Source organism: Myodes glareolus, chromosome 7 (assembly GCF_982192425.1).
Source record: "Myodes glareolus chromosome 7, mMyoGla1.1, whole genome shotgun sequence".
Taxonomy (NCBI): Eukaryota; Metazoa; Chordata; class Mammalia; order Rodentia; family Cricetidae; genus Myodes; species Myodes glareolus.
This window is the reverse complement of record NC_142032.1, coordinates 73754442-74014566: the sequence shown is the minus strand read 5'-3', so window position 1 is coordinate 74014566 and position 260125 is coordinate 73754442. Positions and strand designations below refer to the sequence as shown.

The following is a 260125-nucleotide window of genomic DNA, read 5'->3' as shown; positions in this document are numbered from 1 at the left end:
TCTGTAGGGTACTGGGGACATTTCACGCCATGGAAGCTTTGAGGGTGGGAGTAACTAATATTCGTGGGAGATGTTGCATTATCTTGTCCTTCTGAACATAGAGAGGATTGGGGGCATGTGTTTGGGAAGCCATCCTTAAAAAGGAATAGGTAATTGTACTTAATCCGCACATCTGCCTGCAGTGCAGCATACCCAAATTCTGTGGGGGTTAGCTTCAACTGGTTGTTATTAACGTGGGGTGTCTTTGAAAAAGCCAAAATCTGCAACAGAACATATCTAGATCAGTAGTATCAATGTAGATTAGCATAAAGAAACCCAAAGGAGCGTTGGCTGGGAAGATGGCTCTGCAGTTTAGAATGCTTCTTGCTCTTCCAGACCCTCACAAGGGTCTGTAACCTCCTTAGGAAACTGCACTGAGGAGCACATGCCCCACACAAAGACACAGACACATAATCTAAAACATAAAACTAAATCTTTAAAATAAAAGAGAGGCTGAAGAAAAGACTTGGTGGTTAAGAGCAGAGCACTGCCTGTTTGTTCCTCCAGAGACTCTGGTTCAATTGCCAGCATCCACAGGCTGGCTCACAACCACCGCTGACTCCCACTCCAAAGGGCCCAAAGCCCTCTTCTGGCCTCTGCGGGTACTGCATGCATGGTGTACAGACAGACAGACAGGCAACATCCATACCCATCAAATAAAATGAAAATAAATAGATAGATAATGGATGGATGGATGGATGGATGGATGGACAAATAGAAAGATAGATATGAGAAAGGGAAGAAACTCAAGATCTAGAGAGCTTGGAGATGTCACTCACCTAGCATGTACAAAAACCTGTGTTTGATTTCCAGCCCAAAAATAAAGGAACTTACATACCCAATTCTATCAGAAAGAGTCATCTGATCTTGAGCAAATTGGATTCTTCTTTCTCTGAATCTTACATTCTTCAGTTGCAAAGCAGGATTCCCTAACTAAATGTCAGGCCGGGCTGTCAGTGACTGGCATCTCCCATGTGTCTCTTCTGCTACACTATCTTGGGATCATTTATCTTTCAGTACACCCTCTCACTCACGCAACCCTTGAGCAATTGTGCTTAATCTCGAGATGTAATCCTAGCACTCAGAAGTGTGAGGCAGGAGGATTACCCTGGGTTTGGGGCCAACTTGGTCTTCATAGTAAGTTTGAAGCCAGTCTGGTCAACTGAGCTACACTTTTTCTCAATAAATAACTTTTTTTTAAATCTTAATTATTGAGCCAAGTATGGTACCACATGCCTGTATTCCCAGAACTCAGCAGATGAAGAAAACTTCAGGAGTTTGGAGTCGGCCTCAGGTACATGTTGAGTGTGTGTCCAGCCTGGGCTACTTGAGATCCTGACTCAGAAAGGTCACTAAGTTCAAAAAGATTCCTTCTGATGCCTGAAGACAGACACAAGCAGACAGTAAAGCCCACTCGGGAAAGCAGATCTGGAATGGGAGCAGCACCAGAGTCCCTAATACTTAGACTTTATGCCATTTACCCAATGGGTTCCTCAGGCCCTGCATGATTAGAAGATCATTTTTATTCACAGAATAGCCTGGGAAACCTTTATGCAAATCGCTCAAAAGCTAGGAGTAACAAATCCATTTTCTATGCCTTAGGCAGATAGCTATGAAATAATAGTTTGGAAATTCAACAAAAATAACAACCCGATTCCCAAACAAAATGATCTGTCTGTCTGTTCACTGGGAAGGGATGCATTTTGGATGAGCCCTCTGGCCTGAATCGGGACACCTCAGCCAGGTGACACTGAGCCATTCCCTGGCAGTGCCCATGTGTGGGCCTTCTCTGACCTGCAATCACAAACCAAAGGCTAGGGTCCCACTCCAAGCTGGTACTTCTATCTTTACGTTCCCCACTGATGGGAAACTCCGTGTCTCAGGACACAGAGAGCCCTTTCCCATACTGCAGCGGGTCTACCAGCCATTGAAAACGAGGTTAGCACATTCTCACATAAATTAATGACCCAGGAAGCCGCTGTCCCTGTCCCCCCATTCACCCATAGCTTTATGGATGCTGAATGGGAGGGAAGTCTTCCGCTGAAAACAAAAACACCTTCTTTAACGTCAGAGGCAGTGTGCAGAATTTGTTCTGTACAGAGATGAAAAGGTAGCCATCCATCCAAAGTCCCTGATTACCAAAGAACACTTTTTTTTTCTCAAGTGAGCAAAGTCCACAAATCCACAATAGGCAATTCTTAAGTTAAAAAAAAAATTAAGTATGCCTGGAATTTTTGGAAGAAATCAATTTTGCATCATATTTAGACTTCAAGTGACCTCAAGGGTCCAGGGAAGCTTTTGCCCCAGCCAGGCTTCTGAATGAGAAAATAATCTCTTTGCGGGTTTTCTCCCCTCTCCCTTCTTCAAGTGGCTGGAACCCCTTTTGTCAATGGTCCCCCGTGAATGCTGTTACTAATAAGCCTATTAATGAGTTTCCACGGCCGAGTGTGAATAGGTAAATAAGCCCCAATCTGTTGAGGTTCTGGGGGTGAGGGCAGAAAAGCCAGCAAGAACTGAAGGTGACAGTTTGAACTGAAGGCGGCGAGGCGGCAGGCTGCTGCTGAAAGAAACCCTAGACAAGGCCACATTCTCCACCCTCCACCCCCTACGGGGGCCTCCTTTCTTTCCAATTTTCCCCTTTTACAAAATGTCTTGAGTAGTCACCCTTTTCTTTTTCCCCAGAAGGGCTCAGGACGCCCCCTCCCCCGCTACTCTAGTAATGATACATCAATAGGATGAAAGAAAAACGAGGGCTCCAGAACTTAGCTATCCTATACATTTCAAGAAACAAAATTGTGCGGTTAGCCCATCACTGTGAGCGGAGAAAGGGGGCGGGGAGGCGGGGGGAGGCTCGGCCTCTCTCTGTTGAGATTCTGATGTTTCCTTTTAATAATTTGTATTCTAATGGGTTGGGTTTCCCTCACCCTATGAAAATGTTGGGTGAACAAAGGCTGTGTGGCATTGAAGGGGTCTCCAGTCCTGCCAGTGTGGGCCAGGCTACATGCAAAATGATGGGTTTTAGTCTGTAAGTGATGTCTCTATAAAGTCCAAAGAGACTAGAGATCAGGCAGGCTTGCAGTCCAGGACCACAGCCTGGCAGCTTTGGATGAGAAAAGAACCCAATCTCTCTGTCCCACCCATCCATTTGTGGCATTTCACTAAGGCAAAAGGCATTGCTCCCATATTGACGCTGAATGTCATCCAGGCTTCTAAACTGGATGGATCTGCTTCCCTGAGGATATGGAGTCCTTCTGGGATCCAGACGTGGGGATGTCCCAGTACTAGGGCAGGTAGAGACAGAGAGCCAGCAATCCAAAGATAGCCTCAGGTAGGGAGCAAGGGGCCATCCTGGGCTATACGAGACAGTGTCTAAAAAAGAAGAACGGCCTCCTTAGAAGGACTATCTCACTTTGATGCCAAGGGGATTCGCTCTTTGATGGTGGGAGGCCTCGTGGCAGGCCTTCCTCTTCATTGTCAGCTCTGTGTGAACCTGAGCCAGTTACTTTGGGTCTCTGAGACATCTGTTTTCTCCGTAGCAGAGGAGGGGAAGTATTGATTCTTATGATGCAGCTGCCTCGTGAATTCCAAAGAACATGAATGGATGAGGATGGGACAGACACTAGGGTACTTACCGGGAATTCCAGAAACTTTGGTACATGGGGAGAGGCCACGTGTGTTCTACAATAACCACCAACCAACCCACAGGTTACTATCCCCGCCCCCCTCCCAGGGCCATCAAGGGACTGAGCTTGAAGCCTGCTGTGACTGTGCTATCATTATTGAGCTATTACTAATAACTAGTAAGAACCTTCACTAATAGATTCTAGAGCCATTCCTGCTGGCATGCCCTTTCACCCCAGCCGAACAGTCCAATGAGGACCACCTGAGAGGTCAGCCTTGGCACGGCGGTGTCCTTGGTTGTTCAGAACATGGAGGCAGGGAGTGGAGTGAGGCACCTCAGTGCTGGTCAGTACCTCCTGCACCTATGCAGGAGTTCCCGGGGGTTGGTAAAAGGATTGTATGGAGCTGGGTAAAACGCACACCAGAGGACGCCTTGGGCCCTGAGGACCACCCTGCTAGGGAAAACCACGTAAATGCACGGGTCCAGCAAATCTAATAACATACACCTTCTCTCTCCGGAGTCCACACGACAGTGGTATCATTCTTCCTCCTTTGCTGGCTATTTGAATAATTTCACTTAAAAAAAAATATAAAAGCAAGTAGAGGAGACTCCACAGGTGAACGGTGTGGGCTTTCATCTCAACACGGCCCTGCGCCCAGCGCTCACCTGACTGTGAGAACGGACCCAGTTGGTTAGCTGCTGAGCCACAGCAGCCACCTGGTCAGCTAGGACGCGGTGAGTCTCTTGGTGGTTGACAAGCAGCACAGGGTAGCAGAAACAGCACTCGGTCCAGGCCCCCCAGGTTTGGTTTTCGCCCCACTCTTGTCAAAGGGCTGTAGAATGCTGTACTCTTCACAATTTGCGTAACTGAGGTGCCCTCCCCCACTGCGTCCTTGCCTCCCCTCTATCCTAAAGGATAAGTTCTCTGATGATCGCTTGAGGGTCTTCTGGCCTACACCTTGAGGTCCGAAGAAGCTGAGAGGTTGTCATTTACCTGTCACGGAAGGGCATGCTGTATTTCAAGAACTCTGCGAGGAAGAACTGGCAGCTGCCTGTGAGCGCTGCTGTTGACCCCTGCCTACTCATCATGAGCCTCTACCGGAAGACTCCTCTAATCCTGGCCCACTGCTGTTCAAGAGCAATGGATGGTGTGTCGTTTCTTGGCTGCAAACCTCCGGGCCCTTCTGTCGTCATCCCCACCCTCAGCACACAGGGCCTACCTCCACGACAGCAGCCCACCCCACACCCCTCAGCAGACTGCAGAGAAGTTAGGCATATGCTTGGACCCCAGGGCTGAACAAAAAGGAAGACATTCACTATCAGATTCAATCTACCATTGGTTCCCACCTGCCACACATCCCCGCCTGGAGCCCTGTGCTCCAATTTGGTAGCGCTAGCCACATTCTGAGAGTTCCAAAGCCATGTGCAGCTAGGGTTGCCGTGGTGAACAAGAGACGTAAGAAGCTATTGCTCTCATGACACCGGGCTAGACGGTGCAAGCCAAGCCCTTGCTTAACTTCCTCCTCCTCTGGGAGGCCTTCAGGGGTTGCTCCTTCCTACCCAAACCCATCTAGACTGCTCCCATGGCCTGGACAGGAGCATCTTGCACTGTCAATAGGACTCAGGACAGGGGTTTCACCCTTCCTAGTGCTGTGACCCTCCAATACAGTTCCTCATGTTGTGGTGACCCCCAGCCATAAAATCATTTCATTGCTACTTCATAACTGACTTTGCTGCTATGAATTGTAATGTAAATATCTGTGTTTTCCGATGGTCTTAGAGAACGTCTATGAAAATGTTGTTCTACCTCTAAGGGAGGGGGTCGCAGCCCACAGGTTGAGAACCACTCACTGGCTTAGGAGCACGCACTCTACTGATTAGCATGGAACCCAGCATGGGAGAAACACTGGAGAGGTTTTGTTCAACAAATACAGTGAACCTGTGTCCTGCATTACCTTCCCATCCTGAGACATCCCCCCCCCCCCCAGCCAAGTCAGCCCTTACTCTCAGAGAGACTTTCTGTGGGCCTCCAAGTCCCCACACTGAGGTTCACTGTTCCCTCCAACCCTTGGAAATCCACAGCTATGCGTGCCCAGTGAGAAGAACATTCTGAACCCAGACGGCCCTGGTCCCGGGGCAAGCACAGCAGAGATGCACCTTGCACAGTGGTCCTGGAGAGAGGAGCTAGAAAGACATAGCCTCTGCCTCTCCAGGTTCCCAGGGCCTGGCCTGCCTGCCATGCGAGAGCAGTTTGGTGAGCTGTGCTTGTAGCTGACGGGACTGCAAATAGATTCTCGCTGATTGATGGGGACTGAAACCTAGCCTCCTCCCATCCCTTCATGGGGTGCCCGGGAACCATATTTCCGTGAGGCTTTACACAGTAAGGTCTACCTGGAAATTAGGGAGAAAAAGCCATTTTAGGGCAAGACTGACTTAGCTATGTGTCATTTTGTTTGCGGTGACCCAGTTTCCACGGTGCGGGCCTCCTTTTCTGCCGATTTCTGCTTTTTCCTTATTCTATTTCTCGAGGATGTGTGCCTATTTTGTCTAACTGTGTAAAGAAATTGCCTTAATAAACCAAAAGGGAGGAAACTGCTGCTGCTGCCAGGATCCTGCTGAACTCGGAGGAGAAGGAGGCAGGGAATGCAGAGCAGGGTGGTGCGCGCAACCACAAGGCTTGCAACCCTTTTAGGGTCCCAGAGCGCTTGTATTTTGTCCCCAGTTAGGGAGAAAGGCTCCCAAGGAGGGGGAGATTTCTTTCACAGATTTCTAAGAACAGCGTTGAACAAAAGTTAACTTCTTCTCTGAACTGATATTCGGGGACCCAGAAAGCAGGTGTCCCAAGGTGAAAGAGACCTCGGACCTCAGGTCAGAGTCTAGGGGCTCTTTGTTCCTCAGGAACAAGGAGGTAAATGAACAGCGGACGCTAGCACCCCCTTGTGGCCGTGGGCGTACCTGCGGGCAGAAGAAGGACGGACACGTGGGAAGCCAGCACGCTGACTCTGGGTAGCCTGATGGGTAGCAAGAGAAGGGCTTTCCAGGACTGTAGGAACACGGTCATGCCCACACTGCTCCTGGCTTCCAGGGGTTCCTGCTGTGCAGCTGGTGCGGTGGTTGGTGGGAGGCGTTTCTGCAAAAGAATCCAGGGCTTGCCCAGTCCCAGCTGAGATGGACTATCTGGGGCTGGCAGCCAGCCTGAAAGACGGGCATCAGCAGTCCAGGGTGTTAGTTACTACCTCTTCTCTGTCCATAGAGTGGCTGACCCCTCCCCGCCCCCCCCCCCCAGGATGCTGGTCCACATGCCCTGGCTGTGGCCCTATCTCTTTCCCTGGATGAGCAAGATTTAGAACAAACTCTGCAGCTTGGCTTTAAGCTAGAGTCTACTTCCTGCCCTTGGCGTGTCTAGTCGGAGTTCCTTTACACTGTGGCCTCCAGGCCTTAGGTCCCCAGCTCCCTTCCACCAAGGGCCCTACTCAGGGCTATGTTCTTGTGAAAACACAACCGCCCTTCCAGCCCTGGGGACAAACTGTATTGTCTGTCTCCTTGCTATGATCAATTACCTGAGCAAACCAACTTAAGAAAGAAAAGGTTTCTTTTGGATCAATCATGTCAAGAAAGTCATGGCAGCAGGGGCGGGAGGTAGCTGGTCATTTTGCTCCTGACAGGAAGAAGAGAGCTCAGTTTCTCAAGTTTACTCAGTCCAGGACTGCCGCCCCGCGCCCCATAGAATGGTGACACTCACATTTAGGGTGTGTCTCCCTTCCTCAGTTAATCTAAACTAGATATTCCCTCACAACTATGCACAGACAGTTGTTTCCATGGTGATTCTAGACCCAATCAAATTAGAAGCCAAGGCTGACTATTCCAGATGCCTTTAGGATCCCAGCCAGTTCTGCTTTCTCTCCGCCAGTCACCTCATCCAGAAGTAGGGGCCACTACCTTCATTGTCCAAGAGGTCACTCTGAGTTTTGGCAGGTCCCCATTTGTAGGATCATGACTTAGCATGTTCTTAGCATGGAGCAGGAGGGCTTTCCGGCAGACATTCACTGGGTGTTTCCTGTCCTGTCAACTCCATGGTCTTTTGGGGGTTATCTGTTTTCAAATCCTGTGAGGTATCCCTAGGTGATCGCTGATAATAAGAAAATCTACGGCATTGGGAGCTGAGCCAGGAACACTGCCAGGGGGAAGTAGATGCTGACGGTGACTCCTGGGGCTGCATCCCTGGCTGACTGTAGGGGTGTGACTGTATGAGCCTGGGATGTAGAATCCAGCCATAATGGACTTTGTGTCTGACCCTTGTTCCCACAGATCCATGTGTACAGTGAGGTACAAGCCACTCTGCAGATCTTCAGGTCCTGTGTCTATGGATCCAAGGACTTCTCCGCCCGCCAAAGGCAAGGTCTCTCTGTGTAGCCCTGGCTGTCCTGGAACTCACTTTGTAGACCAGGGTGGCTTTGAACTCACAGAGATCTACCTGCCTCTACCTCCCAGGATACTAGAATTAAAGGTGTGCACCACCACCACCTGGCTCTATGTCCACTATGTCCATAGATTCAACTATCTGAGAGAGAAATTTGGTAAAAAAAAAAAATTAAATTTAATGTGCACATATTTTGTGTGCTGTGTCACTGTCCCCAAACCATGCAGTAGAGTGACCCTTTGTATTACGTTTACATCGTCTCAGGTATCACAAGTAATCTAGAGGCTATTTACAGTGTACTGAAAGATGTGCAGCTTATATGCAAACACGATAGCATTACACATAAAAGAGTTGAGCAAGCACAGATTTGAGAATCTGTAGGTGGCCATGGAGCCCCTCACAGACAGAAAAGGACACATGGAATACTGACAATCCGCAGGGTCCGAAAGCACTGTTAAAGGGCTTTGCTCTCTGTGAGTGATGGATCTGATGTGGGGTGTCTCTCTGTATGCTGTGAATATGTTCTGTTGCCATTGGTTAATAAAAAAGCGGATTTGGCCAATAGTCAGGCAGAATAGAGCCAGGCAGGAAATCCAAACAAATACAGGGAGAAAAGGGGCGGAGTTAGAGAGGTGCCAGGAGCTGCGGGGAAGCAAGATGTGAGTTAACAAGCCATGAACCTATAATAATAGAAATGGGTTAATATAAGTTGTGAGAGCTAGTTAATAATAAGCCTGAACTAATAGGTCAAACAGTTTGCAATTAATATTAAGCTTCTGAGTGGCCATTTTGGAGCTGACGGGCAGGAGAGAAACTTCCAGTTACATGGATTCATGTTCTTTGTTTCACTTCCGTACCAGAGCCTCTGGCCCACCCTTGCTGGAGCCCTATTCTAACCCTGGCCTCACTTCCTGCTGGTTCTCTCTGCAGGCTGACATTAGGCAAATGACATGGTCCTCCCGAGCCCCTGTATCTCTCTATATATTTGTGAACTATGACTCATAGACATAACTGGCTTTGAGACTATCAGTAGGCATTGGTTTACACTGTCTAGGGCAGAGTGCTCCCTCTATTTCTGCTAATAGACCCTCCAGATAGCCTAGAAACCCACGCTATTGTTAGTTTTTCTGACCGCTGGAAGAGACATCTTTATCACTTATATTCCCATTTGTGCCATTCTGTAAGTAGGGGAAAAGAACCATTTGTTTTCTTTATAAAATTTCTCAGTGTGCTGAAAAGAGGTTTAGAAAACCATTGTTAGCCTCATTTCCTCCAAATGAGACATTACTTCTGAACTCTGAGGAATGTGTTTGCCAAATCTGGGATTCCTTATATCTGAATTTGAGGTCAACAGCAACTGATTGTTTTTTATTGTATTTGCTCATATAGCATCATATGGACAAATATCGCATGGGATATGCATCCATCAAAGCATTACTCATCATTTATTTGAAATTCTGATTCAACTGAGTATCTGGTATTGAATTCAGCCTCCTTATGCTGGGTAGGAGTCTGTTTCATTGATGTACTCACTACCTTGTTTTTCTGCTGCTATGGTGAAACGCTGACCAGAAGCAACTTGGGGGAAGGCTTATTTCACCTTTTTTTAAAAAAATATTTATTCATTTATTATGCATTCAATATCTGCCTACATGTGTGCCTGCAGGCCAGAGAGGACACCAGATCTCATTACAGATGGTTGTGAGCCACCATATGGTTGCTGGGAATTGAACTCAAGACCTTTGGAAGAGCAGACAATGCTCTTAACCACTGAGCCATCTCTCCAGCCCCTTATTTCACCTTTTATGTTATATAAAGTTCATTGTGGAAGGACATTACGGCAGGTGCTCAGGGAAGGAAACTGTATGTAGGAACTAAAGCAGGGACCATGGAGGAACGCCATTCATTGGCTTGTTCCCAGATGCACAGTTAGCTACCTCTCCAAGGATGGTACCACCCACAGCGGACTGCGCCCTCCTGCATCAATTAAGAAACTGCCCCATCTAGATGCCGATCTAATGTAGGTAATTCCTTATTCGAGGTTCCATCTTCCCATGTGACTTTAGTTTGTGTCAAGTGGACAGTAAAACCAAGGAGGACACGCGGGCAGAGTGGCTGGAGCAAGTCCAAGGGAGACAGGCAACTAGAAGCCTTCCATTCTGGGTTCACACAAGAAGAGCCTTGTGGGGACGGGAGGGTGGGTCTGAAGAAAATTCTGTAACATCTTACTTGGGTTTGGTTTCCTGGGCCACTGCAGCAACCTGGGCTTGCTCAATGATGCCTAGTGTACACACTGATAGAGCTGTCCGTACCTTTGGTGGTAGCTGCAGTCACAATTTTTAAACCCAAGCTTCCTGTTCACTGAGCTACCACCCTGAGGTTGAACCTGAACCACTGGAAACACTGGGATGGTTGGCTGTCAACTGTGTATAGAGCATGTCCATCAGATCTTACCACCATGACGGGCACTATGGAAACCCCCACCTAGGACACCAGGAGTCACAACAGAGTCTGTATGACTCTCAGAAGGAAGCCTGACCGCTGTCCATTCCTCAGCATGCAGGGACCATATTCTCCAAGAATGATATACCATTGATTCCCTGGGTGTTTTGCTAAGTTATCTGGGGACCTAGAAGGGATGGGTACCAGCCTATTATGGTGCTCTTCTCAGCCCCCATGTCTCTTACTCCCCATCATGACAAAGCTATAGGGAGCTTGGGTACAAACAGAGCCTTTGTCCTCAAAGGAGCCAGAGGGACTCCTGCTCCAAACATGTCCCGCCTCCAGCTCCTTTATTTCTCAGACCTCGGCCCTGCTACTGGCTCTGGACCTCTGAACATGCTTTCTGTTGGAATATTTTCACTGTTGACAGCAGTCTCTGGTGACCCCACCAGTGTTGACCATACCCCTGCCTCATCATTTTTACCTCCCTGTCAACTGTCTTATCCCCAGACCCACTCTATCTGAGTTCCAGGACAGCCAGGGTTACAAAGAGAAACCCTGTCTCAAAAAAACAAATAGATGATAGATAGATAGATAGATAGATAGATAGATAGATAGATAGATAGACAGACAGATGATAGATAGATAGATAGACAGACAGACAGATAGAAAACCAGGTAAAGGTGTTCTCACAGGCCCATGGGTGGGCTCTGCTGCTCACAGAGGATCTGGGCAAGCCTCTACATTAGCACAGGGTGTCAGCTGGATTCTGCTCTGGCACTCTGGATCTCAGGGCAGATTCCTCACGCATTCAGCAGGAAGCATGTCTCAGCTCCTCCCTGTATTTTCCAAGTCAGCAGAACATACAAGTGCCTCTCAGTGCCAGGTAACGCTGATCTGATAGACCGTCACATATCTTTGCCCAACGGCAAACGTTGCCCCTTTTGTTCACCTGCTTGAAGAGAAGCCCCATTCAAATAACTTCACAGTGTAAGGAAACTCTAATTCTCTCCCATCTGAAAAGTCATCTTTACTGGATTTGGGGTATTCAAGCAGGGACATCCTGAGGGAAGTAAACAGAGAATACACCTTGCTACAAAAAAAGAGAGAGAGGGAGAGAGAGGGAGGGAGAGAGGGAGGGAGAGAGAGAGAGAGAGAGAGAGAGAGAGAGAGAGAAATAGTCTTCTCCAGGAGTTTCTGTAACAAAAATCAAGTGGCCGGAACATGAACTAACTGTCTCACACGTGCTGGAGGCTACAAGTCCCTGGTAAAGATGTCTGTGGGACTGGACTCTTTCTGAAGCCCGTAGAAGACTCCTTCCTCCCCTTTCCTTGCTCCTGGAGGTCCCCTGCATCCTGGGTCACTCCAACCATTCTTAGGGCTCCATGACTTGTGCCTCAACGCTTCAGTTGCTGCATCTCGTGTCACTTTACTGGCGTTCCTCCCGTGTGCCCTTGGTTAACTTGCCTCTTAGAAGGACATCTGTCCTACTGAATGAGAGCCAATCTTAAGGAACCTATGTTAACTTGATGACACCTGTGAGGCCCCGCTGTCAGACAGGAATATATTCCGAGGTGCCCCAAAGATGATACTAGGAGACCATTCAGCACAGGGCTGACTATTGTGGGAACTCATCCCACCAATAGCCTTGGGGTACCAGCCTTAGGGTGGGGCTTATTAAGCAGTCAATTGTGCAGACAAGAATCCCCACTCTAAGGCTGGTACCCCAAGGCTCTTGGCGGAATGAGTTCCCACAACAGCTGACCTCTGCTGGGCATGGCCAACAGTAGCAGTTGTCCATGCCCAGGACAGGTCTCCTCAAGGTCACTGTGGGTGCCAACCAGCATGGCAAGTGAGAGTCTGCCCAAAGTCATGCCACCCTTTAGCCTTCCAGCCTATCTGATGTGGGCCCATATTAAAATCAACTTCTCCGCTGCTCTTTACTGGGCCTGGATCCTGCCTGGGAGTGACCTTTCACCTCTTCTGGGCTCTCCAGGTCCATATCTTGAGCGCTCTTCAGATCTCACTATTCTGGGAAGCTGTTGACTTCTCATCCTCACCCCCACCCCAGGGTGCTGTGCTCTGTGGCAGGGCAGGCTGAGTAAGGATCTTCACCATCCTGCTACACAACTGGCTAGAGAAAGAGCCAGGCTGTTTGGAACTCAGAGTGAAGATGCCACTCACCAAGGGATAAAGACACAGGACATTCTGCTCTGGGAGCTCCAGTTTAGTTATTCTGTGCCCATAATAATCCATCTTATAATCATGACCTTCCCTTCATAGAGAAAAACAAAAACAAAACAAAACAATGTTCAAAACCTTTGGCCAGGATAGCCTATTCTTCTTTTATTGAGACGAGCTCACATAACCCAACGTCCTTTGTGACAAACAAGACGCTGGTACTGACTGGTGTGAAGCCTCATGCTCGTTCACTCCTGACCTCACATTGGCCTGCCTTAAGCTGTCGAGGGGGAAAAGTTGATACATCCCTTCGGCCGTCCAGGGATCTCGCTCCGTATTTTCAAGACATCCACATTTAATAAATCAGAGCACATGGAGTCCCAGAGCAGTCCCAAGCCACAGTAGAGTTCTGTGGAGAGCAGGGAATGACTTCCAAACACTTCAGCTTCCTGACCTTCCTCATTTCCGGAAGTGTCTTTAAGCTCACTCCCCAGGCGCACGTGGGAACAGAGCTGGAGGAAGATGAGGGACAGCTGTCGCTGCTGGGGGACCAGGACAAGCAGGCAGAGTCTCTCAGGCCATTGTTCTTCTATGGGAGGGAGGGTTTCCCAGGGACTAGTTTTACCACCTTTGCATCGCTAGGGTCTAACACTGCCGAAAAAGGAACAATTATCGTTTGTTGGATGAAGCAATCGATAAAATTATTTTAGGCTGCCAGAGAAGGTTCTAAAGCACCTCTAAGCACCCGCCCCCAACCCCTGACACACACTGCTAACAGAAGCTTGCTTTTCAACCCAGGCCGTGCCCAGAAGCAGGCTGCCCTCCTCTTGCAGGCCACTTGAGGCCTGGCTGAGGGCAGCGTGGTCAAGAAAAATGGAACCGCCACTCAGCCATGGTAGGTTAGAGCCGAGAGCCACAGCCACATGGGAGGCAAAGCCGCTTGCAGCTGTTTATGTGATGTGCATCTGATAGATAAATAAACTTCATTTTCCAGGGCTGCCACTCTCTAAACATGCAGAAATATACATTCGCTCAGAAACTTAAAAAAAAATAAACAACTCCGGTGTGTTTGACTGGATCTTCTTGGCGCCCCAGCTACATGCCTCTCGGTTGCTTAATAAACTCGGTTTATGGATCCCTCCTACGAGCCCGCATGGAGCAGTTCCGCTCTGAGGAAATGGCCCCTGTTAGGCTGGAGAGGGAGGGAGAAGGGGAAACAAGCGGAAAATCTTTCTGTCACAGCACCGGATCCTTCTGGGCAGGTGACATTCACGGGGTCTAAGAGGTGGCCCAGGAGTTGCAGCTGCCAGCTTTGGCTCAGCCTGGGGTAGGGAGGCTCCTGAGGTGGCAAGCTGACACTGCCTCCAGGTATCTTATTTAGGCAGCTGCCGTTGGCATCCTTTGTCCCCTGTGGGACATACCGACCAGGGTGAGAAGAGAGGAGGGAGGTTGGTTAGGCTTCACCTTCCTCCATGTCAAGCTGGAACCAGGTGACAGAAATCCTTTCCCCTTCATCTCTTTAACCAAGCTATCATGATGGGGTGTACTCCACTCACCTAGGACTCTCCCATGGTGGACCTACCCACCATGAATGAACGAGGTCATTCATTCATTCATTCATTCATTCACGGAGAGCCCACATGGTAGTAGGCCCTCGTTTTTGTGCCCATTGGTCACAATGTGATTAGCAAGACAAACCAGGGGGCACAGAATCCAGTATCAGGAGATGGAGGCCCAGACACATCTTAGGAGTTTGTCCAAGGACTTAGATGACAAAAGGAGGAGACCCAGAGCCTGGGGGTTATTTCTCCATAGAGAATCTTTCGAACAGCCTCCATTTTTCTTCCTAACAAAGATTAGAAGAAAGCAGGGTGGTTTTCAGCTGTGCAAACCAAGACTGAACTCTAAAAAGCATCCAGTTATGGACAGGCTAGACATGGGGGTGGAAAGATGTGCTGACCACATCAATCTGTAAAAAGGTTTTCTCCTAAGTGTCAGGGATTGAGCCAAAGGTCTTAAAATTGTGTGTGTGTGTGTGTGTGTGTGTGTGTGTGTGTGTGTGTGTGGTGTTTAGGTTTGTGCATATGACGACTTGTTCCTTCAAGGGGCAGAACAAGGTTTCAGATTCCCTGGAACTGGAGTTATAGCTGACTGTGAGCCACTCAAATGTGGATGCTGGAAACCAGACTTGGGTCCTCGGGAAACGCAGGAAGCACTCGTAACCAATCAGCTGTCTCTCCATCCTGAACCAAGATTCTTTCACATGTCAGAGAAGAACTCTCCTATGAGCTACACACCCAGGTTGTAAAAATAATCTGAGACGATCTCGCAGGAAAAGACCAACTTCCCATGCTGGGGGAAGACAGGGATGCTCAAATGATTCTGGGACAAGCAGGGAGTCTGCCTGTGAAAGGTGACTCGGGATGTCTGCAAGGACTCCTGTGCCTCTGGTGATGGAGAAGTCATGTACCAGGCCCAGAGTATATTGGAAACTCATGCCCTGACCATCAATAACACTTCACAAGAAATGAGGAAATTGTGTTGTCAACCCTCAGAAATCTTATCAGCAAACCCATTTCTGGGTTTCTCAGGATATTAAATGATTCAAAATTCAACCCCCATTAGTCATCACATAGTCCTGCTGTCGAATGAGCTCAGAAGGGTGGTGGTCCCAAGAGCTGCTTTTATCCTGAAACTTACACGGGTGGTGGTCCATGCTGGCTGTCATCAGAAGTACCTCAGCTTCCCTCCCTGCACCTCTCCCCTGACTGGGCTCCTCAGTGTGGTGATGGGCTCCAAGTAGGAGCATCCCAAGCAAATGAAAGGCTACAGATCTCTAACGGCAGCCCAGGAACTTAGTGGGCAACCTTTTCCACATTGAGCACAGCAAGTCAGAAGCTGTCTTCACCCCAGAGGGGCGGTCTGACAAGAAACTGAAAGTCTTCACCCCGCCGCAGGTCACTATGGGAGGACCGCGAACATGTTTGAGTGCATCCGTACGACGCTAAAGACCTCGCTCATGAGCTGACTTACAAGGGAAAGGACAGAAGGGTGATCAGTCACAATCAGTGAGGAGACCCACAGTACAGAGAGGCAAAGTCTTAGAACCAGAAACAAGAGTACCTTCTCATCTACATATGAGACGGGTGGGGACTTGGTGCTGAAGCACCACTGGCCGTCCGTGTCTTCTCTCCACTAGAGTTTGCAGATTATAGATGCCAACAGGAAGCCTTTGTTGATCACAAACACCCACTTCAGGTCCATGGGCAACATCAGACTAGGGAAGCTACTTCCCCACTGCACCCAAACTCCAAACACTCTCCCCAACACAAGCCTTTCACCAGTGGCAACGCGGCGCACTAAACAAAATGGCGATGACCCCTAGAGTTTCATTCGTATGTGGGAAGTCACAGCTCCACAGACACAGCACACACGGGACAGAAAGGTCCCCCCTCACACCTGCGTTTTAGCTCATTTCCCCAGCCCTGCCTGACACACATATCTAGACCACAGATGTTACATCCTCAGCCCAGCTGGGCCCTCAGGACCCCTTGCACGTCCAGAAGGCCAGCTCTATTCATTCCCAGGCAAGTTGGGGAGGGGGTGTCAGAAATCACTTTAAATCACCGTAAATGCTTCTCCAGAGAATAACACAGAAAGTGCAGCGGATCTCCAGAATCTCTCACTCCTAAGGCAATTCCAGAACACAGGACACCATCCCCTGCAGTTCAGCACCTGCACAGGGCTGGCCACTGCCCTCGGACATCTCTGTCCCCGCTGCCCTAAACAGCATGCAGCCTATAAACAGTTGTCACATACTTGTCATTGTTTAAAAAGTTACATTTATCCTTCCCTACTGTGTGTGTGCGTGTACACGCACACAAGCACGCCCACCCATGTACCACTATACATGTGTGGAAATCATAGTGCAACTTGGTGGAAGTTGGGTCTCTTCTTCTGCCTGGTGAGTCCTGCTAATGGAACTTGGTTTAACAGATTTGGAGGCTGCGCCTTTGCCCGCTGAGCCATCTTGCCAGTCTGCCACATGGCTGTTTACCTCTTTTTGTGAGGTTTCCTCAAGACAAATTTAAAATCAAATGCCTGAAACAAACAAGATAGTCCCTACCCCAAAGCATGACCTAGATTTGGATTTTGGGGGAGGGAGGGTGGTTGTTTGTTAGTTTGAGACAGGGTTTCTCTGTGTAGCCCTGGCTATTCTGGAACTCTCTCTGTAGACCTCGAACTCAGAGATCTGCCTGTCTTGGCCTTCCAAGAGCTGAGATTAAAGGCACTGGGAAGATTATAGGAGCTGAAAAGATAGCTCAGGGGTTAAGAGCACTGGCTGTTTTACCTGAGGACCCAAGTTCAATTCCTGGCATCCACATGGCAGCACACAAGCACCTGTAATTCCAGGAGATTCAATGTCTTCTGGCCTGCTTGGGTACCCGGCACACACATGTTTAAACACATACATGTAGGTAAAACACTCAAACACATAAAAATAAAATGAAAATATACTTTAAAAATATTATATAGACAAACCTACAATAAATAACTAAGAAATTCTAAACATGTTTCACTGAATCACTGGCTTATTTATTTATTTATTCAACGATCACCTAACAGCAAGCAAGAGCAAGACGCCCCTGTGGCTGAGAGTGTGCAGTGAGGCGGGGACACTGGTGCTGAACAGACAATTGCAAGAGGAAACAGAACTGCTTGCAGGGAAGCCCCATATTCGTGGATACATGTATGCACGCATATGTACATACAAGCATGCACACGTACATACATGTATACATGTATATATGGATATAACAACAATTAATTAAGAAAGGTCATGAATTTGAAAGAGGGCAAGAAAGGTTATACAGGAGGGTTTGGAAGGAGAACTGGAAGACCGAATGACATAATTATATTAGAATCTCAAAAAATAAAAGAAGTAATAAAATAATAAAGTGAATCATTGGCTGGAAGGACAGCTCTGGTGAGGAAGAACCTGCCACCAAGTCCGATGATTTCAGTCCCCAGCACTCACGGACAGGCAAGAAGCAACTCCAGTGAGGTGGTGCCTTGACCCCTCACGTGCACTGTGACACACAAGCTCCACCCTGTCCCCTTGCACACACAGTAAATAAATCTGATATTTTTGTAATGAATAGAAGTATTCATTCTGTGTATTTCAGCCCCCAAACTGTTAGCCGAGTCTTATCTGAAAATGTAACACACCTCGAACAAATGATTAATGACCTGCACCCCCTGCCTCAGCATGTTGGCTGTCTCCCGTCCCACATTTAGTGCAGGGAGCTAGTGACTACATATCATATACGATGTGTCTAAATGTCACACCACTGGAGAGCTGTTGGTAAACAGGCATGACCTCAGTGGAAAGCAAGCTACCTCCCCTACATGGAACCCCAGGGCCCATCATTTAGGACAAACACCAGCACTTAACTTCTTTCGGGTTTGCTGTTGGTTGGTTGGTTGGTTGGTTGGTTGGTTGGTTGGTTGGTTGGCTTGTTTAGGGACTCAGTGCTGGTCCTTCAACCTCTGTTCTAGGCATCCTTTCCCTGTATCTATTTTGCATGATGAAAAGTTCACATTAGGACTAGGGAGACAGCTCACTAGGCAAAGCCCTTGCTGCTCAAATAGGAGGACCTGAGTTCAGACCCCCAGAAAGCACTTAAAGCCAGATGTGTGGTAGCGGGCATCTGTGATCCTAGCGTACCTAAGGCGGGATGAGGACCAGAAATGGGAGACTTCCTGAAAGCTTGTAGGCCAACCAGGCTGATACATGTAGCCCCTGTCTTAAACAAGGTGGAAGGCAAGGACTGGCAACTGAGGTTGTCTTCTGACCTTCACATGCATCCCATAGCATGTGTGTACCCATACTTAAACACATGAAAACACACACACACACACACAAAAGATAAAAAATAAATGCTCATAATTATAGCAAATCACCATATGTGGGCTTGGTAAGATTGCTGCTTTCAAACTTCTGCTCCCTATTGCTGGAGGCCTGTCCTGTGAAGGGGCTTGAGTGACATTGGCCTCACTTTGATGAGCCATCAAGCCCTATTCTGAACCTGTGAAAAGAGAGGAGATGAGTGTGTGTGGGAGGGGTGCAAATGCTTTGCTGTTCTGGTGACACACAACAATGATCCAAATAGAAGGTACAGATCATGGGGTTCTCAGAGCTAGCTTCAGAGTGGCCCAGAGGAAGAGCCTTCCCTCAGCTGGGCATGTTGGTACCCTTTGATCTGGCACTCCAGGGCACTGAACACTCTGGCTGCACAAGTCATCTCAGTAAAGTCATTGCATAAGACTTCTCATGTGATAACTGCAGCCATCAGGAGTCAGACTCCTTCCAGCAACTTCACACCCAAATGGGCACCTTTCCCTGACTGTCATCAGCTGTGGGAGGTGAGGAACTAGGGATCCCACTTCTGAATAAAATATTATCTGGTGCCCGTGAAGTTTGCATTCCAGGAGAAACAGATCACACACAAGCAGATAAAAAGACGATCAAAGCCCATAATGGTTGTAGAACATTGGGTTAAGATGTGCTACATTCGTTTGTGCTGTGGAATATTTGTTTAATGATGCAAAGATGTGTTGCATTCTTTTATGTTGCATTTGTTTAACTCTGTGAAGCTGTGTTACTTTGCCTGTCTAAAACACCTGATTTGTCTAATGAAGAGCTGAATGGCCAATAGATGGGCAGAGAAAGGTAGGGCTGACGTGCCGAGAGAATAAATAAAAGGAGAAATTTAGGCTTGAGTGAAGAGCAAAGAGGGAGGAGTAAGAAAAGGAGAAGGGAGGAGGACACCAGGGATCTGCCACCTAGCCACAAGGTCAGCCCCAGAGGAAGAAGAAAAGGAAGCCATAGAGAAGGAAGAGAGGTAAAAAGCCCAGAGGCAAAACATGGTTAAAGGGAAGCGGGATATCTTAAGTTAGAAAAGTTGTCTAGAAACAAGCAATCTAATGCTGGGCTTTCATAAATAAGAATAGACCTTCATGTATTTATTTGGGAACTGGGTGACAGAGCCCCCAAGAGTAAAAAAATCCAACTACGGAAAAAAAGTCAGAAGAGAAAGGAAGTTGGTGGAGGTGTGCTTTGTCTTCTTGGCCTTGGCTGCTAACTCTCTGTAGGTTGGCAGCCATGTCCTAAGTCAAGTGTCTACCTGAAGAGCCATGCATACACTGGGCACTTAGAAACCTTGTAGAAATATAGAACCACTAAGAGACTAGGGACCACATGTACCATGGCCAGAGAACTCCATGTTCCTTGCTAAGCCCCAATGGTTTCTTTCTCCATCGAAGACCCACAAGGGAAGCTGAGGACGGGGCCTGAAGGCCTTGCAGAGTTGCAGGGATTGTAGATCCTAGCCCAAGAACAGATGTGTCAACCTAACCCACACGCCCTGACTCACATGGGAGCTGCAGCAGAGCTACAAGCTAATAGGTCCAACAGCCAGGGGCTGTCAGGAAACTGCAGCAAGTAAGTCTGCCTCCACCATTAAAATAGATATCTTCCAGTGTGAGTGAGCGTGTGTGTGTGTGTGTGTGAGAACAGTTCTAGTCTCTATAGCAGTTGGGTTTGAGGTGGATTTGACCTGAGGATATGAGATATAGCTCTACACCTGACCATAGCTACAACCACTCAGAGTAGGAAATCCACTTTGGACCTGCCTCTTCACGTAAAGACCCTGAAAGCTGCCCCCAGCCTGACATCCCCAGAGGGTTATGGAAAGTGCAGACCTTGAGACCCAGTGACACTCAGGCCAAGTTTCATCCCTACCAAGTACTCACCCTCCCAGCTCCAGTGTCTCCACTCACCCATTGGGCCAACACCACCTGCCTCACTCACCTTGCTCCTGGTACAGAGCAGCGGAGACAGACAGCTTTAGTTCCGATCAGGAAGCCTGGAGAAGGGCACCCACCCACAAGACAGACAGACCAGGACCCTTAGCTGAAGTCTGAGGAAAACTGACTGAGAGCTGCCAAGCCAGGAAGTTCTAGTAGACTTGGTGCAAGATAGAAAACAGAAGCCACGGGAAAAGAAACATTTAGAAGAACCACTCGAAAATGCGGTCTAGAGGGCTAACAGGAGGGGTCAGTCAGTAAGTTCTTGCCTTGAAGGCATGAGGACCTGTGTTTGCGCACTCAGGACTCACATAAAATATCTAGGTGTCAGGGCTGCAGAGATGGTTAAAAGCATGGACTGCTCTTGCAGAGGACCTGAGTTTGGTTTCCAGCACCCAACTCACAATTTCCTAAGACTCCAGGTTCAGGGGAATCTTATGCTCCGATCTTGAGGCACAGGTACCTGCATTCATATGTACATACACACATTCACACACACACACACACACACACACACACACACACACACAGTTTACAAATAGTAAAAATAAATATTTTTAAAATCCATGTATGGCATGGCTATTCCTACTTGTGAATCCACCCTCAGACAGGTTAAAATCTTAAGCTCTCTGGCCAGTCAGCCTCAACAAATTGACATATTTCAGGTCAGCAAGAGACCCTGCTTCAAGAACGCGGTGAATGGTACCTGAGGAATAACACTGCAGATTGGCCTGTGGCCTCCCTATGTGCACACACGCAGCACATACATACAAGCAGGTACACGTGTGCACACACTTAGAGTACCTAGAGACCCCTCTCAGACAAAAGTGGGAAATAAGACAGCCACACTTCCCACCTCTCTTTGTCCACCTAAGCCTTTACTTGTTGCCCTATCTCAGACCCTGTTTCAAGCAAAGGAGCCACACCTGGGAAAGCAATACTGTCTCTTTAAGGCCCTCTTAGATCTGCCCAGCTTTCTTTGGCATCAGGGTGGGGCATCTCTGGGAATTTGACCCACATCTGCCCAGGATAAAGAACAATTATCAAGCTGAAACATGCCCCCACCCAGCACACCTACTTAATTGGTGCTTTGCTTAAGCTAATGTTTCGGATGATGTGGGCCTCCCCAGAGCGCCAAGCCAAAGGGAAAGCACATGTGCTGAACGCCTGCCTAATGTCTCCTGTGCACACTGGCATGCAGGCCTGCTGGTGGGAAGCCTGGGCACCAGCCTAATGCTCTTAGCTTATTAGCAGTGACCAAGTTCGTATGCCAAGCTTTTTGAACTTGTTTCTAGAAACCTCTCCTGAGCCACAAGACTAGAATAGAACAGCAATGGAAGCAGAGGCTAAGAGGGGGTGAGATGTTAGAGTCATGCAGCTAGGGTTGGGTCCTATCGTCTACACTGGCAGTATGGCCCGAGGGTGTCTGGTCTAATATCTTCATGACTGAAACAATGATATGATGTCCTATTTATAAAGTGCATTTTAAAAATGTTAGCTGGGAGCTTGGGAGATGGCTTAATGGGTAAGAGAGCCTGCTCTACAAGATTGGGGACCTAAGTTTGAATCCCTATGACTTTTTTTAAAATGCCAAGTGTGACTGAGTATGCTTGTGAGATGGAGTGGGGGTTGGGGGGAGACAGGCACATGCAAAGAGCTCACTGGTGAGTCAGAGTTTCCAGATCAATGAAAGACCCTGTCTCAAGGTAATGAAGTCAAGACTGTTAAAGACACCCAAAGCCCTGCCCTCTGTGTGTGGATGCATGGGCCCAGATAGCTGCACGCTCCAGTGCATGCAACATCCACAGAGCTAAAATCCAAACAGTGGTTAAAGGTGACATATACCTGCTGTTGTCCAACAGGGACATTTTTGATAGTGAAAAGGGCACTGTAAGTGCACCAGAATCGCAGGCGTAATGCAGGACTTGAAGCTAGCTATGTGGTCCCTCCTGCTAGTCTGACTTACTACAAGGAAGCCTTAGAAATCTCCAGCTCAACCTATGACACGTCAATCTAGTGAGTCCAAAACGGGTTTTAAATGGCATGAAGTCACATTACCTGTTATTAGCAGAACATAGGTTGCAGGTCCCTCCCGTTTGACCCCAGGGTCAGGCTTACTCTGTGGATGCCAAGTTCCTCACTGGTGTTTCCACAAACACATCTGAGAGAAACTATAAGGTGGTTACTAGCCCTCGCTATGTATGCAGGGGCCTTATTTACAAAGGATGGTAGTGAACTCTCAAGAAATTAAACTCATCCAAGGCCACATCACAGCAAATGGAGTTGTTGGAGCTGGTAAGGCAGGACCCCTTGAGGCCTGAGCTTTCCTATACAGAAACACAAGGTACAGCATTTAGTTTATTATAGTCTCTCTCTCTCTCTCTCTCTCTCTCTCCCTCTCTCTCTCTCTCTCTGTGTGTGTGTGTGTGTGTGTATGTGTGCGTGTGTGTGTGCATGTGCGTGTGTGTGTGAGAGAGAGAAAGAGAGAGAGAGAGAGAAAGGGAGAGAGAGATTACCTACTTTTTAAATTGCTTCTAGGTTCTGACTCCAGAAAAAGAGAGAGAGAGAGCACATGCTTGGCACTATGGGTGGTACACCATGGCTTGCAAATACCCTTCTGCTGAATGGTAATATTCCAGAAACCTCTCATATTGCTGACATTCCTAAAGAACCCACATTTCCCTCACAAGCCCCAGAAACTCTCCACAGGAACTCAAAAACTCTCCATAGGAACCCAGACCATGGCTGCTGAGTGAACTCTTCCGGAAGAGCTGAGCTCCCTCCTGCCTACTCCTCCAGGGCCGTGTCCTAAGCTGCCTTCCCATTTCTACCTCCAGTCGGGAGGATGCCAATTTCATGTGTGCTGGATCCTGGGCACTCAGGTTCCGGGAACCAGTGCAGTCCACTCCTTCACAAGAACTGTTCAGGAAGTCAGAGGGAAAGCTTCCAACTGGCCCTGGTAGAGGGAGTCATACCACGGCCCTCGGAAAATGCTACAAATTAGGGCCCTTTCCGGTCTTTCTTGAGAACCACCGTGGGCTCCAAACTTCCTTCCCCTCACTCTGCTGTTTGGGTGTGTCTCCGTGCTGTTCTCTGCTTTCCGGGTCTCTTCCACCTCATGCTTTCTCAGCAGAGCCCCCGCCCCCCACTTCTCACGTGTTCTACTTGGCCCCGGCAATGACAGGCAATCCTATGCCCCATTGTAAGAGAAGGGTTACCTACATCAGAACCTTGGTCAACCAACCAAGCCTCTTTCCCCACAAACGAGTCAGTCCTGAACACGGCTCGTAAAAATGTGTTTACGGTGTCCCTCAGATCTCTGCCTCACACATGCCTTTACTTGCTAAAAGAATTACCCAGTTCTCTTCCACACACCCCCACCCCATGTCCCAAACAAAGTGTGATCACCATATTTTTTTAATCTCCAACACGCCCTGGGTCTTGTCAGGCACCCACATATGGACTGAGTTTTCTTTTAAACAGGCTAAAGTTTCTCCTGTCTCCATGTAGTCTTTCCAGCTCTGACTAGGGCGAAAAGCACTCGCCACTTCCAAGCCAGGCTGCCAAGAAAAGACACAGCAAAGGCACCCTGCCCCGCCCCCCAGCCCCCTTGAAAACCAACGAGGAATGCTGCTTTACACCGTTCAGTTCCAGCCAGGCAGCACGCGGGCAGCCACAGACTGTGGTAACTCAGAGGCCGACGTCCAGGCTCCGGAGCCCTCCTGTGCTGGGCTCCAGCCTGAAAAGCCGCTTGCCCATCTTCCCACTTGCGTGCCCTCCTGCGGTCTCCGCCCAACAGAATTCCTTGAGAGCAGATACCCGGAAGTGAGAGCCTCCACTGCCTCTCCCCGCCCACATCTATTGAGGACAGCTTTAAAGCTCAAAGATCTTCAGCTTCAGGTCCCTAGATCATTGTTGCCTTCCTGCCCTCCTGCCCTTTCTCACTGCTGCTCGCCCCTGATTTGCTCCCGCACGCAAGTGGGGTGCGTTTCCACCAGACGATGGGAGTCTCAGAGTGTCGTGGCACAACCACGCCTGATTAGTTTAGCTGTAGCTCAAATATTTTGGAAACAAAACAAAGAGACTGGGGGTGGGGGTGGGGGGAATCTTGCTGCAAATTAGTCAGTTGCTGAGGTGGAAGAGGTGATTTGTGTGGAGCAGTGGTGATCCTAAGGAACCCTGCCTAAGTGCCAGAAGAAGGCAAGTTGGACCTGGGCAGTTACCCCTTCTCCTGAATTCACTGGCTGCTTGCTGCTCACTGACAGTAGGCATAGGACATAGGACAGGGAGGGACTGGGAAGTGGGGCCACTAGGGAAGCTGGAAGCCTTAGTTTTGACTGCTTGAGTAGCATCAGGTAGGAAAACTTCAAGCAAGACTCTTTAGTTGGTGGCATCCTTCTGGGGAAGGAAATCCCACTGTTTACCTGGCCCCCACTGCTAGGCAAAAGGCCTGGGATCACTCAAATGTACCAGCGGGCAGACTGCTTCCCATCACTGCTGTGTGTCTAATGATTGGGGACCCACAGAGCCCACAATCACTCTGGTTATGAGCATCACCATTGACCTTAATCACTACCTACTTCCAGTTCTGTATGATGCAGGTAGCTTGCATTTGTTGAGTGCTTGCTGTATGCTGAGTACAGTTCTTACAGCAAATAGATGTAGTCTAGACTTTGTCATCTCAGGCACTCTATCTGTGCATCCAGACAACGTCCGGTACATACAGGATGGTACCACTGTCTCTGCCTTCCATCTCTAGAACTTCTTCAGTTTCCGAATGGAAACTCTGTCTCATTTCTCATTTGCCCCTTTTCTTTCTTTCTCTTTCTTTCTTTCTTTCTTTCTTTCTTTCTTTCTTTCTTTCTCTTTCTTCTCTTCTTCCTCCTCCTCCCCCTCCTCTTCTTCTTTTGAACCTATCCTGGAACTAGCTCTTGTAGACCTGGCTGACCTCAAACTCACAGAGATCTGCAGAGATCCACGTGCCTCTGCCTCCCTGAGTGCTGGGATTAAAGGCATGCCCACCACTGCCTGGCCCTCCATTTGCACTTCCTCCCTGGCCCTGGCACCCTCCTATGTCTTATCTCTATGATCTGACCCCTCTAGGACCCCATCTAGGTGGGACTGCAGTGTGCTCATCCTTTGGGACCTGCCTTGTTAGATTCAGCATACTGTGATTTCCCGTATCATTTTTATATGTCTTTGTTGGTTTTTTGTTTTTGTTTTTCTTAATTTAAACATCTTCTTACCCACACAGGCTATACGAAAACTGGTAGTGGGCTCCTTTTGGTCCAAGGCCATAGTTTGACAACCTACTGCTGTTGGTTTTCCTGTAAAGGTTTTCACAGGGGAAAATCTGATCACCTGCCACTTGATTAACACTTCAAATAAAGCACAGAGCCATCAAGAGAGTTATCTCCTGGTCAGGCAGTGGCGGCGCACGCCTTTAATCCCAGCACTCCGGAGACAGAGGCAGGCAAATCTCTGTGAGTTCGAGGCGAGCCTGGTCTACAAATTGTGTTCCAGGACAGTCAGGACTACATGGAGAAACCCTGTCTCGGAGAGAGAGAAAGGAGTTTATCATCTACTGCAATACAACACAGTCACACTGTGGCCATAAGCACACCAGAAACAGGACATAAATGTCTCCACATTTGTTCATGAACATTGTTCCATGCTGAGTGGCACAGCTGGAAGTTACCGTTCCCTCTGACAGGCATGCGGAAGAGGTCTCTCAATCTTCCAGCCTGGAGATGGGAGCCTGGTGATGCCAGGAGCACCGCTGAGTGACAGGAAAAGATGTCAAGTGTGTACTTGTCCTCTATCGTTCAAATCAAACAAACCAGGCCCGGCAGTGAATAGTCAGCTTCATATACGTTGTTTCTCTACACAGTGACTCTCCAGATGTGTAAAAGATGTGTTTTGAAGAGCACTGAGCACTGTTCTGCTCCGATGAGGTGGCCAAGGGTATCTTGAAGTTGCAGCCCCAGGCTATCAGCAACCCTGCCAGATTCTATCTGTTCTTTTCCGCCAAGAAGTCAGAACTCATACACTTGGGTTTTTCTGCATCTTGGCAATGAAAGCAGGGATGGGACAGTGGACCCAAAGGAACCTCACTCAGCTGGCTCAGCAAGGTGGACCACGCTACTGCCCGATGCTGGAATTCAGCAGCCAGGATCCTGCACCAGCAGATGCTATACGTGTCAAGGGCAGGCAGAGATATTTTTTTAACAGCTGTCTTTCAAAAGCAGGAAAGAGAGAGGCAGTGTGTCTTTTACGGGGTCCTTTCGGTGAGCTCATCACTTCCTTTCCGCAGCCCCTCCCCCCAGGATCCTGGAAGTCGAATTTCTGACAGTGAAATTCCAGCCTTCTCTGTTGGACAATACACAGTACACACAGTGCACACATGAAATAAGATGTGACTCCAATGCTTGAGGTAGCCCATGCTCTCCCTGCAGAAGCCCATGCAAGATGAAACAACGGCTCAGTTTTTAACCATTAGGGGACAAACTTTTGCAGGGGGTCCGGGAGTTAAAGATGTATGACAAAGGAAACCCTGTCTTCAGTGAGTCGGGTTCATTGTAATTTCCAGATTAGATGGACTGCCTGATCAATAAAACCAGCTCCATGGGAATGAATAATAATGGCAGCAACTTGATTACAATCAAAAGGAGACATGGGGGAAACACAGCTCTAGTTGCTAATCCAGTAGCCAGAACACAGTTCAGAAAGGCCCTGCTTTGTGGAGTTGGGAACACTAAGTATCAGTGGTGTTCTAGGGGACCATAAAGAGGGACTGGCCTTCAGGGGTCCATGGGCAGGAAGAGGGAAGAGATCTACTGATCAAGACCTGTAACCCAAGGCCAATCCAATGATGAACTGATAAGTGCTAAAGGCTTGAGAGATGAGGATTTTGGCAGCTGGGGTGGGAGTAAGCGAAGGGCAAAGAGAATCCAAAGCGACCAATGCCTTCATGTTTGACCTCCAAGGCGCTGTTCTGGCAGATGGCCGCACTCTGATACCCACTGGTTTCTAGATGCAGCTGTTTCTGCTGGTCAAGCGCCTGTATTTCCACTGCCATCAGCGAGGTCCCAGCTCAGGGGCTTGACAGGGCTCACAGCTGATGCCCAGGTCCTGCAGATGGCAGGCATGATCTCATATCCTCGGGCTTCCACAGAGGAGACTAGACCCAGAACTGTATGCTGTCTGCAGAAGTGCGGGACTCCTGCCTCTCGGAGGGGCCACCCACCTAAGGAGGACCTGTGTAAGCATCAAGAGGCAATTCTGTTGGCCTGATCTCAACCTGGGATGGATTAAAGGTGCCCCACACAGGTAGATGGACCATGGCTGGGCCCAGCTGCCCTGGGCTGAGATGAGAACCAGCTGCAGTGGAACCAGGTGACCCAAATCTGCCTCAGGGTAGGTGATGGCTGTGGCCAACTTTGGGGCTTAATGGGAAGGAGAGCCCATGCTTGCGCTTCATTTTTCTGCTGCAGCGAAGGCAAAAAACTTTCATTCACTGCACTGTTTCCCCAGTGCTTCTCGGGAGGATTTCCCTCAGTCTGACAGCAGAGGAAGAAGTCAAACTCCAGGACCATTCAGATGGGTCAGCAGGTAAAGACACTTGCCATCAAGCCAGATGACCTGAGTTCAATCCCACTCTGTGAGGAGAGAACTAACTCTCACAAATTGTCCTTCGACCTCCATGCACCATGGCATGCACAAACACACACACACACACACACACACACACACACACACACACACACACTGTTCTATTTCATTTGTCCTTGTAGGATTAAAAACTCTGGCTAACAGCAAGTTCCAGGTCACAGTTCATTCACCGAGGGAAGTCAGGGCAGGAGCTCAAACAGGAACTTGAAGTTGAGGCCATGGAGGAACAATGTTTTCTATTTCATGCTTAACTAGTTTTCCTAAACTGGCTAGGGCCACCTGACTATGGAATGGTGCCTCCCACACCAGGCTAGGCCCTCCTGTGCCAATCAACAAGACAATCTCTCACAGACAGGCCCACAGGTCAACTTTAGCTGTCTGTGCCCTCAGTTTAGACTTCCATCTCAGGTGACCATGGCCTGCATCAAGTTGGTAGTTAACTAGGACACAAGTAAATAAAAGGAAAAAAACCAAACTTCTGCATAAGTTATAGTCCAAACTAAATGCCAGACCAAGAAAATGATGCATAAAAATATACGATAAACAGTGAAGACATATACTCAATAAATTTTCTAAAGCAGGAGAAATATCTTTTTAGAACATGGAAAGAAAACAGAGCAGTGACTGCTAAGGTAGAAACCAACTTTTCTGGAATGTATAAACAGTAATCATGCCCTACTATCAAATGATTTCATAGTGGAGCGACTTTCAGATGTAGTGTTCTACCTGTGAGAAAGTCTAAGACCAGGAGAGATGCGCTTTTAGCCGCTGACAAAGGCAAACAGCAGACACTCTCGTCCACTTCAGTGGGACTGAAGTTCGGGCAACTTCTCAGAGAAAGATTTTTAACAGATGTCAAACACATTTTGGAAATGTGGTGGGGTTTTTTTTTTGTTGTTTTTTTTTGTTTGTTTTTTTGTTTTTTTGTTTTTTTTTTGTCCTACCAGGATGATGCTCAGAATTTGTCCTAGGAAAGGAAGAATGAATGCATACAAAAGTTTGTTTTCTAAAGCACATTGGCTTCCTTATGGATTATAATAGTGAAAGACAGGAAACAGGCAGAATAGCCAGCCATGAAGTCACTAAAAATAAAGGGTCAAACAATACAACAGGACACAAACATGACAGTTCTAAAAATGTTTAATGACGTGGAAAGATGTTCACAGCAAATTAAGTGAGGAAAAGCATATTGCAAAACGGGGCAATTTGGCGACTTTTTGTAAAAAGAAAAAAAAAATTCCAACTGGTATTGACATAAAGAAGCATCTGGATTTTGGACTCCAAGGTGTTAATGGAAGTTGTTCCTGAATAGGTGGAATTGTATGTGAACATATGTATATTCACTCACATTCACACACACACACACACACACATATGCATGCACAAATGCACACACATGTGCGCACACACGCACACCTTCTATTTACTTATATTACCTGCATTTTCTGAGACAATCTTGTGTATTTTAAAAAAAAGGGGGAAATATGATTTTAATAATAAAAATGCAGGCATCATTAAGACTGAAAATAACACAGTAAAGAAGAAACACACAAAAATTAGCAAAAGTGGAAACTGCAGATGAAATAGAAAAAAAATTGTAAAAGAACATTGCAAGAAAGATAACTATACTCCCACAAAGACACGGAAAATCAAAGTCACCAAGAAGGTTTAGAAGGTAAAGGTGCTGGTTGTTTTGATCTCTGCATCCCTAAAGATAGAAAGAGAAAACTGATTCCATTTCACAAAGTCGTCCTCTGAACTGCACACACATGGCTTGACATGTTCCCCAAACACACACACACACACAAACAATAATAATAAATAAAAAATTTTTAAAATACTGAAAATTGTTTAGCATTATAAATAGTAAACTACAAAATCAATAAATGAGAAGGTATAATTTTCCAATTAACTAAAATACTCATGTTAAAAAAAATAACAAGTTCTTTTCTCTACCTATAAATATTTATCCTGCCTCAAATGTGAAAACCTACAAATTCCTGGGATTTGGCTTTTCAATATTTATTTTTTATTACTTTTAATGATGTGGATGTGTGCATATCACTGTGTGATTATGTGCATGTGAGCAGAGGTGCCCATAGAAACCAGAAGCTTTGGATCCCCTGAGGCTAGGATTACAGATAGTTGTGAGTTGCCCCACGTGGGTGCTGGGAACCAAACTCAGGTCCTCTTCAAGAGCAATATGTGAGCTTAACCACTGAGTTACCTCTCTAGTCCCTCCTTCCCTGTCCTGGAATGTACTTTGTAGACCAGGCTGGCCTCCAGCTGAGATCCATCTGCCTCTGCCTCCTGAGTGCTGGGATACAGGAGTGTGCCATCACTACCTACTTCTCCCTTCTCTCTTAAGCAGACCACAAAGAACAGTTTTTCTGATAATCCACAGGCCTCCTGGAGATCACTGTTTCTGTCTCTCTGGTCTAGCTGAGGTGTAAGGATGCAGTTGCTGTAGAAGGTAGGGTAGCCAGAAGCCCATGATCCTGAGTGTTGGGAGGATCTCACTCCTTCTCCCATCCCATAAAAGGCCTGTAAAACTGCACAGCTCTCTCCCCTGTAGAGAAAAATGTACTTCTCATACGACCAAATTCACTCGGAAAGTGGAGAAGGGAGCCAAGCTTCCGTGGTTCTTCTGTCACCCAGGTGTGTCAGCCTCAGAAGCCTTCAATGCATCGTCACACTGTAAAGTCTCCATTGAGGCTGGCATTGCTAACTGAGGAGGGCAGGGTCCTGCAGAGCCGAACAGCAGCAGCCTCGGTGCCACTAGGAGCTTTCACTCCAGAGCTCTGGAGTCGGAATCTGCACTTCAGCGGGATCCCAGGGAGATGTAAATGTGCACAGGAGAGTGAGAAGAGCAGGCTTAGGGAGTTAAGTGCACAGCGAGGCCCGATTGGAGCAGCAAGGAGTTAGGGAAGTCTTCGTGGATGTCCGCTAATAAATGCTGGCAGGCGTGGTTAGACGGTGGTGTGTGATGGGCCTGGGCCACCTGGGGAAGCTGCTGAGGCAGGGGAAGTACAGAAAGGGGCTGCCCACGGAGCCGTCACCAGGCAGGAGCAGTGGGCAGGATGGGTGGCAGCGACGGAAGACCCTTTCTAAACCTAACCTGAAATGTGAGAGCTGAATGTGAAAGCCTACGGCTGTGGTCTCAGTACACAGGAGGTGGAAGCAGAAGGATCTCGAGTTCAAGGCCAGTCTTAGGTTTCATAGTAAGTCTTTATCTTAAAAAAAAAAAAAACACAGAAGTAAATGTCTATATCCATGCCAACATACATAAACACATAAAGGAAACACGAGGAGCTGAGGAATGTGTGAAATGACACCACAAAGAGGAAAACCAAATATTCCGGAAGTGATTTTTTTTTTTTACAAATAATTGACTCAGCAAAAGAAACCAAGAGACTATTCTAGAAGACTAAAAATCAGTAGCTAAATTCAGAAATGGATGGTTGTTCCCTGATTTAAACACACTGACTATAAAAGGACATTTCTGAGGCAACCTGACAACTGTGCACACTCCACTCATCAAAGGATACGAAGGGATGACTTTGGGGATCGTGATAACAGTGTGTGGTCATACTGAGAAAAGGGAAGGTCCTGATGCACCGCATAGGCTTGCTAAGTGTTTACAGATGAGATGAGGTGGTACCTGGATTAAAACTCTAGTGCTGTGGGATAATGCTAGTATGCAATGTAAAGATATGTCTCTCACATTAGTTTAACAAATGCTGATTGACCATAGCCAGGCAGGAAGTATAGATGGGCAACCAGACTAAGAGAATTCTAGGAAGAGGAAAGGCAGAGAATCAGTCACCAGTCAGACACAGAGGAAGCAAGATGAGAATGCCTTACTGAGAAAAAGGTACCAAGTCACATGGCTAAACATAGACAAGAATTATGGGTTAATTTAAGTTGAAAGAGCTAGCTAATAATAAGCCTGAGCTAATAGGCCAAATAGTTTACAATTAATATAAGCCTCTGTGTGTTTCTTTGGGACTGAATGGCTGTGGGACCAGGTAGGACAGAAACTTCTGCCCACATTCTAGAAAGCAACAATAAAAATGAGAAAGAAAAATAAGAATGTCAAGAGTTTGTTGGCAGTCATTCAAAGCAGGTGATAGGTACGTGTGCAGGTTTGTTATGCAATTTTATTTTATATAGGTTTATAGTTTTTCTTAATAGTTTTGCTTTACCTATTCATTTATTTTTTAAATATTTTATTTTTATTTATGTGTATGTTTCTTTCTACTTGAGAGTATGCAGTGTGTGTACGGGTACCCACAGAGGCCAGAATAGGGCGTTGAACTCCCTGGAGCTAGAGTTACAGACAGTTGTGAGCTGCTCCCTGTGGGTGCTGAGAACGCTGATCCTCTAGAAGAACAATAAGGGCTCCTAATCACTCTCCAGTTCCATAGTCACGTGTTTCTTTATCGTGTGTGTGTGTGTGTGTGTGTGTGTGTGTGTGTGTGTGTGTGTGGTATGTGTGTATGAATGCACATACAGAGGTCAGAAGACAGTGTCGTGGAGTCTGTTCTACCATGTAGGATCAAACTCAAAACGCCAGGCTTAACAGCAAATGCCTTTACCCACTGAGTCATCTTCACATGAATGTGCATGCACACACACACGCACACAGACATACACACACACTTTAAAAATAACTGTCTAAAATCACATCATGACCCTAACACTGGGTTACTACATGTCTCTAGACTCATTGCCTCTGTTTACAGACAAAGTGAGCAGGCTTGTCAGATCACCCACACAAGGCACACATAAAGCACATAACCCACATAAACAACACTCCAGCACATAGTAAACACGCAGTAAACACTTGTCATCCCGTCGGTATTTATCAACCAGCTCAGAGGCTACCCAGCTCAGGTTAGGCACAGCAACAGATGGAGGATAGCCCTCTCCAAATACCCTGACTTAATGAAAACTTAAAACAAAAGCCTTACCTTATGGACTAGGCCCAACTACAGACATCATCAGCCTGCCCCCCACCCCCAGCTCCCGTCCTTCCTGAAAACAGCGGGCATTGGTCAGCAGCTGTGAGCAACACAAAGGCTTTTGTGGAGTTTAAAAACCTTTCTGGCCTTAGCTCCTGCCCAGAAGGTTGTCTCCTGGACAAGTTCACAGGATGCTTCTAGAAGGTCACCTAGTACTGCTTATTCTTCCCCATGAAGCACCCACAGAAGCTGTCTCTGCTTTTAGCACCAAATCATCCTCTCTGAAGAACGATCTCCACCACACAAACCCCAGAGAGCGAGGCTCGGAGTCACCCGGGGTGGGGGTGGGGGCGCTTGGCAAATACAGTTTGCTCATAGCCGTGTTCCGATTCTGGGTTCTGCCATTGCATTCAGTAACATCTGCCAATGAGCCTCAACCCTGCACCTATACACAGGGTCCGAAGACAGGATGAACGTACACACAAAGCTTGAGGAAGTCCTTGAGTTAGCCTGCTCTTTCCCGAGATGTCAGCTGGCACCCCTCTTCCTCTCCAGCACTCCTTTGCTCGGAAAAGCAGCCCCTCGCTTGTTTCTACCCCCTTCACGTGGCCCCCCTTCTCAGTATCACCAGGCACCTGCGGAGACAGCAACCGCCCCATGAGGCCTTGACGCCCCCGCTGAGCTGGCTTCCGAAACTTTATGCCCTAAGCACTGAAGCAACCCAGTTTCCCCATCCTGAGGTCACTCCTGTTTTGAGTCTGGCTCCTCAGCCCTGGATTTGAACCATGGCGACTTTAAAAAAGGTTCCAAACTGGTTACTTCAGCTCCTCCCCATGTCACTCCCACACGGGCTTTAAGGTCTCTCTCTCAGTCACTCCCACCTCGTTCCCACCCCCACAAAGTGTGTCTTAAACTCTGGCCATCCAAACAGGGACACGCATTAACCCCAGTCCCTCTCGCCTTGAGGAAAGGGAGAAAACCCATTCGAGGCCTTCTGCTGCTCCACCCCAGTCCTAGAGGGAATGGCTGCCCCACAAATGACCAGGAAAACACTGAAGTCCCTCAAGCTGAGGCACTGTCGGCCATGCCAAGCTCGGGAAGACGGAGTGGGTTTCCGGCTCTGCCAGGCCAGCGTGAAGCAGCCTTACTCATTCTCCACATTCTCTTGGGATTAGGGTGTAGGTTCCCTTCTGGTTTCAGAAGACTCCAGATGCCTGAGTGCATTCACAGTCTCTACACAGAGCCCACTCTCCTGTGTACACTGAGCCCCTCCTGGGGATGCTGACTCAGAAACCGGCCAAGGCAGCCCCAGGAGGGGAATTAGTCCCCCTTCCTGTCCCCTGCATCACTGAACAGCCCATGTGGCAGTAATATGACACCCAAAGCCACACTAACAGTTTACATATGACTGAGAACAGAGACTGCAGCCAGGGAGAGAGGTCCAAACTTCCCATCCTTCCCACATGAACACCACAGGACTGTCCCCATGCACAAGAGTGGAGCCTCCACATCCTGGGCTCTGCCACAGGGGAAAGAGTGACATCCACCAGCTCAGAAGAGTGTGTTTGATGTCACGGGGGCATCTTGAGCTGTGGGCCTCTGACCATTAGCACAGCAAAACCATGGCTCACCTCCTGTTAGCCAAGGTCATCACAGCTGCCAGGATACTTACAGCCATGAAGAAGCCCTGCGTTAGTACCCTGGAGACTGAGAAGAAGCCCTGCTAGGGAATGTCTACAAGGCCCCATGAAGGCCTAGTCAGCAAATATACAGCCCAGGCAGAAGGGTGATGAGAGTAGGGTCTCGTGAAGCCCAGGATGGACAGGGTTCAAGTTTTGGGCTCACCTGGGTGCCTGTCTTAGAGTTTCTGTTGCTGAAGAGACACCATGACCACGGCAACTCATATAGAGGAAAACATTTCATTGAGATGGGGAGCTTGCTTTCCAGTTCAGAGGTTTAGTCTGTTATAGTCATGGTGAGAAGCATGGTAGCATCAGGCAGACACAGTGCTGTGTCAGCAGGCAGCAGGAAGAGACTGTGAACCACTGGGTCTGGCTTGAGTTTCTTCGGAAACCTTACAGCCCACCCCCGGGTGACACACTTCCTCCACAGGGCCACGTGTCCTAATCCTTTCAAATAATGTCACTCCCTATGAGTCCAGTGTAGTGGCATTTCATTTGTATTTTAATTGCCTGAAGATCAGAGAGTAAAACAGCCCCACTGGTCAACCTAACAGACCAGGCAGTGGTAAAACACACCTTTAATCCCAGAAGCCACACTAGTTGCCATAGAAACCGGGTGATACTTACCTTTAATCCCAGTAGTGCACACCTTTAACCCCAGCCCTAGAGAGGATTATAAAACGGGAGGAGACAGCTCTCATTCACAGTCTCATTCTGAGATTCCTGGAGGCAGGACCGCCATTTTCAGACTGGGGTAGAGGTAAGAGCCGGTGGCTGGCTGCTTTGCTTTTTGGGACTTCAGCTTGAACCCCAATATCTATCTTTGAGTTTCTATTATTTGTGCTTCAGCCTATAGGGGCCATTTTTGTTCAGATTATCGTGGTGACCCAGCCCAGATCACTGAATCGGCAGCTGCATTCTGCCATAATGGCCTGCTGACCTGCAAGAACGTTTTAGGAGTTCAAGACACAGGAAGTGCTGAGGAGTTTATTGCATCGACCAAATGATACGATGTGGCTATCAGCACTGGCCAGGTTAGCAGTGAAGGAGAATCTGGGACCCAACAAGATGGTTCCATGAGTAAAGTGCTTGCTGCTGAGGCTGAGGACCTGAGTTTGACACCCAGAACCTACAGGGGAGACCTGGGGGACCAGCTCCTCCAAGCTGTCTTTTGATCTTTATTTGACAACCTCTGTTCAACACCCAGGGCCCACACCGTGGAAAGAAAGACCCAACTCCCACGAGCTGTCTTCTGACCTCCACATGCACACTGTGGCACACATGTATACACATATGAACGAACACAAAAGTCATTGCAATTTTCAAGTATTTTTATAAACATTTTTAATATATGGAGAAATTGGATCTGTTCTCAAAGCCACTAAGAAAAGGATGCGGGGAGGGAGAGCCCAAGAATAGACATGTCTGGCTCCAATCTGGTTAGATATGAGCCACAGCCTGGCATGCAGGGTCCCATCTGTTCTCCATGACACTGAGTGTGTCTGGAGACACTGTGGTTCAGAGTCAGGTAGTCACAAACGCCATGCAGTGGAGTTCAGGTCTCATTAAGACAGGACCTCGCTTCTCATCCTCTCCCCGCTGGGGAGTTAGAAATAGCCCATGACAAAAGCAAATCAGCCACATACACGTGGGTTTTGCACAGCCTTTTTAGAACTGTTCAATTATAATATTAATAATTATTGCTATTAGCGGTATAAATATTTGGTGTGGAGGGGGGTGTGGTTTACTCTGACATCAAACTTGTAGAAATCCTTCTGCCTCAGCCTCTTGAGTTCTGGGGTGGCGGGCATGAGTTTCCAACACTGGATCATGTCACAGAATTAAAGCTCTAGATCCTGAACATTTAGCAGGGCCTGTGTAGCTGAAGCCAAGGGGAAGTCTGAGCCCGCCCCTGCTTCATTTCCAGGACCAAGGTTTTAGGCTCTGCTTGCTACAGTTGCTTCTCATAACCTCCAGTCACTCTGCCCCTCCTGAAAACCCTCAGGGGCTCCCAACCTAGCTGTGGAGAGCACATTTGAGACCTAAAGTCTCCTATCTCCTCACCCACTGCCCACTTGTCTGCGCTTGCTGTTGCTATGGCTGCTGCTGCATGCTGGTCCACGCGGTCTTGTGTTACAGTTTAGGGATCTATGTCCTGAGGAGGGTCCTTGTGAGTCTGGGAAAGCTACGCACTGAAGGCAGAGGGGAAGCACAACCTTGCATCTAAATTGGCTGGGTCTTAGGAAGCACTGAGGACAAGGAAGGGCCGGGACCGAGTAACAGCGCCCGGCCTGTGACCTAATTTCCTGTCCTGAGAGCCACAGAGGGTTTCACACCCAAGTTGCCAGCAACTCCAGGTCAGCGCTAGTCCCAACCCCAGTGGTGTTTATGTAGGTGTGTGCACTTGTGCATGTGTGTGTAGACACACATGACAGTCAGAGGTCAAGTCATGTTTGTGTAGGTATGTGCACTTGTGCATGTGTGTGCACACATACATGGTGGTCAGAGGTCAAGTCCCAACCCCTGTCATGTTTGTGTAGTATGTGCACTGTGCATGTGTGCACACACATACATGATAGTCAAAGGTCAATGTTAGTGATCTTCGTCTACTGCTGTCTGTCTTCATCTCTGAGACAGTGTCTCTCACTGAACCTTAAGTTTGCCAGTCTAGTTAGACTGCCTGGCCAGCAAGCTCTGAGGATCTGGCTGTCTCTACCTCCTCAGCCCAGATTAGACACATTCTGCCATGCTAAGCTGAACATGAAGGCTGAGGATCTGAGCTCAGATCCCCACACTTGCACAAGTGCTTTCTTGACTCAAACATCTCCCAGCCCCTTTCTTCACATTTTTATTTATTTATTTATTGGCTCCGTTTCTTTGCTGTGTATGTAACCCAGGTTGGCTTTGATCCCATAGTCTTCCCGCCTCCACCTTCTACATGGCAAGTGTACACCCCAGAGCCTGGTTTGTCTTGTCTTCTGACCGTCTCTGCCCCTTCTTGGGGGTGTCTCAGTGTCCTCAAGGCCATGGCCATGTCACAAACGCCTTTAGGCCAAGGAGAGTCCACCACCTGAACTGAGGTGCGGGGCTACTTCTCAGAGTCACTCTGCAGAACGTGGCATCCTCAGGACCTTTCTGACGTGTCACTAGCTTAGACACAAAGTATGGGTTCAGCCACACAAAAGAATGCTGTTTGTCTACACAAAGGGATGAAGTGTGGTGACAGATGATACCACACACTTGAAACTGCTCTGCTGGATGGGAGAAGCCAGACACCGGAGGCCACATTCTGTGTAGCCCTCTGTGTATAAAATGTGGAGAACACTCCATTTCACAGATGCTGAAAGTAGCTGGCGGCAGTAATGGCTGTCCCTGTCTGAGTGAAGAGGGGAGTGAGGACCACCGATGCCGTGGAGGTGGAGGAGCAGTTCTTTAGAGATGAGGAAAACAGCTCAGAATGCCCTATTGCTGTGACAGGGCGTGACACGGTGAGTGTGCCAATGCCACTGAAATACAATTGTATACAGGAAATTTTCACTAGTTTGTTTTTTGGACAGGGACTCACATAACCCAACCTGACTTTGAACTCACTTTTATAGCCAAGAATGATCTTGAGCTCCTGGTCCTTCCGCCTCTACCCCCTAAGCACCAGGACTACAGGTAGCACCACCATGCCTGGTTTATGGGATGCTGGCACTAGGATCCAGGACTTTGTGCATGCCCGGCAAGCACTCCACGGCCTGAGCTACATCCTCAGCCCCTACATGGTTAATTTTATTCCTTTTAATCTCAAATTCTAAAAAGCTAGAGTGGGGGTCCTCAGAGAGCCCAGATTTAGACGAGGATGTCTGTCCCCTCAGGCAGAAAGATGTCCCTACTTTAGCTTGGGAGACTTTCAAGGCTCACTAGTAAGCCAGGACTGTACTCTACCCACCACAGGCCTAAAGGAAAGAAGAGGGGAGGGAGACGCGTAGGCAGGCAGGCAAGCAGGGGAGAGTGTCCCCAGCTGGGATCTATACTTGTCCTCAGCTTTTGTGCCCTTGAGCGAAATGTTAAGCATCCCTAAGCCTTGGCCTCTCCTCTATTGGAAGCAGGAGGGGTAAGAGTAATGACAGAGCTGTGGAAAGCATCCCAATGTCATCTGGAATTACCTCTGCTAGTAGATTCGTCCAGAGAACACAGGAGAAGTCATCCTAACTATTACAAAGAAAACCTACCCAAGGTAGAGCCCAACGCAGTAGAGAGCCCTGAAAGGCTATTAGGTCCAGCTCTCAGCCCTCTGAGCAGACCTGAAAAGCCAGGCTAGGGGACTCTGAAGCATTCACATGTTCAAGAAGGACTGTGGTTGGGCTGATTCTGGGCCAAGCTATCTCGTAAGCCCTGTATAAATGGAACAACATGGGCAGACACCCGACCTCAGGGAGTGTGCGCACTTCCTCCATTTGGCAAATATTCAACAGTAGGTCATTCCACAATGATGAAATGAGATAGAGCCCTCTGTGGGCTGGTGAGCAGCTCGGAGCATTGATGCTGTGAAGCAGCACTGACATATCTGAGTTGGTGGGGGGGGGTCGAGGCAGGTGTCCCAAGCCACCTGCCAAGCAGGCCAAAACGCTGCTCTTTTGAGACCGGCACTGTCCCCTTGGACTGTCATTTAAAACGCTAGATTCGATAGTCTTAATGGGAGCCCAAGTGCCAGACTGCTGGTCAACCTGAGAAAGAAGACAGGGGCTGACCCAGAGCAGAACATCCAGGTCCTGAGGAAAGCCCTGAGAACTTGACCCAGTGAGGCCATGGAGAAGACAGCATCAGAAGCCTGTTTCCACACCCTCGTTCTCAGGATCCAGATAAAGCAAATCCCAGAGGGTGTCCAGATGACAGAAGATGAGACGCTGGGTTCCAGGTTCCAGTGGCTGCCTGGATCCAAGTGAGATCAGATCAACCAGACGGCTATGTTCAGTCAACAGCTCCTGCAGCTGAGAATCAGCCATTCTCTCAGGCGCCTGTGGACCCCGGGGCTCCAGACAAGTGTGCAGGGAAGGCAGGTGAGGCCTCATCTGAACAGAGGCATAAGGAACTGGGGTGGGAAGCGACCCAGAGAGAAGGCGGAGAGCAGGAGGTCTAGAGACTTTGACTGGCAGGTAGCTGCTGCATAGGCTGCGAGGGTACAACAAAGGAAGAGGGGGAGGGATGCAGAGTAGGAGGGAGCAAAGGAAGCTGGGATTGAACACAGTGGTGCAGCCATACTGTTCACAGTTTAGACAGCCTGTGCCAGCCCAGGGCTATCCTGGCATTGTCCTTGGCCTCCCGAGCCTGCCCACAACCCATCAATACCCGCTTTGTGGCTCAGGTACAATCTCAATCCTTTCCTCTGTAGGCCCTGTTGTGTCCAGAGGCCTAGCAGCATCTGCTGCCTCGGGGTGGAGTGAAAAACTGGGAGGCAGCTTCTCCTGCTGGCACCAGAAGCCACAAACAACCCAGCTTATCACTGCCCCTTTGTGCGAGGGAACAATGGGCCCCAAAGAGCCCAGCCCCCAGAAAAAGGAAGCTGTAGGACAATGACCGCCCCCACACACCCCCACTTCCTACTTGGCATGGAAATGAAGGGGTGGGAGAAATCCCAGTGTCCTGGACTCTGAGTCTGGTGACCATGTTCCTACTTGCAAGGTGTCCACGGCTCTTAACCTACACTTGCAGGAATAAGCCACATCTACCTGGGACCCCGGGCTGCCCATATACCAATATATTCTTGGTTTCCAAGGAACCCTGCCTGATATGGATATCGCCTCCAAGCTGCTATCTGTCATCACTTCCAGTGACCCCTGGTGACTGTCATGAGCTCTCTCCCTGACCTTGCTTCATTTCTACCAGCTGCCCATCTGGGCCCTCCAACACTGCACATCTGGACCAGCCTACTGGAGCTGCCACAACAGAACACACACAGCCTGTGACTTAAGCAGCAGACACTGTCTCTGTTCCGAGGCTGGAAGTCTGAGATCCAAATGTCCAGCAGGCTCAGTTTCTCCTTGACTTGCCAATGGCCATTCTCTGGCTGCAGGTGTCCTCGTCTGGCCTGACGCCAAGGCCCCACCACACATCATGTCTCTCCTCCTTCTTGTCAAGACACCAGTCCTATTGGATAACGACAGAAACCTCATCTAACTTTAATGACCTTTCTAAAATCCCAGTATACAAACACAGGCCTTTAAGGGGTTAGGGCTCAAGTAGACGGATTTGGAGGGAATACAATCCAGTCTCAACCATCTCCAACAGCATCAGTAGTAGCCCGAGTCCTTCCCTAGCCTTACTAGCATGTTCTACAGGGTTTCTCCATACTATAGCCCTCATGGCCACCCCAACCTTACCTAGCATTTTGTGCATGTGTACATGTACACATTTGTGGAGGTTACAATTCCAGATGACATTTCTCAGGAAGCTTCTGATCTTTCATTTGAGACAGGCTCTCTCATTGACAAAAACTTTGCCAAGTTGGCTGAACTAACAGCTTCAAGAATCTGCATGACCCATCTCCCATGACATCATCACTGGACTTACGAGTGTGCACCACTGTGCCTGGCTTCTGTGAAGATTCTACACATAGAGTTCAGGTCCACATACTTATGAGGTAAGCGCTCACTCACTGAACCAGCTCCCCTAGCCAGTATGCTATTTTTCTCAGACTTTCCCATAATATTACCAATAATGTATTCTTATTTGTTTGCTGTCTGGCATCCTTGACTGGAACACGGGTTTCCTGGGGGCAGAGGTCTGTCTGTCTGACTCATACGGTAAAGAATCATTCATCCCTAGAACAGGATCCGATTCTTAGTGGATGCTCAGTAAACATCGTGGAAGAAATAAAGGAATCCCTTCCTACCTGCCTCACTGTATTTTGGTCTCTTCCTATATTTTAAAACTTCCCAAAACTCTAGTCCTGCCCACACTGTTCCCCAAATCTAGAGCATGCTTCTAGCCCTGGTCCATCAGAACAGACATATCTTCTCTAGCATTTGGCTTCAAGAAATTCCCCTGTAGATGCTTGCTCTATGTCCTTGAGTGGGCTAAGCACCAGCCCACAGGCCATCAGACTCATAATATTGCATTGAGATTACCTTGTATCTGTGACTGTATTGGTCAAACCAGACTGGGAACTCCTCAGGGACGGGAATGTCCCATCTTTTGCACCCAGCACAGAATCTGGCTCTAAACTCACCTGAATCTCAACTAAACATAGATTTCACAACTCGTCTACTCCAAACCTTCCTCCTCCCATTCATTTCATCCAAATTATAACAATGGAACATTTACAACAGTTTCTCAAGCCAGGCTCAGCAAACTAAAGGAATCTGTGAAGTTGGATGGAAACAAATTATACGTTTAATATTACTAACCTACAATAAGTCTACACTCCCACCATGAACACAGACTCCATCTCAGTTTTATTTGTGTGACTGTAATGAAACACCTAGACCAAACCAAGTGGAGGGGGTGGGCATTTGACTCACAGTTTCAGGGTCTATGCCATCACTGTCAGGATGGAAGGCAAGAGGCAGTTGGTCACATCCACAGCCAAGGGCACGGAGGGAATAAAATATGCACACTTGTGCTCAGGACACTTTCTCCTTTTGTAGATATTCAGAGACTAGCACAACCCATTCTGAGTCCCGCCACATCCATTAAGATAATAAAGACAAGCCGGGTGGTGGTGGCAAACACCCTTAATTCCAGCACTCAGGAGTCAGAGGCAAAGGCAGGTGGATCTCTAAGAGTCTGAGACCAGCCTAGCCTACAAGAGCTAGTTCCAGGACAGGCTCCAAAGCTACAGAGGAACCCTTTCTCAAAAACAAACAAACAAATAAATAAATATTTTAAAAAATACAAATAAAAAGACAGCCCCTCACAGACATGCACATAGGGCAACCTAACCTAGACAATCTTTCATTAAGACCCTCTTCCCAGGTGATTCAATATCAAGTTGACAAAGCTACCATCGCAGACACCAAACCACAGTAGTATCAGCAGGACGCGTGACTTCTCACTAATAGAAGTCACAGGACCTACATTCTCATCACTTTGTAATTGTAGCAGGTATAAAATATCTTTAGCTTTCCTCCCCATACTGATATTAAGTTCTTCAAATTTTGTATTATGCTAATATCATCTATATTTATATCACATATTTTTATATTTTAGTAGCCATTTCTGCTATGTTTACTATGCTTGGTTTCCTTCCCAGTCCTTGGGGTTTTATTTTAAGCATTTAAAAAATTATTCTGAGAAAGGGTCCAGAGACTTCACCCAATGGCCAATGGATTCCCAGTCCTAGGGCCTAGCGCTTTCTGAGTTTCAACCAGGATCAGACCAGCCTTTAATTTTAAGAACTGAGTCCGAGTGGGTGACTCAGAATAAACATAAGCACAAATGAATCGGTAATACTAATAGGAGCGGGAACAGGTTTGGGGGAGGGACTGCTTTCATCAGCAGGGGGAGGGGGAGCCCTGGGAGGACAGGAAAGAGACCCATATGATAAGGAATGAGCTCAACAAAGAGTTGGGCATAGCCAAATCCTGACAGTAAACCTGGACGGAGCATCAGCTGTGCCTAGAGGGCCGTGGCGGGATAGAAACAAACGTGCTAACTAGCCCTACCCCGTGGAGTGCAAAGCTGGGGTTTCGTCACTACAACAGAGGGAAGCTACTAGAGCATTTTAGGAGATCACTCACTCTCGGTTAGAGTTCAAAAGCCACGATGGCTTCCAGGGGCAACTGAGGAGGCCGCTACAGAGAAGAAACATCGGCGTCTTCAGCCAGGATGAACACTGGGCAGCAGAAGGTGGTGGGGGGAGATGTTGGAAAATGGAGCAGACAAAACCTGCTAGCCTGAAGGGGGTGAGCAGGAGGAGGTGGACTAAAGGCGAATCAAGCTGGCTCTCCTAGTGGCCTGAATAGCAGAGTGCGTAGCTGAGGACCGTGAAGAGGAATGAGTCAAGACGGAACTCTGTCCCTGAGGGCACAGGATCAAAAGCCAAACTTCTATTGCCTGACACTAAGTCCTATGTTCTGTCCAACCCAGACCTCTACCTGCTCTGCCCCCTAGGGCGAGCCTGGCCCAGCCAGCTGGGTCTTGTAGTCTGAGCTGCATCTGAGTAACCAATGACTCACTCTCCCTTCTGTCTACCCCAAACCCATCATCCTTCAACTCCAGCAGACGCCCTCCTCCTCCATGTTGATCTCCTGTGTTTTACATTCTACCCGGCCTGCAGGCCACCTGTCTGGCACTCCGTCATCTTCGGGGTGGGGGCAGGAGCAGATGCTCTTCGGTGGGCATGTGTATCGGTCACACTTTGTTACTGCTGTCACCACATGCCTGACAGGAGGGACTTGAGGGAGTGGGGGTATTTTAGCTCACAGCTCTGGAGCAGTTTATCATGGTAGGAGGAGCAAGGCACCCCAGGCCATGCCTGCGATCAGGAAGTAGAGATCCTTTTTCTTCAGCTCAGGCCCCCAGCCCATGGGATATTATTGGCCTCCTTTAGGATGAGTCTCTTCATCTCAGTTAACCCACTCTAGCTAACCCCTCACAGACATGTCTAGACTTTCTCCTAGTTGATTTTAGTCCTTGTCAAGTTGATAACCGAGACAAACTATCACAGGTTACATGCTCCTGCCCCAGGTGAACATGGGACCCACTCCAGAACTAGCCTGCATTCATTCTAGATGTGATTCACACCCAGTCTCTCCGTGTGTCCTTGGGACCGCCATCAGTGTTATCTATCGGTCTCTGAAATCTTTTACTTGGCGGCTCCCGACGTCAATGGTTCATTTTAAAATGGTAGTTATTACGAAATGCAACATTTAAAAGTGTCTGGAAAAGGGCTTGACATGAATGAGGCTGTGGGTCCCAGCCCTAGCCCTCCTCCAAAATTATTCTCATAAGGGCATTCTAGATTTAAACATAAAACTAGAGCCCAGCTTGGTTGCTGCTTATTCACTAACCTTCAAGTCACAGAGAAAAACCAAGCAGAGGTGTCCTGTGAAAGCCATACCACTTCAGGCAGCTTCCTGTTTGGGAGGCGAGGGCTGCATGGGTACCCAGGTCACCAGACTCTAGTCTGGCGTCTCTTCTCACTCACATCCCACAAGTCGGTTCTCCCTGCATGGCAACCTTTAATCACAAGTGCATCTTGCTTTCCATAAACTCTGCAGCATGCTTCTTGTTCTTAGTACGAGCGTTTTCGATTGCCTGCCAGAGCTGGCTGGGTGCACAGACCCAACATGGAGGAGGAGTTGTTTTCCTGGAGTCAAGGTAAGAATGCTACGGGTGCTGTTGCCCAGGGACCTGGCCTTGCCTTGAGTGACAGGCTGGCAAAGAAGACTCACCATTGCAAGTCACTCCCCTGCTGCTGTGGTCACACACCATGGCCAAGAAAACTCAAGGAAGAAAGAGTTTAATTTGGCTTATGACTCCAAAGAGGTAAGAGTCCACCACAGAAGGGAAGCAGAGCCGCACATGACAGGCGTGGCCACAGGAACGGCAAGCTGAGAGTTCACCTCTTCAAAAGCAGCACAAAGCACAGAGAGGGAACTGGAAATAGGGTGAGCCTATATAAGCTCAAAGCCTGCTTCTTCTGGAAATGCTGTGCGGCTTCACCCTCCCCAAACAGCATTGCTAACGGGGTGGCGGGTGTGAGTGTTCAAATAACCAAGCTCCTGGGGGTCATTTCTCATTCAAACCAAATTCAGTACTTATTACACCCTGACCATAGGGGCAGGGATGGAAGTGGGGCAGCTGCAGATACTCAAGGCTCATCCTCCTTGATGGGAAAAACTCATTGCCACCTGCCTCCTAAAGCCTCGGAGACAGAGACCCAGCCAACTTCCCTGATGGATAAGGGCAACAGGGAGAGCCTGGGCATGAGACCTGATGCCAGGGATGTGAGAAAGGCAGAGATCCTAACCTATCACCCTGGTTTTTAGGGGAGTGCTCCTGGAATAAGAACTCACCCCATACTGTGGAGGAAGACAGCAAAGGACTGGATTCCTAGCTAAGCCCTAGGGCAATGATTGACTTGGGCAAGTCCATTACTCCTCTGAGCCTCAGTACTGTCATTTGTAAAGCAGGGCCAATGCTTTCAGGGCTGGTACTGATCCTGAGGTCTGGAGACCCATGCCTGGCACGTAACATTTGCTCTATAAATGACATCTGTTGACATTGTGGAGCAAGACCCACACAGTAACCGGTGCAACCCTCCACGGCCACAACAAAGCAGAGGAAGCAGCTAGCTCTCCATAGACAGCTCACACTGCTATAAACACGACAGGCCTAAAAGGATTCCCAAATAGCTGCCTTGGCTCTGCTTTTATTTTTGTTTTTTACAACTCACTTCTCATGTCAATTCACTGCCACAGTGAACTGATCTGCCAGCTCCCAGACCTGCAATGCTCCCGCCAAACGGCCCAGCCTGAAGGGAATCTTGAATGTGGGGATGGAGGTTGCGGGGCGGGGTGGGGAGGCGATTGATGGATGTGAAGGGGACCAAGGAAGATTTCACAAGTCAGATGGATTTTTGCAGTCTATTGATTTTGGAAGGCGGTTTGCACAAGTCATCTAAGGGACCTTCCAGGAGGTCAGCCCACAGCGCGGCGCCTGGAAGAATGAAGCAGAACACTCGTTAATTCCTTCTGTGGCTCTGGGACCACGGGGCTGTGCCAGGCCCTCCTCATCGACTGCAGGGCTCATTCTACACCTTTGGTTCCCTGGGGAACCCTAGCAGGGCAGCAATTCCCTGCTTCTGTTTCAAAATGGGTGAACGCATGGACAGACCAAGAAGACTCCTGGGAGAAATGACACCTGATTCCACTCTTCCTACCAATATTTCCTTTCTGCTTAAATGTGTGTTTCTTAATATGTATATGGTGGCTTGTACAATGATCCTGAGGCAATCCTTTATTATATTATTTTTAAAGACAGAGTCTCCCTCTACAGTCCAGACTGTCATACCAGCCTAGAATTCACTACAGTCATGTCAGTTGGGAAGAAGCATCTCGGTGTTTTGTAGCGGGTCAAGCAAATCTAGGGCTGAACCTCAACTTGACCTACTTACTGATCCTAAGTAGCCAAACCTTCCCAACTTGGTGCCCCCAAATGAGAATTTTACCTACTTAGCAGGATTGTTGCACGCCTTGTTTTGAAATAAAGAGGAGGTAACACCACCTCTGAGACCATGTTATAAGGCTCCTGTCTCACCTAGAAGAGGAAACTGGCAAATAATTCCCATACAATGTACTTTTATGTGGCCCATGAGTTATGGATGGCTTTGATACTTGCAAATGGCTCAAAATCGCACTAGTATTTTGTTGTGGAATATTCCTTTACACTGTGTGAAGATGTGTCACTATGACTGGTTTAATAAAGAGTTGAATGGCCAATAGCTAGGCAGGAAGTATAGGCGGGACTTCTGGACAGAGAGAACACTAGGAAGAAGAAAGGGCAGAGTCATCAGCAAGATGGAGAGGAAGCAAGATGAGGAGTGTAGAGCAAAGGTAACCGAGCCACATAGAAGAACATAGATTAACAAATATGGGTTACACAGAGACCGCTGACCTGAGCTTGTGGGAGCTCACCGACTCTGGGCGGACAACTAGGGAGCCTGCATGGGATCAACATAGTCCCTCTGCATGTGTGTGACAGTTGTGTAGTTTGGTCTGTTTGTGGGGCTCCTATCAGTAGGATCAGGACCTGTCCCTGGTGCTTGATCTGGCTTCTGGGAACCCAATCCCCATGCTGGGTTGACTCACTCAACCTTGATGTAGGGGGAGGAGCTTGGTCCTGCCCCAACGTGCCATGCTTTGTTGATTCTCATGGAAGGCCTGCCCCTGGCTGAATGGAGACAGAGGAAGAATGGGGGGGGGCATAGAAGAGAGGTGGGGAGGGAATGCGAGGAGAGGAGGGGAAACTGCGATCAGTATGCAAAATAAATGAAAAAACTTAATAGGAAAAGAAAAATGTGGATTAATTTAAGTTATATAAACTAATTAAGAACAAGTCTAAGCTAAGGCTGAGCTTTCATAATTAATAATAAATCTCCATGTTGTTTTTTGTGAGCTGGTGACCTTCAAAAAAGTCCCATACATATGGCACCCAATGTGGGTCTTGAATATCCAAACATAGGGCCTGAGAAAGAAATAAAAAGTTCTGGGCAAGGAGCTGGATGTGGTTTCCTAGTCCTGAAGCCTCTCAGGTGGGCTGGTATTCAGCAGCACACCCAGGCATGGCTCCCAGCTGCTGCCTGTAGGCTGGAGCTAGCCACCAACGCCATGCATCAGTGCCAGGTACTAAGCTGAGCTTAGCAGTTTAAGATTTGTCTCATGTGATCAGAAAACACTGAAGATACTTGGTAAAGCCAGGACCAGACACAGAAAACCTCTAAAAAGATACAACATGTTTAAAGATATGCTTAGATGCTGAAGAAATAAAACGGGGAAAAAAAGAAAAGAGAAATGTGTTTAAATGAAGAAAGAAAAGAAAAATGTGTATAGATCCTGAAGAAAAGAAAAGACAGTCATAGAAAAAAATAGTTTTAAAATAATATAGTTATTAAAAAGAAAATAATATTTTAAAAGCCATGTAAAGATGAAAATAGACAGGGCATCTGGATCCTCTATGATGCTTTATTGACTTTATTTTTTTAATGCTAATGAACAGAGAACAGCTGCTGAGAGATATTAGATTGTGGAAGAAACTGCTTAATTAAATCAGCCTAGCTACTTTAGAAATGCCTTTATTTTTAAAACAGAAGTCAAAACATATATTGCTTTGGGGATGAGGTGATGCTTTTGTTTCCACAGAAGACAAAAGACTATGGATTCTTTCAAGGTTAAAGAGGATCCAGTTTGATTGAGGGAAACCCCCTGAAATCCTGGCTATAGACATAAAGAAATAAATCTAGAAAAACTACAAGGCAGGTGACACATATTTTACCTACTCAAACATAAAACAAAAAAATCATCTTTGGCTGGCTTGTGTATAAGACACAGTTCATACTTGTGTTAATACAGATATATATGGTACCTTTCAGAACAAAGGGAACAAACATCAATGAAAATGGGTGGCCTAGGTGATCCAGCCTCTTAGAGTGCCTCTGTTGAAGTTTTCTCAGAGTTCTACATCAGGAACAGCTTCAAGGCTGCTGGCTGATATGGTTCAGCCTCACAGACTACTCCAGACTTCAGATAAGCCCTACACTTCCCCATCACACCAAGACAACAGCTTGTCTCTCCCAGGACTTGGCCATTAATCTTAATCTTCTCAGGGTTCCCGAGAGATATTGTCACACTTAAACAACAGGAAGCAGCCAGAGAACATGGTGCCCAAATGTGGGGAGAATGTTTTTTGGTTATTCAATGGGTTATGGATGATTGTCTGTTTAGGGGTTGTTGGTTACAAGTTGCTATTAGTCATGGTCAGGAAAAAAGCTAAACAAAGGAGATTACATTCAGGGATCTCTTTCTGAAGAGAAAAAGAAGGGATATAATACAGAAATGATGGGATAAAAGGGTGGATTGTTGAGTCTACTTTTGACTCACCACTAATCTCAAATATTTTACATTAGTATGGGTTTTTGTATATTGATACAAATTTAAGGTTATCTTTGTTATACTGTATATATGTTTCTATTCTTGTTTAAGGTATTGTACCTATACAACTCATTTAAAAATGTAATGTAAAGTTTTGGTCCTTAAAAACTATTTAGGATAATAAAGAAATACAGGTTAATAGTTATCTATAGCTATCAAACTTACATGTTATGTAGGTTTTCAAGGTTACACAGAGATATATTTTAGATAGATAGGTGATCTTCAAACACTTCAAAGACCTACAGAATATGACATCTAAAATGTTTTAATAACATAAAATTAAGGATAGAAAATGGAATATTTTCTCTGAATTTGTTAAATACAAATGGACTGGACATTGTAAATGTAATTCTTACCTGATAATTGTTCTTATTGTATATAGATTTTACTGTGTTAGAGTTAAAACCTTTCTTTTTTATTTAGACAAAAAAGAGAAACGTGAAATATTCCTTTACACTGTGTGAAAATGTATCACTGTGATTGGTTTAATAAAGCGCTGAATGGCCAATAGGTAGGTCAGAGGTATAGGTGGGAATTCTGGACAGAGAAAGCACTAGGAAGAAGAAAGGGCAGAGTCACCAGCAAGATGGAGAGGAAGCAATATTGGGAGTGCAGAGTTAAGGTAACTGAGCCAAATAAAAGAACATAGATTAGCCGGGCAGTGGTGGCACACACCTTTAATCCCAGCACTCAGGAGTCAGAGGCAGGCACTGTGAGTTTGGGGCCAGCCTGGTCTACAAGAGCTAGTTCCAGGACAGGCACCAAAGCTGCAGAGAAACCCTGTTTTGAAAAACAGCAGCAACAACAACAAAAAAACCCAACAACAATAGCAACAAAAAAGTAGATTAAAAAATATGGATTCATGTAAATTATAAGAGCTAGTTAGGAACAAGCCTAAGCTAAGGCCAAGCTTTAATAATTAATAAGTCTCCCTGTCATTTTTTTGTGAGCTGGCACCCCTCCAAAAAGCCTGACTATAGTATTTTTTGAGACATGGAAATTACATGAAATTAAAATATCAGTGCCTCCCAACGTAGGCTGTAAGCGAACTCTTTCATGCTGTCTCTGCCCTGCAGCTGAGGGGTCAGCCCAGACTCCACAGCCGGCGCCGCCTGCAATGCTTGCTCTCTGGCCCTCTACAGAAAACATTCGCCAGCACTCGACTTAGAGAGTCTGTTCTGTCCGAAGAGAAGTCTTTAGACTTCTTGGACTCCGCCTAGAATACCTGTTCTGTCCTAAGAGAACTCTTTAGATTTCTTAGACATAAGGTTTTTCTAGATGACCCATACCTTCAGGATGAAATGAGAGCTGCAAGGGAATTCAGCTGGCCGGTCTGCCCCCAAGTCTGCATCTTCTTCACAAACCTCTTCTGAGTCACCCTTGAACAGAGCTGGCACACCCGTGCTTTTTCTCAGACACTGCTCTTGGTGTCTACTGAAGAAGACCATTTCTTAAGAGCCTCATTCTGAGAGAGAGAGAGAGAGAGAGACAGAGAGAGAGAGAGAGATTTTCTCAGAAGAGTGCTGTTCTATTACCTCTGGCATTTTGGGATTTTGGGTCAGGTAGTTCACCCTAGAAGCGTTGATATCACACGGAAGAAGGAAGCAGTAAAGTCCGCCCCAGCTATGTGACTAGCAGCTTGGGTGAACCGTGCATATACATTGGAGAAATGTATACGTTGGGATCTATGAAATACACAACTTAGTTCATCACCAGGCACAGCGGAGTACTCAATGGACACAAGGGTGCTACGTGATGGACATAAAGGGCCTCTCCCTCTTCCCCTTCCTGTTCTCACGGTACTCAGGTCTCTGTTCACAAGGAAATGTCAATGAGATTGCTTGGCGCAAGCCACAGAGTCTAACTGACTTAGGAAGGTTGAGTGGGCAAGCAAGATTGCCAAATGAGCTGGAATTCGAATCTGTGTGCGAATCAGGGTCAGCTCTTGCGTTGGGTCAAACCAAGGCCTGTGTCATTTGGTGATGCCACGGAAGCCTGATTCAGGTCAGAAAGAAACAAAGCGATCTGGTGAAGGCTTATGACAGGCTGTGGACAGGAAGGAGGGAGGAGGGACATATTGCGCAAGAGTGGGGTTCAGTCTCCCACCGAGGGTGCTGACTGAGAAGACCCGTGAGAGCTCACAAAGCCACCGCTGACCCCCCCTTGCTGCAGTCAAGACAGCCAGCTCAGTGTTTCACACATGCCTGGTGGAGTCAAATATCAACCACAAAGCAGGCTGGTTGTTTCCTGTGGGCAGAAAAATCACACGGACAAGATGATTTGGCTGCGAAAGTGATCAGTTGCTGAATCAGGAAGATAGACTGGTCACCCAAGTGACAGCCTAAGTTCGGGCCCCAAGAACTCACTTAAAAAAACCTTGGCGTGGTGGTACCACGTGCTTGTAACCCCAGTGCTGGCAAGGCAGAGGCAAGGAAATCCTTGGAGTTCACTAGCCAGGTAGCCTAGGTCACCTGTTGAGTTCCAGCCCAGTAAGAGACCCTGCCTTAAAGAACAAGGTCGATGGTACCTGAGGAACTATATAATCAAGGTTGATCTCTGGCCTGACACACATGCACACAGGCACACGTGCATTTTTGTATAGTACACACCAAAATGACAAATTATTATTAAATATGATCATGTCCATCCATACAGTGACCCTGAGGGATCAAAGGAACCCCGGACTTTGAGCAGTTCTTACCTAGGCAAGATGGCAAAGAACTCCTCTAACTGGGGTGCTGGGTGAAAGGGTCCTCTGTACCCTGAGGACACTTCGTTCCTCCTAACTGTGGCGCTGGGTGAGAGGGTCCTCTGTGCCCTGAGGACACGCTGTTCCTCCCTCTTCACATCGTCACATTTCCCTTGCCCTGGCTCCCTCACTGTGTTAGTCTGGGCTTTCTGGAAAAATGGTCACACAATTAAAGAAGTTGGCAAGTCTAGTGTGCAGGGTGGTCTGGCAGCCAGAGACCCAGAGAAGGGTCTGGTTGTGAAGTTCAAAACTAAGGGATATATATCTACTGGAAGAATACCCTCTGTTTGGAGAAGGTCATTCTCTTCTTCCATTCAAGCCCTAAGTGGATTGGACAGGACCCACCCACACTATGTATGGAGAGCACCCTGCTTTTCTCGAAAAATATTGAGTTTAAAAATGCTGGTCTCATGTGAAAACCGCCCTCACAGAAACATTCTGCATAATGTTTGGCCCCAATTCAGGCCACCATCCTCAGCCAAGCTGACACATGAAGTTAGCCAACCCAGTCAGCATATTGTGGGGACTTACTGCAGGGCAGTTCTTGTGGTAATTACGAGCCTAGTACATGTTGATTGGAAATAATGGATGAGAATTAGCATGTGCGACATGGCAGCCCAGAGGGTCAGACATGTGCTGCCGTGTTTCAGAGCAGGGAACAGCTCCAGGGGACAAAAAACTTAGCATGGAGTCTGGGACTGGGTTTTATAGGACCAAAAGGCATTCTCATGGGAATGGTGCCTTCATGCTGTGGGGTGCCCAAATGTGGTAGGGGTTCTGCATGAGGAGACACAGGGATACAAGGCCAGGGATCACAGCTTAGGGAAGGTCTTAGCGTACCATGCGAAGAGTTCTCTGTTTTTACAACAGGATCCCGTCCAAAGCTTTAGAAGCCTTGTTTGCTTAGCTTGACCTCAACTCATCTCACACTAGGGAAGAACCGATTTACAGAGCAACTTCTTAGAGGGTGCTTGCCTTTGCTCTGCGAAAGGGTTCTCATGTCAAAACCAAGTTTATGAGATTTGAAGAGAAGTGTGGATGCCCGCTTCAGCAGAGGACTGGCCCCAGGAGGGAGGGGCCCCCTCAGGCAGGAAGATGCTGGGAGGCCGAGCAGGCGGCCAGCCTACTTGGTGGTAGGGAGCAGCCCAGAATTTTCCGAGGAGAAAAGCCAAGCGTGGAAGCGACTTTTGGGCACTTCTTCCAGCCCTCTGGGCAGCTGGGTCACATGGGGCCAGGTACAACACTGGCAGAGTGACCCAGTGGAGCACTGGAATCAACACCTGGCCCTGGGGACCTGGCCATGGGTCAGCGACACCAGGGGAAAGTAATATCCAGAAAGGACCGCTGGGGTCTTGGGATACAGCTTCTCATGAGCCCCCTGGAAAGCAGCTTTGCATGTGGGGACAGGGCTCCAGCACTTCCCTGTGTGCTACTTCAGGAGAGTAGCCAAGTGTCAGGCACACAGATACCACTGCTCCTTTGTGGATAATTCCATGGGAAACTTGTTCTCAAGGAACACTGAACCAATGACATTGGTGGAATCTCTTTCTTTCTTTCTTTCTTTCTTTCTTTTCTTTTCTTTTTCTTTTTCTTTTTCCTCTCTCTCTCTCTCTCTCTCTCTCTCTCTCTCTCTCTCTCTCTCGACAGGGTTTTTCTGTGTGGCAGCCCTGGCTGTCCTGGAACTCACTCTATCAGGCTGATCTTGACCTCACAGAGATCCGCCTGCCTCTGCCTCCCAAGTGCTGGGATTAAAGGTGTGCACCACCACTGCTGGGCTGGAGGGTTCTATTGAAAATGCACCGTCGCAGTAGGCAATTTGAAGTCTCCATCTTCTATTGTCCTTACAGTGATAGACAAGCGAGCTCAGGTCCTCAGGTGCAGGAGAAGGCATCTGACATCAGGAGTCCATCCATATACGCAGATTCTTGGTTCCAGAAAACCGAACTCTCAAGATTTCTTCCGAAACTCATGTCTCTTCCTGGTTCCCCAGCTCTGCTGGTTCCAATCAGTGGATTAACAAGCATCTCTCTGTCTGTACTGCTCTGAGTCTTGGAGATATACCAGCGAACTTTCCTGCCTCTGCAGACCTTCAGCTGCGTTTGGGAGGATAGAAACTAAATATATTGTAACGTAAGTAAGTTACATAGTGTATTACAAAAGGGAAGCTGCTACAGGGGACCAAAGTGGAGCCAGAAAGGAGTGGACATTTAGGAGCACAGGGGAGAAGACCAGATGTATTGAATAAGGTAGGTACTCTGAAATCTGTATCTCAGAACTGAGCACTTACAATTGGCCAGAGCCCCAGGTTCTAGACTCCAAAGTCCACCTGCCTGTGGGACAAGCTTCACCAACCAGGGAACATGAGGCTGCCCTGCAGATGAAGCTGTGTCTACCCAGCATCCCTACCTGCCTGTCTGCATTCTACTTGTCTGGCCTGCATCTTGCCCCGCCTTTGCTGGGATCAGCCCCACATGGCATTCCTTTGTGCTCCAAGGACTTACCCCACTTCTCCTTGCTAGCTCCTTCTCACTGGAGCTGCTCCTGAGAAACTTCTTGTTCTCCTAATCCCATCTGGACATCTGCTTTCTAGGGATTATTCAACAGCGAAGCCACACCTGGGGCAGAAGTTTATTCAAATGAGCGCCTTCAGGTTCTCTGCTGGGGTTGGAAGCTGCTGACTGGCCACTCTGTGCTCCTCATTCACCGACACACCTTTTCTGTCACCTCTGAAGTGTCTGCTCCACTTAATCCCTCGGTGTCAATCCCACTGCTGTATCCCATCGTCTTCTTGATCCGATGGCTCACTGCCCTAAAGCTGCCCTCCTCTCCTATAGACTGGCCATCCAGGCTGCTCAAACCCTTTAGCAGAGCCCAGCTTCCCTGCTTCTTCTTCTCCCAACTGTAAGTCGCCCTACCTTTCATACACACACACCTGTGTGGATGTGAGTGGGACAGAGCCATCATGGGAGAGTCCCTAGGAACATGCTTTAGACTGCTGCATCCTTGGATCACCATCCTTGATAATAGACCACCACTTAGGGAACGAACGGGCCATTCCAGCTTTGCTATTGTACTCCCCTATCTAAGCAGACCCAACTACTGGCTTCCTCTAAATCTGCCACCCAAATTCCCTTTCTAGTCTTTGATTCTAACTAGTTTACTAGAAATCCTCCCGCAGAGGCCAGGGCTCTAAAAGACATGTCGTAGGCTCCAGGTCCCTCTTCCCTTCTCTTGTATTATTTCCTGCCTGTGAGGGCCTTAGAGGATTAACGAAGTTGGTCACTACGATCGCTTTAGAATGGCTAGCCAACCAACCATACGGAGTACTCGAATCTTGCTAATGACAGCAGAGTAGCAAAGCTCAAGCGTGCAAACCCCGCCTCAGCTGCTGAGCCCTGCAGGCCTGGCAGTGCAGGTCACTCCTCTGGGCTGCAGTATCCCCAATTGCTCGACGTGGAGAGTCATGGTGCCCACACTCCCCAGCCTAACACCAAGGCTAATTCAGAGCTCTTAGCACGATGTAGGTACAGGCAAGCGCTCTGTGTTCACTGGCCAGTGAGGAGTCGTCTGGTCTACCCGTTGCTAATTGTTAGAACCACAAGCTGGCATCAGTGTCACCCAGAAAATACTTACTAAGGGGTACACTGCCCATGGCTTTGGGAAGCTTGTTTTCAGCTTTGCATTCTAAAAGGACTTGAAACTCAGAACTGAAATCAGGAGCTGCAAGGATCAAGCAGGATGGGTGTCTGCCAGACTCGCGCTCACCAACTCCGACATCTGGCTGTACGCATCCCTCTTTCCAATTTTCTCCTCGCCTCTTCTTCCCTTCTCCTCTGCTCCCTTCCCCCTTCCTTTTGTTTGAGAAAGCAGTCTCATGGGGTCCTTCCTGGCCTTGAACCGTAAAGCCAAGGCTGCTCTTGAACCCCCAATTCTCTCGCCTCCTTCCCTCCAAGGGCTGGGGTGACAGGTACCATCATCCCCAGCCCCTGTTCACTCTCTCAACACCATGCTCCATCACTCTTTTGTTTAAGCGCACAACCATAAGTTTCCCAACCTTGGAGATTCTCCAGTTGTCAAGCTGAAGAATTTATCAGCGACATGTTTCCTCTTGCCTACGGTTCCTGTTTGCCTTGCTCCACAATCCCAACTGTATTTCTTATATCGCTGTCCTCCAACCCTGCTCACACTAGATTCTCCATCTATGTACTTAGGAGCTTATGATTCAGCCACCAACCAGGTCCTGACCCTAATATTTGCAGGAAGAGAAAGGGGTACTAAAGAGGTCCCTGTATCATATATCTAAAAAATGCATAAAAACTAGTTTTAAAAAATCAACTGCTAATATATTTTCTACTCTTACCTTAACAACGTGCCCTCACAACAGCCTGGAAGCCCCTGTCCGAAGGCAGCATTCTTGAGCTCTGGTGCAGGAGAATTATCTGTATTCTGTCAATCATGTATTTTAATAAAACGCTGATTGGCCAGGCAGGAAGTATAGGCGGGTCAACCAGACAGGAAGTAGAGGCGGGGCAATGAGAATAGAATAAGGCTACGGAGGAGGAAGGTCCCTCCGCCATTCCTGTGCAGACCACCGAAGAGGCAGCATGTAACTTGCCCAGCTGAGAAAGGTACAGAGCCATGTGGCTAATATAGGTACGGATAATGGGGTAACATAAGTTATAAGAGTTAACAAGAAGCCTGACCTAATGGGTCAATCAGTTTATACCTATGGAGTCCTGTGTGTGATTTCTCTTTGGGATTTGCCAGTTGTGGGGTACCAGGCGAGACGGAAACCCCAACAAGCCGGCCCCCTCATGTTACAGAGCTCTGTGCTAGGATTAATGGCATAGTAGCCTCTTTCTCTTTCTCCCCCACCCCCGACAGGGGGCCTTCCTGCACACCTATAGAAACGAAAGTCCACATTCCCAAGGGTCATCCACTGACCACCAACGGCATGGCTCTCAGTGTGGGCTCTGCGGTGCCTACAGTAGTGACATGATATGGCACCAGGATTGGAACAGATACTTCAGAGATCTCAAAAGCTCCCAACACATAGAAGGATCTGCAGAGGCCCTAGGAATGAGTTCTTGGATCCTCTAAAGCTAAAAATGCTGGTCGCTATGTCTTTGTAGTAGGACCTGGAAGAGCGGGAGGGTTCGTGGTGGGCATGGCCTCAGTCTCCCAGTCTATGCCCCAAGGACTAGAGTACAGTTGGAAGGGATTAAAGGATGATTGTTATACTTGGGTCAGAACAGGGGTCTTTCTGGCTGGGTCTTAAGACTCCCTATTTTTCAGAGGCCTCAGGCTAATGAAGAATACAGAAACAGCTATCCTCCATGAGTCCAATGCTTAGGTTTTGAGTGACCCCATACTATTGTCACATTCTCAGAAGAGCTGCATCCTTCCTCTGACCTCAGAGTCCTCTGCTTTCTCCTAAAGACAATGTCCCAGGAATTATACTTTTCTAGGGATGTTTGTGTGTGTATCCTTGACCTCTTAAACATGCCTGATTCAGGCCTGTTGTCTCTGTGTGTCTTAGCACTTAGACTACACTCTATCCGAGTAGATCACCAGAAAAAGAGTAGTCAAGGAGTGGACGAATGCTTGGCTTATTTCCTGGAGCAGTGGATGAGAGCGGAGAGGCGGGATGAGTGGATGGCTAGTCAGCTAGATGTGCAGGACACTGGACTGGCAAGTTATGCAGTGGTTTATACCAACGGACAGCATGACAGTCTCCTAGGAGGCAAATCTCCGGGCTGGCTCTGAGAGAGTGTCTAGCTTCTAGATTGGGTTAAGTAAAATGGGAAGCCCCCACCCCACGGCGAAGTGGGGTCCTTGACCGACTGAATAGTAGAAAATGAACTGAACACTAGAATTCATCTTTTCCTGTAGCTACTGTGTGACCAGCTGCCTCACACTCTTGATGCCATGACCGACTGTATCTCCCCAAACTGTGAGACAAAGGAGACCTTCATTCCTTCCTTAGGTTATTTTTGCCATAGCAATGAGAAAAGGAACCAGTACAGTATATGAGCGTAGGCATTTATGGGATGGGGAGGTGGTGGCTGGATGGGTGGACCGATGGAAGGTTGGAAAGGGAGATGGTGGGTGGATGGCCGTTCTTACCCTTCCTGAACAGCAGAACCAGGGAAGGGCAATGGCAAGAGTTGACAGTGTCCTTGGCTTAGCATACACGGTCCACTCACTGTTGTCCGCTGTCCTTGGCTTAGCATACATGGTTTCTCGCCGATGTCCCCTGTCACCTGTACACTGGGACTCATGTCTTTCGCTTGGCAGGGGCTGGGGAGCTCATGCCTGTCACATGTACCCTGGAACCTGCCCTCAGGCCTGGGAACAGATGCGGCTAGATGCGAAATCAGCCAGGTGGCAGCACTGTGAGACGCTCTGACATTGGGTCACCAGCAAGTAGCAAGTTATCTCTCCAAGTTTCCTAGCGAAACCTTTCACCATGTGCCTAAGAATTACAGCACCAAAAAAGAAAAAAAAAAAAAGCGGGGGGAGGGGACTCCTCATTAGCTATCCTCGCTGTCCCAGCTTTCAGCAAAAACTCGGGGCATAAAAGCCAGCCTTCCACATGTGCCCAAACGGTTCACAGATTCCAAACAGCAAGAAAGAATGGGAACCGGCCACATGCAGTAAATTAAAAAAAGAAGGAGAAAGAAAAAGAAGAAGAAAGACAAAGAAGATTAATTGCCTATGGAAATTAAAGATAATCGGAGTGCCGCGAGCGTGTGCGCCGGTGGGAAAAGGTTTTTCAGAAATGCCACATTCGTGTTTCGGAGAGCTGGGATGAAGCTCTTGCTGTGACATCAAAGCGCTGGATCATGTGGCCAGTAACTGGGATGCTGGAGAAGGTCTAATAATAGTCCTGTTCTTGCTGCCTCTGCACATTTGAGCATCAAAATGACCCCACCAAGGACTGCCCTGAGGAGGCTGGCACCCAGCCAGGGACTCTCACGGTAGAGCTATTGTGCTTACAGGGCTTTTTAGCTGGCGGGGGGGGGGAACCCATGGGCCTGGGGACAAGGGGGCAGTCAGGATGCTGGCGTAGAGACAGAACGAGAGAAAGCTAAAGGCAACGAACGCGCTCCCAGCCTTCTTCCAGCCCTCTCGGATCTCTGGGCCAGGTCCCGCCCTGCTCTTCTGCTGGGCCTGGCAGCCAGCTCTCCAAAAGCAAATAGGACAGGAAGCCACAGCAGGTCCGCAGCTGGGTGCAGAGCTGGGCCCCAGGAGGCCTGGAGTAGGAGGAAATTTATTTTGGATGTGGGACCCAGATTGGGGGTGGGGGAAGATAAGAAGATACTCTGATTTAGCTGGAAAGGAGGGGCCGTCCTCAGCTGAAAGTGTGGAACTTCCCTCAGCTCAGCTGCCAAAGACGCCTCTGTTTCCTCAGCCAGCCGGCCGCAGGACATGGCACCGATGTACCTTCCAGGCCAACAGCCCGGGAACGCCAGGACTCAATCAACGGACCTGTGGTCTGTCACAGCCTGTCCAGTTTGGCAGCAGGGAGCCACACACAGCTACTGGACACTTGAAATGTGGCTTGTCCGACTTGAGACCGACTGCACATATAAAACACAGTGGGTTTCCCAGAGCTAGGAAGGATAAAGGGAGCACACGATTTCTCATCAGTAACCATCACAGCAATTACATATTGAAGCGACGATATTTGCATATGTGGATTAAATCAAAGATACAAAAAAAAAAACCCATTCCATCATCTCTTTGTATTTTCCTCCATGTGGTGATGAAAAGCTAAAAATTACGCATGTGGTGCTCACTGTAGTCCTGTTGGCAGTGCTGGTTCATAATCTAATTTAGTGTCTTTGCCTCCAAGTCGCCACGATACCGCCTGATTCGGTGAGAGTCCAAGTTTCAGGACATTCTTAAAATGACAAAGGGCTCTCAAAACATCGCCACGAATCAATCTCCTGTCAAGCTCTCTTGTGTATGTTTGTGTGCCTATGGACATGTGTGCACATGCATATGGGGATCAGAGGAAAATATAGGGTGTCTTCCTCACTCATTCCCTGTGTATGCATGTGTGTGCATGGGTATGTGTGTGTGTTCCACATGTGTATATGTGTGTGTGCTACATGTGTGTATGCATGTGTGTATGTATATATGTATGTGTGTATGTATATGTGTGTGCCACGTGTGTATACGTGTGTGTGCCACATGTGTGTACATATGTGTGTATGTGTGTGCACCATGTGTGTGGTGTGTGTGTGTGTGTGTGTGACGTGTGTGCAGTGCCTGATGAGAAGGAAAGAAGGCATCAGATCCCCTGGAGTCGATGGACTTGGATGTTGGAAAGTGAACTCTGGTCCTCTGGAAGAGCAGCAAAGAAATTTAACCACAGAGCTGTCCCTCTATCCCCTTCATTTTATTTTTTGAGACAGAGCCACTGAACCTGAAGTTTGGCTCAGACAGACTGGCTGGCCAGCAAGCCTCTTTCCCCCTACCTCCCCATCTCTGCCACCCCAGTGCTAGCATTACAGGTGGGTGTCACTGCATCGGGCTTGCAGGGGATTGAGGTCAGCTCCTCCTACTTATCCAGCAAGCATTTAACCATTCGAGCTATTGCCCCAGCCCTTCGCTTTCTGTAGCACCCTGAGCAGGCAACAGGGGACCCTAGCACCAGCCTCTTTTGAAGCTAGGGAGTGATACTGGAGAAGAAGCTTAGCATGAGGCCATACCCTTCGGAGGCTCTACTTTGGGGGCTGCTGGAAGGGAAGCACCGTTAGGCAAAGCAATGGACTCCGGTAAACAGAGTGCTGTGGAGGTGGTAGTGAGAGGGAACGGATTCATTTAGGAGTTGAGAAAAAGTAAGGCTCGGATACAGCATTGACTTGGGAAATATTCGGGTTGTGGGATGCGGATATGGGCTAGGTTTGAGGTGAGAAGCAAGTCGGAAGACAAGGTGTGCTCGAGCCACCTGGAGACCAGGAAGAGGTGAAGTGGACGGAGGGATAACGCTGGCAAAGTTATTGGGAAGCTCCTCTGTGTGCTTTAAAAGACAGGATTCAGAATCGGGCTCTGGGTGAGAGGCCTAGTGACCCAGGTCTGACAGAGATCTGGGCTTTGTGAAGAGACCAATTTAGAGAACCGGGCATAGAGAAGTGGGCATGCAGAGTCTGCCCCCTGAAGTGCAGCAGGTACCAGGCCTGACTCTCCAAGTGTGGGGGGCAGGCAACAGAAGTCTCAGCCATGCTGAGCCACCAGGCCTGTGTCTGGAGTCTGCAGGACACCCCAAGTTTTTGCAAAGATCTTAGTCCTTTACCTCCTGGAGGCAGACGCCCTAAGGTGCTGCTGTTCCTACTGTGAGCCCACGGTGTTTGACTGAGCATCCTCCACATCTATCTGTACTGGCTCCATGGTATCCTTGCCCTGGTGGTTTGGTGCCTACTTGCTGGCTTTGACCCCGTGGGAGCAGGTGCTCCAGTTCCCAAGGCCTTGCTGTTGTTCCCACAGGCAACAAGCGTGGATCCACCCAACTCTCACTTCCCTAGCTTGTGTGTCCTCATTTACTGCCATACAATAACATCTCATCCTGCCGTGAGGAGCCCCTTCCAAGCTTTTGTGACAGTCACAGCACGAAGCAGGTGAAGGAAGCTCTCTCTCTGTTTCAACTTGTCAGAACGCTGTAATGTTCATTACACGGCACCTCTCAGTCCCTGGATGCTGCCGTCACTTCTGTGCAGGTAACAGTGGTTTCTAGGGCCACCTCAGTGTCCAAAGGCCTGACCCCTCTGGTCCAGGTCAAATGAGGAAGTCACCAATAGCAAGCTCATTGTGGTTCTGAGTGACAGTATGGTCCTATAATCCGTGAGTTTGCCTCAAAGAAGCATCTAACACCGGCTCTGCAGAAAGTCCCACTCACTCCTGTTCCAAGTGGGTGTCTGCCCCGAAAATATTGTCATTGCCGGAATGACAGAGTTCTGATGGCCACACCTGGATTTCTCCACCCCTAAATGCCCATCTGTCTTGTCCATAGGTTTTGTTTCCTCTGGGACTCCAGTGCCTGAGAAACCAGTTCATGAAATGAAGTCCTGGGCCACCAAAGGGATGTGATCTGAAGACTAGGGTCCTGGAGGCTGGGAACTGGCTTCGGTAACCAGGCTTCTGGCCTTCTTTTTTCTCCATGCCTTTAAAGCACACATGGAGAATGGCAAGGACTAGAGGAATTCAGTTTAGGCCACAGTTAAGGGTGTTTGGATTAGGAAGGAAGCTGAGCTAGGAAGCAAGCACAATGATATTTTGTAGACTTTTTGTTTCAAGTTGTTTTGTTTCAATTTTTTTTAATTGTTTTTTGCTTGTTTATTTTGCTTTCTGTTTTTGTCAGGGTTTGTGTGCGTGGGTGTGTGTTTCTTCTGTTGTTATTGTTTGCTTGCTGGTTTTTGTTTGTTAGAGAGAGAGAGGATAGAGAAATGGAGAGGCCATGGAATTGGGTGGGTGGGGAAGTGGGGAGGAGCTGGGGGAGGGGAAATTGAAATCAAAATAGGTTGTATGAAAAAAATTCAATTAAAAAAAAAGAATAGGAGGGAAATAAATGGTACCACATAAATTAAGGGGCCTGAGACCGGGATCATCTATGGACTGAATTCATATTTTCCTTTTATCAACCTAACATGGATGGAACCAACCAAATTATCCCAGGGCTTGAGATCCAACAGGTGATCAGTTAGTTGGGCCTGGTGGTGAAAGCCTGCAATTCAAGCACTCAGGAAGGCCATGGTGGCAGGAACTTGGGGGAGCTGGTCACACTGTGTCCATAGTCAGGAAGCAGAGACAGATGAATGCTTGTGCTCACTGGTCTTCCTTTCTCTGTTTGTGTGGGCTGGGATCCCAGCCTAGGGAATGGTGGCACCCATGGTCAGCAGGTCTTTGGTCCTTGGTTAACCCAGTCAAGGTAATCTTCTATCGGAAATAGGGATGCTCAAAGGCTCGTCCTCCGGGTGGTTTCAGACCTCATCAAGTTGACACTTTAGATAAACCAACACATTCAGAGATCCATACTGGTCTCGCAGCAACAGGATGAAGGGAAGAGAGGGGAATCTGAGCCCCAAGGAAAGGGCTTCTCGGGTGCCAGTGACTAGGGAGAACTCCGATGTCATTTCTGGCTGGGCTTTCCAAACTAATGATATTCTGGAGTCATGGCTACTTTTATGCTCATCAGCCTGGAAGGCACGTGTTTACACACATGAGAGTCTATACAGCATGAAAACTGTAGCCTGGGTTCAAATCCCGACTACTGCTGGGTGACTCTGGACCACTTGCTGAATCGCTCTATGTCTTGATTGCCTCATCTGTAAAACAAGACCAACAGTTACACTGACCTCACAGGATGCCGTGCCAATCTGCCTGCCCATATTAGTTCAGTTTCTAGTCTGACTGTCAAATACCCAAGGCTGGTAAGGATGCTCAGTGGGAGAGCTCTTGCCCGGCATGCACAACGTCCTGGGTTTGAACTCCAGCACGGTTGGCAGTTCTGGGCATTCCGGAGCAAGGTCTTGACATCTGCTCAGCCCTGGCGAGGGCCCCTTTAACTGTACCACATGGCAGGTTGCCTTGCAGTGAGAAGGCACAGAAGAGGAGCCATCATGAGACAAAAGAAGAGGCGAGAGAGTATGGTAAGTAACCAGGCTTATTCCTTTCTAACAACCCGCGCTCGAGGGTCCCATAATCTCTTTTGGGAGCAGTGTGTCCCCGTGACCTAAGCACCTTCTGCTGGGCCTCACTCACTTCTGGAGATCCATTACTTCAACACTACTGCTTGGTGGACCCAACTTCCCACATGGAAGCCCTTGAAAGACAAACACATCCAAACAGTAGAATCTCAAAAAAAGTCCCCCCCCCTTTTGTGTGTGTGTGTGTGTGTGTGTGTGTGTGTTTGTTTTGCTTTTTTATCAATCTCATGTTAGGTCAAAGAGAGGGGTTGGGCTAAGGGCCAGAAAGACTGCTTACAGGTGAGTGACTGACAGCTGTAGCCTTCTGCCAAGGGCCGGCTTCCCCAGTCCTGACTGACTGTCTCTCTATTCTTCAGGCCTCCAGAAAGCCTTCCTTAAACACAGCCCAAGCATCGACGGTGATCAGTGTCGAGAAATGTGGACGATCAGTGTATTTCTGGAACCTTCTTCAACGAGAGTCAGGCTCATCCACCAAGCGTGTGGAAATGTCCGACTAGCCACTCAAATGAAGAGATGCTCTGCCTTCCTCGTGAAGGAGAAGACAAGTGCCACCCGAATCCTATTAGATAAGCCATCTCACCTCTCAGATGAGGAAGACACAAAATTACTGGTGACAACCGAATGTCCATTTATAACTAGCTGGTGTTGCAGGAGGAGTCTGGTCACATAGGCCATTACAGAGGCATTGTCTCATTAAGTCACGTGACACAGCCACTCCGACAGAGTGCTAACCAAGGGAAAAAGAAGGGGTGTGGCTCAACGGTCCTGAGCTGGCCCAGCACAGGCAAGGCCTTGGATTCCTCCCCAGCTGTGAAAAAGAGGTTGGGGGTGGGGTGGGTTGTGGGGGATGGGTGAGTATGAACGGAATGTCTTTGGAGTGCCCCCACCAAATCAGAGCTGCGTCTGCACCTCTGGGGAGGGCGTTCCACCCAAGGCGTGTGCACACTCTCTGTCCCCCTTGGTGAAAATTCTGTCCTTGCCCTGTTGGGCTGGGTGGCGGGAGAGAGGACCGCTGAAAGCGTCTGTGGGCAGCACTGGAATCAAAGAACAAGCAGAGGCAGAGCTCAGACTACGAAATCCTAAGGGGCTTTTGGCCAGCGAATTCAATATGACCCAGTGCCTATTAGCATACATCGAAATCAGCCTAGAGTTTGGCAGGGGAGCTATGGAAGCTCTTCCCTCGGGGCCACATGGAAAGTTCTAGGCTAAACTCTCACCCAGAGTTTCGTTATGAAGCCAGCTTCTGAACCAAGTTGGGTGGAGGCATGAAATAAGATCTCAGTTGGTTTCCAAATGGAAGCAGGACTGGAGCAGGGGAGCACCCAGGGTCAGTCACCAAACTTGCTGGGACGTCACAGGGCTCTGCGGACCCCAGCGGTGAGGACTCACCGGCGTGAGTCTCCAACTCTCTAAGTCCTGAAAAACTCTTACGTGATGTGATCCTGAAGTGTATCGCTAGCTTGATTTCCCATGTCAGACAAAACCCCACACCCACACTCTGGCCACAGTCCTTGCTGAAGGAGTTGCCCCAGCCTGTAGCTAAACCAAGCCTGGGACACAAGGGGCGACTTCCAGGCCAGGGGTCTGGCACCCTGCCTGATCCAGAGCTGGACAACCCCCCTCCAGAACTGTCCTGGTAAGAGGTTCAGCAGGTAAAGGTACTTGCCACCAAGCCGGATGACTAGAACACAGTCCCCAAGACGGACATGGTAGAAGAAGACACCCCCTAAAGGCCCTCAAGTCAGCCTAAGATCTACACACCCGGGAATAAATATAATCAATTAAAAAAAAAAAGAGGAAACCTTTATCCCATGCCCATGTAGGCTGCTCTGGTTAAAAGCCCAGGGGTTCACAGAGCAAAAACAAGGAGTTCTGAGAGTGGGAAGAGGCCTTAGTGGGGCGAGGGTGGGGTGGGGGTAGGAAGTGTGGGGAGGTCATTGGCGGAGGTGAGAGAACGGAGCAGGGGATAAGTGTGACCGGAATGTATTATAAACATGCATGAAATTGTCAAAGAATTTCTTTGACAATTTAAATTTAAATTTCTTGCAAGAGGAAAAGTTTAGGCAGGAAAAATTCGACAGTGTTTGTGTGAGCGCGAAAGTGTTCCAAAAGATTCGAATCGCCAAGCCACAGAGGCTCCCGCGCAGGCGCAGTCGGCTGACTGATACAGAAGCAGGCGGGAAAGGACTTGACTGTTGACAATCCTGCATTTGCCAAGTGTGGTTCGTTTCCGTGGAAAGACTCCAGCGGGACGTTCTGGGGAGGTTTCTGATTGACTAAACCCAAGTGTGTACCCGTTTCCACTGATCCTCAGTTTACTTGCTCCAAACCCACACAGCCCTGGAGCCAATGCAGCCTAATGGTCTCTCAGAGAAACTTAAAACAAACAAACACACACACAAACAAAAATCTCCCCGCAATGAATTCCTCGAAATCCACAAGGAACAGAGTTGGGGTTTGCCTCAGTACCACCATGCTCCCTCCCAGGTTACCTTCCGTGGTGTGTAGAAGGGGGTGATTATCAAATCATCTTTGTATTTGGGGTCACATGGTCCATATCAGGGTTTCCTTCTGAAGGGTGTGACCTTCCCCCAACTCTAGAAACCTAGGACTGAGGACAGGTGAGGAAGAAGTAAAAAAAAAACCAATCAAACAACAACAACAAAAAAAACCTCAAGGTTTTTGATTTTGTTTTAGACCGTGTCTCACTATTTAGCCCTGGCTGGCCTCAAACTCAGAGATCCTCCTGCCTCTGCCTCCTGAGTGCTAGCATTAAAGTCATGCATTGACATATCCAATGACCCCTGGTGTTGTAAGTCTGGCTGAGAGGGTGGTGGGATGTCAGTGTGGCAGCTGGAGGAGGGGCAGGTTTGCTGGGGCTGGAGAGAGGTAGGAGATGGAAAATGGGGTGCCCCAAATTCCAGCCCTTGGATTCCAATGGTAAGGCTCTGCCATGTTAGCAGGGACAAGGGAAGACACTCGGCCAGCATCAGTGAGAGGCCTTAACAAGCCCTGAGCCCTGTCTAAGAGAGGGTGAGTATGTAGCCCCACTCACCATAGTATGGGAGCTCAGGGGGCGAAAGCAAGCCCCTCTCCTGCTCTGTATGTCACATCTTCCCCAGTCTTTCCCTGTGCTGATTGCCCCAAAATAAGAAGCTGAGGAGGATGCAGAAACCCCAAGCCCAGACTGGTAATCCCTGGGCAGACAACACCAGGCCTCAGTGTCTGTACCTACAAATAGTGTAAAAACACTTCCTTGCAGAAGAAGAAGAGAGTTAAACTACATTGATGTATTCAAAGCCCAGTGCAAGTAAGAGGAACTTAACAAAGATTTTATTACTATAAAATGATTAGCTGCTTGCCTAGTGACCAAGAGGGAGAACACTGAGTCAGACAGCATAGGGTCAAATATACCTGTGCCTCAGTCTCCACATCTTTAAAATGGGTTTGTGAGAACATTATGAGCTCCTACTTGGTAAACAAAGAAACAGCAACGAACATTGGTGCTAAATGTTGACCACAGCCACTCCTGAGTGTGACACCAGACAGAAGCTTAGCAAACTGACTCCCACATGGCTGCAAGAGTACCTCTCACCAGCTCAGCATGCAGGGAGCGCAGAATGGGACAGGATGACAAGTGACTAGGGAAAGGCCCTACTCCCCAGCATCCCCCTTTTTCTCATGCTCCTAGGACTACAGCGTTACTGGGTACTTCCAAGAGCCCCCCTCACTCTACCCCAGTATAGGGATGTAGGTAGAGTTGCAATGATCTGTGTCCACCAGTGCTGAGGGAGCTTTTGAGACTGAGACCTGTCTGAGAAAGCCTCTGGTCTCGGCACCTTCCAACAGGCCTCCCACCGTGTCCCAAATGGCAGCCTTTTCCCAGTGAAATGAACAACCAACCAACCAACCAACCAACCAACCAACCAACCGGTATCCGGGCATAGCCTTCCTGAGCACAAACCCAGCCTCAGAAAAGGCGCTAGCCATGTGTGGGAAAGAAATCATAAAAGCCAGAGCAAGCTGGGGGTGGAGAGAAGGAAGGAGCCGTATTATACCCACTGATCAAAGGGCAGGTGTAGAGAAGGAGGGCTGGAAGAGGCTCCGGGAAGAAAGAGAAAGTGAGGCTGGCGTCAGCGCTAAGCTGCGCCGCTGCAGTTAGCAACCCGGTGAGCGAAGGGCGGGGCATCAGTGGACAACGCCGCTGGGTTTGTTTTTCCGAAGCCACGGCAAACTCCAGGCACTGAAGCCAAACTGAGTGCCCGAGACACAGGTCCTGCCCCAGAGCTAGGAAACAGTGCCTCCTAATCCCTGGCTGCAGGCTATGGAATTCCTAGGCTCATCCTCTGAGCCTCTCCCCAGCCCGATTCAGAAACACTGTGACAAATCAGCCTGCACCCCCAGGATCTTGCTGCGAATGTAATCCACATGGAATGTCTGGGCTGCAGCTGCCCGCCCGCCCGCCCGCGAGGGCTGCCTAGTGGCTCTTGAGGGGCAGCGATTTAATGATCACTGTCGTCCTATTCCATCAGTTCACAGCCCCTCTGGCGACAGGATTGGGACTAGAAGTCAGTCAGGATCAAAGGCATGAAGTGCAGAGATCACACACCTTACGTGTGCCCTGGCCACGGGAGAGGAGGCGTTTGCCCGCTTCTCTGAGCCTGTGGAAGATGTGAGCCCTGAGTGTTCACAGCACAAAGCAGGATGACAGTGAGTCTCCCGCCACCAGAGTTTCATTTCCTTGTGCTCTACAGGACTCTGGATGTCGGCATGCTCGGTGGAGGGGATGGGAAGAGATGTGGGTTCCATCTCATGCTCCCACCCTGCTCCCTAGCTGTCTGTCCCCTGCGCTGGCTGAGCCCATCCAGGCCCTGTGTTGGAGGAGACAGGGATGTGTCAGGGCCACTGGGACGTGCGATGACAGCAGGCTGGGTGCTCTGAGAATCGTGTGCTGATCTATGGGCGATTACACAAGACTTCTAAGCAGACCGCTTCGAATGTTCCAGCTCTGGAGCAGAAGGAGCCCCTGGTGTAAGAAACGAATGTGGGGCTCAGCCCCTGCAATAGTGGGTATGGCCTGAGATGGTCATAGGCTCCCTCTACGGAAGTCACTCATTGTCATAAGCTCCCCCGGGCACCACAGCCATGTGGCTGAAAACGCATGGATGGTTCCCTGGATTCTTAAACAATGGTGTTTCAAAACCCTCTTCATTTTAAAGTAATTATAACTTCAAAGACAGTAACAAAAGCCAATACGGAGAGGCCCAGGAACCCTTTCCCTCAATGTTACATTTATATTTAAAGACAGGCTCGGTCTCATGCAGCCCAGGCTAGACCTGAACTCACCGTCTCACTGTCTAACCAACAATGGTCTTGAAGTCCAGATCTTCCTGCCTCCTTTTCCATCTGTCTCCCCAAGTGCTGGGATTCAGGTGCGAACCACCGCCCCTGGCCCCCAGGGTTAGCATCTTACTGAAGGCTCACAGAAATATGCCAACACCAGGATGCTGGACGCTGACACTGGGACACACCACGGGCTTTATGCCAATGGTGACATTACAGTTGTCTCCTGAGACAGGTGTCCGCACCATTCCTGAGAGTGCTTTGGCACCCATGTGGATCAATGGTTGTGGGGGTGCTCTCCCCTCTGCTGTCTGTTCCTGGCCATAGCCTGTTCCTCTTCCCTCAACTCAGAGAGAAGGTGAGGAGACCCCAAGGCAGCCGGGCACTGGGCCATGTGATCCTCCTGATGGTAGACTGTTAGGGGGAAGGTGGAAGGTGGGATGCTGAACCCCTTCCTCAGGGAGCATCCTCAGGCTGTCTCATCCCAGCTGGAGGGTTGCACTGTAAAGTGCAGTGCTAAACAAAGTCCATTTCCTCCTGGTTAAGAGAATTTAGTGAGTTGATAGTTTAAAAAAAAAAAAAAACTTGGACTATGCCTGCTGCATAGGGAATCTATTGCATTTGATAAATTAATGATAAGAACAAAACACCTATAAGTGATATTCCAAGCGAGCAGAGCTCAAGTTAAGACATTTCCAAATAGCCTGGAGTGAACAGGCTGTGGGGAAGCACCAGGGTCTTTGATCGAGCATTTAATTTATACAAGGAAGCCTTTTGCATGTGAAATTGATTTAATATGCAAATAACTGAGGCTGATTGAAGACTCTAACCACATGCTTTAAATAGCAGTTGTTTTTGAGAACAACCACCAGCCCCTCCACAGCATTGCTGGCGAGTCAGGTTTACATGCCTCTGTGTGTGTGTGTGTGTGTGTGTGTGTGTGTGTGTGTGTGTGTGTGTGCATGTAGCACCTCGTGTACCAGTCTACATGCAGGCACACCCCAAGACGGTGGTTGGATCTAGACATCTATTACTGAAGGTCCCCAACATGACAATGATTCAACTTCCAGTGTTTTGACTTTACAATTAAACAAAAATATATATACATCGAGCCAGCCTGGTTTTTATCTTCAGCATTGGATTCATTTAACGCAGGTCTCATATGAGAGGATTTTGCCAAGCTGCAGGCTGATGATATAGGTGTTCTCTGTACATTCAAGGCAGTGCAAGCTGAGTCTTGCTGTTCAATAGACTACATGCATTTTTTTAAAAAATAGAGTTGTGCTTTGTAGCCCACGTTGGCCTTGAACCCCAGATCCTCGTCCAAAATGCCCCACACCTGCCTGATATTAAGTGCATTTTTGTTTTACACCAGTTCTTTCGGTGGACTGATCAAGAAGCAGTGCGTTTGTACATCAGGGAATGTTAGGGGTTCTTCAAGGCCTACAAAAGACATAGGCAAGATCTTTTTGGAGGGGTGTGTGTGTGTGTGTGTGTGTGTGTTACAGGTGTATGCACCAGCCTTTTACATCACCTGAAGAAGTAGACTCAGGTCCTCACACCTGCACAGCAAGCTCTGCACCGACTGAGCCATCTTTCCAGTCTGAAAGCTACAGTTTTAACCAGCTTGTCAGAGAGTCTGGTATATGTGTGGCTCTCAGGTGTGGTTGACGGGTTTGGGAACAGACTGAAGGGGATGGGGCTGGAAAAAATCACTTTCAGATGGTCAAGATGGTCTTGAAGCAGAGTAAAAGTGGGGATGGATACAAAAGTATAAAGAGAGAAAAATCCCAAAGTTGAGGCAACTGTTTAGATACAAAGAGAAATCCCAGCACCCGGGAAGCAGAGACAGAGGAATGGATCTCTGTGAGCCTTGTCTATATAGAGAATTCCAGCATTCTCACATAGTGAGGCCATTAAAACAAAATAAAATGAAATGAAACAAATAAGAAAACCAAAAAGAAATGGCACATTGCCACCTGTGACAGATAGCCAAACATTGAAAACACTGTGCCAAGAGAAAGAAGCCACCGCAGAAGTCCGTTCTGCTTGATGTTGTTTATATAAAATATACAGAAAGAAAAAATCTGAAGAAAAAAATGTTCAGCGGTGGTTATGAGGGAGCTTTGGAGAGGAGGACTGGTGATAACTAACTGGTTAGCCGGAGGACTAGGGATAACTAACTGGTTAGCCGGAGGACTAGGGATAACTAACTGGTTAGCCGGAGGACTAGGGATAACTAACTGGTTAGCCGGAGGGCTAGGGATAACTAACTGGTTAGCCTTCTCTTGGTTTCCTTCAGGAGTCAAAGAGATACTCTGTGTGGTGATGGTCACATAACCTTGTGAAGGCACCAAATACCACTGGATTGCTCATCTTAAAATAGCTGGGGCATGGGAGAATGTTATGGTGGTTTGAATAAAAATGGTCCCCACAGGCCCATAGGGAGTGGCCCTATTAGGAGGTGTAGTCATGTTGGAGATGTGGCTTGTTCGAGAAAGTGTGTCACTGGGGGTGGGCTTTGAGGTTTCAGAAACTCAAGCCGGGCCCAGTGTCATGCTGTCTTCCTGCTGCCTGCACATCCAGGTGTAGAACTCCTGACTTCTTCTCCAGTACCATGTCTGCCTGCGTCATCATGTTTCCTGCCGTGATGATAATGGACTAAATCTCTGAACTGTAAGCCAGCCTCATTTCCTTTGAAAGAGTTGCTGTGGTCATGGTGTCTCTTCACAGCAATAGAAACCCTAACTAAGACAAATGCATGTTTTGTATGTTTTCTCAGAACAAAAGAATGGTGGCCTGAGGTTCATACACACTGTCCCATTTTTATAATGAGTCCCTGGAAAATATGTTTGGCAACCCCACCTAAATGTGCTGCGCTAAGATTCAAATATATTATCTTGCTCAGAACTTCTGTGGAGAGATTCTGCCTCCAATAATCCAGAAGCAGAGATTCCTAAGGAGTAAGTCCGCAGGCCACACCACAGGATGCTCTCAGAGGGTGCACAGACTCTGCTCCAGCTGCCAGGAGAGAGGCCCAGCATTCCTGCCATTTCCCTGTCTTGTTGTTCCTGGCATGAGAAAGCAGGAGGTGGGAAAGGATAACTGAGTCTTTGGGGTCTTCCTGGGCATAGCTGCTCTGGGCTGTAACAAAGAGGAAAGGAAAGGGCTGGGCAACGGTGCCAAGCTGGAGATTCTCAGGATGTGGCTCACCCAGCTGGAGCTTGAGCCTGGAGAGCAGAGAGCATGGCACAGCAGAACCCATCCCCAAACAAGATGCAGGCTCAGGAAACCGTGCAGAGGCCTGGCCCCGCCCTCTCAGCCTCAGCTTCTCTGGCAGAGCTCAGCTGCCCACAGCTCTGCCAAGACAAACAGTTCAGGGCTTTCAAAGCAGCTCTCTGGGCAAAGTCTTGTAGACTGGGCACCGTTCCTGGGCCCACCTAAGGGTACAAGGGCTCTACTCACTGCTGAGAGAGGTGATATTCTGATTGCTGTTTCCAAAGCCTAGTGTCTTTAGCAAGGAATTCTATCTGGTGGGAATATTAGTTCAGTTGCTGGCCCCAAGGGACACGAATATGAGGAAGCTTGGGGGAGAGAGAGCGAGCAAGCCAGTATGTGTTCTCTTTCTTTCTCCATTGAAGGTGGCAAGCCCAGCAGAGAGGGTAGACTTTGGTCTGGCCTTCCTCTGAGCTGTCTCTGGGAAAGGAATGGCTAAGGGGTCACATGAGAACTCCCAAAGACAGGAACTGCCATGGATGGAGCAGTCAGCAGAAAGCCAGACTCCCTAGATGTGGAAGGAATTGTCACTTGGGATTTCTAGAACCCTTCCAGGAGGTCACATGTTAAAAAAAAAAAAAAAAAAAAACCCTGCCATGGTGGCATGTCCTTTTTTGCCCCAAATCAAAGAAATCTTGGCTGGGTATTTCTCTCTTCAGAAGTTTCCAGGCGCCAAGATGAGTGGCCTGGTTTGACCTGAACTCATTCATTCATGCAGTGTTCTCTCTCTCTCTGTCTCTGTGTGTGTATGTGTCTGTCTCTCTGTCTCTCTCCCCCCCCCACCCCGTGTTGTGTGTGTGTGTCTAGTTCCAAATCTTGCATCAGGCCCAGTACGTCCTAAATAAGGCATTATCTAAATATCTGTTGACCAAAGAACTAGAGCTTTGTCCACTAACCCAATTTGTATGGGGAAGCACATCCATGGGAAGATAATTATATGACATAAATAATACAATAACAAGGAGTCAATGACTAGGCGTGGAAGCATACAGAGATGGCACAAGCATGTGTGTGTGGGGGGGGATGGACATGGAACTGCAGGTTCCCAGAAGCTCTCAGTGGGAAAGTCTGCCTTTAAGGGAACTGGAAGTCAGTGTGTGTGGACCGAATGGAAGAGGCAGGCATGGATGATGCGTGGCACATAAGGGAGGCTGTAATAGGAAGGGTGACAGGTGTGGAGAGAAAGGGAGGGAAGGAGGATTATCCAGCCAGTAGAAGCAAGAGAGTTTGTTATCACGGAAGAAAGGGAGCCACACTGGCTGAGGCTCAGCACAAGGCATGACAAATGGACTCTGAGTAGGTGGAGCCCAGCTAAGGTGATGGCAGTGACCTTTGGACAGGTCTAGAGCCCCTTGAGAATCTACTGGGAACTGTGAGCTTTCAAATAAACTGTGGCAATGGTCTCAAGGCTTGCCACTCTAATTAATACCCAGTCATTGCTCCTGAGGTCCAAGAGCCCCCAGCTAAGAAATACCCCTTGTAAACCAAACTGGATTTACCCTCCCCCACTTCTTCCTTCCTTCTTTCCTTCCTTCCTTCCTTCCTTCCTCCCTCCCTCCCTCCCTCCCCTCTCCCTCCCCCCCTTTCTTTTCTTCTTTCTATCTTCCTAGAGTCTCACTGTAGCACCAAGTGGCCCTCAAGCGCCCCATCTTCCATCCCTCTGCTTCCGCAGTGCTAGGGTTGCAGGGCTGTAACCACCACACCTAAGCAGGATTCATTTCAAGAGAGGTTCCCCACATGGACGGAGAGCGGAAGTGCCACAGTTCAGCTTTGCTCTGGCGCTCCACGAGAAGCTCTGCACCAGCAGCAGCTAGCTCCACGGTGAGAGCAGGCTGGTCAGCAGGATCGCGGCTTGGAAGCAAAGACACTAAGGCTCTGTCGGTGGATGGCCTGCAGCACAGAACCGACAAGAGCGCTTTCTGCCTGGCACTGAGGAAGAATACAGCGTTCAAGTGACAGGAAGATGTGGGAAGAGCTACGTGGAGCCCACCTTTCCCATGCTACCTGTAGCTTGGTCTCTCACTTCGGACTTCAGACCTTACCTGGGTTCAGAATGGACCCGAGAAGCTCCTCTGTCACTGGGAACTTCTGGGTCACCCAGGTTCCTGCAAGCAGAGACTACCGTGTTTCTCTGAGGGGCCTAGCACCTCCTGTCAGGAGATCCTCATTCACAATGATAAGTGGAGCACGTGTGCAAGCCTGAACTTCTCGTCAACCTGGACATGTTCGCTGCATTCCTTTTCCCTTGAAGCACGTGCATGAATAGAAGTCTTTGACCCGAAAAAAGCGAGCGATGCGTTTTGTGAAAGGTAAAACTATTGAGCGCATTTTCTTCTTATTGCTAAATCAATGCCAGCCTAGGTAAATACATTTTTTTTCCAAATCCGATATGTGCTTTTTCTTTACATAGTCACAAAATCTCCATGGGCCTTTAGCTGTTATTTAATGTGACCCCTGTGTGGTTGATGGTATAGGGGACAGTTGGGTCATGCCCCCAGCCTATTAACTAATATGAAAGGGCTTACTCTAGACTTTAAAGTTAGAAGATTTGTATCTAACTTAGGAAGTAAATGTGAAAAGTCCAATGAACTACAGTTACACAGAGAGAGAGAGAGAGAGAGAGAGAGAGAGACAGAGACAGAGAGACAGAGAGACAGAGAGACAGAGAGAGACAGAGAGAGACAGAGAGAGAGAATAAATAGGTGTGTGTTTGCTTGTTTGTGTGTGTGTACATGTGTGGAGGCCAGAAGAGGCTGGCATCAGCCTCTTCCTCAGTTTATCTCTACCTTAGTTTTTGAACCTAAAGCACACCAATTTGACTAGCTGGCCAGCAAGCCTCGGGCGTCTCCTGTGTCTGCCTCCCCAGCACAAGGATTACAAGAGCATGCTGCCACCCCGGGCTTCCGCATGGATGGTGGTGCTCAAATTCAGGTCCTTGTGGTTGTGGGATGAGCACTCTACGGACCGAGCCATATCCCTTGTGCTCGCTTTTTCTCCGTAGCTGAGAATCCCCCTGGCCCTCTGTTTCAGAGACTTGGGGGCATCTCATCACACGGAGAAAGAGAAACTCTGACAGGCTCTCCGCCATCAGCAAGCATTTGCTCTAATTCACCTGTTAAGAACACCTATGGGGGGCTGGAGAGATGGCTCAGAGGTTAAGAGCATGGCCTACTCTTCCAAAGGTCCTGAGTTCAATTCCCAGCAACCACATGGTGGCTCACAACCATCTGTAATGGGGTCTGGTGCCCTCTTCTGGCCTGCAGGCAGACACACAGACAGAATACTGCATACATAATAAATAAGTAAATATTTTTAAAAATTAATTTAAAAAAAGAACACCTATGGAGATAGGTGGTGTCGCACACTTTTAAGCCCAGCACTTGGGAGGCAGAGGAAGGCAGATCTCGGTGAGGTCCAGGCCAGCCTGGTCTACAGAGAGAGTTCTAGGACAGCCAGGGCTGCACAAAAGCCCTGGATTGGTGCTGCTTGGAGAACTTGTGGAACCTTTGGAAGGTGGAGCCTTGCTATAGACAGTACCTTATTGGTGTAGGCTTTGGGCTATGAGTGCTTACAGTCTCACCCCACTCTCTCTTCTTTGCTCTATGTGTTTGAAGATGCCAGCTCTCAGCTTTTGCCTTCTGCCACCATACCTAAAGCTTGCTGCCATGCTTCCCTGCAGTGATGGTCTCTACTTCCTCTAGAACATTAAGCCAAAATAAACTCTTCTTTTCCATGAAGAAGAAGAAAAGAAAGCCTCCGGGATCTTACCCCCTATGGGCTGCAGAGAAGGGGTCTCTGAATGCACCTGGGAGCCACAGAAAGCCATATCAAGAGGACACCAGGGGCTCTAGACTTTCAGAAAAGCTTCCTGTTATGCCACAGGATCCACATTGCACTTCAAGAAGAAATTGTGAAGATAATTTTTAAGAGAAAAATCCCCTCTCAGTTAGGACACGGGCAAAATAGACTCACACAGCTGGGTTCGTGGCAGGCGCATCTGCTTTCTCATACAAAATTATTCGGCCAGCAAAGCATCGTGGAAGGGAGACAGGAGGCCTTTGAAGTCAGCTGTGCTTCCTCGGATGGCTTCGGTTTTCCTGGGCCGCTGATTTTCACATATCCATCTTCTGGTTCTAACTTGGCCTCTGCTGAGCCAAACAGAGGCTCTCCCTGGTTATTCATTAACCAGGAGGAATGCACATAGGGCTTAAGGGCTTTCAGGAACTCTACCATTGTAGGACAGCTGATTTATGGCCCTGCATTTACAGCTCCAGCATGGACCAGCTTGTCCAAAGAAAGGGCAGTGGGCCCTAAGGTTCTGATTAACAAAGACATTAACAAAGACAACCGAGCAGCACCGAGGGCTGATCACCCTGTGAACAGCAAACCTGAGCTCTGCAGGTGCAGGCACCCAAAGAAAATGCTTCTTCTTTGAGGGTATCTATCCCCAAGGGCAGGCTGGGGACCTGTTGGTGGTGGATGCAGGATGAGAACCTGTTGGTGGTGGATGCAGGTTGAGGACCTGTAGGTAGTAGATGCAGGCTGAGGACCTGTTGGTGGTGGATGCAGGCTGAGGACGTGTTGGTTATGGATGCAGGATGAGGACCTGTTGGTAGTGGATACAGGCTGGGGACCTGTTGGTGGTAGATGCAGGATGGAGACCTGTTGGTGATGGATGCAGGATGGAGACCTGTTGGTGGCAGATACAGCCTGGGGACCTGTTGGTAGCAGATGCACTACTCCGTGAATATGCACCACCACAGGATTTCAGAGACACTATTGCTGCCAAGAAGACTCTACTTGAAGACCGTTGAGCAATCCACCAATATTCAGTTAATCCTGGGGTGACTAGAAGCTAATGCATTTATTCATTTGTCCATTTGCTTATTTGTTTATGACAGGGTCTCACTCTGCAGCCCAAGGCCTGCTGTCAAACTCTAGATTCTCCCAGCTCCGCCGTCCAAATGCTGGGACCATGGGCGTGCACCTTTATGCCCACTAAGAACTGAAAACAATTGTTTTCTTTCCCACCCCAGAAAAAAAATAAAGCCTGTTTCTCGTCAGTACGAACCACTTGCACTGGCTCATCAACCCTCCCTTTTCCCGGTGCTGGATCCCTGACATCTCACCCATTAAACTTGACTGGTGTCTGCTAAATTCTGAGAAGGGCAAGTCTTCTCTTGCACCTCCCTGGTTCCTTTTGGGTAAAAGGAAACAGCTCAAGTGTAAAAGCAGAGCCAGGCTTGAGTGGGCCAGGTACCCTGGCTTCCCGGAGGAGGCTGGGTTGCATGGAAGGGGTCACCTCCAGACCTACCTGGCTCCTCCCAGCTTCTGTTGTGGCTTCCAAAACTGAAGGGGCTTTTGGGTCTTTCAAAGGCCTTGGAAAGAGTCTCCTCAGTGCCTTCTTCAGCCCAGGGAGCTGAGGAGATGAAGGCCTTTTATTTTCTTTGCATTTCAATTTTTATTAGCATCTATTAATTATATATAATAATGGGCTTCATTATGGCATTTTATACATGTGTATAATGTATTTTGATCCTCCTCCTACTGCTCCAATCCTCTTCCCCAGTACCCCTGCTACTTTCAAGTCTTCTTTGTGTGTGGTGGTGGTAGTGGTGGGTTTTTTCTTCTTTTTTAGAATCCAATAAATGCAATCAGGGTGGCTTACATGAGCGTGGGTGAGGGAGTTTTACAGGGGTACCAGCAACCTACAGTCTCCGAAAATCTCTCTTCCTCTCCAGTCAGTATTAACTGGCATGCTCCTCACAGTGGGACAGGGCCTCAGGAGCGCCTCCCTCATCCATGAGGAATATTGCTAGGCCCTATCTACTGAGGTAAACATAGCTGCCATGAGACTGTGCGTTCAACATCCACTTTAGGTCTAGAAGACAGTGTCCCCAATACTCCACACCTTCCTCAAGTTCTGGAGAGTTCTGTCTGGGTCTGTGTGCTGCTCTAAGGGGAGACTCGAGGGTCTTTTTTCTGGAGCAGGGCTGTATTGGTACGCAGTTCTAGGGGCTATAAAGTGAATGATGAGGGAGTCACCTTGAATCCTATAGTCTCTTGTGTCTCATCAGAGGGTAACAGAAGAGTAGAGAGCAGAGGCGGACAGGAGGAGGTGGGCGTGTCTTTAGAGAAAATGAGGCAGACAAGAGGAGGCAGGCATGTCTTTTATTTTTATGTGGAGCCTACTCCTGCAGTCACAACAATGGCCCAGTCCCTCTGCCTCTTCTTAGCAGGTCTCACCTCCCTCCCAGAACTGCTCCTCTGGGCTCCAGGGTTGCAACTCAGGAATTTGGGAGCACACAATCATGTAACCATTTTAAGCCTTTGCATTTATAAAGAGCATATGCTATTTTCTAGCATTTGTTTACTGACATTATTCAAAATACCTTCTTTGCTTTTTTAATATTTTTTAAAATCTTAGTTAAAATATTTAATTTAAGAGAGAGAGAGAGAGAGAGAGAGAGAGAGAGAGAGAGAGAGAACAGCATGCACCTTTATCTCAGCACTCGGGTGGCAGAGACAGGGGATTTCTGAGTTTAAGGACAGAATGAGTTCCAGGACAGACAGGGCTATCCAGAGAAATCCTGCCTCCAGGAAAAAAAATAATAAAATAAAAAACACTTAATTTAAAAGAGAGAAAAAGTAAACATAGTACCAGGTTAAAGAGACCCTGTCTGCAAGGCAAGTACCCCAGCTGCACACCAACACACAGGGAACCGACTTTGCCCTCCATTAATACAGATATAAACAAGTGGTTCTCTTTGGGTGGGAAGGACTCCTGACAAAAGTGACCTGGTTATGTTTCTGGAACTGTCTACCATGTGTGTCTGAGCCTGTGTGTTCTAAGAAGGCAACAATGGACTACACAGTGCTTTTTCCTTCCCTCATGTGAAAAATTCTTTCCAGCATGTTTATGATGATAGCAAGTTCGCTATAAGTAGGAAACTCTTGAAGCAGAACCCTCTACCCTTCCCAAAGGGCAATGCACATAGCCACTAAACTTACGAGCATCTTCCCAGACGATTTCATTGCATCCAGAGCCCTAACCATGGGCTGACAGTCCTGCCAACGGTGACTCCACGAATGGGACTCTTCTCAAAGAATGGTACTGCGCTTGAATGGGTTGAGATGAGTAGACACAACAGCCTCAGGAAACAGTGGACCCAAAGAGGGTACACAGCGCTTTACTGGTGCTACTGATGAAGATGCTTCTCAACTACACATCACTAAGTTAAATGATGAAGATGCTCCTCAACTACACATCACTAACATTATCCCCACTTTTAGTTAAATGATGAAGATGCTCCTCAACTACACATCACTAACATTATCCCCACTTTTAGTTAAATGATGAAGATGCTCCTCAACTACACATTGCTACTGTTATCTCCAATTTCAGTTAAATGATGAAGATGCTCCTCAACTACACATCACTAACATTATCCCCACTTTTAGTTAAATGATGAAGATGCTCCTCAACTACACATTGCTACTGTTATCTCCACTTTTGCTCAAATGATGAAGATGCTCCTCAACCACACATTGCTACTGTTATCTCCACTTTTTGTTAAAAGAAAAAGTCCCGAGTAGTAGGAGGGAAATTTCTCTGCATGTCTTTGACTTGTCTATACTCTGTGTCAAAACCGTTGCTTTGCCTTGCTACAAGGCTCCTCTATCATACCGTGTCCCGCACTGCCACCCTTTCCCCGCTTTAAGGACTAAAGTAAGACACAGCTGGGCTACAGAACGTTCTGTATCTCTTCTGTTAGCAAACCTATAAAAGAAAGAACGCGAGCCAGGGAGAGGCTCAGCGGGTTCATGTGCTGCCAAGCCTGGTGACCTGAGTTTGATCCCAGAGACCCACATAGTAGAGGAAGAGGAGTGACGTCTTCAGACTGTCCTCTGCCTGGCAGACATGAGCCATGACACACACACGCACACGCACACACACACACACACACATGCACACACATGTGCACATATGCACACACATGTGCACATATGCACACACATTCACATGCATGCGCACACATGCGCACACATGCACACATTCACACACACACAGGCAAATTAAAAATGAAATTTAAAAATCAGAATGGACCTGAGAGCTGAGATTAGCATAGTAGCGTATCCCAAGGATCCTCAAACTTGGAAGAGAGAGGTAGGAGAATCAAAACGAAACAAAGCAAAGCAGGAACCTGTAAGGATCAAAATCAGCTCAACCAGTGAAGTATTCCTATAAAATGCCTAGAAATGACCGATACATGGGGTCAATAAGCCAGAGGAAACCTCTGTGGTTCATGCCACACTTGCTACCTCTGCTTCCCTTCAGCAGCCAGGGCAGACAGAGTCAGCTACTCAAAAGCCCAGGAAGAACGATTTTCATTCTAACCTGTGATCTTCCTTTTTGAGCTTAGAAAATTGGGAGCATGGGGACCTTGGGGGAGGGCTGAAGAGGGGAGGGGAGAGGCAGGGAGGGGAGCAGAGAAAAATGTAGAGCTCAATAAAAATCAATAAAAAAAAGAGTTAGTTCATTGACATTTCTGAGTCCCAAATTAACTTCTCTGCGAAACAGAGACTTTTTAGAGGTTCCCTTCCACATACAACTTGAGAAGGCCTGGATTACAATGCAAATATAAACACTCTCTTTGAAACCACAGCCAAGTTCAGGAATCTGTGAGAACCATTTCTTTGTTCCCAAGATCACCCCGCTCCAATCTGCCTCCCTCTTCCCCTTCCAGCCGGAAAGCTCCAACACAGCCCTCAGGATGGGGTGGACGTTCTCTTCCTTCTTTCCCTCTATCTCATCCTCTGAGGCTGAGGACACTGCCAGGCATTCCACTCACTAATCATCTACTGACTTCTAATGGATGACCATACTAACCCGCCCTCCATCAGGGCTACAACATAATTGCAAGAAATTGTTATCTTAATTAAAGATACAGACAAACAGGAGCTGGGGTGATAGTGCAATTCAAAAGGAGCAAGAGAGTTTGCTGCACAAGCAAGAGGACCTGAGTTCAAATCCCCATTACTCACATTTTAAAAAAAAGAAAGAAAAGATGGGTCATGACACAGTGACACCACGGGTGCAGTAGTGGCACACATACCTGGGCTGTAACCAAACCTCTCTAATCAGACTTAAGATCTACTCAACAAGAGGGAGCCCATACCTGGTACTGGAAACCTAGCTAACTGCTCAGCACTGGTGAAGTTCTTGGAGGTAAACCTACCTTAGGAAATTTCCTACCTTGGGAAAATACCTTAGGAATTTACTAAGACAGCAAGATCACTAATAATCTATAAATATTTGCCCTTAAACCCACAGAGAGGTGTAGTCTTCACCCCACATCAAGGAAACTTCTCTTTGCCAAAGATTGAGATTGCTACAGACAACCACTATGCAGAGCAATGGAGCCCAGGCCCAATGGGACACTTCTACAAACACTCCCACACCTAAGGCTCTGGGAGCATTGCAGAAGAGGGGACAGAAAGATCCTCAGAGCCAGAGGATCAGGGAATTTGCTGTGAGACTGTGTCTCCTCGCAATGTCAGAAGCTTCCCCTATCAAGTCTCACCAACAGGACCGCTCAAGCATGAGCTGACCAAGGACCTGCCAAAGTAGACATCTCAACCCTATACAAAGAACTATAGGCAACTGAGGAAAGCTGGGAACAAGGCAGGTACTCTTCCCCAGGGAAGAGCACACCAATTGGTTGTCCAGTGCCAAAAAGTCAGCCCTGAAAACATACATATAAGTAATATTATAGGTTATACTTAGGAATATAAATGGATATACATATATGAATGCAATAACAATTAATGAAAAAAGAAGCCATGAACTTAAAAGAGAGTGGGGAGAGGCATAGGGGAGAATTTGGAGGGTGGAAGGGGAAGGGAGAAATGTAGTTATATTGCAATCTCAAAAATTATATATATAATATACACATTTAAAAAAAAATCTAGGTGTGGCCATGCATGCCTGCAACTCCAGCAATAGAGAGGGAAGGGTAGTAGTAACAAGAGGACTATCTGAGCTTTCTGGTCACTGGCCTAGCTCCAGGTTCAAAGAGAGGCCCTATCTCAAAGGGAATACAGTACAGATTGATAGAGTAGGACACATGGCCTCTTCCTCTGGCCTCTGCATGCACACTCATATACACATAAGCAGGAACACACACACACACACACACACACACACACACACACACACACACACACGCACCCCATAGACCTCCTATTAACAAAGAAATGGTAAACCAGTATCAAAGATCCCCTGACTCAGTCGCCCCGCTCCCCACAGCTTGAGGGATGTATATACACCAACTCTACTTTTGTGTTGTGTGCACAGATGCAGCCAGTGCATCAGCTCTGCATTCCTTCAGATGCTAGACTCTTAAAAAAAAATAAAATAAAATAAAATAAAATAAATGCTAGACTCTTATTTTAAATTTCTTATTTCCACATACATTTCAGAAGAGGGCTAGAACAACGGGCGTGAGGGAAAAAACTATTAGGAAAATGGTATCAATTACTGCACACCCAGATCACAGTTCTGGAAAAGTAGCCAGGGACGGGAATTAAGATGATGCCCTTCTTAAGTCTCTTAAGTGCGAGCCTTTGGAACCCATTATCTTCTGAAAACATCATAATGATCTTACAATCACGACTTCAAACAGTCTTAATGAAACCCACAGAGAAAGGCATGCACAACTTCTTGAGGCAAGGGAAGAGCTTCATCTTAGAAAATTAATAGAAAGTAGGCAAGCCCCTACACGTAGCCATTCTGTTGCTACAATAAATTACAACACTGTTGAAGGCTTGTATAAAATTAGATACCTCAGTAGCGAGGAAGAAATGAAGCCCTGTCTCCCTTATCAGAGGGATCAGTGGTAACAGAAATAATTCTATCCTGGGAGAGGATTAGATTCTAACCTTTCCAAAAAATGTCATTTGAAATGAAAAAGCCCATCGGAGCTGCAGCTTCATGCTGGAGCCTGCGCCTGCCTGGGAGATGTGTGCCGATGATAGGCATCTCGCCTGCCTGTTCCTGCAGCTGCTAAGGAGGTGATGTCTTTCTTACCCACCTCTCCCGTGCAGGCTGGATGACAGCTAATCGCCAGCAGCTCCGAACGGGGAGCAGCCTAGCTGGTTGGAACTAGCTTAAAATGACACAAGCAGCTTCCTTATCACACATCTGTGTGGCTCCCTGCGCAGATACCCGAGGAAAAATAACTGGTATAATTTAACTACTCAGCTCCCTCCTTAAAGAATGTATCACCCATCTTGAACTAATTAAATTCCAGAGAAGATTTCTGTCCTGATGCTCCCCCTCCCCCAGGCCACCAAGCCTCAGGTCCACTGGCTCACTGGAATTTGGCTTAGGTGCCAGACTTGCCTAGACTGGAAGAGCTGAGCCCTCTTAGATTGCCTGATGATTGGTACTCTTTCTTCTTTCTCAAAAGAGGGTTTACTTAATCTACCTTTCTCGTCTATTCTGTTTGCTGGCAGGATGCACTTGACAAGGAGGCTCACAGCACAGCCTGGGGCAGGTATGGACCATTCCTGCACTAATGGGTTTTATGCCTTTTCTTGAAAAACATCCGGGAAGCCCTTCCTCTGCCTCTTGTCACAGTTTTCTGGCTGCGAAATGACAGTAAAAGGGACCCCCGTGCAGACACTGCAGTCGGAAAGCCGCTCGGCAAGAAGAGAGCTCGGAGACAGTCAGGGCAGCTTCTCCATTTGAGGATGAAGAATCAGGACAGGGTTTTCCGTGGGTGACCAGGACAGAGGGGGTTACAATGACCCGTCAGATTCCCCACACACACACACTGTTGGCATTCTTCTGTGCTGCCCAAGCCCTGATACTTCTCTTGGAATGATTATCAGCATCAGCCTTCTTCACGAGAAACCTTCCCTAGCTGTGTGGAGCAGCCATGTGGAGGAGAACAAGGGCCTGGCAACAGCCCCTGCTGAGCGCCTAGTTACCGGCTACCAGCAGCTGACCAGCTAAGGAAGCCAGCACTCTTGGAAGCTGATCTTTCTAGATGAAGCCTCGCGGACGGAGCAAAGACCGGTGGCCCCAGCCCGTCTCTACCCAAAATGGAGAATCAGAAGCAAATAGATGATGGTCGTTGTTAGAAGCCACATTAGAGTTAGGACAGTTTGATACATCCCAACATGCTATTAGAATTGACCTTGTCCCCACGTCTGCTGTCTAGAGTCTTCCTGTGAACTTGGCTGTGCTAGGCCTTCCCAATGTTAGCCCCTGCTTTAGGAGAGAAGCACACGATCATGTTTATAAGGACCCCTCAGACTCAGCAATGCTTAGCTCCTGACACGCAGCTAATAAATATCTGTGAGTGAGTGCGTGGACGGGTGGATGGAGAAGAAAAGCCACACAGGCGGGAGTCACTTAGACCTAACCTAAGAGCCTGGTGTCTGGTTCTTCATCTGGCTCCATCCCACAGGCCCAGTACTATGATGTTCTCTCATAAATCATCACCTCTGACCCCTAGGAAGGAGGTGCCTGGCTTTTTAGAGAATGTGTCCTTGATGTTCAACACGTCTCCAACCAATCATCATAGACCTGGTTTCTTGTTGGTATTCAGGATAACTTTACATCATGGGCATGAAATAAATCTATTTATGAGGCAAGTATCACACTCAATCTGATATGTATATGTATATATATATGTATGTATATATAAAATGACACTATCATTATTACTGTATTCATTTATTGAATTGTGAATGTATGTGGACAAGTGTGTGCAGATGGGCATGGATGTGTGTGCACATGGGTGGGGATGGGCAGAGGCTGATTTTGGATATCACTCCTCCTCAGGTTCCATACACCATGTTTTTTGAGGCAGGATCTCTCACTGACCTGGGGGTTACTGTTCAGTAAGCCCCAGAGATCCATGTATCCCTGCCTCCCCAGAGCTGAGATTATAAGTTTTCACCACCTCGCCTGGCTTTTCATTTGACTTCTAGGGACCAAACTTAGGTCTTCATGCTTGGGTGGCAAGCACTTCACTGACTGAGTTATTTCCCCAGCCTAAGAACTATTATTTTTAGTACAGGGATGTTGAGACTAGAAGAGACTTAGGAATTTGCCTTATAGAATGGTCAAGTCAGACTGCCAAGCAGGACAGGAGGTGGGAGACCATCCCTCCACCTGATTCAGACACTGAGCCCTCATCTACAAGGTATATTAGCACTAGGCGCTGTCATTTGTCTCAGCTCTTGCTTATGTTGTTATTGCCCAGAGGAAGAAGAGGATGTGACCATGGGGCTCCCAGCATGGGACTAGTCCTGCTATCAAAGGCTAGGTGGCATCACTCTGTGTGTGTGTGTGTGTGTGTGTGTGTGTGTGTGTGTGTGTGTGTGTGTGTGTGTATGCGCGCACGCATGCGCGCGCGCATCCAGGGAGACCCAACCCATTATGGACACTCTTACTGATTTGCCAAGGACAGGGTCTGGGTTGAGAGGAGATTTAGCACCACTGTAGAGGAGTCTCAACTCTAGTGGAAGCTGCCCGGCTCTTCTTGTCTTAATTGGCTGTCATATCTATGTTCCATTCAGTGCTGTGGACAGTGAGATCTAGGCATTGTGCTGGGTGACAGACTCCTTGCTCTCTGATCACCAGTGACTAGAAATAAGGGAAGCCAGAGTCCCCTAGAGATTGTGGGGCATTGTCTTCAATAGACATGTAAGTCATTGGATTCCATGACAAGGGAGCAAAGACAAACTCCCTGGCAGTGCAGCCTCCTGGGAGAGCAAAGCCTCCCGGTTGGCTGACCCTCAGTTTCCTGGAGAATGAAAAATGTGCAGTCCTGCCCGCATCATAGGTGTCATTTCAAGCACTCTGGAGGGCGTTGGGTGAGTGTGACCATTCTCTGCCCTGAGTCCCAGGCCTCCCTAATAGTAATAGCAGCACCAGAGAGCCGGGCATTATCTACAAGGTCTGCTATGCCTGAAAGGAAAGAGCTTTTCGAGATCAGACCCCGAGCCACCCAGCTGGCTCAGCAGCTTTCAGTGAAGTTCTCTGCTGGGCTAAAATCAGTAAGTCTTAAGAATCCTTCTTTTAATCCACTTTTTCCCCAAATTCGTTTTAAAAATCAAAACTGTCACAAATTTCTGTCCTACTCAGAAGGGTGTGGTGGGCCAGTCAGCAGCTTGGATGATGTGATTATCAGCTTAGCCAGGGGACGAGTAAGGGCTGCTTTGTTTTTGACTGAGACATGAGATGCTGACCCTGGGCCTCTTAAGGGAACCGGCTCTGGTTCAGCTGATGTGGGATGTTCCTCTGTATGCTGAGAATGTGTTTTATTACCATTGGTTAATAAAGAATCTACTTTGGCCTATGGCAGGGCAGACTATAAATAGGGGGGAAACCCAAACAGAGACAGAGGGAGAAAGAAGGCAGAGTCAGGCAGACACCAGCAGTGGCCAGAGAAGCAAGATATGAGGTAACAAGCCATGAGTCTTGTGGTAAAATATAGAATAATCAAAATGGGTTAATTTAACTTGTAAGAGCGAGTTGATAATAAACCTCAGAGTGGTTATTTGGGAACTGACAGGTGGGAGAGAAACCTAGGGAACCCACCCTGGTGCAGGACCTGTCTGTCACCTAGGGAACCCTCTGGTACTGCCCCTTGTCTGTCACTTAGGGAACCCTTTGGTGCAGTCCCCTGTCTGTCACCTAGGGAACCCTGGCCCTGTCTGTTACCTAGGGAACCTTCTGGTGCATTTCTGTCTGTCACCTAGGGAACCCTCTGGTGTAGCCTCATGCTGTTCAGTGCATAACCAAGGATGTAGATTCTCTCAGGCTCTTGGCAGTCCATGGGGCAAGGGCAGGGGTCGGGGGACATTGCCCCCAGTGCCTGAAAGCAGCCTGGCCATGCGTCTGCTTTCCTCTACTCTTTCCTTAGAAAGATCTGTGAAAGAGGAAGGGCAGAGGACTGAAGATGCTTCTAATCCCTGTTCCTTCCCCCTGGGTGAGTTATATTTTGGAAGGGACTAGAGGGACCACTGAGCTATACCCTCAGTTACAACAGCCCTTTTTTGTTGTTGTTTTTATGCTTTTTTTGTTGGTGGTGGTTTTGTTGTTGTTGTTGTTGTTTGTTTCTTTCTTTTTTTGAGACAGGGTTTCTCTGGCCTCAAACTCACAGAGATCCACCTGCCTCTGCCTCCTGAGTGCTGGAATTAAAGGTGTGTGCCACCACTGCCCAGCTGGTTTTATGCTTTTGAAATGGGGCTTGCTATGTTGTCCAGGCCTCAGGGGACCCTTCTTCCTCAGTTTCCTAAATAGTTGAGACTATAGAGGGTCACCACTCTGCCTAGCTTGATTGTTATTGACGTCCAACTCCCATTAAATGAATTCTAGTGTGGCTGGTATTTTAATGAAATTCTCTCTGATGTCTCTACTTTTCAGACAAGTCTCAAACTATTTCTCTCCTTCGAATGCCCTTCAGACTACCTACTATCTCCTATTTTAAGCAGCACTTCCAGGGCTTCAAATATGGCTCGGAGATGAAAAGTTTACCTAACATCAACAGGGTGCTCTTACGTTCAATCCCAAGAACACCATGACTACCACCATCACCACCACTACCGACCACCCATCCCACCCCCTCCTACCACCCCACCCCTTCTACCCTCCATCCCTGCCAAACAGCACTTTTGTTTTTTGTTTTGCTTCCATCAGGACAAAGTTACTTCAAACAGCAACGACATCTTCCCAATGCCTTTGAAAGGAGGTGGAGCTTACAAACTAACTTCTACCCAGTAGAATATAAGGGAGTATTCCTTGTCTCTCGCTTTCTGCTGATCAAGAGGTGAATGTGATGGGTGCAGATTGAGTGACTATTCTGTACTTTGAGATACAAGTTAAAACTGACAATAGAAAAAAAGAATATCATAAACTGTCATTTCAACTCAGCCTGCCTGTTCTTAGACAACAATAGAAGAAGGAAATAAATCTCCATAAAAACCCTTGTTGCTTTAGGGTTTTGTTTTATTTTTTTCACCCTTGGCCGGATCTAAGCTTACCTTCTCCTTACATTTTCTTAATAGACCAATTTCAGCCACTTTGATATCTCAGCATATTCTTCTCACCCAGTGAGGGTGGGTTTACCCCCTGGAGTCCCTGAGACCCACAAGTAAGAAAAGTTCAAGTCTACCAGATCCCCCCAAGCTAGAGAAGATGGTGCCACCAGCCGTAAAGATGCCCTTGAGGTTACAGAGCTCCTGAAAAGATGAGTCTGTGTCCGTTCTCCTCAAGGTGGCGTGGGCATAGCAAGAGGTTTAGAGCCAACAGAAGTAAAGGTGAGAAGGAAGTGTGATCTCATAGCCAGATCAGCAGGCAAGGAGCAGATGTTAAAAATTGCTCCCTGGTTTGGCACATACTGTGTGCTGTGATATGTGTGTGTGTGTGTGTGTGTGTGTGTGTGTGTGTGTGTGCATGTATGAAGAGTTGAACCCAGGGTTTTACACAGGGGAGGCAAGTGCTTTACTGTGGAGTTATATTCTTAGCCTTGGGTACATCTGTTAAGGGACAGAGGCAATCCATAGGTCCAGCAGATTCAGCCTCAGAATGGTGTAGGCCTTGAGATCATCTAGGATGTGGTGGGTCATTTCAGCCAGAGCCACAACAACAGAAAACCCATTCACCTCTCAGTTTAGGTGGCACATTTGCCATATCCCCTGGGCATGTGGCTTTCTTGAAAAAAGATATAGAATCCTCAAAACATGGGGAGACGTGTCAAATACACACACATTTATTGTCTGTACTATCCCAATCTTATCAAAGCTTACATCCTTACAACAAGTTCCTTCAGCAACAGCCAATATCACTACCTTTGATCAAAGTTGTAAAATATATTTCATTCATTTCTACCAATACCTTTCTGAAGCAGTCACTTGGGAATCATGGATAAAGCGCCCAAGACACCAGGTGTGATTTGAAGGCCTTGGCCATTAGCAGGGCTTCTACCACAGATTCAGTTCAGATCTGAGAGCAACCCAGCCACTAATGCAGATGATGCCATTACACTTGCATGCAAATGAGGGAATTAGAGGTCATGGCTTCTGGGGCTGTAGCAACAGCCCTGACACTCAAGCTACTTGTAATGTGTGTTACTGAGTGCCGAGCTAACAGTTACGGTCTCCAGTTCGTATATGTGATATAAACGGGTTACCATGGGAGACAGAGTCATAATCCTGAATTTTCTGATGGCTAAGACTTTAGGAGTCTTTCACTGCTACGACTTTGCATTTGATTTCCTTGTTCTGATAGCATCTGTTTCCCCCTTATCTCTTAGAGTCTCGGCACACTTCTGGTGAAGTCTGCATTCTGCACAGAGGTTGATCGCTTCCTCCAGCTTCCCACTGGCATGTTGGGGACCACTTGTGGGAAGGGGGGCTGTGCAAGGCAGCCTCTGCTCTTAAATCCTCCAACCAGGCAGGGAGTTACTGGCCATGCGCATAATCACAGAGCAGGGCCTGATGATAAATGCTGACACTAAGACAAGGGAAAGACTGGGCCTGAACTTGCTTTGTCCTGGTACATATTCATTCTCCTTCTCTACCATCTGAAGCTCAAGCTGAGTTAGGTCTTGAAGCGTATGCAAGTTTTATTATTCAATCCCCGTTTCAGTTATTGGGTTTTTTTCTTACTCTTATTAAAACAAAAATATTTTTGGAATCAAAAATCTGGGAAATCTGGAGGCTGGAGAGATGGCTTAGCAGCTAAAACCACTTGCTGCCCTTCGAGAGGACCAGAGCTCGGGTTCCAGCATCCATGTTAGGAGACTCACAAACACCATGGCTTCAGCTCTAAGGGATCTGCTGCCCTCTTCTGACCTCTGTGGGCACCTGCATATACCATATACGTGAGCTCTCAGGCGCGCATGCGCACAAGCACAAAAAAACAAACAAAACACATAAACAAAAACCCCCCAATTAATTGGAACATGAAGAAGCAGAGAGGAAAAAAATGAAGGTGCATGCATGACCCCATTGCCTAGAAATTACCACTCAGAATCTTTGGTGACTTTTCTTCAACAATATTTCGCTAAGGAAAGTTGCTGCTTTTCATCCATGTACTGTTTGTTCATTACATGATTCCTGCTCTTTTTCATGACTGTGTTTGTGACCTTTCTTTTTCATTCATGGTGAGTCATTCCAGAGAGACTCACAGATAAGTGGAGAGGAGGGCAAAAGGCGTGGGGCTGACAGATGTATCAAGGACAGAGCACTTAGATGATCGGACATTGAAAGGCCAGGGAGGCCTGACCACAGAGCCTCTGGATGCCTAGGGGCAGGGACTGTTTGGTTAGCCACCAGATGCATGTCCTCCTGCAGTCAACAGATGCTATGAGCTCTGTGACAGGACAGTGGTATGACTGAAATTGTACCTTAGGCCATGGTACATAGTGCATGACAAAGGGTCACTGGGGCTTCCAGTGACCTTCAAGAGTGAAGGTCGGGGAAAGAGAATGAAGTAGGAAGTGGGGAGGAGAAAGGACATGGGTGAGTGACACATAGACTTGGTTCAGGGAGCTACTCGGACAGTGGGATGTAACATGAAGGCCTGCTTGTTGGGGTTTCTGTCCTGTCCGGTTCCCACAGCCAGCAAGCCCCAAAGAATCACACAGAGAGTCTGCATTAGATATAAATTGATTGGCCTGTTAGCTTAGACTTCTTGCTAACTCTTATAACTTATATCAACCCATTATTCTTATCTATGTTAGCCACATGGCTTGGTACCTTTCTCAGCAGGGCAGCTCACATCTCGCCTCTTTGGTGATCTGAGCAGAAATGTGAAGGGAGCTTCCTCCTTCCCAGAATACTCTTGTTCTCTTTGCTCCGCCTCTACTTCCTGTCTGGTTGACCCACCTATACTTCCTGCCTGGCCAGTCAGCGTTTATTTAAAACGTGATTGACAGAATACAGACAATTCTCCCACACCGGTGGGATCCCAAATTCCCAAACCAGAAGACTTCAGAGGCTTTAGGCTGTAAAGGCTGTCTCATTTTTGACTTTTAGATTGTCTTTGAGATTAGGTCAGGCAAACTGACATTACAGCCTCAAGACAAAATTACAATATGCTTCATTTGGTTCTCATCTCTAGTATCCTTATGGCCACACCCATCTTCTTCTTCTTCCCTAAAACTAGCAACAGGATGACAGGTGCCCTTGACACACTGAGACTGGACAATCCAAATGGTAGGTGTGTGGTCCTGGAATTACAGGAACCTGTGATGGTCAAATCTCTCTTATCTCGTGTTGTACTACATTCGGTACATACATGTTCCTCCTGCCCATGTCCACTGCCCTCCTTTAACAGATAGTCGATTCCTTGGGAGCAGAACAGACCACGTGGCGTCCTTGTCAGCTGAGCACTTGGCCTACCAGCCCCAAAAGCAAGAACATGGTGGTGCACCCCTGTGATTCCAGCACTTTAGAGTCAGAGAGCGGCAAGAGGTCCAGAGTTGAAGTCTATTCTCGATGACACAGGGAATCCTAGGTCAACCTAGGCTACTCTGAGGCCCTGTCTCAAAAGATACAATTAAAGAAAATTTGAAAGAAAAAGAAAGCGATTCTCAAATGAAGATTTCAGCTGAGAAGATATATATCCATCTTCCATAGATGTCCAGAGTGTTTGTTTGAGACACGTTTTCATGTAGCCTTGGTTAGGCTCAAGTGTAAGACCTTGAACTTCTGATTACCCTGCCCAAGTGCTGCAATACAGACGTGTGCATCACACCCGGTTTATGCAATGCTGGGGGTTGAAGCCCAGGCTCTGTGTATGGTAGGCAAGCTCTGCCCCGAGTGCACTGCACCCCCAACCTTATACAAGAGTCTTCGGAAGACATTCTCTTGCTCCAGGTTTTTCTACATCGACTCCAGCTCTAATGGACACAAAGGAACTGTTGTTTAATGCAACCTTCAAATATGCTTATACGCGGTGCAAAGCATTGCTAGTCATGCACTCTGTTGATGAGATATCGCCAACATTTAATAATCATTTCTATAAAATTAAACATCAGTCTGCTGTTTGTCTGTCTTCAAGTCCAAGTTGGATATATCAGGTCTGCTTAAAATTGAACTGTGTCTCCCTGCTCTCCCTCAACCCATAAACTTGGCTCCTTAGGAATGTGTTTCCCTTGATAATGGTGAGGGACAGGAGCCCCAGAGTGAAAACAATTGGGAATTGCCCCCTGGGAACTCTCAGGACTCCATTAAACATGCCAATAATGTATAACCTGGAGGAGGGGATTTAATACAGCGGTAACATGGACAGCGTGGAACCCTAGGATGGACTGAGAGAAGCAGCCTTGGTTAAACTGTAACCTTTAAAAGAAAGAAAGAAAGAAAAAGAAAAGGGAAAAAAAAAGAAAACAGTAGAGTATGGCTGGGCCTGTGTGTCTTCTCAGAGCCTTGCTTGCCACTTCTGCAGACACTGGTTGCCAGCACCACTAGAGCTGGAAGATGGCAGAGTATGTGTCACACGACTCATGTGACTGACATAAATTGTCTCCCGTTCTAGAGGCTGGAAAGCTCAGACGGAGGTCTAAGCAGGATTGGTCTCTTCTGAGGCCTTTCTCCTTGGCTTAGAGCTTGGCTATTCCTGAAGAATTCTTACATAGTGTTCAACACACGTGTGTGCACGCACACATGCACATACACATACACACTCCTAGTATCTTTGTATGCCTAAGCTTCTTCCTCTAAAAAGACGTCAGTCACATTGGCTAGGTCTCAGCCAGAAGGTTTCATTTCACCACGCTCATCTCCTTCTACAGCTCCTGACTATGTCTACAGAAAGGTTCCAAGGTGCTGGGCTTGAGACTTGAACACATGAATTGGGATAGGGAAGGCACAAACCATCTCATGACAGGAAGCACTTGGCAGAGCCGTGAACACAACATTGCATCAGGCTTCTCAGAGTGTGCAGACCACAAGAAAGAAACATAATAACCCAGTGGGCAGCGAACACCTCTGCAAGGACTGGTAACCACCGGTCAGCAGAAAGGCCAGCTCCTGGAACTACATGCACCCCCACAGCCGGCCTGAGAGCATGCAACCTGTCTCTAGGATACAGAATGTCAGTCTCCTCAAACCCATGTAATTCATTCTCTATGCTGCGGTCACTCCCCAATGCTGATGCTCACTGCTCTCCCCATCACTCACCCTCTGGTCCTCAGAGGGCCCAGCCAGGGGCAGGGCCATGGTGACAGGCGATTATGCAGCCCCATGTATTCATAATTCAAAATAAACCCATCAAAACATTTGCTCTTACTTTTAACCCCATTGTGCCCTGAGTGGAAATGTTGAGACTCACAGACTGAAGACAGCAGACAAAAGTTTTCCCACAGCCCATATCCCCTTAAACAATCTAATCCCATTGAAGAGATTTATGCCTGACCTGGGGGACTGCACTGGGGAGCTGGGCTCCTGCGGGTGGCCCCTCCCTGTGTCACCAGGCTTTCTAGAGACCAGCTGCCTGTTGCCATAGTGATTTGGTTATAGAAGGGCAATGCACCTAACCTGGGTGCTTTTTTTTTTTTTCCACATGCTTATTAAAAGAAAGGAGAAAGTTTCCATTAAACTCTCTGGGTTGATTACATTTGGGAACTTAATAACGTTTGGATTCAAAGAGCTCCCATTGAACTGACCTCGGCGGGGCTCCGAGTTCACCAGGGGAACAAACACTCCGATGTGGCTTGGCATCTTAACCCTATTTAACATTTTAATTAAGAGGGGAAAATTTGGTGTCATTTGCTTTTCTGCTGTCTCCAGGAGCGGCAGGGGACTAGCCTGAGAATTCCCCCAAGAGCAGGGCGGAAAGACATACATTAGCTAATTAGAGATGATGTGGGCGGTGCTTGGGCATTTTGTTGGCCAACTTTTCTGTTGTCCTCTCTTTCTAGACGGATTCTTTAAGTGGGGGGCATCAGTATAGCTCCTTTTTCTTCATTTTTTTTAAAAATATTCTGTTAATTGAGAATTGGATTCTTGCCTGAGTTTTTCCTCCACACAGGCAGAGAAAGGAGGGGGAAGCATGATGCTCCAGCCCCCTGCTGGGAGATGCCCAGAGGTTAGAAACTTTAGAAACCTTGTCCTCAGACCCTCCGTTCACAACCATCAAAACTCATTGTTTCTTTAGCATTTCTTCTTGGCTTGCCGGGCAGGCCCCCCTGGGGATGACTGTTAGGATGACCCGGCTAAGGAGAAAATACTATCTTCCTGGGTTTGCAAATGAGCTTGTGATGGGTTTGGAACCATCCAAGAGAGGGGCAAGCTAGCTCAGGGGATCCTAGAGGTGTCTGGTGGGCTCTGTCTACACTCAGTCAGGCTACTGGGTTAGTAGAAGCACTGATTTCACGAGAGGGAGGAAGAGAATTTTATCATACTTCCAAACCCAAATCCCACCAGGCAGAGGTTTTTCTGCATTTTGTTTTGCTTTGTTTGAATGCCTCCACCCCGCCCCAGATCACGCTTCCTGTTCCTTCCTCCATCACCATCCCTTCATCCTATCTCAGTGCTGGACCCGGACAGTCTGCATCCTGGGACCCCTCCTGCCCTGTCTAGCCTGCTGTCTCAGAGGGGCTCCAGGGAAAGCAGCACCCCAGAACCCCTCTTCTCTGGACCCGAAGGGGATGGAGGGGAACTGCAGTCTGTGTTAATTGCATTATGGAGCTTTCTCTAATGAAATGGTGGCTTTCTCCATAGCAACGGTGATTAGTCCAAGCAGAATTGCGGATCCTCCAGAGTCTGGCTGCCTGGGAAGCGACTGCTACTTTACAGAACAATTCTGTCCAGAAAGAAGTTTACTGTGCACAGTTTGCCTAAGCGGACTGCTCAGGTCACATTCCCTAAAGCCCTATTCTCTCCCTCCCAGGTGGGGCGGGTCACAGACATGTGACCCTGGGTTGGGGGTGGGACATAGCTGGACCAGCTGAGGTTCAGGGACAGAGAAGAAAGCTCTGCTCCTGTTGAGGGGAGTTGGGGGTAACTCCCCAGTATTTGCAGCTTGCTTCTGATAATCAGCTCCAAAGAAGCGCCATGCTTCCTCAACTAGTTTTTAAAATGCCCCCCTCCACCCTGAGATAGTCAGAGAAGAGCAGGTGGTCCCCTTCCCATCTGTAGACATCCTTATGTCTTACACATTGTAGAGTGAGTGGATTTCAAAGTTAGAGGGAAATGAACCATGGGAAATCACAGTTCTGCCAGGTGAACCAGCTGGAACAGAACACAGGAGGCAGCATCCTGGCTTCTCCAGGAGGTAGCTCCTGGACAACCCCCACCACCACCACCACCACCAAGCTAAAGCAAAGCATTCACAAACACGGTGCTGAGCACAGGGCACATGTAGCCCCTCATCTGGGCTACACGCCGTAGGAACGCCTGATCAAGGCCATATCTCCGATGCTGGGGCTAGGGAAGCCAGGAGGTAGTCAGCTGTGACTCTCAAAAAACTGAAGTAGAATGTGATTCCAACATCTAGATTCAGGATTATACACATCTGAACTATGCTCTGAGCCTCCCATAGAATCTTGTGGTTATTTCTCATCTGGAATCTGAAGACCTGGATCTGAATCCTGCCACAGCCACTCAGTTGAGTACCTTTCCACCTAGTGACCCAGTCTCTCCAGGCTTTAGTTTCCCATTTGAAACAACAGCGCCTGCCTCTTCTGGAGGCTGAAAGGACTAAGAAAAGCACTTGCAAAAGTCTTCAATGGGTTGGGGAGATGGCTCAGCTGCTAAGTCTGCCATGCAAACCTGAAGTCCTGAGTTCAGATCCCTAGAACTCACATGAAAAGCTGAATGTAGAAGCATGAGCCTGTAACCCCATTGTGTTAAGGGCTCAGAGGTGGGTGGATCCTTGACGCTTATTGGCTAGGTAGGCTGTCAGAATCAGTGAGCATCAGATTCAGCAGACAGTGATTGAGGAAGACACCTGACACCAACCTCTGGCTTCCATATACACATGCATGCACATTGAAATGCATATCTCCACATGTACATGGATGCACACACACACACACACACACACACACACACACACTGCTAAAAACAAGTAATTGCTATTATCACATAGAATAGTGCTCTGTTAAATTTGTATAGCCTTCTAGGACCCAAAGGGGACGCCACTGCAATTCTGATGGCTCTGGTTACGCTGCGCAGGACTGGGGTGAGGGGGATCAAAGCTCCCTTCCCTCAGTACTGTCAGGCCAAGCAGGAAAGGTGTTTCTTGCTATAAATACAACCAAGAGAGGCTAGGGCAATAGCTGAGCATTTAAAGTGCTTGCCAAGCAAGCAAGAGGACTGGGGTTCAGAACACATAAACGCTGGGTTGATGTGGCAACCTGTCTATAATGCCAGCTTCCAAGAGTAGAACCGAGGCTCCCTGGAACAAGCGGGCTAGCAAACTAGCCATACTGCCAAGCTTTAGGTTTGCATGAGAGGATGGAAGAGCAATTGAGGCCAATTCCTGCAAATCTCAGGCCTCAGTTTACATAGGCACACATGTACACACATGCTCATACTAACACACAGCATGGACTGACTTTATGGGAACCTGGTTTGTTTGGATGCTCACCTTTATAGACCTGGATGGAGGGGGGAGGACCTTGGACTTCCCACGGGGCAGGGAACCCTGACTGCTTAGGACTAGAAAGGGAGAGGGAGGTGGGGAGAGGGAGGGAAAAGGGAGGCAGGGAGGAGGTGGAAATTTTTAATTAATAAATAAATAAATTTTAAAAAGTAAAAAAAAAAAAATGAGGATTCAAAAAAAAAAAGACTCCATCCCAAAACAGTAGTAAAAACAAAGTCACAACATCAAAAAGAGAGGGACCGCACATAAACAATTAAACATGTACATGTAATAAACTTTTCTAAAAAAAAAAAAAAAAAGGAAGACGATGACGGGATCAGGTATGAATACTTAGATTTTTGCACAGTACTTACAGAAAACGAGCAGGTTGAGAGCCCAGGCTCCCAGGAGAGGTGTCAGCCTGCATCACAGAGAAGTGCTGGGTTAGTGTTGGGGCTGTCTGTCTAGCATGTGACCACCCCCATCTTTCCAGACAGCTATTAACGTCACGCCTCTCTACTGGACAATATGTACTCGCTGCTGGGCTCAAACTGCCCTTGGATGTCTCAGTAACATCAAAGAAAGTGACATGCCTGCAAAAATTACAAAGAGGCCATAGAACTTAAGGGCAAGGCAATCAACGCGATGTAATCGCCAGTTACTGTTTAGCTGGATTTCAACAGCACCCTGCCCCAGACACAATCAAAGAATCCCAGGGTCTGAGAAATTCCAAAGGAAAGTGGAATCCAATGGCTCACCACCTCTCCGCGGGGCTGAAGCTCTCTTCTGCATTTGCAGGGGCTGACTGGCAAGGTTGGCCCTCCCTCAAGATCTGCAAGAGATGCCAGTGGCCTTTTCCCAGGGTGAAGTGTGGTCAGAAAGTGCTTCAATAACTTTGACGCCATTGCTAGAACCTTGCCCTTCATGAACATGAACTTAAGAAGGAAAATCCAAATTAAGTGGAGGTTACGCTGGCCCCTTTTAAGTGGGCTTTGTGGTTAGTGCTGGTGGTATGTCAAAAGTTCAAACCCAAAACAGGCCTACTCACAAGTACCGATTTCCACACACTCATTAGGTCAGGAACTCATTACGCAAGGCAATTGTTCTAGCGACAGCCAAATATCCCTAGACAGCTCTTTCCCTTATGCACCCTTCCCTGCTCAAAGGTTTACCCCACTTTTGTTTGTAGGATCTTATATTCGGTCCCTTCTCTTGCTGTCAGGTGAGCAGATGAACAGGAGGGTCCCTTCCTTGGCACACATACCCACATGCTGTCTATGTACCTATACGAGTAGGTCGAACAAAGGACACACCCCTTAGAGATGTTCCTTAGTAACTGGACATCTGAAAGCAAACAAATTGGTACTTCCCTAGGGTTATAAAGCAAAATTCTTTTATATGCCTTAAATTTACAACTTTCCTTTATGGGTGTTTCCAATATTCTTAATGCGTGAAGAGCCCATAAAATTCAGTGTGGTCTAGTTTGGTCTCGCTTCTTGGGAATGTTTCCTAGACATTCCCCAGTGTTGTGTCAGTGAAGAGCAAACCCAGTGTGGGTCCTGGATGCTGGCACTCGGGCCCTCATATGACACACAGGACTCTCAGATGGGTCCAGTCTTATGCTCACTTGACAGACATCCACAGGCTCCATTCCCACAGTGGTGTGGCTGTGGTGTTGACTTCCTAGACTCTTAAGAACTGGCCAAGGAAGAAAGGATTTTGATAGTGTAGACAATGAGGTGCTTGCAAGGCCTGATGCAGACCTTGGAGATTTGAACTCATGGAGCTGGAAGAGATGTAGGCCTAGTGGCTGAAGAAATACTATGGTGAGGATCAAGAAAGATGAAGGGGAGAGAGGCAGCTGGGGCTGGACATTATGGGGTGCAAGGGTGAAAAGTAGGCCTGCCAAGATGGGTGGCCTTATCTTCACTGGAGAGATGGTAAGGACTACCTGAGGTACAGGGAACATGTTGGGCACATAATCTTGCAACATCCCTATACTGTGATTGGGGAGACTGAGAGATGAGTGTCGAAACCCATATGGCAGAGAATAAGGTTGCCATGGGCCAGCAAGCCTGGAAGTGTAGAGGGCACTGAAAAGGAGGACACCTGTTGCAGAATATTCCTTTACACCATCTGAAGATGTGCCACTGTGATTGGTTTAATAAAGAGCTGAATGGCCAATAGCTAGGCAGGAAGAGGTTAGGCGGGACTTCTGGGGTCAGAGAGGTCTTGGGGAAGAAGAAAGGCAGAGCTGCCAGCTGGAAGCAGAAGAAGCAGAAAATAAAGGAGGAGAGGTAAAAAAAAAAAGCCACAAGTCATGTGGTAGCACATAGATTAATAGGAGTGGGTTAATTTAAGTTATAAGAGCTAGTTAGAAACAGGTCTAAGATAAGGCCGAGGTCTCATAATCAATAAGAAATCTCCGTGTGGCTATTTGGGAGCTGGTGGTCCAGAGGAAGACTGCCACGGATGCCATGCATCCCACTTGGGATGGCAACTGAGTCTGACCAGCAATGATAACTACACTGAAGACTGCCCCTCACAGTATTCTGAGAGACCAAAGGAAGAATGCATCCAGAGCTACCCCAGTCTGAAGAAAGGAAAAGCCATGAACATTACAGCTGATATTAATAACACAGCTCGAGAGAACTAAAGAAAGGCTTTCGTTTCCATGGACAGTCAGAAGTCAAAATAAAAAGGAAACAAAAGAAGAGAAGGAAGGAAGAGAGGGAAGGAGGGAGTTCCCCTGGTTGCTTTTAGAAAAAGTTGAGGAAAAGGGCAGAAAGAGAGTCTCCACTCTGTACCCAAAGTTAGCTGAGTCAGGCCCTGTTCGAACAATGAAGATGCTGGAAACCTCCTCCCCACAGCAGCTCATCCTGTTGAAGCTGGAAACACTGCTCCTCTCAGCTGGACAGTGGCAGCTGCTGGGGCTCGAGCTCAGTTCCCAGGGGAGTTGGAGCGGTGGCCAGCATGCGCCCCGTGAGCAGAGCCTCGGTGCCTATGCCAATGGCCCACTGCCCCAGAGGCTGGACGCCCAGCTCAGCACGTAGCTGACTTCACATGAACTGAGGCTACGGCAAACTGCATTTTCAATACAGAAATAGTCTTGGAGGACACCAGTCACAAACCCATCTGTTGCCCGGGTCATCCTGCCCCTCGCTCTGCCACCCATTTGCGCAGTTCTACGGCACCGCACAATGACGCTCTTTCTCCATCCCAAAGAGTGCGTTTGATTTCCTGACCTATTTAATACAGCTCTCAGCTAACCTGGGTGGCTCAGCGCAACGCTAATTTTAAGCTGCAACGCCTCCTCCAGAACACCCTGCATGCAGATGAGGAATACAGAGAGGGAGAAAGAAAGCAAGAGCCGGGGTGGGGGTGGGGAGCAAGCTGGAAACAGTCACAGGCATTTTCTGTTCGAATACAGCAACCTGCTGAGCAAGGCAATCCCACAGCCCATGAAATGGGGCCGATTTTCCAGACGGCCTGTTGGTTGGTTTTGTTTCCAACAAAACAAACAAAAGTATGCATAACCGTATGAGGCCTTGAGCTCCTTCTCCCCCCCACCACCTCCAGACCCATTATGCCCCGGGGATCCAGAACAGGGTGCTCCGGGAGGAAGGCTCTGCCTGGGCTCCTATGAATAATTGTTTATGCATGTTCTATTAGGAAAAGGCAACCATCAGTACGCTCTTACCATGCTAACACTGGACTGCTCTTTGTGAAGGGCCATTTGAAATGGATCCTAATTACATGGTCTCCAAGACCTGTTTCAGACTTGTGAACTTGCAGATAACTGTAATTATCCAGTAACAGAAGCTTCTTATTTCTTAAATGACTCTGAATGGCACATTTAAATGGCACTGGGTGTTTCTTAGGTTAAAGTGAATGCATTTTAACCATTTCCTTTAACTGTCTGATTAGCTTGCAATAGCTTGAAAGGACCCAGTGCTCAGAAGCTGTTTGAAATAATGACAGGGTTTACACGTTTTCTTGTCTTTCCTATTTTTCTTTAATAGAACAGTTGGAGAAATGGGTCAGTAGTTAAGAGTACATGATGCTTTTGCACAGGACCTGGGTTCACATCCCAGGACTCATCTGGTGGCTCACAGCCAGTCACCTGTAACTCCAGTTCCAGGAGATCCAATGCCCTCTACTGGCCTCTATGGACACTGCATGCACATGGTGAAAATAGACACTAATGCCCATAAAATACTCATAAAATAACCCAAGATCTAAAACAGACTTCATTTTGGGCTTAAGGGACATAGTTCAGTCAGTAGAGTTCTTAGCTGGCACACACAAAGCCCTGGATTTTTACCACCAGCATAGCATAACCAGATGAGGTGTATACAACTGTGACCCCAACACTGGGGAAGGAAAAGCAGAAGAATCAAAAGCTCAGACTATCCTTCTTGGTCTTATAACAAGTTCAAGGCCAGCCTGCGCTACAAGAGATACAGCCTCAAAAACAATTTAAGTGTGTTGGGGGGGGGGGGGACTAGAGTAATGACTCAACAGTTAAGGGCACTTACTGCTCTTGCAGAAGACCCAGGTTTGATTCCCAGCAACTGCATGGCAAATTACAACTGTGTAACTCCAGTCCCGGGGGATCGAATACCCACTTCTGACCTCAGGGGGAACCAGGCACTTATGTGGTACACACACACACACACACATACACACACATCAAAACACCCATATACATGAAATAAAAAAATAAATCTTTTGGGAGGAGTGAGATGGCTCAGTACAAGGTGCTTGCCACCAAGTATGATGGTGTGAGTGTGAACCCCAGGACTCAGAGAGTAGGAGAGAACTCACTACTAAAGTTGTTCTATTCTGAGTCTGTTCCGAAGTACTTTTACGAATGAGACTAAGAACTCACAAAAGGAAGCCCTGAATGTCCCAGTAACACAACCGTGTCCTCCTAAAGACATTTTCTTAAGAGTCTGAAAGAAAAACAAGAGCATAAGCAAGTTGCAGGAAGAGAGAATGGAGAAAAGGAACAGGACAGCCATTCCTGCTTGACTTAGGGCCCAAGACAACAGGCACCTCCGGCAGTGAAGATGATGGTAGAAGAGGGGGCTTCAGAGAAAGGAGGAGGTGCCCCAAGGGCCAGGATAAAAGACTATTTACTAGAAAAGGAAATCGCTCCTCAGAAGAGGAGTGGGCTAGTGAGCTCAGGGTAAGCTCCAAAAGGACTGGGCCACCAGGCACATGACCTTCAGAGACCCACCAAAGCTAATTGCTCTCCAGACTTTCCCTCTAAACTAGGTTCCTTTATTTCTCAACTCTCTCTATCGAAAGTATGCGCTCAGAAGCATTACTTTAAGCAGAGCCACTAGCTGCTGTAGAAGCAGAAGCCTTAGTCTCAGCCACACTCTGGTGATTTTGCTGGCCTTCTTGCTAAGATAATAAGTAGAACTGGATGAAAGACACCACCATGTAGCTCTCGAGAACAGACAGGAAACCAGGCCAGTGATGGCCACTGCGGTGGTTTGAAAGAAAATGGAACCCAAAGGAAGTGGCACTATTAGATGTGACTTTGTTGGAGTGGGTGTGGCCATGTTGAAGGAAATGTGTCATTGTGAAGGTGGGCATTGAGGTCTCATAAGTGAGCCACTATAATTAAATTTTTTCCTGTATAAACTGGGCAGTTGTGGTGCACGCCTTTAATCCCAGCATTTGGGAGACAGAGGCAGGCAGATCTCTGTGAGCTTGAGGCCAGCCTGGTCTACAAAAGTTAGTTTCAGGACAGGCACCAAAGCTACACAGAGAAATCCTATCTTGAAAAACAAACAAACAAAATATTTCCTCTATGAGAGCTGCCATGGTCATAGTGTTTCTTTACAGCAATAGAAACTCTAAAGCAGAAGTTGGTACAAAGAACTGCGGTATTGTGACAGGCTGGATCATGTTTTCGCTTGGAATAATATGGAATAATAATGGGAATTTGGGTTAGGAAAGCAGTGGAATGCTTTAAGTGCTGCTTAATGGGCCATACTAGTAGGAGCATGGAAGACAGTGGTGTTGAGTTATTTGAACTGTGTGTGTGGGGGGAGCATGGGTTGGCTCAAGAGGTTTCAGAGGAGAATATTAATATGTGGTCTAGAGATCATTCTTATGGTTATTTTGGTGAAGAAAGTGGCTGCCTTTTGCCCTTGTCTGTAGAGTCTGCCTGAGGCTAAAGAGAAGAGTTTTGGGGTAATTCCACTGGCAGAAGAAATCTCAGAACACCCTAGTCTAGAATCTGTCATATGGTTATTAGTGGTAACTCTAATAAAGACTTATAATGAAAAGGAGCAAGCTAACCAGGGTAAATTACAAAATATAAAATTTGAGGAGAAAAGGAATACCAGGAAGTGGAATGAAGATAAATCCTATGTTCAAGGAGATAAACAGATTAAGAAATGGAGAAAAGGGAGTGGTGACCTCTGGGCAAGATCCCATCCAGCTAGGTTTCCTACTTGTGAAAAGGAATTAAAGAAAAACTTAGAGCTGGGTGTGGTGGTGCATGCCTTTAACCCCAGCACTTGAAAGGCAGAGGCTGGCAGATCTCTGAGTTTGAGACCAGCCTGGTCTACAGATCCAGTTTCAGGACAGCCAAGCTTAGATAGTGAAGGAAATCATGGGAAACAGAAAGTTGGTGAAAAGTTAACTGAAAAGTTAGTCTAGAATCTGTCATATGGTTATTAGTGGTAACTCTAATAAAGACTTATAATGAAAAGGAGCAAGCTAACCAGGGTAAATTACAAAATATAAAATTTGAGGAGAAAAGGAATACCAGGAAGTGGAATGAAGATAAATCCTATGTTCAAGGAGATAAACAGATTAAGAAATGGAGAAAAGGGAGTGGTGACCTCTGGGCAAGATCCCATCCAGCTAGGTTTCCTACTTGTGAAAAGGAATTAAAGAAAAACTTAGAGCTGGGTGTGGTGGTGCATGCCTTTAACCCCAGCACTTGAAAGGCAGAGGCTGGCAGATCTCTGAGTTTGAGACCAGCCTGGTCTACAGATCCAGTTTCAGGACAGCCAAGCTTAGATAGTGAAGGAAATCATGGGAAACAGAAAGTTGGTGAAAAGTTAACTGAACGAAGGGACCATGTTCTAGTCACAGCCAGCAGCAGAACTTGCCGGCTTCGGCCATGTGGTTCTGGTTTTAGAGCTAAGGACAGAAGAAAGGAGCTTTCCGTGACTAAGAAAAGCCTCTAAGGCGAGGCATGTGTCAGGGATGTCCCTGACTGGGGGCCCAGAAAGGTTACTATGTGAAGCTGTGAAGAAGCCTGGATTGTCTTGGAGACCCCGAGATGTTAGAGAGGCCAGAGTCCTGGGATACCTGCAGAGGAGAGTTGCTAAGAGGGGGTGGAACCAGCCCCAGAGAAAGAAGTGCATTGAAGTCAACAAAGCTGAACTGAGTTGGAGATCTGAGGAGCACTTCCAAGTCAGAGATGGAGGTGCAGCATTTGGAGTTTGCCTAGCTGGTTTTCCGTCTTGCTTTGGTCTAGTATTTCCTCAGTATGCTCCCTTCCCTGTGTTTTGGAACAGTAACGCATATCCTGTGCCATTACATGTCGGAAGTATGTGATCTGTGTTCTGCTTTTGATTTTATAGGGGATTATAGTTAAGAGATTACTTCAATCTCAGAAGAGACTTTGAACTTTTAAACATTGTTGAGACTGTGATATGGAGACTTTTGAAGTTGAACCAAATGCATTTTTTGCATTATGATATGGCTTCAAGCCTTTGGGGGCCAGGGAGTGGAATGTGGTGTCTTAAAAGAAAATGCCACCCACCAAATGAGTGGCACAATTAGGAGGTGTGGCTTTGATGGAGTGGGTATGGCCTTGTTGGAAGTGTCACTGTAGAGGTGGGCTTTGAGGTCTCATATATGCTCAAGCCACACCCAGTGTCTCAGACCACTTCCTGTTGTCTGCAAGTCAAGATGTAAGAACTCCTAGCTCCTTCTCCAGCACCATATTTGCTTGCACCCTACCTTGCTTCTGCCATGACAATAATGGACTAAACCTCAGAAGTGTAAGCAAGCCATCCCAATTAAACGTTTTCCTTCATAAGAGTTCTGTGGTCATGGTGTCTCTTCACAGTAATAGAAACCCTAACTAAGACAGTCAACCTTCCTTTCTGGAGATGGCCTCCCTTATACTGCATGGCCAACCTCTGGTTGCTCCTAGCAACTTCCCACCACCAACAGCACTGATCAACTCTGATGACGTCAACCCAATCCTTCTATCTGAATAGCATGTTTCCACTGAGATTCCCTAAGATCTGTATGTTGAGGATATCAGTGTAGTTTTGGTTAGAAGCAAGCTGTGCTAGGTAAACTAATCATCAGTAAGTAAGAGGAGGCCGGGAAGATAGGCCAGCATACTGCGCTTGGTATGCATGCATAAGGGACCTGAGTTCAAATCCTCAGCACGCGTGTATAAAGTATGGTGTGGTTGTATGCTCCTGTAATGCACTCATTGTAGGGGATAAAAACCGGAGGATAACTGAGACTTGCTGGCCACAAACATAGTTCCAGCTCAGTGAGAGACCTTGTCTCAAGGGAACGGGGGAACAGAGCAATAAAGCAGGGACATGACAGACACATACATGCACACCAAAAGAACTACTAAAAATAAATAAATATAAGATAATTTTCAAAGACAGAGCCGCACCCCGACCACTCTGCCTTGTGGGCAGGCTGACTGGTGAGCGACCTAGCAGCTGCAAATTAAACAGCTCCTAGGGAAGAGGGGGTATAATAAGGATTTCTCTCACTTTCTCTTCTGCAAAATCAGGCCTCTACATTTGGGGCAAACATTTTTGGGAAGACTCATTAAAAATATTTTTATTATTGTATATTACCACAGAGCTATGGATAAGTTTGCAAAGACTATTTGATTAAAATAAACACAAAATTAGAACCTCTAAAACTCTGGAAGGAAATGTAAGACAAAATATTCATTTAAGTAGTTAAAATTATGTGTAAGCACGTGCTGTCTCTGTGTGGGTGTGTGCACGTGCCCTCAGAGTCCAGAGCGGGCCCTGGACCCCTGGAGCTGGAGTTCCAGAAGTGGCGCGTACTGGAAACTGAGCAAGATACGACATTTTCAAGTGAAAATGCAGTAGAATGAACACGTGGACTCAGTCTTTCAGCAATTCAAGCCTTTCCCTGAGGAAGGGCCAGTTCTGTCACTGCTTCACTGCAAATCCTGATACAGCTCTGACGCCAGGAAACGGAGAATCCCGCGGTGTCCAGAAACTCCCGCGGTGCCCAGAAACCACATGTTCACAGTGTAGCTGTGACACTGCCTAGCTCCTGGTTCAGCAAGAGACCCTGACTCACAAGGAGCAAAGAGAAAGACAATGAAGCAGGACATCCCATATCCACTTCTGGCCTCTGAATATGCTCCCTCCGCCAATGCACACACACGTGCGTGCACACACGCACGCATACACAGAAGTTAGTAAAATAACGCTTCGGTCTGACCGTCTCTCCGTATCTGAAGAGGTGGTGGACAGGCACGTGGAATCGTGGATACACAGCTGAACTAAGAGCTTCGGCTCTGAATCCACAGACTTGAAATGTTTTTCTTGTTTCATGGTCAAAAAGCTCCTTACTCAAGAGGTGCTGTTGAGGCTCATTGAGTAGTGAATTCACAAAGTGTGATGAATTGAACCTCATGAAGAATTCATGAGTTCTCATTTAATGCTAATTTTTTTAAAGGGCCTACATTAAATGATTTTAAGACCCTGGTTCAGACTGGCAAGCAAAATGATTAAAGTTCAGAGAAAATTCAATCCCAAACCGCACAGTCAAATTATACAAGAGTACATTTATTCCTTCCCTTGCAGTGAATGCCTCAAGCCTGCGACATTCAAATAAAAATTTAAAGCTATTTTTCTCATACTGCATTTAATCAAACTTTAATAGCCCTTTGATCCTTAAATAAGAAAACATTCGTGCTAGTCCCCAAGACTCTGCTTTATGCATGCCAGAGAAGTGAAGGATGCCTGTCTCTGCAGAGGATCTACACTCCCTCCCGAGTGTCCCCCCAGATGCCTTGTCACGGTAGGCTTAGCTAGACCATGCCAGAAACCTTGATTTGGCATTCATTCTTCATATTGCAACTGGAGAGATGTGTCGCAAAAACCAAGCTGTTTGGAAGCGTGAAAAAAAACTAAGTCTTGGGGCAGCGAGATGTGCTGAGTTCAACCCCAGCACCGATGAAAAAGAGGCAGATGTGAAGGTGCGCATCTGGAATTCCAGCACTCCTACGGAGAGATGGAAGGCAGAGATAGCGGGCTCGCTCAAAAAGCTTGAGTGCTAGCTTTTCTCAGTTACTCAACGGGGCAGAAACAAACAAGGTGGAAAGATGAACTAGCCTGCTGAAAGTTGTCTTCTGACCGCCACGCCATGGCGCGTGCGTCCAAATTGATGAAGCGTGTGCAACTCTCTCTTGCATGCTTCCTCTCACACGCCGCCTCTGAATAATAAATGCTTTTTTCAAACCAGGAATTAGCTCTTGGTTGAGATAGTTAACAGACAATAGTTTCTGAACAAGAGAGAAGACATTCTAGTAACTGACTGGATAGAAAAGTACAAATTCACTCAGGTTAAATTTTAACACAGTCAAGCCGGGTGTGGTGGCACACACCTTTAATCCCAGCACTAGTGAGGCAGAGGCAGGTGGATCTCTGTGAGTCTGAGGCCAAGCCTGGTCTATGGAGTGAGTTCCAGGGCAGCCAAGGTTACACAGAAAAACTGTCTCGTAAAAAATCAAAACTACAAAAAGCCCTCAACACAGCCAATAAACTAAGCACGAAGTTCAGCTCAACAATAGTGGCATGGTTACTCACTCATTTCTGTCAACACCATTTAAAGACCTTTGATTCTGAAGGAATCAGTAATTCAGAAGTTTAACATTTTAAATAAACCTAAGCCTCTAAGTTAAGGCATTTTGTTGGAATTTTAGAGATGGACAAACTTAAAGGCAGCAATATAAAGAGCTAGCAGAAAGAACTATGAGAGAGAGGTGGGGAACCAAGGATGAAAACAATGCAGACAGGAGTCTGTTGAGGCTACTCTAACAATACACAGAGTGGTGGCTTAAGACAACAGGAATCCAGTCCTGAGCTCTGGAGGAACTTCTTGCCAAGTTCAAGAAGATCAAGGTACTAGGAGACTTGATGTCTGATGTGGACACATTATCTAATCACAGACTCCAACCTGCTGTATGTTTCCGCGATGGGAGGGATATGGCTTTACAAGGGGACTAGACAAACTTACAAGAGTTCAGCCTTTGAGATCTGATGACCTGCCATGGACCTCACCTTCTGAGTCAGCACAGTGAAGCTATGGATTCCAATACTGTCTAGAATTCCCAGAGGGATATGAACAGTCTAAAACCCAAATACCATGAAGGGTGGCTAAGAGAAGGTAATGAGGCAAAGATACCTACAGTACATTACGACGCATAAGCAATCATTGATGGATAAATATATTAAAGCCTTTTGTACTGGCTGGTTTTGTGTGTCAACTTGACACAAGCTAGAGACATCAGAGGAAGGAGCTTCAGTTGAGGAAATGTCTTCAGGAGAGCCAGCTGTAAGGCATTTTCTCATTTAGTGATCAATGGGGGAGGGCCCAGCCCATGGTGAGTGATACCATTCCTGGGCTGCTGGTCCTGGCTTCCATAAGGTGGACTGAGCAAGCCATGTGAGGCAAGCCAGCAAGCAGCTCCCCTAAATAGCCTCTGCGTCAGCTCCTGCCTCCAGGATCCTGCCTTGTCTGAGTTCCTGTCCTGACTTCCTTCAGCGGTAAACAGCAGTTCTGAAGTGTAAGCCACATAAACCCTTTTCTCAGCTTGCTTTGTGGCCGTGGTGTTTCGTGGCAGCCACAAGAACCCCTAAGTAGGACATCTTTATTTCACTTAGGCCATTTGGTGCAGTGAGAAGGAACTGTGATGCTGACACTAAATCCGTGTTGATACCCGCCTAACAGGGCTAGAGGTGGCCTTCCCCTTTGTAGAAGCTCAGTACAATGCTTGCCTGCTCCATAAGGTTTGATCCACAGGACTACAAAGACAAAGAATGTTCCTTTTGTAATCATTTATCTTGTTTGAATGTTTATGGAATGCTGGATATTTTACATTTTAAAATCAAAACTTGATTTTTCTTAAAAAGGAAACAAAATAATATCAAAAAACCTGGCAATGCTGTAATACCCATTATGCATAAAGAGGGCTCAGGGCCAAAAGTCTTCTTGTGCAAACATAAGTACACACTGGGATACTATGCAAGCATTAAGACCATTCTCTTTTAAGATATTCACAGTAGCTGGGCAGTGGGCAGTAGTGGCGCACGCCTTTAATCCCAGCACTTGGAAAACAAAGGCAGGAGGATCTGAGTTTGAGGTCAGACTGGTCTAAAGAGTTTCAGGACAGTCAGAGCTACACAGAGAAACCCTGTCTCGAAAAACCAAAAGTTCATCCTATCTTATTTTACTATGTGAAAATCTATACATTTTGCTTAGAGATTTATTTTATTCTCCAGAGAAGTCATCCCATACTTTGATTGACATAGTCAAACGGTCTACAGTTGGTTATTGACAATTAAATCTTATAATTAACATAGTCAACATTTTCTACAAATTTCTACAGGTGTAAAGTATTCGAGAATGTGTGTGTGTGTGTGTGTGTGTGTGTGTGTGTGTGTGTGTGTGTGTGGTTATGCGTTATGAGACAAGGTCTCATTATCCCAGGATGGCCTCAAACTTGCTATATAGTTGTAGGTGACCTTGACTAGACTTCTTGCCCCCACTGAGTGCTGGGATTACAGGGATAGATGGTGCTGGGCCTATATAGTTTTAAGAAATGAATGTCAAGAACCAATGCAGATAAAAACAGCTTTATTTTGTTCATTTTGGCCTTTTTTAGAAGAGCAAAACTATCAAACGCAATCAAAGTTACTTTGTCTTATAGTCACTGGTTTCCCTAGGAAAGGAATAGACATTTGAATAACTTGTAATTCAAACATATCAAGTTCCCACTTCATTTCCTTCTTTTAAGTCAGCCACAGTAGAATCATTCTGGGTAAGTGTTCATATTCTCTCACCTTTATTCATACTGAAATAATACAATATTTATAAACCAAACTATTTGCTGTTCAGAAAGCTGGAAAGGTTCTTTTACATAATAATTTTGATGTGCTAAAACCATCACACAAAACCGGCATTTGCAAATGGATAAAAATAGGATAGACTCCTTGAAAGAAAACATAAACAATAATTTCTCTTATCTAAATAATTTCAATTGAGTGAATATATTTATCTGATAATATAGCCTCTATCTTAGAATATAAAAAGTGCTCAAATTATTTATAATAAAATAACAAAATTCTAAGAACTGAAAATAATTTAGATAAAGATAATACACTGAGAACCAAAATGACATCTGTGCCGTCACGGAGGGAGGTGTGAATCTACCTGAACTCAGAAGGGACTAAAGCAAGGAGCTGGAACATGCATAGCTCCTGCCTGGAGAAAAGAAAAACAGTCTCTGGAAAGTTCCATGTGTCTTTATTTAGATGAAAGCCACTGACAAGAAATCAGGTATCTCAGATAGACTTTGCAAAATGAAAGTTGGGATACTTGCGTTGGCTGCCCTACACTAGCTGCGGTGTACACTCAAGAGCTCAAAAGACAAGCACCCAGCTTTATAAAACTCATATATGGAGGCCTGGAGCTAGGTGTCATCCTCAGGACTGCAGTCCACCTCCTTTCAGACATGGTCTCTCAGTGGCTGGAAGTTACTCAGTAGGTTAGGCTGCTGGCCAGTGCCCCAGGGAAGCTCCTCTGACTCCCCAGTGCTGGGATTTCAAGCGCACACTCACTACCAGATCCAGCATTTTTACATGAGTTCTAGAGAACTGAACTCAGGTCCTCAAGATTTGCCAGGCAAATAATTATGCCAAGACAACAGACACAGCAGGACCACCCTGGACACACACCCAATGTGAACACCTGATCTTTGCAGTGTTTACATTGCCTTTTCAGGTCGTTTATTAATGACACACTGTAACACTGGCAGAATTTAATATTGAACAGAGTAACAGAGCTTAGGTTTGTGGGGAAGACATATTTCCTGGCGATGGAATGCGTCTGTCACCTTTGACCCCACCCAAATTTCCTAGCATGAGCTAATATCTTGTATGAGTCTAAGTCAATGGTTCTCAACCTTCCTAATTCTGCTGCCCTTTAATATGCCCTTTCATATTGTGGTGACCCAACCATAAAATTATTTCGTTGTTACTTCATAACTGGAATTTTACTACTGTTATGAATCGTAATGTAAATATCTGATATACAACCCCTGTAGGGGTTGCAACCCATAGGTTGAGAACCATCTTTTCTGTTAGAATTTTTCCAGGACAAAAACAGTAATGTGAGGAAATTATTTAGATTCATTTCATCACTTTCCTCCCCAGAATATTTACTGGAGACATTTAGCATACCTTGTTCCAGAAGCAAACTCCAAAAGGACAAATCCCAATTAAGGGCTGGATCATAGTGTATTTTAAAATCTTTATATTAACCACAAGATTCTCATAAATACAATTCCACAAAATAATTTTTAAAAGCTCTAAGAATGTACTTGGTGAGTGGCTACAAAAGCCAAGATACACAGGACGGTGACCAGGTACCCAGGCTGGTGCTGGGCTATGGGGCAGGTGGTGAGTTTCTGAACAGCAGCATCCTCTCAGCGCACTTCTGCCCCACAAGGTTGGCATACTCCAGAACACCCTCCTCCTCACTCGGGTCTTCTTGGTAGTTCTTGTAAACAGCATAAGGCATGGTGGATCGCCTGTGAAGTACCCGTAGTCGGTTAAGGTCCTTACTGCGGCCTTCATCCACTGCAAAGAGACAAATACTGATCAAAGACTGCCACATATCAGAGATGTGCACGGCCAGAGTACATAATCTGAAACACGATGGCCTCGCAGGTCCTCACTGCGCAGTATCTCCATGAGCATGTTCCTAAGGATACACAGGAAGTTCCTTAGTGAAAGGCAAGAAGCATTCCCTAGTTTGCTAGCCAAAACAAAGTAGAGTCAAAGAATCACACTCAACTGAAAACCACTGGCTATACTGTACCCTTCTGATTTTCTGAGGTACAGTGGTATCTCTAATGTTCCAAATCTTTCCAGAGTCTGTATTAAAATCTCAGTGCCTCTCCAGCTAACATGCTGCCTGAGGCTTTGGCTCTGCATGGAGACTTAGTGCCAACAGAGCAGCATAAGGAGGTCTGGTTTGCATACTCCTGTTCTTTATGGAGGGCAGATTCTCACAGCTTCCGTAGAAGACAGGGCACAGGGTGCTGTTGCTTCCTTTGGGCTTTCCTGGTTCCCATATACAAGAACTCACAGCTTATATCAAGACATGCAGCCACCTAGAAGAACACCTGTGATCCTGCCTTCCCTGAAGCTGGGTGTGGTCTTGAGACTCAGTTCTGGTCAGTATGAGTAGAGTTTTATGGGACTGCAAGAGCCTTTCAGAAAGGACAAGTTCATCTCTACCTTTCTCCAGGCAATAGCCTGTACATGGACAAACATAAGGGCAAGAGTCTAACTTCTACCTTGGAGCTAGAAGGTAGGAGCATGCCTTTGGTCTAGTGAAAAGACAAGATTCGAGGTGGACAGCCTCTGACTTCATGGAATAAACTATCATGCTGGGATAAAATACCTGGGATGAGCTGGGGTGGAGGGGTACGCCTGTGGTACACTTGGGAATTAGAGGCAGAAAGATCATAAGCTCAAGGTCACCCTGGCTGTAGAGAGGTCTAAGCCAGTCTGGGCTACACAGCAAGACTTCAGCATGCCCAAATGCATGTGAAAGAGAGGGAGCCCATCTAGTCTCAGACTCCAGGCCTGCCTGTAGGCCTAGAGTAGAGCACTTGTTCCGTCTGTTGGGCTGCATGGCCTCTGGCTTATGATCATCTAGTCATATCCTCAAGGATGGGACATGTACATCCCACACAGTTAAGATTAAAAGTAATTTAAACATAAACAAAATTCTGTAAGATACTTAAAACACTAGAAGTTATGATTTAATTAGCAGGGAGGAAAAATGTAGCTCAAATTCTTACAAGACCCCTTTAGAATCATCTTATAGATACAAACATGACATCCATGCTCACACACAAATCTACAGTGCTAAACAGGCCCAAAGGCCTTTCCTTGATGGGCCGTGAAGAGACCCAGAAACAAGCTATTTTGATGTGAAGATGGTTGCTATGGCACCCAAGGAAAGCTGCCAGCTCACTAAGATACAAGAACTTCTACTTCTTTCCCAAAGCTGTATCACAGCTTAATTTCATAAAATAAAAACACAAGGAGTCTTGCAAGTTCTTGGGGATGAGCATTTGGTCACTAATGACTCAAATGTGCTGCCAGCTCCACGACATTTTAATCAAGGAAAACTCTGCAGGGGGACTGCTTGCTCACCCCCACAGCTGCTCCCTCACAGGAGCTGAGCTGTGTAACAGGTGCTTTCAAAGCGAGAGAAGCGAGAGATCACAGCTGTACTTCTGGGGGGGGGGTTATTTGTTGTTCTCAGAGACTTAAGGCTTTTCTAAGCCTTTCTTTTCTTTTTTTGTTTTGTTTTTAGAGACAGGGTTTCTCTGTGTAGCCCTGGTTGTCTTGATAGTCTCTCTGTAGACCAGGCTGGTCTCGAACTCACAGAGATCCACTTGCCTCTGCTTCCTGAGTGTTGGGATCAAAGGGATATGCTGCCCCCACAACCTGGCTTTCTTTTTTTCCCTAGGCTTTTCTAAAAATGATTCAAGAGTTTATTTGCATATCTTTATAATTGTTACAGCAATATTACATAAAAATAAAAACAAGTATTTTATAGTTTTTAAAGGATACAGGTGTATACACAGAAGATAAATTGATACAAAAGCTTAAATGCTGAGCAAATGTACAACATGGGATGTGATATTCATGTTAATGATCACCCTGGCAGAAGGGCATGTGGGATACCTGTGGGGGGGGGGTATCTTGACCTTATTAACTGAGGTGAGTGGTGCCATTCCCTGGCCGAAAGCTCCTCAACTGTGTTAGTGGAGAAAGCTGAAGGTATTTATCAACCACTTGACCTATACAAAACACTGACTGTAGTCAGGCGAGTGACACACACCACTTTATCAGGTCACCAGCTGTCAATGAGTGACAATACAGATCTCCTGATATGAATTCATCATTTCTAATATTCTAATATTCTATGTACCTTGACTGACTACAGAGAAACCTATGATGAACACCAAGTAAGGAATAGTCTACAAAGTAGCTGGACTGTATCCTTAATAAATCACCACGACGACCACCCTCTCACAGCTCGGGGACACTGCGGTAGAGGGAACAGAAAGAATATGGAGAGCCAGAGGATGAGATGAAGTGTTATGTAGTACTCTCTTCTATACACAAAATGGCTATTGCGCTGACGGACTCACAGCAGCCACAGTTGCCCACACAAGAGCTGCACAAGATCAAGCCAGACAAAAGAACGAGGCACGATGTTCTGGTGTGGGAGAATTGTCTGTTTCCTATCAATCATATTTTAAATAAATGCTGATTGGCCAGGCAGGAAGTATAGGCGGGGAAACCAGACAGGAACTAGAGGTGGAGCAAAGAGAACGGAGTATTCTGGGAAGCAGGAAGCTCCCTCTGTCACTCCTGCCCAGACCACAGAGAAGCAAGATGTAACCTGCCTGCTGGAAAAGGTACTGAGCCACATGGCTAACACAGACAGGAATTATGGTTACCATAAGATGTAAGAATTAGTTAATAAGAAGACTGAGCTAATGGGCCAATCAGTTTATAACCTAATGTAGACTCTGTGATTTTCTTTGGGGCTTGTCGGCTGTGGGGTACCGGGCAGGACAGAAACCCCAGCAAGCCAGCCCTCATGTTACAATGTTCCACATAGTTGACTCAAAAGGTAGGGCTTTCCTCTTTCTCTGCAACCTCTTCCTCCTCCAGGCAGCTGCTGAGACTCACAACTTGCTGCCCTTCCATTTTTCTTTTAAACTCTAAAAAAGCTGTCCTTGAGCTTCCTTTTGAGTCTATTCTTAAACTCTTTTACTAACAAAACGAAGAACCCAAGAGAGGACCTTGATTTCCCCAGTATATGTGGTAACTGTGGTGAATTCTCCAACATTTCCGGCAATCACCTCATATTCTGTGCACAGAACTAGGAGTGGTGATTCTGTTATGTCTGGAGACTAGGTTGGGATTCACAATCTGCCTCAACAGAGCAACTTCTATTCATTCACAAAGGGATACACGAAGTGCTCTGCAGAGAACAAGTTTTGCTATGTTCCTGGTGAAATACCTTCCTACTCAGAGAAGAAATGTTCTCTCAAAAACATCTCGAGCTGTGTAGGTTTGATGGCTGGTCATTAATATTTATGATGCCCTTCCACACTGTTCCTGTGCGTAGCAGTTCAGGAGTATGGTCCGTGTACTTCAGAGTTGTATGTGCTCTCAGCACTTACTTTTGTTTATGCCAGAATCCACTTATCATCTCTCAACTGGCATCTGCCCAAATGACACACTGCTCTTGGCTTTCATTTTTACTTTACACTTTGCACTTTTCAATACCTGCTTCAAAGCAAAAGATTTTCACTATGAGAAGGTACAGCAGGTCGCGTAAGCTTCTTAAACGCACAGCGAAGCAGCAGCCACGTCAGCTGAGGTGGCCAACATGAGTGGTAAAAGCAGCTGTGTGCTCACAAAGCCTCAGCTCCTACAGGGCTCACAAGTCCTCCAAAGTCAAGACTTCCTAAATTCAAGTCTTTCAGAACTCTTCCCTTTGCAAAACCTTCTAAGTCTCAAACAGCAAGAGGACTCTGCAGAAGCAGAGGACCCTTCTAGACAGCAAAGATGCTTCTGTTAAACTTCTGAAAGCAGAAAAGCAGCTTCCTTAGTGGACTTTGGAGAGTACAAGGAAGTGGTGTGAGTGACAGTGACCCAGCACAGCTACACAGCACACACTTTCCTGTGTGCCCCTTCCTTCTCCAAAAGACTTTTCTAAAAGCACTATTTGTTTTCAGACATACTTTGAAAGCATGTAGTTATATAAAAGAAATGCCTATAGATTGCAGTTTAAAGCCAGAACTATGCCCAAAAGCAAACTCTAGTAGTACTGGCCCATTCAAAAAGTACAAATGCACTACAGGGCTCCTTCTTTTACTTGCCTTCCTGGGTGCAGTTGGAATGCTTTAAGAAAACATTTAAGAAATGAAGTGTGCTGCACAAGAACCTTTGTTTTTAATCAAAAGATTCACAACAATGGGTTAAACAAAGTATTTCAAAGAGATGCTAAAACTTCCATTCAGAGTGACACTTTAAAACACACACTTTAAATGGCAAATGAGCATGTTCAAATAATAAACATGTCTATAGTTGGTTCACACATGACAGCCACCTAATATTCCCTAACTTCCAAGGTACACCAGTCAAGGGTAAATAATTAAGCACTCAGTAACCTGAAAAAAAAATTGGTTTAATTCAGGTTTGGGGAATTAGATGACATTCATTTAAAATGCAAATCAGAGCTCCCATGTAAGCAACAATTTACTGTGGAACTTAAGGGCTGCCGAGGAAAACGCTGCTGAGGCAGCCTGGGAAGCTGGCACATGCATCACAGTTGTGTGGCCAGCACCCCACAACTTACACTTTGGAGGCCATAGAATATGCTTTCTTCACTAAGAAAAAAAAAAAAGCTGGAATTGCAAATCCACAGCTCTGTACACCAAAGCTCAGACTACTGAATGTGTGAAGTGAACCAAAAGAGAACAAATCCCCATAAAATTCACTTAAAGTTTCCCTGACACATTCAAATATTGGTTACTGAATAATTTTTTTATTAAACAGTAATATGAAATAAAACAAACACTAACATATCAGAATTGGGCAAAACAAACAAAAAGAAACCAGCCCAATAGAAGGCACAAGTAGGGGAGAGAGAGATGGCTCAGAAGTTAAGTGCACTGGCTGTTTTTCCAGAGGACCGAGTTCAATTCCCAGTAACCACAAGGTGGCTCACAACTATCTCTAGTGGGATCTGCTGCCCTCTTCTGGCATAAAGTTGTATATGCAGATAGAGCACTGATGTATGTATGTATGTATGTATGTATGTATGTATGTATGTATGTATATTTATATATAAAATAAAAAGAGAGCACAAGAAACAGAACCAATTGTTCACACACCTGAGAATTCCATAAAAACACTATCTGGAAGCCATAATGGATACACAAAATATTTCTTAAATGCAGAGCTGGAAGATAGTTCAGTTGGTAAAATGCTTGCCAGGCAAATATCAGGATACAAGTTCAGATCCCCAGTACTCACATAAAAGGCAAAGTACAGAGAGCGTGCCCATCTGCAATCGCAGTGCTGGGGGAGCTCGGACAGGACAGTCTAACTGAAAGACTTGATGTCACCCTTTGACATACACATATATGTTCCTACACACACACGTATGCACACACCCACACACATACCCTCACACACCAAGCGTACCTTTGAGTATATAATATAAACAGATATGGTATTTCAATCTAGAGTTTGTTTAACTTCAAGTTTATAAAGTCACACCTTTCTCAAAAGGCAGACATGGAGAACCCAGACACTTGGCAGACAAAAATAACTACATGGCAAAGAAAATCAAAGGGAATCTGTTTAAAAACAGCTTATACACAGGTAAGTAATACTGTGTGGAGCCACAGAACAGCATTTAAGTTTGGACAGTTTTCTGTTTAATATTAATTGAGAACATTACTTTTAAATATATTTAACCAATAAAGCTATAAAGTTAGATCTTAGTGTATATATACACACAATATTAATATCTTTAACTAAGATTAATAGTGGACCCTTTAAAAACTACAGCCTTAGCTAGTGACAATCAATAAGTAGAGAAAAGTACTTGCCACCAAGCCCAACAGACCCAAGTTCAAACCCCAGGAACAACACAATGGAGAGAGAGAAGTGACTCCTGTAAGTCACCCTCTGATTCCCACACACAGGGCATTTCAGCGCATAATTAAGCATGAAAACATGCATACATATGTATACAAACACACACAAATATACACAATAAAAATTTAAGACTAATTAAATAAAATAGAAACAGGATCTTTACAAAGCTAAAGGAAAAACAGGCCTACTAGTAATTTTAAAAATCTCAGAGAAGTATGATTTTCACTATTAAATACAGAGAGACCTTTTAGTCTGTCCTTTTTTGTGCCTATAGCCACAATCTGAGTTTTGGATGAATGGGCCCATTATCTCAGCACTTGAATTTACCATACAGACGCTAATGTCCAGTGTGGAGCTGCTCACAAGCTGTCAAGCAACTGTGGTCACAGCACCTTCATCAGTCTTACAGTCACCTTTCAGGGCCAAAGTTAGGTGTAAGTAAGCAGAATACAGATAATATTTATCACTTGGCAAAGGACTCTCACTAACTAAAATTATGAGATGTCTAATTAGTAATTTATACAGGTTCTGGAAGTGACAGGAATGCTTTTGAATATTCATATCCCATCCCAACCTGATTCTGTTTCTGAATAGCTTTTGCCTCCTAAATATGACTTAGAGGGAAGACCAATGGAGTCACTGTAAGGGGGCCAAATATTATTTATATGTGTGTGTGTGTGTGTGTGTGTGTGTACACACACATAAAATGTGGCAGTGTGAAAGAAAATGGTCTCCAAAGGGAGTGGCATTATTAGGAGGTGTGACCTTGTTGGAGGAAGTGTGTTACTGTGGGGCAGGTTTTGAGGTCTAAGCTTCCCTCCCTGTGTTGTCAGTTGACTTCCTGTTGTCTGCTTAGCAAGATGTAGCACTCTTAGCTCCAGCACCATGCCTGCCTGCATGCCACCATGCTCCCCATCATGATAATAATGGACTGAACCTCTGAAACTGTAAGCAAGTGACCTCAATTAAATGTTTTCATTTTGTGAGAGTCGCCGTGGTCACAGTGTCTCTTTACATCAATAAAACCCTGACTAAGTCTTAAGTATTTAGTAAAATTTCTTGGACCAATAAATACTAATCAAACTAATCACTATTATCACTGCAAAATGATTTCTTATAGGTGCTCATGACCAAATGTTGGGAAGGTACTCTCCAAACAGGCATGGCTGCACATGAAATTGCAATTTTAATTTGCTCACAACAAGAAGGAGAAGAAAGAGAGTGAAGGGTTCAGTGAACTGGACTCTGTGTAATGAAAATGTCACAATCAGGTCCATTCTCATTTGATGTGATCCAGAATTACCCATCTTGTGTTTGTATACTATGTACAAGTTTGAAAGCAGCTTGATCCTCAACACTTTTTAACTATCCAGAGGTCACAAAACACCTGAACATCATGTAGTTTGAGTTTCTCATTTCACTGATAACCACACAGCCTGATAGTCAGTGAACTGTGGAAAGTCACAAATCTAGTGAAATCTAAAGTCCCTGTCTTTGGGTTTCAGCTGAAGCACTAAATTAGCATGACTCATGAGCTAGCAGTTACCAGCTCTTGCAGAACAACGGATAGGTATTAGGAATAAGCACTGTGAATGCAAATAGGATGAGTCTGGATGTTACTAATGGAAAATGCAATGAGAGGAACCTGAAATTCAAAGAGAATTCGAATATTGCTAAAATTTGAATAATTTTATGAGTTTGGTACAATGCAGGATTCTACCAGGTTCAAAGCTCTTTAAAGTTAGATGAGAATAAACATAATCTTAAGTGCTAAAGAAATGTAAACACCTGGTCATGAACAATCACCCACTTCCTCTGGGGTGTGGGGACCAACGGAAAGCCACTGTGAATGGCTTTAACCCGGGAAAAGCATTATGAAGTGATGATGAGAATAAGCACATGATGGTGTCGACGAACACAAGACTGCTGTGTACTAATACAATTAGATAGACCTGGACCGTCAGAGCAACACGAGGTCCTACCCAAGACTTCATGTGTCATGTTAACAACATTGAGTCTTCAAGACTCAGAACATGGTTTAGTTCTCTGAGCAGTGATTTGATAGTTCTCAGTGTAGTGGTCTTGAGTGTCTTTTGATACATGTAATTCTAAATAATGAAATTCTTTTGTTATTCTAAGAGGATTCTTTTGCAATTCATTTTTGTTTGCCGCTAATATATAAAGTACAATTGACTTCTGTATATTAACTTTATAAGTCACAATCTTATTTAATTCAGTTATTAGTTCCAGTAGTTATACAGTGGACTCCTGAAGCTTTTTTATGTAAACAATGATTTATTACTTCGACAGGAATGCTTAATTAACTAATTGATTTATACTGTGATTTCAAGCTAAGTAAATATTTAGTTCATTGTGTCCACAAATTTAATTAAGTTCCTAAGAATACTTTGTCAGACAATTGAATTAAGTGGGAAATTGAATACATTTATAAAAATTTTAAAAGTTAAAAATTGAATTAGTGTCTTGTATATGCAATCAAATGTTATTCAAAAGTCCCTTTTTCTTTAAATAATTGCTAAAATTTTAAAGCCTTATACATTGAAAATAAGATTTGTGATCTGCATTCAGATTTGACAAACAGAACAAATCTTTCTTTAATAGACATACCTTAATGAACTGAGTACTAATTTTTAAACTAGAAGAAATCTTTGAATCCACTTTCCTATAAATTAAAGTCATTCTTTAAAATGAGTTAAGGCTTAATACCTGTGCACACACCAACTTGAAAATGTAGACTCTGACTCGGTCTTTCTACAGGTTGTGATCTGTAGTGGACTGTGAAATCAATTCAGTGGCCAACAGCAGCAAAGACACAGTGTACGATACCTACACTTCCTGACGCTTGTTTCAGGTTTACATCTTCCCGCACACTTGCATACAAGTGCTGGGGTAGGCGAGGAGGTACAGGCCTGGAGAGGGCAAGACTTTCAAGGAGGCAGCAGCGCCAACTTCCAAATGGTACTATTTCAGAAGAAATGAACCAGCGAGGAAGTTGAATGCACCAAATAAGGAATAAAATATAATAAGCTGTGTCTTTCTGGCCTAAAACTAACAAGCTAAAAGTTTGTGATAAGCTATCTACTATCTCAAACACTCATTTTGAACTCCAGAGAATAGTCATTCTCTATACAGAGAATAGTCATTTGCTCACTGGCTGCAACACTTCAGCAACAGTTATTATGGGCTATGTCAAGTTATTTCTTCCTTGGTTGGTCTGAGGAAGTGAAGTGCAGTTCCCAAACCAAGACCCATGCCATTCTAGGCATCTACTCACAACATTATTTCACCTAAGAATGCTTATACAGCACCAGGTACATGGGTATACAAAATAGGTACACAAGCAAGACATTTTTAATAATAAATCATAAAGAAACTTATTTTGGAACCATTCTTTGTTAAATATATAATTTTATCATTTATTAAAGGCAAAAGCCGTTTTTATGCTAATCAGATGTGCTTGCTTATTTTCACATAAAGAATTCAATCTTGGCTAAATATCTGATGAAACATCTTCAATGTTTCCCATGGCTGATGGATACTTCAATTTTATAATTATCAATGCTTAGCGAAAAGCTTCATATATATATTATGTCTCATTTGTAAACCAAAATTCATTTAATTATTTTGTTTATTAAACTCAAATCAGCAATTCAGTGCCCAGTGCAAACTGATGCAGCTTATTCTTTGGTGTCAGAAGGGGATCATGTGCCTTTTTTCAACCATGTGACCAGATACTGAAGAAAAACAATTGAAGAAAGTAAAGGTTATTTTCTTTATGTGCTGCATCCATCAGAGTTCTGGGGACAGACCTGAGGTGGGGGGGGTGAGGAATGAAGAAAAGACAGGTAGATAGATGGGCACATTAACAGAAAAGCTGGAATCAGATGGCTTGGGCTCTCTGCTAGAGAAACCACAGCATCCCAGAAGCTCAGAATGTTTAGCATATGGAGCTGAACAGAAAGACGGGATTATCACACATAGCTGAACAAGAAGTGGGGTTATGACATACAGATAAACAAGCAGGGTTTATGTTATATATGACTCAGAGTTTACTCACTCAGGACTTCCTTTGCTCTCCCTGTATTCATGAAGTCAGAGTACATCAAGGTGTCTGAGAAGTAATGAAACATGAAAAACTATAGAGGACAGGCAGGAAGATTAGCCTCAGATAAGAACAAACTACCTTTCTGGGAGGAGAGGAAGAGAGCACTGAGATGGTGAGGTGCTGTGGAGGCCTGGACCACCTCTCCTTGATGCAATGTACTTGAATTGCTAGCATCTGCCCATCATTAATTTTGCACATGGAGACTTGCTATTTTTATCCACTCATTTACTCAACTGATCTGGTATTTTGTTTTTTGTTTTTTTCTTCGAGACAGGGTTTCACTGCAGTTTTGGAGCCTGTCCTGGAACTAGCTCTTGTAGACCAGACTGGCCTCAAACTCACAGAGATTAAAGGCGTGCGCCACCACCACCCAGCTCCTGACCTGGTCTCATCCTTTTGCTTCGGCAGGTGGACTCAACTCTAGCTCAACTCCAGCCTTACTGCTGGACTCTACAACAGCAGCCACAGCTGCCTCTCCAAAGACCTTCTTTTGGTTACTATGCTCCTCAGACTCTGCATCCCAGGACCTCTGAAACATCTTGAACTCTGTTGCAGTTTCTTAACATTTTTCAGCCATTCATGGCTGGCTGGATAGATAGATGGGTGAACGGATAGACAGACAGACAAATCTACTGTGTTGTATGTAATATGTGGTCAGAGTTAATATTAGTAATTAAGATTGTACTAAAAGAGCCTGTGTTTGCCTTGGCCACGGTCATCGAGGAAAGTGGAAGAATCTGGAACAATGCTGCTGCTGAAATTTTGTGAATTAGTTGCCACTCATAAATTCTGACATTGTGAAAAGACAAAAAATATGTTCATCTGTATATCTAACAAAGCTTCTTCACAATACTTCAACAGTCTATTTTTCCATATCAATACAAATTCCCCAGACTTACCAACTATTTGAACCAAATGTCCAGGTTATTTTCTTGCTTTGATGCCAATTCCTTTGTAACATGTAGTCTGGTACAACTGGTTCTACCTCCAGCTGGCTATAGCTAATCATCATCATCATTACTGACAATAAGAATATTTATTAACTATACTTCAAGCAATACTACTCATTTTATAACTTTGAATAGTTAGACTGACATTAAAAAATTTTAAAACTATCTGGGAGTCACTGACATGGCTTACTGAGTAGAGAAAGGTGCTATATTCAATCCTTGGAACACACAAGATAGGTGAGCTAGACACACACATACTGTGATATATATATATGTATATATAAATGTATATGTCTGTATGTATATGTATACATACAATAAGTTGTTTTTGAAGAAAGTTACTATTCTAAAGAAAACAATTTTATCTTCAGAAGTGCTAAAAGAACAGCAACTTGTCCCTGCACCTGTTAGGACAATCCTCCCTTTGTCATGAATCATCACTGCAGAGGATTCTGAGGGACCTAAGGAAGTTTTGGTAAGTTTGCTTTCTTACGAGGCATTGTTTCATAGAGATTAAGAGAACATGTTGGCATGGGCTGGAGAGATGTCTCAGTGGTTAAGAGAACATGCTGGCTCATATAACCTTCTGAAGGAGCCTACATAGTGTTCAGGAAGCAATGCCAGGCCTACCGACACAAATCAGTGAACACAAGACAGAGACTTTCTGGGACGGCTCCTCCACAAACACTGAAGATCTGAGTAAGGCTGGGTGTTCTATGGACACATGTTGGAGAGCTACAGAAGTGTAGGAAAAAGTATCAGGGAACCATGCCAGGGAGAAAAAAGAATGGAGTAAAAAGAAAAGATGCTCCCTTTGAAATAACATAAAATAACACAAATGAAGCTTCAGGGGACCACACTGCTACGAAGCTTCTTTGATTATCTTAGATTTCTAGCCACTCTGGGAAGAGTTAAGATGTCCTAGAAACAGTCTACCCCAGGAAAATGCACAAAGCATTTGATCCAAATTAATTATCATTATTTTCATAACAAATTTAAGTTCAAAAGCAATGGTGTATGGCTTGGTCACAGTAGAGACAAATGAGAAAATTTCTTACCAACATTTCAAAGTCTGCTTAGAACCAAACCAACTTTAGACTTCTCTGTGGTAAAAGGTATACATTAATGCAATTATAAGTGAAAACAGAAATAAAAATCATCTAAAAAAATAAAAATAAGTACTTTTAAAAGTATAGAACAAAACTGGAAAAATATTTTTTCATCCTTTGGCAAAACAAATTTTAGCTGTATTTTTGCAATGAACATCGAACAGTTAGTATAAAATGCTATGTTTGAGGATAAAATGAGTAACATGGGAGAAAACAGAATGGTACTTGAGAAGTAATGTATACTCAATAAAGTTTCACTCTGAAAAACAATAAAGCAAGGACTGTAATATCTTTAAGTAATACCAAATTATATGCTCAACACTTTGAGTCAAGTCACAGTTTATCAAGGCTTAAAAATCAACTCCAAAATACTGGCTACTGTATCGACAAAGTGTGTGTAAGAACTGTCTACGCTAAGATGCTGCCTGCCCTATAAGAGTAGTATTTATTTTCTTTATGGTCAAATTAACAGCCAAGTAGTTTTTACCTTACCAAAAGTGATTTCTATCTAACCAAAAGTAAAGTAACACAAGCAACCCTAGCAGTATGACACGTGACCCCTGCTCTGCTTCACAAAGCATCCACAGCTCCGTTCAGTAAAGAGCAGTGGACAACAGGAGACACCGTCGCTGCGGCAGCACAGCCTGTGCATCCTCGGCTGCACTCGAGCTCCCTCCCTAACTCCCGGGCCTTGTGCACGCAGGACAGAGTTCTGTCACTGGATGACATGTTCAGTCCACATCTGAGCCAAATTCTACAAAGGCTCCCAGAAAATACTTTTAAACAAGTAATTTAAGAAAAAAAGGTAAAATAAAGGCTAGTGCGCTGGCTTGGCTGGTACAGGCTTGCCATGAAAGCCTGCCCTGAGCTCATTCCCTGGAACTCTCTAGTGACAATCAGAGAACTGAGTTCGTAAAGTTGCTCCTGGACCTCCACACACATGCCATGGTCCTTGAACCCCATAATACAACACACACAACAATAATATATAAATACTTAAGAAAGCAAAGTGTAAATGTGGTACTGGATTATTTTAAGTCTGTATATAGCCAATTTCTAATTTTAAAAACAATGGGACATTATTTTCCTTCCAAGTTATTTGAGAAATTTCTAAACACATTTTGATGTAATAGATGTAGGTTTTAAACTGAAAACAAAATACCCATTTACAATAAGCAAATTTCTTTTAGAGTTGTTAGAAGTCAGTCACCTCTTGCCCACATAACACAGTAAATACAAAAGGTTTGCTGCCCAGGCTAAAGAGTTAAACAAACATTCATAAAACACAAGACGAGGAGGGAGTGCTGGGAACAGACTGCCAAGGGCATGGGAGTGGGTATTTCAGAGTCTTATAGCAACTTAGGGTACGGAGAATATGACATTTTTCTGACAGGGGACCCCTGATTACCTTGAAACCACTTTTACAGAGCATAATGAGATCGGCTGAGGCACCTTCTGTAGGCTCTTGAACCACACAACACCTGGGAGCGCAGAAGACGTCATGATTGAAAAACAGGCCAGCTAGCAATATTAACTCACATCAGGCTCTGTGTTTTTTTTTCTGAGTCAGAGTTTGGGTCATGTAAAAGTAAAACTGGCCCCAGAGAGGAGGAGAGTTTCTCACAGTTTGCCATTTAAACCTCCAATGACCATGTTTCACAGCAGGCTCAATACATTCCAGCATGTAACTGCATTTTAATTTCCTAAAACCACAGGACGTAAGTGTGATTTCAAATAGTGTCTGGACTGTGATATTCAATATTGATAAAACTATACAACATTCTCTTCAAAGTTCCAAAGACACAACACATGGAAAATGATCTTCATGTGCCTGGAAACTCTATTCTGAAGTTTACTCTGACTGTAAATGAATTCTAAACGATGAATTCTAAACTGGTTAACAGCCAGTGTCGGCCCTGAGGAGCAGAACCCAGCAGAACACAGGAAACAACATGCTATGTGTTCATCACGCACCAGAACAGACTGTCTTCTTGATAACAGTAGGTAATGCAAGACTAAACTGGTTTTGCTATGAAATGCTTATTAGCACTTGTTTTGGAAAGGAATTTTAAAATCAATAAACTGAATGAGTATTTACTTGCATGCCCATTCCATGCATGGAAATGAGAAGGTCATGTTTCAGCTTCACAAAACATGGGGAACTTATGGTCTCTTGTATCTCCAAGAAACCTTTAAACTAATTTAAGAAAGAGAGTAAAATTGTGTCTCACGCTTAAGAGTCGGAAAGAAGCTGAAGACCACAGCACTATGAAGGAAACTGCTGTCACCGAATAGGAAAGAACTCACAAGATGGCCCGCAGCTGTCATTACAAGTTGGACTACTGACCCAGAGGAGGCAAAGAGGAAGTGTTTTCTGAGACACGGACAGTGAGTAATTATGGGTTTTCCTCTTGAACATGGCTGCCTTTGGCTATGGACCTGACACCAAAGCCTACTGACAAAGTCAGTGTTTTAAAGTGACATTATCTGTTTGATCAGTACAGTATAACTTAGAATGAAACAATCCCATTCTGATTAACAACTTAAGGTGTGGGATTTAAGTCCTGGCTAGAAAACCTGGGGCGATACCAGAGTGTCTGGCAAATAGGCTAGCTGGGCCCTGGGCCACTCTTCAGATTCAGGTGCTACTATGGATAAGATGTGCCACTCGTGATTTCATATCAGCTTTTCAGGGTAACAAATGTATCACATAAACCAATTTCATACAAAACAAAACATCAACAAGCTGGCCAGGCAGTGGAGGCGCACACCTTTAATCCCAGCACTTGTGAGACAGAGGCAGGTGGGTCTCTTTGAGTTCGAGGCCAGCCTGGTCTACAGAGCAAGTTCCAGGACAGGCTCCAAAGCTACAGAGAAATCCTGTCTTGAAAAACTAAAACAAACAAAAGCTGGTGAGGAGAAAAAAAGGTCATTTCAGAACTGAGAAGTCCGTGAGCTTCTTTCTTCACCCCTCACTCTCATCTGCCATGTTTTGCATTTCCTCCCTTCTGTATTCTAATGAGGTAGGAATCAGGTGTCACCTCGGTAGTAGACTGAAAACTCAAAGCAAGTAGGCACAGTTTGGAACATCAATGGACTTCAGTCCGGGGAAGCCACACACAGTGGCATAATGTAAGCCATCCGAGAGCATCAAACTTGTGCCAGCTGAACAAAGCCCTGCTCTGGTGCTCTGCAGACCAAGAGGTGTTTTACACTTTCAGTGGCACTTAGACTCCAAGGAGCTAAACAGGACACACTTTTTTTTTTTTTCCTTTTTCCTCAGAGAGAAGGGGCAGAGCAAATGGAAATAAATGCCAACAAAAGCCTCTGGCATAAATCTGAGGCAACATCCTAACTTGGGTAACAAAACCAAACAATAGGGGTGATTCTGAATACGTGGGTCTGACTTTCCTCTCGGTATAACTCAATAAGGAAGGTCTTACTATATTTTTATTAACATATAATAATTGTACACAATGATTTCATTATGGCATTTTATACATACATACAATACTTAGATCAAACACAGAGGTCCTATTATTTTCTTTTGTTTCAGACAGAGTCTCATGTTGCTCAGACTCACCCCAAACTTATGACGAGACAGCTGAGGCTGATGCTAAACAGGTGATTCTCCCGCCTCTAACTTACAATTGCTAGGGTCTGGGCATATCCCACCACACTTGACACTTATTTTTATCTTAACAGTAAGTAAGGAATCTGAAAGCAGGGAAGTTTCTCAATTGCCTAAAAGCACAGATACCTATTTGTCATGAAGTCAGGGTCTTTACTTTTGGCTATTCTTTTAGTGTCTCTATACACTAATAAGAGAATAATAATAAACAGAATATGGTGGAGGCTATTCTAGGCAGGACCTTGAAAAGGGCATCGAAAAGGAGACATACAGGGGACAAACAAAAAGTACCAGCACAAAAACTTCATGTACTAACTAACGATCTCCATAACACTGTTCCACAGCCTCAGTTCAATTGCTCAATATTTCTGCCTCTATACTGGTAAAATAAGCAAACAATTTTTATATTGTGATAATTGTTAAAACATAAAAGATAAAGATGTCAGTCCCTCAAACATGTGAAAACTACTCCAACAGGAAAAACAGGCGGGAAGCAGCAAGAGTACACAACATTTCTTAATTATCTGTCTGTCTTGTCTTCCCTATCACACAAACACATGTGTGGTTTTTGACACAGTGTACAATGTATGAAAAACTATGAAGAGCCACAAAAAGGATAAAGATACCCAGCTGGGCTCTGCTATAGGCATACCTGCTTGTGGGTCCTGGTTGAAACGGCAGTATTTGGAGTTGTCAAGAGAAGGCAGGCACTGCTCAATGGGTACCCAGACATAGGTCTCAGGACACAGCAAATCAGAAGGTCTATACTGACCCTAAAGAGAAGTGAAGACAAAAGGCACAGGCATTACACATGCTAACTCCTGAGTTCTGAGGCTCCAAGGGTCAAGGAAAGGTATGGTGACAGGCTTAATGACAACCAAAGGAGCCTTGCCATATTTAGAGAACACAAGTATAATGCAAGGTTCTCTAAAAGTGATACATCAACATTTAGCAGGCTATACTGATTTGGAATTTGAGAGTTTATTCTTTTGGAAGAAATCCAATTGTCTTTGAAGAGCTAGTGAGGAACAGAGAGAAGCTGCTTTGCATATATTAGAGAACCATACAAAGCCATATAAAGCAAACTTGTTTCCAAAAGTAGAATTTTACTGTTCCCAATCACTAATTTTTTTAGTTTACAGACTCAAGATTAAGCTCTTTTCTTTTGTTTTTCAAGACAGGGTCTCTCAGTATAGCTTTGGCTATCCTGAAATGAGCTCTGTAGACCAGGTTGGCCTCAAACTCAGAGATTCACCTGCTTCTGCCTCCCGAATACTGGGATTAAAGGCGTACGCCACCACTGTCCAACTCAAGGCTGATAATATTCAGTCCGGACTAATGTTTTTAAAAGTAGCGTTCTACTAATATACATCTACTAACAATCTAGTAAATGTACAATAAAAAGTTTAAGAAATAGAAATTCTAACAAAACCTGTGATACTATAACTTCACAAGTTCTACTTTACAAAAATGTGTAGATCAGTTACATACTTCAAGTGTTCAACACTATACAATATTTATTGAAGTAAATAAGTCATTCACTTATGAACACATAGTTAAGAAAGAATGATACAAACTGTAAAAAGCATTAATGAATTTTTTTCAGAAAAAAACCAAAGCTTTTATGTTCTTTGAACTTGTTCAAAGTTCTAAGTGTCTTATCTCTGAATATTAAAATTCAAATTTGATATCAGGTTAAAATCTAGTGCAGTCATTTTAAATTTTTTTTTTACAATCTAGTGTAAGAAATTACTTCAATATAAGGAACAATCCAACCTAATTTCTCTTGTATTTACTTAATGACTTCAACATAATTTTTTTGAACATGCTTCAAACCAAAGCTTTTATGTTCTTTGAACTTGTTCAAAGTTCTAAGTGTCTTATCTCTGAATATTAAAATTCAAATTTGATATCAGGTTAAAATCTAGTGCAGTCATTTTAAATTTTTTTTTTTACAATCTAGTGTAAGAAATTACTTCAATATAAGGAACAATCCAACCTAATTTCTCTTGTATTTACTTAATGACTTCAACATAATTTTTTTGAACATGCTTCATTTCCCCTACTGAGTAAAAGTATTCCTTGTTAAATTCCTATATTGACTGAGTTATCAGCCTGTCATGTGCCAGGGCCACATAGAATTCAATATTAAAATTTTATGTTATATTTTACTCTTTGGTAAATCTAATCTCTCATCACTCCATTTGCAGACTCTTTTCCATGTTTCCTTATTACCCTAGAGTTCTTAATTTGGTACAAAAATATGACCAATGTGAATTTAAAAACTAGTACAAATTAAAGAGCATATTTTCATGTAGTGACAGAACATTTGAGAACCCCCAAGAATATCTAGTGTGAAAACTGTGTTAAATAACAACTAAAATCCCAAGTGTCCAAACGCTCCTATTTTCTAACTAAAGGTTGAAGTCAAGGCAAACACTGGGAGCGAGGGTGATAGACCTCATCTCTGGGTTCTGAAGGTTGAAATAATGGACTTTCCCTTTGAGAACAGTCCACAAGTACACATAGATTCATGAACAAACACCTAGCAACAGTACTGACAAAAAGACTTAGTGCGGCAGCAGGTCCTGGAACAAAAAGGTGGACAACATCATGTTTTTAGACAACTGGCACTGAATCCACTGGAGTGGCGAGGCTTCACAAAGCTTAGGCACACATGAATGATGTGTGGTGAGTCCTCAATGCACCTGGGTTCTGGGCTCTCTCAATGTCCTATTCGCTTCGGCGCATAGGAAAGTTCAGCGCTTACTTTTGATGCTTTAAACATTTACCTCACTAAAAGATCAGAAATACATTTTGACTCATTCATATCACTTGAAATCAAATTTGTCAATTACATTAAACACCCTTCTCCAAAGTACAGGCTTCTTTCAACACTTCAGATTTTCTCTCAAGCCATCAAAGAGTGCAGTTTTATGAAATAAACCACTGTGAAATATTGTGCTTTCTAAGCTAAGCTGGTTAGGTTATGTGACTGAGTGTTTAGAGCTCAGTTCAGAGTCACCAGCACACAAATAAAGACCACAGGGAGGTGAAAGCTACCCTGCCTGTTCCCTATTGTAGGAAAACGAGAGATGTTTGTACTAAGAATGTAATTACTTAAGGATTTGGACATACTTTCCCGGGGTCAAAAGAAAAAATATTTAATCAACCTCTAAGTATACTCATTCAGATTGAACAGTGAAGTAAAAGCAGATTAATTCTTTCCTACGGTGACTTTGGGTAAATGAGAAATATGAGTTACCACAGATTTCTGGAGGACTCGGAATTCTGAAAATGTAACGTCTTTGATAGCTTACCCCACAGCTTTTTGAGAAGTTCTTTCAAAGTGATGAATAGTTCAGAAGAGGAGCGGCTAGAGTCCACGGTGCTAGAGAAGGGTTACTGTTTTACTCCAAATATAGCTGTAATACTCAGTAATTATCTTCTTAATGAAAACCGCTTAAGGCTACTTGTAAAACCCAAAGCCACCAAGGAAAAAGGAAGAGATTACAACATAGCCAGATAATAGTTCAGTCAATTTTACTAGACTGTCATAGGATAAGAGTTTAGGAAATATTACAGTTAAATCTAAAACACTGTGCAAGGACAAACCCTCCAAACCTTAGCTAAACACATGCCTTGGTCTATCAGAAAAGACTGTCATCTGGCAGGGGGCTGTTTGCTTTGGTTTGGGGCAATGCAACAAACAAAGGCATTCTTCTCACTTTCCTGCTTTTGGCCATAATTGAAGATCATTATCATACTGATCTGATTTTTCAACCTACGGAAGAACCGCCAAATAAGTTATGTAAAAAAATACATTAGTCTAACAAAATAATCAGAATTTAGCCTAAAAACTACATTCATTTTTGATAACCAGAGGCTGAGATATCTCATCACTGTGGCTGGAGAGTTGGTTCGGTGGTTAAGAGCACTTGCTGTTCTTCCAGAGGGCCTGAGCTTCATCTCCAGCACCCATGTGGTGGCTCACAGCCATCTGCAACTCTAGTTCCAGGGGGCCCAACACCTTCTCTGACCTCCACAGGCATAGACAATATATGTAGGCAAAACACCGATAAACACACAATATTTTTTTTAAAATGATCTCACATATCATATATATGTATGTAGAGTATATAAAGTATGGCAGTAATTGTCAGTGACAGACTTTAAAACAGGCAGATACCTTATTGCTTCCAATGAAACAGCAAACAACACTTTGGCATTTTCCTCAGCCAAGGCACATCTAGTTACAAATCTGAATTTCCAAAGGTAAAATCAGTGACTGATAATATGAAGTCACAGCAAGAAATGGTTCTAGCAAGCTCTCAGCATCAGTTTTGTTATATTATTACGATGGAATTCACAAACTAGCAAGATCTCCCCATTAGCACAGCGCTGGCCTACTGTTTCCATACTTTTACAAAGCTATATAACCATTATCCCTGTGTATTTCTACCAAGTCCTAGAGATACCTAGACTTATGAGCTCTCACAGCCTTACCCTCCCATGGTATATAGGCAATCCATTTAAAAATGGAAAGTCCAAAAGTGGGTAATGGAGCTCGCCACCAAGTGCATCCCTAGAATCCACATAGAGGAAGGAGACAATCAACTTTCACAAACTGTTCTCTGATTTCTACACACATTCTATGGCATATACAAGAATCCTGCCCCACCCCAGGCCCTGCCCAAACTGTTGAAAAAAAAATGTGTAGTTAAAAATAGTGTATGCCCATCAAAATCCCAGCAAAATTCTTCAAAGATCTCAAAAGAACAGTACTCGACTTCATACGGAAAAGCAAAAACCCAGGATAGCTAAAACAATCCTGCACAATAAAAAAACTTCTGGAGGCATCACAATCCCTGACTTCAAACTCTACTACAGAGCTACAGTACTGAAAACAGCCTGGTATTGGCATAAGAACAGACAGGAGGACCAATGGAACCGAATAGAAAACCCGGATATCGATCTACACATCTTCGAACACCTGATCTTTGATAAAGCAAAAAATATCAAATGGAAAAAAGAAAGCATATTTAACAAGTGGTCCTGGCATAACTGGATATCAACATGTAGAAGAATGAAAATAGACCCATATCTATCACCATGCACAAAACTCAAGAACAAAAGGATCAAAGACCTCAACATAAAACCAACCACACTGAACCTTTAAGTACACTTGAACGCATTGGCACAGGAAACCACTTCCTAAATATAACCCCAGCGGCACAGACACTAAGAGAAACAATTAATAAATGGGACCTCCTGAAACTGAGAAGCTTCTGTAAAGAAAAGGACATGATCAACAAGACAAAACAACAGCATACAGAATGGGAAAATATCTTCACTAACCCCACATCAGATAGAGGTCTGATCTCCAAAATATACAAAGAACTCAAGAAATTGAACAGCAAAAGATCACATAGTCCAATAAAAAAAAAATGGAGTACAGACCTAAACAGGGAACTCTCAACAAAGGAATCTAAAATGGCTGAAAGACACTTAAGGACATGTTCAACATCCTTAGTCATCAGAGAAATGCAAATCAAAACAACTCTGAGATTCCACCTTACACCTGTAAGAATGGCCAAGATCAAAAACACCGATAACAACTTATGCTGGAGAGGTTGTGGGGAAAAGGGAACACTTCTGCATTGCTGGTGAGAATGCAAGCTGGTACAGCCCCTATGTACTAATATCAGTGTGGCGATTTCTCAGAAAATTAGGAAGCAACCTTCCTCAAGACCCAGTAACACCACTTTTGGGTATATATCCAAAGGATGCTCAATCGTGCCACAAGGACATGTTCATAGCAGCTTTGTTTGTCATAGCCAGAGCCTGGAAACAACCTAACTGCCCCTCGACTGAAGAATGGATAAGGAAAATGTGGTACATTTACACAATGGAGTACTACACAGCAGAAAAAAATGACACTTTAAAATTTTCAGGCAAATGGATGGAGCTAGAAAACATCATTTTGATTGAGGTAACCCAGACCCAGAAAGACAATCATCACATGTACTCACTCATAGGTGATTTTTAAACATAAAGCGAAGAAAGCCATCCTACAAACCACAATCCCAGAGAACTTATACAACAATGAGGACACTAATAGAGACTTACATAGATCTAATCTACATGGAAAGTAGAAAGTAGAAAAAGACAAGATCTCCTGAGTAAATTGGGAGCATGGGGACCTTGGGGGAAGGTTGAAGGGGGAGGGAAGAGGCAGGGAGGGAAGCAGAGAAAAATGTAGAGCTCAATAAATATCAATTAAAAATAGAGTAATGAAAATTATAATAAGCAATGTAAAGATGGAAAATACACAGAGAGTCTAGATTATGTATACTATTGTGTTTTTTTAATTGTTTGACTGCTAATTAGCTAATTACAGAGAGACATTTGATTGTGGGGGCTTCCAAGCTAAACCAATATAAAGGTATCTTGACTTCAAAATTTGGGTCTAAAGATATGTTGCTTTGGAAAAGAGGTTCTGCTTTTGTTTCCACAGAAGATCAGAAGCTGTGGATTCCTTCCAGACTAATACGGTTTGATCAAGTAAGAACCACTCCCCAAAAGTCTCTAATGGGATCAATGGCCCAGGCAATTCAACATCCAAAACAGATTCAAACCAACTGGTGGAGACAATGCAGTCTCATAGACAATAAAATAAAATAAAATAAAATAAAATAAAATAAAATAAAATAGTGTAGATAGTGTAGTATTTCCTTATACTGCCAGGCAATATTTGATTTCCATACATGCTTGATTGCAGCACAGCCTACAAGGCCCACAGCCTACAAGGCCCACAGCCTACAAGGCCCACAGCCTACAAGGCCCACAGCCTACAAGGCCCGAGATGGTTCGGTCATTACCCTTTCATCCAGGTTTTCTGCAACTGTCCCGCCTTTCATCATGTCAATTTGGCTAACGGGTTTCTTTGTAGTTTCTGGAACATACCAGGTCTGTGCACACCTCAGGGCTTCTCAATATGTCTCTCTCTGGACTGAGTCATTCTTTTTTTTCTTTATTGATTTTTACTGAGCTCTACAATTTTCTATGCTCCCATCCCTGCCTTTCCCCTCCCCTTCAACCCTCTCCCAGGTCCCCATGCTCCCAATTTACTCAGGAGATCTTGTCTTTTTCTACTTCCCATGTAGATTAGATCCATGTATGTCTCTCTTAGGGTCCTCATCGTTATCTAGGTTCTCTGGGATTGTGATTTATAGGCCGGTTTGCTTTGCTTTCTGTTTAAAAGCTACTTATGAGTGAGTACATGTGATAATTGTCTTTCTGGGTCTGGGTTACCTCACTCAAAATGATGTTTTCTAGCTCCATCCATTTGCCTGCAAATTTCAAGATGTCGTTATTATTTTCTGCTGTGTAGTACTCCATTGTGTAAATGTACCACATTTTCCTTATTCATTCATCAGTCGAGGGGCATTTAGGTTGTTTCCAGGTTCTGGCTGTGACAAACAATGCTCCTGTGAACATAGTTGAGCAAATTGGACTGAGTCATTCTTTTGCCTGTATTTTGTCTGTGTGTATAGTATAGGGGACTGAATCCAAGACCTTTATGCATGTTATACAAACCCTATACCATGGGACTACATTAAATCCCTGACCTCTTTTTTTTCTTTATTTTTGAAATAACTTTTCAAATTATGCAATGAGGTCTCACTAAGTTGTCCTGATAAGACTTGAACTTGGAACCCTCCTGTCTCATGCTCTTGAATAGCTGGAATTACAGGCCTTCACCACCAAGCCCAGTCTTATTTCCTACTTTTAAGTTTTTCTTGATGTCATACTCTCAATAAAGTCCACCAACTATTATCCAACTGTAGGTCATATCAACACCCTTGTTTGTTTCTGTCAATTGTACCTATCTGAATCTTGTGTTGTAATGCAGAGTCAGAGATTTTATTTTCATCCTCAGCTTGTCACTGATGTTCAGTAAGTAAACAAATGGTAGATGAATCAAAGTGAATCTAGCATCACATTCTACCTTAGCTTCTTTTTTATAAACACAGTGGTGTCCTGTAGGAGTCAGTCTGTTGAATTCAAACTCTGGATGCAGCTCGACTATTCCTGCATTGTATAAAACTAGCCTCGCCTCCTTGGGGAAGCACAAATGCTGAAAGGCCAAGCTCAGCATCATGACAGAGTACAAGCATCACTGAAATTAAAGAGGTTTCATACTCAACAAAGTTAGAAACTGCCCATTCATGTCAATTTCACTTTTTCTCTCAAAGCATTTATTTTTAAAAACCTTGCACTTTCTTATCAAAGAACAGCACAGTTTTTCCTACTAAGCTTCACTTAAATGAAGAAAGCGTGCGTGTGTGTGTGTGTGTGTGTGTGTGTGTGTGTGTGTGTGTGTGTGTGCAACTTGAGAAAGAGCCTCTTCACTTTTGCTCGTAAAGATGGTAAAGATAGTAAAGATAGTATCTCTCCCTGTGTTGTTAAGAGCACACACAGTCCTCAGGCTAAATAGACAGGTTAAGAGCACTTGCTCCAATTCCAGAGGACCCGAGTTCAATTCTCAGCACACATATGAAAGCTCACAACTGTCTAGAACTCCATCTCCAGAGGATCCAGCACCGTCTTCTGACCTCCACAGGCCCCAGGCACACACATACATGCAGGCAAACACCTATACACATAAAATAATAAAATTTAAAGAGCATAATCCTCCTATTATCTAACTCAAATCTTGTGACAATTTAAAAGCTGTGAAAATGGCATTCTTTCTTTCTGGTGGTGGAGGCAGGGTACAAGGCAGGGACTAAACCCAGCACCTGTGTGCTGCAAAGACAGCACTCTGTCCCTGAGCTACTTTCCCAGATCTCAGATATTTCTACTGAAGAGATAAAACAGCAAGATCATGCAATGTCAGCAACGAGCTATGAACTAGTCTACATGTCCTGTCATTCCACAGTGTAACCTAAAATCATTCACAATTTCCCCATATTTACAAAATAACCTCTAGGTCTTAAAACTCAAAGCCAGTTCAATACATGCACTTGGCATCCAACAAGAGAAGATGAGTTAAGTCTTCCCATACACTCACTACTTATTGAGGGAAGAGGAGGCATCTGTGCCCAGTGACTAGCTGGACAGTGGCCCAACAGTAGTACTGAAAAGAATGAGGACTATCCACAAGCTGCTGGTGAAACTCAAACTCCAAAGAACCAGTTTTCTCTGGAGCAGCAGCAAAGGCCCCTAAGAATCACGTCTTAAAGGCTAAGTAGCATCTTGGGAGGAAGAGGTGGAGTGGCAAGCCCTCACCAACAGCAAATACAGATCGCAGACCGACATCACTGTCTCCCACTGGCACTCAAATCTATGTACATCAAAATTCCACCACACAGGAGATGAACAGTGAAACAACTGTCCCATCTTTACAGTTAGCTATGCGATCCTGTGTCTTCGTGGTTTGAGCAAGCTTCAAAACAAACTTATCGTTAGCTTTGCATTTAAAATGTTAACGTTGAGTTGGTTACAAAGAGTAACTCAATCATCTCTCTGAAAAATATAAAAATTTCCAGATAGTCAAATTTCTTGACACTACCTTTCCTCTTAACACAGATTGACATATTTGAAGCAAGTTTTAAAACCATGAATGGATCCATATATAATCTGATATTATCTGGGGAAATATCATGGAATTTGGGGCTTTACAATGACATTATGGTTTCTTTCATCTTATCTCCTGTCTTCCCAGATTCCCATCAAAGCACTGCTTACAACTGAGTGCACAATAGGTCAAAATTTAAAAAAGTTGTAGTCTTTACAATGGGAAATGCCCTAAATAATCCTAAAGAAAGCAATAAAATGAGTAAACACCACTCTTTAAACAATTTACAGTGTTAAAAGAACTACTCTCTGATTGTACTAAATCTAGAAATACAGGATTTTAATTTCTAATGGTTTAACATCTTTTTAAATTTTTAATTTTGCCCTGTGGAAGATGAAGTATGTGAACCCTTATATATTTGGGGGCCACAAGTGTTTGCAAAACTGAAATGTAAAAGTCCTCTTTGAATATTGCATTTTTCTTTATGAAACATTTAAATGAAAAGTTATTTCTTTAACTAAAGTTAAAGGATTTGAGACTTTGAGGGTTTTTTTTTCTTAAAAAAAAATCAGAGAAAAGTAAAAAAATGCTTTCATATGATATTCACCCAAGTTACATTCTTGGCTTTTAATTGGAAACATCTGGGGATGGGCTTGGCAGATTGTAATAAAATTGAAGTTACCAATTCACACCCTGCCATTTTGAGGGTATTTTGTTTTTACAGTTTTCAAATCAAAACCAAACGGACTTTCCTTTGAACTCTGGTCCCAAACCAAAGACCTTTATGAGATTTTACTTTCAAGAATACTTTGTAAATATTTTGCAAAATGGGGAGGATTTCATGAGCATTTGAGAACAGGCTAAACTAGCAGAGTCTGTCTTGAAAGTTCAAGTTAAACTGAAATGTTATATTAAAAAAGATGAAATCGCTGACACACACACAGACCACTCACTCCCTGCCCCTGACTCAATACCAGAAGCAAGGCACACAAAAGAGGCTCAGACATTCTAGTCTGTTATCAGGTAAAACTGGTATCGGTATCCCACTTTCCACAATAAACCTATTGATTTTATTAAAACCAATTGCTCTTGCACTACCTAAGCAAAATTATTTCAAAATGACCCACTAGAGTGGGCTGTACTGCACAGCCCGCCACTCAGCTCAGAATTCAGGCTTATTAAACCCAGGCCCTTCCCTGAAAGCCAACACCAGGGGAAGCCCATCCGCAGAGCACCAGAGCACGGCAGCAGACCCTTGCTCCTGACTCCATTACATAAACAGAGATTGACTTATCGGTCCCCAAGAGAGTGCTTTAGAAGTAACTGGAGCCGCTCTGTCTTCATGAACTGTGGCTGTGCCACACTCAGCTGGTGAGAGCTGGGCAGTAAAGACAAAAGGCTGAACATCTGAACCCACTGTGCACCCATCCTGAACACCAACAGATGGGCTCCATGTGCTGCTAGGCTAAGCTTTGAAATTTTAAAAATACATATTTTTTTCCACTGCCAAACAGAAAGTAATGGTATTCTGTATTTCTTTAATTAAAATCCAAGGGTTCTCAAAGGCTCTGAGACTTACTTTAAAGCTTCTTTAAGACTGGGCTATTTATTTTGCTATTGGCAAATAATAGAGAATAAAGATTCTAATTCAGTTTTAATCACAATCTTTGCTTTTACTTTGGAAACCTTGAGTTAATCCTTTTTCTTCTGGAAAATACAAAGAAAGCTTGTGAAGAAAAGATTCAGAGAGTCAACTTACAGTGCAAATTTAATTTCAACTGAAGGGTCACAAGTTGAAAAGGATAAGGGGAAAAAAACTAATGAATCAGGACAAAGCAAATAATATTCAGAGAAAAAAGTAAAATTCAAAGCTTTACTTTCTTTTAAAGGTGCATGGGGGTTGGTTATTCACCGTGCTGAGGAGCAGAGTCCATTCAGGTATTTATCTGCTTTGGGGGCTTCAGAAACAGCATTCAGCAACCCTGGAGCTCCACTATCTCAAAGCAGTCACATGGCCAGTACTGAGGAGACTTTCAAGTTCTCATCAAGTCGATTCTCCCACTGCAACCGACAGGACCAGGTTATGTGAACCCTTGCCTAGAGTCTTTTATCGGCTCCCCACGTATCCACAGCAAAGTGGAACAATTTCTTTATAAAGTTAAGTATTTGAAGGTGTTTACGTGAAAACTGTGATTTTAATTAAAGCTGGTAAGAAATTGTACAATATGAAATCCCACCACAAACTAAAAGCCTGAATTTTATTTATCTCAACACAATCAGCCTAGATGTCTATAAAGTGATTCATACTGTTAACATGTTCCCTAAGGAACTCACACATATTCCCTAAGGAACGCATCTACATCCACCCACGTGGTGCATACGGATCCACACCTCCAGTCAGAGCTCCTCACATAAATCAGGGATGTAGCTGAGCACATGGCATGAGAAAAGGCTCCAACTAGCCTCTCACTTGGAACACACCTCCCCAGGGCACTCACAGTTGGGTATCGGCTACCTGTTATCTGGTGCCTTCCCGGTTAGTATGAATGCCAAAGCCAACTACTGCTTACTTTTTCTTTACTAAGACTTCTTTGAATTCTCCCCCTTCACTGCTGTTACTAAAATCCCTTCTATGGCGGAGACACAGACAATATTTATTCCCCTTCTTCCTAAGGCCCAAACAACAAACCAAGGTTCAATTCTGCCACAGTTCACTCTAGGGAACGGTTGCGGAATACCTGTTGAATATGTATTGCTGTGATTGGTTTAATAAAGAGCTGAACAATCAATAGATAGGCAGGAAAGAACAGTCAGGATTTCTGGGGAGAGAAAGAAACTGGAGAAGAATCTAGGCTCATAGATGTCACCAAGCAAGACACTGAGAAGTCAAACATACAGAATGAAGGAGAGGCTAAAAAGCCATGTGGCAGAACACAGATTAATAGAAACTGGTTAATTAAGTTATGAGAATTAGTTGAGAACAAGCCTAAGCTAAAGGACAACTTTATAATTAAGTCTCCATATCATTATTTGGGGACAGTGGTCCAAGAAAGTTTGTTACAGTTGGTGCCCAATGTGCAGCACATAAATCTACATAGGCCCTGAGAAGTTGAAAAAAAGTTCTGAACACAGAGCTCAATACTGTACAGAGGCATGGCTCCTTTAAGAGGTCTTGCTGCGCACCTGAGCACTGGAGCAGCTATAGAACTGAGTACAAACACTGCCTGCAGCAGCGGCAGCACTGACACAGCAGCTTCCCAGAGCTGAGATGATTAGGCACAGACAGTCACTCATGGTTTCTGCTGCAGCTTGCTGACTGGAAGGGGGTGGAGCCAACCACCAGCACCATATGCTAAGCTAGCCACATGGCAGTAGCCTAGCAGTCTAAAGTCTGGCTCATGAAGTCAGACAAACACTGAAGACATACAGAGAGCCAGGTCCAGACCAAGAAAACCTCTGAACAGATGTACTATGCTTGAAAATGTGCTTAATAAAAAAGAAAAGAAAAATGAGTTGACAGTTATAGAAAAAAAAACAAATAGTTTAAAAATAATAAAATCCTTAAAGAAACAGTAAAGTAACACAAAAAGAATAAACCACATAAGGATGGGACGTGCGTAGCACATCTGGATCCTGTAGATGCTTTGTTCACTTGGAATTACTGAATGCTGGTGAGCGAAGGACAAAAGCTGCTAAGAGATATTGTAGGAAAAAAACTACTGAATTAAACCAACCTATATTTTATAGATGTCTTAACTTTAGAATGGAAATCAGAAAATGTGTTGCATTGGGAGACTGGTTATACTTTTGTTTCCACAGGAAACAAAAAAACTATGGATTCCTTCAAAATTAATAAAGGTCAGAATTGACTGAGGGAGACTTCCTGAAAATCTTGGATATATATGTGAAAGAAGAAATCAAGAAAAACTACAAACAGGTGATGTATATGCTGATCCCTCTACTATGGGAACAGTCTGAGACTGGATGAGACATGGCAAACCTTGTTAGTTACAGAGTCTTCAGGACTTATTACGACACGCCATCCTTTCATATGGCATGAATGGAGATTTATATTGTTGTTCTGTTACGCAGTGTAAACAGACTTATAAAGTTCACAAATGCCTTTTAACCTGCTCAAACACAGAGCAGAGAACCATCTTGAGCTCATTTGTACACACCACACATTCCATATTTGAGTGACTGAGTGACTGCAGATATGTACGTTACCTTTAAAGTATATGTGCTTTCGGGCTGGGGGGGGGAGACCAGACATCAGTGAAGACAAGTAGTCCAGGTAATCCAGCCTCTCAAAATGTTTCTGTTGCAATTTCCCCAACAATGTGTATCCAGAACAACTTCAAAGTGGCTGGCTGAGATAGTCCAGCCACACAGACTATATCAGCCAAGACTTCAGATAAACCCTGCACTTTCCCATTACAGAGACATTGGGCAACAAAAGATACAGCTTACTATCCCAGAACTTGAACATTATTCCAATTTTCTCAGGGTCCCCTAAAGATGCCATTGCCCCAGACAATAGACAGCAGTCTAGAGAACACAATGCCATTTTCCCAAGAGATGGAGTGGATGGCTTTTGGCTGTTTTGTGGGTTACAGATGTTTGCCTGTTTTTTTTGGGGGGGGGGAGCTGCAAGTTGTTAATGGTCATGGTCAGAGAAGAAACTAAGCAAAGAAGGCTAGATTCAGGGATCTTTTTCTAAAAATATATAAAAATGGAGAATATAGGAATGATAAAAAGGTAGATTATTGAATCTACTTTTAAACTAAAAGGCAACTATTAATCTCAAATATTTTATGTTGGAATGGGTTTTTGTATACTGATACAAGTTTAAGGTTATTTTTGCTGAACCATATATGTTTCTACTCTTGTGCCTATGCAGTTCATTTAAAACTGTAATATAAAGTTGTAATCCTTGAATGCTATTATTACAAATTGTTTAGGATAATGAGGAAATGCAGGTTAGTAGTTAGTCACCTATAACAATCAAATTTGTGGCCAGATCAGGCGTGTTTTCAAGGTTAGAGATATGTTTTAGATAGAGGTATTCAAATATTTCAGAGACCTACAGAATATGGAATTTAAGATGTTTTAGTAACAAAAGGCTTTCCATAACAGTGAAATACATCAGCTATTGGCAACAGCAATTTACTTCAAAAAAAGGATAATAGGAATTAAAGAATGTCCATATGGGGCTTGCTTTTATAGTGGCAAAGTTAACACTGGGAAGAAACTATCCTTGCCTCAAGTGCTGAAAGTATGCTGTCCAAATTGGATGCAAAAGAAGTTGACTGCCGAACTTTGCCAAGACAAGGTAGGACAGTCCTTCAAAATTTCTGTTTCACAGAAAAGTTTGTAAGCAATTCTAGACCTGTAGGCCAAAGATAGAAGCCCCAATATTACAGAAGATCCTTGGGTGACTGTCTAGGCAGTCAACTGTTTCTGTCATTTTATTTTTGGAAGTTGCTTGCTCTACACTTCCTGTCTACTCAGGTAATATTTTATCCTTCTTCGGTATCTGATGGAGTTAAAGAATAGATATATTTACAATCTACCTTGCTATCAAATTCAGAAAGGAAACTTACATAAGAGATGTAAAGTTTATAAGGTTGAGAAATACAAAAGCTTAAGTTGTTTATCTAAGAATGTTTTAAGGTCTAAAAGAATATCTTTAGGATAATAATACAAGTTGTGATAAAAAAGTGGTTTAGATAAAAAAAATATTGGATCATCAAGACAGAATAGATAATATTTTCTATGAATTTGCCAAATACTAATGGACTGGACATTGTGGATTCTTACCTGATAATTGTTCCTATTTTATATAGTTTTATTGTGTTAGAGTCAAACTCTTTTCATTTAGACAAAAAGGAGAAATGTGGGATATTTGTATTTGTACCTGTGTAAATATGTATAGCTGTGATTGGTTTAATAAAAATGGTCAATAGCTAGGCAGGAGAGAATAGGCGGGATTTCAAGGAAGAGAGGAATTGGAGAGGAATCTAGAAGCACAGGAGACACCAGAAAGACAATGAGGAAGTTGGACATACAGAATGAAGGATAGGTAAAAAAAAAAAAAAAAAAAAAAAAAAAAAAAAAAAAAAAAAAAAAAAAAAAAAACCTATGTGGCAGAATGTAGATTAATATAAATGGGTTAATTTAAGTTTTAAGAACTAGCTGGAAACAAGTCTAAGCTAAAAAGCCAAGCTTTCAAAATTAGTAATATGTCTCCATGTCATTATTTGGTGGCTAGTGGTTCAAGGAAGCCCAACAAGAAAGCTTGCTACAGGTAACCACTGAGTTACTTTCAGAGTATAGGTGAGAAGGATCCATATACTCCAGTAAGTATTTACTCACGTACACAGCCTTCCACCTCACAAAGGGAGCACCAGGAAGTCCTTACCCAGTAAAGATGATGCCTTTCCCACACCCACAAAGATGGGCTCTCCCACCAGTCTTCTCCAGTCTTTCCCTGCTTATTTATTTACCCTAGCCTCTCTACCCTGGTTAAGGGTTTATATTGCTGCAATGAAACACCATGACCAAAGCAAGTTATGAGAAGATAGAGTTTGTCTGGTTTACACTTCCACAACACAGGCCATTACTGAAGGAAGTTAGAGCAGGGCACAAACAAGACAAGAACCAGGAGGCAGGAGCTGACGTCAAGGCCATGAAAGAGTGCTGCTTACTGATTTAGTCATCATGGCTTGCTCAGTCTGCTTTCATACGAAACCTATGACCACCAGCCCAGAGACAGCACCATATACTATAAGCTAGACTCTCCTCATCGATCACTAATTAAGAAAACACCCAACCATGTTGGGCAGCGCATAAGGGGGAGAATACTGAAAGAGACCACTGAAAAGGGGGAGCATTCAGGGACAGGTAAAAACCTAGCACAAGGGAATCTACAAGGATGACCCTAGCTAAGACTCTTAATAATATGCAATACATAGCCTGAACTGTCTCCTGTGACCAGGCTGGTGCCTAGCCCAATTAGAGTAGCGTCATCCAGCAACTGATGGAAATAGATGCAGACCCACAAACATTAGGTAGAATTCAGGGAATCCTGCAGACGTGTGTGGTTTTTTTTTGGGGGGGGGGGGGATTGTAGGAGCCAGAGTGTTCAAGGATATCACAAGAAAACTCACAGAATCAACTAACCTGGGCTCATAAGAGCTCACAGAGACTGAACCAACAACCAGGGAGCCTGCATGGGACTGACCTAAGCACTAAGAATGTATGTTACAGTTGTGTAGCTTGGTCCTTTAATGAAACTCCTAACAGCAGGAACAGGGGTTGTCTCCAACACTTTTACTGGCTTCTGGAATCCTACTCCTCATTCTGGATCACCCTGCCCAGCCTTAATACATGGGGAGATGGTTAGTCTTACAACAACTTGATATGCCATATTTTGTTGATATTCATGCCCTTTCCTAAGCAGGAACAGAGGAAGAGTGAACTGGGGTAGGAACAGAGGTGCTGTGGGAAGGGGGATGGCTAGGAAGAGAGGAAGATGGGTGCAAAATAAAAAAAATGAGTTAATTAAAAAAGAAGAAAAGAAAACACCTTACAGCCAGATTTTTTTTTTTTTGGTTATTTCTTTTTTTAAAAGTTTTTTATTTATAAGGTTTCTTTTCGATTTTACATATCAACTACAGCTCCCCCCTACTTATGAAAACACTTCCTCAATTGAGGTTCACTCCTTTCAGATGATTCTAGCTTGTGTTAAAGTTCACATAAAATCCAGCACACTCCCCTTGAGGCCACATGCAATTAAGGCAGAGCTGTACACAAGAGTTGGCAGGACACTCAGATCAGGGTCTCATGACCTTCCCTACCCTTCAATGAGGGGATGTACACACTCACCAAGCTGAGCACGGATTATCTTTTCTGAACAGGCACAGCTCAAGATGGCAACCGTTCGCTTCTGCAGACAGTCCTGTACAAACCCCAGCTGAACCATGCTCTGCCTTGCCATTCGTGCACTTAATAGGTCATTATTAAATGCCTATCAGCTACTAGACTTCACACTAAGATCTTGGGCATGCCATGATGAAGCCTGCCAGCTTGAGGACTCAATGATCTTAAGATCAAGAGGGAGGACAAAATTGATTCTAATTACCATACAGAAACATAAACTCATACTTTGTAAATGAAGTATGGCAAATGCTACCTAGAAAAACCAAAGCAGAACAACAGGGAAGTCTAAGGTAGGGACCACTGTTCTGAGAACATCATCTGAATTTCTACAAAGTATACTGTACAACTCAACAATCTGTTGGAGTCTCCGTCTATAAGCTGTTTTGCCTACAACCTCATCCCTTTCTCCCCCAAGCTCCAATGTACTATTTCCTAAACATATCAATTTTTCTATTTCTTGTGCCTAAAAAGAATTTTATGGACTAAGTTTTCAATAAACACAAAATACTTTTTAAATTAAATTGTGTTCAATTATATTTCTTAAAGAGAATCTTAAAAAGAAACGAGCCTCTCATCTTCCTAGTTAGTATTCTGTTTCCTTTTAATATTTTGAAAAAGAAGAGGTAGGAATAAAAAACTTAAGTGAGCCAGAAAAGGCCAGTTGTTAGTGAAAGCAAACTTAGAAACAGCGTGCTCCTTTCCTACTCAGCTTCTCCAGGAAACATCAGTGGAAGAGCCAACACCTGCACCGTGTCAGCAGTGCCCGCAGTCTGTGCTTATGAAAACTGGCCAGCTAGTGACACTTCTGAGACGGTTTCATAGGAACAGGTTCCTGGTTTTACTTTTCCACATTCTTTTAAAAAGCACTAAGTCCCAGGTCAAGCAAAAAGAAAAAAAAAGTTCCCAACAAATATACGGCTCTAATAAAGTCATTAACCTCTCTAAGTGTAATTGTTGTTTTTCCAGAAAATAAAAATACAGGCCCTTAAGTTATAAAGGTCTGTCTACTACGTAACTGAGGAAAACGAGGTGCAGACTATCTAAACCTGTATTCATCCCAGGGGTGTGATCTTTGCTAATCATTCCCCAACCCCACCTGATGGAAAATTCATCACAAATGACTGAAGTAACTCAGGTTTTAGGATAACCTTCTTTCCCTCAACTGTGCACTGAGAGGGGTCCCAGCGGCAAGCACTGACATTCTATCCCTTTGGATGACACCAGTATTCTGTGAGGTTGGGACAGCAACAGCTTTTGTAGAATGTCTGTATTTAGCACATTCAAAAGATACCTCATGGATGATGCCCTTCAAGTGATCAATTAACTATTAATTAGAGTCACTTTTATTCATAAGATGAGCAAGTCATTTTCATGGAATATTAGTTAAATAAATATGAAAGCATGAACTGTGACACAAACTTCAGTAAATTTAGTAAATTTCAGTATACACTGTATATATTTATACAACTTAGGATCCATACATCCAAACTCAATTAGCAACCCTGACAGCACAGATAGAATTCAGTGTTTGAAGCCCTTACGAGGAGAGTTAGTAATCACTACCTCCATAAACGATAGAATTATACCTATCTATTACACTAATCCATTACAGAGACACACACACATTGAACACAACGTCTTTAAATTTTATTTTAAGTATTTTCATTTGTGGTTTCTAACTATTATTTAGGGCTTAGATCTCAAATATATGCATAAAAAGTAAAATTTCAATGACTGCCCTGTCTATAATGATACCCACCTTGGACTTCACATACCAAAGACATTTTCCTAAAATTTAAAGAGCCAGTAACAGTTTGCAGAAATAAAAACAGCATAATTATCATTTTGTCACACTGGAAATTTGTGGGGAAAGCATGGACACAATAGAATCTGAAATCTACAACTTCCAGATGTGAGAACGTGTACTCCTGACAAGTTACTATTACAGAGTCTGAAGCCATGTTACTTTTCAGAAAGATGATTACTGCTTTGAACTTAGAAGTCTGGGATATTGAATGTGTTTGGAAGCTGCTGATATACAGGTCAAAGACCCATCAGCTGCTATCTACTGGTTTTGGTGATGCAGCATCTAAGTAACTCAAAGTGGTACCAACCACACTCCAGCAACACTTCTTGTATCATCATGAACTCACAGATCTGAAGATGCTCAATGTGTTGGAATTCACTGCAGTTACCCCTTTTTGACACTCAATCTGTACACATTCTGGCCAGTGGGAGTCAATTTAAACTGTCTCGTGAGTGTTTCCAACATAGCCCTAGTAGTTTATGATAGCTTCCACGCTTGCTGACTTCTTTTTATCTTCAGAGACTATTTATTAAAAGCATCTTAGCAATCCTCAGATCTGACTGTGTGTTTGTGGGCTATGGATCTGAAGATCTATCACCAAATAAGCCAAGCTTGCATCCAGCTACTTAATCTTGGGCAACAGAGTGATGTACGAGCACTGGAGTAGCTACTTTCTGCAGAGACAGCAGGAAGCACTTACACCACAGCGACAAAGAATCACACAAGACAAAATCAAGAAAGCTTTCCAAAGCTCTTCTATTAAATATCTAGCCTTAAGAGAAGACAAATAAAAACAAAATTCTAAAATCTAGAATGATGCAATGGAGTACAAGTATGGAATACAAAAGCATCAAATAAAGAGGTGTTTAATTTTTCTTTCTGTTAACAGTTATGAAATTTTTGGTGATCATTTATAATTAATTTTATATTAGTAAAAATAAAAAGCTAGTATCCACTAGCACTAGCTACGATGAACTGACCACTATACAGCCTGCTACCCACATGCTACCGCATTAATCTTCCCATTGACTCTCTATAGAGGGTGGCTATCTTCTTCATTTGTAAGTGTCATTTAGGGCTCAGAAAGGCTGTGCATAGAGGAAGGCATGAAACTAAGGCTTGAGACAGAGATGTCTTTGGGAACTACATCTTTACTCTGAATATCTCTGGTAAAATGATAAATTAAAATGCTTAAATTTTGTAAGAATGTAAATTAGAGCTTCAATGGCAATAAAGGCTGGGCAGTGGTAACACACGCCTTTAATATCAGCACTTGGGAAGCAGAGAAAGGTGGATCTCTGTGAGTTCGAGGCCAGCCTGGTCTACAAGAGCTAGTTCTAGGACAGGCTCCAAAGCTACAGAGAAATCCTGTCTGGAAAAACCAAAAAAGAAAAGGAAAGAAAAGAAAAAAAAAAAGAAAAGACAAGACTACAGAAATATCTGTCAAATATCCACAAATTACAGGGATTATAGTCTAGTGTTTGGAAACTGAAAAGGATTTTACCACTGGGTAAAAGGTTGTAAAGAAATATTTGAATTTTTGACTGCTCTTAGGATTAGAGAGGAAGGGGGAGGTGGGGAGGGGGAGGGAAAAGGGAGGCGGGGAGGAAGTGGAAATTCTTAATAAATTAATTAATTAATTAATTTAAAAAAAGAAATATTTGGTTTCAAAGTATGATCCCACAAATGAATAAGTGTCTTGGGGGAAAAGACAGTATTCCAGTGGAGATTCTAGCAGGTGTTACTTTAACCAAGAGAGCCAATTCAACATCACTGATCCTGGAATAGACAGTCAGAAAGGACTCCGGATGTGAGGGCCTGGGTCTGACAAAGCAGCACTTGAGTAAATCATTGTCAAAGGTGGTTAATCTCAGTAAGATTATTGGACTGGGAGTACAGTTCAGTGTTAAATAGATGCCAGAATACACCAGGCCCTGGTCCAGTTCCCAGCTACACACACACACACACACACACACACACACACACCTACATCTGGACACGAACAAACATACAAACATGCATACACATGCACACAAAATGTTGAAATATTTTTAATAGAAAATGTTGTCTATAATTACATGAAAATGTAGCTATCTACTGCTACAGAGTAAGATTAACCAGAAAAAATAAGATTTAACTCAAGTACAGGACACAGACAAAAATGTCAATGCTGTGAAACATAAAAGCAAAGCTACAATTCCATATAAAACACCATTTAAATGATCTATGAAATGGTATGGGAGAATTGTATGTATTCTGTCAATCATGTTTTAAATGCTGATTGACCAGTAGCCAGGCAGAAGGTATAGGTGGGACAACCAGACAGAAAGTAGAGACGGGGCAATGAGAACAGGAGTATTCTGGGAAGAAGGAAGCTCATCCTGCAGTCCTGTCCAGACACCTATGAAGCAGGATATGACCTGCCCTGCTGAAAAAGGTACTGAGCCATGTGGCTAATATATACTAGAATAATGGGCTAATATATGTTATAAAAGCTGATACAAAGCCTGAGCTAGTGGGCCAATCAGTTTATAACTTACGTAGACTCTCTGTGTGATTTTCTTTGGGGCTTACCAGCTGTGGGAACTGGGCAGGACAGAAACCCCAACTAGCAGGCCCACATACTATAATGAAATATGGGCTAGGGATCTGGGGGTGCAGCTCAGTGGTAGAGCAAATTAGTTGCCTAGAGTATACACAGCTCTGAGTTTAATTCCCAGCACTAGGAGGGGCATAAAATGAAGAGAAATCTGCATATCTTGACTGGATCCAGAAATGAAGAAAAGTAAAAGACAACATGACGATTGGGAAGTCTGACTGGGCTATTAGCCCAGCCCGCATTACTCTAAGCATATTACATTTATTCAAAGGGGTAACAGTGGGTGCTGTGGTTAACAGAAAAGTATGCTTGTTTATGTGATCCGTGCTCAAGTACTTGGAGTAAAACACAATCTTTCAAACTTGCTTTCATAAAACACATGTGCCATATGTTTGCTGTTCACCTTTCCTGTAGCTCTGAAAGTTTCATCACTGTAAGGGGCAAACTCAAACACACACTTCTTTCTACTCTAACTCCAACATGCATGCGTGTTCTCAGAGTACTAACCTTCTGCCATGGTTTGGATACAAAGCTTACCCCCACAAAGTTTGGTCCCCAGCTAGTAGATGCAATTATTGAGAGGAGACAGGACTTCGAGGACTCTCAATGGATTAACCCACTGGTGGGCTCACAACCTGATGGCATTACTAGATGATACATACTTTCAGAAGTAAGACCTAGTTATGTGAAGGAAGTCGTGTCCTTGGGACCTATACCTTGCTTAGGTGTGTTTGTTTTCCCTTCCTCTCTTTCCTTCCTTCCTTCCTTCCTTCCTTCCTTCCTTCCTTCCTTCCTTCCTTCCTTCCTTCCTTTCCTTCTCTCCTCCTCAATTCTCTCCCTCCCTATTTCTGTCCTTTCCAGAACTCAACATATTTGACCTTGCAAGATATGTTTTGACTGTTTCTCCTCTCCGAAAGTATGCTGATAAAATGCCTATATCCAAACCATCAATTGCAGGGTCTTCACTCACCACACTGCAGTAAACAATTAGTTGAATTAAACATTTGCTTTTACAAGGTACCTGCATTTTAAAAGCATTTAAATGATTCCTAACAACTATTCATACTAATAAAATATACTATGCAATTCTTAAAAATTTTAATAATCTTAAATTGTCTGGAAGGTTATTAAAAAGAAAGGCAAGGCCTGCCTGATGCCTTTAGGCTCAGGCGGGTGCTAGCCATCCCACAGGTCAGCCTGGGTCCTCGAGGCCTGGGCTGGCAGGAAGACACCCACAGGCCCACTTGATGTCTTTTGGCTCAGGCAGGTGGGTGTCATTATGAACAAATGTGTGGTGGAGAAATGGGAGAGAAAAAGCAGCAAAATGGCTCACGAGCTGTGGGAAAAGGTGGAACAGAAGAAGTGAAGGCAGCAGTGTGGAGTAGACTGATGTGGACATGGCCTACATACTACCTGGGGCCATGGTGACATCTGAGCCTGGGTTGCTGCCAAGGTCCATGTCTGGGTCCATGGCCCTATCAAAGTGAGGGTCTGTGTTGACATCCACACAAGGATGCCCAGTATCTGGGCTGCCACCTGTGGCCATGTAGTGTCCAAAGAGTTGTGCCACTGCAGGAGCCATACCGATCTGAGCAGCCTAAGCTGCCACCTGGTGCCATCGTGATGTCTGGGACAGAGCTGCAGCTGAGACCCATATCTGGTTCCATGGCCCTACTGTAGCCAGGCTCTGAGTTGATGTTCTTGGCTCCTGTTACCACCAAAGGCTGTGGAGATGTCTGGGGCCTGGTCCACCACCTGAGGCCATGGTGGTATTCAAGAGCCATTCTATAGCTGTACCATACTGATCTGCATGGCCTGCACTGCCAACTGGGGTCATGGTGACCCCTGGGCCTGGGCTGTTGCCAAAGGCCATGTGTATATACATATAGTCCCAGGCGGGATCTGTGTTAACCTCCATGGCCCAGGTTGCCAATAAAAGCACATGGAAGCCCAGGGTCTGGGCCGCAACCTGTAGACTTGTTGGAGTCTATGAGCCATGTTTCAGCTGGGATTATACAGATCTTAGTAGCCTGTGCTGGGGCCATGAGCTGCTGCTGCTGAGGGCCATGTCTGGGTCTGTGGCTCTGCTGCAGCCAAGGTCTGTGTTGATGTCTGTGGCTCCTGTAACCATCACAGGCCATGAAGATGCCGGAAGTCTGGGCTGCCACCTGTGTCTGAATCTGTGTTGATGTCTGTTGTCTGTGTTACTTTAGGGGGCCAGAGGAACCATGTGGGATAAAATCAGAGGGCCATATTGTGCCAGTCTTACCCTTCACTGGCCAAGGGAAAGCTGGTCCTGCCCCTCATTGGACACTGCAGTGAGAGTTGATGCCCTGGACTTGGGAGAAATGGCCCCACCCCTCACCGTGGGCAAGGGAGAACTGACCCTGATGGCATGTGCATAGGAGAGCTGGCTCTGCCCCTTGTCTGACGGGGGCGGCCCAATGGCCAAGACTGATAAGCTCAGTACCACCCAGGCCCACCTACAGGCCTTGGTAGGTACACCCTAACATCTACCCCATCTATGATCTGCTGGAGTGTGTGAAGAGACTGGTCCTATGGAATGATACCCGCAGGATCTACATAGCTTGGGGCGTGGCCAAAAGGAGTTTTGATGAGGGTCCAGTGATGATAGTGCACCAGCAATGAACATGTGCAAGTAGAACTGACAGGACAAAAGGGTACACTGTGTGACACAGCACGGCTACCAGTGCCACTAAGGCGAATGAGGAGGTGTTGGAGAGGCGGGAAAGATGAAGGAGTGAAAAAGTGTTTGTTTTGTTGTTGATTTCTTTGTTTTAATATTTTTAAAGTTTTTTTGGGGGGAAGACACTGCAAGGATGAAGGGCAGATATAGGGGGACTGGGAAATGAGTGGAATTGGGGTACACGATATAAAATTCTCAAAGAACAGATTTAAAAAAATATGTTAAAAGGAAGGAAGGAAGGAAGGAAGGCTGGCTAGGGGCTAGAGAGAGGCTCAGGTACTTGCTGCTCTTCCAGGGTATCCAGGGTTTGGTTCCCAACACCCACATGGTGGATCCCTACTGCCTGTAATGCAACTCCAGAAGATCTGATGCCCTCTACTAGCCTTCACAGGCACCTGCATTCACATATTCACATACATACATAAAAATAAATCTTAAGGTTTATTATTTCATATAGTATAAACTTAATATATATATAAGTTTACTTTATAGTTTGTATCTCAAGCTAATAATGTTTGTTTTAGAAACAACAATTTTATTGGACAATTTTATTACTGAATTTCACATAGCAAACTATCTATATACTTTGACTTTGTATTTGCAAATTAATGGTTATCACACGTCTTGTATCAAGCTGGCTAAAATCTAAAACACTGGCAATAATGGTAAAGACAAAATAACTTGAGTAACAAAATGAATATTATAATACTGGATGATAACACAAAGTTTAAAGTTACTATCTATGAATCCATACTGTGAATAAATAACGGAGGACAGAAAAAAACTTTACACACATCCCCTTTAACACACCAGTCACTCCTTCAAGAGTTGACGATTAGTTCTGGTGCCCACAGAGGCCAGAAGAGGGCATCAGGTACCCTGGAACTGGAGTTACAGATGTTTGTAAGTTTCCAAATGAGTGCTGAGAATTGAACCTGGGTCCTCTGGAAGAACAGCCGGTGCTTTTAAGTGCCAACACAACTCTGCAGCCCTCAAAGTAACAAATTAAAACAACTTTTATATCATTAAATTAACACATTTTCTATTTTAATCTTTGGTTTAGCAGAAGATCCCTGGATTGTTACATATGCTTTTCACATAATCAGAATGCCATGTAGGTACCATGTAGTCCTGAAAGAATGTCACAAGAACACTTCGATAAGATAGTACTGCTTCTTAAAACTTAAAAAAACATAGCTTTGTTGAATAAAAAAAAAACAGGAAAAAAGAAAGAAAGAAAGAAAGAAAGAAAGAAAGAAAGAAAGAAAGAAAGAGGAAATCAAATATTCCAACTGAGGCAATAGTATTTAAGACTATTAAAATGTCATTTTGGTTGAAGCCCAGGAAGAAAATCCCCCTAACACTGATAATTGGAAAAGAGGCATTCTAACGGCCTTTTCATAACTGTGAATATCCTTTGCTGATAATACCCTACATTCTACTAGTAGTTTCACAAGTCACTCTTTATTTAAAGTTTATTCACAAGGTATATTCTACAGTCATAGATATGGACATTTTCTACTCCATTAAAATAAAAGCAATAATTCTCTTTGAAATAACAAGCTCTTATCATTCACTCTGAGAAAACATCCATCAAACAATCAAGTCTGAATAGTAAAAAAAAAAAGTTCGTTTCTGGTAAAATAATAATAATAATAACAATAAAGCAAATTAAAGAGCCCTTCACTGGCATGCGGTGTGACTCCAAGAATGTCTTTCCTGGGTCAGCTTTTGTCCTCTGGAACACACCAGAAGTGCTTGTTGTGTGCTGCCCATTTTGCAATGTAATAGCTGGGAGAGGGACTTCACCAAGTTCTCTCCTCCCACTATTCATCTCAACCTTGAGCAAATTAAGTAGTACTACTGGTCACAAATACCTACATAGCATCCTGGAAAACCTGCCTTCGCTGCTACTCTCCTTAGTGCACACAAGCTGCTGGTAGGCAAGGTTGTAACAGTGGCCTTCTGCTTGAGGACATAGATTCATGTCCTCACAAGGATCATGATTACAATCATGATCCTCACAAGAAGTCAAATGGTCCACAACATTAAAAATATGTACTTATAGGGACAAAGGCAAAAATACTAGCTACACAGAGACAGGCCCCTAGAAAGTTCCAGGCTATCTAGCAAAAGGAAACTAGGTTAGAGAAAGCTTCATGGATCCAAGATCATAGTCAAAAGTTGGCAAGAAGTTATTTATGTCCCGTCAGCAGCAGGAGGCTCCAATCTGTGTTTTCATCTGCTACTAACTCTCAGCTTTTGCTTCCCCTGCCATCTCAGGTTCTCTCGTTTTGATATCTTTTGATTCACTGAGCCCTTTGAAAACCAGATAAAAGAAACTCAAGGTCTCTACTCTCTAGATAACATGTTTTATAACAAAATTTTTTACAATGTCCAACTTGGCCACTCCATGGTTAGAAAACCTAATCTGTTTTTGTTTTGTTTTGGTTCTGGTTTTTCGAGACAGGGTTTCTCTGTGTAACAGCCCTAGCTATCCTGGAATTAGCTCTGTAGACCAGGCTGGTCTCGAACTCACAGAGATCCGCTTGCCTCTCCTTATCTGTTTTTTGCTTGTTGTATCTTATTATGAAAGTCTTCAGTGTAACTATGACTCCTCTCCACAGTCTAATCCTAGCCTTAGCCTTAAAGAAAAGGGTCTGATAGGTTTGCTTCAGGAGCCAAAGTTTTACTGCTGAGTCTTTTACTTACTCATCTACCCTAGAACAGCTGGTTGCCTTCGGGTCAGGCACCCCACTAAAATGGCAGGGTCACAGAGCACTAAGTATGCTGGTACAGAGTCAAAGGCAGTATTTTCTTCAGCCAGTTCTATGGAACAGCAATTTTCCTCAGAAAAGACATGTGGACATAGCAAACATCTGAATGAAAAGGGCGAATAAAAAAAGGTTAAAAAACTGAAAGATTACAGTAAATTAAATGTGTCACAGATTAACTGTAAATTAAATGCACTGCACTGCAGGCAAAAAGAGTAGAAGGAAGCACACTTGCATGACAATGCCACGCCTCAAGGCAAACAGTGAAGAATCTGGAAGGGAATCCTCAAAGGCCAAGGAAACAAACTTGGACATAAGAGAACCATGTGAAATACAGATTTCTGGCAAACTGATTTCCACATACCACATAAGACATTTTTAGATAACACATGACTCAGACCACACACAAGCAACAAGAGTCAGGAGACTGGTAGAAATCAGTGAAGGTCCTCCTAGCAATAGACACCTTGCTTCTCAGCACTTTCACTGCTAACTTTCTGCTGCAGAGCCAAGATGATGATGTGTCTCAAAGTTTGCTAGTAAGGCATTTGAATGTGTTAGATGCAGATGTGATGGGTACAAAATTTTAGTGCTACAACTCGGAAGGCTAGAACAGAGGATCACAAGCTTAAGGCCAGCCTAGGGATCTAAATAGCAAGCCAATAACATTTTTTATATATGTATGTATGTATTTATTTATTTATTTATTATGTATACAATATTTTGTCTGTATGCCTGCAGGCCAGAAGAGGGCACCAGACCTCATTACGGATGGTTGTGAGCCACCATATGGTTGCTGGGAATTGAACTCAGGACCTTTGGAAGAGCAGGCAGTGCTCTTAACCTCTGAGCCATCTCTCCAGCCCCGCCAATAACATTTTAAACAAGATCCTTCAACCCTGGTACTTTTGACATTTTGGGTCAGGTAATTTCCTGTTATTTGGACTATCCTGTGCATTGCAGAACATTTCTCAGCACCACTGACTTCTACTTCATTAGAAGCCAGTAGTACACAGCCTTCTCAGACCATCTCAGCTGTGGTATCAATAATATCTGTAGACATTAAAGGCACTCCCAAAAGAAAAGTACTATTCCAAGTAGGAAGAGGGATACAGAATAGTTCTCTGTTTAGTTCACTTCATTGTCCTTCTCTAACTAACATGTTAGAGCATGAAACAAGTTCATGCAACTTTGATAAAATGATTACACTTAAGGTCATATTATACAATTATACATAGTTTATTATCATATTCCCCAGAAAGTTACTTTATGCTATATTCTAGTTGATATTGGGTCATAATTAGATGCTGTTGAGGTCCAAATGCCTCCCTCCAAAATTCATGTTGAAACTCATTCCTCAAGGTGATGGCATTAGAGGTGAGTTTTAAGAAGTGATTGAGTCAGAAGGACTCCATCCTGATGAATGGAGTAATGGTGCTTTAAAGGAAGGAAACTAGCTTCACTCCCTTTTGTTCTTCCCTTAGGCAAAGCATTGGTTCTCTATGTCCTTCTGTCCCTTTTATATGAGACAGAGTTCAGGGTGTCATCTTGAAAGTAGAGAGAACAGCCCTCGCCAGACAAGAAACTACCAGCGCTGGATTTCAGACTTCCCAGACTCCAGGGATGTAAGAAATAAATTACTTGTATGGTGTGAGAGGTCCTTCTGTCTATGTGTTGCTTTTATTGGTTAGAGAAATAATGAATTGGCTTAGACGATAGCATGCAGGTAGGAGGGCAGAGACAGGGAGAAGCCATGGAGCCACTGGATATAGATATGCTGCAAATTTCCTGATAGGCCACAACCTTGTGGTGACATACAGATTAATAGAAATGGCTTAAATTAATATAAGAGTTAGTCAATAAGAAGCTAGAGCTAATGGGCCAAGCCATGATTTAATTAATACAGTTTCTGTGTGGTTATTCTGGTTCTTTGCCGCTGAGATAAACAAGTGGCCTTCTCCTACAAACTGGCGCCCAACGTGGAGTAAACTAAAATCCACTTAAAAAGGTGAGAGAGCTTGAAAAGGAATTCTAGACACAAAAATACAAAGTTTAACACAGCTTCTTGCTGTTTGCTGGCAGCATGCAGCAGCTCCTTTAAGAGAGGATTTTCTTACTCAGCAATAGCAGAAAAGCCGCACAGTTTTAAAATGCCAGCTTTCTGGGCTGTGCTGCCAGTGCAAACTCTGACTCTTTCAGGCTGGAGGTCCAGCTACAGAGCATTTGGATGGGATTTGTGAGCAGCGTGCTGCGCTTGCTTAATGGCAGCATGGATTGGCTGTGTGCCTGAGAATGGGGCTGTGAGCATGGCTCTCAGAGTTGGCAAACAGCTCCATCATGCTGGACTGTGCGGAGCAAGCAGGAAGTACCATATATATCATAGTAATAGTGCAGCTTAAGTTTTAGACTGGGCAGGCAAGCAGAAAGTACCATATACACCATAGTAATGGTGCAGCTTAAGTTTTAAGAAGCGCTTAGCATTTTAAAAAGTGCTCCTGAACAATAAAGAATAACAGATATGGAGTAAAGAAAATTCCGGATGAGTCACAGCGTTGGATAAATGTACATAGGCTTGAAAGGGAAAAGAAAAAGAGAGTAGAAAAAAAGTAAATGGTTTAAAAAAAAAACAAAGTCTTTAAAGAGATAGAGTACAGTCATAGATTAAAGGAGGTAAAGATATTAAAATAAATATTAAACTTGTAGAAAAAGTAATAGAGTAAAAATAAGCCATGTAAAGATGGACTACGCACAGAAAGCCTGGAATATGTATATTATTGTGTTTCTTAAATTTTTTTGACTGTGAAGGAGCTAGGTACAGAGACACATTTCACTGTAAAGGATGCTAAGCTAAACCAGCATGTATATTATAAAGGTATCTTCACTTCAAAATTTGGGTCTAAGAACATGTTGCTTTGGAAAAAAGGTTCTTCTTTTGTTTTCACAGAAGATGAGAACCTGTGGATTGCTTCCAGACCAATATGGTTTGATAGAACAAGACCCCTTGAAAGGTTGCTGTGAACACTCCCACAAAGAAAATACTTCACCCAATAAACAGCAGGAAGCGGTTTGGAGAAACTATGCCCATATTCTCAAATATTGTTTATAAAGGTTTGTTTACATTTAAAGGGGGATATGCTATATAGATTTTCATTGGTATAGATCATGGTTTATTGATACAAATTTAAGGTCAATCTTGTTATATGTATATTTCTGCTCTTGATTAAGGTATCATGAATGTGTAGTTCATTTTAAAAATGTAATGTATAATTAAGAAATATAGGTTAATAGATAATCATCTATAATAGTCAAGTTTGTAGTCATGTTAGATTTTCTAGATGTATAGAGATATATTTCAGTTAGATAGGTATTCTTCAAATCTTTCAAAGACCTTCAGAATATGGCATTTAAAATGTTTAAAAACTTAAGACTTTTCATGACAATGAGACATCCTGGCAGCACCAAGCTACTTCCTGAGGAAGATGGGCATCAAAGAGGCTCCTTATGGAGGTGGTTAGCCATTTGGTCAAGAAACTGCTCTTGCCTGAACTGCTTAACTGGACATGCAGGACCCACAGAGAAATGAGTGCTAAACTTGCCTAAAGGTGAGATGATCCTTCAGGGTTCCTGCTTCATCAAAGAGTCTGCAAGACATTCTGCAGGATACAGAAGAAAGTGACTGAACTGTCTTTGAAATTTCCTGCTTCATGGAAAAGTCTGTTGGATACTATGGGCCTGTAGGCTTTAGATAGATGCCTTAAAGGTACAGAAGAACTTTGGGTGACTGTCCAGGCAGCAAGATGTCTCTGTCATTTCTAGAGTTTTGGAAGTTACTTACAATGCATTTCCTATTTACTTAGGTAATTTTATATCCTTCTGGAGTCTTGTTGAAAGATTGTGTTGCTTTGGTTAATGAATAAAGACCTGGCTTGGCCTATAGGATAGGAGGAGGAGGGCAGAGTCAGGAAGAAGCCATAAAGCCACTGAAGATAGAAGTGCTGTAACTTTGCTGGTAGGCCACGAACTTGTGGTGATATGCAGATTAATAGAAATGGGTTAAATTAATATAAGAGTGATCTGGCAATCTAGGTTTATATTCACTAGAATATATAAAGATGGTCACCAAAGATATGCAAGTCAATGTTCACAGCTGCACTTGCATTAGTCAAAAAAAGAGAAGCAGTCTATACACCATAGAATGGGAATATGAAATACAATATATTCATTAAATAGACAACCTACCATTACACACAACCAGATGGATAAATCTCACAGACACAATGTTTAGGTAAAAGTCATTCAAAATATTCATATTCCATTTACATAAAGTACAAAATCAGACTAAACTAAAACAAGGTCAGCAAGCAGTGATAATCTTTGGAAGTGGCATGGTAATCAGTGGGAGCTTTATGTGCTAGTCATGTTCTGTTTCTTATTTTAGATGTCACCTAGATGTTGGCATTGTGAAACTAAATTACATTAGATCCTCAAAGATGATGCACTTGTGTGTGTGTGTGTGTATGTATGTAAGTATGTATGTACATAGATGTATGTGAGAGTAATGTACATTTTTCGTTGTTGTTGCTGTTTTGTTTTTCAAGGCAGGGTTTCTCTGTGTAGCCTTGGCTGTCCTGGAACTCACTCTGTAGACCAGGTTGGCATCGAACACAGAGATCCACCTGCATCTGTCTCCCAAGTGCTAGTATTAAAAACCACCACTGCCTGGCGTGATACATACTTTTAATCCTAGCACTGAAGAGACAGAGGCAGGCAGATTTTTTTAATTGAAAGCCAGTCTGTCTAAATAGCAAGTTACAGGCCAGCTGGGGTGACACAGTGAGATCCTGTCTCGAAAGTGGGGGGGGGATCAAAAATAAAAAATTATAAATTACAGTAAGTAGAAGTGAAAATTGGCCACAGAAAATACAGCTCTACTAGAGTTAAGACTCCTAAAATTCCCCAAGTTTTATTAGAAACACCTGCTTTGTAGGTAGTACTTACTACTTCCTTTTATTTCCCAGCTTACCTTCCCAGATACTCATCTGCCTTTCCTACACAATGCCAAAAAGGAAATCTTCTGACTACTTTCAACCCGCCAATAAATTTGCTGAACACGAGTGACCATGATAGACAAGATGCCCGGGGATGAATAAGCAGGAACCTATCTGATCATCTTCCTTTGCCCTGACATCTGTCCTAATTTTTTGCACAGAGCAGGTCCTCCATAAACATGGACTAAGAAGGTACATCTGTAAGACAGGGTTCAAGGGAGCTCCAGGTAAAGAACTTAAACTTGAAAAGAATTCTTATTAACAGAGATATCATATTTCTAGCTTTAGCAAGTAAGAATGGAATTGCTAGGAATAGGGTAGGGGAGAAACAGATATGGTTTTCTGGTGGCATGAATTTAGTTTAGCAAGAAAGCATCACCCTGACACAAGGAGAGAAAGACATTTCTAATAAAATGGAGAGTGAGAAGCTCAGAGGCAAGAAGTCTGTGGGCAAAGGCGAGAGTGACTGGTTGCCAGGCCCGGATCAACAGAGGGAAGCAAACACTCTTCTTCAGTAGGTCAGGATAAAGATCAGGTACCAGTATTTTTCCAAGGTTGCATTTACTGATATTTTTTCAAAGGTTTAGAATTATGCACTACCCCTAAACATTCTATTTCACTACAAAGAGATAATAAAAGGATAAACCTAAGTAATATGGCCTGTGGTTAAAAGGACTGATTTTTTTTCCCCCCCGTTAACATTTAACTTTAATATGTAACCAAGGGCCAACAGGATGGCTTGGTGGGTAAAGACACATTACAATGTCTGACAACCTGGATTCTAGCCTTAAAACACCCATGAAGTAAAGAGAACAAACTTCTAAAAGTTGTCCTCCGATCTCTCAGGTGCTATGACATGCATGGGCACTCACACAAACAAATGTAAGAAACTGAAACTAAATAAACAACTTAAGCATTTTAGGATTTTGTTTGTTTTGTTGCTGTTTTTTTTTTCTTTTTTTTTTTTTTCCTTTTTGGAAACAGGGTTTCTCTGTTAAAAAGCCCTAGCTATCCTGGAACTTTCTCTGTAGACCAGGCTGACCTCAAACTCACAGAGAACTATCTGTCTCTGTCTCTGCCTCCTGAGGGCTAAGATTAAAGGCATGCACCATCACTGCACAGTTAGGATATTTCAAAATGAAAGATACACACACACACACACACACACACACACACAATTTTCAAAAATGTGATAATAATACTATTTATGTGAACTCCAATTCTTTTTTAAAAAGATCTATATTTTGTGTATGTGTATGTGTCTGGCCTGAGGAGACAGAAAGGGCACTCATCCCTTCCAGCAGTTGCAAGTGGTTGTGTGTGGACACTGGGGAACTATACTCACGTTCTCCACAAGAACAACAAATGTTTTCAAGTCCCTGACTCTAACTCTTTAGTTTAGATGCTCCTTAATGTTACTAAAAGTAAATGTGAGTTAATGCAAACACTGGCAAAGTCAGCAACCTTGACTTTAATTTTCTCATTGTAATGAGAAGCTTAGAACAGATGACCCTCAAGGAACTACTTGTGGTTCCAATGTACCACATGTCTTTGCTTGAGACAATTTTAAAAACATGATTTTGCAATGAGTAGCAGATTCTTTTACCTCCCCCGCCTCTAGGAGGCATCAAAATCCCTTACTAAAATTATTCTGTGGTGGTTTGTTTTACTGACTATGTCTAATCCACTGGACAGTTGGCATCAAAAAAACAGATGCTGAATCAAAAGAATTCAGTATTTTGTTCAGTGCTGTGGGTAACTGATGAGATCATTTGTATTCCTTTCAGCCCAGCAATAGTAAAGTCACTACCACATGTACCCACATGGGCTGCTAGACTGTAGAAAAATAACATTTGCTGGTCCGTTTGGTCAGGAAACTTTGAAGCGCAGGGGTTTCAGTAGCACATGACTTTGCTAGCACAGCTTTACTAATGCCAATTAACATTTTTATAGGTGCTTTTGTACCAGTAATGCCAAAAGTCTTTTTGTGGGCAAAGTCCTACAGAATTTCACGGTTCTGCCTGCCCACAGTCCAGCTGAGGCACTCAGTATAGGGACTGCTCAAAGATGAATTAGTCTTTGTTTCTTTTCTGCTATTTCAGAATCCTTCCTGATGTTTCCACTGATGTCTGGCCATGTCATGACACCAAAGCAGACGGCTTGAAATCACTGTTTACTCTGGCCTGCATACAGGTCTGCTTAAAGGACCTCATCAAAACACGCCTTTCAGAATACACAACAGCCTCTCAGCAGCACTGAGGATAACATGGAGAACACAGTATTTTAAATTACACCTAACAACACTTCAGGATACTCCAACTTCCACTTTCAAAAGTAAACAAGCAGTTTTTAAATATATTGAAGCAGATGAAAAAAAAATAAAGTAAGCTTTATATGTAAATAGTGAGCATTAGGAAAGCATTGGAAAATGCATTTTTAAGCTTTAGCAAAGTAAGTAAAATATTTTAAGTAAAAACTCCTTTTTATCACATATAGAAAAAGTGTATTGATTGATAGATAAGGATTAAATATTGAGATGTGAGTTAATATAGAAAATTGAGAGAATAACACACCAAAGATGGGACGAAAAGAAAGAAAGAAAGAAAGAAAGAAAGAAAGAAAGAAAGGAAGAAAGAAAGAAAGAAAATAGGTTCACTATGCACAAAGCAAAACTCTGAAAAAAAAGCTGAAAGGATCTGGTTTTAGTAAAGGCTTACTCCATATCACTAGAAGTTACAAAGGTAGCCTATGACCACAGAAACACATTTATACCAATGGCACTATTAAAAATAAAATATAAGGGCTACAGAAATGGGTCAGTGGTTAAAAACACTAGCTGCTCTTCCAGAAGACCCAGGTTCAATTCCCAGCACCCACATGACAACTCACAACTGTCTGTAACTCCAGTTCCAGGGGGTCCAATGCCCTCTTCTGGCCTCCTCAGGCATTAGGTACACAAGTGATGCACAGACATAAATAGAGGTAAGACACCCATACACATAAGTCTTTAACCAAAACCATCTTAGGTAACCTAAATGCTGTAAACGAAGAAACCATAAGCAGAAAGGAGAAGTTACTGTAACACATGCTGCTTATATAACTATGAGGATAATCATAGATGATTTCATCCTGTAGTGGTCATCATTAGCAACTCAAGAAAAAACAAAATTTGGTGACAAGTGAAGACAACTTGCAGGCTAAATAAGAACATTCAACAAAAACCTTGTAAGATGAACTCTCATAAACCACACAGCATTTCTGGTATAACCACAGAGAAACTCAATGGCTTTGCAAAACCTATTACTTGAACCACCGTAACAAATGCCCAGATCAGCTTATTCTAAGACATGAGCCTGCACAATCAACACAGGATGAAGTATGACTTCTTCTATATCCCTCATCCACTGCTGAATAGCAAACCATCCCAACACTCAGCAGCCTAAAACAGTAATTCGTAGCTCAGGACTCTGGGCAGACTAGAGTTCAGTTGGTGTTTCGCCACTGGTCTCCTGGGTTCAATCATGCAGCTGCACTAAAATATTCTACAGTAGAGCAGTTGAATCTTTTACATTACATCTGGCTCCAAAGATGAAAGTGAAAAACAACAGTCCTGTAAGACTGTAGCCCAGAAATCCTAAACAATTATATACATGGTATCCATTAGCCATGGAAAGTCCCAACTAGGAAAGGCAAGTGGACACTAGCTCTGATGGGCAAGGAAAGGCAGTGATCATAAAAACCTCTGGTCATCTCTACATGGAAAAAAAAGAATCATCATTTAAGCATGACTTTATGACAGTTTCTTAGTCAGTAACATAACGCAGGTAAAATAAGCTGTTCTGTCAATATCAGACCTACTTTTGTACATGTAATATATTTTATATAGCAAATAGATATAGCAAAGACTGCTAACTTAATCTGAACCAATTCGTACAAAAAATACAAATGAAACATTAATGTATCTTTGAGCATAGTTAAGGGCACTTGGTACTGCTTTATGCACTAAATTTCCTTAGTGTATGATAGACATTTTCCTCTATCTATATCTTATTTTTTGAGATGCAGTCTCTCTTTGAACTTGTAGCTCACTGGTTTGGCTAGACTGGCTAGCCAGCAAGCCCTATCTGCCTATCCCTACACTCCAGCACTGGGTTACTGACATGCCACCACACCTAGCTCTTTACATAGGTGCTGGGGTAGCAAAATCAGATCCTCGTGCTCATGTGGCAAGAGCTTTACACACTGAGCAATCACCCCAGCCCTCCTAAGAAACAATATAAACTAACAATATAAAAATTAAAATCAATATGTTCTTTAAAACCCAAGTACTCAAACACAGTGATTCCAGGCAAGTGCTGGCTTTACAAAATAGATTAATATTATCATCACAGAGATATACAAAGTCACTAATGATACAACATGTATTGTTAGTCAATGATACATCATGCCCTAGAAGGTAAAATGAGGGCACAAATTAACTGGACAAAAAGTTAAAGGTTTATTTGATGTCCAATTAGTCTCTTGTCATCTATCTTATTTTACAGTTTTGATGATGTTTCCAAATTCTGAAGATACTGACTTGGAGGTTCTGGAGAAGGAAAATTCCTGGAATTCCAAGTTACATTTTCACTCACTATTATAGATACCTTTAAAAGCAGTGAACACATAAGAAATATTAAGCTTAATACTATTTACAAGTATTGAAATAATGGAAGCTGCCAGTAAACCTTATTTGGTACTGTTATGATAACCTAACATTTGGAATGTAGTAAGTCAACAGTATTACACAAAACTGTAAGTTCAAATTGCCAATTTATAGTTATTTGCCTCCAAAACTTATTACTTCTTGAAACATTACTCAGATACCTTAGTATATATACTTTTCTTTTTTAAAGAATACTTTATCTATTGTGTATGTGTGTGTGTGTGTGTGTACACATTTGCAATGACAACTTGCAGGAGTTGGTTCTTTCCTTCTGCTATGTGAGTCCTAAGGTCTGAACTCTAAGACAGCATGAGAGAGTTAAGTGTCTTTATCTGCTGAACTCTCTCCCACTGGTCCTCTTTTGTCTTTTCATTTTGTCTTTTGAGGCATTATCTTCCTGTTTATCCCTAGATGGCCTGGGACATAGTCAATGTGTAGCCCACGCTGGCCTCAATCTGACAGTATTCTTTTGTTTCCAAGTTGCTAGGATTACAGGTGTGTACCATCATACCTAACTGTATACATTTTAAAATTCTTATTATAGTTATAACACTATTTACACTGTTAACAACAAACAGCTCCATATCCTACTTTTAACGGCAGCAACCATAAGCAAGACTCTTTGATTAGATCCAACAGCTTCCTCTACCATAATCCTGTCCTTCTTCCTCCAATGTCATATCAGCTGTCAGCTCCCTCAGTCATGTCTCTAGATCTTCCTTCCACTTGACACAGGATACCTCAAACTAGTAATGTCTTTTTCCTTTTTTCTTTTCTTTTGGTTTTTCAAGACAGAGTTTCTCTGTGTAGTCCTGATTGTCCTGGAACTCAGCCTGTATATCAGGCTGGCCTCAAACTCACAGAGATCCTGAGTGCTAGGATAAAAGATGTATACCACCATGCCTGACTCACAAAATAGTAACATTTTAATGTAGATTTTTCAATTTTAACTTTATGGAAGAATTACATATTTTCCCCAATTTCTTGACTTTTCAAAAGACTTTCTCGGGTTACATGATTTCAAAAACATACCAAAAAGGCCAGGAAGAAACCCCCATATGTAAATGCTAGTCTTCATGTTATCTTTGCTCAATTAAAAAAAATAAAGAATTTAGGGTTTTTTTAAAGACTTATTTTATTTCATGTGTACAAATGTTCTGTCTACATGTATACACATGCACCATGTGCACACCTGATCCCTGGAAAGGACAAAGAAGATGCTCAGTCTTCCAGTTCTGGAGTTACAGATGGTTGTGAGCCTCCATGTGGGTGCTGAGAATCAAACCTGGGTCCTCTGGAAGAGCAGCCAGTGCTCTTAACCACTCTGCTATATCTCCATCCACTAGGACAGCTTTTTAAAAATAAAAAAGTTCATGAGCAATATTTTTAAATGCAATAAAAACTAGGAAGTGTTAGTTGCAAGGTTTTGGGTTTGATTCCCAGTACCTCAAAATACAAGAGGGGGAAAAACAGTCCTGGATTCTTCAGTAAAGAAGATATCATAGCTGTCTGACATGGTAGCTCAAATCTTTAATCTCAGTACCTGGGAGGCAGAAGCAGGTCGATTAGAGTTTGAGGCCAACCTATTCTACATATCAAATTCCAGGCCAGCTATTGTTGTATTAGACCCTGTCTTCCAAAAACTGAATATCCTCATTATGTTCCAAAATAATTCAAAAGGAGATGAGGGTGGGAGTGGAATGAAAGAGCGGTGAGAGGAGACAGGGGAGTAACTGCAGAGCAGAGGACACACAGGGAGCCCAGGGGACAGTTTTTGTTTTTGCATGTTTTTAAGCTGTTTCACATTGTTTTTAAAATAAATAAATAAATCTTGCTTATAAACAGGACAGGAGTGTCTGTTCTTTCTCCTATGAAGGCCTCATGGGTTTGGCACTCTGACCCCTAACTTACCAGCATCTCTCCCTGGACTCTGTGTGTCTCCATCACATCTACTCTTTATCTGAGCCCTTCCTTCCTTTCTCCTCCACTCTGGAAGAAAATCCCCCATTCCTTGTAGGCCATCTATCAACCACTTTATGACCCATTTTTATTCTAAGGTTCCCCCAGCATCACTTGCATTACATATCTCCATCTCCACGCATCTCAGAGCTAAGCACCACACAGTGAAACAGACAGAAGTGGTGGTCACAGTGGCAGGGACGGCTGGTCCTCTGCAGATCCACATAGCACTTAGGAAAATCAACGGCTTTCACTAAAGAGCCTCTGACAACTGTTTTTTAAAAGGAAATTGCAACAAAATATACTTAATACTAACTTAAGAGATCCCTGTGAGCACAGGGAGGCTGTGATTCTCAATTCAGAAAGAACTCCTTATGAATGAGCAAAAGGCCTCCTTAATAACCCATCCCCACCACTACACACCTCAAATCCTCTGCCCCGGGATGCACATCTTACTGAAAATTTATCTTCTATAATGAAAAGAGGCACAGGCATGAAACTGACATTACCTTGTATCTCATCTTGGGACAGGAATGAATGTAGAAACCCATATAGTAATAGCTGAGTTGCGATGTTCTCTCATGCAGTTGTTTAGTAAAAGCAATTTCTCTGCCAAAAAAAAAAAGTAACTGTACAGTTAATTCCTGTTTCAATTTAAAAAAGAATCTATGTAATAAAACCTAATGGAAAATATCAAAATACCCAGTTCTTAAAAGAGAAATGATTTTGTGTGTTTGTTTGAGACAGGTTTCTCTGTTTAGCTCTGACTGTTTGGGACTTGCTCTATAGTCCAGGCTGGCTTCGAACACAGAGACTGGCCTCCTTCTGCCTCCCAAGTGCTGGTACCAAAGGTGTGCACTGCCACATCCAGCAAGACAAATGTTCTTTTTTTAAATTATTTTTATTGAACTATATATTTCTCCCCACTCCCCCCCTTCTCTCCCTTCCCCTTCTACCCTTCTCCATGGTCCCTATGTACCCAGTTTACTCAGAAGATCTTGAAGACAAATGATTTTTAAACCACAAGATTATAATTACTAAAGAAATAGTCCCAAAATTTCAAAATTACTTTGAATAAATACATCTAAGTTCATATTTTATACTTTACTGGGCAAAAGAGCTGATCTACAACCAACAGAAGATGAAAATAAAGATAGCTATGATATTATTCAGTATGTTCTAAAATGTTCAAGGAATTTGGGCTGTTTTAAAAGCACAACATTTTTTAAAACTTAATAGCTGATACATGTCAGGAAAAATTATATATGATTTACACAGAACCCTTTCGACTGTATCTGATTCACAACTTACTGTGTAACTAGAAGCACAGTTTCTATACCGTTTCCCTAAATGAGAGGGACAATACCACAGGCTCCCTCCATGCCTTGTTAGCAGGGATGAGGGCTGCTGGAACAAAGAAGCTCAATCTCCACTGAAATGCTTATGTGCAAAGTGGTTGTAATTTGTATTAAGATAAATCTTGGTACAAAATTTCCCCTACTTGTCTAGCAAAATGAGCAGGCTGTATATGAGAGTTTCAATAAATTTAAATTTCTAAAGCAAGAAGAATGGTGGTTTTGTCTTTTGAGAGTTTCCTTGTTCTTTTTATTTTTTTTAGTAGCAGCAATGGATATATAAAATTCAAGAGGTTCTGTTTGTTCTGTTAGAGAGGCTTTCTTTATGCAATGTAGCCTACCCCAGAACTTGCTGCACAGCCCATGCTGACCTCAGACTCTCACTCCCCTATCTCAGCCTCCTGAGTGCTGAGATCACAGGCATAGGCCACCTTGTCCAGTAGAGAAAGTCCATGTTTAAAGGACTACTCTATTCACTTCTCCAGTACAAATTTAAAATCTTTGAAAAGTTATCCAAAAATTATTTAAAATGCTTCTATAACAGACTAAATGTTACTATTCCTAGGACTAATCTATTTTCAAGATTCAAACTGAGGAAAGAATCAAATAAATGCAAGAGCCCCCGCATCCATCCATACTCAATAACTCTTGACTACACCCCAGATAGTCCAGATGGCACCTCTTGCTTTGGGATCACCGCACCACCACTGACTCAAGTCCGTGAGCCATCCTCAACTACTCCTCCACACCCGTGTCCAATGCTCCAACAAGTTCCTGGGCTCGGTCTTCAAAATGCAGCCTGAATTTGACCACCTCTCACAACCTCTATCTAAGATATTCTAGTCTTTAAATTAGTTTATGTACAGTACAATTCAAAACACAGGAAAAAAGGTTGTCAGAGATCAGTTAAAAAATACTGCAAAACTGTAAATTTGTTTTTGACACATTAATGTTAGGAGAAAAGGTTGGCAGGAAATGTCAAGATGAGCACTAAGACACAGGCCAAAAAATTAGCCCAATTTGTAAAACTCAAATTGATAATTTAAAGAAAAGTATCAAGGCTTCTTTCTACTTTAGTAATTCAGGAAAATACTACATATACAAGATAAACTAAGATAACCTGGCAATATACTTCATAATGGTGTAAGAATGTAAGTAACAGACACAAACACTAGGGAACACAGTGAGAAAAGCACAAAGGGAAAAACAAAAACAAAAAAAAAACAAAAGCAAAACAGTTTCCAAACCTCTTTCTTTTATTGTACTGCATACACATATAGGTAAGTAGGAATAAGAACAGAAACAAATATTCCAGAGAAGACACTCCCAACGAAACCTTCTCACCATTAAAGATATCCGTGCTATGTGACACGTTTCTGCGGCTATGGCCACAAATGGGAAACCATTTTCTGAGGAGGGTCACAGACACCAGCAGATAGTCAGGTCTCCCCACTGCTGGTCTGTGTGCTGACATAACCACATGCTTCTTGACACTTTTGCAAATCAGTAGCAAACCAAATATGTAAGTGGTCCCACAAGATTGCCTAACAATAAACATCTCCAAACATGTGGTTTCCTTTAGAAAAATATTATTTTGTGAATGGTGGGAGTGGAGGTAATGGGCATACTATGGTCTTTTTAGAGTCAGTTCTATCCTAGCACCTTCATATGAGTCCTGGAGATGAAACTTCAGACACTGGGCTTACCCAGAAAGCATTTTACATCCTAAGCCATCTCAGAAAAGTCCACCATGATTTCTTATACTCACTCTAGCGCCTACAGAGACATTAAAAGCTAGAAAATGAACATCAAACTGTGATATCATTTCTAAAGCTGTTACTTTTGAGAGATGTAGCACAACTAATAAAAACTCAGACAGACATCTTCTCTGAAAGATCAGAGACGCAAAGCAGACAACTATTAGAGAGCTCTTACCTCTACGAAATCTTCAGACCGAAAGTGTAAGTTCCTGTCTCATCCCACCTTAGATTCCTCTCTAGTGCTGGGATTAAAGGTGCCCACCACCACTGCCATACGTCTATGGCTAACTAGTGGCTGCTGGGATTAAAGGTGTGTGCCACCACAGCCTGGCCTGCATGGCTGATTAGTGTGACTAGCTTTATACCCTGATCTTCAAGCAAGCTTTATTTGTTAGATTACAAATAAAATATCACTACAGAGAGGGGTTTATTTTCTTCTCTTCCTCAACCATCTGCCCCCCACCCTGTGTGTGTGTGTGTGTGTGTGTGTGTGTGTGTGTGTGTGTGTGTGCGCGCGCGCGCGCGCACATGTTACATGCAAATTCCTATAGAGGCCAGAAGAGGACCAGCAGGATTCCCCGGAGCTGTCAGCAGCTAGATGTGGGTTGTGGGTGCTGTCAACTGAATTCCTGTCTTCTGAAAAGGCAGGAAGTACTTTTAACTGCTGAATCATCTCTCTAGCCTCCTAAAACTGTTACTTTTAAATATTAATGCACAGCGAAGGGAACTACTACAGCAGCAAATTATTATACAATAAAACAGATTCCTACTATTACATAATGAAATATGCACAGAATGAGTAATTACTTGAACCTCCATGAAACTCATTACAACTGTACAAAGCAGTCTTACAGTCTTACCTTAATGCTGAATAGACACCCAAAGACAGAAATGAGTAGTCAGGATCATAGTATAGATACACGGAAGACACACAGTATGGGAGGATGTCAATCACACCAACGGCAATGATCTTCCCATCGAGCCAGTATTGCTGGTGAAAGGAGCCATAACCACACTCCGGTCCATTAGCAGGGTACTCTGCCTATGAGAAAGCAGGCATAGAAACATCAACAGGGAGTCATTTTCTTTATATTAAAAACATCTCTTAATCTAAATAATCTTTTATTTTATTCATGTTATTACGTTCTAAAACTGTGCTTCATTGTGACCACCATAGAGATAATGAGTGCTTTAGCATGAAAAACTCATTTTTTTAAAAAGAGAAGGATAGAAAGGAAAGAGGGATGAAGAGAAAGGAGAAATGAAGAGAAAAGAGAAATGAAGAGAAAGGGAAGGAGAGGAAAAGAGTGAAAGAAGGGGAAAAATAAAGGAAGGCAAATAACGTGATCCACCTCATCCAGAGGACAACAAAAAGAAAACATTGTGATATATTCATCAGTTCAGGAAACATAGGACGCATCCCAACAGCTGGCCAACACTTCTACCAATGACAGGGAAGAGAGAGACTTCTTGAGCAGATTAGTAACATATACAACAATCATTGTTAGAAGCACAGTTAACATTAATAAACTGGACGGTTCCCTCTCCTTCCCCACTCAGGATTATGAGCACAGCCAACTCTACTCAGTATCAGATTTGACATAGTAAGACAGGGGAATGGAATAAAGGGAGCTACGGGAATAGATGCACAAGTCTTGAGGGAAAGGGGTGGAAAAGGGAAGGAAGAAAGAAAGGAGAGGAAAAAGAAGGGGGAAAAAAGGAAAGGAGGAGAAAAGAGATGAGGGGGAATTAGTTCAGAGCAAAGAACACAAAAATCAATGTCTTTCTTTGGTATGGGAGAATTGTCTGTATTCTGTCAATCATGTTTTAAATAAACGCTGATTGGCCAGGAAGGAAGTATAGGCGGGTAAACAAGACAGGAAGTAGAACAGGAGAATGCTGGGAAGGAGGAAGTCCAGTTCTCACCAGTTCAGCCCAGACCACCGAAGAAGCAACATGTGAGCTCCCACGCTGAGAAAGGTACTGAGCTGTGTGGCTAACATAGATAAAAATAATGGGCTAACATAAGTTATAAGAACTAATAAGTAGCCTGAGCTAATGGGCCAATCAGTTTATAACCTTATGGAATCCTCTGTGTGATTTTCTTTGGGGCTTCCTGGCTGTGGGGTACCAGGCGGGACAGATACCCCAACAAGCCGGCCCTTCATGTTACATTTCTTTATAGATGATACGACGGTAGAAATCCAAAGAACCAAGAAAAAAACTGTAACTATAGCAAAGCCTAGAATGAAAGGTTAAGATGTGAAATGATTTTCCTTTATAATAATGACTAGAATATAAAATTTAAAACACAATGAAGAAAAGGTAAGTTTAAAGCTTACATGTACACAATCTATACATAGAAAAGTATATCTATGAAGGGAATCAAAGAAGACCCACATTTTTCTTTATTAGAATTGTTACAAAGCCAGTTCTTTTCAGGTTGCCGCACAGACAGTACAATCCCAATCAGAACTGCAACAAGCTGTTTTATGAGTGCTGACAAATTCATTCTGAAGTTGGACATGAGAGACAAAAGGCTCAGGACACCTAACTCTACTGAGAAATGAAGACAGTGTGGTTGTCTTGACAGAACAATAAGTCGACAAATCAGACTAAATAAATCCACACAAACATAATAACCTTTGACAAAGAATAACGGCAATTCAATGGGGAAAGGTAAGGGCTCAACAGCTGAACATCTACATGTAAACCAAAACTGAAGACAAACCTGACACCTTTCATAATACTGAGCTCAAAATGGATCACAGACCCAAATGTCAAAATCAATACTAGGGAACTTGGCATTTGGAAGAGAAAATCTGGGTGATAGTGGCTTGGTTAATGAGTTTTCAGATATACCACCAAAAACGAAATCCATTAAAAAAAAACAAAAAACTTGTTTGTACCTTATTAAATTCACTTAAAACTTCTGCTCTACAAGAAATGTTATGAAAACAACGTCAAGCCACAGAACACATATACAGGATATACCTAATGCAACATGTAAAGCTTTAAGATTCAACCATAAGACACTAAACAACCAAATTAAAAATGGACCAAAGACCTGAACACGTGCTTTGCTGGAAAAGCAGAAAGACAGCACCTAACCATGAACAACAATGCTGACCATCACTGTAGACCTGCACACACAACACGAAGCAGTCCTGTGTATCGGAACACTGATCCACACAAGTGGGACATCATAAGCCAGGAGAGATTCAAGGAAACAAAAAGTCATGCTCTGACGCTGGGAGGGTAAAACAGTTATAGGCACTTTAGGAACTTCTCACAAAACTAAACATACTCTGAGCATAAAAAAAAAAAATACAATCATACTCTGTACTTATCCATTTGGTTCGGAAACTGACCTAAAAATAAAAACTCACATATTGTTTATATCATTTATTCCTAATTGGCCAAAACCAGAACAACCCAGACATCTTTCAATACATAGATGGATAAACTATGGTTGATCCCTATATATAAGGTATTATTACTAAAAAAAAAAAAACTCTCTCTCACACACACACATACAGAGACAGAGAGCACTTTAAATGCATATTGCTAAGCGAAAAATGACAGTCTGAAAGTTTGTGTCCTGTATAGTTACAAATACATCAAGTAAAAGGCAAAAGTATGCAGAGCTTACTCCATATTATCAGGAGGTTGAGGTCTAGACAAGGGATTAGTAGATGAAACACCAGCCCTTTGGGAGTTGAGATTGTTCTCTATGACATTATATAACAGCAAAGACACCATACTATATGCCTTTTAATCAAAACTCAGTACTTTATTATTTATTTATTTTGGTTTTTCAAAACAGGGTTTCTCTGGGTAGCCCTGGCTGCCCTGGAACCTGCTCTGTAGACCAGCCTAGCCTCAAACCCACAGAGATCCACCTGCCTCTCCCTCCCAAGTGCTGGGATCAAGGATGTGAGCAGCTAAAACTCAGCACTTTAAACAACAAAAAAAGAGTAAATCTTAATTATGAAAATTTTGCAAATCATTTAGGAGGTCTTATGACAATATACAGACTTTTAACAATAAAATATAACTGCAGCACAAATGTATGGAACAGTCTTACTAACAGAGTTGGACAGAGAAAAAAGGTGATTAATAAGCAAGGGTAGAAATGAAAGGGGTCTGTGTGAATGAAAACAAAAAGAAGTACACATAAACACTGTACTCTGATAAAGCTGCTTCCCACGGGGGCCAGGTCAACAATTCTGACACTGCGGTACGTGTAACAAGCAAGCAGAGAACATATGGTAGGGTTCTCACTGCTGTGACTAGCATGATCCAAGTAATGATGGATTACAGTTGAAAATGTGAGAACTCATGCTTGGTTTGCTGTAAACACAGATGGTTCCACACAGAAATGTGCATACTATACGTATGTACATACTCACGAGTTACTATACACACACATTTCTTTTTCTGTCAGCTGAAAGGGCCTGAAAGAAACACCTCTAGAGAAACACCCAAAGACACCCTGCTGACAAGATCTTGGTATATTTTCTGCAATCAAAGGAAGCAATGCTAGGAGATGTGGTTGACATTAGGACTGGGCAGGAAATATGAGCTTATTGGATCTCAGTGTCAGAGAGGTAGTACTCAAACAACTGGTCCACACTCAAAGAGGCATGGAGCTAATTGAAAGACCTAATTCATTATTAGACTATGTTAAGCAACAAAATAAAAGTGATCTATAATTTCAAGTATAAAAATCTATGCACCCATACTACTATATATTATTGAAAAAATAAAAGAACAGAGGGAAATCTCCCATGCAGAAAAATATCAAATTTACATAGGTATTCTGCCCTGATGTTAAGAGAACACAGATGTGCATAAGGCAGGCCCAGAATATTATTCTTTTGGTTTTATTTATTTATTTATTTTTGGTAATTGAACTGTGTGGTTCTCTAGTGTGAACCCTATAGGTGACATCATCATGTCACAATAACAAAAGGTTACACATTACTCTCCTCTTCTGCCATCATTTCAACCAGGTCAGAAAGAGCTAAGTCTTAGAACAGCCCTTTTACTCCCCCCCCCCCCCCGAGAAGCTCAGGAACTCTTGCTTGAGAAGCATCCCTACGTCACCAGTGATTATCGACTACAGAATTCCACTTAATTTATGTGTGGCTATTGCATGCCTTAAACCTAATTAGTTAAGGTCTTCTGTCAGCATTGCTCAACTAACTGTCACAAGCACAGTGGGAGAAAAAAAAATACATATTACATAGAAAAGTACACTATTTGGGGGAAAAAAGAAAGTAAAGGGCTATTTGCCTTAAAGCCAAAGACATCTTGTAAATTGACAGGTCTGAAACTTCATGACCTCAAACTCCTTTTATATATATATTTATTTATTTATTTATTTATTTATTATGTATACATAATTCTGTCTGTGTGTATGCCTGCAGGCCAGAAGAGGGCACCAGACCTCATTACAGATGGTTGTGAGCCACCATGTGGTTGCTAGGAATTGAACTCAGGACCTTTGGAAGAGCAGGCAATGCTCTTAACCGCTGAGCCATCTCTCCAGCCCCCCTCAAACTCCTTTATACTTAGAAAAGGATAGAGAGAACACCCAAGAGTTCATGTCTAATGGAATACATACAGATACTTACCAATTAGAAAACAAAGTAAAATTTAAAAATCAGATCTAATAATCCATTTAAAAATAGCAATAAATTAAATATATTTCATTCATTCTGTGATTAAAAACAAACAAAAGCACTGCACTTTCCAAAATCAAAAATCAATACATACGGAAAGTTGCATAGTTGCGGATTTTTTTTCAAATCTATTTAAAAGATCACCTGATTCTCATGTCAGCCTCTGCATCTAATCTCCTGCTATCATGGAGCCTCTGGGAAACAGACTGCACGCTCGTGAGAGTAAGAGTCAGGAAGGCTAATGGCGTCCCCACACTATGAAAATATTCTGCATCTTCAAAATAAAAGGCGCCTATAATCTATAAGGAACAAAGTTAAAAACAACAGGATTCATACTGGTGCTTTCCATCTAAGTTATGAGAAGCAAAGATAAGATACAAATAAAAGGAGACCAGTGAGCAAGCTTAGGTCAGTGTTTCTTCACTGTGAATGGTACATTCCCAAAGCCAGTGTTTACAGAATTACATAGTTAGGGCCTCATAAATCAGCCAGTGATGGAATTAGCAATACTTAATATTTCCTTCCTAGTCTGCAGTTTGCAGTTTAGGATGTGTAAAGGAATTAATCAGAAAATTTTCACAAATTCCTCCATTTCAAGGATTTGGCCGATAACAGGAAAAAATAATAAAGCTCCTGTCTGCTATACAAAAGAAAATTCACCTTGAATTCAGGGGAAAGATGGCCTACCATCGGTGATTAATGAGCTATGCAGTGAGTATCCATTTCCAAAGCGCCATGTAGAGATGACAAGAATATTAATAGGCCAATTCTCACTTTCAGCCAAACTGTTCCCCAAATGAGTGCTTATTTATTCTAACAAAGTACACCTGTCTCCTCACCCACCTGCCTTCCTGTGCCTCAGTGATGCCCCAAACTCTGCCAGGCTGAGAGTAACTAGCAGAGAGGAAGTCATTTGAGAGGATTTTCAAAAGAGGGTAAGGATGGGGCGGGAGAGAGACTGCAGAGAGCAGAGCCTGTGCTCCCTCCCTTACAAAGCACCCAAACCACCTCTCCCAAATGCTTCCTTTAGGACACAAAATCTAGTTAGTTTTCTTGTACCTTATCTTACAACTCTGTAGGGACAGAGGTTAACCTGTAAAGTTCCTAGAAGGGAATGAATGCAAGTGTCACCCACATTCAGGGGGACTAGTATGGACCTATGCTGGTTCCTTCCCTGTCCAGCTGGAATTGGTGAGCTCCCGTTAGCTCCGGTAGACAGTTTAAGTGGGGTATCTCCATCATGGTTTTGACCTCTTTGCTCATATTCTCACTCCTCCCACGGATGGATACCTTGCTCAGCCTCAATATAGTAAGGAGGGCCTTGGACCTTCCCCAAAGCAATGTGCCTTACCCTCTCTGAGCAGTGGATGGCGAGGGGAGGTAAGTGTAGGGAATGGGAGAAGGAAAGAGAGTGGGAATTGGGATTGGTATGTAAAATGAAAAGAAGATAGTTTTCTTTTTTAAACAAAATTAATTAAAAAAGTAAAAAAAAAAATTAAAAAGGGAACAATCCCAAATGTTAGTCTACCACCCTATATGATAATTAGTAGTTGTTTTAATCTATCTAGGAATCTAATCTCAATCTTTTATTAAATTATATCTGCAAATGCTCTTTGAAATAGTTTTAATGTTTACTGGTTTTGTATCAAATAACAAGTTGATTAAATCAGACCTGTATTTACACTGTCCAGGTAAGATCAGTGAAGAGCCTAAAGGTCATACCCAAGAAGCTTGAGTGAACTCACTGGATGGAGGATACGTGAGGAGCACTTGTTCTTACATCCGAAAGTGGTTCCCATGCAATGCTATCACTGCTCATTCTTTGCTTCCCGTTTCTCTTGCCTGGGTCTGTGTTTCCATTCCCAGGACCAGGACTGTATCCCCACTACTGTAGTAAGAGCTGGACCTGATGGCATGTTTGGTGGATGATGAACTGAAAATGGAGAATCTGGTTTTGTAAGTGTTTTATTTGTGTACTTGTAAATTCAATCAATTAATAAAACAGTTCTTTGTGACCTGAAACCCGTGTTTGACATATGGCTAGGTATAGAGCTAAAAGTTTTCTACATGTCTGTCCATAATCAGAAAAGTTCTTATTTCTATTTCTATGTGAAATAGTTTCTACTTGCAGGTGATATTAAATTACACTTAAGTATGAGCTCTGCGGAACTGGTTTACTGAGATAAGCAAGTACATAAATCAAAGTCTTCAAATTCATAGGGGAAAAAAGCTCCTTGTAAAAACTAACAGCTTAGAAACAAATTTTAAGAATCCAAATATATATAACTAAGGTGACTCTTTGGATAAATCTACTAGCATGAAATTCTTAGTTTAAGGAAAAAGCAGTATCTTCTCAAATTTGTAAGCAATAACACTAGATTTTAAATAATATACGGCTGTATTTCCAATGAGAACAATTTAACTGAACTTCTGGAACTACACCTTAGTTTATATCAAAGCAGCTAGCAATGGACGGCAGCGATTGCAGCTACAAAGAGAGTCTGCTGTGCAAGCACAGGACCTGAGTTACATGCCCAGAGCCCACACAGAAAAGTCAGGCATGATGGCACAGCTTATAGTCCCAGGCTTTGGGGGATAAGATAGGCCCTGGGGCTCACTGGTTAGTCAGGCAACCCTAATCTGTACATTCTAGGTCACATGAGAGACTGTCTCAAAAAGGTGTATGGCTCGTAAGGAACAACACTTGAGAGGTTGTCCTCTGGGCTGCATAAATTCACACACACACGTGCACATACACTCTTATATTAACATTAATCACGCAGAATGCTTACAATTCGTAAGTGTAAATTTGTATTCAACTACACTGAACATTCTAGCATGTTTAAATGTTTTGAACTATTGTTTTAACTGTGGTAAAATATACATAAAGTGTACCACTTTCAATGCTTTGCAGTAGAAAACTGAGGAAAGTGATGTCCTGGTGATCTACAATATGTACCTCGTGAAGGAGAATATTACAGTATTTGTCCTCTTGTGATGTGCATAAGTGTTTTCAAGTTCAATCCAATGTGAATGATTTCTCTCTTTTTGAAGGGTGAACAGTATTCTGCATGCCAGTGTAATTTTCCAGGTGACTTTCCTGGTCACCACGTATCAACAAATACCTGGGCTGATCTACCCTTTGCCTGCTATGAACATGCTGCTACAATCACCGCTACACCGTTCACGTTCCCTTCTTTTCTGTGTAACTGTTACATCATAGGCAAGTCTCTATTTATTTTTGGTCTGGGTTTGTTGTTTATTTTTTAAAATAGCCTCTCACTATGTGGCCCTGACTGTTCTGAAAATCAGGCTGGTCTCAAACTCAAAGAGATATACCTGCCCTTGCCCCCAGAGTGCTGAGACCAAAAATGTACACCACCCACCGAGCTCAATATAGTTTTTAAAGGAACGTTCCTCCCCTGTAACTACAACATTTTATATTCCTTCCAATATACACAAAGGCTGCAATTTCTCCACAGCCAGAGCAACACTATTTCTTCATTTTTGTTCAAAGTTAACCCACTGGGTACCAAGTGATACTTCGTGGTTTTGATAGACAATTTCCTAATGATTACTGATGTTAAATAATTGACATTTTGTTTGTTATACTCTGTTTCAGCTTAAACAAATTCTAAAACCCTTTAATAATTTTAAATTTTAAATATAGATCAAAAAATATGATGAACCCTCATTAGATACCCAGTCTCCAAGTAATAGAAATAAATAAATAAGTAAGCAAGCAAGTATGTAACATTCCCTTCCTTTTTACTGATACTCTCTACAAAACTCTTGCATCATTGAGTCACACCAGCATGCTCATCATTGCCACTTCAACAAATGTAAAGAGATGTCCAAGGAAGTGATGGCATTTGTATTTATGTACCCTCCCACTGGCCACATTGCCTGTATGTAACAAATAGTTCTCAAGCTTTCTGACTGCCCACTTCTCTTTATGAAAGAGAAATTACTTTACCCAAAAAGGTTACTATTTTATTAATAAAGATAAAAGAAGCCATATTTAAAAATAAGATATGTACATCTGAATATGCAAGATGGGATAACATTTATTTTGTAGAAAAAAACTGAGTAGGTTTATTCTAAAGTAAAGCAGCAACTTGTGCCAGATCATAAAAGAACAGTGAAGAAGACAGAGCACAGAGCTGAGCATGGAGAACAGCAAGCTGTAGAAGGGAGTGGACTTTACATGTACATTTATAATGCCCAAGCCTGAGAAGAAGCAATAAGGTCTGCTAAAACACCCCTTAACCTGCTCAGTCTTGAGAGATGCTCCTCTGGACACTCGTACGAGGCTAAGGAAACAAGGTGCTGAGAGAGATCTGCCCAAGCTCACTAAGCCAATTTAGGGACGAGTTGGGAAGGAACAAAAGCCTGGACTTGCGTATCAGGTCAGTATTTCTGAGTGGACACAGTTCCTGCGGTCCACCATGCTACAGCCACAGCAGACTCACAAGTGCTGTGTACTACAAAGAGCTAAGACACCTTAGCAATTTGCAAAACCAATGGATGAGCAAACAAATATATTTCTTAGGTATTTAAATGCTCCAAAAAAAAAAAACAAAAAAAGTTTACTCATCCACAACTTAAAACCAAACACATCAAAAGACATAAATTAACTGAACTTTACAAAGCTTAGGAAAATGATAAAGGACTTACCATAAGTGGTTTTAATAAGTGTACAGAAATGAGAAAGAAAAAAGTTAAGCATTTTTACCAAGAATTTATAGGTTTTAAAAATTAAATTGTTAATACTAAATGCTTTGCCTTAATCTGATTCTTGTGTATTAAATCCTAACTTTCCCAATAAAAAGATTTTACAAAATAAGACACCTTCCAAACGGCTTACAAAAAGTAACAGAACCCTGAACCCCGACTACCTCGACAGCATTTACTGAGCACTACAACACACACCTGGGACTGCACAGTAAACTTTGGTTAATGCTGTACAATTGGTAACTCCTGCTTCCCCGGTCCTTACAGGAAAATATATTCCATGCTGACATCCCAGACTGAGAACTCAATGAATGCCAAGATCAAACAAGACTGATGTCCCCATGGAAACTAATCCACCCTAGGATTTACTATTCAAGGCTTTTCTGAAGCATTCATGCACAACTAATGGGCAATGAAAACTGTCAGGGAAGATGACCCTGATTTTGAACACAGTTTAAAAAGGTCTTGGGAGTAATGATGAATACTTTACTTCTGAAGGGAAGCTAGCTAGCCCAGCAAGAGAATATCTTGAATGTTTAATATCCTTAAACTAACTCAAGTTTGTGCAGAAAAAAAAACTTGAACAAGACAAATTTGTGGCATTTTTCTTAGTGTTTAAATTTCTACATTAAGCATGCTTCCTTTAATCTCACAATCAACCTTTACATTTTAGTCTCCTGAGGTTCTTTCCAGACTAAGACTTCAGTAGTTGTCCTTATATTTATAAATACGCATTTTCAATTTACACTGTCTCAATAATCATGTGATGTTCGAAACCTAACTGAAGTATACTCCCGTCCTAACTAATGAGTTTTGGGAGTACTGTCTAGCCACACATGCAACTTGCTTACATTGTACTCAGCAGAGTAAACTCAAGAAAAGAAACGATTTCTTCAGTTCAACTGTTTGGCCTTACTAGAAGCTCTGACGGAGCTACAATTGTCCAACAGCCCTTAGATCCACAGGAAAGGGAGAGTAGATAAATGACAATCCTGATGATTCTGTTCCAGGTTTCTAGTTGGTGCCTTTGAGCAATAACATTCAACTTCCATTACAAGTTACAGGATACAGTCTGAAAACCAGACTCTTTCCTAATGTATACAGCTACAAACAAAACCCTGATCCTCTCTGCTTTCGCCCAATAGTTCAGGCCACCACAGCCTAGTCGTCCTCTTCTGATTTTTCAGTACCACCAGCAGACTGCTTACCATCACCTACAAATGACTATGCTTTCGTGACGTACCTTCTTCTACCTGGCTTCACTTAAAATGAACCTGGGCCTAAGCACTTAATAAAGCAGGCAAATGCTCCCACCAACTCATGGGCTCAGCCCTCTTCCTAGCCTCATCCCATAGCATTGCAGCACATACCAGCTCTCAACATACCTGACTTTATGTGCTCCACTGAAAACTCTCTGAACCCCTCCAGCTGAACAACTCGGACTCTACCACACTCATCTCTCCAGAACCTCTTTGAGTTCTCTCCCTCTCTACAGGAGCCAGGTCTCTGTAACCACTATTCTTTTTTCCAAATTCCGACCATTGGTAATATCCTAATACAGGAAGTCACTTCACTATACTATGCTGACTGAAGAGACAGTGAGTGAGGTTCTTATGTCTCCTCAGAATGCTTTCTTAGGTCTTTTGTAGCAGTTTCCCATTCAAAAACAAAATCTTAAAAAAGTTGTTTAAAAGCTTTTGAGAATATTCATGGCTTGTGATCTAATATTATGAACATTAATAAAATAGTGTTTAAATACTAAATAAAGCCTACCAATTTCAATGGATTGACAAGGGTTTCTCTGTTTAACAGTTGTAGCTATTCTGGAATTAATTTTTGTAGACCAGGCTGGCCTCCAACTCACAGAAATCCACATGCCTCTGCCTCCCAAGTGCTGGGATTAAAGGCCAGTACCACCACCACCTGGCAATACTACTTTTTTTGGGGGGGGGATGCTTTTTTAATTATTGTTTTTCTTGAGCTACACATTTTTCTCCACCTCCCTTCCTACCTTCACCCTCCCTTTCTGTCAACACCCATGATCTTCACGCTCCCAATTTACTCAGGAGATCTTATCTTTTTCTACTTCCCATGTAGACTAGATCCATGTATGTCCCTCTTAGGGTCCTCATTGTTGCCTGGGTTCTACGGGATTGTGAACTGCAGGCTGGTTTTTCTTTGCTTTATGTCTAAAAGCCACTTACGAATGAATGCATATATTTTTCTTTCTGGGTCTGGGTTACCTCACTCAATATGTTTTTTTAGATCCATCGATTTGCCCGCAAATTTCAAGATGTCATTTTTTTCTGCTGTGTAGTGCTCCATTGTATAAATGTATCACATCGTTTTTATCCATGCTGAGGGGCATTTAAGTTGTTCCCAGGTTTTGGCTATGACAAATGCTGTTATAAACACAGCTGAGCACATGTCCTTGTGGTACAATAGAACATCCTTTGAGTATATACCCAAAAGAGGTATTGCTAGATCTTGAGATAGGTTGTTTCCAAATTTTCTGAGAAATTGCCATACTGACATCCTAAGGGGCTGCACAAGTTTTCACTCCCACCAGTAATGCAGAAGTGTTCCCTTTTCCCCACAACCTCTCCAGCTTAAGTTGTCATCAATGTTTTTGATCTTGGTCATTCTTACAGGTGTAAGATGGAATCTCAGAGTTGTTTTGATTTGCATTTCTCTGATGGCTTAGGGATGTTGAACATGTCCTTAAGAGTCTTTCAGCCATTTTAGATTCCTCTGTTGAGAGTTCTCTGTTTAGATCTGTATCCAGTTTTTTTTTAAATCAGATTATTTGTTCTTTTGATGATCAATTTCTTGAGTTCTTTGTATATTTTGGAGATCATACCTCTGTCTGATGTGGGGTTGGTGAAGATCTTTTCCCATCCTGTAGGCTGCCATTTTTATCTTGTTGAATGTGTCCTTTACTTTACAGAAGCTTCTCAGTTTCAGGAGGTTCCATTTATTAATTGTTTCTCTCAGTATCTGTGCTACTTAGTGATTATATTTAGGAAGTGGTCTCCCATACCAATGCATTCAGGTGTACTTTCCACTTCCTCTTGTATGAGGTTCAGTGTGGTTCGTTTTATGTTGACATTTTTGATCCATCTGGACTTTTGTGAATGATGATAGATATGGATCTATTTTCATTCTTCTACATGTTGATATCTAGTTATGCCAGCATCATTTATTGAATATGTTTTTTTCCATTTTATTTTTGTTCCATTGTCAAAAATTAAGTGTATGGATATGTGGGTCTTTGATTTGGTTCCATTGGTCCTCCTATGGAACCAAACTGTTTTCAGTACTGTTAGCTCTGTAATAAGAGTTTAAAGTCAGGGACTGTGAAGCCTCTAGAAGTTACTTTATTGTAGTACAGGATTGTTTTGGCTATACTGGGTATTTTCCTTTGCCATATGAAGTTGAGTATTGTTCTTTTGAGATTTATGAAAATTTTTGCTGGGATTTTGATGGGCATTGCATTGAATCGGTAGATTGTTTATGATAGGATTGCCATTTTTACTATGTTAATTCTACCTACCCAAGAGCATGGGAGATCTTTCTATTTTCTGGTGTTGTCTTCTATTTCTTTCTTCAGAGACTTAATGCTCTTGTCATACAGGTCTTTCACTTGTTGGGTTAGCATTACCCCAAGGTATTCTATGTTATTTGTGGCTATTGTGAAAGTTGATGTTTCTCTGATTTCTTTCTTTTTCAGCCCATTTATCATCTGTATAAAGGAGGATTACTGATTTTTTTTTAGCTAATCTTGTATCCTGCTACATTAGTGAAGGTGTTTTATGAGTTGTAAGAGTTCCTTAGTAAAATTTTTGGGGTCACTTATGTAAACTATCATATCATCAGCAAACAGTGAGAGCTTTGACTTCTTTTCCAATTTGTATCCCCTTGATCTCCTTTTGTTGTTTTATTGCTCTAGCTAGAACTTCAAGTACTATATTGAATAGATATGGAGAGAGTGGACAACCTTGTCTTGTTCCTGATTTAAGTGGGATCACTTTGAGTTTCTCTCCATTTAGTTTGATGTTGGTTGTTGGCTTGTTGCATATTACCTTTATTATGTTTAGGTATGTTCCCTGTATCCCTACTCTCCCTGAGACCTTTATCATGAATGGATGCTGCATTTTGTTGAAGGCTTTTTCAGCATCTAATGAGATGATCACGTATTTTTTTCTTTTCAGTTTGTTTATTTAGTGAATTACATTGACAGATGTTCGTATGTTGAACCATTCCTGCATCTCTGGGATGAAGCCTACCTACTTGGTCATAGTGGATGATTTTTCTGATGTATTCTTGGATTCAGTTTGCCAGTATTTTATAGAGTACTTTTGCATCAATGTTCATGAGTGTGATTGGTCTCTAATTCTCTTTCTTAGTAATATCATTCTGTGGTTTAGATATCAGGGTAATTGTAGCCTCATAAAAAGAGTTTGGCAATGGTCCTTCTGTTTCTATTGTGTGGAACAATTTGAGAAGTATTGGTATTAGTTCTTTGTTGAAAATCTTGTAGAACTCTGCTAAAACAATCTGGTCCTGGGTTTTTTTTTTTTTTTTTTTGGGTTGGGAGACTTTTGAGAACAGTTTCTATTCAGTTTAGGTCTATTTAATTTGCTTATCTGGTCTTGATTTAATTTTGACAAATGGTATTTTCCAAAAAATTGTTCATTTCCTTTAAGTTTTCCAATTTTGTGGAGTACAGGTTTTCGAAGTATGACTTCATGATTCTCTGGATTTCCTCCATGTCTGTTGTGATGTCACCCTTTTCATTTCTGATTTTGTTAATTTGAATGTTCTCTCTCTGCCTTTTGATTAGTATGGATAAGGGTTTGTCTACTTTGTTGATTGTCTCGAAGAACCAACTCTCTGTCTGGTTGATTCTTTGTATTGTTTTATTTGTTTCTATTTTTGTTGCTATCAGCTCTCAATTTGATTATTTCCTGTCTTCTAGTCCTCCTGGGTGAGTTTGCTTCTTTTTGTTCTAGAGTTTTCAGATGTTCTGTTAACTCATTAGTGTGGGATTTTTCCAGCTTTTTTATGTAGGCATTTAGTGCTATGAACTTTCTGCTTAACACTGCTTTCATTGTTTCCCATAAATTTGGGCATGTTGTGTGATAACTTTCATTGAATTTTAGGAAGTCTTTAACTTTTTCCTTTATTTCATCCTTGACTCATTGATGATTCAGGGGAGCATTGTTTAATTTCCATGTGTTTGTGGGCTTTCTTAAATTAATATTGTTGTTGAATTCCAATTGTAAGCCATGGTGATCTGATAAGATACATGGGGTTATTCCAATTTCTTGTTATCTATTGAGGTTTACTTTGTTACCTAGTATGTGGTCAATTGTTGAGAAGGTTCCATGAGGTCCTGAGGAGGGAAATTCTTTTATGTTTGGATGGAATGTTCTATAGATGTCTGTTACGACCATTTGAGCCATACATCTGTTAGGTCCCTTATTTCTCTGTTAAGTTTCTGTCTGGCAGACCTGTCCAGTGGTGAGAATGGGGCTTTGAAGTCCCCCACTATTAGTGTGTGGGATTTAATGTGTGATTTAAGCTTTAATACTGTTTATTTCACAAATGAGGATGCCCTTGTATTTGGGGTATAGATTTCCTCTTCATGGATTTTTTTTCCACTGACTAAGACCTTTGTCTTAGTCTTCTTTGTCTCTTTTGATTTAGTTTGAAGTCTATTTTATGAGATATTAGGATACCTACACCAACTTGTTTCTTAGGTTCATTTGATTGACCTTCTGGCTTTTATTGTCTCCATTGAGAAGTCAGGTGTCTGATAGGTCTGCCTTTATATGTTACTTGAACTTTTTCCTTTGTAGCTGTTAATATTTTTTCTTTATTCTGTATTTTTAGTATTTGATTATGGAGCAGGGGGACTTGTTTTTGGTCTAATTTATTTGGTGTTCTGTAAGCTTCTTGTATCTTCATATTCGTATCTTTCTTTAGGTTGGGAAAGTTTTTATCTATGATTTTATTGAATATATTTTCTGTGCTTCTGAGTTAGACTTCTTCTCCTTCTATCTCTATTATTCTTTTCATGGTGTCCCGTATTTCCTGGACATTTTGTATTAAACTTGTTAGATTTAATGTTTCCTCTGACCAATGAGTCTAATTCCTCTATCGTGTCTTCAACACTTGAGATTCTCTCTTCAATCTCTTGTATTTTACTATTTATGCTTGTACTTGTGGTTCCTGTTTTTCCATATTTTCTGTTTCCAGAATTCCCTCAGTTTGTGTTTTCTTTATTGTCTCTATTTTGGTTTTCAAGTCTTGAATCATATTCTTCACCTGTTTGCTTTTTCTTGGTTTTCTTTAAGGGGTTTGTTGGTATCTTCCAATTTTTTGTTTGTCTTTTCCTCCATTTCTTTGAGAGAAGTTTTCATTTCCTCTTTAAGGACCTAAAACATTCTCCTAAAGTTATTTTTTAGGTTATTTTCTTCTGTGTCATGTGTATTGAGGTGTTCAAGTCTTGCTGTTTTAAGAGTCACTAGTCTTTGTTGGTATCGTGCTGTTCTTTGTGATGTTGGGTGTGTTCTTTACTTGTCTACTCATCTTTTCCTCTGATTGGCATAGTTGGGGTTATGTCTCTGGTGATAACTCTTCCAGGTGCCAGTGGATCCAAAGCTCAGATGGTTGTTCCTTGTGATGCAGTCGGGACCATGGTTCCAGTCAAGCCGAAGGTCACTCGGTGTTTCTGGAGGTTGTTAGGTGCTCCCAAAGGTGGCTCTGCAATCCTGGAGGCCAGTCAGGCCTGCTCCCACAGAGTTTGCTCGCTTGGGCCTGCTTCTGCAGAGGTCACTGGCTTGGGTCTGAGGCAGTGGAAGTTGCTGGCTCGGGCCTGTTCCCTCAGAGGTCGCTCCCTCATACCTGCTCCTGCAGAGGTCGCTGGCTCAGTAGACAGGGTATTTTCTAAGAAGACTTACTGTGGCTCACAGCTATGGAAGTGCATCCAAAAGTGGTACAATGCCTCACAAGAAGTATACTTGTCTAAAGGCCCTGAATCTCACTGTGTAGATTCCACCTCATGACATTATCTACTAACCATTCTCCAAAACAGATTTGTTTTCTTTAAAAATTAAAACTGTATTTATTATTTTATATTTTAATTTTTTATTTAGTTAATATCTATGATGCAATTATTTTATCAGGGAAGGCCTCTGCTGATAGTAGAGCCAGAAAACACTATCTTAGTTCCTGATTTTGATGCCAATACTACTATATTTAAAAACACTAAAACTGTAATTAACATTCCACATTGAAGGATGCAGTAGGGAGGATACCAAACTGAGTTAAATCTACTCTTCCCTTCTTCTCTGTTTTCATGGAGGCCAGGCTGACCCTGAACTCACTACTTATCTGGGGATACCTTTGAACTTCTGATCCTCTTAACTCTGCTTGCAATTTGCTAGGATTACAGGTGTGTGCCACCATGCCCAGTCATGTGAAAGGATCTTTCTCTAATACTTTGAGAATTCAAAAATGATACATCTCCTTCTACTGAGATACCTTTGTATATCATAATACTAGCCACTTTAAGCACAAAATTCTATGAACTTGCAGCAAATTTATGAAACTGAAATGATAACCATAATCTGACTTTAGAACTTTTTAAGACTTATTTTTTAAATTGTGTGTGTGTCTGTCTGTCTGTCTGTCTGTCTGCGTGGACATGTGAACATAAAGGCAGTTGTGCACGTATCCCTTGAAGCTGGAACAACAATGGTCTGAGTACTGTGAACTAAAGCTAGTGCTTTCTCATTGGGCCTTCTCTCCCGCATCCTAGTACTTTCTTATAACCTGCAAAATTCCCAAGCCTAGCTGCAATCAGTCTTCCATACTTGTTACCAGTATCAGACAATCACCAACCTGCTTTCTGACTATAATTTCCCTTGTCTAAGTCACATAAAGGGAACACAATATAGTCTGTGTCTGACTTATGTAGCCCTTTAAAATCTCCTTAAGATTCATCCATATTTCTTTTTATTGCTGACTACTATTCCATGTATTTATTCAGCAGCTGACAAAGTGAATTTTTCTAGTTTCTGGCTATGATGAATAATGCTGGTGTGTTAATTCATGCATGATTCTTTATGAGGATAAATAGTTTCATTTCACTTGGGCATAATCATAAGGAATGAGATTCTGGTCCATATAGTAACTATTTTGTTTTGAAAAAACGGCCAAACCATGGTTCTACATTTCCCCTTCCCTCCAGCAAAGTAAGAGAGTTCTAATTTCTCCACATCATGCCGATCTCCAGCGATCTTTTCATTGCAGCCACTAAGTAAGTTCATGGTGATTTCTCACTGTGGTTTTAACTTCCATTTCAGTGAGTATCAATGGCCATTTTCCCTTATGTTTTCTAGACAGATTTCCTTTGGAGAAGCACCACTTACCCACTTTTAACTCAGCTCTCCTGTTATTATTAAAGTGCTATAAGCATGCTGCTGGTTCTTAATACCAATCTAAGTATAGTTTCAACTCTTTTTCAATTTAGTGAACTTTGTAAAACAGTCTAAATATGCTCTGGCTTGGTGAATAACCTTATGGACTTGAAAAATACAACCATTTTAAAATGTTGCAATGAAACCCATCACTTTGTATGCTATCTTAAAACTTTAAATCTGAGCGACAAGGGGGCTATAGCTCTGTAATGGACTACTGGCCTAAGCTACTCCATGCCCTGGGTCCAATCTCAGTACTGGGCAAAGCAAAAACAATAGGAGCAGCTGGGAAGCCAGTTAAAGCAGGGAAGGCTTTACAAATGAACCATGATATCTAGTTTATGTCTTGGTTGACTTCAAAACATGGCTTTTTGTCACTGAAGGATATAATACCAACAGATATCCATTAAATAAAACTGTGACCACAATGTATAAGTCTTCCAGACTACTTCTAATTTTGTCTAAATGTTTTCTCAAAGTATCAAGAAATTATCCTAGAATCTTCAACTGCTACTGAATTTGACTATTTTTTCCGTCACCTCTATTAGTTTTTATTTTTATTTTGAGGCTTTTATTTGTTAATGGATCACATTTTACAATATATTTGATGTTTTTTCTCATTATGAAGCATCCCTCTGTGCTCAGTTTCCATCCTGAAGACTATTTTGTCTGATTTAAAGACAGTCTATCAAATGTGTTTACAGTAAATATTCATGGGAACATCTTACTGCAGTCTTTTACCTCTAAGTCAACCACATTTTTGTATAAAGGGTAAAATTTGCTTGTATTCTTTTACCTAGTCTGACAATTTCTAACTTTTAACAGAAATATGTGGCCTTACAGTATACAACAGTATAACCACTGGCCAAGGGTGGCTATTGGTATTTAACAAAAACAAAAATCTGAACAATTCAAATGTAATACCATAGCCAGGTATAGTCACTGGATAGTTTGGAACAATACAAAGATAAAAATTCCCATGCAGGCAAGTTTGATTTAGACTTTTATATTTAATGCAATAATTAATAAGATTTAAGAAACCCATCTTGCCATTGGTCTTATAGTATTTTGTATTTGTCCTGTTTACCTTTTTGTTTCACTTTTCTTACCTTTTCTTATCTTTTACTGAATTAAAAACATTTTACCACTATATCTTATCTCCACCACTGGCTCATTAACTCTCTCTCTCCCTATACACATCCCATAATGGTTTTCAAGAGCAAACAAATGTCTTAGGGACATTTGGCAAAGTCTCATCCATGGCTCTGTTTTTCCATGGTGGTGAAGAGGGTGCTACTGGCATCTAGTGGGCAGAGGCTAGAGATGCAGCTGAGCTTCCAAACAAGGTTAGCACCAATCCTCATAAAATGCCCACAATGCAAAGGTTCATAAATCCTGTTCTGAACTTCACTAAATCCACCTCTGATTGCCAGCTTCCTTCAAGTAAGATTCTTAAATGTGAGCATCTCACAGCAGTGCCATTCTATCCCATCCTTCCTACCTTACTTTTCTTGTCCCATACTGTTGGCTGTGGTTCTCAGCACCTAACTAGTCGGATCTATCTCTCTGGGCTCAGTTTTCATTGTAAGAGGTAGATATTCTGTGACAATTAATACAGGAAGTAGGATAAGCACAACCCTGGATATTAGAGATGCTAGCTTCTCAGTAGATAATTATTATAACCCCTAAGACAGAGGACTTAATCTAAAATGAAGGACACAACTAAAGAGAAGCCCAAGTCCCCACACTGACACATAATCTGATATCTATTAATTTGTGCTGCAGCTGCCTCTGTTCTCCAAACATGTTCTCCATGCTTCTGTTCTCACAGCCTACTGGACTGGCTGGCAAAGTCTGACTCTAAAGAGAATGTCAGGAATCTTTTGACCTCTGATACATAATCCCGTTTATTTACCTGCATTTAATTGAAGACATCTGTAAGTGGTGCCACACAAAATGTAACTCAGACTTAGAAATGTCAATAAAAATGTCTCTTAGGCAGAAGTACCACTAAACCTAGCAGGGAAGTATACATCAGCAGCTACACAGAACCACACAAAATTAGAAATATAATAGAAATACGCTGCCTGGCTTGACAAGTGATAAAAGTTCTTTCCCATAAAGCTTAATGAGTGCTATTAGTCTTCAGGAATGAAAAAGGGTCAGCCCCACAGAGAGAAGTAACCGACTCTGCACACATGGTCCACTCAAGTGACAACGTATCAGATTACTGACGTAATTACTATAACCTGACAATTTCATTAGATTCATGTGGCAGTTAAATGGCTAAAACTTACAACAAAGGGACCTGGCTCATTCATGGCACTTATTATGGGAAAAGTGAAGTTTAAACTCAGCTTTGTCAACTGCAAGTCTCCCACATCTTACTGTCTCTACTAAAATTATTTTTCTGTTCCTAAAATTTGGAATGGGACATACCTATCTCTGGCTAAAACATAAGCTTCATAGTAAAATTAAACATACAGATGCTTCCAGCACCCTTCTGCCTTGGCTTTGCTTTTCCTTTCAGGCAGTGTGTAGTAAAATGGAACTGACTGAGCTCTGAGATACAGAAGGGGATTTGGGGATGGCTACTGTTCAGCAAACCATCAGGCAGCACTTGTGATGTTCCAGGCTAAAGGAAAATCAACAGAAACCCTCCTGGTATTTCCTACCAGAAAAAGGGGTGGTGACCATCTTTATTTTATCTCCTTTTATATCAATAAGTTTAATAATAAAAAAAAATGCTTTAAAAATCAAGTTGGCCAGGATGCAACACAACTTCAAATCACTAAGTGAAAAAAACTAACAGAAAATGACAATCACTCAGTTTTGATCATGATATTCTTCCTTTATACTTTTCACCAAAGATGACAGATTCCATACACTCAGCCTCAATATTTAACCAGAGTACTTAGTAAACTCTAAGTCATTTCTACAACTGATAGCTTTCAAAGGTGCAAAAACAAAGCTTTCAATCTTAAGTAGGTTCATTCAAGCAAGGAAGACTGTTGAGCACATTAAAACACAAACAGAAAACTTTGTTTGCTGTCACTTGAGCCCTGTCAAATTATGAATAAAAGACCTCTACACCTAACCTCAGCCCCACCAAGTTTATTCAGTAATCTCTCCATCCATTCACCCACCAGCCCATCTACCCCAAAAATATTAAAGTTGTGCCTACTATGTATGTACAACTTACTGCATTAAAAATAGGAACATGGGTACTCTTCTCACTGAACTTACATTTAATAGAAACTTACTCGTAAATCAGTGATTTTCAACATATGGGTCATGATCCCTTTGAGGGCTGATGGTCCCTTTCACAGGGGTCGCATATCAGATATCCTATATATCAAATATTTACAATTCATAACAGTAGCCAATACAAAGTATCAATGAAATAATTTTATGGTTGGAGATCTCTACAATGTGAAGAACTATATGAAAGGGTCACAGCATTAGGAAGGTTGAGAACCACTGATCTAAATACTACTTGGTTAGTGATGTGGACCTCTAACTCTATCCTCCTTACTAACACCCTCTACATGGAAGCAGCTCTACCTAACGTTACTGCTTTAAGCTGCATTTCTAACATTACTAATTATATTACCATGTATCACTTATTTTATCAACTACTTACAGCATTTAACACAATTATGTGCAAAACAATTAGAAAAGATAGTTTATCTATTCAAAAATATTTAAAATCTTAAATAAATATTTTACTTTCTCCAAACTGCCTTAATTTTCAAAGATTTATTCATTTTTATGTGTACAAATGTTTTGTGTGCATGTATGTCTGTGTACTTCATGCATGCCTGTGGCCCAAAGAGGACAGAAAAGGATATTTGATACCCTGGAACTGGAGTTACAGGTTTGGGAGCACCATGCAAATGCTAGGAAACAAACCCAGGTTCTCTGTAAGAGCAGCAAGTGAGCCATCTCTCTACGCCCTGAATTACCTTTAACTATGTTTGTTTTCATGTACAAAACTATGCCTCTTTACATAGCCTAACAAAATTTTCTTGCCTTTTCTGGCTCATACTTCTCATTTCTATGATCAAAAAGTATTTCCTCAACTTCAGCAGATAAAAAAATGAATAGTCTCTAAGTTTCTTATTGTTTTTTGATTTCTACTTTATTATTTAAAATTTCCTGTACTATGCTCAGTGTTGGCCACAAATCACTTCATTTAATAACCTTGTAAGTGCAATCTCCATTTTCAGATTTGACAGTTGCAGCCCAGAAGAATTAAATGACTTACCCATGGGCCACCCATGTCCCTCTCAATCACAGCACAGCATCCTTCCACTGTCATATTTTGTCTTGATTTTAAGACTGAACATTTAGAAAATGTGGCCAAACCAGGTTAGTACAGGCTTCTCTGGTCTGGTTCATTTTTCCTAGTGATGATTCAAACTAGTCATAGGCCATCACTCATCATTAAGAAGAATGGTTTCAATAATTAAATGAAATCATCATTATAAAACCATTAAAAAAAGAACAACTCTCAGTGTATAAGGAGATCAGAGATGATCTCATAAAGAATATAAGGCTATGACAGGCTGGTGGCACACACCTTTAATACCAGCAGCACTCAGGAGGCAGAGGCAGGTGGAGCTCTGTGAGTTCGAGGCCAGCCTGGACTAATCTACAATGGGAGTTCCATGACAGCCAGAGTTGTTACACAGAGAAACTCTGTCTAGAAAAACAAAAAACAAACAAATAAATAAGGCAGTAGTTCAACTCTGAAAAAGAGTATGATCTGAGACTAAGAACTGAGAAAGGGGGCCCTTAAAGTGAAACAAACAACAGAAGCAAAGAGAAAGACAAGCGTAAGACCAAAATGAAAAAAAAAAATACTAAGATTGGAGCAAAAAGGGAAGTCTAGCTTAAAAGGAGATTAAAAATTATTATAGGATTTGAGCAGCACAATTCTCTTCAGAAATCTGCTGCCTTATGTGAAAGGATGGCTTGAGAAAGCTGATTGTTAGTATCAGAGTGTGGCAAGTAAGTAAAGATACATATTAAACACTGGCTTGGCTTCAAGGCCAGCCTCAGCTCAGTGCTCTGCTGTTTCTGTTCTGACTTCTCTAAGTCTCCACACTCATCTACAAGCTTTTTTGCAACCACAGCTCACATGATTCTGGTTCTCTGAATATCTAGTAACTTTTTTTTGAATCTCACAATTTATCCCTGTCTGAGTTCCAAATGAGAACCAGGATGAAGACTAAATGAGAAAGAAAGCAAGCACTAAGAACAATGCTAGTATCAAAATGAGTGCTCAGTGCCAGGCAGGGTCCTCTACTCCTCTGGTCTCTTATCCAGGTGAAGCCTCCTTGATGACAGCTTTTGCATACCCACCTCTGCTGAAGCATGATAGTCATTTAAGCAGGGATGAAGCAACACAGGAATCATAGAAATAGAATCTAGGGGCTGAATCCTCTCTATTTACTGAGAAAGAAAATGTACTTGAAGGGACTAGTTACAAAGGTGAATAGCGCTTACCAAAAAAATGGCTATGTTCATCCCATTACTATTACTGAAAAAATGTATTGCTTTAGAACTATCATTCCTAAATTACCAAATAAATACCTGATGGAAGACCAAGCAGAGCTACTCTACTGACGATGCTAACGTGAAGATCTGAGAGCAGTCTCTTACCTCCAATGGTGAGTCGACAAGGAATCTCGTGAACTGCAGAGTCCAGTTTGAACAGGATCAATTTCATCCAGGAAAGGGGCAATAAGAAAGAACACACAAAGAAAAAACATCATACATTTTTCCAGCAAGAGCATTTGAAGCCAAAGTCTGTACAAAGATAATATTTTCCATAATATTATAACCCATCCAGAGCACAGATAGTTCAACTCAGCCCATAGAAAGTACTCAACTATTTGAATTAGTTTCCATAAACAACCCTAAATATTTGTGTGAAAGCAAATACAGGATAATTAGTCCTAAAATGGTTTCATTTTTAAGTTTTATCTCACAACCTCCGAACATAAAACAAACAAACAAAAACAACCGTTAAGAAAGGAATCAACAATCTTTCTGATCCTAAATGTAGACCAAGGTTTGGTTAATGCCAAGAAAAGGTGGAAATGCACAATTCACGACCCAGCGGAGAGAGTGGCATCCCCACATTTTGGCACTTCTGCTGTCTTGCATACTCTATCATCTCTCTTCATCCCATATTCCTTCTTTCAATTTGTCCTATCTCTCTTTCTCCTACCTCCCTATTATCACAGGGAATACAAATCATTTCTATTCTCTCTGTAAGAGCTAGGGATTTAGTAAGAATGCTAGGTTATCCTGGAGGAGGTCTTGGGTTTGAGCCCCAAAACTGAGAGAGAAAGGGACTGAAATATCAGTCAAATTATATATCTGAGATTTCCTTCTACATCATTGGAAAAAGCTGTAGGGGTAAGTAATAGAATTGAATAAAACAAACTTCATATTAAACCAATGAGTGTAAGGGATAAAGACAGAGGACTCCTTCATATATGGTTAGCACCATTCAATGTTTAGTTTTCTAAAAGAAACTTCCCTTGATACAGTTTTTTTAAAGTATCAGCTACACCCTCCCCGAACTATAAAATATAATCCTAACATAGCACTGGGCGTGTCAAAGCTACCAGCATAATCTAGGCTCTTGATTGCAAGATTCATTAAAATACAGAGACTATGAATTTCTTTAATAACAAATAATTCTATTGCTAGAACTTTTCTGAAAGTACATGGCATACCAAAATGTTGTTTTCATAATGCTAGTATGGCACAATTTTTTTATAGTAATGCAGATTTCATGGTCTTGATGTCTTTTGCAATAGCTCAGACTAAAAAAATAAATACACCTCTTCCCCAAAGCAGAAAGTGCCCAGTTGAGATACTAGATCAATTTAATAACGGAGAGCAACAGGGAACAGCAAATGTTTATTTTTAGGACAGAACTTTGATATTATAAGGTTTCTATTCTTTATTCCTATATGTACATATAAACTATGCAATATGCATATTTTGGCAATTTGTAAGCAACCCCACCCAAGTGTAGTAGCAATTGATGCGTCAACCAAGATAGCAGTCAGTTTAAATAACAAACAAGAACTATGTAAAGGCTGTCTAAGGAAGCTAATATCTTCTTGAGGCCCAACAACTTACACACACACCCTAGCATGTGTATTTGTAACAAGCACAGTTAACATTAGTGATGACAAGTTTTCAAAATAAGAAATTTGAAATGCTCATCATGGTTAGACTGCCAAAATATGAAATGTGTAAGTTTTCAACCTTAAAGCAGTAAAAACAGATTAATAAATCACAAGACACATACATACTATTCCTAGGACATGAAAAAGATTTCAAAAATGTTTCCTCTCCATCAGTGAAGCTGGTTGCTTTGTTCCACTTCAGTCAGCTATGAGTTCAGTAGTTTGGGATCTCACTGGCTCTACATACTCAGCTGAGTCACTTAAATCATAGTGCCTCTTTTCTTTTTAATCTGTAAACCAACTTCAGCCCACCACTCCCAAGCTGTGCCCCATGAATGCCAAGTTCCAAAGACACTTACTTCTGTGATTTCAGGTCCAAATAGGCTTAGTAATGCTGTAAGCTACAGCTGCCTAACCTCACTTTGCCTTACCAGAATTACAAGGAATACTGACCAAGGACTCTCCGAACTCTCACATTCACAGAAAGTTTGACTTTCATTTAAGATAGTGTTTGCAAAGTTCCATGATAAGGAACTTGTACTTGCTTAAATTTCATGTAAGCCCTATCGACACTGCACAGAGCATGTTATACAGCTAAAATTTATGTTTTGTTTTCATTCTTTTTTTGTTTCTTTTGTTTGTTTTTCAAGACAGGGTTTCTTGTCCCTGTTTTGTCCCTAGCTGTCCTGGAACTCACTCTTTAGACCAGGCTGGCCTCAGACTCACAGAAATCCACCTGCCTCTGCTGGGATTAAAGATCTGTGCAACCACATCTGTCAGATTTATGTTAATTTTTACAAGGAAAATTACTTCTAAATTTCTCCTACAAGGGCTCCAAAAAAATCATGAAAACCACAGATGAGAGATCCTATCTCAGAACCACTTGCTGGAGTGTAAGGACCACACACCAACTGCTCCTCCACACACATGTAACATACATACAGAATTCAAACCACGGGCTGGAGTATGAGTGAGGACCACACACCAACTTCTACTATACACACATGCGCACACACACACACACACACACACACACACACACACACACACACAGAATTCAAACCACCTGCTGGCGTATAAGTGAGGACCACACACCAACTGCTCCTCTACACACATGTACAACCACACACAGAATTCAAACCACCTGCTGGAGTCTGAGTTAGGGTCACACACCAACTGCTCCTCTACACACATGTAGAACCACACACAGAATTCAAACCACCTACTGGAGTCTGAGTTAGGATCACACACCAACTGCTCTTCTACACACATGTACAACCACACACAGAATTCAAACCACCTGCTGGAGTCTGAGTTAGGATCACACATCAACTGCTCCTCTACACACATGTACAACCACACACAGAATTCAAACCACCTGCTGGAGTGTGAATAAGGATGCCTTAGAACTGCTCCTCTACACACATGTACAATTACACACACAAAATTCAAATTAACCTTGAAAAATGAGACACCTTCCAAAAATCAGAATAAAATAAATTGAGGATAAACAGAAAAATCACAAAACCTACAAATCAAAATTAGCATTTGTTATTATTTATTTTCTTAATGACTGACAGTCTAACTGGAGTAAGAAATCTCAATATAGTTTTGATTTGCATTTCTCTGATGGATAGTGAGGTTGGAACATTCTTTCATGTTTATTGGCCATTTGTATTTCTTTTTTCACAAATTGTCAGTTCCTCAGTCCATGCTTTGATTAGGTTGTTTGTTTCCATATTGTTTAGAGGTCTTTTTTTTTGTATATTCTAGATATTAATTCTCTGTCAGACAGATATCTGACAAAGACTTCCTCCAACTCTATGAGCTGCCTCTTCACTCAATTAACTACTTCCTTTCCTGTATAGAAGCTTTTTATCATGAGGTCCCATTTGTCAATTGATGGTCTTACTTCCAAGGCAACTAGGATCCTGTTCAGAAAGTCCTTACCTATGCCTCTATCTGGTTTTCTCTATATTTTCTTCTAACACTTTTGGAGTCCCAAGTCTTACATTGAAGTCTCTGACATTTGAAGTTACTGTTGTGAAGGGTGAGAGGTAACACATTAATTTTTCTTCTATTAGAGATATCCAATTGCCAACAACACTGTTAACAAAGTTGTCATTTCTCCAATGTGCATTTTTGGATCTTTGTCAAAAATCAGACAATTTGAGCTTGTGCTGATGTGTGTGGACCTTTTGTTCTGGTCCATAGATCAGCTTGGCCTGTTTCTGTGCCAGCATCATGCTGTTTACTTACTATGCCTCTGTAATGGAATCTGAAATCATCAGTATTCTCTTTCCTCAGGACTGCTTTGGCTATCTTTATGTTTCCAAATGAATTTGAAGATTTATTTTCCTATTTCTGTGAACAATGGCACTGGAATTTTGATGGGGATTGCACTGAATCTGTAGACTGCTTTCGGTTAATACAGCTACTTTCACTATTTTAATTCTTCCAACCAATGAACAGGAGGCCTTTCTGGTTCATAGTACCTTCTTCAGTTTCTTTCACCAGCATTTTAAAGCTGCAGTGGTCTTTCTATGCTGGTAGGAATGAAAACTAGTCCAGTTTCTGTGGAAATTAGTATGGACATTTCTCAAAAAACTAGAAATAAAGAGTCACACATGGTGGCACATGCCTTTAATCCTAGCACTTGGGAGGCAGGGACTGGCAGATCTCTGGGTTCATGGGTAGCCTGACTGTTTCAGGACAGTCAGGGCTACACAGAGAAACCCTGCCTAAAAGAAAAACAACAAGAACAAACCCACAAGAAATACATCTAGGGCTGGAGAGATGGCTCAGTGGTTAAGAGCATTGCCTGCTCTTCCAAAGGTCCTGAGTTCAATTCCCAGCAACCACATGGTGGCTCACAACCATCTGTAATGGGGTCTGGTGCCCTCTTCTGGCCTGCAGGCATACACACAGACAGAATATTGTATACATAATAAATAAATAAATGTTAAAAAAAGAAATACATCTATCACATGACTCCAAAGAAACATATTGCAAAGACACTTATGCATCAGCATTTATTGCAATACTATTTTAAAGTTCATTTTTCTTATTTCCTAACTAGAATGTGCAAGATTCTGCCTTACTCACTGAGGCATCTTATACCATAAGGACAGAAACACACAGGAAATTAAAACGTTCCTATGATTTGGTGAATAAAGGAATCATGTTCTTCCACAAGCCAGGAAAAGAAATATGGAAGTTATTCTAAATGTAAATTTTTGAGCTGTTTCTAGAACAACTGCCATGTAAGAGTACAGAAATATATGCACCAAAATTTATAAACCAATGCAAATATTCTGTATTTGGACATGTTTATGGCAAAATTATTCTCTGAATATTTCTTTACTTTTTTAATTAAAAATTACAAAAAAAATTGACTACTTTTAAATCATGCAAGCACTTGCCTAAAATTATTTGGCATACACAATGAACAGCAAAAATACAAACATTCCCTGTTTAGACTAGGAATCAGTGGGTAGTGATGTTCACTCGGTAAGTTCCTCAGATTTGATAAGAAAAGCGATCTAAACAGAAAGCCTGAAGACAAATGGCACTCGCAACAAGAGTGAGTATTCCTATCGCATGAGCTTTGCACTCGCTAAAACGTGCTTAACTCATTATAGGTAAATATCTTAATGCTGGCTCAGAAAATTAAAAGCAGAGTTTATTTATTATAGGAAGACAACTGTCAAAAGCTTTTGACATCATTCAAATTTTCCTTTTTCTTCCTGAGCAGCTTACAATTTGACAATTAAATTCTCTCTCCAGTGTTTCTTAAAAACTGTCAACTCTGAGGCTCATTCACTGGCCAAAGCTCCCTGGCCTTCAGTACTGTGCCTTTCTTCAAACTCTGGCAAAACATTTTTCTAAACTGGAATAACAAACACAAAGTATGTGACTGACTTTAGTAACCTAATAGAGCTAATTTATCAAAAGGAAAGAACAAGTCCAAGTCTAAGCAAGTTCGGCCACTAGTAGACACCCAGAGATGCCTTTTCTTCCTCCTTCTCCAGACCAAGGAAAGAAAAAAAATACACATATAAAGCTCACAAATGGTGCTCTTTACATGTTTCATGTGCTATAACAGGATGAGTCAAAATAGCATAAAAATTAGAGACCAAAATTACCTGTGATGAATCATATTCCCCCCCAGAATAAATAAATTAATACTAAAACTCAAAACTAGGGCTGAGGGTTTAGCTAAAATCCATGAGGTCCTGGGTTCAATTCTCAACACTACAAGAAAATAAGTAATCAAATAAAATAAAACATGTGACCTTTCAATTCAAATGAATACATTAATGTAAACGGAAAAACAAAACAACAAGAAATTAATTCTACTTGCCAATGCTGACTGAACTGACCAGAAGTCTCATTTATTTGCTCCTGACCTTACTGAGCAGGCCGGGGATCTCCTGTCAAATGAGTAAGCAGCAAAGCAGACTGTTTTTAAGAAACAACTGGAGAGAGGAAAAACCAGTGGTTGCCAAGCTGTAAAGCACTCAGGAAGAAAACGGTGGTCTAGATATCTGTGACAGCCTGATGACCCCTCGTACAGATGTACGCCATCATCCATCCACAGCTCTACAGGGACGATCTTATTTTACCCCCCACAATAAACACTGTTGCAGAACTCCCTCCTCCACACTGCTAAGGAGGGAACTTAAAAGTAAAAACAGCTGAAGGACTGGGAACTCTCTTAGAGCCTCATGGGAAATGAGTGGAGGCTATGGTTTAGTCAGTGTTGTCAGACAACTGAGCAGTTTACACCTTACCCTTGGTGTTCCTCAGCTCATCAACATGCAAACCCAAACACATGGAATTATAACTGTTACCACCTCATACCACCAACCCAAACAAGTTTTCACTGAACACATTTACTCTCAGACAACGTGGTTCATCAAGAATTACTATCGGGGCTGGGAAGGTTCTTGAAGAGAACCCAGGTTCAATTCCCAGTACTCACATGGTGGTTCACAACCATGCACAGAGGATCTGATACCCTCTTCTGACCTCCATGAGCACCAATGGCGCACATACATACATGCAGGCCTGCAAAACACTCACACAGATAAAATGAACAAATCTAAAAGAAAGCAGAACTGGCTCCCACAAGTTGTCCTCTGAACTCCACTTAAACATCACAGTTCATGCACTACAATCTACCCTCTCCTCTCTCCCACCTGCCTCTAATAAACAAATAAATGTAATAAATCTAAAAAACAGAATTATCCTCCATTTCACACCAAACAAGCTATTTCACATCTTTCATTTCATTTCCTTCCTCAGCTTTCAGAAAACAACAGAAGCGGCACAACTACTGGCAAGTTACTGTCCTTAGGTAAGTTATACCCGACTACACAGAGCTCAGGCACAAAGCTATTCCAGAACTTCAGGATCTCAATCAAATGATGGTTAACATGAGAAACAGAAAGTGCCTGGGTGCTAGAGAAAGAGCTCATAGCTTAAGAGCATGTACTGCACTTGAAGAAGACCAGAGTTCAAATTCTCAAAGCAACTGTAAAAATAGCGAGTGTTTAGTTGTTTTGCCAGGGCGGAAACACATAGAAAATGAATGCAGTGACAGTAAGGCTGTAATCAAGTGGACAGGGAAAACTGTACTAGAGTCAGGAGGTGACACCAGTCTAAGAGATCGTAAATTAGCAGGAACAAACAAAAGCCAGAAGAAGCAAATAACTTTAATAAGACATATTATAAATAGCTATTTTTTTAAACATTTGTTTTTATGTCTACGGGTGTTTCGCTTGCATGCATGCCTGTGTACCAGATGCATGTAGAGCCTACAGAGACCAGAAGAGGGCATCAAATCCCCCTACTAGAGGTAAAGGTGTTTGTGAGCAGCCATGCAGGTGCTGGAACTCAAACCGAGGTCCTATGGAAAAGAAGTCAGGGATTTTAATTGCTGAGCCATTTCTCGAGCCCCAATATTTACTTATTCTTATCCTTTTACTCAGCTTATAAAAAAACAAACATTTTTAAAGGTTTATTATTCTTATTTTTAATTATATGCATGAAAGTTTGCTGTGTGTGCTTGTCTAAGGAGGTCAGAAGAGAATATTGGATTTTCTGTAGCTAAAGCTACAGTCCCTTCTGAACTACCTTATATGGGTGCTAGGAACTGAACTCAGGTCCTCTGGAAGACCACTTACTCCTAACCACTGAGTTATCCCTTCAGCCCCAAGACACAAGAGCATATAAACTATGACTGATTTATAACATACATAAAACATGTTTTAACAGTAACGTAACAGTACAAAAAGGGAACAGACAAGAGAAACTAGAGATACACAGAAGTAATACTTTTTTGCATCTACAAGGAACGAAGATAGTATAAATCTGAAATAGACCCTGTAAAGTAAAATTCACAGAATAAGTTCTAGATTGGGCACTTTCAAGATATTTTTATAACTCAGAAATTTAAGTTGAAAATCTTAAAAGGATTAACTGTTATACAAGAAAATAATCATGCATTACAAAAGAAAACAGTAATGAATTAGAGGAACAAAATGACGGAGATGGAAAGAGATGGAAAATGCAGGTCAACTCTATCAAGCCTTCTGGGCTTTGTTTTCTGTTGCCTACCAAGTTGGTTTTCCTAAGTAACTAAATTATTCTATACATATTTTTAATTCTTCCTAGATTGTCTTAGCTCATTATCAAACTTTTTAGTAAGTCAAGACACACAGTAAAGCACTGACAGATGAAATGGCACAAAGGCTGAGATCTGGAACAAAATAATCCAAAACAAAACAAACAGCAAAGGCATGAAAGGGAGACAAAAATAAAGATGGCAGCATGCTGAGAACCACTGAAATGGAGAATGGCATTAGGGTGTCTAGTGCTTCCAAAACAACTTTTAAAAGAAGTCTGGCTCCTAACTAAATCTACACAGCTCATTCGTTCTCTGTCACCTGACACACAGCCGATGCTCTGACCATACTAAGCTAAGGAGTGGGTCCTCAGGCACACTGGTAGTTCGGCCTGCACACCGCTGACCATGCTCAAACTGTTGCCAGGAACACCGTCCTCTCCCTCAGTCCAGATACACTCCTACTCATCTGCCGACGCTTGGTTCAATGTCACCTCTGCACCTGTTTGTGCCTTTATTCCAACACATCACTGTCCCACTGTGACAACTGTAGATTCTCTCTCACTTAATGCCCACAGCCTGAGATATGGAGCCTCTCTCAACAAGTGCTTGTTAGATGATGCTATCTGCAATAATCTCGAAGGGATAAGCAGTAAATGTCTGCTGACTTAGACTGGAGAACAAACCCCTAATAACGCCACTTTCAGGTTCCCAGTGAGAGAACTGTGTAAGAAAACTTCTTGAATTTACAATTATTTTTTTATAAAGGATTTAAAATGCAAGGTCTGAATCCTTTCCACAAAAGCTCAGTAACAGACACTTCAGAGTTATCAGCTCTACTTGGCAGCTAAAATACATTGTCTTTTTTTAGAATCAGGTCAATACAAGGAAAATGGTTAAGAGACAGTACCTCAGACTTTCCACATTCAACAGGTGTCTCCTTGTGAATGGCCACTTGATACTTGATATATAAAGAATGGGACTGGTTGAAGGATGACTTGAACTCTGGATCCTCAAAGGAGGCAGGTACTAGCCTCACCTTCAGAGCAAGGGAAATAGAAGCCAATGCTATTGAACCAACACTACCTGTCGACACGCTTCTGAAGATGAGGCTAGAGGAAGATCTCCACAAACCACCTCCAAAGTTCAGCCCAGGATTTGCCATGAAATTGCAGGAATGGAGCTAAGTGGAACTAGGCCTGAGTGCCAACTTTCTACCAACATTCATGGAAAACCTTTAATTCCTAAGAGCCAATTTGTTTCTGCTTTGGTTTTCCTCTACCAACCAGCTGTGCTGTCGCATACACTAGTCGCTACTGTTACCAACTTCTGCCACCTCTACTGAATGAAGTGCTTTAGGCTTTTTTCATGCCCCACACTTTTTTTAATCATCTGCTATATAAAATTAAAAGTGGACAAGGATTCTACTAAAGGTCTCTACAGTCTTCCTTTTCCTACACATCTTTTATGTAAGGTATTCCATTAATAAAGAAGAATTGAGCTGCTATGAACTCTTTCTAGAACTTTCTAACATGGATGAAGCATAGTAACACACCAGGCCAAGTACACCTTCTTCTCCTGCGTCTTGAACTTGAAGCTCCACCACTATTTATAGATAAATGTGTTCATACACAGCAGCTTTGAATAAAAGCAACTTCGCATGTGACTTTCCACTTTGAAATTATGTATAACTGGCACTTAACATGACAACAGTGAATTCACATTTACAGAATGTCCACTCACTCACTCTTATCTTTGTGCAGATAAGCTACAAACTCGATATAAACAAAAATAAAGTATAATTAAACCAAGATCTCATACTTGGCCTGCTGACCTGGCTCACAGTTGGTTTATCAGGTGGATCCTTGTGAATAACCATCTGGTAACGCTTATAGACCTGGTAAGACTCCTGAAATGTGGCTTTGAACTGAGGACTTGGTGGAGAAGATCTCACCACCCTCACCTTCAGAAGGGGTTAAAAAACAATGTTTATTCATTCATTCATTGATTCACTTCTGCAGAATATGCAGTAACAGAAACTCCCAATAAGAAAACTATGTTTCAACAAATATTAAAGCATAAACATACATTTTAACATTAAAAATCAATTGTTAGTAAATGAAGAAAAAGTTATTGCTACAATATACAGTCTACTTAAAAAAAGCAATAGAGGATGCCCTGTATATTTAAGTCTCATCTCTGACTAATTACATATATCTATTTCTTCTGTGAACTGACAGGTCCTTCTAGCACTGATAACACAAACACTCTTTAATTTTAGTTGTCCACAACTTAATAAAAGTCAATCGGTCAGAATTACTAAGAACTGTAGCTAGACCTTTGGGCAGGTTTATTCATCATCATTAACTATAAACCTACAACTAACCTATAACTATAAGAGCAGCTCTCACACAGTGTGTGTACTTCACTACACAGCAAAATGCAGACTCTCAGGTTTCCTTTACACTGTGATGATGTCAAAAACAAAACTTTCGGGGCCTTAAATGAGGATAAATTAAAAATGGTAACTGTGCACAGGACTAGCTGACATTTATCCTATTAATTACTAACCAAAATTTGGGAAAATTTGTTACTAATAAACAGTAACAAAAGGAAATTAAATGTACTACAATAAGGGCGTAGCTGGGCACTTCATGTTGGCAAAGGAAAGAGTGATACCCGGCGGCTAACAAACCCCTCCACCCTGGGTACCACCATGTTAAAATGTAAACACTGATACCTACAGAACTATTTCTAAGGTGAGGTTGGCTCCCTGAATAAAGTTCTTATGATCAAACGATTAAAACCTCTTCTTAAAGTATTTTAAGTAGTACAGTCAACTCTCTACAATTCTGGGAGGAGGAAATTCAATACCTGTATCAACGTAGCAAGGAGTTATAATAATCAAAGTTGTTAAAATTTGTCTGAAATATATCTACAGTGAACCGTTTAAAATTTCTGTGTGTCTGTGCGTGTGCAGTACATGCTATGTTCGGCAGGCCAAATGTAGCTCCATTGCTGTACATCTTAATGCCTCTCACTAAACCAGAAGCTCACCACTTTGGCTAGGTGGTGAGCAAAACTAGGGTTACAGGCATACACAGCCATGCTTTTTACATGGGTGCAAGACATTCGAACTCAGGTCTTCACTCTTCCCCACTGAGCCATCTCCAGCCCATCAAGATTAGCATTAATATCCTTAGATAACATTAAGCTAAAAATTCAATCAAGTATAAGTATATTTTAAATTAAAATATTAAAGTTAATATTTTAATCTCGTGTTTAATGCCTTAGAAAATAATTCCATTATATATAATTAACATTAAAAGTTCGAATTTGTTGTTGAAATATGAAACAATTTGGGAAAAATGGGACTGTAGAATAAAAAATTTTTAGATAAATTCGCTAGGATTTTTGTTTGGTTGGTTTGTTTGGTTTTTTGAGACAGGGTTTCTCTGTGTAACAGATCTAGCTGTCCTAGAACTCACTTTCTGGTAATTGTGTTGGCTAGTTTTATGTCAACTTGACACGAGTGATCTGAGAGGAGGGAACATGAATTGAGAAAAATGCTTCTAAAGATCTGGCTGTCGGGCATTTTCTAAACTAGTGACTGATGAGGGAGGATCCAGTCCATTGCAGGTGGTGCCTTCCCTGGGGTTCTATAAGAAAGGCGGCTGAGCAAGCCATGGGGAGCAAGCCAGTAGCAGCACCCCTCCATTACCTCCGCATCAGCTCCTGCCTCCAGGTTCCTGCCCTGTTTCAGTTCTTATCTTAACTCTCTTTGATTATGAACAGAGTTAGCCACACAGACCCTATACCCCCAGCTTGCTCTGAGGTCACAGTGTTTTGCCGCAGCAATGGAAACCCTGACTAAGACAGTAGTGTAAGTAAGTTCAGGTTTACAGAGGTGACACTGGCGCTACCTTGATCAAGACCTAGGTTGGAAAATTATAATAAAACTCATTTACTTATATGATATAAACTTTTACCATTTTAATTTTTAAAATAAAATTGACTTTAAATGTTTTTGTATTTGTAAACTACTTAACTGCAACCAAGTAACACAAAAGATGAGAGTACCCTGCTTAATAACATGCTACAACTGAAATTTTTTAAACAATTTTAATAATAGTTGCCTAAAATATTTTCAAAAGGTCTTAAAGAATTTTTTCAAATACCAGTTGACTTACTATAACATAAATGCTAAATAATAAAATCTCAACAGGTAACTATCAGTACAAAGAAAATAAATACTCAACACAACACAACAGCCACAAACCCCTCCAAGTACCTCTAACTTGTGTGATGCATTCTCTGGTAAAGATTCAAAAATTAAATCTTCAAGTGACTTGGGCTGATTGGATTTAGCCTTTGGTAACAAAGATGCTGGCTGACCTTGAGCCTGGAAACCCTCAAAGGCTCCAGCTGAGTTTTGCTGCATGAGTTTTAACCTTTTCCTTTCTTTCCGCATTTCCTTTGCTTTTCGGCATGGAGGCTTACTCAAATCAGCCCCTTTACCTAAAAAGAATGCCAAAATATTAGAGAAATACACTTGACCCTAGAAATGTCTTTTCAAGTCTTATAGACTAGCCAATCCAGAGTTCACACTGAAGTTGCACAGGATCATTAAAACTCTACCCTAGACACAGGAGCAGTCAAAAAGGGCAAACAGTCCTACAAACTTCTCAGCGCAGTTCTGTTACTAAAGGCATTTGTTCACTCACTCCTCCATCTATTTTCATATTTTAAGTATCTGCCCATTTTTCTGATTGTGCAATAGGTATCTACGTGAAGGATCTTCTGCCTCGCTGGGACATTTCTAGGAACATTTTTTAATCTAGAACAATCTGGTGAGTAATGGGCGTGTTGTTTCTTTTAATTAAGAAGAATCCTTGCTCATTTTAACATATCTGTAACTCCAAATAGTGCTCACAAGTTCAGGTTAATGAATTTTGTTATAATTAAAAGAGCTAGTAATTAACTGATAGCTCTTTAAAACTATCTGGGTATAGTTCACCCCTTTAAGTCCAGCACCTGGGAGGCTGACATGGTGGATATGTTAGTTCCAGGCCAGCCCCTTTTTCATGGCTGATTCTAACCAGGACTACACGATCAGACCATGTCTGAGAAAGGGTAGAGGAAGAACCCACTACTATCAAGGTACAATAAAAGACAGTGGAATGCTGATCCATAAAGGAGAATTCCATAGCACACCCTCTTCTCCTAAGGCCTACAAATCCTTGGGGAGAGGCTGGAAACATTAAAAAGCCAGTGGCTGTGGATGACTATAAAAAAACTGTTTTCCAGACACAACAGGGCAGTTACACAGGGGAATTCACAGCAGATGAGACAGCATGTGCATGACCGATCCAAGATCAGGCCACACAAGAATTTCACCATAGGGAAGGGAGGTGGACACAAAGTCTCATCTTAAGCTAAGGAGCTATTGGCAACTGATAGCTGCTGGGAGTGGGAAAAGTCACTTTTAAGGTATGTGCATCTGTTGGGTTGATCACCCTCCAGTGAAAGTCACACATCCAAGAATATATGGGCAGCACAAATTGGATTGGGTGGGTTTAAAAGGGGGGAGGCACAGTTGAGTGAGTTGAGGAGGAGGAGGGGAGGGGTGAATATGATCAAAATGCAGTGTAAAAAAATCCTCAAAGAATAAAAACGAGAAAAGAGAATAAGCTGAAATCAATTTTTAGGTTTTTTGGGTTTTATAATTTTTTTCAGCTTTTTATGAATGACCATATATGTCATATTCACACTAATTCATTCATAGGACTATTCTTATATACTGCCAGATCGTGTAATCCCTGCCCAACTCCCCCAAAACAACACAAGAAAACCTAATCAGTCTCTAGGCATAACTACCAACTTATACAAAATATACACTACCTGGCTTAGGACCAATATGAACTTTGATTGAATGCGATGGTTCACCAGAACCCAACTTCTCCTCTATAGCTTGTGGATGAATTAATTCCTTAGGTCCTTCCTTCTTTAAACTATTTTCCTTCTTCTTCTCTTCGCTCTCTATGCCTCCTTTGAGGTCACTGCTGAGTGTTTTAAGATCACACTTTATATCCAACTTGTTTATTAATGCAAAGTCACCAGCAACAGCATCCTCCATTGTAGAATCCATGGGCTCATCTACAAAGGAGAATAAAATGAAAGCCCATCATCAGCTATAAAATTTGACACATTTTAGATTAGTAGAACTGTAAGTAACTGGGTTGCTGCAGTGTGTCTGCCAAATCCACTCTCCTGCCTTCCAAAGCAAGGGAGCTATACCTAAGACAAACCACTCTAGCAGAAGAATGGACCTCCAGTAATTGTGCCAGCTGTGGTCAAGCTCCCAATGCTGGACACCCAACTGGTCTAGCTAATTTTGTCTTTAAGAAAATTATGACCTAAAATTTCAACCCTTTCCCTTTGGCCTGGTGATTATGTCACCTCCTATGAAATCAGTTTTAGAATCAAGTCAGAAGCACATAACAAGTTAAACAAGGAGCCAAATGTATAGGTCACATGAAAACATAGGCAATCATCAATTTACATATGGACTGTAATTTCTGGACACCAAAAAATTTTAAAACATTTCTTATAACAATGTACATATAATATTCCACCAGAGCTATACCAAAACTATTTCCAAGGCTCTAATCAGCACTTAACCTCTAAAACCAAGCCTTCTAGCCTCTTTGCTGACCCCAGCTAAGCCAATTCTACTCTAAGTTGTCTAATCAGGACAGTGCAGGAAGCCAAAGAATTTACCTGCTAGGCCAACCATTGTCTCTCCAGTGATTAAGACCGTGACCATGACACATTTAAAACCTACTTGTGGAATAAATGAATAAGCTAAGAATGAATGAATAAACTAAGATTCCCAGGATTAGAAGCTTCTATAGTGACATTTTGTTTTGTCTCTAACAAATAAAGCTTGAAGAGTGCAAACCTAAGCCACTAGTTAGCCATAAAGGCCAGGTAGTGAAGGCACACACCTTTAATCCCAGCACTCGAGAGACGGAGGCAGGAGACCTCTTTGAATTCAAGGTCACCCTGGGCTCTGCGAGATTGAATCTGTCTAAAAGAGAAACAGCTCACACAAAGGTGATCCCAGCACTTGGGATTCCACACCTTTAATCCCAGCACTAGGGAAGTGGAGACAGGAATGATATGGCTGAGCAAAGAGAGAAATATAAGGCAGGAGGAGACAAGAGCTCAGTGCACTCTGAAGTTTTGTGGAAACAGATGCAGTCTGAGAATTCAGTCTGCGGATTCGTAGAGGCAGGACTGCCCTTCAGTCTGAGCACTGGTAGAGGTAAGAATTCTCTAGTGGCTGCTCTGCTCCTCTGATCCTTCAGTTTCCACCCCTGATATCTGACTCTGAATTTTTATTATTATTAAGACCAATCAGAATTCATGCTACAGCTGTCACAAGGACATCACTAGAAGCAAGTCAGATGTGTTATCAAAGCGTCTGAATAACAAATATTTCAGTTTAAAAAGTCACAACATCTTTCCAATGATCCTCAATTTTCCTTCAAAGACAGGCTCTGCTAGTATGTACTTCCTACATTTGAAGGGTCTAGTGAGACAAATGGTAGTGTCACTAGTGTCATTAGCTTTACAATATTAGTATAGGATTACGTTATACCAGTCTCCTTCCCCACCTGACCTGAGTTAGACATGTGAAAATGGGAGCCTAGGAGAGATACATTAGAGAAAATAGTTTCCAGACCAGATCTTTTCTTACCCTCACAACTGCCTTTCGAAATCTCCCCTTTAGCCAGAAACTTCAGCATTTTTTTCAAAACTTTCTTGTGAGATTTTGATGGTTGAAACTGTAAAGGGCGACACCTAGAAAAGCAAGCAAATATTTTAAAAGCTTTTAGTGAGGTCAGTTTAGGACAGTACATTGTAGACTGCAGCAAATTTCATGTCTGGGTTTTTTTTTGTAAGATGTGATTTAAAGCAACCTCTAATCCTACTCCAAAACTCTAAAATTCACTGTAAGTACAGTTATAGTTAAGAGATTTTAAGAAAAGGAAGAAGGAAGAAAGAAGATGAGGAAGAGGGAAAAAAAGCACATAAACCAGAGGAAAAAGAGAAGGCAAGAAATATTGGAAGGTAGGGAACAGATTTATAAATAGTTAACTGACTGAGGTAATCAAAATTGAATCCTAACTCAACAATGAAAAACCCAGTAAGGTATTTAATTTCTTCTCTATCAGTGGTTCTCAACCTGTGGGTTGCAATCCCTTTGGGAGTCAAATGGCCCCTTCCCAAGGATCACCTAAGACCATCAGAAAACACAGACATTTACATTATGATTCACAACAGTAGCAAGGAAAATCATTTTATGGTTGGGGTCAGCACAGCATGAGGAACCGTATTAAAAAGTGCCAGAGCGTTAGGAAGGGTGAGACCACTGCTCTTTCTTATCCCTAACAATCCAGCTACTGCAGACATGTGCTACATCTGAAAGTCTAAGCGAAGCTGCATCTACAATTAGGAGGACACCTTCGAAATCTGTTTTCAAGACAGTCCCACGTCAGACCTTCTTCTCAACCGCATAGAGTTGATTCCTCACACAGTGCAGCTTTTAGAGAAGAGCAAAGCACAGAGTCTTCTGCATGTCACATATCCTTATGATGTAGGACGCCCCTGTATGCTGTGAATATGTTTTATTATCATTGGTTAATAAAGAAGCTGCTTTAGCCTATGGCGGGAAAACCAAACTGAATCAGGGAGAAAGAAGCCAGAGTTGGCCAGGCGGTGGTGGTGCACGCCTTTAATCCCAGCACTCGGGAGACAGGGACAGGTGGATCTTTGTGAGTTCAAGACCAGCCTGGTCTACAAGAGCTAGTTCCAGGACAGGCTCCAAAGCTGCAGAGAAACTGTCTCGAAAAACCAAAAAACAAAACAAAACAAAACAAAAAAAAAACAAAGGCAGAGTTGTGGGAGACACAAGTAGCTGCCAAAAGAGCAAGATGTGAGGTAACGAGTCACAAGTCTTGTGGTAAAATATAGACTAACAGAAATGGGTTAATTTAAGTTGTAAGAGTTAATTAATAACAAGCTTAAGTAATAGGCCAAACAGTATGTAATTAATATTAAGTCTCTGAGTGGTTATTTTTAAAGTGGCTGTGGCACCAGGCAGAATGAGAAACCTCCAGTTAAACACTTAAATCAGGGAGCAGAAAGAAGTCTACATACTGAATGCTGACAACCCCATCTAACCCCTGACCACCAGCATTGCATGTTTTCTCTCAAAAAAGTGATCAGACCTAAAAATATTTACTTCACAGAATCTCCAACACAATAGCCAAGCCAAAGCAATTTACCTAAAAGCTACAGAAAAAAAAAATGACCCATTCTTTGGATGTATAACATTTTTACTAGGACACTGAAAAACTGGAATCACTAGACTCTTGGTCTCTCCTACAAAAATGGGTGTCAAACAAACTGCAAAAAGAACAGACTATACAAGAAGAAAAGCTTGGAAATTTCTTTGGAAAAAAATCTCTTACTTTTCTAAATTTTTTTGTTTTGTTTTTCGAGACAGGGTTTCTCTGCAGTTTTGGAGTCTGTCCTGGAACTAGTTCTTGTAGACCAGACTGGCCTTGAATTTAGAGATCCATCTGCCTCTGCCTCCCAAGTGCTGGAGGTGTGCGCTACCACCCCGGCTCTAAAATTTTTACAACTACAGCAGCAACACTATCCCCTCCCAAAAAAGACAAGGGAAAAAACTGTTTTCAGTAGTAAAGGCTGATAGTAAAAATTGTAAAGAGAGTTTAAAATGGGGGGGGGGGACAACTTCTCAAAAGATTCAATTAAAAAAAAGATGAAAAACTGAAAAGGAAAAATGAGAGAATTTTTGGAATACATTGCAGTCTGCTGTGTCCTAGCACCTTTCTCTCTAAGCTCCAGAATATGGGAACTCCCTTTCTCCCAAGCAAGGCTTCCTGCTCTCTATCTGCCCTTATATGGAGGACGTCCCTGGGCCTGGAGGACTGACTTTATCTAAAAGCAGTCTCTAAACCAGATGCCTGACTCATCTTTAGCTTGCCCCGTGGCACAGATCTCTGCTAAGACGACTTGTGCTAGGAGTTCTGCAATAGGACCCTCCCTTCACGTTCTAAGTCTTGTGATAAGAGTGTGCCACTTAATGCAAATCAGCACTTATCCCCACACTCCCCAACCCTATATATTCCTTATACTCTAAAATAAAGTTGAGCTGATTCACTGAAGTCTGTCTCTCCTGTGTGTGTGTGTGTGTGTGTGTGTGTGTGTGTGTGTGTGTGTGTGTGTTGTGAGGCCCACAGTTGGAAGCCTGTTCTACCTTGATTGGAAGTCAGAATTTGAGCTTATTTTTGCTCTCTCAAAGTTGTTGACAACAGGTGTGGCTACAAACAAGAGATTCTGACCTAGGGTGTGGTTAATTAGTATTTTGAGTGTAGAGGTGGATCTACCCCACCTGGACCAAAGGTCAGAGAATTTAAGTTTATTCCTTATACCATGCTAATGAAGTCTGTTGCCCCCCCCCTTTGGAGTGAAGTATACAAGCGTGTGAAAAATAAACAAGGTGAATCAGTTACTCACTGAACATCCCTCCTGATGTTGTTCTGTTTCTGTTTCTTATTTCTCTTATATCTCTGTTCATTTTGCTTAACAATTCTAATGCTCACGTTCCTACCCTGGAATGTTCAAATTTTGTCAAAGCTGTTTTTCGACTATGTTGTGTGTGTTCTCTTATACATGAATGCTAGCTTTTAAGCCTTCGATAGGCATGCTATAATCCATATAACTACATAGGTTAGGTATCAAGAAACAGATTACAGAGGAAAGAAAAGGGTCCCTGGTGCGGGAGAATTATCTGTATTCTGTCAACCATATTTTAATAAAACGCTGATTGGCCAGGCAGGCAGTATAGGCGGGAAAGCCAGACAGGAAGTAGAGGTGGAGCAAAGAGACTGGGAGTATTCTGGAAGTAGAAACTCTCTCACCACTCCTGCGCAGAACACCGAAGAGGCAACATGTAAGCTGTCACACTGAGAAAGGTACTGAGCCCATGTGGCTAACATAGATCAGAATAATGGGTTAAGATAAGTTATAAGAACTAATAAATAGCCTGACCTAATGGGCCAATCAGTTTATAACCTGATGTAGACTCTGTGTTATTTTCTTTGTTGCTTGCTGGCTGTTGGGGTACTGGGAGGGACAGTAACCCCAACAAGCCTGCCCCCTCATGTTACAGGTCCCCTCAGAAAAGAGAAATAGAATATATACTTATGGAGAGACAGTGGGGATACTGGAATAGGATTAAGTGGGGAAGAGGGTGGATAATAAGGTTAAGAGAGGGAATGTGGGGGGAACAACTAACATTAAGGTCATATGGAAAACTACTCTAGAAGTTTCCTAAATATATTAATATATTTACATATATTTATATATATTTATAGAGATAGTTAGATAAATCGATAGACAAATAGACAGACAGATAGATAGATGGACAAAAGAAATAAAAATAATGGAAGAGACAAAGTCTCAGTCATCTTTTGCCACCAACCAGAACATCCAACGCCAGGGAGTGGGTTACATCCAGTTGAGTCATTGACCAAACATGCTCCACAGAAGCCCACAAACATCCCAGGCTATTGCCAAGGCTATTGGTTGCTCTCCATAAACTAATGCTAAGGCCTCTTTGCTGAAGACAACACTTACATATCTCACTGAACACAGAGAAGTCAAGCTGGTGCCTACCTAGAGCCTTCACACCTACTGACTAGTGTTCATGGTTCTGGAAAGTACTCTGCACGCTACCAGAGGAGAAAGGTAACCATCAACCCAACTACAAACCCTGTAACCTACAACAGTGACCTGCCTGCAAGCTATGCCGGTGAAACTGTGGCACAAACACTGTGGGAGTAACCAACCACTCTCTGCTTGGCTAGAAGACCCACTCCATGAGATGGAATGCCTGACACTGCTCATGTGGTCATGAATCTTAGACTGGATAGGTCATGGGCTAAGGGAAAATCAAATACTTTTGTTCTGTTAAAAGAACATATCAATAAACTGACTCCTAACAACATTCTGCTATCCCCATAAATCAGTGTCACAGTCAGCCATCATCAGAGAAGCTTCCTCTTGTAATATATATGATAGACTAGCATAGAGACTCTCCCAGTGGTATGTCAGAAGAGCGACCAGCAGGTGGCACTTGAGCTTCAGGAGTTCAGCCCACCAGGAAGCAAGGCTCTGTGAGTGAATCTCAGACAGGCAAGGTCCCAAGAGCTTTGGCTTCCGAATGTCTCTTACTACTGCTGTGCCTTTTTAAACGTTTGCCATTGCCATTTTCTTCTGGTATCTAGCATGGTGTGAATGGGTGTGGAAGGATTCCCATTGCCTTTAATGTTATGTGACTATCTCATAGAAATATCCCATTTTACTGGGCATTTTTACCTGTGGATCATTATGAAGATGAATTCATCTTAAGCTGTACTGTTTAACTGAAGTAATGAGTTTATACAATAATAGAATACAAAATAGAATTTTGACAATTAAGAATTTCTAACAAATATAGTAATGGATTATGATAGAGATTAGTTTAGTGGGAAAATTAATATAAGCAAAGGTAGGATCCCCGCCCCGATAAAGCAGGAACTGGAGAGGATAGAAAATAGGAACAAGGAAGTATCACAGGGTTCGGACTTCTGTGCTTCACTTGAGGAGCTGTATAGACTATGGGTTAGGTTAATGACTAAGGAAAACAACTGAGTCTCAAGAATTAGGCTAGCTCAAGCTCTTTCTGATGTTGGGAAATGTGTTCACGGGTTTCAGTGCGCATCACAGCTGAGACAAAGCTTTAAACAACCCACTTCATGCAACTAGAAAACAAAGAATTGGATGGTTAGTTAAGATAATTGGGCAGAACTCTAAAATATAAAAAAATGAAACGAGTAACCTAGTTTTCTGGCAATTATAAAACTACTGCCTATATGAACAGTTATGGCAGAAAAGGTCCTGCCTGGTCTGTGAGAAGTTTAAAAGAAGAATGTTTAACTGAGTGTGGGTTTCTCAGAAAATGTATAAAGATATGATTAAGAAATATACTGGGAGCCGGGTGATGGTGGCGCATGCCTTTAATCCCAGCACTCAGGGAGGCAGAAACAGGCCAATCTTTTCAAGTTCAAGGCCATCTTAGTCTACAGAGTGAGTTTCAGGATAGCCAGAGATACACAGAGAAACCCTGTTATCAAAAAGACAAACAAACAAACAAAAAAAGAAAGAAAGAAATGTATTAGGATGGGCTTGTTCCAGAAAAATGTGTTTGCTGTGATTATTAGTAACTGTGAAACTTTTTAGTTATGGGAAAAATTCTCCTCTCTGAAATGGACTTGCTATGGGGAATATAAAAACAGTGCGTGAAAAACAAAGAAACAAGAAAAGAAGCTTTCATTCCTCAGGAAAGCAGTCTGTGTGCTTTTCTCACCAACTCCAAATCTCACTTCCAGTCACTGTGACCTGCAGAAGGCCAAACTCTCTAAGACCCACAATTGGACAATGTGCAGAGACTGAGAAATTTGGGGACACTTAGTCCTAAATAGGAAGTCTTTATTAAACCCCTCCCCTGAGGGCTCAGGAACTATGCCAAAAAGGAGGCAGAAAGAATCTAAGAGCCAAAGGGGATGTATGATTCCAAGGAAACAGTGTCTTCTAAATATAACAGGACTAATACACACATGAATTCACAGACTGTGGCAGCACCCGCCAGACCTGCACAGGTTCAAGCCACACAAAGTCTGTGGGGTATTGCTATGACAGGCCTGACCACGTTATTTTGGAACTGTGGTCAAGGAAAGTCACTGAGTGTTCAATGCTTGGTTGAGCTGTTCTGTAGGAGCTGGAAGAATGTTGAGGGCAATGCAGAAGATGGAAGCCTGACTTGTGACGTTCCAGAGGGAAGTTTAAAGACTCTGTCAGGGCCATTTGTTATTTTGATTTAAGATTCTGTGGTTCTTGACAGTCGGAGTTACTGCACACCTTTAATCCCAGCACTCGGGAGGCAGAGGCAGGCAGATCTCTGTGAGTTTGAGGCCAGCCTGGTCTGCAGAGCAAGCTCCAGGACTAGGACTGCACAAAGAAACCCTGTCTCAAAGAAAGAGGAGGGGGAAGAGAAAAAATTCTGTGGTTCTGGTTTGCTGAGGCTGAAGAATCAGCTGTGATTGACAAGACACCAGGACTGCTGAAGTGAAGCCTTTGCTCTGCTGGGACACCCACTGCTGGTCAGCCAGTGCTGAGATATTAGAGATGACTGACAAAAGCATCGCTGAGGTCAGATCTGAAGCGTTTCATGAGAGTCAGTTCACAAGCTGTGTTACAGAGGCAGCCAAGGTTGTACCTCACACTGGGCCAAATTTGGTAGTGTGAAAGTCATCCAGGTGGTACTGGTTTTGAAGGCACAAAGAGGTCATGAAGAACAGCTGAGGCTTGGCACTGTGAAAGGCCAGAAGGGGTGAAGGAACAGCCTCAGAGGCAGCTAAAGACTCAGGACTGAAGGGGTCATGCAGAAAAGCGGAGGCTTGCTTGGCACCATGAAGAGAGTTTAGCAGAAGCTATTAGAGAAAGTGCAGGCTAGTTGCAGCAGAAGATGCCAGCATTTTGGAGAAGCCAGTACCATGGGATCATCAGCAAGAACAGCAGCAGCAGTGGAGTGGAGTCTGCCGGCGCCTAGAAGATAAGTCGTGTGTACTGTAGAGGGCAGACCCTGAGAAGTGACCCAAGTCCTTTAGAGGAGCCCAGAAGGCTGTGAACAAATCACAGATACTGCTCATTGAGTCACTTACACTTTTGGAGGCTGGTTTTGCTTTGTTCAGATAGTGACTGTGCACTGGTTTTTCCCTCTTCAAGAATGGACTTAATCTTTTTTTTTTTTTTATTTTACAAGAACCCACAGTTGAGAGGCTAAACTTTAAAAGAGAGAGAGAGAGAGCTCAGGTATTTACAGAGAATTTGGATTTTAATGTATAATCTTGGGAAGAATAAGAAAGAAAGGTTGTGGCTTAAAAGTAATGTGTTTGTGTGTCAAGTTGTCAAGAGGTCACTTGTGCTGGATAGTCTTATGTAAACTCGATACAAGCTAGAGTTGTCTGAATGGAGGGAGCCTCAATTGAGAAAATGCTTCCATAAGATCCAGCTGTAGGGCATTGCCTTAATTAGTGATTGATGGAAGAGGTGTCAACCTATTGTAGGTGGCACCATCCCTGGGCTGGTAGTCCTGGTTTCTGTAAGAAAGCAGGCTGGGCAAGCCATGGGGAACAAGCCAGTAAGCAGCACCCCTCCATGACCTCTGCATCAGTTCCTGCCTCTGGGTCCCATCACTGCTTCATTTCCTGTTCTGATTTCCTCCATTGACAGACTGTGATTTGTAAGTAGAAACCAAATAAACCCTGTTCTCCCCAGCTTGCTTTTGGTCATGGTGTTTCATTGTAGCAATAGAAACCCTTACTAAAACAGGGTCCCAGCACCCAGAAGGAAGAGTGAACATGAACTCCCACCCGAACCGAGAAGCTATGTGCAACTGACACCCACTTTCAAAGAAAAAATTAGTTTACTTTTTTTCATTAAAAAAAAAGGAAAACGAACAAACAAAAAAGCTAGCCAGGCAGTGGTGGCACACACTGGGGAGGCAGAGACAGGAGGATCTCTACGAGTTTGAGGCCAGTCTAGTCAACGAGTGAGTTCTGAACAGGCTTCAAAGTTACGAGTACCCTGGGGTGGGAGGGGGGGCTAGACTCTGCCAGACAGCGGTGGTGCACATCTTTAAACCCAGCACTTGGGAGGCAGAGGCAGGCAAATCCTGAGGCCAGCCTAGTCCAGTTCCAGGACAGCCGGGGCTACACAGAGAAATCCTGTCTTGAAAAATAAAAGTAATTTCCACTAGCTAACAAAGTATTTTTTCATATCATCTTTATATCAGGACTAACTAAACAATATAAGAATCCACTTATCAATATGTGGATTTCAAATCAATACATAGAAAAGACAATTTATTTACTTTCCTTATAATGTCTAACTAAAGCAGAAACAGTATTTTAAAATCCTAAGATTCTACTTTAAATACACACAATCTTTGTGCTGTAGATCCTTACCTTATTGTGTACTGAGGACAGCATGTTTTATTCATGACAGGTTTATACAGATATTTCCCACTTCTAAAATTATAAAAAACAGTTTGTTAATTTCTTATATACTTTTCACACGTACCAAAATAGATTAGAAAAACTCTAAGATAAGGGTAAAATCTAATCAACAGCATGAAAAACCAACTTTTCCTTTCCTAGACCTCAACAGATGCACCAATTCACATCAGTACCTTCAACTCCTTCAGTGTCTCCATCTGCTACTCTATCAGTACCAGAGACAGTAATAAACCTGTGCGTGACGGGGCTGGAGCATTGACTCAGTGGCTATGGGCATGTACCGTTTTTCCTGAGGACCTGAGTTCAGTTCCCAGCACTCAAAACCCCATTCCTTCAGCTCCAGAGGCCCCAATACTCATGTACATGGCACCATACAGGTACATACTCATACACACAATTTTAAAAACAAAACTCTTTTTAAAATTAAAAAAAAAATGTCCATGATGTTGTTAGACAGATGGACCTTCCTCACGGTCACACACACACACACACACACACACACACACACACACACACACACACCCCACACGCACATACGAGCTTAAAGTACCACTTAAGCCTCATTTATAGGCACTGTAGACCTGTTAGTAGAACCACAAATTCATTTCTCAGGTCAGGAACCTGAGAGTCCTTTTAGACTATTGTTACCTTATTGTATACTAAGGACATCATGTCTCAAACTCACCTCCACAACCTATCAAAGATTTCTACTTGCTAAATATATCTTACATTTGTCCTCTCCTTCCTGCCTCCAGGAGTGCCCTCTCAAATACCTCTCTGACTTATAAATGAACCTTTCTAAAAAAAAAAATTTCCTCACATTGCTCTCATATAAAACCCCTGAATGGCTCCTTCTTACCTTAACGGGATCCTTATGACATCATCTAAAATCCTACAACATCTGACTTCCATCTACATTTTGAGACTCATATTAAATTTAATGGATGTCAACATTTTAATTGGCATGCTCAGTTTCCACTTTAGAAAATACTGGCATTTAGTACTTAATGCTTCATATTGCTTACATTTACATAAGAAACATTCCTAAAAGTTACTTAGAAATAGTTATCCAGTCACCTTTAACCTCAGTACTCAGGAAGCAGACCCAGGTCTACATACAGAGTTCTAGACCAGTCAGGGGTACATAGTAACAACTATCTCAAAAAAACAAAACAAAACAAAACAAAAACTACCAAGAAAACACAATGTGTGAACAATTACAGAATCAATTAACCAACTGTGTGTGTGTGCCTATGTGTGTCAATCTTGGATCGGTGAGATAGCTCCGTTGATGAAGGCATTTGCTGCCTAGACTGAAGACCTGCTCTGCTCCCCAGAACCCACATAGAAGGAAAGAATAACCTCCCACAGGTAGTCCTCTGACCTCCATAGACATTGCAGCACACAGAAGCCAAAACTCAAACACAAGGAAACATTTTTTAAAAATGAATTTTTTAAAAGGCAATCTAGGAAAGATGGCTCAGTAATAAAAGCCCTGCCTGTGTAAGCATAAGGTTGGAGTACAGCGCCCCAAAACCAGGCAGCCATCTATACTGCTGGCTTGCAGGAAGCACAGACAGGGATCCCTGGAACAAGGCTGGCTAGACCAACTAGTCAAAATGGCACTAACTCTGGAGTTAAAGAGAGACCCTGCTACAATACATAAGGTGATGAGCAATCAAGAGGAACATCTCAAGTCAGCTACTACACACAGATACACCATACAACATAAAGAAACAGAAAGAAGTGACTCTAGAAAACAATCAAAACTCAGGAAGAAGCCAGCAAAACAGGTCATCAGGTAAAGACGCTTGCTGCCAACCACGCACAAGCTCACGGGTTCGTGCATATTCTCTCTCTCTCTCTCTCTCTCACACACACACACACATACACACAGACACACACACACACAAAGTAATAAGATCTTTTGAAAGCAATTTAAACGAATGCCATGTACCATCAAAAAATTATATTAATTTTTGGTTTTGGTTTTCTTTGAGAGGGTCTCACCATGTAGCCCCGGCTGGCCTGGGCTAGTCGCAAACTTACAGATATCCACCTACCTCTGCTTCCCAGTGCTGGAATTACAGGCATGACATACCACAGTCAGCAGAAAAATTAGTATTAATTTTGTAAGATGATAAAGGTATGGTAGATAAATTAAAAGAAAAACCATTTCCCCTTACCTTAGCTTTACCAATATGCTTTCTACAATAATTAGTATGTAATCTGCTGTCAAATATTTTGCAAAGGACAGACAGCATAGAGAATTAGTGAAAGACTAGAATAATTCCAGTAACTGTCAGTTACTAATAAGCACACAAGGTTGGTTATAATGTATTTGGCTTTATGCATCATTTTTACCTTTCCAAATAAATTTCTGAGAACAAAGTACACAAAAAAATAATAAACATTTTCTTAAACTTTCTTACAACCTCAGATAACTGAAGGTGATTTCATTGTGCAGTTGTAAGACGCAACTGAACAATAGCGAAAAGAATCAGTGTTAAAGAGCTTTACCTTCTCCATCCTCGGTCTATGAGATCCTGATAATCCTGTACTGTCAAAGAGTGTGCCCACATGCCTGAAAAAGTAAGTACCACATTAATTCCAGAACTCTGCATTGTCCTATTGTCTTCTTTTTAAAATTCTAAGTGCTCAAAAAGAAAAAGAAAAAGAAATTAGGCCAGGCGTGCTAATGCACACCTTTAATTTCAGTACTCCAGAGGCAGAGGCAGATGGATCTCTGTGGATCTCTGTGCATTCCAAGCCAGCCAGGGCTAGTAAGGCCCTATGTAAAAAATTAATAAAAATAAAAATGGCAAATTTAGACTAAAATTCTAAAACATTCATATTGGAGTAATAAAAAGTTTATACATACTTCATACTGAATATAATACAGACAACACAAAAGGAAATAAGATATATTATTCTAAGATAAGAGGAGTGACACAGACCTGTAATCCCAGAACTTAGTGAGTAAAGGCAGGTGGAGGTAGGTGGATAAGACAGGCTAAGACTAGCCTCAACTATATAATAAATTTGAAGACAGTCGGGGTAATATAAGACCTTTGGTCCAAAAAAAGTCAGGTGTAGTGGCATGTGCCTTTGACCCAGCACTCAAAGAGGCAGAGGCAGTTAGATCTCTGAGTTCAAGGCCAGCCTTGGTTACTTGGCTAAACAGGGATGCATAAGAGAAACCCTGTCTCAAAACAAACAAACCAACAAAATCTACTCGAACTAAAGAATCAAATACATCAAAAGTGATTCAAATTTATTGGAAGATTAATAAATAGTATCTATGACATAAATCTAGATTTTCATTGGAATTAGGACTTCATCACACAAACTTTCATTAATAACTCCAATGAGTTAACAGACTGGCTCACCTATTTGAGAGTTGTCATTTGTTTTCTTTCTGTTACTGTGATAAATACCGTGACCAAATGTAGTTTGGGGCGGAAAGGGTTTATTCACCTCACAGTTTAGAACACATCCTGACGGGAGGTCTGGCAGGAACTGGAGGGAGGAAACTAGAGGCAATGCCCAAGGCAGGAACCTACAGGCAGATACTCGAGGCAGGAATCTGGAGGCAGGAACTGAAGCAGACAGCATGGAAGAATCTCTGCTTGCTGGCTTGCTTTCCACAGCTTGCTTAGAGTGCTTTCTTGTAAACCCTAGTACCGCCTGCCCAGAGGTGGCATCAGTCACTGAGAGCTTGGCCCTCCTACATCAATCACTAATCAAGAAAATGCTACAACAGACTTGCCTACAGGCCAATCTGAGGGAGCCTTTTTCTCAGTTGAGGCTTCTTCTTCCCAGATGACTCTAACATACGTCAAGGTGACAAAACTAACAGTTCTAATTATTGATATGCATAATATGTACAGCACAGGCTTCAACAATAAAACTAGAGAAAACTGTTGTGAGATTTTGTTTGTGCTCTGACAAATAAAGCTTGCCTGGAGATCAGAGGGTGGACCTAGCCACTAGTTAACCACAGAGGTCTGGAGGTCTGTAGAGACGAGAGAGCAAATGATTAAGGCAGAGTGTAGACGTGATCAGAGCCCTGTTTGCTCTGCGTCAGAGAGGTAAGAAGTGACTGTGTCTGGCCCTTTACTTCTCTGATCTTTCAGCTTTTATTCCACTATCTGACTCTGGGTTTTAATTAGTAAGACTAATAAGGATCGCATTTCATCTGGCATCTAACTCTGGGGCACAAACTCATGAAAAAGCTGCTTGCCTGTGGCTTTGTAGCCACCAGTACAGGCCAGAGCTGCACATGGCCAGAGTCACCGCCTAAGGACTAGTTTTCTTTCTTTCTCGCTCGCTCTCTCTCTCTCTCTCTTTTTTTTTCCCCAAGACCTCTGAGCAAGTCTGAGATTTTTCTGTTGCAGCCTCTCTGCAGCAAACTCACAGGCACTTGGACTCCAAACACTGAAGTAGACAGGGTTAGCCCCTCACCACCAGCCAGCTCCATCTTTAGGCTCGTCCTACTGTACGTGCCTCTTCCCATGATCCCCAGTATGTCAGAGTTCAATAGAAAGGTGAGTAAACCAGCGCTTCCTTGTTTCAGTTCCTGCCCCCAAGTTCCTGCCTCGGGGCACCTGCCTCTACTTCCTGTCCTGCCCTCCCTTCATGAGGGATTGAAAAGTGGATTATGAAATGAACCCTGTCCTCTTCCCAACATGCATTTGGTCACGGTGTTCATCACAACAACAGGAGATCAATGAACAATAACTTTCAAAGGGTAGTCACTCGCTAATACCAACTTGCTAACCATCTGAAGCTCACAAGAATCCTGAGTTTGCGGCCACTCAGATCTGCAATAGAATATCAGTCATCCAACAGAAGGGTGCCCTACAGTGGATATTAAAACCGAAACGTTAAAAACTCACAGTTATTTCTCTACATGAAAAGACTTTTCCTCCACAAATCTTCAAACACAAAACATTTATAGTGGACAAATTTCTCTTATCCAATTCTCTGTCACTCAAAGGCACCACTGTCACTATCTGATGTACTGCTCTTTGGGACTTATTCCTCCCAGCTGTCACTGGGAGGAAAAGAACATCTGTATCCTGTTTATTTTATTTAACCCTATGCTGTAAGCATTTTTCCACTTAACGGTTCTTCACAATGGTACTTATAATGATTGTGTAACTGTCTACTTAAGACCACAGCTTGCCTAATAAACACTTCTTTTGATTGTTTTTCAAGACAGGGTTTTTCTGTGTAGCTCTGACTGTTCTGGAACTCGCTTTGTAGACCAAGATGGCCTTAGATACAGCTGCTTCTGCCTCCCAGACTAAAGGCAAGTGTCACCATGCCCAGCTACCTAATAAACACATTTAATGAATCTGTAAACCAGTACATCATACTCGGCCAAATCACTAACAGTCTTTGAAACTGCACAAACGTCCAACCTGAATTTTTATTTTCACAGTTATCTTGTTTTCCACCTGTTGAATTTGTCAATCATGACACATCAGACAGTATGATGTTCAGCTAACAAACAAATCTTAAGGTATCTGAATCCTAGCCAGGCGGTGGTGGCACATGCCTTTAATCCCAGCACTTGAGAGGCAGAGGCAGGCTGTGAGTTCGAGGCCAGCCTGGTCTACAGAGTGAGTTCCAGGACAGCCAGGGCTACATAGAGAAACCCTGTCTCGAAAAAACAAAAGGAAGGAAGGAGGGAGGGAAATAAGAGAGGAAACAGGGAAGGAAGGAAACATGAATCCTGACAGAACACCGTGTGTTAATTTTGTTGTGGTCCTAAAGGTAGGTTGACAGAAAGACTTGGTATGAACTACAGATAAAAGAATATCAAGCAGATGGGGACAATCAGTCTAGAGACACTGTTTTCTAGGATGTTCTCCCAGACACTCTTATCCAAGGATGACAGTGCGCAGGTGTTCACGCACACGCCCCTCCACACAGACAGCGGGGGGCCCCGGCTGTCCAGCACCCACCGCGGGGGTGCAGGGCAGCGGTCAGCTCTTAGGAGACCCCAATCTCCTTCCTCCTTTCCCTCTCGCACAGACCAGCAGCTGTTCGTGGACGGCAGCGAGGGCGGGCGGAGCACCCCCGGGGTTCTTCCCGATGCTCCACATGCAGCGAGTGCCCAAGTCCCTCAAGCGTCACCACCCAGACCCCCCACCCCACCCCAAAGCCGTGGCTGCCGGCTTCCCACGCCCGCCGGCCCGGCTCGCTCACCGTTGGAGACACTGCACGCAACATTCTTGCAATAGCCACACTGGAACAAGGTCTGGCTCTCAAAATACTCTACGAGGCTGAAAGTAGGCGCGCTCCAGGAAGCCATCGCTACGGCCCCCGCCGGCTCAGAGCCACCCAGCCCAACGCAGCCGCCGCCACCGCCTCCACCACCCCACAATGCAGCGCGCGCGCCTCCGAAGACCGCGCGAAGCCACTCGGGAGCTCGCGGGCCGGAAAAACCTGGCAACACGCGTGACTGACGCCGCCCGCGCCATATTGACTGAGGGCAGCCTTCCGCTATTTCCGTTCCTCCTCTGTGAGGGGCGGCTATCACCGGTGAGGGCGAGGTGGGAAGACCCAGCCGGGCAGGAGGCGGCAGGCTGGGCAGAGACTAATGAGCCCGGGAAGCTGGAGTCGGGTGACCAACGGCCTTAACCCCCCGCCAGGGACCCGCCGGGACGTGGCGAGGGCCTGGCGGGAGGCGGTTACGGCCACCCGGACGGCGGGACACTCACCACACGACGTCTTGCCCTCCCTGGACGCGCAGTAGCCGCAGTGGTAGCCGGCCTTCAGGCCCTTGTATTCCACCACCGAGGCCATGGCCGCCGCGGCGGGCTCAAGGGCCGGCCACGCCTCTCTGCGCCAGGCAGGGGCCGACCTCGACGGGGCGCGGGGGCCCCCGGCGGGAGGGCCGAGAGCGCGGCGGATTCCGGGTTCGGGACTCCCCGCCGGATCCCAGGACGGGCCTGCGGACGCCGGCCTAGGTCGCAGGGGTGCGCCTCGGAGTCCCGTGTTCGTGCCCAGCCTTTTGGTTAGTTGCTCAATCAACATTCCTGATCGCTTACGCGAGTTATCAGCCAGTTTTGCGGATAGGGAAATTGAGGCTCCAGGTTGTGATCGACCCAGCCACTAACCGCAGGACTCCGGTTGGAAGTCAGTTACCCTGTCACGAAGGCTGCGCCAGGCCACCTGTAAGGGATGAGCCGGAGTCCTTCCCAAACCAGCTGGCTTAAATGGTAGAGGTAGAAGAGCATAAACATCCCAGGGCAGCGAGGGAGCTACTTGGCTAATGATGAAGTGCCACCTATTTTTTAAAGGGAAGGTAGAAAGCCGGGTGGTGATTTATGCACAAAATCTTTAAATATCACCGAGAAAGAACGTTTAACTCTATAAAAGGTCAAACATTTATATAGGCTGAATTTATCCCATGGGTCTCCAATTTACGATCAGTTTTAAAGAGCCAAACATTTATATAGGCTGAATTTATCCCATGGGTCTCCAATTTGCGATCAGTTTTAAAGAGTATGTTTTAGGGGATGAGAGCATGAGGCAGAGTATAACTATGCATACATACTTCTGCCAAGGGAATGCACCTTAGCCTTTCCCTCTGGGTGCAACAGTTTAGTCCGTGGCACCGTAATTTCTATAGGCAGCTATAACGTTAATAATACCTTTAGGCAACCATAACGTTAATAATACCTTTGTGCAGTGTCGAGAAAGTAAAATCATGAAACATCTTTGAAAAATTATGTTTGCGCCTGTCCAACCTGCAAATAGCAGATATATGTCCCCCCTTCATCCCTTGCCAGAGAAAGCCTGAAGGCATTGGACCCGCTGAAACCCGACTGGTAGACCGTCCTGAGCTACCGTATGTGGTGCTGGGAGCCAAGCCCTGCGTCTTCTGCCTCTGAGCCCTATCTCTCCTGCCCGTGAATAAACTATTTTTTCGACTGTTAATGGAGTTCAGGATGGCCTAGAACCCTGGACGCCCCTGCCCCAGGGTCCACTGTGCAGGTGTGCACCCCATGCACCTGCAGTTAAATGTATATTAAATATATAAACTTAAGTAAATTTTAATATTTTTGACCTTAGGACCTAAGGTTGTTTGTGCTGGCGATGTGTCTAATTAAGGTTGAAAGTTCATGACCTGGTGACTGGTGATTGCTGAGCATCAGTTTGTGGCTCATACAGTTGTTTAAGAACCAAAAAGGTGACCTTGCAGTACATTGCCAGGCTGCTCCTAGAGAAGCTCTGATTTGAATAAAAGCCAGGATGTGTGGAGTGACCCTAAAAGGGCAGAATGCCATACTGCACAGAAGGTAGGGAGAAAGGCTTTTTAATCTTTTCTTGAACAGCAACCCCCCCATCCCACACCCCAGAAAGGAAGTCATATTTTTAAAAAAAAAATTTTTTTAATTTATGTATAGGCATGCATGTGTGTGTACGTGTGTGTGTGTGTGTGTGTGTGTGTGTATACACATACTACTTCATATCTGATGCCAAAAGAATCCACAAGAGGGCATCGGACCCCCTGGAACTGGAATTACAGGCTGGAAATTGATCCCAGGGTCCCTGCCAGAACAAGTGCTCTTACCTAGGGAGCCATCTCTCTAGCCCTTAGTTTCAGTTTTGTTTTTCCTTTTGAGATGGTGTCTCACTGTGTAGTCCTGGCTATCCTGTAACTCACTGTGTAGGCCACCAGACTAGACTCAAACTCAGAGAGCTCTACCGGTTTCTCCTTCTAAAGTGCTACAAGCAAAGGTGTGCCCCACCATGCCCAGTACTGGCTTCACTTTTTAAAATTTCAGTTATCCATAGCTAGTCACTGTCCAAAATTATACAATATTCCAATATGTCCAAAAATATATACTATTCTAAAATAAACAACTCGGAAGTTTCAAGTTGGGTGTGTCATTCTGAGTCAGGTGATGAAATTGGTTCATGTCCCAGCCTGGCCTGCCTAGCATAGGAAGTATCTACCCCGCAATTCCATGCTCTATATGCCACCACCTACCATCATTTTAATAGCCATCTCTATTATTGGGTTGACTGTCACTGTACTGCAAACCCCATGTTCAAATAGCCTTTATTTACCTACTGACGTCACAGCATAAGGATAGTCTTGCTGTCATTTGGAGCATGCCAAAGATAAGCGTAAGTTGCTTCTCTTAAGTGAAAAGGTGAAAATTCTTTACTTAATAAGAAAAAAAATCTTTGCTGAGGTGCAATAAGGTATTTTCAGAGAACTGAAGCAGGGGAATTGCAAAGTAGGATCTGCCCTGAGCTACAGAGCAAGATCCTGACTCAAAACCATACTTAGTTTTTCAAAGCTGAATTCACATACTTTTGTTATGGTACATTGTCATAATGGTCCTACTATTGTTAATCTTTTACTGTGCTTAATTTATAAATTAAACTTGGTTATAGATATATATAGTAGTGGGAGGAAAACAGTATATATAGACTTTGGTACTGAAAGGAATAGTATCGGCTCTGGATCCCCAAGACCAAGTTCTCAGCACAAATGATATGTCTTTGCCCCAGAGCGACAGAGGGCAAGGAATAAGAAACTAGGACAGGAGATCAAAGAGAAGGGAGAAGGGGAAGGGAAGGAAGAGAGGGTGGGGGGGTATTTGTCCGAGGGGAGGGGGGCAGGGAGAGAGGGAAGGCTTGAACAGGACAAAGGACTGCCTCTGGATGGAGAGGAGACAAACATAGCCTATAGGAAAATGGCAGTTTATAATGATAAAAGGGGAAATTAGGATGAGGTGTTTAATTTTGATTGGACTTGTTAATTAGGTGAGCCCAGATAGGACTTTTAAATGATAGACTTCAATACTTTGACAGCTGGATCTTAGCAGTCAACCTCAAGAGGGGGAAGTGGGCAAATAAGGGAATAAACAGCAGGGAGTAGTTTTAGGGGTGTGATCTAACAGTTTTTAGCAAGGCAGATGGCGGGGGGGGGGGGGGGGGGGGAGAAGGGCAAGGCCTGCCAGAGCCATGTTTGCCAAGCCCGAGCTGGCTAGAGTCCCTTCAACTACTGTCATCTACAGTTCCAAATATCTACTGGGAGTCTTGAATTAATGAAAATATAGATATAAAAGCAGATAGAAGGAAACTACTAAACTCTTCTGTCACTTCGCCTCAACCTTAGTCAGTGTGCTCTAGAATATTCCAACCTTGAGCAATAATAATGAAAATGTCCAAAATCCTGGGCATGTATGTTGATTCACCTTGCATTACTGCAACATCACCAGATGAATGACATCAGCCAGAGAGGTTGCATAACTCGCTGAATGTATACAACTAGTAAGAGACATCCGAGAGGGATAGCAGTAATAAAAAGAAACCAGTAAGCCCCATATGTAGTGAATGCCTTAAATCTTAGCAGTGAGGAGGCAGAGGCAGGATGGATTGTTTTGAATTTGAGGCCTGATCTACATAGGGAATTCCAGCCAGTCAGGTTTACACATGAGATCCTATCAAGAAAAAACAAACAAACAAAAAACCCAATAGGTACTAAGGTAGACTTGTGTGAATCAGTGGTTTCTGGATGGCTATATTTTGCTAAAAAGCCAAAGGCAATGTTGTTTTCTATTCTAGGCCCAAATGAGGGGAGGGAAAAGCAAAGCTCAGTTTGTTTGTTCCCTCTATTAAAGGAGTAATGAAGAGTTGTCTTTGCTTTTAACTTTCTTTCTTGACAGGGCACAGCTGTCAAGTTGCACTGCTCAGTTTTGGTAGCTCAGCACACAGGTGTGGCATCTGGTCTGTGAAGCGCTGTGCATTGATACTGTGAAGGGTTTCTGCGTGATAGTAGCAGGCCCACAGTGCAATTAAAGGGACATATGTGAAACATTCTCCTTGACCCCTAGAGGATTCTGTGAGTAGGTGCAACCTAAGGGAAGCTAGAGACAGAAACAGCTAATTTGAGGGTGGAGAAGGAAAACATTCTCCAGGGGAAGTGGACTCAACAGGGTGGGAAAGGGCAGAAGTGGGCTGGTAGCAGTAGACTCCCGGAAGACACTTTCCTCTGTGCACCACTCGCAGGAGACCTAGACTGCACTCCATCTTGTCAAGACCTGGCTCTTCAGTCTGGCATGTACTAACTAGCTACATGAGGCTACTGAGCACCTAAAATAGAGCTTATATCACTGAGGAACAAAATTTTTAGTTTTATTTAAATCTGAATTTTCCAAATAGAGTTATCAAATACCAAGCAGGAAAATGCCTCCAAAAAGCTACACATAGGGCTGGTGAGATGGTTCAGAAGGTGCGGGCATTTACTGCAAAGTCTCATCTTCCACAGATTCATCCCTGGACCCACATGGTAGGAGGAGAGAACTGACTCCCACTAGTAATTCCCTGGTCTCTACATTTGCACAGTGGTAAAAAAAAAATTTTTAAATGTACCCGCTTGTGTACACAAGCACACATAAAATATTTTTTTCAAAGTAACCCAGAGGCTTATCATACTCAAACTGCAGAAAATCAGAGAAAATAATGAAATAATACAGAGAGAAAGTTATATATATATATATATATATATATATATATATATATATATATCTTCTGTATATCTGAATTCTCTTCAGAAACCATGGAAACAAGAATGACATATTCTAAGTATTCTAAGAAAAACAAAACCTAGAATTCTGTCCAGAGAATTTATCCTTCAAAAATGGAAGAAAAATCGAGACTTTCCCATAAAGAAGTGTGTTTCTAGTCTGCCTGCTTTGCATCAAATGTAAATTCTTCAGGAAAAGGAAAACAAGTAATTCAGATGTTCTAAAGAAAGAAAAAACCCTAGACAAAGAAAAATGGATGTAAAATAATTTGTTTTTAAATCTTAATTGCTTACACAAAATGATTGATTTGAAATAATAGCAACTTGCATTCAGTAATTATAGTTTATGGATAAGTAATATGATAATTACAGCTTTGGAAATGAATGGCAGTAGGGTTATGAGGATAAGAGATAGGAACTGCAGATTCTCTATCACAAGGTACTGTATAACCTGCAAAGTAGTATATTGTATTGGAAAGAGAACTTGTATTAATTGTAGACATATACTATAAATTCAAGGGCAACCATTTAAAAAAATAAGTGTAGTTGATATGCAAATAAGAAAATGAAATCACTAAGTAATAAACTAAAACTTAAAAATACAGGAAAAGAAAGATGATAAACTTATATATTTCTATGATGGCTCATGCCTTTAATCCCAATACTCAGGAAGCCAAGACATTCTTTGTGAACTCAAGACCTGCCTGACCTACACTGAGAGGTCAAAGCCTGTCAGTGCTACATAGGAAAAAACTAGCTTTAAAAAATAAAACAAAAAAGCTTATAGAAAACTAATAAGTATGACAACAAATCCAACCAATAATTACTTTAGATGTCAGTGACCTCGATACACCAATTGAAAACACAAGCTGTCCCTGAACAGGCACAGCTCCATGACAGAGTGCTTACCTAGGATGCAAGAGGCTCTGAATTCAATTCTGGATATACTACTCACCCCCACCAAAATAAACCCAGTACTGGGTGTGATACATACGAGGAATCCCATCAGTTAGAAAGTGGAGGCAGGAGGAAAACAAGCTAAGAGGCCTGTCTGGTCTACATAGTGAGACCTGGTCAAAATAATAACAAATGTTTTCCGCAGGTGACTCACTCCAAACAGAAATAGGTGGATAGAAACGATGAGTAAAAATATCTTGCTTTGAGAAACTTTAAACCAAATCAGTTTCATAGACCAGGCTCAATAGCAATACAAATTAGGGATAAAGAGAAATATTATAGAATGATAAAATGACCAATTCTTCAAGAAGACATAACAGTCTTAAATGTGTATGCACACAACAAAGGAATGCCCAAGTATATGAAGTATATACTGATAGAACTGCAAGGGGAAACATGTGAATCCACTTTTCTATTGGAGTTGTGTTTGCCTCTCAGTAGCTGACAGATCCAGAAGAGAATAGGTAGAAGAAAATCAGTAAAGATGTACTTGGGTTGAATGTTATAATCAATCAATTGGACTTAATTGACACCTATAAATTATTCAGCCGGGCGGTGGTGGCACACGCCTTTAATCCCAGCACTCGGGAGGCAGAGGCAGGCGGATCTCTGTGAGTTCGAGGCCAGCCTGGTCTACAAGAGCTAGTTCCAGGATAGGCACCAAAGCTACAGAGAAACCTTGTCTCGAAAAAAAAAAAAAATTATTCATCCGATGAAAGTAGAATGAATGCATTCTTCTCAAGGTGTCATAGCTGATCAGTTATGAGTATAAATTAAATACTGTGACTAAAGATATATTTAAACCTCTATCAGCCAGGTGGTAGTGGTGCACACCTTTAGTGCCAACACTGGGGAGGCAGAGGCAAAAGATCTCTGTGAGTTCGAGGCTAGCCTGGTCTACAAGAGCTAGTTCCAGGACAGGCCCCCAGAGAAACCCTGTCTCAAAAACCAAAAAATAAAAAAAAACCTCTATCAAACTATCAAAGTAATATTTAGCTGAGTGATATACCTGCTAAATGAGACCACATGACTGCACAATCGGCGTATATATCTAGCCTTCAACAGCACAGATAGGTATGATCCATTTACATGGAGTATGTACGGTTTATGTTCTAAAGCACAAAAATTGAAAAGACACCTTCAGTGCTATTAGAGACTGTTTTTGACCACATGTTCTGTAGTTGAGTCCCTGTCTTAAGAAATGGTTCCTTCTGGCTGCTGACCAGCTCACCCAAAGGATAGTCCATTTCCTGCCTAGAGACTACACTGTCATCTATCACCTCATAGTGGGTTCCTTCAGGGGTAGTGATGACACAGAAACCTGTGACTGCTTTGCGTTGCCTTAGAAATCAACCCAAGGCATCCTCCATGATCAACAGTGGGCAGCTGAAAATCTGAACTGAGGGCAGAAAGTCAGTGGCTAGAAACCAATTCTTTGTAGATAGAGAATGAGGAATTAAGAGCTTAGGGGACAAGAGCGAAGGTGGAGAGCAACGATGCTGTTCATGAAGCTAGCAAATAGCAGGGCAATAGCTGAAGCCAAGAACGCTGCGGAGAAGGCACACCAAACCACAGAACCAGCACAAGCGAACACAAGGGCTTTGTGGAGAACATGCAGTGCAAGACTCCCACAGCAGAACGGAGAAACACTGAGGGCTGTCACCTCACAGCCACCCATCGTGACAGACTCAGAGTGGTTCGGGATGAGCGCAGAGGAACAGTAAGTGTTCCCTCCATTTGGGATAAGGCAAAAGAATATAAGTCTATGTACGGTTACAAATGGAGTCCCATGGGACTCATCGGCCTAAGAAAGTAACACTAGGATCACTAACGAGTCATTAACTTTCATGGCTTCCATTCTCCTTGCCACATGCAGGGAATAATGAATACTAACCTCTCAAGATTGTTTGGAAGATTAAGTAATTCCATGTAGGCTTCTATAACAATACCTAGTGTAAATTCAAGGAGCGTTGCTATGGAAACATAAACTCTTAAAGAAGTAGTGGAAAAGAAATTAAAGACAGATACGAAGGTTGTGTACAATTCTGTTATAAAAACTTACTGTTGCTAATAAACAACAGTGTTTATGTGTAAATTGACAAACATAGCACTAATTTGCTTACTAATCAGGTTAATGTGACTTTACTCCATCCTAAAGAACAATTTTCCTGCTATATTTTCCTTCATTAAGGTTTAAAATTTGTCTTCCAATTGTTTTATAATCTATTTAAAAATTAATAGGCATAGTAGAGGCAGATATAGGCAGCTCTCTGAGTTACAGAACTACCTAGTGAGAACCTGTGCTGTGGAATACCCCTTCTGTACACTATGAAAATACGTTGCTCTCATTGTTAATAAAAAGCTGACTGACTGATAGCTTAGGCTTGTCTTCAGGCAGCTCTTACAAGTTAAATTAACCCATTTCTATTAATCTTTTTCATATTGTTTCTTCTGTGTCTGGCTTGTGACTCTTCAGACTCTGCCCTTCTTCCCAGCATTCTCTCTGCCCTGAAAACCCTGCCCATTTCCCCCTTTTTGTCTAAATAAAAAGGAAGGTTTTAACTTTAACACAGTAAAATTATATATAACAAAACTAATTCTCAAGTAAGAATTAGTTACACTATCCAGTCTGTCTGTATATGACAAAATTAGAGAAAACACTCTATTATTTTTTTTTTCACGGTACTGAGTTTTATTAAGAATCTCATTAAGGTTAAACCTCTAGGAATGAGGGAGTCCTAGTCAGAGGGCACGAAAGCCCAGGAAGCCTCCTCAGATCTCATAGTGAACCACCGGCTCAGGTTCTTTGGTAGGATCACCGCCTTTTTCCAGGTACAGATTATTTTAAGGGTATTGCTTCGGCCCCACAGGCTGGTAGGAAGGGAAAGTATCCCCAACCCAGAACATGAAAACCATGAAGGCCACGAAGCCGAAGAGATGTTTACACATGACATCCCAAGAAACAGGTGTAGGGGATGTGTCCACACGATTCCTGATATACATGTCTAGGTCCCAGTGGATTGTTTCGGCCCAGTTCAACCGCAGGTCGGGGTGGTCCCATTCATACCATGGATCCCTCTCCTGCTGTGAGCGGTCAGGGAGCTTCGGGTAGTCGCCACGCCCCATGCCATCATCCGGGTACGGCTCGTAGTCTTCCACGCGCATATTATACTTCTTGGCGGCCGCGGCGCGTTCCTCTGGAGTCCTAGGATACCGCCCTGGCAGCATGTCCTTGGTCATATGGAAGGCTCTCCATGACCCCTGTGGCACCATGCGGCGGGTTGCCCTTTGCAGCCACCGGACTCCCAGGGCTGCAGTCCCGGGCGCCGCCATCTTCACCTTCGCTGCCGTTCACCCTCCTAATTTGCTTTTTTATCATAACTAAGGAAAACTTTAATTATTTAGTCTTTAACTCCCTCAAAAGACCCCAGAAGGGTGTAATGTTACCTAATAACTGGGACAGTCACCCAAAGTTCTTCTGTAACATTGGGGCATCCAACTTCGGCCAACAGGTCCAGTATATCTGACAGACATTTCTGAGCAGAGAAGTTTGTCATAGCAAAGTTTGGCAGTCACTTCTTTTGCCTCCTGCTGGTCCAGTTTTTTTTTTTTTTTTTAAATATTTTTATGGTTTATTTAACTTTATTTTATGTGCATTGGTGTGAATGTGTCAGATCCCCTGCAACTGGATCTTCAGACAGTTGTGAGCTGCCATGTGGATGCTGGGAATTGAACCTGGGTCCTCTGGAAGAGCAGTCAGTGCTCTTAACCACGGAGCTATATCTCCAGCCCCTGCTGGTTCAGTTTTGACAGAATCAGTTTTGACTATCAGCAATTGAGGCAAGGGCGGTTTCTTTGCCCAAATGGTTAGCTTTTGCCATAAAGAACTTAAACTCCATATGGAGGGTCTTTGATGCCCATCATCTCTTTTTTTTTTTTTTTTTTTTTGAAGGTGCTGTCAGGAGCAGATCTGTCTCACTAACATGACTATTAAGTTTGACTATTACAAATAACTATTTATCTGCACACAATACCCCCAAATAAGAGTAGAAACATATACATAGTATAACAAAATTTTAAATGTGTATCAATAAACCAAAATCCATACCAATGTAAAATAAATTAATAGCTGCTTTTTTGGATTAGATTCAATAATCTACCCTCTTTCCTGTCATTTTTATATCATATCCCCCTTTTTTCCTTTAGAAAGAGATCTTTGAATTTAACCTCTTTGTCTAGTTTTTTTCCTATGACCAATAACAACTTGAAACCAACCCCCTTTAAATGATAACAAACATCCATAATCCATATTTTGAGAATGTGGACATAGCTTTTTTCTAGATTGCTTCCTGTTGTTTGGGGGTGCCGGCATCTTTGGGGAAACCTTGAGAAAATCAGAACTAAGTCTTGGTTGGAGCAGGCTGTGAGACTGAACCATATCAGCCAGCAGCCTTGAAGCTGTTTTGGATTCTGAGGAGACTGTAACAGAAGTGTTCTGAGATGCTGAATCACCTGGGGCCATCCATTTTCACTGGTACCTGGTCCCCTTGTTCTGAAAATAGATAAACTTTTAAAGGTAACATACATGTCTGCACTAATACAGGTATAGACTATGTGTTGTACACAAGTTAGCCAAAGATGACTTTCGTTTTGTTTGAGCAGGTAAAATATACATCACATATCTTGTAGTTCTTCTATTTCTTTATGTCTGTAGTCAGGATTTTCAGGGGGTGGACTTCCTTGATCAAGCCTGCTCATCTTTAACCTTGAATGAATACATAGTATTTTGTTTTCTGTGGAAATAAAAGCATAAACTTTCCCCTAAAGCAACACACATTTGACTTCCATTTTGAAGTCAAGATATTTTTTAAAAGAAATAAATTGATTTAATCGAGCAGTTTTTATAATTCATTATATATCTTAGCAGCTGTTATTCCTTCAGCAGCAATCAGAAAATTCAAAGACAACACAATAACATACAGGATTCAGACTCCCCATGGATTTTCCATCTTTGTGTGGCTTTTTTCATTTATATTACTTTATTCTTTCTTTAAACACTTTATTATCTTTAAACTATCTTTTTCTGTGACTGTCTATACCATTTCTCTTTTCTCTCCCAAGCCTATGTACATTTTTAATCATACTGTAACCCAGTTAGAGGGTTTTTTCCCATCTGGATCTATCTTTACTGAGCATCTGTGTTGGTTTTTTGGTGCGGGAGAATTGTCTGTATTCTGTCAATCATGTATTTTAATAAAACGCTGATTGGTCAGGCAGGAAGTAGAGGCGGGTCAACCAGACAGGAAGTAGAGGCAGGGCAATGAGAATAGGAGAAGGCTAGGGAGGAGGAAGCTCCCTCCAGCACTCCTGCACAGACCACCGAAGAGGCAGGATGTAACTTGTCCAGCTGAGAAAGGTACTGAGACGTGTGGCTAACATAGATAATGATAATGGATTAATATAAGTTACAAGGACTAATAAGAAGCCTGACCTAATGGACCAATCAGTTTATAATCTTATGGAGTCCTGTGTGTGATTTTTATTGGGGCTTGCCGGTTGTGGGGTACTGGACGGGACAGATACCCAAACAAGCCAGCCCTCATATTACATATGGCGCCCACGTGGACAACTGCATCCACAGAAAGCCTGAGAAAGCTTGGGATAGAATAGAGTAAGTCATGTTTTCTTGGTAGCAGCAATTTCTCGGATCTGCTCTGCTTGCTAGAGGCAAGCAGGCGCTCTCATCTAAGAGAGGTTTCCTGACTCAGCTTTAGCTGCAAAACGTTGCAGCTCTTTTAAAAGGTCCTGCCACGAAACACTTAAACAGTGTTGATGAAAAGCTGAACGCATACTTTTCAGTTTTCAGCCGTACCAGGAAAAAAGCTTCACCATTTGAAAATGCTGGCTTTCTGGGCCGTCCTGCCAGGGCAAACTCTAACTCTTTTAGGCAGGCAGTCCGACTGAGTGTGGTCTGTGAGCAGAATGCTACAGCTTGCTTGCTGGCAAGGACCTTGAAACGCCATAGCGTTGTGGCAAGAAAAATGGCTGCAGCCAGTACCTCAGCCACGAGGATGGAAAGCTAAAGAATGGGCTGGATCTAGCTGTCAAAGCCACGGCTTTAGTCCTACCAATATTGCTTAGTAAATTAAAGGCCCATGTGATCAGAAAAAGAGAGATATACAGTAAAGAGAGATTCAAAGAGGAAGAAAACCTCTAAATGGTTTACAGTGTGTTAAAAATAAATGCAGGATAAAAGTTAAAAGTTCTTAAAGTAAAAAGAAAGAAAGAAAGTAGTTGGGAGTGGTGGTACACACCTTTAATCCCAACACTTGGGAGGCAGAGGTACTTTGACCTCGGTGACTTCAAGGGGCGGAGGTACATTGACCTCTGTGACTTCAAGGTGTGGTAGCACACGCCTTTAATCCCAATGCCTGGGAGGCAGAGACAGACAGGTCTCTGTGAGTTCAAGGTGTGGTAGCAAACACCTTTGAGCCCAGCAAAGATGCAGAGACAGAGGGATCTCTGTGAGTTCAAGGACAGCCTGGTCTACAGAGTTATTCCAGGACAAAGGTATACAGAGAAACTGTCTCAAAAAGTAAAAGTAAAAATAAAAGAAACAGAGGTTAAAATAAAGCCACATAAAGATGAAAAATACATGGAAAATCTTGATACTGTATGTTATTATGCTCTCTTTGAATTGTTTGAGTGCTGAAGAAGGAGCAACAGCTGCTAAAAGATTTTTGTTTATAAATGCTGCTGAACTAATCCAAGATAGGTATTTTGAAAATACCTTGGCTTTAAAACTGTAGTCAAAAGGTATATTACTTTGGAGAAGAGATTTTGCTTTTGTTTCCACAGAAAATGAGAAGCTGTGGATTCATTCTGAGTTAAGAAAAATCAGGTTCGATAAAGGAAGACCACCTGAGAAACTTCTGGTAGGAACAGATGTCCCAGATGTCTGAGTTCTACATCCAGAACAGATTCAAGACTGCTGCCTGAGATGATCGAGACTCACAGGATACTTCAGTCAGGACTTGATTATAACTCTAAATTTTCTTTAGGTCCCCATAAGATTATCAACGCCCCCAACCAGGAGGAAGTAGCCTGAAATACTATGCCCACATTCCCAACAAATGGACCAGGGGTATTTTCCTTTGTTTAAAAAAAAAAAAAAAAAAAAAAAAGAGGGAAATGGTGCAGGAGAATTGTCTGTATTCTGTCAATCATGGATTTTAATAAAACGCTGATTGGCCAGGCAGGAAGTAGAGGCGGGTCAACCAGACAGGAAGTAGAGGCGAGGCAATGAGAATAGGAGAAAGCTAGGGAAGAGGAAGCTCCCTCCGCCATTTCTGCCCAGACCACCGGAGAGGAAAGATGTAAGCTGCCCCGCTGGAAAAGGTACTGAGCCATGTGGCTAACGTAGATAAGGATAATGGGGTAACATAAGTTATAAGAGCTAATAAGTAGCCTTACCTAATGGGCCAATTAGTTTATAACCTAATGTAGACTCCGTGTGATTTTCTTTGGAACTTGCCGGCTGTGGAGTACCGGGCGGGACAGAAACCCCAACAAGCCAGCCCTCATGTTACAGTTTTTGATGGCATGAGATGAATGAATGTTAAACTGGTATGTTAGTCACCAGCACTGCTCAACTTAGTTTACGGCGGTGTACATGGTGCTTGGTCTGGCTCCTCCCACCTTGCTTCTGTAAGAGCTTAGCCTTATGGTGGAGGTATCAACCATGGGAGACATGTTTACCACCCAGCTATCAGAAATTGTTGGGGCCACACTGCCACCAAGTAGCATACTACCCATTGCTTATGAACTCCATTTAAGTGTTGACTAGCAAGACCTCTTAAAAGAGCTGCCTGTGCCTGGGTTTGCCACTAGGACTAAACCAGAAAGCTGCCTCTAAAGGAGCCATTTCTCTACAAACCTGTTGTAGAGAAGAACCTCAGAAGGGAGCTGATTTGGTACCTGCTTTTCACAGGGAGCAGAAGGCCCTTCTCTCTGCCAACAGGGGGAACTCTGTGTATGGTTAGCTTCTGTCTTCACCAAAATGAAGGCATGTTTGTACTTTTGATTAAAGTCTACACAAGGAGCCATATTTTGTTGGGGGTTGTAACTGTCAGAAACAACTTTAACACTGGAAAGATTGAGTTGCTGTTACTGTTTCAATTACCACAAATCACTGTATATATTTTAAGTAGAAAAAATGTTTGGATATAAAAAAATTTCAAATATAACTTTATTTTAATTGAAGTTGTATGTAAATATATAATCGATTTCCCACAATAGTTACCTAACTATACTATTTCATGATTCTTACCATTTAAAATAAATTATTTATTTTGGTTGTGAATCTTGCCTTTAATGGCTGAGCCATCTCTCTAGCCCATCTTTCTTTCTATCTGCCTGCTTCCCTCCCTCTCTGCTGTTTCTCTCTCTCTCTCTCTCTCTCTCTCTCTCTCTCTCTCTCTCTTCCTCTTTCCTTCCCTACCTCCCTTCTGCGGTTCATTCCAGAGCTCGTTCCTGGCATCTTTCTCCGGTCCCAGTATAATTTTTCTTTTCTCCTAGATTGGCCTGGGCTAAGAGTTCTCAAGACCCTCGGATTGCAGTAGGTTCCTATTCCCCACTAGAAAAGAAAATTAAGGTGAGGAAATGTATTTGCCATGAACTTTGGATTCTGTAATAAGGTCATAAAAGTTTATTGGAGGTAAAAAGGTCCCAGCATTTTAGGGGAAAATGTCCTGACCCGTGCTTAGCTTTGAATTTGGTTCTCAGCGGTGCTGGATGGACAGCATTGAACAGAACAGCTGCTACCTGTACTCTGACAGGACTTTTTCTAGTAAGAGACACCACAGAACTAGTTCCCACAAACTGCGATGTCACTAGAGGACTGGGTTTTCTGAGAGACTGTATGGAAGGCTGAAGGAGGTGGTATGCCAGCCGAGATTTTAAAATCTGTAAAAATGTTTATCAGAGTTACTGATGTGTATTTGGGAAGTGTATTCATATGGGACAGAGAATACTGTCTTAGGGAACAGAATTCAGTGTGGCTGAATATACAGTGAGCTGAAAACATGGTTTGAGGATTAATGAGAGGCTCTGTACACTATACTGGAATTTGAGATTCTCTCCTAAATGTAGTAGCTTCCTTCCCAAGGCTTATGCAGGAAAATGGCACGCTCAGATTTATGTAATAAGAAGGTAACTCTGGCTACAGTGATTAGTTTGGCAGGCTTGGGAAGATAGGACCACTGTGTAGACAGAGATAACAACTGGGCTAACACCCTGTGGTAGAGGCAGGAGAATTAAAGGAAAATACAACTAAAGCTGGAAGTGATCAGACTGAAAAGGTAGAAACTGGAGAATGAAGCAAGCAGAGATGTCAAGTAAACCAAGTCTCCCAGGCAGTGGTGGTGCACACCTTTAATCCCAGCACTTGGGAGGCAGAGGCAGGTGGATATTTGAGCTAAGGCTAGCCTGGTTTATAGAGTGAATTCAAGGACAGCCAGGGCTACACAGAAAAACCCTGTTTTGGAAAAGAAAAACAGAAAATAAATGAATTAAACCAGGACTGAAGTTGAGAGGTGAGAGCAGGGAAGTACCTTGTCACTGTGGCTTATAAATCCTGTTCAGCCTAGATCGGTGATGGACCAACCCAAGGAAGAGGACTCTGTTGAATGAGTATCCATATAAGAAGGGCTCAGTATGAGCACACTGTATCTTAAGGACAGACTAGTATGGCAGATATGAGTAGCCATATGGTGTGTATGGAGGACGGGGGGGGGAATCCCAGGGATATTCAGCAAATGAGATTGCAGAGGGGTAAAAAAGCCACAGACCTGAAGTAAGGAAGAGTCTTTTGTTTGAAGATCCTTTGTGCTGAGGTGCACTTTATGCCTATTTCAGTGACCCAGTAGGCAGTGTTGATGATACAGGAATGAAATCCTTTAAGTTCAACAAGCACTGGTGAAGAATTAGGTTTTAATAGGACAAAAACAGGAAGGCAGAGTCTGGGATAGAGGGGTGGTGGCTCTGGGGGTGGGAGTGGGGAGGTGTCTGTTGGGTGCTTCCATTTTCTCAAGGAAGTCCAAGTTAGAGTCCTTGCCTAGGATAGAGCATGGTCTGGGGGAGGAGTGTAGGAGGCTTAAAGGGAGAGAGACTTAGACCTAAACCGGGTGTGGTATAGGTGTGCCAGACAGGGTTAACAGCCCACTGAGAGCTGTACTATGGGACTAGAATAAAGGACATCCAACTCAAAAGCTCTGATTACTCCCTCTGACAAGAGTTTAGGTGGCACCCATTCTTCACGAGTGAGAAAACTGTTAGTCCAGGAGTTCCAAGAGGAGAGTGAAACAGTTGATAAACTTAAGACCAGGTCTTTTGACTTCCGGTTTGCTAAAGCAGATTCCTACTACTATCAACAACATAAAGAAATGATCAAAGAAGCATGGAATTATATACCAGATCCAGAATGGGCCATTAACCCAGAGGAAGAGAAGAAGTCAAGAAGCAAAATACCAGACAACACTAACAAATGGGACTATCTAGTGTCTAAGAGGGAAATGAATCACATAGAAAAACACATAAAGAGAGCAGAACGGGCAAGAGGCCTCAGGGACCACAATTACAGACTAATACCTCAGAGAATTCCAAGTGAAACCCTTTCGCCAAAACCACTAATACCAGAAGATAAAAAGAATAAAAATATCCAGAAAACACACAAAACTGTACCCAAAAAGCCCAAAGTAGCATGGGCAAAGGAACAGATGAAGCGACACAAAGACCGCATGGTGCAAGCGAGGGAACTCACAGAGCAGAAAAATGAGCAAAGAAAGACGCAAAAATTCACCAGCCGCATCCGTCCACTCTTAAAACCCCAAGTGAAGAAGGAGAAAGAGAAAGAGCTCGAAAAGGTCACAGCGTACCCCATCTTCCAGCCTTCTAAGGAAAAACTTATCGAGGTGACTATTCTGAGGGAAAAGTCGAAAGCGGATAAAGTGCAAAAATCACTCCAAAGAGAGCTCTTGAGTATGCCACCGTTTTTGAAAAGTCAACTAGCAAGGAAAAAAAAGCTTAAGTTATTTCCTTGACTATTGTATTTCTTTCTAATTAGCATAATTTATGGTAATTAGCACAATAAGGTCATAGAAAACAGACATCAAAGGGGAAAACAGAGCACTAGACATACATACTTGAAAAATAATGGTGTTGAGGTTAGGGCTAAGGAGCAAAAAAGTTAAATGAGGACAGAATGGCCCCTGATGGCCTAGGATGGGGGAGGGGTGCTCTACAGTATGTTTTGGTGATGATTGCATGCCCCATTGATTTTAAGGCACTGAATCATACCCTACTTGGATGAGTTGGATTGTGGGAAGCAAAGCTGTTCTGACATAAAGGAAGGGTTGCTAGTGTTTAGAGAAGTAATCCTGAAAACGTAGACAAAGGGCCAAATGTCCTGCAAGGTCCTGAACATCATTAGAAGGTTTACACTTTTAAAGGCCTGAAGGCAGGGGAGAGGTCTCAGCAGTTACACAAGCCCGACCACCTGAGTTCAGATCACCAGAACTCATGTAAAGCCAGACACGGGTGCACATGTCTGTAATCCCAGTACTCTTATAGCAAGATAGAAGGTGGAAACAAAGTCCCCAGAAACACATGGACAGTAAGTAGTACACGAGGCAGCAGCTAACAAAAAAAACACTGCCTTAAACAAGGTGGCAGGAGAGGACTGGGACCAAAGACCACCTTCTAACCACCAGATGTGCACTATGGCACACACGTGTTCTTAACACTGTAAGTGCCTGTGTGTTTACAGGCACTGTAAACACACATGCATCATATACACACATACACAAAAGTAAATAAAATCTTGAAGGCAGCGATAATCACTAGGAAATGGCAAGTGGTTTGAACAGACAAATAATGGCTACTACATGGATGTCTGGGCAGCAGCCTGCGCAGGATGGACAAAGAGACTATAAGGTAGTGACTGGTTAAGGACAGGGGAGGGGAGGAGTTTATAGGATGAAATTTCCTGTGAAATACGGTAAAAGGAAAATTGCTACGGAGATTTTAAGACTTGAGAAATATTTTTAAGTGACCAATGACTTAACATAGATCTAGTCTCTTTAAGTGTAAACACCTGAAGTTTTGAGACTATCCCCAATATAAATGCATTTAGTATAAAACAAAGGAGTAAAACAACGAGAGGGAGCCAGGGAGACAAACACCAAGAATGTGGGTTTAGAGTGTACAAGTTCACATCAAATACACAGTATTATCCACTGGAGTCAATTCGGAAAGGAACTGGAAAAAGTGATGTAACAGACTCAGATTGGTAGGAAAGGAGCTGCTCTGCCAGGGGTTTGCAACACATTTCCAAGTGATTCTTACTAATTTTTTTTTTTTTTTTTGAGACAAAGTCTCTCTGTAGCTTTGGTGCCTATCCTGGAACTAGCCTGCCTCTGCCTCCCGAGTGCTGGAACTAAAGGTGTGTGCCACCACCACCCAGCTCTTACTAAATAAATTTTTATGTATTACTGTGTGTGCATATCATGAGAAGGGGGCATGCCACACAGCACACATGTGGAGGTTAGAGCGAGTCGATTCTCTCCTTCCTTTACATGGGTATGAAACATTCATTCCCTGAGCCTTCTCACCAGCCACCAAGTGACTTTTTTGGTTTTGAAACAGGGTTTCTCTGTATAACAGCTCTGGCTATCCTGGAACTCACTCTGTAGACCAGGCTGGCCTCGAACTCACAAAAATCCACCTGCCTCTGCCTCCAGATGCTGGGATTAGAGGTGTGCGTCACCACACCCCACACTTAAATAAGTGATTCTTATTTAAAGAGGTAATACTTAGCTTAGATGAAAATCACAGGAACTGTTTATTTATTGTTTTTTAAAGAGAGAAGCATGGTGAAGGATAAACACCAGACAAAGTAGCAGGGATGACTGACAGGGCAGTCTCCTGGGACAAGGGAAGAACTTGAATCCAGAGCCTTCCACTGAGAAAGTACCTGCAATAAGAAGGAAATGATAAAAATAGAAAGCTAGGGAGAAGGAACCCAGGGAACATCAAGGGCCAACTAGAAAGCCCAATATGTGAGTAGGGCAAAGAGACATGCTGTAGGATGCACCCACCCTTGGTGCTGCTGCCAGGGGCACAGTACAACTTCACTTGCCAGAAGATAGAACAGCTTCCTAGGTATAAGGCATAGGCCAAGTCACATCAAAAAATATTTGATCATTTCTGTTTGTTTGTTTGTTTGGAGATAGGGTTTCTCTGTAGCTTTGGAGCCTCTCCTGGTACTAGCTCTGTAGACCAGGCTGGCCTCGAACTCACAGAGATATGTCTGTCTCTGCCTCTGGAGTGCTGAGATTAAAGGTATGCGCCACCACCGTCTGGCTTTATATGACTGTTTTTAACCTACAAAAAAAAACCCAATTTCATTTGGCACAACCTATCTGTTAGCTTGGTCAGCTAATTTTACAACTCAAGAAACATTTTTTAAAAACTATAATAATTATGCACTGACAACCTAATTAAAACTTTTATTGGACTAGAAAAAGGAGGACCATATTCCAAGAGACAATAAAGACAATCATTTGTGAATATGGCAGTGAATTTCCTTTTAATTAAAGACAACCATGACAAATCCATTAACTATCAAAAGCTACATTTTACGAAAAACAATCTTTATCTTTAAAAAACATTTAATCATACATATATACAATATACGCTTCTTTCTTTTCAGGATTTCACTATTGCCTCCAGTTCTAAAAAAAAAAAAAAAATGAAAGAAAGATAGCGGGTTAATAGCTGACATATTATACACACACATACACCTAGTGACTAGCCCCTTGTCAGCGTAGGACCAGGTAGGCCACTCTACTCCTCACGGAGTTCCCTTTCCCTCAAGAGTCTGACAGAGGTAGGCTATCTTGAAACAAAATAAGTTCTGCTAATTGAAACATACTGAGTTTTACAAAGGACTTTAAAAGCTCATTTTAGTTCTCAAAGTGAGAGAAAATTGATGCTAAAAAACTAAAGTTATTTTATAGACAGACTTAAAGTTAATGAAAATAAATGTGTTACATGAAATGACTTCACAAAATTTTAAAATTGAGAGGCAGGGCTGACAGATTCAAGGTCCTTTCCTCCCACTGCTGTCTTCAGTACAGAGCACCATATCATTGTTAGTTTCCTTCTAGAGATCTTCCCCTTTGTAAAAAATGAAATTTTGCATAGCATAATTCATTTCAGAAATGTCCATTTACTCGCATCGCTCCAAGGTAATTCTACGCTTGTCTTCCTTTCCTGCTTTATGTCTATTAAAGATATGGAACAGAACAGTCAACTACACTGGGGAGGAGTCCAGAGCACTCGTCCATTGTTAGGTGAAAACAAATCAATTAAGAGTTCTCCTGCTCTTTCATCTACCGATCTTTTAAGAACACCAAAGGAATCCTGAGGGTCAGCCATTGGCCTTCTGCCTTCCTTACCAGGTGCACAGTTCTAGGAATAGAACACTAGAGGGAGGCAAACCCCAAATTTCATGGGAATGAGGAAATACTATGGTTTGAGTTGCCTAATAAAATTTTAACACAAGGGTGTGCCATCGTGTAGGAAATGTTACCTTCAGCTGGCATCAGGCACTTAGTCGCTGCTGGCTTTGACTCATAGAGATCACAGGCTCAGAAATCTCAAAGGTCTTCACAATCTCCTGGTCAGAAACAGGAATATTCAGGCAGTGGGTTTACAGCAGACGAAGTCAAAGAACTGCACTGGGCAGCCTGCAGGGCCTTACCTCCCAGTCACGGTAACTCAGGGCTATAATTCCTTGACTCCTAATTTGCGTGTTTTGTTCAATTCCTTCACTTTCTTCATTAATCACTGGCTCTGTTTGAAAGACAGTTTTCAAACATCATCAATCCGAACAGGTAACTTGAGCAGACTTGTGAAGTTTATACCGAGAAGAGACTCGTATGCATTTCCCAGAATCCCATGCACAACTCTTCACTCAGTTAAAACTCAGCCCAACAGGAAATTGAGAACATGTAATAAGTAACTGCCATCAACACCAAAGTCCTTAATGTCCCACGAGAGACTTCCCAAGGGCATGAGTAAGAGAGAGGTCGTGGGTAGGTAAGAATGAAACAGCATAGAACCTCAACAAAAAGCGCCGATCATAAAAAAGGACACCACAAAAACAACACTATTGAAATTTAGGGCCATTTATCATGTTGTCAATCTTTACATCAGATAGTGAATTAATCGTATCGATTAATCCATCAGTTTTACACCATGCTTATATTTTCAGTTAACCAGGAAAGAAAGACTGTTTGAATTTTTGTTTATATAAATTTTATTTAAAATGGGAACTTGGGCTTGGAGAGATGGCTGAGCCGTAAAAGGCTAGGCTAACAACCAAAAATAAAATGGGAAGTTATTAGGCATGGTAGCACATGCTTTTAATCCCAGTACTTAGGAGACAGAGACAGGTGGTTCTCTAAATTCAAAGCCATCATGTTTTACAGAGAGTTCCAGGCTGGCCAGGGAGACATGGGGAGACTGTCTCAGCCACACAACTTCCGTGGTTTAAAATAATAAAAGCAGGCATGGTGGCATGAGGCTTTAATCCCCAAACTCGGAAGGTAGAGGCAGGTAGATTTCTGTGAGTTCGAGGTCAGTGTGGTTTATAAACCAAGTTCCTAAGACAGCCAGAGCTATCCTGAGAGAGCCTGTCTCAAAAAAGAAAATAATAAAAAACAAAACAGAAGCTTGTAATTTCAGCACTAAGATTGATTGGGGCACGAAGATTGAGAGTTCAAGGCCAGCCTGGACTACATAACAAATTCCAGACTAGCCTGGGCCATGGAGTAAGACCATCTCACACACATACACACACACACATACACACACACACATACACACACACACATCTTACATTTAGTCAAATAAAATATAAAATACATCTCATAAATTCTTAATATTTTCTAAAACTAACTTCTATGAACATAGTATAGTTTACCTATTATTGGTAGTCGGTCTTGGTCAAGTCTTATTCTCGCAAAGCCATCCTAAAATAAAAACATGGTTTGAAACAAACGCCAAAATCTACTGCATGAAAAGGCTTCATCAGTCAGAAAATCTATACTTCAGACAGCCACAGTGAATCCTAACTTCCAGACAAGACTTTTCTCACATCTTTCTTCATAAAGGATTACTGCGCAGGTTCCGAGGGAACTTTTACTGGACACAGATTCCATACTGACTTCATTACTATTCCTCCATTCGTTCTCTTGGGGAATGGAGTGGCACTATGGTGCACCCATGGAAGTCAGAGAACAATCTGTAAATGTTGGGTCTTTCGTTCCACCTTGTGGGTCCTGGGGATCAAACTCAGGTCAGGACTGGCAAGAGCTCTTAGCCGCTGTGCCAGCGCATCAGCCCTCAATATCGAGAGGCTCTTAGGAACAACCGTCTTGTTCTTAACCCATTTATTTATAGTCTATCATATACCTTCCACATTTTATTACACATAAGTCTATCATTGGGACCACTGGCAAACATGCCCTTGTTTAAGAAAGTACTTTGGTAAATATAAGGTTTTGTCTAAATTTAAAAAGCCAATTTCAACTTACATATTTAGGAATGCAACATGATGTAAGACCTGAGTCGTAATTCAGATATCTATGGCATAGCGGTAGGGTTTTCTTTGGCTAGTTGTGAAAATTTTCACATTTAATGAACTAAAAACCCACTATAAAGCTCCCTGTAGATCCTTTATTCATATGCACCAGCTGCTTGTCACATTGCTTAATCCCTTTCTAATTATCATCCCATGAGAGATGTGAAGGTGACAGCTAGAACTGTCCCCTTCTCTGCTTCTTTACTGTCTGAGTCTTGAGAATGAGCTTACTCTTATATAGCATGAAGACTTCAGGAAATGGACACTATTGTAATAGTTTCATATAGCTTTACCATTATACGTGGAACTAGAAATGTTTCAAATTTGGGAGAATTTGGAACTATCTGCTAAGATACAATGCGGTATACTGGAGATGGGGCCTAATCTAAACATGAAATTCACTTATATTCCATATATACTTACACTGAAGGTATATTCATACTCTGTTTTTAATGGGTCTGCTTTTCATTTGTGGCCAATCGTATGCAGTAGCTGTGAAATTTTCCAATTATCATGTTTCAAGTTTTGGAGCGTTTCAGATTCGTAATGCTCACCTTGTGATTTTAAAAACTAAAGACAAGCCATGAATTTTAGTTTACCTACCATACCAATTAATGTCCTGCTATAATGGACAAATGCCTTTATCAGCTGTGTATCATTTTTAAAACACATAAAAGATATTAGAGAACTCTCAAACCTTACCCGTATAATGAAGGAAACATGAAAGATGTTTTCCACTGTGCGGGGGAAAGAGTGTGGATCAACCACAAAATCAAAAAAGGACATTGGCGTATCAGCTATAGGAAAAAGAAAAAATAATAATCTTCAAAACACACACACAAAAAAATCGTTTCTGGTTCACAACAAGGTTGGTGCCCTAACATTCACCAAAGACAAAAGAAGAAATATACAGGCGTCCTACTGTGGGGAGTATACTCTCGTGAAGGTCAGTTTGGCATTTCTGTTAAAAGAGAGATGCTCCCTGACCTGGCTGCCTTCTGAAGAGCCATCCTCAGGAATAAGGGCCCAGACATACCAAGTTACACAAAGATTTTCACCTCAGCAGTTTGTACAACAGTAAAATGCAACAAAGAGTCTTTCCAGTGATAAGGATTATTAACTCTATTTATGATTGAGCCAAACCATGGGAATCCCCGAAAATCGGGAAAAGTTGTACGATATAGAAGAAGGTTTATAGGAAAAAGTCATAGTGCAGAAAGCGTGTGTCATGATTAGCTTGGAAAAAAGAAAAGGAAAATGAAAGTGGCCCCCCAAACCAGCAGAAAACACTAGAAAAACAGAAGGTAGATGATATTTTGATTTTATCAGGGCTGGAGACATAGCTCAGAGGTTAAGAACACAGGCTGCTCTTGCCGAGGAACCAGGGTTTGGGCCCAGTACCCATAAAATGCAGTTTCCAGTTCCAAAGGATCTGACACCCTCTTCTGGCCTCTTAGGGCACTGCATGAACCTGGTACACTTACATACATGCCAGCAGACACACATATACATAACCCCGTCTAAAAAAATTTAGGAACTAGAAAGATGGCTTAGCAGTTAAGAGTCGTTCATTATTGCATTTCCAGAAGACCAGGGTTGGATTCCCAGCATCCCACGTGGCTGCTCACAACTGCCTATAACTCCAATTCCAGAAGATCCAATACCCTCTCTGGCCTCCATAGGCACCAGTCATGTATGTTGTATACAGGCAAAACACCCGTACACATAAAATAAATCTTTTTAAAAAAAACAATGGTTTTTTAAAAAAAAATAAGTAATTTTATCAACATCCTCATGTGAGGTATTAAGGGGGAAAGATTCATTAAATACATATGACAAAAAAAAAAAAAGAATCAAAATGAGACAGGTGTTGTTTTGTAAGCCTGGAATTCCAGCACTCAGGACTCTAAGGCAGGCAGACTACCATGAGTTGGAAGCTAGCCTGGGCAAGGCTACTTAAAAAGGGGAAGTGGGAGAATCACAGTATCAAGTATATGCAACTGAAATGCCTCTCAGCAGAAACCACCTTGCAGAAAGTGCACACCCGATAAACACAAACGGCCGCACCTCTTAACACGGTGCCATACTTACGGTCTTCTCTGAAGTAGGTCTGCAACAACCCCAAGATCCTTTCTACTTCCTTCTCAGTTGCTTCTTGATGAGACTCCTCCATGCATTTCAACTGGGGAGGAAAGGCATCATCACGCCGGCTCACCCTCCCGTGCCATCACTGACCCCTGCTCTGTGGCACACCCCAGCTTCCAAGTTTCACGTAGGCCTGCCAGCTTTTTTTTTTTTTTACAGGCCTTAAAATTTAGTTTTTACAAAAGTCTTCTCACTTCAGTAACATTCTTATATCCTTATCAGTAGAAGGGAATATTACCAAACTGCTAGCCCAACTGTCTTTCGATGAAACATAAAAGTCACAATATATAGTTTAGGACAATGGTTCTTGACTGGACCTGATCTTGCCCCAGTGGGGCCCCCAGGGGTCACTTGCCAATATTGGAGATATGAATTCTAAACATCTTACAGTGCCCAGGACAAGTCCCTCACGATAAGAATTATCCAGCCCTAAATGCTGAGGGCACTAAGGGTGAGAAACTCTGGTTTAGGAGAACTGATTAAAAACATAGAGAGTTAAAATGGTCAATCCAACAAAACGTTGAGACATTTTAACTAAAATACTTAAATGACCAGAACCTGACTCTAGACCCTAACACTTAGATATTTATGACTTTTTTTTTTTTTTATGGAATCAGGGTGTTACTATGTAGCTCCGGCTGGCCTGGCCTAGAACTTGCTGTAGAAGTCAAGCCGGCCTCCACCTCCCAGAGCGCCCCCACCCCCAAAGCTCTGCACCACCACACCCAACTGCATGCATATTAACCTATACTTATAGGTTAGTCAAAGGCAGTGTTTGGAAAACAAACCTGAGCAGGCATTGCCCGCTGCTCTTCTCTCACGCGAGGCTGTTTGGGACGATCAATTCGTGGCTTTGGCACAGGAAAGTCTCCGTGTATTGAACCCAACCTAATGAGAAATAGGCTTTCATGTCTTCACTGTTTCCTTTCAAAAAGAACCCGTGCCACTGACGAACAGCAGCTGGTGTAGTTCGGTCAAATTCATCAAAGGCATCAGACGAGATTCGGGCTGTGACACCTGGACTGCCCTAAGCCCCTGAATGCACCTGCGGAGTCTCCCACCTAGCCTTCTGTCACTCAAAGGCAACTTAAGCAGCAGTAATAGGTGTATCATGTAGAGCTCAAGGCAACTAGAATCTAGTTCCATTTGCTTGTTATACTTGAGATATAGTACAGATGTAGTATAGATAGAGTATATAATACAGATGGAATAAGCTTAATCTGCACATCATCTCCACGTGATAGCTCCTACAGTATAATGCTATATGCTATAATGCTATCCAAACGTGAAGAGGTCTGGTTGCGAAAACTGATCATTTACTGATATTCCCTCTGGAAACGCTACTGGAGGCATCCAGGTTGGGAACAGTGGGTAAGTAAAGTTCGCCAGAAAATGAGGGAAAGGACATCAGAGGGAGAGGGAACACAAGTACGGGGAGAGGGTTGTGAACACTTCCTGCGTCTAGAAACTGAGCTAAACAATGACTTTCCCTTTAGAGATTAGCACTGACAGACTTGGGTTTTATCACATAATTAAGAAAAGAGTGGTCTTTATAGTTTCTATGATAGCTCTGGGCATCTGAGTTGCCAGAAGGCATGTTATAGACGCTGGGCCAGGACACAGCCCTGCTACCACCCAAGCTCCAAAGCATTCTAGCATAGACTCTACCAACCTGGGAAGAAAGGGCGGGAACACTTTGGACAGCCGCCCCAGGGAAAGCACCTTCTGGAAAAGAAGGGCTGGACAATTAAAGGCTGTCTCCAAAGAAGCAGCATGAGCCACCCCTGCTTGCCATAGAACCACAGAACTGGGACTAGATTAGCCAACTGCATTTCTTAAATTGAGACAAGAAGCTGGGCAAGTAAGTGATCCTGTAAAGGATGCTGTAATATGGCCCCCGGACCTAAACTCAAGATAATCTCAGTAGGGAGCCTGCAGGGGTCAAGTAGAATCAGAAACCTGCTACAGGAAGCAAACAAGCAGAGAGGGCACCTTGAGAGGGTCCTGGCCACAGCCACCCCGCTAAGGGAAGAAAGAGATCCATTGCCTCTGGGGATGTTTACATTTAGGGACGGCTGTTCAAGTTTGGGCAGTCTCTGAACAATGGCCTCAGGACAGTGACCTCTTTACTACTTAATAATCTTTGTCCCTACAATACAATAAAAAACAGTTTAAGGTTTACAAATGGCTGGTCTGTTGGATTTTGAAAATAATCTTACAGAAAGTGGAATGTATGAGTTTTATTAAAGGTGTTTTCTGCTGTTTTGCCTGATATCTTCCAGGAGTCATAGACAATTAGTTCAATGTCAGTTCTATCTTCATCACAGACTTCTTCAGCTTCTAGTGGATTTACACCCATGTGTGTCAGCTACAGAAAAAAATGAAGAGAGAGAAACAAACAGTTAAACTACAACCATTCACCAGATTCAATAAAGAGGCCAGAGAGAGAGAGCCTCTTCAGACTAGCTCAACTTCTATAGCAAAGATAATCCTACACATAAATTCATATTCAAAAGCCTCTTTTAATGTGAGAAAATATTGGTGAAAACAGTGAGATGATTTAGCTTAACAGTTCTCAACCGGGGTGATTTGCCCCTAAGGGGTCTTTTGGCAATACAAAACATTTTGACAGTCAATAGCTGACATGCTCTAGCACCTCATGGGCAGAAGCCAGGGAAACTGTCCTATAGTGCACATTAGAAGCATTCAGTACAGAGACAGACCCAGCCCAAATGTCATTTGTGCCGAGGCCAAGAAACCCTGTTCCTTTTCATCTGGCCTAAGTGGCTTGAGAATGGCAGGCAGGCATCAAGCACATAGGGGCCTCCTAGAGCACAGGCAGCTCCATGGGGAGCAGAGCAACTGAAGACCCCCAAATGAAGCACTCCAGTATGGAACTGGAAGCTTAGCCGGCTCTCAGATTCCAGCGACCGGCCAACTTCCTAGAAGGGGTCTTGGTATACCTAGAGAGCAGGGATGAGCAAGAAGAGACTTCTAACCATCTTCCTTCCTGAGGACACTTAGGAATGAGTCAAGCAATTCTCTTGTGTCTTAGTTTACTGAAGTGTAGTATTACAGCCAGGCGTGCAGGGTATTAGATAATTTGTTTCTCGGGAAAGAGCATGCTCATTACAGCAGGCTGAAATATGCTCAAGTTTTCAAGCGAAAGTAGTAGTGGGATATAAACAATAATTAGAAAGCCCTCAAAGCAGCCAGACTGCGAAGGGAAAAAAAGCAGCAAGGTTTACCTGATCAGAAGCAATTGGTTCTCCTCCACTCTTTTGCCAGCCACTCCAAAGGGCCTTACTGTGCAGCCCTGGGTGGCCTGCCTCTGCCACTGGCGTGCTGGGATTAAAGGCACGGACCACCACCACACCCAGCCTTTTCCTTAGAGCCTTACTTGTGATGTTATACTTGCGAAGGCTTCCCCAACAGACAGCTTTAAGACTAACTTATTGTGATGTTAAAGGTTAAAGCACAACCTAATTTTTATTTAAAAATTATTTCTCATGTGCATACTAGTCAGCATATTTCCAAAATACACCGTACTTCATAATGTTCTAAGAAAACATTAAGATTTAATATTGGGTATTTAACCGAGGGTCTTATGCACGGTAGGCAAGCGCTCTACTACTGAGCCTCCACGCCCCCTTCTCTGCAATTTTTAAGAGAAGGGCTCTCTATGACTCTGGCTTGCAATCCTCCTGCAAGCAGTAATCTCAAGTAGCTAGGATTACAGGTGTGTCCTAGCACACACAGCTTAAACCATTCTAATAATCACTTAAGCATAAAAGCACTGTTAAAAATTCAGTGTTTAGCTGGGTGTAGTAGCACATGCTTTAATTCCAGCACTCTGAAGGCAGAGGCAGGCAGATCTCTGTGAATTCCAGGTCTGTCTGGTCTACATAGTGAGTTCCAGGACAGCCAGGACTACACAGAGACTCTGTCTCAAAAAAAAAAAAAAAAGAAAGAAAGAAAGAAAAAAACAAAAAACAAAACAAAACAAAACAAAAAAACCAGTAACTCTATTTTTTTTGGACACATCCATCAGAAAAGGTACTGACTATTCAAACTAGTTAATAGGCAAAGGCAGGTGAATTAAAAACTATATTAAATACAAAACCACCAGATTTGTTTTTTGTTTTTTTTTTTTTTTTTGATTTTTCGATACAGGGTTTCTCTGTAGTTTTTGGTGCCTTTCCTGGATCTAGCTCTTGTAGACCAGGCTGGCCTCGAACTCATAGGGATTCGCCTGCCTCTGCCTCCCGAGTGCTGGGATTAAAGGCGTGCATCACCACCGCCCGGCTAAAACCACCAGATTTGTATGGTTCTAAAATCTTTTTCAAAACGAAATGGCCATATAATAGGACTTAACTTATCCCCAGCCTACATCTACCCTGAGCTCAGCCCACCCCCACCTCTGCAGCGTGAGCTCTGGTCCAGCCGAGGACAGATGACCTGGAACACTTATGAAGTACCCGAGGAAATGGTCACTAATAAACAACCAGGGCATCCAGAGTCTTAGAAGACAGAGCTAGCTAAGAGGTTTCAAACCGTCCAAAGTCCCTCCCCAAACCCCACACACAGCTCAGCTTTAATCTGTTAATTTCCTAAAATCTCCTTGGAGGAGTCAGAGATCAAAAAACAGAATAATAGGAACCAAAGTCAACACCGTCTGCAAACTGATACAAGCAAGTAGATAACTGCATAATAAGACGTGATAAGAGGCATTTAATTAAAATTCTGTAACTCTGAACTTACTAGAGTTTCAACGTATCTTAACATGTCGAATGAGCTTAGGTCAGAGCGCAGCTGTTTGGCTTTCTCTTTGCCCAAGTCTGAAGCCAGAACAAGAAACTGGGCATCCAGAACTGCTTCTCTTGCTCTTGATACTGTAGAGCAAGAAATACATGGTAAGAAACACACACAAACCACAGATATTTTCCCAAATTCCCAGGTGCCTATTAGTATCTTTCCCCTGGGGCAAAAGAAGCCTCAGTAGGCTGGAAATGGACCCGCGGACGTCTAAAAACTGGTTCCCTCCCCAATTCACTAAAATCTCAACCACAGCTGACCAGTCTGCCTTAAAGCTTGCTTACTCTCTAGTTTTCAGATTCCTCGTTACCAAACCAGAATTTCTTTGTGTACCCCTGGCTCTCCTGGGACTCACTCTGTAGACCAGGCTGGCCTCAAACTTAGACCACTGGCCTCTCCAGAGTGCTGGGATTAAAGGCGTGCGCCACCACACTTCGCAAACCAGAATTTCTTAATTTTTTTTCCATCTAGATTTATTTTATGTGTATGAATGTTTTGCCTACATGTTTGAATTCGCAGCTGATGTGAGCCTGTTGCCCATGGAGATCATAAGTGGTCAACCTATCCCCTGGAATTGTAGTTACAGACAGTTATGAGCCGACACATGGGTGCTGGGCATCAAATCCAGGTCTTTTGCAAAAGCAGCAAGTGCTTTTGGCCGCTGAGCCATCTCTCCAGCCCCCACTGAACCATCATCTCTTAGTAACTCCAATAAAACAAAAACTTGTGTGGTATGTAACACCTCTCTTTGACTGACACATTCTTTTTTTCTTTCTTTTTTTTTGGAGGGGGGTGGGTGGGTTGAGACAGGGTTTCTCTGCGTATCCCTGGCTATCCTGGAACTGTCGACCAGGCTGGCCTCAGACTCAGAGATCCCCTACCTTTGCTGGAATTAAAGGCATGCACTACCACCACCGGTGATTCACATAGTCTAATCACCATCCTCACCTGACTTGATGTAATTCAAATGGAATGTCCACTACAGGTAAGGAGAGATGTTACGAAATGAAATCTACGGAGGAGAACAATCATTCAACTGAAGGACACAGCAGAGCTAAGGGTGCGGGTTCAACAGCCCCTAATGGGTCCCAGAGAATTTGGAATAGTAGTCTGGGAAAAGTGCAAACATACAGTCAGGGAGCTTGCTGACTCTGGCTTCTGTTCTTATCCATCATTTTTCTTCACAGAAGGAAAGAATCTAATCATTTCAAGAGTCACAACAAAGCCAGGCAGTGGTGGAGCAGGCCTTTAATCCCAGCTCTTGGGAGACAGACAGGTGGATCTCTGTGAGTTCAAGGCCAGCCTGGTTCTACCGAGCAAGTTCTGGGATGGCCAGCGCTACACTGAGAAACTTTGTCGTGAAAAACCAAAAATAACTAGTCATTGCAGAAGTGATGGTGAGAAAAAAGGGAAGAAGATGCTGGCCACTAGGTTCTAGTCTACACCGCTCTTGCCCAACACCTCTATTGGCCACAAGAAAAGTGCCAATATCCTGTCTGGATGAGGGAAAGAACAGGTGTGACGCCATGCATGCCAAGCCGAGAAACTCTTGAGGCCCAGTTGAGTGAATAATTTTGTCTTCTGCTTTAAACATGGGCAGCAGCTGAGGGAGGTCGCATGTGGATGAAGTCAGTAAGATGTACAGTAGACAGTAGGGGAGCAAATACGCAATGAAAACAAGGAAACTGAGTCAAGGCTAGGGATGGAAGAAGCTTGATAGTGGAGAAAGGATCTGTTCCAGGCAGGAGAGGAAGCCCAGTTCCTCAGCTTCTGGAGGTGATTTAGTGTATATGCTCGACCAAGGAGACTGTACGGAGGTCATGGCCAGAGCAAGAAGACACGGAACACTGAGTCAGCTCTACAAAAACAAGCACACTAGTCAACTAGATGTGAACAGTCCTCTAAAACATGAACTGTGGTTAGCAGGGAACAAAACAGTTGCCCCGCTCTGTTCCCAAAGCAGTGCCAGAGCAAGAGGCCTGAAGAGGGCACGGAATGTGTAGCTGTCCTGGGGCTCACATCAGGGAGTACCCCACCTCCATCACCACTGCTGCTTTTAATTCAAAGCAAGACTGTGGTTTAAAACTCCATGATCATGGGACTGGAGAGGAGGTTCAGCAGCTAACACGGAGTAACTGCTCTTCCAGAGGCCCTGAGATTGGTGCCCAACCCCGGTGTCAGGCAACTCACAACCCCACCACCTCCTTGTAACTCCAGCTCCAGGGGAGAGAGAATCTGCTGCCCTCTCTGGCCACCACAGACACTGCACCATGTGCGCAGAGGCACAAGTACGTGTAATTTAAAACAAACAAAAACCAAAGAACTCCCAGGAGCCAGACTGCAGCACCCTAAAGTGCATGCCTCTCCCCCAGTACCTCCCACCACGGACAGGCAGTACACTTGTAGACATGGCCACCTCCACGAGGTTATAGGTGGACGGACGGGTAAGAGCGGAGATGAGAAGGACAGGAAAAGGAACAGGATGTCTGAGGCGAGCTGCATTCTTCTCTAATTCATCTATTCAGTAAATGGAACACATGTGTAAAGCTCTCAAGTTCAGACCACCAAAAGGTTCATAGGAGGAGACCTTTTGTTTTTATTTATTTATTTATTTATTTACTTTTGAGACAGGGTTTCTCTGTGTAGCTCTGGTTGTCCTGGAACTGACTCTGCAGATCAGGCTGGCCTCTAACTCAGAGATCCAGCTGCCTCCGCCTCCTGAGTGCTGGACCCATCTCACGGAAAAGGCTTCTTAAAACAGATTGTAGGGCTCCTCCCCAACTCCCAGAAACTTAAGAAGAACCCTTAAGTAAATGCTGAGGCAAATGGTCGTAAGCACACAGTCAAAGTAATATTGTTGCTGACATGGAAGGGGTTCTGGGTCTGGTAAGTGGGCCTACTAAAGGGGAATTGTGGAATGACGATAATTTGTTTCTATGAAAGCAATCCGGTGAGTATAAACTATGACAACATATTTTAAAAATCATCAGTTACCTTCATTAAACAGAGTGTTGGCCTCTTCAAGGACCTCTGTTAATTTGTCACCAGCATTCAGTATGTCCTCCCGGTTTTCTATGTAAGAGAATACAAACTTAGGGCACTGTGCTCATCCGTCACTAACAAGTAACTGACAGTTGTCACTTACCAGCACTGACAGCAAGTCCCACTCCCACTTCCTGGGGAATTATTTGAAATAATTATCTTATCTTTTTAAACAAGTTGTACAGAAAGAGGCAATGCTACTGTTTCAAGCCAGTATTTGTGTGTGTGTGTGTGTGTGTGTTCACAAGGCCAGGGCACATAGCCTTAGGTGTCTTTCCCTCAGCTCATCAGAACCTTTGCCTTTTTAGACCAGGTCTCACTAACCTGGATCCCGCCAATTAAGCTGGGCGGGCTAACCTGTGGGGACCCAGAGACTCTGCTTCTCCGGAGTCGAGGATACAAATGTGCACCACTAGTTCGACATTTTTTGGTGGGTTCTGGGGATCTAACTGAGGCCATCACCCTTGCAAGACAAGCACTCAGCCATATCCCCGGCCCCTGCAACCTGAACTTTTAACTGGAAAGACTCGCTCCCTGTGACCTTAATTCAACTGAGGCTAGATTAAGAAGCGGTTGTCAAATTTAGCAAGCAACAGGGTCACATGGAGAGCCACGCAACAAATGCATGGGCCTACCCAGCATTTCTGATGCAGTGCATCCGAGATGGGAAAGGAAACGCGTATTTTAACAATCCCGAAGGTCTCGGTACTCAGGCGCCCACGCCGGGTTCAACAAAAAGCACCCGGTGCTTACTTTGCTTGTCTTCCCTACTGGCTGGCTGAGCCCGAGCAAGTTAAGTCACCACCAGATCTGACCTCCCGCTTTTCCAGCCAGCAACAGAGCACCTGCACGCCCGTCGCCAAGGTCGTGTAGGGTGCCCGGAGTAAACAAACGGAGCCACCAGCCCGCGCCGACCCGCCAGCACCCGCCTTTCCCACCACCCTCCCCAGTCACGAACGCCGCCGGCCCGCGCAGCTCTAAAGCGCCACCTTACGTTGGACGGAGTTGATGAGAGCGCGGTACTGATGGCGGATCTGGCGGCACAGGCCCTGATCATACTCGGCCTCCAAGCAGGCTGGGTCCATCAGCTCGTCCCCGGAATCAGACGGTTCGGTGTCCTCCAAGCTCGGGCGCTCCGCTGCCTCCCTGCGCTCTGGCGCGGCGCCGCGGCGGACCAGTGGAGACCGCGAGCGGGAACGAGAGCGGGTGCGATCACTGTGCGGGTCGCGACCCCGGCCCCGACCCCCCTCGGAGCGGCGGCCGCTGCTATCCCCAGACATCGCGACAATTCGCCTTGCAACTTCAGAGCGGCGGAAGTTCGCGCCAGAAACTGAAACCCCCCGCTGAGCTCGAGCGCCGGCTGCCCGGGCAACGCCGCTCCCCGGCTTGCGCACGAGCGCACAGCGACGCCTGTGGCGGGAGGTCGGCGGCGGGCCTGGCTATGGATGTGCCTGCCACCGGCTCTCTTTGAGATTCCTTAGCGTTGCTGTCGCTGTCACCTTTTACTCCACAATGCGAGCAAAAGTCTTAGGACCTTGGCTCACTGATCCCAGTGCCCACCCCACGTAGCTAAGCATCTTTCCAGAGTTGCTTTGGCGCCTCAGGCCTTTGGGAGG

General features: G+C 43.4%; 4 protein-coding genes and 1 pseudogene across 18 annotated transcripts; 2 read left to right on the top strand and 3 right to left on the bottom strand.

The window, feature by feature from the left end:
* Window positions 1-110116: 110116 nt before the first annotated feature.
* Ate1 (arginyltransferase 1) lies at window positions 110117-226149 on the bottom strand. Of its 14 annotated transcripts, none has more exons than XM_048455135.3 (13): window positions 226017-226149; window positions 221806-221869; window positions 219235-219297; window positions 210834-210937; window positions 208973-209227; window positions 207363-207589; window positions 204906-205034; window positions 203982-204110; window positions 194897-194929; window positions 171183-171364; window positions 167717-167816; window positions 128737-128857; window positions 111776-112136 (listed from the first exon to the last, which is right to left on the bottom strand). In XM_048455135.3, the coding sequence occupies exons 1-13, from the start codon at window positions 226099-226101 to the stop codon at window positions 111943-111945; spliced, it is 1686 nt and encodes a 561-aa protein (XP_048311092.3). In that variant the 5' UTR covers window positions 226102-226149; the 3' UTR covers window positions 111776-111942. The 14 variants fall into 14 exon arrangements, with proteins under 14 accessions (XP_048311091.3, XP_087764506.1, XP_048311093.3 ...); XM_048455143.3 differs by lacking the exon at window positions 226017-226149 and adding an exon at window positions 225502-225664; XM_048455134.3 differs by lacking the exon at window positions 128737-128857 and having other exon boundaries at window positions 110117-112136.
* On the top strand, window positions 226100-227238 carry LOC125413598 (uncharacterized). The gene is made up of 2 exons (XM_085693191.2): window positions 226100-226312; window positions 227091-227238. Exons 1-2 carry the CDS (start codon window positions 226100-226102, stop codon window positions 227190-227192), a joined length of 315 nt encoding a protein of 104 aa, XP_085549317.1. The 3' UTR covers window positions 227193-227238.
* A 5716-nt stretch (window positions 227239-232954) lies between these two features.
* Window positions 232955-242901, top strand: LOC125413600 (uncharacterized). The gene is made up of 3 exons (XM_048455153.3): window positions 232955-233522; window positions 240380-240455; window positions 242095-242901. The coding sequence occupies exons 1-3, from the start codon at window positions 233299-233301 to the stop codon at window positions 242899-242901; spliced, it is 1107 nt and encodes a 368-aa protein (XP_048311110.3). The 5' UTR covers window positions 232955-233298.
* Window positions 234468-235174, bottom strand: LOC125413601 (NADH dehydrogenase [ubiquinone] 1 beta subcomplex subunit 8, mitochondrial pseudogene; annotated as a pseudogene).
* A 1775-nt stretch (window positions 242902-244676) lies between the features above and the next one.
* Nsmce4a (NSE4A component of SMC5/6 complex) lies at window positions 244677-259893 on the bottom strand. 2 transcript variants are annotated; one of them, XM_048455150.3, is made up of 11 exons: window positions 259504-259893; window positions 258462-258539; window positions 255414-255544; window positions 252872-253020; window positions 251441-251540; window positions 250599-250689; window positions 249210-249304; window positions 247848-247896; window positions 246624-246715; window positions 246453-246539; window positions 244677-244832 (listed from the first exon to the last, which is right to left on the bottom strand). In XM_048455150.3, the coding sequence occupies exons 1-10, from the start codon at window positions 259787-259789 to the stop codon at window positions 246465-246467; spliced, it is 1146 nt and encodes a 381-aa protein (XP_048311107.1). In that variant the 5' UTR covers window positions 259790-259893; the 3' UTR covers window positions 244677-244832; window positions 246453-246464. The 2 variants fall into 2 exon arrangements, with proteins under 2 accessions (XP_048311107.1, XP_048311106.1); XM_048455149.2 differs by lacking the exon at window positions 244677-244832 and adding an exon at window positions 245421-245592 and having other exon boundaries at window positions 259504-259892.
* Window positions 259894-260125: the final 232 nt, after the last annotated feature.

Excerpts from the sequence above, each read along its gene's own strand:
- Ate1 (XM_087908380.1), bottom strand. The coding sequence starts at position 225,607 with ATGGCTTCCTGGAGCGCGCCTACTTTCAGCCTCGTAGAGTATTTTGAG. Across the intron at positions 210,938-219,234 it reads TGTCCTCAGTACACAATAAG|GTGTCGCCCTTTACAGTTTC; the intron begins GTAAGGATCTAC and ends TTGCTTTTCTAG. Across the intron at positions 209,228-210,833 it reads TTCGAAAGGCAGTTGTGAGG|ATGAGCCCATGGATTCTACA; the intron begins GTAAGAAAAGAT and ends TCTCCTTTGTAG.
- LOC125413598 (XM_085693191.2), top strand. The coding sequence starts at position 226,100 with ATGGCCGCCGCGGCGGGCTCAAGGGCCGGCCACGCCTCTCTGCGCCAG. Across the intron at positions 226,313-227,090 it reads TGTTCGTGCCCAGCCTTTTG|AGAAAGCCTGAAGGCATTGG; the intron begins GTTAGTTGCTCA and ends ATCCCTTGCCAG.
- LOC125413600 (XM_048455153.3), top strand. The coding sequence starts at position 233,299 with ATGCTGTTCATGAAGCTAGCAAATAGCAGGGCAATAGCTGAAGCCAAG. Across the intron at positions 233,523-240,379 it reads GGGATGAGCGCAGAGGAACA|ATTGGCCTGGGCTAAGAGTT; the intron begins GTAAGTGTTCCC and ends CTTTTCTCCTAG. Across the intron at positions 240,456-242,094 it reads CACTAGAAAAGAAAATTAAG|AGTTTAGGTGGCACCCATTC; the intron begins GTGAGGAAATGT and ends CCCTCTGACAAG.
- Nsmce4a (XM_048455150.3), bottom strand. The coding sequence starts at position 259,789 with ATGTCTGGGGATAGCAGCGGCCGCCGCTCCGAGGGGGGTCGGGGCCGG. Across the intron at positions 253,021-255,413 it reads TAAGATACGTTGAAACTCTA|CTGACACACATGGGTGTAAA; the intron begins GTAAGTTCAGAG and ends TTTTTTCTGTAG. Across the intron at positions 246,540-246,623 it reads TGAGTTACCGTGACTGGGAG|GAGATTGTGAAGACCTTTGA; the intron begins GTAAGGCCCTGC and ends GTTTCTGACCAG.